Here is a 288,358-nt window from a genome sequence, read left to right on the forward strand (position 1 = left end):
ACGAATAAGGATGCAACAACTGAGGTCAAGCTGAAATTGTGCAAGGGGACTCACAAAGAAACTGGGTAAACTAAATGAATGTCACTAGTGGGATCGCGTGATCGATATTGAAATGTGGCCAATGTGTGTTGATATCGACATGTAGCTAATGGACAAATGCCAGCATGTCCCACTACTATTGGGACACTGTCCCACGTGCGAAAAATAGAAAAATAACTACTCGGGTTTTGAACCTGAGGCCGTGGGCTCCCAGTAGTATTGCAAACTGCGACCATGCGAGCGAAAGCGATAGCTCTAGCCCTGAGGCTCGATGGAGCCACACTTTCTTTGTTTTCATTTCTTTGAGGAGCACCCACTTTGTTTGGTAATTGCTCTTGTAGAGCCTGCCAACATGCTTGTGCGTTTCATTTTGTTACTCCTACTGCACACTTGTAAACAATCAGAGCTTTAAGAAGTTTCTTCTTACTTCTCATGTCGTTTTATTTTCTATATGTATGGTGTTCCAGCTGTAGTGTTACATGTCCCAAATTGGTTCATTTTCATCTTTGTGTTGGCATGTTCACTATATGTAAGATACGGATTTCTAAAGGTATTTTCCTATATTTGGAGTACGTAGGATATGGGACATGATACAAAATTGTTATTTTCACGCTCTATCAGAGTTTGAACCATGGATTAAGATATTTCTTTTCATGTCAACTGTGGGACAATGTCCCAAACAAAGAGGGACATTGATACAATCGTGTTCTAGATACGTTCTACCAAAAAGTGAACCAAATGTAATAGCAGAATGTACAACGTTATTTTCCTAGTTTTCGCACGTGAGGCGGTATCCTAGCAGTAGTGGGACATGTTGACATTTTAACTTTAGCTACATGTTGATATCAACCCACGTTGGCCACATTTCAATATCGATCATGCGATCCCACTAGTGATATTCATTTAGTTTACCCAGTTTCTTTGTGAGTCCCTTTGTACAATTTCAGCTTGGCCTCAGTTGTTGCATCATTATTCGTTGCAACCGTGCACATCATATTGCATCCGATTTATGGAATATTATTGGTGAGTTGACATTGGCTTTCATGATCTTGACGCTAATCCTTAAACTTCCGACGCTTTGAACTTACGTTTAGTGAGTATGAGTGATTTTCTGGTCATTTTTCGTTACGTGTTTCCACACATGTGAATCACCCTGCTTCATGTGCTGTGCTCTACCGACACTCCAGATGTCTTTCTAGAGCATTTGAATACAAATTCGCTACACTTAATACTCAGAACGTCACTGTTGGCCAGCATCCGTACCTGGCGATTATGCAACCACACACAACAGGCATGAAGGTGTCCACCATTTTGTATTTGTTCTAGATATCGACTTAATACAAACGAATTGTTGTTACGTAGTGGAAACCCTATCAATTCATATCCATTTAGACCAATTTTCATTTGGCAGATTATCCGGGACTCCCTGCGTTTCTTTGGGGAATCCGTTGCGCTTGCATCGCAGGATTGTGAAACATGCAAAATTCAATACAGCAAGTATGATTTCTTCAGTGATTTTTTACCCGCCCTCTTTACATTGGATAGTTTCCGAACTATTGGAGTCTGAAAGACATTTTCCCATGCTTTCGGCACGTTGTGGATCCGAAACTATGTCCGATAGCCGAAAGTTCAAGGGAACTTTTTTTCTTGTCTCAGTGGCAGGAGTCACCTCCTAAGAGCGGTAACACTTATTTTGCAACACCCGATATACAACTACATGGGCTGACATAAATTATTTAGCACTTCCTGTAGGGCTACAATGATTAAATTAGGCATGATTGTAGTTTTCCGGAACTAACATACAGGAACATTGCCAAAAGTGGATTTTTTTTAATTTTTAAGGGTCTAAAGAGGGGAAAAAGAGTTTCCTTATGTTATTTAAATGGGCTTTTTTTTTTTACCTATAATCTCATGTTTTAGGTACTTAGAACTGGAATAAAAACTTGAAATTTTTTTATGCTCGTACGTTTTTGTTAGCTTTACCTAAGTAAATCATCACAAATAAGTTACAACCGTAGAGTGGTTTTATGGGGAACTGAAAAATTTTCCCTATGTTATTTATATGGTACGTCTTCTACACCCTAAAATGTTTAGGCACTTCCAGCAGGTTTAAAATGATGAAATTTGGCGTGATTGTAGCCTTCAAGGACCAACCGACAGGAAAATTGCCAAAAGTGAATATTTTTTTAATTTTTTAGGGGTCTAAAGGAGGATGAAGAAATGCCCATGATATTTAAATGGGCGTTTTCTTAGGATACAAAATCTTATCTTTTAGATAGTTGAAATTGGAAATGAAACGATAGAATTGTGGGTTGAAGAAGTGCAAGGCCGTAGACCGAGCAAAGATAGTGTGTGGGGGCGGAGCCCCTTAATGGGTAGATTCAGGAAATATAAAGAGCAAGTTTCACTAAATTCACTGTTGATGCAAAGGTCGATAGATAAGAAATGCGAGGCCGTAGGACGAGCAGACTCGAGGGTCTGGTGTCAGAGCCCCCAGCTAGCCAAAGGCTAGTTTTTTTTATTTTTTTTTATAAGATACGAACAAAACGCCTGTATTGTTTCAGAGAATATTCTCCGAAAATAATTGTCCTCAAGAATAAATACTATCCCTTCTCAATTTTTTCAGACAAAATACTTATAACACAGTATGGAGCTGTTCTTGGAAAACTGTTTTGTGAAATATAAACAAAATCGTTACAGCCCTTTTTGAGAAAATCACTTTTTTTTGTTTTAACCCTTAAGTAAACTGCCGTTATTTTTAGGGATAGGAAGAACATTCGAGAATCGCCCCTGGAAAATCACATAAAAACCTTAAGTTTAAAATTTGGTTGAGATTCGTTGAACAGTATGGCCTGTAGGCGAGTGTACAACCAGATACATTGAACGGTATGGCCTCTAGCAGAGCGTACATCTAGATGCGTTGTACAGTATGGCCTCGAGGCGAGTATACATTCAGATACGTTGAACGGTATGGCCTCTAGGCGAGTATAATTCAGATACGTTGGACGGTATGGCCTCTAGGCGAGTGTACATCCAGATACGTTGAACGGCATGGAATCTAGACGAGTATACATCAGGACTAACAGATGGCCAGATGTCGAATTTTTTTTTTCGGTATCTATGGGACATGAAATGTGTACATTCGTTGAAATCTCGAATTCGATTATTTCACGATCACAATACTTTCTTCTTTCCTTTCGTCGCTTAAAAGTAAAAGAGAAGGACATTTTAAGTGTGATGATTAATCCCTACTTCCTTAGACTACAATGCGTTTATGAATTGTTAATCCGTTTACATATTTGATCAAGCTACGTTTGTAGAAAAAAAATTAAATTTACATTTTTTCTTGCCCATATTTGTCTCGATAGGAAAAATATATATTTTATTTTTAATTCAAATTAGTTTTCTTTCCTATATGTGGGGAAATAAATATGTATATAGATGCATTATTCTTTAATAAATTTAGGAAATCAAATTTCTTGTTTTAACGTCCAATGAAATTACTAATTTGAGTTATGTGAGCAAACCACAATAACACTACTCGAAGCACTAGATGTCAGCACTAGTATTTTAATACCATGTACGGTATAATAGTTTACTACTAGGTAAATTTTCCTTGACATTAAGTATTCATAAATTTCATTCATACATATTACCAAAATGTTTCTTTACGATGTCAAAGGCCAAAGACAGTAAAATATATTCTAACATTTAATTTTTTGACATGAAACTCATTATCGTTTTGAATTTTATGTATATACAGTACACTGGTTGTTTTATCTTCAAATACAGCGAAACGTTGTACCCAGTTGTGGATTATTGGTGTCACTTGAAGGCGTTGTTTGACGATGCGTGCTGGCATACACTGAATCTGGGTGGTACCAACAGGAGGCTAGGGAGGGGGGAATCTCTGATACGCTAGAAGCCACACCCGACTCGTAATTTAACGCAATAAAAATGGATTGAAACAACGATATGTCAAGCACAAAGATTTCTTGAATGCTTGCAGGTCAAGATCGTTGTAGCTCACTTCACTGGTGAAAATCATGAAATACGGGGTGTGCTTCAATAATATATGCCAGAAAATCTCAATTGTAAGGAGTACATTTTAGAGAATAAAGGGAGGCACAATGCTTATCAAAATTCTGTGTAAAGAATATTTTCGTTTTTCTCTAATCAATACATGTTATTTGAAAAATAATTACTGTGTTCAATAGTTTCCTTTTCTTTAAAGTTTTAGTCTAAGTTATTCCCTCATAGGCTAAATCATTTAGGATTTAGGAATTAGAGTTCTGGGCTCTCGGCATTTATGACCATGTTAGCCCGTCGCATATGAGGGATGACGTCCCTTGACGATCACACTATCCGAGAAAAGGGAAGGGAGAAAGGATTGGGGAAGAAGGAAGCGTCTGGGACATATATGTTAGGTACCGTTCAAACTTTTGCCTGGGGTGAATGAGGAAAACCCAGGAAAATTTCTCTCAAGGTGGTTGGCCTGAAAAGCTTGTATATGCTTTTCGAACTGAGTGTCCTCACCGGAAATCGAACCTGGGACCGCACGCACGAACATAGGCTAAAGGAGACAAATGTATAATGATCATGAAGGAATTGGTGTTATATTGAGAATGTGAAAGGAAACGGGAGAACACTGTGAAAACCAACAAACGCAATGTTGTATACCATAAATTTAGTTAGCCTGAGATTGAACCAGTAACCTTCGACATTTTAGATAAGCGCTCTACCACTGAGCCACCAGAAAATAGTCTACACACTTTAAACTGTAATATAAAAGTTTTGTTTCCCAAGGTTAAGTTTCTCGGAAAAGTAACAAAACAGTGCAATTCGAAAAAAGAAAAAGCAAATACATGGGCTTTCTGGTTAATATGAATATTCCAATTGGTGGTAAAATTAAATGTTCAAAATAGTGGCCTTCACCACTGGTACATATCTTAGTGCGAGTGACAAATGCTTTCGTACTTCACATGAAAGTGTCCAATGGGTTCTTTTGCCTACATCGTTTGAATCTCATCACAAAGTGTGTACAGTTTGCATGGTTTGCAACGGTACTCCTAACCATAAGGCAAAATTGATCGGTGGAAGGTCCGGAGAGCGCGCAGGAGACTCAATGGTCCCCTGCGTCCTATCTACTGACCTGGTACATATTGATCAAGATTAATCACACATCCCTATGATAGTGTGGTGGGGCACCATCTCGTTGGTAACAAAACATGTCATTACTGTACATTACACGAATAGTAGGAAAAATGAAATCAGCAAGCATTGTTAAGAACTTTTCCCGAGTTACAGTACCGTCAAAATGGAAAGGCCTTATGTGTCCCCTAGGAGACAAACACGCTATACACTTACAGCAGCCAAATTTCCAGCCTTTTCAACAGTAATGTGCGAATTAACTTCAATCCATTACACACAATTGTACCTATTAACAGTTCCGTTTAAGTTTGAATTGTGCTTCATCCAACCAAACAGCGCAACCCATAGACTTTGGTTCCCCATTTCCTGAACCCACTCACAGAATTGTATCCTACGATTTGGATCGTCGTCACCTACCTGTTAAACTAGCTTTGAAATATTTCTACAGTATACGTAGCACATTACGAGCACTGACGCTACACTCACATGACCCTTGCATTGGAAATTTTTGTGTTGAAAACTGAAACAGTTCTAACATCGCAACTAAGGATTCAGCACTTGTAGCCATGCGAGGTCGCACTGATCGACCTTTCTGTGTATCACTCACTGTTCCATGAACCTCAAATTTGTGTCGTAGACGTGTAATTGCTACCCTTGAAGGTGGATCAACCCCATACAAAATTACTCACTGTCTCTAAACCGTAATACCATTCTCAAATTTCTAGAGCCAGTCTATCACAGGTGTGCCCTCGGAAAATATGCGAAATTTACTCCGGTGGCTAACAAGACAGAGCACAGGGTAGTCCGTAAAATAATTCATTGTGACAACGCTTTCGCATCCAATAATTCACAGATCTCAACCACAACAACTTGTCTCTCCTCTTTCGAGGGAGGTACAAGAAAACACACATCGATAGCAGTGCCAGAAGTCGCACAAATGAATTAGAAAGGCTCTAGTACAATTAATAGCCCTTCCGCTCTTCGAAATCCGCTCTTGTCACTAACTGTGTTGCGTGGCTAGACCAAGGATGTTATAAATAGAGGATCTGCCTATATGTATCTTCATCGTATTAAACCGATGAAGCCAAAAAAAAAAAAAAAAAAAAAAACAACCGAGCATCTCATTGGTTACTCTCGTTTCTGCCATCGCCTGATTGGTTACTTTCGTTTCCGCCATGATTGTTGGCTCAAAACATTGCTATTCTATTGGGCGGAGTGGGCTGAGTAGGGGGGGGGGGCGAAACTGTGACGTATGGCTTCAAGATTTTGTTGTAAGGGCAGATCCTCTATTTTATAAGATCCTTGGGCTAGACCAACAAAACTGCTGTCACCTATTGAGGAAACATAACATTACTTTTTCTCAGATATTTTTTCTTGTAGGTTGGAAAATGAATTTTCTGTGACAATTCAAAATGCGAACACATTTTTGACGCAACCGGCATTTATTAAGCACAGAAATGATTTCTTTTGTACGTAGTTTACTGCAGATTCCAAACCAATCCAGCATGGTAACTACGTATCATAGAAGCGGTAGAAATTTTTAGTTTATATTTCTGTTGTTGGAATTAATCTCCCTTTTCAGCAAGAAAATTAAACTTATATGAAAGATGGACCTACAGTTTGACGTAGAGTCTGAACTACATGAGATCCTATAGATATAATAGTTTGTTTCTTTGTTTGTTGATTCGTTGAAATTTTGCTTCCCTTTTCAGCATTCAACACCAAAGCAATGTGAGACCTGTAGTTTAAGTTTAGAACTCAACCACCGCAATGCGTTGAAATTTAACTATTTTCCCAAAGGGAACCGACCCCTTGATTACACGTGCTAGTCATTAGAGCAGCGATGAGGTTTTGTACTTATAATCAAGCCCAGAGATAGTAGATGGAAAAGTAGATAGATAGATATAACTCGCTTAGGAAACAAACCATATAAGCTAGATAAAAGCGAAATTTTACTGGATACGACAAGTGACAAGTATCCACCTACAGCATCCTAATACAAGGTGGTGTCACGAAATTACATAGGATTACGATTATCTTTGAAACAAGTTATTCAAGATAGATAGTTGTTAAACAGTATCAGAAAGATTTTAATCCAATCGACAACTGTTGACAGTGATTTATGTACACCCCCTAACAACCCCCCAGCACTCCCGTTAAATTTTCGGACACCTCCGGAAATAAATTCCTGACACCCTCCCAACGAGGGGGGTGCAATATTAAGAAGATTCATTCTCGTTCTGCGTAAAGCCCTCAAGGACTTTGTAGAAAATATTTTAAATGATCTTATCTTTAGGCAGAACGGGAATTCTCGTTCTGCCTAATCTTTGGAGACAGGGAATTCTATGCGAGGAGGAAATGTTTAGGGAAATGCAGCACCGAAAAGCTTGACTCCTAGCGTGTTTGTATGCAGATCGGAACTCATGTATAATATGGCTGTAGTAAAATCCAAGCGGTCAAAATGCAAGGAAAATTCTGACGAGGACAAAATCCAAGGGACAAAATCACAGGAGCATATATTGGATATGCCAGTGCACATCCTATATGATTATTTTCCTTTCAATTGTCATATATTCTTAAATGTTATCTGTATTCTTTCAACTGAAATAACTTTTTCCTTTCTTTTAAAATGCTGAAAACTCAATAAAACGTAAAAATGTTTTAATAAAAGGGCAGATGAGCTTTAATTACTTTCACACATACCCATATGAAAAGTTCTGGGTATTCCTATTTATTATACCTTTAATACATTGGAAATACGTTTAGAATATTACAGTAAGAACATTCATTTTAGTTACGAAAAGTGACTGTGATGCTATTTAATTTTAAAAAAAGTCGTTCTTGTATGGTAGCATGTAGCAGTCTTTTGAGTAATGTATATCTATTTTGATTCTGAAATACTGATCAAGATTTTTTTTTTTTTTTTTTTTTTAGCAAAGATCAAAATGTGAAATATATACTTACTATAACAGTGTTACGTCTTTTATTGGGTTTTCAGAATTTTTTCCAAAAAAAAAAAAAAAAAATGTTATTTTCGTAAAGTGAAGAATTTCAGATAAGATTTTAGATGCATAACAGTTGAAGAAAAAAATCATTCTTTTATTAATCTGCGCCTATGATTCTGTCTAGGGATGCCCACAAGGGGGGTCTATGACGCAAACTGCGTCATTGAAATATTTTTGGGGGTTAAAAATCTATGTAAATATGTTTGAACGGGGGTGTAAAAATTAATCGAAAAGAATATTTTATTTTTATGGAAGAACACCTACGGATAACACAATGCATAAATGTTTTCTTCTGTCCTTTATACCACGATACTGATCAGTTTGGTTAATGGTTGAAACGGTTTTAAGGTTTTCGGTTGTATTCCATAGCTGAAAATCATCTTGTCTACGCCACTTCAATCTGCACTTTTTCTGGACTTTATTACATTAGGGGATATTTACGATTTTTTTTAAAATTATCAGATAGTTTAATTTCGATGTCGAAAGCCCTGTTAATTAAGTAACTAATCATCCAACTTTAGCTTATAGTTCACGTATGTTTTTTCTACAGTTTGGAATATGGAAAGTGGTATTTAGGCAGCAGATCCTTGACCAGTCATTATTCTTGTCCATGTTTAACCAGACTCATCAATCCTCTTTCTTTAAAGCGTTGGTTTGATTTATATTTTATATGCGTTAAAATTCGTTGCATCAGACCAGATTGATATTTGAATTAGTCGGTTATAGTAGCTTTTTTATGTAACAGCATTTTAAATGTTTAATAGTGACGACAACTTTCACATATCAGTAGCCTCAGATAAGATATTTGTTATCCTGGGCCGCTATCTTGAAACTGTTTCAGGATTTCTTTTTTACTTTTGGCATACTGTAGTTGAGCCTGAATTTTAGTCAGTGTTCTTTGGATTTTGCTTGCTGAGAACTGTTTGTGGTTCGCAGGAAGAATTTTGTATTTGAACTTAAAATTATGGATAGTAGAACAGACGATTTGCCAAGAGAAAGTGTATGTATATACATAACATTTAAAATTGAATTGCCATAATTATAGAATCAGGCTGAGAGGGGGGATAAGTCAGACAGTTGGGGGGGTTGCGTCATGAACATAAGGGGGGTGAGCACCACTGATTCTGTCGCTTGAATTTAGTCCGTTTTGTCTGAATTTTCCTTGGGGTTTGTCCTCTTGAATTTTGTCCTGCATTCGTAATAATCTGTTTGGTAATTCTAACAGAGGCTGTAAGAAGAAGAGCTATTTCTTCAAGTTTCATCTTACATTTTATATGTTATTCTTCATGTTCTTTTCGGAAAAATGACTATCAGCAGTGTTATTCACATCTACTTTGGTAGAGACTAATGTGATTTATTTAAAATACCTGCGGGCAAATGGAAAATTGATTGATTCACTTGCAAGAAAGCCGTTTGACGTTGTAACTGAAACGAATATAAAATAAATTTAATTCGGCATAATGTCAAATTATTTCACATCAAGATTGTATTCACTTTTTCAGTAGATCATCTCTAACATGCTAAGAGTCCCAGTATGTAAAAGTGCCACAGTTCACATCCTCAAGACATGTTTGGCCATGTATTAAGTAACCGATACAAGAGTATGCATAAAGCGATTCTTAAGAAAGAATGTTAGTGTTCTACATCACAACTCCTTTTCTGGCATCACCTTATCACCTGATTTGTCTTGTATACGTAATTTTATACTATATGCAATAATATATATGAATGGTGTGAGGCAAGAACATGGTAATCCACAATTTTACTATTATAAGAACTTAAAGGTTCTTATACCTCTATACCTCTAACCTTGTACGTTAGAGGTTTTCTGTTGCACAATTCATTATAAAAGTCAGAAAGCTGCTTTTTAAAAAAAGACTATACATGAAGGATTAAGCGGACAAGGTTAAACGAAGCGGAATGCGTTGCTCTCTATCGGGTGCTGCAAAACCCAGCAATTGCAAAATTGTGGGTTACCATGTTCTTGCACCACACCCTTCTTATATACTTCTATTTTCATATTTATATTGTCAATGTAAATAGCAGTAATACAAAATGTCAATATCAATATTGAAATATTTGTACGTTTAGAGCCGTTTTACGTATTCCTTTGCATTATTTGCTTAATATATGACCAAACATGTCTTGAGAATGTGAACTGTGGCACCTTTTACCTACTGCGAGCAGTGGTGATTCTAGCGAGTAGGCTGGGTAGGCACGGGCCTACCCAAGAATTCTGAAAAGTATATAAACACTAAAAGATACATTAGATAGTAAATATATTTTCCACTTTTGATATTAATGGTAAATAATTATTTAATAAACAGCATCAAACACTACTGTAAAAGTAATTTCCTATTGTCATTAATCAATCAAATGTGCATATGTATCTTTAAGTGATGGAGCGGGCCTACCCAAAATTAAAATCCTAAAGCCGCCACTGACTACGAGTTTTAGCATGTTGCAGGTAAACTACTGGTAAACTGAATAAAATTTTGTTGTGAAATGACTTTATACTAGACCGAAGTAAGTTTGTTTTATCTTCGTTTCAGCTACAATGTCAAACGACTTTCTTGCAACTGAGTCAATCAATTTTCCATTTCTCTGCAGGTAGCTTATTTTTTTAAAAAAAATCACATTCATTTTTACTGAAATATATGTGAATAGCTCTGTTAATAACAGAATTGTATCTAGTCATTTTCCAGAGAAGAACAAGTAGAATAACATCTAAAATTTATGATAAAACTTACGGAAATAATTAGTTATTTTTCTCACAGAATCTGTTACAGTTACTAAAGAAAAATTCTCCTGAAGAAGTCCCTCTCTGGACAGAATTCCTCGTCTCGAAAGATTAGGCAGAACGGAAATTCCGGTTCTGCCTAAATATAAGATCATTTAGACTATTTTCTACAAAGTGCTGGAGGGCCTTTAGGCAGAATGGGAAGACACAATTAAAAATCTCGCTATTTTGGTTTTTAAAAGATTTTGAAGTCTTGCTTTTAAATGCCAATAGAATAAAACAACATACTTTCGACAAGATAAATTTCCAAGCAAAGCACGCAACGCAAGATGGAATGGAAATCAACCTTTACATGTCTGTGATCGTCACAACAACGTTTGATCAATCGATTGTCAACGATTTCATCTCGACGTCACACCAAGCATGAGAAAGTCGCTAATTCGCTGTGGCTGAGGAAGGAGATCCAATGCAATCGTTCGTTGCATTAACGAATTTTGAAGTTTGTAAAAAAAAAAGCTAGTTAAAAAGACGATGATAGTGTAGGACCTTAATGCAAGATTGCACCCACCCAGATTTCTTAAACACCCCCTTAAGTTCAAAATTCTAGATAAATCACTGACTGTTGATAATGTAATGTTTGCGTTTCAAATATAAATAACCCTCACCACTACTCCTAAAATACGAATAGATAAAGCGATATGAAATATGTAATAACCATGTAATGTCATTTGAAAAAATAACTTAATGTTGGATAGGAAACACAGTTAGTCTGGTCGTATTGGACAATATGCAAAACAATGTTACCTTCTTGATATTTGCATAGTAAGAAAACTCAGCGTTTTGTATCTATTAGATAAAAATTACAATGGGATATCAACATAAATGATCCACTCACCGATAAATGATAAAAATTGAAATGAAATTTTGGAGTTTTACGTCCCACGCGCTTACCGGCTAGGCTAAAGGAGACGGTGATGATGAGTAATGAATGAAATAGTAGAATGAAGAGAGTGGGAGGAAACGGGAGAACCCCGAGAACCCAAAATTTAAATTTAAAATGATTCTAGCTTTTCTGGACTAAGTCACAGGAGAATTGTCAAAAGTGAATATTTTTAAGTTTTATAAGGTCTAAATGGGGATGAAGACATTCACCATATAATTTAAATGGGTCTATTTTTGGACCTTTAATCTCATGTTTTAGGTACTTAAAACGGAAATAAAAACTAGAAGTTCGGTATGCTTGTACGTTTTCGTTAGCTATATCAAAGTAAGTCACCAAAAATAAAAATTTAGAGTGGTTTTATGGGCAACGGAAAAATCTTTTCCATGTTATTTATATGGGACATCTTCTACACCCCAAAAAGTTTTTATTCACTTCCTGGAGGGTTACAGTGACAAAATTTGGCATGATTTTGTCCTTTCGGAAGTAACCCACTGGCAAATAGCCAAAACTGAATATTTTCAGTTTTTTGGGGGTCTAAAGGGAAATTGAAAAATCTCCATGTTATTCAAAAGGGCGTTTCCTTCGGAAACAAAATTTCATTTTTAGGTAGATGAAACACGAAATAAAACCCGAAATTCGGTAGAATTGTGGGTTTGAGAGGTGCAAGACTGTAGGCCGAGCAAACGCGGGTCTGGAGGAAGAAGCCATCTGTATAAATAAAAATTATTCGACACTATATATACAGGGTGGCCGAAAAGTAAGTATACAGTACCGTAGTGATCAGTTCATTGCATTTTATCATATCTTATTGTTATCCATCAGGTAGGTAAATATATTTTCTCTATTATCTGTTCTTAATGCTTTTTTACTTATACCGTAAGCTTGGAATAACCGAAACAAATAAACCCATAAACTAAAATGTTATACTTGATCAATGCAGGAGCGTATATTTACTTTTGAGCCACCCTGTATATAAGGGTAACAGAGAAAGTTCTGTAGCTTTTTGTGGAGATATGTAATCAATTAGCGCTCACACCGTGAGTTGGATGGGAATGGAGATAAGGCGAAGATCACTTGTTGCTGTAAGTATATATAACATACTACCTGGTTGTGGCAGTTCAGTTATACCATGAACTTCCGTAAGGACAGAGTGAACATAGGACCTCCACAGAGTGTCATAAGTGCGTGTATGCTGTACTAGTTCAAACTGGGGACAAACGACGCTGCAGCGGAACGGAAGATACACTAGGTCTTTGGTGAGGGTGTCGTGACTACGCGGACAGTGCATCGGGGGTTTAACAAGTTTAAGGACGGTGACGAAACACCACGTGCCGGAAGACCAACACATGTACAAAATGAAGATCATAAGGCAGAAATTGAGACGAATAATGGCCAGGCATGTGAGAAACTGGGACTACAATTCAATGTGAGTGAAGAAACCATTCGGCAGCACCTCCATCAACTTGGGAAATACTACAAGTTGGGTCGATGGGTCTCAAATGATTTGACTCCGGGTCAGAAGACAACGCGAGAAGACACCTGTTTCTCTTTGGTGCCTCATCTGATGAAGGAGCCATTTATGGACAGGATGTTGACATGATAAGAAATGGGTCCTGTACGAAGCTCCATGGGGCCAACATAATTGGTTAGCATTCCTTGAACCGGTTCCAAAACAGCCAAAACCAGCACTACGCCAGAAGGTCCTCCTGTGTGTTTCGTGAACTGCTCTCGGCATTGTGCATCGGAAACTGTTACTAACTGATCAGAGCATTAACCCAACTGTGTACTGTCAGCAGTTGAGCTGTGTTCAAGAAAAAAGCTCAAAACTCTAGAACCAGCACTTCTGAATCTAGAACCAGCAATGCGTCCCTCCTCTTACAGGACAACGCTAAGTCCCACGTAGCTACGATGACCCAGGACACCATTCTACGCCTTGGATGGGAAACGTTATTGCTAGAGATGCAAAAAAAGCCGGCTTTTTTGAATCGATGGTTTTTTCACATAAAAAGCCGGCTTTTTTTGGGAAAATAACGAGAATTTTGGAAATTTTGGCTTTTTTCATTTTCATGATTTTTCTATCTAAATAGCTTTCTTAGAGTATATTCTATAGTTAGATAAGAATTCCATGATCTAAATGCCATATTTCGCTCTAAAATTCACCAGCAAGATGGATGGAGCACATGTTTTACGAATTAAAGCTAACGTGAAGAATGTAGTATTTGAGAACAATTTTAGAGGCTATTTAACTTTATTTTAACTTTTGACTTATCGACATTTTTTTCTTCTCGGGATCATTTCAGTTTGTCATCCGTGTTTCATTTCTAAGAGCTTAGTACTCTAGCTTCTAGCGCAAAAGTTAAACTTACGTTTTTTTTATATATCCGTCAAAGCGTACGTTTTTCAATATATCCGTCAAACCGTACTTCCACATTTCTGTTATACTGTAGCTGTGCAACGATTTAGCAATAATTTTGCGGATACAACCTTGAATACTAATTTATACAACAGAAAAAAGAAATAAATACGTTAATCCCCTAGATAAGTATTGGTTTATTGCAATAGCAATTGAATCTAGTGGATCCTGGGATCAAGAGGGCGCAAAATTTATTAACGAAATTGGCAAGCATATATCCATTAAATCGGGAGACACTCGAGCTAGGTCTTTTCTGGTTAAGCGCATAAGCATTGCCGTTCAGCGAGGGAACGTGGCCGCTATTATGGGCACGTTACCCACTGGTAAAGAATTAGAAGAGATTTTTCTTTTATAATTTCTGACGGCGCTTAGTACACTAGGAGCATTGAAATTTGGAAATAAAGTTGGAGGGATCTAGAATGCATTTGAGCCCCGAGTCTTCTGGGAGTTAAAGCGTCGGTCAATGCATTATACAGAGCTATGTTAACCAGAAGAAAACTAATTCTGGTTTTCCCTTTCTCAGCAGAGAGCACAGTACGTCAAATGCATCGACCTCGGTTTGAATCAATATTATTATTTTAAATATTTGTAAACAATCATATATTCAGCCGAGGTTTTCATCTAAGAATGTCGGAAAATTAATTGTTGTAAAAACGTTATATTCAAATTTCTATTTGTTTCTGTAATTTTAAATTTTTAAATAATTATTGATTTTATTAGTATGTAAAAAATAATAAACAATTTATACAAATAATCAGTAGCGGATTTAGAAAAGTACTTTGGGAGGGATTTCTCTGATTGTTTCGTTTTCTAAAATGTCCTAATTTTATTTGGGAAGAGCTTGAAGTTAATGAGTACAGGCATAACTAATATTTCGTTTCGTTTATATATTTAGCGATAATCTTCCGGATACAAACTCATTGAAGATCATTTTATACTGAGAATCAGTGGCGGATTTAGAAAAGTATTTTGGGAGGATTTTTTTCTTACTAATGTTTAGTTTTTCTAAACATTCATAATTTTTATTTGACGGGAGCTTAAAGTTTATGAGTAAAGGCATGACTAATAGATATTTCGTTTGTTTTAGACATTAAGTAATTTTGGGAAACAGACTTCAGTCCAAAAGACCGCCCCCCTAACCTTCGCAAAACCGTCACTGCTGGTAATTAGTAATAATGACGATTTAAAAACAACAAGAAAGAAAGTCGGCCAACTCACAGTACACGCACTATTTCTACTTCACAGATGGAATGAAGAAAAGCTCTGTCAGAATGGTCGAATGCTGAGTTGAATCCAGTGTTGGGCAAAATCAATTGAAATCAATTGCAATTGATCAATCAATTGAAAGTAATTGCTCTGAAAATCAATTGCAATTGATTTCAATTTGTAATTGACAATTAATTTCAATTGCAATTGAATTCAATCATAAAATTTGCAATTAAATTTTCGTCAATTGTTAATTATTAATTGGTCACCAGGCAATTGAAACTTAATTGTTAATTGTCAATTGCAAAGGGTGCAATTGAAACATTTAATTGTTAATTGCAATTGACAATTGAAACTTGTAATTGTTGATTGTAATTGTTAATTGCAATTGAAATCAGCGATTAAAACTGAAGATAAGAAGATGTGTGTATATTGTGTTGTCCACTTTTTACTGTTTTACATACCGGTATTTCAAATAAGGTACTTATAAGAAATGCTGGATACCTACCATCCCTTCCCCCCTGGGAAGAAAGCCGTGAAACTAAGTATTTTTTAAATATATATTAGGCCTTATGCAGAGTTGTTTTGACGTATGATTAGCGACATACTAAAGGCTTGACTACAGCAGAAAACATATGTTAGTCGAACTTTTTAGTATGGCACTAATCACACGTCAGAACGACTCTGCATAAAACCCATTATGTTTATGGTTCTATTCCCCTCGAAATAACTCTATATGTCCGTCATGCATGCAATAGGAATGGGCACCAGCGAGTTCGAGCGAGTTTTCTTTAAAACTCGACTCGACTCGAAGCAGACATCTTTGAGCTCGACTCGAAATCTCGGCTCGAAAAATTTCCCCCAACTCGACTCGAATTCGGATCGAGTTTTCAGTCGAGTCGAGCCAATTCGAGCTAAATCCTTTGTGTAGTTCCAAGTACTACTATCTTCAAGTATCCTACATAGACAATATAATTATCAATGATACTACTACTACTACTATAATTAATTATTATTATAACACCGTGTACCTGTATAAACATGGAATATAGGCAATTTGTATCGGAATACTAAAAATTAGTTGACTGTCGATCTCGGTCGTCAAGAAATCTTCAGGAGGCAAGGACATCGGTCACGAGGTTCTTGGTTTGAGTTCAGGAGGAGCAAGTATTCGGGCTCGAGCCAAAAATTATTAAAAGTTATGGGACTCCAGCCAAACATGTTCAAAACTGCTCGACCCGGGTTTAGGGTTGTCAACAGCTCAAGCGGCTCGCTCACAGCTTATTCACTTATCGAGCCGAACCGAGAAGTGAGCCGAACCAACTCCTCATCCAACCGAGCCAGCTCGAGCGGATGGCTCACACGAGCCGAACCGAACCGAGGTGATTGCTTACCCCAACCGAGCCGGTTCAAGCCATCGGCTCAGTTAAGCTGACTCGAACCCAGCCTATGGACTCGTTTCAACGGAGCTGGTTCGAGCCATTGGCTCCAATTGAGCCGAGTCGATGACTCGTCTTTACCGAGCCGGTTCAAGTCATTGGCTCAATTGAGCCCAGTCGATGGGTAATCCCAACCAAGCCAGCTCAAGCTGTACGCTCAGTTGAACCGAGCCGAGCCGGTTGACATCACTATTCCGGTCGGGTTTCTACTTTGGCTAAAAAATTGGACCGTGCAGTTCTCAGCCTTGATGGTAAGAACTACAAAAAATGATACGAAATCTTTAGTTTTACGTCCCACGCTTATGCCGGTTAGGCCAAAGGAGACGGTGATGATGGGAAATGAATGAAATGAAGAAAGTGGGAGGAAACGGGAGAACCCCGAGAAAATCCACGAGCACGGTATTTGTCCACCACAAAGTACAAACTGCGCGAGCTGGGATCGAACCAGGGACCTCAAGCACCGGAGGTGAACGCTCTACAATTGACCCACCGCGCCCCCTGGTAAGAATGGTGCTCACGGCGTCATTAACTTGTTCCGCCACTAACGAATTTCGAGGTACTTTGTTTTGCATCTTTTGTGCGTGTTTTGTGTCGCTTTATGCGCCTATTCCCACATTTTGTGCATCACCGGAAGTGGGTCAAAATGGGCCTACAAATATGGCGGAGCCAGTTATTGCTCTTCCGCCACCAATGAATTTCGAGGTCGTTTCCTTCACATCGTTTTGTGCCGTTTTGTGCGTCTACTTCCGTTTTATGCGTCATGGGAAGTGGGTTAAAATGAGTCCCCAAGGTGGGACGAAAACGACCAAGAGTTCCGCCACTATTGAATCTCAAGGTCGTTAATTTCACATCGCGTACCCTTTTGTGCGTCTATTTCGAAGATTTGTGCGTCACTGGAAGACGGTCAAAATGAGCCTCAAAGGTAAGACGAAAATGACCCACTGCTCCGCCACTACCGAATTTTAAGGTCCTTCCTTTCGCATCAACTAGTGAATGTTTCGTGCCGTTTCGTGCCCTCATTTCCACGTTTAGTGCGTCACCGGAAGTGGGTCAAAATGGGCTTCCAAGATGGGACGAAAATGACCAAGAATTCCGCCACTACCGAATTTCGAGATCCTTCCTTTCGCATCGACTACTGAATTTTCGTGCTGTTTCGTGCACCCATTTCCACGTTTTGTGCGTCACCAGAAGTGGGTCAAGATGGGCTTCCAAGATGGGACGAAAATGACCCACTGTTCCGCCACTATCGAATCTCGAGGTCGTTTATTTCACATCGCGTACCCTTTTGTGCGCCTATTTCGACGTTTTGTGCGTCACTGGAAGACGGTCAAAATGGGCCTCGAAGGTGAGATGAAAATGACCAAGAGTTCCGCCACTACTGAATTTCGAGATCCTTCCTTTTGCATCGACTAGTGGATTTTCGTGCCGTTTCGTGCCCTTATTTCCACGTTTTGTGCGTCACCGGAAGTGGGTCAAAATGGGCTTCCAAGATAGGACGAAAATGACCAAGAGTTCCGCCACTATCGAATTTCGAGGTCGTTAATTTCACATCGCGTACCCTTTTGTGCGCCTATTTCGACGTTTTGTGCGTCACTGGAAGACGGTCAAAATGGGCCTCGAAGATGGGATGAAAATGACCAAGAGTTCCGCCACTACTGAATTTCGAGATCCTTCCTTTTGCATCGACTAGTGGATTTTCGTGCCGTTTCGTGCCCTTATTTCCACGTTTTGCGCGTCACCAGAAGTGTGTCAAAATGGGCCTCCAAAGTGTGACCAAAATGACCCATTGTTCCGACACTATCGAATTTCTAGGTCGTTTCTTTCGCATCGTTCAGTGCCTATTTTTTAAAAAGTTTTCTGTGCCTACTTCCTCGTCTTGTGCGTCACCGGAAGTGAGTTAAACGAGCCTTTACAGTGGGAGTTAAATGGCTCACTGTTCCGCCACTATCGAATTTCGGGATAGGTTCTTTCGCATCGTTTAGTGCCTCTTTTTTAAGTTTTCTGCACCTATTTCTCGTCTTGTGCATCACCCGAGGTGAGTTAAACGGGCCTTTAAAGTGGGAGTTAAATGGCACACTGTTCCGCCACTATCGAATTTCGGGGTTGGTTCTTTCGCATCGTTTAGTGTGTATTTTATACCGTTCTGTTCGCCTACTCCCACGTTTTGAGCATCACCAGAAATGCGTCAAAATGGTCCATCAATGTGTGAGAAAATAGAGCCACTGTTCCGCCACTATCGAATTTGGGGGTCGTTTCTTTCGCATTGTATAGTGCCTGCTTTGTACTGTTTTATGCTCCTATTTCCACTTTAGTGCTTCTATTTCCACTTTAGTGCGACAACAAAAATGGGTCAAAATGGCCTACAAGTATAGCGGATAACTTAATGCTGTTCCGTCACCATCAAATGAAGTCGTTTCCTTCACATTTTTTATGCATGATTTGTGTCGCTTTGTGCATCAGTGGAAGAGGGTCAAAATGGACCTTGAAAGTGGAATGAATATGTCTTTTTCTGCCATATTTGTAGGTCGTCTTTGACCCACTTTCGTTGGCCTACAAAACGTGAAAGTATGCGCGGAAACAATGTGAAAAAGCGACCTTGAAATTCGATACTGGTGGGAGAGTGGATCAGTTTTCTTCCCACATTGAATGCCCATTTTGACCCACTACCATTGATTCACAAAACGTGGAAATAGGCTTACAAAACAGTAGAAAACACGCACAAGACGATGTGAAGGAAACGACCTCGAAATCGTTCCTGACGGAACAGCATCAACTTGTTCCGCCTTATTTGTAGGATAACATTTTCCCATTTCCGGTGACGCAGAAAACGGGGAAATAGGCGCACAAAACGACACAAAAATGGAAATTTAGCTTAATTACATGGAAATATTAAGTTTGTAAACTTAATTATATTGAAAATTTTATACATTTTTCCTTTACGTTGGTCTATTTTACGTTGGTCTATTTTACGTTGATTTGGGACTCAAATTTTATTCATTTTTCCACTGAAAACTATCTATAATTCAACAAGGAAATAATTATTAATTATAATTATAATAATTATCTATATAATTGAATTCATTGTAATTTGGTCCATAACAAACACTTTACCATTTCGTACTAGCTGTTATGCCCGTTCTTCGCACGGATAAGATAAAATATCAATGTAAACAAACTGAACAACGGGAGAACAATTAAGAAACATTTCTAACATTGGATATATTTTGTGTGAATATATATCCAACAACGTACATGTGTTTTCATTGGGAAGGCCGATGGGGGCTGAATTTGAACGTAAACACTATCGGGGGTGTCAGTATACGTCTGAGCAACCCCAATAAATATGGATTCGACACAAATTCTACTACTTTTACATGTCCCGGTGAACGCCCCCTCAGACCCCATTGGTTCGTATTGTGAACAAATCTCCTCTGGCCCCCACCAACCCCCAACTAATACCGCGAAAACTACAAATGTGACATTAACATCTGCCATTTTCTACTACTTTTTACATATGCCGGTAAAAAGTCCCTATAATCCTCTGGTACCAATTTTGAAAAAAAAACAATGCCTCTGGCCCGCAGCGGATGGGGGCTGTATTTGGAAGTCAACGCCTGAGGAAGTATCACCATTCATCTCAGCGACAGCGAAAACTATGGATTTGACACTAATATCGGTCACTTTCCATTATTTTTACATGTCTCGCAATTCCCCACCCTCGGTGACTCCCGGCCCGCATACAATGGTGGCTAAATTTGAAAATCATCGCTAATGAAAGTATCATCATTGATCTCAGCCACCGCGAAAACTACGGATTTGACATCGGTCATTGTGGATTATTTTTACATGTCTCGTGATCCCCTTTATAATGCCCCCGTTTCTTAGCTGATGGGGGCTAAATGTGAAAGTAAACGCGGTCTTGAGTTTCACAATTGAGCTCAACTACTCCGAAAACTATGGATTTGACATTAATATCGGTCATTTTTGATTATTTTTACATGTCTCGGAATTCCCCCCTCTGGTGACCCAAGGCCCGCATACAACGGTGGATGAATTTGAAAGTCATGGCTAATGGTAGTGTCACAATTGATATCAGCAACCGCGAAAACTATGGATTTGACACTAATATCGGCCATTTTGAATTACTTGTACGTTTCGGTTTCCCCCCCCCCGTTGACCCACGGCCCGTATCCGAATACGGTGAATTTGGAAGTCAATGTGATCGGAGTTTTACCATTGATCACCACGGTGAAATTGAAAGTCATGGCTAATGGTGGTGTCACCATTGATCTCAGCGACCGCGAAAACTATGAAATCGACACTGATATCGGTCATTTTCTACTACTTTTACATGTCCCGGTAAACGCCCCCCTGAGACCCCCTGGTTCGAATTTTGTCGAAAACGCTATGCCTTGGTGTGAGACCTGGACCAAGGTATCTTTGACCAAAATTTGGTAACTCTCGGTCGACTTGTCTGGTCCCCAGACCGGTCCCGGTAAACGTCCCCTGGAGACCTTCTAGTTCGAAATTAAAAAAAAATCTCTTCGTCTTGGTCTGGGGCCTAGATCAAGCTACCCGTGACCAAATTTTGAAAAGTTTCGGTCCACTCGTCTGGTCCACAGGCCGCACAAAGATAGACAGACAGACACACGAACAAACTATTTTATATATATTAGAAAAGTCAGATCCGCCGTTATTGTATTAGTGCGGTGCTTGAGCGATTGTTCTTAGAAATTCAAACTCCGATGAGTGATAATTTTATAGGCTTGTTTTATTACAAGTTTAAACTCCTTTACTCAGTAGAGAAGAGGGGTCATGGGTCAGAGTTGATGACAATGGGTTTTGGTGGGTCTGTGGGTCACAGTGGGTGAGACGGTGGGTCGTGGGTCACTATGGGTGGTGAGTCATTTGGTCGTGGCTAAAGTTTTCATTGCCCCACGCCCTCTCTGAACTACAGTGTTGAAAATTAATCAGTGAAAATCAATTGCAATTGATCAATCAATTGAAAGTAATTGCTGTGGAAATCAATTGCAATTGAATTAATTGCCAATTAATTTCAATTGCAATTGAATTACATAGTTCAATTGCAATTACTTTCCACTGCAATTACTTTCAACCGATTGATCAATTGCAACTGATTCTCCTTTATTAATGGCCAACTGCAATTAACAATTAACCATTACTTACTTCAATTGTTAATTGCAATTAACAATTAAATTTACAGATTAGTTGTTAATTGTTAATTCAATTGAAATTTGCCCAACACTGGCTGAATCCCGGACTTCCCGATAGAAGCGAAAAAGCTCCACTCAGTCATGTTTGTGTGCACTTGTATTTATCTTAAGTTAAATATATTCCGTAGTACATTTTTGGGATGATGGTGGGGTGAGGAGAGTTCCATAATGATATGAAGGGTGTGAGCCAAGAACATGATAACTAACAAATTTTCAATTGCTGAGTTATGCAGCACCAGATAAACAGCAACACATACCGCTTCGTTTAATCCTTCATGTATAGTCTTATGTGAAAAATTAACTTTCCGACTTTCAAAATGGATTGTGCAGCATAAAATCTCTAATTTCTTAAAATATTAAAATTGTGGGTTGGCATGTTCTTGTTTCATACCCTTCATATGTTGAATTCCTCTTGTTAAAAATTCAGAAAACTTGAGGACTGAGTAAACCGTGATGGTGGTTATATAAAACTGTAGAATTTCAAGAATATACAAAACCGAAAGCTCTAGATGTGCAGCCTTTAAGTGTATCATATAAATGTAAGTATTTTTCTTATGTTTTATTTTAATTTTATTTGGTTCCAAAAAGAGGGTATGGAATATTTTGAAAAATACTACATAGAATTTTGCTAGTTATTTGTGTATTTTTTAAAAAATAAGTATTTACTTTTAGGATTGGCTGGTTTACACCAGCCAGTTTTTTTTCTTTTTTTCTTTTTAAATAAACAACTGGTTTAAATCAAAAAAAAAAAAAAAAACGAAAAATGCGAATCGTGTGAACTTCCTGGCGACGTTTCCCCACATCAAACCATCTGCATTAGTTTTATTTCCTTCTCACCTTTTAATCAAGTTGTCCAATGTTAAATTCTCGGTCGAACCACAACCCTTTTTTCATGCGTAAACAAAGTAGCGGTTCGGATGTCACTTTAAGCGAAAGTCTTCTTCTTGATAACCTCGGTATTATGTAAGGATGTTAAGCCTGAACATACGAAACGAAACCAAATTGTATATTTCTGCATGCCTGAATGCCTGTTGTTCTATAAAGAATCCAAGGGTTACTTAAATATATTGATAGAAATTGGCAAAATTTATCGATTGCCTACGTAGCTTCCAACATTAGCTTACATTGGACTTTCAATGCTATGTACGTACTAAATTTGTAATTTAATACCTCAGTTTTAGCGTACTGATTATGATATGTTGATCTTTAAATTTTACATGCAAAGCAATAACAGGATTTTTCCGTTATTGTTTTACATTTAGAGTAATGACGGGATTTTCCCGATGGCTAGGGCGGGATTTTTCCAATTTAAGAAATTTACTGACCGGACTTCTTTAAGCTTATGTGACCTCTTCCTGCATAACCCCATTGTTGCATAATAACACCAAGGCGAAACAAACTTGTTTCTGTCAATATGTAATATAAATACATAAAGCAAAATATCTAAACTCATAAAAGCCTGGTTTAAACCAAAAAACCCTAGTTTAAACTCCCCCCCAAAACGGGGTTTTGGCATTTTCAAAAACAACCACGGTTCTTGCCAACCCTGCTTACTTTTGTATGTAGGAAGTTAAGAAAATCTTATTATATATTAAATACATTGGTTAATCCTTTGGAATTCATAATGTAAATATGTTGAGAAATAAAACTGTTTGAAATTCCTTTTCGAAATTCATGGTTTATTTTCGAGGTTTTATATTATTATCGACATCAACCACTAGTTAAATGACTTTTTGTATTATAGAGAAGCGAAACAAAGTCTGGTTTATCAATTTAAAGCAGAATTTTGAAAAAAGCCTAAAATTTCCCAAGCAAAAAAGCGAAGCAGAAAAATCCTAGTTTTTTTTTTTAAAAAAAAGCCGTTTTTTTTTCGAGCCCTTGCATCTCTAGTTATTGTAACCGCCAAACTCCCCTGACATTTCATCGTGTGATTATCACATATTCCATTCCTTGGAAAAATCACCTTAGGGGACGCCAGTTCAAATCCCTAGTAGAGGTGCAAAATGCACTTGGTACCTTCTTCTCTTCACGACCCACCAAGTTCTACCGCGATGGAATACGTGGCCAAGAAGAACGTTGGCAGAAATTCGTCGATGCTGATGGGAACTATTTTTGATCTTGCAGGTACGTCTTAGTGACATATCGATATTCGAATGTGGAAACCGGCAGATCTTTCTTGCTTATATATATATATAGCGTCATATAAAAAGTCCGCCCGGTTTTTCGATACATTTTTTAACAAAAAAAAATCATTATTGAAAATCAATTTTAATATACCAGATATTGACTATTATTATCTACGACCTTTTGCCATTTTTCGGGAGGTAGCTTCATAATTCCATCGGTGTAGGACTTCTGTGGTTTATTGTCGAAAAACTTGGCCAAGTGGCCAAGTGGCCCAGCGGCTCTTTGGTCGGCCAATTCTTTACTATAAAGAGAGTTTTGCAGAGACCGAAACAAATGGTAGTCAGACGGTACAAGGTCCAGGCTATACGGGGGATGCATCAAAACTTCCAAACCAAGTTCCGTCAATGTGATCCGAGTCATGAAAAATGTGTGTGGCCGCGCGTTGTCATGATGGAACACAACTTCCTTTCTGTTGGCCAATTCTTGTCGCTTTTTCTGGATTGCTTCGTTCAAACGGTCGAATTGTGCACAGTACAGGACCAAATTGATGGTTGGGAAGTTGTATGCATCCACCGTATAGCCCGGATCTTGCACCGTCTGACTGCCATTTTATTCGGTCTCTGCAAAACTCTCTTGAGGGTAAAAAATTGGCCGACTGAAGCGCCGCTGAAAATATAGACGATTATATATATATTAATTAAAGTTTTTATTAGTTAATTAAATTATGTTAATTAAAGTTTTTATTTGAATGCAGCGAAGCGGGTAATCAATGCTAGTATCTAACATAAATAAAATAAGAAGTTTGTTTGTCTGTCTGTGTGCGGCCTGGGAATTATGAGACTGGGTACAGAGTAACCTAACTTTGGTCACGGGTACGATTGTCCAGGCCCCAGACGAAGGCGAAGAGTTTTTTTTTCTCAAAATTCAAACCAGAGGGGTCTCAGGGGGGCGTTTACCGGGACCGACCTGGGAACGAGAAGAGTAGAACGAGAGCTACCAAATTTTCGTCACGGGTACCTTGGTCCAAGCACCACACCAAGACGAATCATATTTTCGAAATTCGATCCAGGGGTCAAGGAATGTAAAAACAATCCAAAATGACCGATATAGTTCTCGCGGACGCTGAGATCAATGGTGACATTTCCATTAGCGATGTTCAAATTCAGCTACTATGCGAGCCGGGGGTCACCTGCGACGGAGGGATACCGATACATGTAAAAATAATCCAAATGACCGATATTAGTGTAAAATGCAAAGATTTATCGGTGGCTGAGATGGATGGTGATACGCCGGGAATGCGGCGTAGGATCGACACTGCGTAGCATCGAAACTGCGTACGATCGAAAAATTCAGCTCAAAACCTGTTTCGATCCTATGCAGTTTCGATCGTACGCAGTTTCGACGCTACGCAGTTTCGACGCTACGCAGTTTCGACCGTACGCAGTTTCGATCCTACGCAGTTGCCCTGAAATAATTTAAGTTTTAATCATGCGCTCAAAAAATAGATATTTTTTTCTCTCTCTTTAATTTGTTTAACCTGTGCAGCTATAAATTAGGGTTATATTCATGGACTCCACACGACCTAAACTGCGTAGGATCGAAACTGCGTACGGTCGAAACTGCGTAGCGTCGAAACTGCGTAGGATCGAAACTGCGTAGCGTCGAAACTGCGTAGGATCGAAACTGCGTACGGTCGAAACTGCGTAGCGTCGAAACTGCGTACGATCGAAACTGCGTACGATCGAAACTGCGTACGGTCGAAACTGCGTAGCGTCGAAACTGCGTAGGATCGAAACTGCGTAGGATCCACACTGCAGGTAGGATGGACAAGTTACAGGCGTATGGATTGAGAATCAATTATGATTTGTAATGATGACTATGTCAGAAGTGTAATACTAACTTTGAAACAGCTTCGACGGAATATAATGTAAAATAGTTATGTAATATGAAGAATTTAAAGTAATGAAGAATATGATGTATAATGAATATTGAAGGATAATAATAATAATAATGTTTAACGAATATTTCGATTGTAAAGATATTATTTCTAAAGGCTATCAGAAAGTTAGAGAAACAAAAGTCAGATAAAGATTCATATGCTGTTCTGTGTGTACTTGTCTGCGTAATATGAATGAAAATTTATATGATTTTATGTACAGCTTAACGACCTAATCACCAGTTATTCATATGTATGTCAACAACGTTACAATATTGTACTTCGCTTTGGGAGTTTCTCATTTGTACGCTGAACCTCAAATCGATTTATAATTGGAACACGTACCCGTGGGGGTAGGAGCATTTCAATGTATTCCGTTACATTTCACAAAAATATTTTTAACCGTAAAAGATTCGAAATTAAACTACTATTCAAATAGAGAATAAAATTACGAAAGTTTACAAGTATTACTGGAAATCAATGCTGTCATCCATTTTGAACATTTTAAAAGAACATAGTTTCTAATGTATTGAAATTTCATTTCTTATGAATAGTTTGAAACGTTGTAAATAGTTGTAAAGAACCTGCAGAAAATTCGTCAAAATCCTCCTACAATGGGGAAGCCGTGTTAGACATGGAGTTAGTGGATGCAGATGGTGGCATTGAAAAAGTCCGGGTCTCCCGAGCACAGTGGTGATATCAGAAACCGGGCCCCAGCCATGAGGCTCCAGAAAAATGGGGTCCCGAAGTTTTGGGCGCGGGTTCTTTCTATACGCCTATTAAACATGGAATTGTATGTGGGTGGGTGGTGAAGTTTTTAAATGTTCGGGTCGTCTGAGCACAGTGTTAACGTCAGAAATTGGGCCCTTGTCTCAAAGGTCCAAAAATTGTGTCCCGAAATTTTGAGCTTGGCTTCATTATATTTTTCTTTTAAGCATGGAGTTATTGGATACATATTGTGGTGTTGGAAAGCTCCGGGACCTGATACTCCAGAAATGAGATCCCAAAAGTTTGGGTTCAGGTCTCTTTTATTTGCCTATTTAACATGGTGTTGTACTATAGTGTTAGCGTTTGAAAGGTCGGGGCCGATTAACGAAAGCGGTAATGTCAGAAATTGGGCCCTGGTCTCGAAGCTCCAGAAAATGTGGTTCCGAAATGTTGGGCTTGAGTCCACTCTATTTCTCGTTTCAGCATGGAGTTGTTGCATACAGATGGTGACGTTGGAAAGATCCGATTCCCCTCAGCACAGTGGTGGTCAGGAACCGGGCCCCCAACATGGGGCCCCAGAAATGGAGTCCCAATGTTTTGGGCATGAGCCCCTTCTATACGCCTATTAAACATGAATTGTTGTACGAAGGTAAAAAACTTGTATCTTCGTAAAAAAAAAAAAAAAAAACTGGTATCTTCCTTATAATGATTAGATAATAATCTCAGCTCCTAAACACGTATAAAAGATACCGAAGTTATATTTCAGCAAAAAACAATTACCATAAAACATCTCTTTGCATGTGTAATGACTGAAATGTATTATACTTTGCTTCCCTCCCAAATAAATAAATAAACGATTACAGTCGATAAGCGTAAATCTGGCAGAACCTATTTTCCGAAATCTAAAACAAATCACGCAGATTGTTTATTGCTTGTTCGAGATTGTCCACATTACATTTTCGGTCGCGATTGTCCACATCACATTTTCGGTTTTTCATTGTATGTAATTAACTATACCATAACAGAAATTCCCGCTACGAACAAATTACACGTTAGGTATACGCCTATGTGTCTCGTCTCGAGGACTTCCGGGCCGCAGTGGCTTAGTGGCAGAGGGTTCACACATGCTGCGGGCCCCTGGGTCTATACCAACTTGCGCAAAGTGGGGTTTGTGGTGAACAAACACCGTGTGTGAGGCTTTTCTCGGAGTTTCCCTTTCCCACAACTCTTTCATTTCACCATTCCATTTATTCTCATCATCTGCGTCTCCTTTAGTCTACCCAGGATGACAGTCGGACATAAAACTTAAAGATTGCATTTTCATTTTCACATTTGGAGACCCTGTATCTGTGTTCCTTGAGTGCCCCAAATGCTAAATAATAATGGGTTGGAAGGCCCATGAAGTTTAGTACCTGGTACACTCATTATCTCAACTTGCCCAAAAAGTTAAGGGCTCACGTTAAGTTAACGCCCCAAAACTTTGATTTTCACACCTTACTAACTATATTGGCCCAAAAGATGAAATTTGTTAGCCCATCGATCTTCATCTCGACTAGCCCAGAAAGTTGGGAGGCTCTGGTGAAGTTAGCCCCCAAATTTTCGGCGCCTATATCACATTAACTATGGGAGAACGAAAGCTGAAATTTGGTAGCCTATCCAGCCCGTAGACAGTACTATGTAGGCCATTCATTATCTGGACCAGCCCAGAAACTTTGGGGGGGGGGGGCTCACGTTAAATTAGAGCCCGAAATCTTTGGCGCGCATATCTCATTAACCCTTTCGGGACAAAATCGATTTTGGGGTTTTTGGTAGACTTTCAGTTAATGATTTATTGTCCAAACACTGTTATCCCGATTGATATCGTTTACGTCTTGTATTTTAGAATAGGGACATGGCTATTTTTTGGTGTAAGTTAGATTGCAGTGTTGCTAACGGGAGGGATTATTGAAAAAATGTAGGAGTGAAATTAAAAAAAAAAAATCCCTAGCCGAATTTCATGATTTTTTCTAGCTGGGAACACCGAAGCCACAGGGGTTCAAGTCACCTAAAAATAATTTTCTGGTATGTTGACAAGGTACAGTAAAAACCTGAAGTCGCTGGCTGCCATACAAAGAGAGAAAGAAAAAAACTCTCTCATAATACACATCAAATTTTGGCACTTCTTACGCGTCAGAAGCAAAAATCAGCATACATGGTAGTTCACCGTCTTCCCTAATTATCCAATCGTGCTCCTCTATGGTGCGTTTTGTAGGCCAAGAATGATTCCAGACAGTTGTACGTTGGTTTGAATATAGCCAAGGACACTGAAATAATAGGGGGGAAAGGATAAACTTCCCAAATTTTTTACAAACAATTACAATTAACATTTTCTGTAGCTGGCAACATTGCTACCACTCAGAAGCAAACAATTTTAAAGTAATCTTTGGCCCACCAATAACACATCAGCTAGTATCATGATGATATCTCTGAAATTAAGCATGTAATTTTAAAAAGTATATCATTTTTCCTAGAAAGTCACTATTATCCTTAAAATTATGTAATATGGTATACTGTAAGACCGGAATTGTAGTGTCCCCAATTATCCAAGTGAAACTTTTTATAGTGCGTTGTGTAAGTCAAGGATGAGGCTTCCAGAATCTGGTATGTTCGTTCCAATGTAGCCAATAGAAGAGAAGGAAATAAGAGGCAAATTTTAGAAGGGAAAAAAGGAAATTTTTACCAAAAAAAGTCTGGAAATAAATAGTTCTATGGCTGGAAATACTGCTAAGAGACAGATGCAACTATCTTAAAATAAACCTTAGCCCACCACTAATATATCCTGAAAGTATCATGTCGATATTGAAAAAACGAAGCTAGTAATTAAAAATTAATAGATTATGGTAAATATAAAAGTGAGAAAAATCAAGGATTAGAACCTTAATACGAAAATGAAATGAAATGAAATCTTTTAGTTTCACGTCCTACGGTTATGCCGGTTAGGCTAAAGTAGACGCTGATGATGAGAAATGAATGAAATGGTGGAATGAAAAAAGTGGAAGGAAACGGGAGAACCCCGATAAAACCCACACACACGATGTTTAGAACCTAAATACGAATTTATGGTGCGCCTCCTAATTACGCAATTGCAACGATCTGTGCCCGAGTTTGTTCAGTAAGGACCGATGTTTGACTGACGTAGTTCACTTGCGCTCGGACGTATAGGTACGGAATTATAAACATAAACTTCGAAAATTGACAAATCTGAAAATACTTTATCTTCGCATTGAATTTGGACCCCTCCTCCAAAGTAAATTCATGCGTATGGTACGTACCACCATACTACGATTTTTAATTTCAGTAAAAATCCCTTTGTTTTCTTGCCCCCAGGATAACTATATACTCTGCCAGTTAATATGTTTAAAACATTTGGAGTGATGTATCGTCATGTGTATAGATTAACCTCTTGCACACAGAGAATGTTTCTTTTCCAAGATTTAAATAAAACTGAAATGTTTTCCATTTCCATACAGAATTCAATTTACCTAAGATGTCCAAAGTTTGTGCGCTCACCTGCTCAGACAATTCCTTCCTCCACCAACGGTTGTGCTCGATGTGGCGGCCACGAGCCTGGACTATCGCCCTGCAACGCAATTGCCACTGAAGCATTGCGCGTAGAAGGTGTGTGAGGGGAATTGTAGACCACACCGCTTGACAAGCTTTCCAAAGCCCTCTATGGTAGTGGGACGCTTTTGTGTGAGTCCTTGTTTCAGAAGGTCAAAGGAGCAGAAATCCATTGGCTACGCATCTGGTGACTCCACAAGTTTGAACGAGAAGGGTATAACAGACACATCAGTCTCCGTGGCCATACGCCAATAATACGCGACAGAACTGCGAACATTATGGCTGGATGCTTTGACCATGTGGATCCACACCTTCTGGGTGTCCCTGCCATACAACTGTGGGATGTGCGTTCTTTATAAGGGTTCCATGATGTTCGTTTGAAAGTAGTCTGCATTTACCTTGCCTTCGAAATTCACACGATGCATTGGCAACTTCCCACTGGCGCAGAAACCTGCCACCAACATGAAGCAATTCGAAAACTTCTCGCGACATTCACGGACGGACTCGCCGCGGCTCTTCGCATCATGTGGTGAATAAAAAATGGCCCTGGGCTTATTTGTGTCATCAAGGTAGATCCAGGCTTCATCCAGAGTGACAACCCACTACCATTTTTCATCTAAGAGGTACTGTTCATACAACTTTCTTGAATCTCTCTTGAATGTACCTTGGTGATAACTTATGGCCCATCGCCTTATGTCGTTTTTTTTATTTGCAAATTGTCCTTTGTGAATCAACACATTGTGCTCTGAGACTTCCTGCATGAGATGGCACGTTTGCTTTGGGTGGGTGGGTTCTTCTTCACAACTGCTGCCCTGATGTTTCTCACAACGCGTGGTTTCCTGGCTGGACTCCTTTCTTCACTCTCACGACTTGATCTTGACATTTAGGGCTGGTGCTTTTACAGCGCTATTACCCTTCCTACTGCACGCTTGATGATGTTGTTGCTGCTTGCCGCACACATTTTCACAATCACTGACTCATTGCATTTTGCATCGGGAAGTGCACATATGTGACCTTCGCAATAAGGTGTCACTTTAACAGAAATACTAGCTGCTCACCACAACAACTTCCACAGCGGTGTACGTTACTCACTACTGGATTTACAGGCTACTGACTTCTGGTTCTTTCTTCTACGCTGTGCTCGTTATCAGCACTGTAAACCACCTTGGGTGAACTGACCTGTAGTATATGAAGGACTCAATGGGAGGGGTTACAATCCCCCCACTTCGGTACGCCACTGCCTAGGTATATGACATATTTAAACAGGATGTGTTGAGTAATAGAAAAGATCTTTTCGCAAACTCTCTTTAGTGCATTTTCAATTTACAAATTGTGGTTAGGTCATTATTAGGTAAGTAAATGTAGGCTCAGAAATATGTCTCCATCATGAGACATAACAAAATGGAACGAAACTTTATTCGGCAGGCCTGTACACGGCATTGAACCAGAAAACAGAAAGTCAGCACCAATATCGAATGGTAATATTTAAACTAAACACATGTGAGCGTTAACTTTCATTTATGAAATACTAGCCGAAATGCCCGGTGTGCACAGGGAAATATAGTTATAGGAAGGTCTCAAGGTATACTTGAACTTAATTTCTCCTTCCTGAAATATTTTATTTTTGACAAAGTTTAAACCACTCCCCATTGAACCCCACCCTAGGATCCGCACCCAATAAAATTAAATATAGGCCTACTACAGTCTTTTCCAGACTATTATGTCCTTGATGAATTTACCTAGAAGGAACTTATATATTAAGTTTAATCTTCCTAACATAAGTGTCTCGACAGATATTCTCCCGAATTCGATCTCCGGCGGGGTAGATCCACGTCTTACATAGAGTCGCTGCTGAAAGAGACAGTATTCTATACATCACCCCACCTCGTAAGATATTATAATTTTTCATTTCTTCTTACCCCCTTTTCCGTTTTTAACCTTTTCCTTCCCCTCTTTCTCCCCTCCCCGCAAGATGCGCACCAAAAATTCTATATAGTCTACGTTTTCTTCTAGACTACGATATATTTAATAAAGTTAGTAGAAAGGAACTTATATATCAAGTTTCATCAACGCCTTAACCTTTGACCTTGAATATCTCAAAATATCCCCTCTTCAATTTATTTGAAAAAAAAATATATAAGTCCAATATAGTAGCACCGATATGACAAATATAAAGATGGCACACCAGGGGCATCGTACAAAAAATATTTATCCACATCGCTGCATCACCGAAAATCACGAAAAAAGCACTTTGATGCATCTTAAGTACCATTTACTCTTATAAGCTTGAAAATTAATTTTACTAACAAGGGATGTATCTGGACTCGGACGGAAGAATCTAAATGAAACCATGTAGGTTATATAAATTATTGGACACAAAAACCGTGGGTCAGCCATTCCCATGTAAAAGTCTGTGTTTGTCGACAGGCGGCATCTTTGTGTTCGGATATGGGGTGAACTATTCATCTTGATACGCCTTTATAACTTTTAAGCGAATAGATATATAATGCTGGGATTTTGCACATACAAATATCAGCAGGGTGACATTTTCTGGCATACTCTTCAATACCACCAAATTAACAGTGTTGCCAACCCATCACAAAGTTATTTTTTTTTAATGGCACTACGTCAGGTTATTATAAATTTCAAATCTACATTCAAAGCAAAAACAAACCAAACCAAACTTGTTGTTCATTGTTGCAAACCGAGGACGCTACAGCATCACCAATATTCAGGAACGCGAAAATTTTGGAGGCCTCTACAATGCTAATAACTGAAGTAAGACGGACGGAACAGTTGCAAGGAATTGAAAATTGCATTTCCAAGGACTATTTCGAAAAAAAAAATAGTGCTTAGATACGTACCATGTCTAATTACGTAGATTCTTTTTAAAGGTTGTGAGGATCATAATATTGTTTACGGCAATTTGATAATCCAAACCGTTCTGGAGGTATAATAATTATTGTTAAAGTTACCAATATTTCCTAAAATAACGTAGTCCTAGTTGCGATAAATTTTGAAAATGACATTTTTCTTCCCGATCAAAATGTAATGTTGAAAAGCCTGTCAATAATTTTCAAAATGTACAAAATATTCCTCTCACACACAAATTCCACATAAAAGTTGTGCAATTCATATTTTCTTTTCTCAATTTAAAGAAGCATTACATTCACCACATTAATAAAATATTGTTCACGAAACCAGTCAATTAAAAAAATAATAAAATTTACAATATAATTAACCATATTTGCAGTGTAAAAAAACATATTTACAATATTTACCATAGCCAATTACATTCGGCATCATTGCTCATAATTAGGGATGCGCACGAGACGAGTCGAGACACGGCTCTTCTAATAGAGAAATATACATTTTTCGAGTCGAGACATCACTTTTACAGCACATTTTCGAGACGAGACAGCCACAAATCTTGTCTCGTGCGCATCCCTACTCATAATTCAAATACGTATTAAAGTAAAATAAATTGAAATGTCCCTTAATTTTTTTAAAAATCCACATAAAATATACATTCACTAACATAATGAAAATGGCAATTTAACATTTCAATCGTAGACTTCAAAGCAGCAAAAGCAATTTTCTTTTGGGTGAATTTAGGCACCCCAAGTTTTGTAAACACGTTTCTTGCAACATGTGTTTTATCTCCCCTGGATCCTATGACCAAGAGGAGAACCTCAAATCGCTTGTTATCATGGACCTAATGTTTAAGTCTTTCATACTTAGTTATTTTCTCTTCTTTTGCCCTTACATCCATGTCATTTCCTTCAAACGTAATGATAATGTCAATCACATACTAACACAGTTATTCTCAACAATTAGGTCTTGTTTCAATTGTACATTCTCAATATCAAACTCTAGCTCTTTACCCGTCTGATAGCCTCTTAACGCGCAATGTCTTTCAATAATTTGAACAATCTGGTTATGCCTGACTATACGTCTGTTGGCATAGTGATTTCTGATGATAAGTGATTTGGAGATACGCTCAATTTTTTGAAATTCTTAGAACCCCACTTCCTCCCCCTCTTCCACATCGAATTTCCAAAAACCCTTCCTTAGTGGTGGCATTTTTGGATAGGGCACATACTAGCTCCTAAGTTAAGTCTTGACCCGACTGCGGTAGGTCCCATAGTTTTGGAGCTATGGACCTTTAAAATTCCTTTTTTCATGTTTTTGGCAGCCTATAACACGTAAACCGTCGCTTGTAGAGGGATAAATTCTTAAGGTCTTTTGAATTTGGCTAATCAGAGTGCTCCTTTAACCCGCGTATATTCGACGATAACCGTTCGGGATAAAATCTGCTCGCCATGTAGACCTAATTTTATTACAAAATGACTACTGTCTATTTACTTTATTTTATAGTTCTTCCATATTCACTTTCAAATGATCGGCGCCAGTTGCTATCTAATAAAGTTGATGCGTTTGTTGCTTCTAGTACACAACCGCTTTGAAAAAGAAGCAATAAATGCATCAAATGTGGGAGATGAATTTAGAACACCAAAATGGTACATGCCTAGCACATCTTGTGCTGTTAGGGTTTCTTCAGAAACATTTTGTAAAACAATTGAAAACACATCGCGCGGTTTGTATTTTGAAATTTTGCGTATACTCGGATTTGTTTAAGTATATCTTTCTACTGTGTTTGCCTGTAGCTTCAGTTCATAAGCCTTTATAATTAGATACCCAACATATTTGGTAATCACGCAGAAATCAACACCGAAGATTCTACACTTGTGTTAACACACAGGCTGTGTGTCATTTCAACTAGCGGCATTTGACACACAACTCCAAACGGAGAGTGAGTTGTTCTAACCACTTGTTTGTGTTATATTTTAACACAATCGTGCTAACACATAGGCATGTCGTTGAAATAATACAACGATTTTTTACAGTATAGGCACTTCCAGTAGAACTACAAGGATTAAATTTGGCAAAGTTTTTAGCCTCCTGGGACTATATAGAAAATTTCCAAAAGTGAATATTTTCCATTTTTAGCAGCTTTAAAGAGACAAAAAACTGTGTAATTTAAATAGACTTTTTGGATGTACAAAATCTCATATTTTAGGTACCGTAATTGAAATCGGAATAAAAACTAGGAATTTTGGTATGTTAGTAGGTTTATGAGGCGCGAGGCCGTAGGATGAGAAATTTTGTATCTGGCGACAAATTCCCACCTACTTAAAACTAAACTGATTATATAAACATTCAATTTTGCCAATTGCCAAGTTCATAAAGAAATTGAAAATCACAGCAACTGGGTAAGTAAGAAAATGCTAATCCAAATGTCAATTGAAAGAAACGGAAGTCTTTTAAGTAAATATTGGCAGCAACGCATTCTAATTTTCCAACTTGGTCAAAAGTTAGCAGGGTTGGAAAAAATACAGTTTTTTTTTTAAAAAAAAAAAAGAACAAAACGCGTGTTTAAAACATGAAAAAAGTGTTTAAAATGTTTTAAAGATGTTTTAAAAAACACACAAAAAAGTACATGTTTTAAACATTTTGAACAGTTTAAAATATTATTTTAAACATATTTCAAAATCGTGTAATCACGTATTTATTAAGACTTTTTGCTCTTTCAACCGATCTTTTCATTTATTTTATTCTCTTTAAGACTACACAGTGTTGGGTACAGAACATTTCCGTATAGATTAGTAATTTTCAACTTATTTCATATAACGACCCCTTTTATTACACCCTCTTGCCAGTGACTCTCATACAGTAAGTATTTTCTTGGATATAGTAAGCTTTTAAGGTAGATTTTAAAATTTACCAACTATAGAGGTTTCACACAATCTATCAATATACATGGCAAAACAAAAGTCCTCACCATCCTTGTGCGTTGACAACGGGTTGAGGGAGAATGATGAATCTTGGAAGTGGTCTGACACATCAGATGGTGCTATCAAGCATCATGGCGAACATCTGTGCTTAGTATTCGAAATTTCAAATGCAAATGGTGTCATGTTACATGAGGGCTAGAATTTTACCAGAAATGCTGTTGTGCGGTTATTTTATTTATTTATTTATTTATTTATTTATTTATTTATTTATTGAAACAGAACACAACAGGTATTATACCCAATTACAGTGTTCATCTTTCATGAAATAATATATTTACAATTTCCCTTTTAAACCTTGTGAGGCAATCAGCGTAAATATCTATATTATTTGTCATTTTTAAGAGTCTGTTGTAGGTTGCACTAATCCTCCATGTTGGCGACTTATTTAGGATATTAGTCCTTGCTTTTGCACAATAAAATAAGTTATAGTTTTCTGGACGTGTTTTTCTACCTGGAACGTTTATTTGAAAGCTCGAAAGCAATTCGTTGCAGTCTAGCTTATTATTAAGTACCTTGTACAAAAATATCATGTCAGATAACGTTCTTCTTTGTTTGAGGGTTAGAGTTTCAAAATTCCTATTCAATGAATTAGTGTTTTCAGTTCTTGGGAAAATGTTTGTTTCCTTATATACAAGATATCTAAGAAATTTGGACTGGATTTTTTCTATTTTTAGTGAGTTAATTTTTGTATCTGGGTTCCATACAAGCGTCGCGTATTCGAGTTTGGATCGAACGTAAGTTTGATATAATTTATGAAGTGTGGCAGGTTTACGAAACTCCCTACTAATTCTTAGAATAAACCCAAGATTTCTGTTCGCTTCATTTATTATGTTATCAATATGCGGTTCAAATGTAAATTTCGTATCATACATTACTCCTAAATCATTGACAGTACTTACAACGGGTAGTTGAGTCTCATTAATTGAATATTTAAATTGCACTGGTTTTTTACGTTTTGTAATACTCATGATTTTACATTTACTAATATTTACATTCAATAAATTACTTTGACACCATTGCACCACTGAATTTATGTCTTGTTGAAGTTGATTACAGTCATTTATGGAATTTATACATCTAAAAAGTTTGAGATCATCGGCATACAACAGTTTGTGGGAATACGTTATACATCTAGGAAGATCATTTATAAATATTACAAATAGTAGTGGACCCAAATTTGATCCTTGTGGAACACCAGATAGTTGCAAGTATTCGGTTGACTTGTATCCCTTATATACAACGAACTGCCTTCGGTCTCTCAAATACGACTCGAAGAGCCCAATTAACTCTGCGGAAAAGTTAAATTGACGAAGTTTCTCTATTAGTACCTTGTGATTTACTCTATCAAATGCTTTCGCAAAATCGGTGTAGATAATATCTACTTGACCACCCTGATCTAGGGTTCTTGCTACAAAATTGTTAAGAATACTGAGATTTGTGACTGTCGATCTACCCTGGACGAAGCCATGCTGGTATTCTGAAATTGATAGTTTTATATGATTTTCAATCCGTTTATAAAGAATAGATTCAAACACTTTAGCAAAAGTACTCAATATTGATACAGGCCTATAATTTTGAATATCTTTACCATTATTAGACTTAGGAATGGGACAGACTTTTGTTATTTTCCATTTACTGGGGAATTTACAAGTAGAAATAATTAGGTTGAATAAAATATAGAGTGGAAGTAGAAAGTGTTCTTCACATCCCTTTACTATATAATCTGGAATACCGTCAGGTCCTATCGTTCCTTTCCCCTTCAGTTTTCTTATTGCTTTTTTAATTTCAGTCATCTCAATTTTTAGAATCCTTAATTTGTCCAGTGTCTCATATGAGCTGTTACTATTACTACTGCTATCCATGATATCTTCGTTATTATAGACTGACTGAAAATATGTAGCAAATGAATTTGCAATCTCGTCATTACTAACTAATTCTTGGCTATTGTATGTCAGCGTGTTACAATTAAGGTGTTGGGTCTTAGTTTTAACAAAAGTCCAGAGCTGGGAAGGATCAGTTTGTAACGTGTTTTCTGTATTCGCAACAAAGTTACTATATTCTGTTCTAATTTCTTTTTTAAGTTCATTTCGTAACTTCTTAAATTCTAGTAAGTGATAAGCTATATTTCTGCTATTGTGCTTAATTGCCCTGTGGTGATGGGCTTTTGTTTTTATTTTCCTAATTATATTCTTAGTAAACCAAAACGGGTACTTTCTATTTACCTCTTTTTTGAGAGGAATGCACTTATCAAAAATATTACATATTATATTATAAAATGATTCTGTAGCCGTATCAACCTCAGAATAACAGCTAAGGAATGTCCAGTCAATATTTTGAAGTTCAGAATAGAGTTGCCTAAAATTAGCTTTTCTAAAATTATATGTGCTGATATTACTTTTTTTGTTTATACCTAATAATTTGCTTAATTTTACTGTTATGGATAATGCTGGGTGGTACACATCCTCCTTTACTAAAGGAAATATGTCCCTAGTGACTGTTACGCTGTCTAAGTTCGAAAGTACTAAATCTAAAGTTTTACCAAGATTATTCCTAATATTATTAAAAGATGCTATATTGTACAACGACATAAAATTATGTAAGCATTGATATTTGGCTGAGGTATTCAGAAAATTAAAATCTGTGCCTGTGATTTCTGGTAAGTTAAAATCACCAAATAAGAGGATAGTGCAACCTGGCTGACATTTTGACTCTATACCTTGAAAAACCTCTTCATACTGCTCTATCTTTGAATTAGGTACAAAATATACAATACAAACATATATGGTCATTTTATCAGTTGTAATCTTTGTTAATATACAATCTGTACTTATTTCAGTGCAGTCTATAGCAAATATCTTATATTTTTTCAGCACAGCTAGTAACACTCCCCCTCCCCTTTGTTTCCTTGTTTCTTTTAGATTTCTATCACATCTAAACACTGAATATCTGTCATCAAAGAGTTCTGTGTCATAGTTGTCGCTTTTCAGCCACGTTTCACTTATTCCAATTATATCATAGTTTGATGACAAGATATTACAATAGAAATTGTACGTTTTGGTCCTCACCCCCCTAGCATTTTGATAAAAGATATTTAGGAGTGTGTTGGTGTCTTTTCTTTGTCCCTTGGTATTTTCAACTTTCACTTCTTGCAAATGACCAGATTTTTCATGCTTCACTTCCTTACCTTTGCTTAAGTCCTCTCTATGTCAGGGCATCACCTTCCCCCCTCGACCTCTTGTAGCTGTCAATCTTGTGTTTCTCCTACATAGTTGAGGAAATGACGCATCATCACCTGTCCTTGAACAGTGATCCATTTGCATTGTTTCCAACTCACTTGAACCACCTTGTGAAGAAAGTTCACTCTGATCACACACATCACTAACACTTTCCAGCTCTTCTAACACAAATGGTTTATTATCAATGTACACTTTATCAAATCTTAAGAAAGCGCGTTTACCTTCTTCTCTGGCTTTTTTCATGTGTACCGTCAGTTTCTTTCTCACTTCACGAACACGCGCGGAAAAGTCCTCAAATATTATAGTGGGAGTCCCAAAATCATTTCGAGTTACCGCTTCTAAAAGTTTTGTAGTTATGCCTTTAGGGGCTAAGCTAGCGTTTCGTGGAGGCGGGTGAGATTTTTGTTGCAAAATTTGATTACTATTTCATAACACTGGTGCTAATAAAATTATTTTATAATAATAGGGCTACGTTTTCGAAAAGTAATGTTTGAAGCACACTTCATATTGTGCTAACTTTATATTTTCTGCAAGTCTATGTAATTGGTTGTTTTTTGAGTCAAAAATTTATTGACGAAAGGTAATATTTGGGGCGTTCAGAGCACAATAGATCCAAATCCATTTTCAATAAACTTCAGTTTTCCTCAGCAAATGAATTCTATTTCAAAAAATAATACTTCGCAGTCAAGAATCCAAAACAAATGTAACTAAAACCATGCGAAAAGGCGTGGGATAGTTTCATATGACAGCCGCTAGTAAGGGCGTCAGTGGAACAGGAGGGCAACCACCCTCATCCGCACCCTGCATTTCAGATTTTGGGGACGGTAAGACAGTTTTAGAAATCTTTTGATAAGCAAAGTCCAACAGAATAAGCCTGAGGTAATTACACCGAATAAATACGAAGAACATACAGATGATTAAAACTGGGAAGTTGCTTAGGTCCAATTTCCTGAATTTTAAGCAGGCCCGAAACTCGAAAGTAGAGCCACCTTTGAAATCCTTGGGTAAAAAAAATATACAAGAAAGCAATATAGGCCTATAGCTCCTTACGGCCAATGATCAAAATCCTTATTTATTCGGTGCAAGGACTTCAATTTTTAAATGTTGGACTTTGCTAAGCAAAATGTTTCTAAATCTGCATTACTGCCCCAAAAATCTGAAATTCAGGGTAGAAGACGGATGATTTCTAAACGAACGCCCCTATCTAGCGGCAATCATACAAAATTCTAGATTCCTTTTTTTCAGGTAGTTTTTCTTTCTTTCATCTCGGATTCGTGGTTGTGAAAATATGACATTTTACGTCGATGTATTCTTTTGGACACATTCTGCATTTATGTAACGTAATTATGCATCATTGACTATGACATTCGGAGCTTGACTTGTTAATCATTCCAACGCTGCAACATACACAATACAAGTATAATGTTAATATCTTAAATGTATGAGCAAGGAGGGGGAATGGAAAATTAGCCCTCCTCCCCATTCCGTCAACGCCCTTGTCTAGCGGTTGTCCTATGAAACTCTGGTCCACACGCTTTCCCGTGTTTTTTGTTTCATTTATTTCATACCCTATGCTACGAAGATATTACGTTTGCTGAGCAAAAGTGAACCTTTCTGAAAATGAACTTGGATCCCTTGTGCTCTAAATGTTGAGTTGAAGCCAAATTTATCCTGCAACCCAAGTTTGTTCGAAACATATAAAATTAGTTTGTTTAGTTTGATTGATTACATCTTGCATCAGTAGCAAGGCTTTATTAGACAGGGCTTTTTGTTTAAAGTGGGATCTGACCCACTAATTTTGAAATTTTACGTGGGATCGCAGTCAAAATCTATACAGCAAATTCCGACGCCTCGTGTCTCTATCCTCAAAAATTAATGTTAAAAGACTGAATATTGCACCCTGTAGCGTGGTACATACATACAAACAAACAAATTGAGATCAAATTGTCCCAGACCTTGACGTTCAGCACTAACGTTATAATAAGTATCACACTTGGTTAGTTACACGAGCGACTGCCATACCTTGTGTTTCTCACCTGGTCTCTTCATACAAGCTATGCCAAGTTGTAAAGTTTCAAAGAAAATTTAGAACTGTGGTGGGGAAGAGGTACGAAATAAAATTTTCATAATATAATGAAAAAGATATTGTTGATACAAAATTAGTTGTTACCTGAAGTTTCCAGTTGCATCTCAGCCACACCACTGACGTTAGATTCATCAGAAGCAATTTTCGCATCAACATTTTTACCATTTGTTTGGGTTTCCATTTTTACCAAGCATTGCATTTTTCATAATGATTTTCGTTCTTGGAACTAAACCACCCATTTCTTTCTTACACGTTTTGTGACAAACTCGTTTGATCGTTTACTTACCTGATTGAGTTTGAGTTACTCTAATAAATTTGTATCAAATCATGTCCTTCTTTTCTTCACGCATAATCCATGTTAAACGATTCCATGTTGTACGGAGACAGAACTAACATGTACTGTACAAACGAATGCTTGCGATATTTTAATTTCAGAACCTCAACGTCGCAATGAATACAACACAACAGTTTGTTTCCATGATAATTATTTTATTTATTTTTTAATATCAGTTCTATAAGTAGTCCAACCTTCGACTACGACACTTTCTCGCAAGTTAACTGAGAAGCATTTAAACAATACAATATACGTTAAAAATAAGGGGGAAAAGAGACAAAATAAATTGTAGATCACCACATTGACCTGCTGTAGCCACGAGAAATCAAACCATTCACATGGGAAGAAAATAGTCTTCTGATTGGGGAGCACTTTTGGACAGTTCTCTTGCTCTGGAAGATTTCTTTTTTTTTTTTTTACGAACATAAAATAAAATGCAAATAAACATATGTTTAAGACAAGTCTTCAAAATAAACGTGTTTAAAACAAAATGTTTAAAACATAAACAAAATTTGTTTTAAACAAAATCAATTGTTAAAAAAAAGTTTTTAAATATTTTGTTTTAAACAAAACAACCCTGGAAGTTAGTAAATTTGGGACGAAGCCCAAACTAGCAAAAACTTGAACTAATTACATGAACCTTCGATTGTGCCACCTGCAAAGTCTATAAAAGAAGTGACAATTCACAGCAACTAGGTAACTAAGAAAATGTTAAGCTAAGTCAATTGAACTTAACGGTAATCTTCTGAACAAGGAATTTGCCAACTTGATCAGAAGTAGTGGCTTTTGGGGGGAGGATTCTCCTTTCTCCCTGCTGAGACAAAACTTAGCTTTTTTGGTCCTCCTGAATAAGTCATATTCCCCCAAGAAAAACTTCCTGGGTACACCCCTGTATGATTATTTAATTATATTTGTCACTATTTTATTTCTCAGTTTCGTATCTATGCACTTTCGATCGTACGCAGTTTCGACCGTACGCAGTTTCGATCGTACGCAGTTTCGATCCTACGCAGTTTCGACGCTACGCAGTTTCGACCGTACGCAGTTTCGATCGTACGCAGTTTCGACCGTACGCAGTTTCGATTCTACGCAGTTTCGACGCTACGCAGTTTCGGTCGTATACAGTTTTGATCCTACTCCGATTTTTCCCTATATAACTTCAAAAAAAATACTATTACTTAATATTCTGTGATTATAAAATAATTGTTTTTTTATTGTTCGATCATAAGACCTTATCTGTTTTCGATCCTACGCCGGTTTTAGTTTCGATCGTACGCAGTTTCGATCGTACGCAGTTTCGGTCGTACGCAGTTTCGATGCTACGCAGTTTCGATCCTACGCATGTAACCCGATACGCCCACAGGCGTTGAGTTCCAAATAAAGCTCCCATGCAAAGATGGGTATTTCAGCTAGTTATATATATATATATATATATATATATATATATATATATATATATATATATATATATATATATATATATATATATATATATATATAGTTACTCATATTTTGTAGATTAACTCACTTATAGAGAGTTAGTGTCCTCAAGGGTACGAATTCATAATGGTCGAGGTAGGAGAAAAAAGTGTAAAAAAAAATCTCTTTGCATGGGAATGTTTTAACATAGACACATCACATATTTGAAAACCATAAATTATTATTAGAGTATGCAACAGTAGTGATACCATTAACCATTTAATTTCACGTGAAGTACATGAAAACCATATATGAATTACTGTAATTACTTTTAAGCTTCTGATAATTATATCACTTATTTCACTGCCAGTATGATTTTAGTGAATAGTCTAGCAGCTAGGAAAGTCCTGTTGGGAGTTTGAGAGCCAGAAGGTTTGTTTGTTTTACCGAGTTCTACTATCTTTAGTGTTTTAAAACAAAATTGGTCACATGTTCCGGATCATGGTCATTATTGCGCAATGGCCGCCATCTTGAATATTCCTTTCGTATTCACAATATTTTTCTTAAATACATCTAGCTCAAGCTGTAATTGTCGCAAAGTTATCAGTTATACCTCGTTCGATTTGCAATAGTATAGGCTTCTAGGTGACGTTATTCACTTGTCAGTAATAGACACAACAGAGAAGTAAACGAGGGAAATTTTCAAAATTTCCCTCAAAATTTTCCCTTTTATCGATTTTTTGCTATTGTTATATGGCAACTCTGGGTTCTAGGCGAGAAAGAAAAATTACATACATTTCCTGTAATGTGATAAATATATGCTGAAAGTTTTGTCTTGATTGGTTTACTAGCAGAAGAGTAATAAAATATTTTGTATTTTATGATTTTGGTCACTCTAACAATCTTTGGATTTAATGAAAGTACTACTATGAGCAAAATAAATGACGCGTCTATTTATTTTGAAGCTTTTTGAAAATATCTCCGTTTTTTTATACTAGCAGCGTTCACCCCGCTTCGCTGGGGTCACCCCGGAACGCAATAAACTTTGTTACTTAGATAATTTTTACTTTTTCGCTTTCAAGTGATATGATAAAAACCATAGAAGAATGGAGTAAATGTTAACATTATATCGCCTGTCATTTATGTTAACCCGCCGAGTGACACATGTGGGTTGCATATAAATACGGTTAGATTTAGCTATGATGAGCTAACAAAGGATTTGTACGTTATGCACACTTGAATGGTCAATTATCTCAAGACACTGGTAATTGAAAATTAAAGTGATATGATAAAAACCATCTAGGGTCCAAATATTAATAACCCCCCAAAAATGAAAGAAATTGGTTCAGCCGTATTAGCGTGATGAGCTAACAAAGGATTTGTACGTTCTCTTTTATATATATAGATGTTCGAAATTTCGGAAGGTTTCCCCGATATTAGCTTAAAATAAACAAATTATAAGCAAAAAACATTAAATCGACCGAAATTAAGAGAATTACCAACTCTGCTAAAGTGGGGAATTTTCAAGAACGCGAGGGAATTCTGCAGCTCAACACAAAGGAACGACATCTATATCATTGAGAGAAATGCGGATTAGATCTACAAACGAAACTTTTAACGAAACATTTCTAATATGTCTTATTACCTGCATTATCTGCAAACTCCAAATATATGAATCTATGCCAAGTGTTAAAAAAAAGAAAAAAAAAGTTAGTTAAAGCAACAAGCCTGTAAACCTCAGGTAGCTAGTTCGAACCCCCATAGGAATTCAATTGTCACTTTTGTTACTATGGTTATTTTATTTATTTTTATGTGGAAAAGAATGAAATTGGAACATATGTGTAAAACTCATAACAATACCAAAAAAGAGAAAAGTGTCGTTGTTGCACTTGCATTAGTGTCCCTAATTTTTCTTTGCAAACAGTTACGTAATTATTTTCCCTGTGCTCACTGCTCACAATATGCTCGCTGGTCTATAACGAATGTTTTCCAGTAAACGTTAATTCTAAACGTTAATAACAAACCCGTTTTTAAATTTTGTGTTAGATGCTAGCTTAAAATAAATAAATTTGGAGCAAAAAAAACATTAAATCGACCGAAATTACGAGAATTACCAACTCTGCTAAAGTGGGAATTTTTCAAGAACGCGAGGGAATTCTGCAGCTCAACACGAAGCAGCGGCATCTATGTCATTGAGAGAAATGTAGATTAAATCTACAAACGAAAATTTTAACGAAATGTTTCTAATATGTCTTATTACATGCATTATCTGCGAACTCCAAATATATGAATCTATACCAAGTATCAATGTATAGATAGAGCAAAAAGTGGAAATTATCTATGGAAAAGGACGAATTTGCAGCACGATCGTAATGAAAAATTGTCTTTACCATAGAATAGGTTTAGTTGACGTGAGAAAGCAAATAGCTCAGTTGGTTAAAACAACAAGTCTGTGTGCGGAGTTAGTTGGTTCGAATCCCATAGAAGTGCAGTTGTCATTTTTATTACTATGGTTATTTTATTTATTTTTATGTGGGAAAGAACAAATTGTAACATATGTGTAAAACTCATGACGATACCAAAAGAAGAAGAAAAATGTCGTTGTCGCACTTGCATTAGTGTCCCTAATTTTCAGTTTGCAAACAGTTACGTAATTATTACCCCTGTGCTCACTGCTCACTACATGCTCACTGGTGCATAACGAATATTTTCCAGTAAATGTTAATTCTAATTTGGAGAATTTTATAAAGTTTCACAATGTTTATCATTAAATAGTCTTCTATCTACTTGTTTTGACATTTTCATAACAGATTTCCCTATTAAATGTTTAATTTTCCTTATATATATTTAATTACGGAAAAAGTTTACAATGTATTTGTTTTAAATTGAAATTGTTTTGAATTTACCACATGATCTAAGTAGCCCGAAGGAGGAGAACTGAAGTAGCTGATATTCTACGTAAAAGCATATTGTAGAATGATGATACTTCTTACCTTCAGCACATAATCTTTACGTTAGAGAGTCAGATGGAGAAAAATCCTGTTTTTTCCCCCCTATGACCACCCACCTTAAATCTCTACATACAATGGTTCGTCTCGCACAATTTCGGTGCTCCAAAGACATTCATATAATAATAATAATAATAATAATAATAATAATAATAATAATAATAATAATAATAATAATAATAATAATAATAATCCTGAATATGCCATCCTTACCTAATGTAGTAACCTTAGACATCTTAATTTAAAATGCTTTCTTTAGTATTAATAATAATTTGAGCAACCATATGGGAGGCGGCACGACGTTTTTTTTTTTTTTTTTTTTGCCCCTCTCATTTCGGTACCCTCCCAACAGACAAGGACAACGTTACTGACAAACAGGGAAAACGTTACGTAATTTCTGATAAACAGGGCAGACAAAATGAATAAGAAATATATTTATAGCATCCCCTCCCCCTTCATGATTGGAATAATACGTAACATTTTTTATTCTACCGAAGATGGCCTTGTGCGGTTAGGGGTAGGTAACTAAAGAGATACCTAATACATAGCGCCCCTTGGTTTTAATATTACCGCTTGTTTATTTGTTCGAGAGAGCTCCTACACAACCAAGGGTGACAAAAAGAATAGGAAAAGTGTCTATTGATTCTAGTGGCTGATCCAGCACGGAATCCTGGGGGAGGAGCGGTGAAGTGAAGGATTCTTTTGATGATGTGAAGCTGTCACAAACTTCCACTTAACTAAACTAAACATAATAGTGTGGTTAACCGAAACCCAGTCGTTCAAATTGATGTAAAAGTTTAATTTCTTACTTCATATTAAAGTTTTGGTTCCAAATGAGAATTTCAGTCCGAGTGGTCAATGATCAAATCTCAGGGGACTCTGCAATGTAGGAAAAATAATGACGTCTATATCGTGATCCTGTTGGTGACATCACGAGTCATGACCTAAATATAGCACAAAGTAAACGCCAAATGCTGTCGGCTTTCGTAGCTAAGTGAGCTAGCGCAACATGCTAGTAATGAAGATTGGTTTTGGTGTGGGTTCAAACCCTGCATAATAAGAATTATTTTTATTATTTTTAAAAAAGTTTATAACACTTCTTTCGTTAAAAAAATTTAAAATAATATTCAAAAAGTGATTTAACAATTATTTTTTAAAAATTTTCATTAAACTTCTTTCATTAAAATAAGTTTGCCCTTGTGCTATACAGATCCATAGCAAAGTTAGTAGTAAAAATAGTAGTAGTAGGAACGGGTGACAATGCAATTCAGCATTCATTTGTTTCCGTGTGATGTTGCCAAACGTAACTCGCTTACAATGCTTTCTGGCTAGGCCTTAGTGTGTTTCGAAAATATGCTTGTGTTCGGGATGAAGTTCCAAGGTTCAGCATTGACTAGGAGTTTTTACTATTAATATTCCTTCTAACAATATTGGCAGTGGACAAAAGTTGGACCGTGTTGAAGCTTTTTGCTTCTAATTTAGTTATTATACTTTATTATTTAACGAATATATTGAAAATATATTTGTCAGCAGGCACGTATGCAGTAATTTATTTGGAGAGGGGTCCAAAGTTATCTGAGGGGTCCGACTTCAATATTAGGATAAATTATAATATTTTTTAAAAAACTAACCCCCAAAATTAGGTTAAATTTACAGAAAAGTTGGGATTTCAGAGGGGGTCTGGACCCCCTGAACCCACCCCTAAATGCGTCCTTCTTTGTCAGTAACGTTTCCTCATTTTCAAACCATCAGAAACTTTGAAAATATAAAGGAAAACGAGTTATTTTCGATAAAGTATCACTTCAAGGAGACGCTACATTTTCATTGCACATGGTGGTATCCCACCTTAACAAGAGCAAGAATTCCTTCCCTTTGGTTATCTGCCATTGCACTCTATCGAAAGGTTAGGTTTGTAAAATATACTCCTAAGAACAAACGTGTTTGCCAGAGAACAGTGATGCTGAACAGAGCTCCACAGAAATGCATGCTTCACTTTCGTTTATAGCTACCCTTTGGTGATTTGTCCTCAAGATCAATCGAGTGATAACTCAGTTCAGTCTCTGTTCTTAAGCCGTGTTCGTATTACTTCGAACAGTTCTGACGTGTGTTTTCCAACCATCACATGAACAGACAATCAGGGCAAATCATAGCATACAATACATTTAAGCAAGTATATTTGTCGCGAAATTATTATACATATTACCCAAAGACTCTTAATATATGAATCTATACATTTATTTGTATAGATAAAGCAAACAGTGGAAATTACCTATCGAAAAAATAAGTTAACAGCACGATCATAATGAAAAGCATGCCTCGTAATATAACAGACTTCTTTCGCGTAAGAAATCGAAACTCAGTTGGTCAGAGCAACTAGTCTGTACGAATTAGGTTCTTAGTTCGAGCCTAATACGAGTAAGGGTTTTTATTACTATTGTTTTTCTCTTTTTTATGTGAGGAAAAATCAAATTGTGATATCGCGATATCACATGTATTTGGTTAGGTAACTTTGTCTTAGTTAAACTTTAAATATCAGTAACCGTCGAAATTATTTCACTAACTGATCAGTTACTGAACATTTCAAACACGTCAAACCAGTGGCATAACATGAAGGTTAACCTCTCCTCCGCAGCCCTTAGTTATGCGTCTATACTTTTAGGGGCGGACCAAAGGCCGGGCAACCCGGGAAGTCGCCAGAGTCAGAGAGGCGCCAAAACGAGCCTCAAAAAAGTAAATTTTATAATGTGTTTTCTACTGATTTTTTTGGTTTATATTCTTGTAAAGTAGCGGCAATTACATAATCTTTTTCCATTTCACCATGGAAGAGGAGAGTTTCATAGCACTAAGGGGACTGTATCGACAAATGGAGAGACGGCATGTAGAATAATGAGTGGCGGGGAAGTAAGTATTGTTTGTTTGTTTGCTTGAGTTTAGCGTTCCACGGTTATGCCTTAATGACCAAAGGAGATGTGGATACTGATTATAGTGAAATCCGAAACACGTTTATCGTTCAACAGTAACCCACCGGGAATTGGACCCGGGACCACAGAAGGCAGGCGTGCTAGCCGCTAGACCAAACTGGGGGGAGGTGTTCGTATTGTTTATAGCAGGCCATATTCTTTGTGAAGCTTTCCTAGGTAATGAATGTCTTTTTGAAAAATGAGTTTAAACTATTAAAAACACTAGGATAAAATGTAAAATATAGGCTAGTACTAGGGGGGAGGGCGCCGAAAAGTCACTTTGCTCGTGTGAAAATTTGGCCTGGTCCGCCCCTGCGTACTTTCTATATATTTTTTGGCTTTGCAGCTTGTGCGGTCCCCACGCCACAGGGGTGTGGGGGCGCTATTTACGCCAATGCTTCGAACGTAATTCAATAACTGTTTCAGAAATTCTACCATCAGCGTGGAAACTGGAATATATATATTCTTCTAATAGTCCCACTGAACTTTCACAAAGAACACCAGATGCAATATTTCAGAATGGGCTCTGGCTAAGAATAAGGAGGATCTGATGTTTCCTAAGTAAGTTCCTTTCAGAAAGTTTGCTATTTATTTAGCGGTGTTGTAAAAAAAAAACATATTCATCGTTATTAGCCCGACACCAAACCATCCTGGACAAATGCCTCTAGAGCAACGATCGGCAAAAGTTTATTCTGGCTAATTTTATAAGCGACTCAAGGGTGAAACACTTGTTAACGAAAGCAATGCTGTGTATACACTGCCATGCTTCTGACAAAATATAAAGTGTTTTGTAATCTTTAGACACTTTTAATATTCTTTTCGTCACCCTTGATTGTGTAGGGCGCCCTCGAACAAATAAAGAAGCGGTAATATTACAGCCAAGGGGCACTATAAATATATTACGTATTTCTTTTGTTACCTAACCATAACCGCCTAGAGTCATCTTCGGTAGAAAAAAAATTCTAAGTGATATTCCACTCACGGAGGAAAGGATGCTCTAAATATATTTCTTATTCATTTTGTCTGGCATGCTTGTCAGAAATTAAATACTTTATTTTGGGAGGGTGCTGAAAATAGAGGGGCAAAATAAAACGTCGTGCCCCTCCTACATTTTAAATTTTGTTACGTGGTTGCTCAAATTATTCTAAAGAAAGCATTTTAAGATGTCTAAGGTTACTACATTATGTAAGGGTGGCATATTCAGGAATAATAATAATAATAATAATAATAATAATAATAATAATAATAATAATAATAATAATAATAATAATAATTATTATTATTATTATTATTATTATTATTATTATTATTATTATTATTATTATTATTATTATTAAATATGAATGTCTTTGGAGAGCCGAAATTATGTGACACGAATCATTACATGTAGAGCTTTAAGATGAGTGGAAAAAACAGAACTTTTCTGTCTGACCCTCTAAAGTAAAGATTATGTGCTGAAGGTAAGAAGCATCATCAATCTATAATTGGTTGTTTTTACGTGGTGGCTCAGTGGTAGAGCGTTCACCTCTGGTGCTTGGGGTCTTGGGTTCGATCCCAGCCCCCGCCAAGTGAACTTTGTGGTGGACAAACACCGTGTGCGTGGGTTTTCTCGCGGTTCTCCCGTTTCCTCCCACTTTCTTCATTCCACCATTTCATTCATTACTCATCATCACCGTCTCCTTTAGCCTAACCGGCATAACCGTGGGACGTAAAACTCAAACATTTCATTTCATTTCATTTATTTTGCTCACAGTTGTACTTTTGTCACATAGAAAGACCTCCAGCTCAGACTGTAATTGCCGCAGAGGTACAAATAATATTTCGTTTTATAATTTGTTTGATTAGAGTAATAAGTGGTGTGGAATAATCTAACATATGTGCCATTATTACTTATGACAAGGAAATATAAGGGAAATAAATATAAAATTCACACGAAATATTTTCTTTAATGATGTGGAAACACTAGAAGATAGAAATGGAACTATTAGAAATTCACTAAACATTAATACCCAATATTTAATTCACAAGTGAAGACATATTTTTTAAAAAAAATTGTAACATTTCTTGTTTCGTAATTAAGAAATGCGTTCCAAATTTGATAACAAGTAATATTTTCAAACAGCAACTTATTATTCTTCTTACATAACAGTCCACAAATGTCTGATAAACTGACACTTTCATCCCACATTTACACACATATTCTTCACTTCACATTTACAGAGTGGACAACACGGTATTTGTTTCACTCTGCAAGGACAAAGATTAACTTTTGCACATGTCTTGCACATACAAGGAGAGACAAATTCAGGAGGTCTGACATATCCAGTCGTTATTATTGGCTTAAGATGTCCTGCTTTTTCTATGTAACCATACTCCAGTGGATTCAGTGGTTGGGTTTCATCCAGCACAGTCATCCATATGTAGCACTGAAGATATGCACGCTGTATATGAAAGACTATCGTTGATGATGGTGAACATAGTTGAGAAAAGTTGATAGCTTTTGCTTTGTGGTATTGTTCAAATCGCACCATATCGCAGTTTGTTTTTGATGAACTAAGTACTTTTGCGATAAAAAGCTCGGCATTTTGTATCATTCCTTCATCCAAGGGAGTAACCCCAAAATTGTTCAACAGGGTTCCTGATGTCATTGCTGTTTTAAGTGCCATAAGTTTTGTCCCAACCTTACTTGTGGTATCGCAACCAGTTAAACTATGAACAGCAAGAAGAGCATATAAAAGTGTGTGGTCCATGTTCTCCGTCATTTTGTGAAGTGGTATGTACCTCATAGATGGTCGTGTGTCTTTGACAACTCATAGTTCTTTCAGGCCACATTTTTATAACTGTTTTTGAAATGATACAGTGCGGAAATCATAACACCTGTATCTACTGAGGCAATCATAACTCTTTCAATTGAATCAGTTTCGACCATGTGTTTGATGTGTTTCATGATTCTGTTATCAGCTTCCTCACATTCACAGCAAAGATCTGGTACCAAACTAACAGATCCTTCGGTTAATTTCAGGCATAGCTTTGGGTTATGTTTGTGACCTCCTCCCAAATACAAAGATTTTATAGAATTTCCTTGATCGTCAATCCACTCAATGAAGAGCTCTTACAAACGTGCTTTGTTCTGGCTTGTAGCCCAAAAAGTATCCATGTTGACAGGAAGGAGTGCATTTGGGTTACTAGGAATCACATCAATAGGATCAACATGTTTTGTCGCCTCAGTCGCTCCCAGTTTTTGATACTTTTTTCTTGATACAAGTCAAACACTATGTCAGTGCGCAAACAACCTTCGGAGAGTTTTAAAAATATTTTCCACAAATAGTCAAAGTAGTCTCCAAATGTCTTACACATAAGTCGTTTGACATAGATTTTTTGCGCGTACACTATAAAGTCAATCACCATTGCTGCTCTCGTTTCCTGCGTTGGTAGATGACTAACTACATCATTCTTATTTAAAAAGTGTTTTTCAAGTTCTTTGCTGAATTGTGCTTTATCTGCTTTCTTTAAGAACCCATCATCTGTTAGATAATACGATGTAAATGTAAGCTCGTATTTTAGTACTGTCTCAATATCTAAATTTCTTGAACATGCTATTTCTATGAACCGAATAGCATTATTTGTTTCTTGGAGTGCCGTCTCGGTTCCAGATATGTGTTTCTTTGTCTTTGGAAATTGTTTATGTATGGGATCTAGAATACCTTTGGATTTGTCAATAAGCCTTTCTTGAACGAATTTTTTATAGCTAGTATCTCCTTTTCCTTGTATAGAGAGTAAGTACTCAGCTATTACTTTATCAATTTTTGTTCCACTTATAATGTTAGAAATTCCATAACTATCAACTTTCGAAAAGGGATTTCTTCTCTCAAGCACAAGAGTTATCATCTCTGAAATATTTTGCTGCTCTTGAATTGTTAAAGACTTCGAAAACTCATGATGAAGAGCATATTCAAAGTCTTCATTAAGGCCACAAAACCGTCTCAAAAAGTATGTTATATTTTCTTTCTCATGTTTGATAAGATCGTGTTTTGTCACGCTTCTTATCGTCTGATTACTCCGATTATGCCTCCAGATCCCTTGGCTGGCTTGTTGTAGTGTTGCTCTAGTGCTTGATCCAATGCAATGCTACTAAATCTATTGTTACTATGTTGAACTGTGAAATGATCGTTCTTAAACTCATTATAGATCAGAGGATGTTCTTGTTCTAGTTTTAAGCAATCGTGGTAATATAGAGTACACCACCGTGCATAATTTGTTCTGTCAAATGAGAAGAAAGTGGCAAACACTCTCTTAGGCTGCACACATGCAAGTCCCAGTTATTTTCTCTGTCCGCTCGAATTAAGTCTCGGAGAAGAGGAGCAAGTGTGGAGACAAACTGATTCCAATAAGCTAACATTTCACTTTTTTGTGCTCCACTTTCTCTAAATTTCTCAAAGTCCATTCTGATGGTACTCAGGTTTCCGATAGCACATTTAGTTTCTTTAGATAAACTTTGTTCTTCATACACTGATAACTGTATGCGTTTTACTATTGAGAACAATTCGTAGTATTTAGTTATGTTAATCTGTTCCATGAACGCCTTCCACTCCAGTGTTTCCATTACTTCACAAAGCATTCCTATTGCTCCCCTGCTATAGTGGTTTCCTTTTAAAGCGCTTTCAGCAGTGTGTGGGCCCATGGTTTCAGTCTGAACAAGAATTTCCAAAGCTCCACTGCTCTTGAGGTATAGACCAATACATGCAAGCACGACTTTCTGAAGATGAAATCCTCCAAGGCTAAGAAATATGTTGGAAAACTTTTCGGGTTGAAGATGCTGAATTTCTTTAGCTATATGATATACGCCTTCGTCACACCACAGTGAACTCTCTTCGACATTTAACTGGTGCAAGATATCTTGGAAATTACACATTGTTGTATAAATAGAGTCATACTGAATCGCAGGATAGGGTAGTATTGGAGTATATCCCGTAATGGTCCTGTGAGATGGATGTTCAGCAGACAGTGTACTCACAAAAGCGTTTCTAGAGGGAATCTGAACTTCCTGAGGGAAATCTAATTGAGGTACGTTGGATTTTTTAAGAAATCTTGAAAGAAACCCTATGAGATCTAAATTTCTGCCTGGCTGTTTTATTTCATTTACTGTAATTAGGTCATTGTTAGGAACGAAAATACTGAGGATACTGCACCTTGTTATTGGCTTTGTGTAGTACAATAGTTTTTGGGCATCTATATCTTTAGTAAGAGTTCGTGAAGTGACATCAATGCCAAACGTTCCCAGGTATCTCCCTGGAGTATCAGGTTCTTCTAACGAGACGTTAAGTTTATCACTCAGATGATGCTCTTGAAACAAGACAAGTACTGTGTCGTGTGTTCCATGCATTCCTGAAAATGTAGCTTCTTCTCTGTCGAAATTGTCCATAGCACCTCGAACAGGAATGTTGGGTTTTATTGATGGAGATATGGGAACACGGTGTCCTTTAGCCCTAATAATAGTCCTGTTTGCTAGCATTTGATATTGACGTAGTACATCATCATAACTGCGTAGTACATCACTTTGAGATATAAACCGTATTTAAGCTTTCTTAAATTTTTGACTTCGGTCAATGTGTTATATTCTATAGATTAAGAGTAACAACTAGTACTTTATAAGAAAATCTTGAAGCAGTTACCTTTAAATCATTAATCTTTGCTTTATTGACGGCTTCGACGTTAACCTCGACTTTTGGTCATAGTCAAGACTCCAACAGGGCTGCCAACCTACGCACCAAGAAATTTCCTCTTGTATTTACTGAGCTCAAGCGAAAAATGGAAACACTTAAGCGTATTTTCCACATTTTTTGATCCTTCCCATACGCACTTTTGGTAAGTCACCTAAAGGCCTATATCATTAAAAAAAGATCTTGATATTATTTGTACCTCTGCGGCAATTACAGTCTGAGCTGGAGGTCTCTCTATGTGACAAAGGTGCTTTCATTAAATCCAAAGATGGTTAGAGCGACCAAAATCATAAAATACAAAATATTTTATTACTCCTCTGCTAGTGAATCAATCAAGACAAAACTTTCAGCATATATTTATCACATTACAGGAAATGTATGTAATTTTTCTTTCTCGCCTAGAACCCAGCGTTGCCATATAACAATAGCAAAAAATCGATAAAAGGGAAAATTTTGAGGGAAATTTTCAAAATTTCCCTCCTTTACTTCCCTCTTGTATGTATTACTGACAAGTGAATAACGTCACCTAAAAGTCTATATTATTGTAAATCGAACGAGTTATAACTGATAACTTTGCGACAATTACAGCTTGAGCTAGATGTATTTAAGAAAAAAGTAGTTAATACGAAAGGAATATTCAAGATGGCGGCCATTGCGCAATAATGACCATGATTCAGAACATGTGACCAATTTTGTTTTAAAACAATAAAGATAGTAGAACTCGGTAAAACAAACAAACCTTCTGGCTCTCAAACTCCCAACAGGACTTTCCTAGCTGCTGGATTAGAAGGGGAATTCTCTTTAAAAGAATTCCTTGAGAAATTTCTTTCCACCAGTACCAGGATTTCGCACCCTGGTCCTACCTTAATGAAATGAAATGAAATATTTCAGTTTTACGTCCTACGATTGTGCCGGTTAGGCTAAAGGTGGCGGTGATGAGAAATGAATGAAATGGTGGAATGAATAAAGTTGGACGAAACGGGAGAAAACCCATGAAGACTTCATTTCCCCAATACGCGCGAGCTATGATTAAACCAGAAACCCTATGCATAAGGGGTGAACGCTCTACCACTAATCACCTTGCCCCCTGGCCCTACCTTTAGAGTAGGTATCTCATTAAATTATTGGAGTAACGAAAAACGAAGAAATTAAACACACTTAAAAGGAAAACTTCGAAGACGCACAAAAACTAGAAAATACAATCTACTTTTAAGAAAACATTCTTAATCTTCGTCAGCAAAAACAACAAAAAAGCCCAATGTAGAGAATAACAAAAGCGCTAAAAAACGGATAATAATTCATTAATATTATTTATAAAAAGTGCCAAGCCAAAGAATTTAATGTCTCATAAAATTATTATCGTAACCAAGTTTAGATTTTTAATTTATGCTTTTTAGTTGAATGATTGTATTTTCAGGTAATACATTTTCTGAACAATAGATGGCACACGAGAATGTGTTTTCCTACAAGTATATGTTAAGTCAATACCATCTAGCGCTCATCTTTCGAACTTCGAAGCTATTACTGTAAATAAATGCTCCATATGCTCTATACTGTGTTAATATCTCGCCTCTATTTTTCATTTGTCGAAATAATGTGAAAGTCAAACAATTACACTAAAGTCCTCGTGCATAATTACTTAGTATCTAGAAAATACTCTTTAGTCTATGTTATCAATGATTCCAATTATCAAAGAATACCGGTACATTTCTAATTGCTTAATAACGTTGAAAAATTGGAATACAAAATGAGTAACAACGACAAGTATTTCTGGAAGATTAACAAATTCACGCACATGGTGGGCTAGCCTACTATGGCACTAGGCCTAGTATGGCAAGGTGGGCCCACTACAACTTTAGGAAGGGGTGGGCCCCATTAAACCTCAGAGAGCAGACTAGCATGAAAAATATTTCTATATAATGTATATCTCATTGATTTCTATCTGCATGAAAAATAATAATAAATTTATAAAACAGACCATTTTCTTCTTCAAGTCTATCGACACCTAATGATTCCATAGGTGATCTGGGTCAAAATAAATTATTCTAAATTGTGGTGGAAAAGATTAAGTTCCTTTTATTTCATTATCATTATGTTATTTGATTTTCTAGTTTATTTCTATTACCATACTAAAATGACAACATTTCCTGTTTCAAAATACTAGTTGATAGAAAATCAATTTTACTGAAGTAAAATAAAACAGCAGAATCAATCTTCAACAACTTTCACAATGACACAACTAAAACAATTTGTCCTCTTGTACAAAAAAAAAGCAATATTTTCACCATAATTTATGCAAATGTTAGACAAAATCTCTCACAAGCTTCTTTCTGGCTATATAGTTTCTCAAGAGTCTGGACATTTTTAACCGACCTAAAATAGGAAATTCTCAGTTTGACCTGTATGAATGTTTGCGATTATCTTGAGGATTCGGGGTCATATTTAAATGCTGTTTTCACTAATAAAACAAGTTGTTTGCAATAAAGTTTCTTATGTATAAATTGCACTCTTTAAAATATTAAATAATTAATTAATCATAAACGAAATGTTCAAATAATTCATGCAACGTTTGAGTATGCGGCAACCAAATAATAAAAAAAGTAAAATGGGTTGCATATAACCAACGGGGTTTAAGAGCATTTTTAAATCGTGAAGTTGTTTTGCATTGTGGTGGATTACCGCCCGGAAGTAAGCACAGGTTTTAGTTTATTTCCTTTACTACTGCATAATGAAACGTTACGTATTATAAATATTGCACTGGGTTCCTGTCACCACGGCATGCCGCGTCCTGAAGTTGCGGATCGAGGAGAAGGCTTCTAGATATAGAGGTTAGCTGCGAATATACTGAATAAGCAGTCGCGGACAGACAACAAGGAGTGGTTTTCCAGCTTGGGGGTTTGGGTAAGACTAACAACCTCATCCTGTAAAAAAGGCACTTGTTCAGAAACATTCACAAAAGCCTCGGACAAGGACTGATAACTTGGCACGACCTCAGCAAAAGAAAATGGACATGAGATTTGGAACATGGAATATTAGAACTCTTTATAAGGCAGGCGAGTTAAAAATCCGTAACGAGTGAGTTAGAGAAATACAGGATGGATCTAGTAGTTCAGGAAGTTAGGTGGGAAGGAAGTGGATTTGTGAATTCCGGAAATTTTACGTTCTTTTACGGGGAAGGAATTAAAAATCACCAGTTAATAACAGGATTTTTCGTTCACAAACGAATAATATCAGCAATTAAGCGGGTTGAATTTCTTACTGACAGACTTTCTTTTATTACCCTTAAGGGTCGGTGGTGTGACATTATTATTTTAAATGTAAACTCATGTCCAAAATTATTGTCGCATGTCTATAAATATGTTCTTGTAAGAATATAATTTGATAACGATTTCGCCCGGCATTCCTTATACTTTTAGTATGTGTATAATCGGCAAATGCATGCATGTGGCAACTTTCATGTCAAAAGAGCAATAAATAAAAACAATAAAACGAAAATAAAACTTTCTTGTCCATTTAGGAACATTTTGATTTACTCATTCTAATTTTCGTATTTATAATTCTTTTCCTATGAAATTTACTACAAATATACATTTCCCGATTATACACGTAGTATTAGTATTAAAAGTAAACTGCAAAATCATTATCATGTTATATTCTCACAAGAAGACAGTTATAGATATGCGACAATCATTTTGGACATGAGTGTACATGTCCCAACAAAAGATAAGGATGACGATATAAAAGACAGCTTTTACGAAGAAGTGGAACGGATATTTGACCACCTTCCGCGATACCATATGACAATTCTATTAGGGGATTTCAATGCGAAGGTAGGACGAGAGGGTATTTTCAAACCGATTACAGGGAACGAAAGTCTGCACAAGGAAAGTAATGACAACGGTGTTAGACTCGTGAACTTTGCAACATCCAAAAACCTAATCATAAAGAGTACAAAATTCCCACGCGACGTTCATAAAAAATGCACTTGGACATCACCAGACGGAAAAACACATAATCAAATTGATCACGTTTTTGTAGATAGAAAAAGGCAATTTAGCATAATTGATGTCCGGTCGTTTAGAGGGGCTGATTGTGACACTTGTGACCTGGTAGCAGCGATAATACGAGAGAGATTATCGTTGAACAAAGAAAATACTCAATGTCTGAAAACGGAGAGATTCAATTTAAAGAAATTAGAAGAGAGCCAGGTAAGAGAGGAATACCAGATTGAAGTTTCGAATAGATTCTCGACTTTAGAAGATTCGGAGTGCACTAGTGTTGAAGATACTTGGATCGAAATTAGAGATAGCATTAAAATTTCAGCAAAAGAAAAATTGGGACACGCGGAAATACGTAGGAACAAACCATGGTTCAACCAGGAATGCATAAAACTAGCAGAGAAGAGAAAACAGGAAAATTACGTTGGCTACAAAATCCGAATGAAATAACTACACAAAATTTCTCAGATATCAGGCGGCAAACTTCCAAAACTTCTAGAACAAAGAAACGCGATTTTTTGAAAGCTAAAATTAAGGAACTTGAAGATAATAGTAAAAATTAAAAAAAAAAAAAACGGGACATGTATAAGAGGATCAGCGAATTTAAGAATGGCTACCAACCTCATGCTTATATATTAAAGAAATCTGACGGTAGAGTTCTCACTGATACGGATAGCATCTTAAATGGATGGAAATATTTCTTTGACGATTTGCTTAACACGCAACCAAAAACTATAAATATACCACATTGACTTGATCCCTAGTCTTCCGTTGCAAGCGCTGCTATCGGCTGAAGGTATTCCACTCGCTTTCTCTCGCTTAGCAACAGCTGAACCCTTATTGGCTCAACGCATGGGTGTGTGAGGGTGTGAGCTTTAGTTCGCATTTTTGACGCAGCTCAAGACATTTTGGCAGCACAATAGTGTGAGTGGAGAAAAGAAGATACACACCGCAGAACCGTATATTCCAGAACCCAATCGAATAGAAGTAGAAAACACTATAAAGAAGTTTTAAAGAAAAACAAATCTCCGGTGTAGACAAAATTCCGGCTGAGTTAATTTTAGCTGGAGGCAAAAGATTGTGGAACAAGATACACAAACTCATTCTCCTTATCTGGAGCAAGGAAGAATTGCCAAAAGAGTGGAAAGAATCAATCGTTATTCCATTTCACAAGAAAGGCGACAAAACAGACTGTAATAATTATCGAGGCATTTCTCTTTTGTCAACATCCGATAAAATCCTATCAAACATTCTATTAGCAAGATTGACCCCATACGCAGATGAAATTTTTGGAGATTATCAGTGCCGATTTAGACGAAATCGATCAACCATCGACCAAATATTTACCATTCGCCAAATACTCGAAAAGAAGTGGAATACAATACCTCGGCACATCAACTATTTATTGATTTAGAAAGGCTTACAACTCGGTTAGGAGAGAAACATTATACAACGTCCATACAGAATTTGAAATACCGAGAAAGCTAATTAGACTAATTAAGGTATGTTTAAATGAATCCCAAAGTAAAGTCCGGGTAGGAAAATTTTGTCCGCGAGCTTTCACGTCGAGAATGGCCTGAAACAAGAAGATACGCTGTCGCCATTATTATTCAACTTTGTCCTGGAATACGCTATAAGGAAAATCAAAGATAGCAACCAGGGCCTAGAGTTGAATGGTGTTCACCAGGTTATAGCGTATGCTAATGATGAAAATTTAATAACGGATGATAGGAGAACAATAGAAAGAAATGCAGATGTCCTACTAAACGCTTACAGTGATTTGGGTTTAGAAGTAAATGTAGAGAAAATTAAATACATGGAAGTGCGTCGGGACCGTAATACGGCAAATTATTAATGCGTTAAAATATTAAATAATACTTTTGATGAAGTGGATAGTTTCAAATATCTAGGATCAATGTTAACAGACGAAAATCATATTCACGATTAAAAGCAGGGAATTCGTGTTATTATTCAGTTCAAAATCTCTTGTCGCCGCAAATTCTGTCGAGGAATTTCAAGCTAAAAATATATAAAACGATAATCGTGCCTGTTGTTCTGTATGGTTGCAAAACATGGTCGCTTACTCTGAGAGAAGAACATAGACTGAAAGTATTTGAGAACAAATCCTGAGGCGAATATTCGGCCCCAAGAGGAACGGGAATGGCGGAAACTTCATAATGAGGAACTACATAATTGATACAGTTTACCAAACATTGTTAGGGTCATCGGAGGCTTAAGTTTGCAGGACATGTAGTTAGGATGGAACAAAGTAGAAACGCTTTCAAAGTCTTGACTGGAGGAACAATCAGAAAACGACCATCAGGAAGACCTAGGCGCAGATGAGAGGACAATATTAAGATGGATCTCGTAGAAATAGGAATACAAAGTAGAAACTGGATCCAGTTGGCTAAGGATAGAAGTCAGTGGAGAGCTTTTGTTAACGCGGCATTGAACGTCCGGGTTCCATAGGCCATAGAGTTAGTTAGTTAGTTATAAAACAGAGTTATGCTTCAGCTTCAACAGAAGATACTGATTCATTTGATTCTATATTCTGATATCGACAAAAGTAACAAATAAAAGAAAAAAACGTGATGCATTTTACAATGATCCCGCAAGATGGCACTTGCAGTGAGATCTTATTAGATCTGTGCTCGATTTTGTGAAATGCTTCTTTGTAGGTATTTTAAAGTAACGATCTCATTATGAAATACATATATTGTTTAACCGTATTTCGCGTGTTCTTTTGCATTTTATTTGAATATTATTCTGTATTTAAGGAAATAGATTTTGAGAAGGAACTTGCACACAACTTTATAATGAGTCGTTGCCAAATTTGTACTTTTACTTTGACAGTCACAGTAAGGAAGTTCCTTGTTCGTAGCGTTGTAGTTCGAGAAGCGGAACCTAGCTGTGAATTGTGGTAAGGGTGCGAAACAAATTTCACGTAATAAAAGGTTGCCTTGTTCATATGTACTTACCATGTCACAGACATAATTACATAATAGAACAATAGACAGAATGCAACTGCATACCTTGAATTCAGGTTATTAACAGCCTATAGTAATATATATATATACAAGGTGTTTCCGTGATAGTGTGCAAAACTCAGAGGGATGAAAGATAATGAAAAAAGAATCAATTTAAGGATAGGAACGAGTGTCCGGAAATGGGTCGTTTTGGAGATAGGGGCCGCCGACAATTTGTCGCAACGGAGCAAAAATGGATAAACTCGAGAAGGGAATGTCGGATTAAGGTCCGGTCAGAGGCGCAAGGGTAGCTCTCAAAGAAATATAGGATATTTCGAGCATCTACAACAAGCATGTGACGAGAAATTGGTAACACTGTTCATTACAGATGTTTTGGATATTCGTAATGCCACTAGCTTAATTATGAGCTGCACACAACACCATGCTGTAAAAGAAAGTGGTATGTACGTGATGGTGAATGTGCACGTGGGAAAGATGGAGAGGGAGGGTGGACAACCACAAAAGAAGGAATCCGAGGTGAGGAACTACTACTTGCACACGCGACAGCACAATAATTGCACGGTAGGAGTGTGAAAGAAAGCCGTGGCAGGACGGTCCGCGCAGACAAACACAAATGATTCTTGGAAACTGGTTCGGTGTAGGATGGCATATGTATGCAGGGAACTTAAAATGAGATGACAAAGAAAGATGGCTGTAAAATCCCTTGTGTATCGTACAGAAACAAGGCGAATATGTTTGGCACACAGCACAAAACAAAGCCAGTAAACACTGCTCGTAAGACAAAGCCAAAAATAGTGTTGCCACGAGACGAGACGAGACGAGACTTCAAGCTGTCTCGTCTCGTCTCGTGCAAAGCATGTCTCGTCTCGTGTCTCGTCTCGAAAAAATGTGCTCGTCCCGTCTCGTGTCTCGTCTCGAGAGGTTCTGTCCCGTCTCGTCTCGTCTCGTCTCGTTTGTCTCGTTTTGTCTCGTCTTGCCTCGTAAAAAATATAGCAGCATACCATGGGAACGAAAGTTAAATGTAGCAGGCTGCACCATGCTAATCAAGATACAACTAAGTTACAAGTATTAACCAGAACACAAAGACAAGAAATGTCACGGTAGCTACACCGTGAAGCCTTCACCTCTGGTGTATGTGTTAGTCGGTTCGATCTCGGTTAGTGCCATGTGATCTTTGTGGTGGACAAACATCGAATGTGTGTGGGGGCCGCGGTAGCTCAGTGGTAGAGCGTTCATCTCTGGTGCTTGGGGTCTCGGGTTCGATCGCAGCCCCTGCCAAGCGAACTTTGTGGTGGACAAACACCGTGTGCGTGGGTTTTCTCGGGGTTCTCCCGTTTCATCCCACTTTCTTCATTCCACCATTTCATTCATTACTCATCATCACCGTCTCCTTTAGCCTAACCGGCATAACCGTGGGACGTAAAACTCAAAGATTTCATTTCATTTTTCGAATGTGCGTGTTTTCTCGAAGTTGTCTAGTATCCTACCACTTTCTTCATTCCACTAATTTTCCCATCATCATCCATTCGGGGTGGGCCAAAGTTGCCTAAAGGTCTTAAAAATAAATTCAAATAAGCTGATAAGGCAAGGACAAATAGTTTACAAGATAATATATCTCTGCTGTTAGTTGTCTGAGGCTTCTCGAGCCTGGCTTTTTTTTTTTTTTTTTTTAGCATTCTGAAACATTGGAATTTGTTTCACCAGTTTCAATACACGAATATACAGTAAATTGCTCATAGGTATGTCGAAGATGAAGACACTAATGTCAAATAATGTTTACACGACACGCAAAGTTCGATGTAAAGGTGTCACCATCCACGACACTATCGTATACTATCAGCCCACTTGCTTTATAGTGTCTGTATATATATATATATATATATATATATATATATATATATATATATATATATATATATATATAGAGAGAGAGAGAGAGAGAGAGACAGAGACAGAGACAGAGAGATGGAAAGATATATAGATAAATAGAGAGATAGATATGTGTGTACACTTTGATTTCATATATTCCAGCCTTTAGGTTTCCATACCAATCCAAAATAAATTCAAATAAGCTCATAAGGCAAGGACAAATAGTTTACAAAATATTTGATGAATTCTAACATTTTAGCATGTTTAGATTTGTTGCAATTATTTTTTTTTTTAAAAAAGCTCGGAACCAAATAATTTTATTGAGTAATGGAAAGTATTTGATTGAAATTTTATATGGTACTGCACAGTAAGCTCTACTTAAAGTGCCATAGTAATGGGAGCTGAACGACACATCGGACCAAAGAATGCTTGTGGCCAGTCTTCACCTCCATGGTACAAATCTGTTCCCATAACCGTGGGGTGTGTGCCACTATATGGTGGTTGCCCCGTTTGTGTAACAAACTCATGACAGTACACCCAGATTAGCTAGTGGTCTAAAAAAAGTTGATTTTTGGGTGGCCATTTTGGATTAAAGTTTCTTATATTGTCGTGATCTATTCGCAATCATGCAACGTACATCTTCATACCAAGCTGAGCGGTCTGCGGCGATAGACCATCGGCTTGAAGGCCCCGGGTTGAGTCCCGGAAGGATCATGTGTATGGATTTTAACAGCATTTGTTTTTTCGTATTGTGTCAGGGGCGAAATCGTATGGGATAAAAGGATTTCAGTCTGAAAAAAATTGGAGAGAATATCCTCCCCAGGATACTTTCATGGGAGTAAGGAATTAGTAAAAATATAGGATATACATTTTATAGCAGGTTTAAAATTATGGTTTGGGTATCCTATTTCTTTTCTGTTAATTATGTTCTTCAATGTTCGAATTTTGATCATTCTCATATTTTCTGCTTTCAATGGAGTTCCATGAATATTATACCAAACGTTCTTTACACTCTGTAAGAAACCATTTCTGAAGATTATGAATATTATTCACTAGGAAAGGGAAGTATTGAAACTATCTTGAATCCTGAGACTTCAACTTTCGATATGATTTCGAAGAGTAATTTTTAATTTTCATAGTCTTATCGAAATCATAATACACTGGCTGTTTCCACACATCTATTAAGCCTCGAATCGTTGGCATCTGTACATTTCTGTGTGGTCCTAAAAATAAATAAACGTTTTGGTCATAGCATACACGCCTATTAACATTGAATTCATCAAATATAGACACTGAAAATTTTTCCACACTCTTTAAGTAGCGCCCTTGCTAAGTCAAAATTTTCAAAACTGGGGTAGGAATACCAGGAAAAAACTGTAATTTTTGCATACAACGTCGAAATGTTGACACATTGGGTACGGGGGTTCGAACTTGTAACCGCAGATGATTGTATAATTTATCAATGAGGCGTGTTGTGTTAATGCACGAATGATATCTTAATCAATCCATCTTAGTTTTTTCTTGCCATTCATTAGCATATTTACTTGGTCCTGTATAAAACTTTTTCGTAATATATCCACTACCGGTTATTAACCACTTTATTGAAACGATCACAATATTATATTTTAGAACTGGCCTTTGAAATTAATTCTTTATTATATTTGCTTTCCAATTCTTTTAACTTCGTTTGTAAACAAATTATTTTGGCTTTGTACATACTGCTAGACTTAAGTTTTTCGTTCTCTTTACGCAAAAAGGAGAGCTCTTCTTTTGGTTTATGCCCCTCACTCTTCACAAAACAAACGAAAAATAACATAAACAAAGAGTTATTTTTTTTATTTCAGTCACAATAGTTATTTCATCTGGCTGCACCCCAATGTCTGATTTGTTTTCTCTTTAAACACCTAACTTCCGTACATTTAATTCTTTCATTATTTACATCAACATGGTTCCGTATAGTAAAGGTAAGTTTAGTGAAGGTACGTCTTGTTTAAACTTTTTCTTGGGTAGAATATTTAGAAGCTCACATTTTAAATTATGTCCATAAGCTTCGGGAATAAAATGATCGGAATAGACGCTGGCGTTTTCAACTTTAAAGATGTCTTTCCAACAACATTTCTTTTGCCAAACTTTCCGCAAAGGAACCGAGGGAAATACATGATAAATAACTTTGGAACCCGTAGTATTTCTACTATAATTGCGACAAGTACTTAGTGTAGAATTCGACATGCTTATAGGCTAACACGAGCACTACAGTAGTTAATGTTTTCTTAATACAGGAAAGCAAGAATCACTCACTTTCCTGCAAAAATCAAAGAAACAAACAAGGGTGAATGACAAGGACCTTGGGCGAAAGCTGTTTCTGCTCCCGCCGTGACGTCACAATTTTACTGCATCTTCGGTTTTCAAAGAAGGGTAGTTATGACGCGACCTTAAAAGAGGAAAGGAACAGTAGGGTCGACGAACCTTGGAAGCAGAGGGCAATTTCGCACACTGGTCAGATCAAACATTTCCGCGTATCAAAACGAAGGTCCCCCTGTAAAACCTCTTCATTTAAAGTGTTATTGTTAGTATCATAAATTTGCTGAAAGCAAACAATTTGAAGGGTTCGTCGATAATATCTGCTTTTTTTGTCCTGCGCCCGCCTTCCAAACGAAGAGGTGAATTTTACAACATGACTGCTGTATAATAAGCGAGCGATTGGTAAAATGGTAAAAGTGTATTTTTATGTGTATGTGTGTGTGTGTGTGTGTGTGTGTGTGAGAGAGAGAGAGAGAGAGAGAGAGAGAGAACGAGAGAGAAGACAAAATTTTAGTTGCAAGATGACATACTTCAATTGCCGTTTTCGGTTAATTTCGGTTCATATAGCAAAAAGAATACCGCCACCAGAGAATCCGCCATCTCAACCAGAACTTTCAACTACAGCCTGTAATGAGTGTAGACCTTATCCAGTTTTCAAATTGAATAGATGGTGGTGGTAGTTTGGTTTCTTGACCTTGTAAAAATCTTACCTGTCTTTGATTTTGTTTGTCATCATTCCAGCCAGAAATAAAAAAATGAGAATTCCTCAGTTTACAGCAAGGGGAATTGGGGACAAGACATTAAGGATGATATTCCTGGAAGCTTATGTATCACTGATTGTTTCATTCAATAGACAGAGGACACTTTTCTATGAAGGCTTTTCAACATGTTTTCTCACAAAGGGGATTTTCCTTTTGCAATCTATATGACCAATGGCAATTTCAATCTTGGCCATTCCCGCCAGCGTTTTCATTTTCGAGACACGAGACGAGACGAGACATTTCACGAGACGTCCCGTCTCGTTTTCGAGACGGGACAAGTAGTCTGTCTCGTCTCGTGTCTCGTCTAAAAGGGTTCCGTCTCGTCTCGTGTCTCGTCTCGTTTACGAGACGAGACGAGACGGGACACGAGAAATGTCTCGTCTCGTGGCAACACTAGCCAAAAAACTCTACCGTGTAAACATTGTAAATGTACTGTACATAAAACATAGAGACTGTACTTGCTATCTGCAGTTTCACAGTAGATGTTCAAAATGACGTCCCCTGGCGCCGAGGCATGCATAACAGCGTCACAGAAAGTTTTGTCGTACACGCGCAAATATTCCTGAACTGGTTCGGATGAAGTCAGTGGCAGCGAGGATGCGTGCCAGGAGTACGCTCTCTACAGGAGTTTCATAGACAAGCCCTACAAGAAGAAATCAGGTGTGGTGAGGTCCGGCGAACGAGCGATCCATGCAACAGGACCCTCTCGCCCGATCCACCTATCTGGGAAAGTTTCATCGAGATAAGTACCACTAACAGCAGCAAAGTGGGCTGGCGCTCCGTCATGTTGAAACCACATCTGCTTTCGAACAAGTGGGACAGTTTCTAATAGTTGTGGAAGCGTGTGCTGCAGAAACACCGAGTACACTGATGAAGTTAAACGTGGAAGAAGAAGATAGGGGCTAGTAAGTAGTCACCAATGATGCCTGCCCACATGTTCACTGCACATTTCTCTTGATGGCTCCGTACAATTGTTGCTTGAGGGTATTCGGCAGCCCACACGTGACTATTACGACTATTAAGCACACCGTCTCTGGTGAAACAGGCTTCATCGGTGAACAATACCGAGTCATGCAACTGAAGATCGGCCACACAGCGATGTACAGTCCGCAGCAAAAAACCTGCAACATGAGCATGCAATTATATTGTGAAACGACAAAGTCTTTTGCTCCAAAATAAGTGTGCCGTTGAGGACGCCGAGGTTTGTCCAGCCGTGATTCGTGCCATTTAGCGTTATGTTGATTCCTTGCGCTGTTAGGCGTAGTTTCACGATAAACTTATATGTTCATGTTGCAGGTTTTTTGCTGCGGACTATACAAGCCATTCACAAAATACGACACGAGAGTCGAAATCAGCTGTACTCAGTGTTTGCACTCTTTGTGGATGGTAGAGATGCAATCCTGTTCATGAAGTACCTTCCACACAGTACTGTGTGCCACACCCATGTCATGTGCTATGACCAGAGTGCTTGATGAAGGTTGCTCCTCCACACGCGCAAGCACCTCTTCTTCGAAGGGAGGCGTTCTGGTAGTTTTGTCCCCCCGGCGGTGTCGTCGCAACTGTCCCGTTTCCCGCAAACGCTGGAAAACGCGCGAGAACGTGCAATGCATGGGATGTTTCCTTTGCGGAAATCGTGCGCGATATAAGATCTCCGCTTCAATGCTGTTTCCATTTGCTATTCCATACGTAAAAACCATATCTGCGAGCTCGTCAAACGTAAACTTCATTGCACTGAAAAGGTAATTCGCACAAAGTACAACCTTCACTTTTTTCTGGAGAATTCAAATGTGCAATAAGAAATAGAGATTGCTATTTAAAATTTTCAAGTTACACCCCATACCTCCAAAAGAGGGATAGGGGGTTGTGTTTGTTATTATTGGATAGCCTTTTCAAAACTATTTAAAACACGCGTTATTTTTGTTTTGCTGATCTTTATACTTCGCGAGATATTGGACCGTTCCGGGACTTTTTCCGTGCTCTGTATACAGTGCTTGTCAAAAGTTCCGAAATGGCTAAATATCTTGCTTAAAATGAGTGTTTCTGAAAATTTGAAAGATACAAAAGTTGTAGGTTATCAGCAGATCTATCAAAAACTCGTGCCCGTCAAAAGGTGTGCGGCCCCGTGTGGGCCCCACGGAGACCAACTGTGATTTTTCAAATGAGAGCCCCAATTTTTTAGTCCAAATTCGGTATCTACGGAGCTCAAAGCTGTAGGATTTGAATACCAGAACCTACAGGCCGGAAATACTATTAGGTTGGTTAGTATGAAAAGTTCCGGAACGGCTGAATATCTCGGTTAGTATGCGTTTTTCTGAGAACTTGAAAGTTACAAAAGTTGCAGGAAAAACAACAGGATTGTTGAACTAGTAGAAAAATGAAAATGTTTAGACCCTATGGGCTCCAAGGAACCGAACTGTTATTTTGGAAGTAGGTACCCCTGTACCAACAAGGTGGATGTGTGTATAGGTCGTAAATATGTTCTGCAAAATTGATGTATTAAAACAAGGTTAGTATAATAGTGGTATATGATTGGTAAAGAGAATAGAGTGCAGATAGGCACAGATTAAGAATAAAGGTTTAGAAGACTTCAAGTGTGTATTTACGTAATTATTGGTGTCTTCACCTCTGAATAGTTTCTTCACTTGCATTCTGTTAGGCACAATGAATTTAGCCGAAAGAGAAAGAGTTACTATTCTGATGATTAGACGTTATGGTGATAGAGTAAGGTCATATCATAGAATGGTGATAGAGTAAGTCCATAGAATGGCCACTTAGGTCTCTTGATCTGTCTCCGCTTGACATTTTGTACTGGGGATATCTAAGGAGCAAAGCGTATGAACTGAAATATGATAATATTGAACAACTGAAGGAAAGAATAGTAAATAATTCTAGCTAAATTATACCAGATATGTTAGCTGCAGTTATGGATAAGTTTTATTCACGTCTGGGTCATTGTTAGATCGTAGAAGGACATCAATTCGAACACTTAATTAAAAGCAAACACGTTTTCTCAAATGCATACACCATATTTGCAACAGAGAGGGGTTGGAGTCGAAAAATACTAAGAGAGTGATGAACCTTGGGGTCCCTGTCTCTGTAGTGACATCTTGTACAGTACATAACTTGCTGCACGTAGACACAGCCAAAAGGTAATGAGGTGCATTTTACAGGGACAATGTTGTTGATCCCCTCAGAATTTCTTCCTACTTAGGCTTGCATAGCAACTCATTCTGCAGTTGTTAGACATAACAGCATTTTGCGACGTCGAATTCATTTCTAACAACCCCAGTGGCCAATGCCCCATATTCACTTTGTACATGTAGAGCCCTACATATAAGTACATACTGTACTATGGTACTTTCCTAACATTGGAATCTACTATGATTACTAGGGAATAGTATTTAATAAAGCAAACTTGGGATATGAAATTCTCCGTTTGGAAATGTAGTGAAATCAATAGGACCCTGGACTATGTTTGTGACTTTGTACCTCTTGAACCACTCGACCGATCTCCATCAAAGTTTCAACATAGATGAGGTTCGAGCTTAGGATGGATTTTGTCAGTTCACTTTGATAGTACAACGTAGGGGATTGGGAGGAGGAGATATAACTTTAAACATAACTAAAAAGGAAAGTGACTACATTTGTGACTTGAACCACAAAACCAATTTAGATCAAATTCCAACTTAGATGATGTTCGGGGCTGGATTGGCTTTTATCATTTTGCTTTGACGGTGAAACTTAGGGAGAGGGGAAATATTCAAAAATGATCAAAAAAGACTGATATTAGTGTCGAATTCATAGTCTTAAGGGTCGCTGAGATGAACAAGGATACTTCCGATTCCGTTTATATCCAAATTCAGCCCCGCAAGATGGGAAAGAAGGAGGGTGATATATATGTATGTAAAACTGATTAAAAATGAGCAACATTAGTGTCGAATCCATAGTTTTTGGGGTCGCTGAAACGAAGAGTAACAATTCCGATGTCGTTTATACACAAATTCATCCCTTTATGCCCAAAATAAAATGTATTCTCCCCGTGCGAAGAACTAGTGCCTCATACAATTACCATCAAAATAGTTTTATGCAGAGGTAAAAGTGGATCAGAAAAGGTAGGGGGCCCATGACGTCACACCGTCCCCCGTAGCTATCTTTACTTATTGTATTTTTTTTAGAAAGTAGGGGACGCCACAGATATTTTCTGCAAGTGGGGTGACGGCGTCCCCCCGCGTTCCCCGTCACTTTTACCCCTGGTTTTATGTTAGCCGTCAATTTATTCTACTTGGCACGACTTCAACATTTTTAAAAGATAATTAGTAATGAATTATTATCTGCTTTTCAGCGCTTTTATTGTTTTCTTTAAATTATTTTCGAAATTTCTCTGTTTATGTTACTGTTCCTATTGGTTTAATTAGAAGGCCATGGAGCTACGAGTGCTATTTCAGGCCCCAAGGGAGAGCCTGTTAAAGAAAAATTCAGTCTCTTTTCCTAATTACCGCACCATGTGTTTACACACAATGGAGTTTGCACAGACATGTGTAACGGCGCTGGTGGGTGAGAATTGCACTACAGGCCTTGTGGTTAGGTTTAATCTACCCTGGTAGTTGGTTGTTGCAGGAATCGGTGTTGTAAAGTTTAAAGTCCACCTTTTTAATATAGAAACAATTATTTTGAGACAAATAAACGAAAAGAACTTCAACAAGACATAAATAGTGATGAGCGCAAGAGTCTATGTCTTGCAGTTTTTGCAAGAGTCTTGCATGCAAGACCAAGACCAAGACCAAGACGAGGAATACCGATGCAAGACCGAAACCAAGACCAAGGGGTGCAAGACAAAGACCATACCTGCAAGACCAAGACCAAGACTCTTGCGCAAGAGTCTTGCACAAGTACTGGTACTACGAATTTTTTTTATAGAATGTGAAAAAGGAGAAAAATCATTATATCTTTTACTTGAATTTTTTGGCTTCAGAGAAAATGCCACTGGAGTGAATGTGTTCCCAGTAGTTTTATGCAATGAGTTAGAGTCGATCTGCCCCTGTAGCATATAGCTACAGTATATCGTCTCCTGAATAGGTTGTTCGCGTTTTCTGTAGATATTGCTCGTTTTCAAGCTACACAGGTGTCATCTTGTGCCATGTAAGCTATTTTCGTGGACAAACATCATGTGCGTGGATTTTCTTAGGTTTTTTTTCCGTTTCCTCCTACTTTCTTCATTCCACCATTTCAGTCATTTTTCATCATCACCGTCTCCCTTAGTCTTGGTGCATAACTGTGGGACGCTAAACTAGATACTTCATTTCATTTCAAAGCATACTAGTGGTGTTCTTCTTCCGAAACTGAAGATAAATGTAGTATTGAACATCGGTAATTCCGTACACCATAGGTGCTGACTACATGGGTATGGCCTTGGCTCCGAGACTCAAGCATCCGTTGGAAATTTTTAATGTGTGCTCATAAAATTAATATCGAAATAACATTTTCATGACATTGACAAAAACTTAGTGCATCTGACCTCAAGTTTGATTTCATGAGCGGATGCTTATACGTTGAATAATTGTTTATCAATATAACATTTAGCCTCCTTAGGTATACGGCACATCGAGGGTTGAGCGATATAACATTATACTACAACAGTAAATCTTATCTTAACTCTATATAAAACTACATAAGCTGACATAAATTATTGAGCACTTCCTGTAGGGCTACAGTGATTAAATTTGACATGATTGTAGCTTTCCGGAGCTAACCCACAAGAAAATTGCCAAAAGTGAATATTTTTAATTTTTAGAGGTCTAAAGACGGGATGAAGAAATTCCCCATGTTATTTAAATGGGCCTTTTTCTGGACATATAATCTCATGTTTTGGGTAGTTAGAATTGGAATAAAAACTTGAAATTCGGTATGCTTGTACGATTTCGTTAGTTACCTGAGAGAATCATCACAAATAAAAATTTCCAACCATAGAGTAGTTTTATGGGGAACTGGAAAAATGTTCCCATGTAATTTATATGTGACGTCTTCTACACCCCAAAATGTTTAGGGGATTCCGACAGGATGAGAATCATGAAATTTGGTATGATTATAGCCTTCCAGGACTAACCAACAGGAAAATTGCCAAAAGTGAATATTTTTAATTTTTTAGGAGTCTAAGGGGGATGAAGAAATTTCCACGCTATTTAAATGGACGTTTTCTTGCGATACAAAATCATATCTTTTAGATAGTTGAAATAGGAAAAGAAACGATAGAATTATGGGTTCAAGAGGTGCGAGGCCGTAGGCCGAGCAAAGAGAGTGTGTGGGCAAATTCAGGAAATATGAAGAGCTAGTTCACGAAATTCACTGTTGATGCAAAGGCCGATAGATAAGAAATGGAAGGCCGTAGGCCGGGCATACTCGGGGGACAGGGGGCGGAGCCCCCAGCTAGCCAAAGGCTAGTCTATATTAAAAAATTGAAAGTGACTATGTTTGTGTTTCTTAATCTCTTGAACCACCCGTTCGAGATTGATCAAATTTTCAATATAGATCAGATTTGGGCCTGGAATGTTATTTGTCAGTTCACTTTGAAGGAGCAACGTATGAGAGGAGGAGGAGGGGGGAGGTATACAAAAATCAAAATAAATAAAAATAAAAGTGACTAAGTTTGCGACTTAAGAATTCTTGAACCACCAGACAAATCTTAATCAAATTTTTAACATGTACGAGGTTTGAAATTGAAAAGATTTTTTCATAGTTTCACTTTGATAATAAATCCTAGGGGAGGAGAAGGGAAGGGGGAGTTATATATAAAAATAAATAAAACTTAACTCTTGAAACACCCAAACGATCTTTTATCAAATTTTCAACATAGGTGAAGCTCAGGCCTGGCACAATTTTTATCATTTTACTTTGACTGTGCTACATAGGGGTTGGGGGACGAGGGAGATATAGGCTCTATGTAAAAAATAAAAATATAAGTGACTGTCTTTGTGACTTCATCACTCTTGAACCAGCCAATCGATGTTAATGAAATTTTCAACATAGATGAGGTTCGGACTTGGGGTGTTTTCTATCATATCACTTTGACGGTAGAAGTTAGGGGTGAAGGAGGGGAGGGGAAGTGTATAAAAATAAATAAAACTTAATTGGCCTTATGCAGAGTCATTTTGTAGCGTGATTAGTGTCATACTAAACAGTTCGACTAACATATGTTTCATACAGTAGTGAGGCCTTTAGTATGACCCTAATCATTTGTCAAAACGACTCTGCATAAGGCCTAATAACTCTTGAACCACTCAATCGATCTCGATCAGATTTTCAACATAGATGAGGTTCGGACCTGAGATGGTTTCTAACATATCCCTTTGACGGTGGAGCTTAGGGAGCGAGAAGAGGAGAGATATTTAAAAATGATCGAAAATGGCCGATATTAGAGTGGAGTCTATAGTTTTGTGGGTCGCTGAGATAAACAGTGACACTTCCGATGCTGTTTAAATCCAAATTTAGCCCTGTAGCTTAGCGGAGGGAGGGAAGATATCTAAAAATGATCGAAAATTAATATTAGTATAAAAATCATAGTTTTGGGGGTCGCTAAAGTGAGCAGTGATACTTCCGATCCCGTTTAAATGCAAATTCAGCACCGCAACTTAGGAAGAGGTAAGAAGGAGATATATATAAAATTTATCTAAAATGACCATTATTATCAATGTCAAATTCATGGTTTTCGAGGTCATTCAGATGAACAGTGACACTTCCTATGCCGTGTATTGTCACATGGGGGAGGAGGAGATATAAAATTTATTGAAAATGGCCGGTATCAGTGCTGAATCCATAGTTTTAGGTGTCTCTGAGATGAACAACGACGTTTCTGATGCCGTTTAAACCCAAATTCAGCCCTGCAACTTGGGGAGAAGGAGGGGAGAGAAATATAAAAATAATCGAAAATGGCCGATATCAGAAAGCGCTTTAGTGAATAAAAATTCACTGATTAACGAAACATATTATTATTTAAAAAATAACCTAACGAAGTGGTTAATTGATGCTAGTAATCCCTATTCACAAGTGAGACTGATATTTTACAGTTATTTTAAATAACTTGTAGTTTGGTGTCGTTACTTTGTATTTCTAATATAGGTCAAAAGTATTTATACAAATTGAGTTTATAGAAAAGACATAGACAGTTGAATCGTTTTTAGTTTTCACTCAAATTATTCTAAAATATTAAGTTTCGATTATAATAATTATTTTTTTCTCTCTTTTTTTTGGTAGATATGCTAAACATATCATCATAATCATCACCAAAGCTATTCTGCCATTATTGGCAGGTTGCTTGCTGCAACTGAGAAACCTCGATGTACGGTGGTCCTCAGCTAGTCTCTTTGTCTTAATGCAGCAATTTTCTGTTTTAATTCCTTCCTTCAATTAGAGTCTCCTTTGCTCCCTCTCTCCCTTACCTTTCACCATACCCTCTAGTACGTTCTCCACAGCCAATATCCCAACCAGTTCCTTTTTCTCCTCTTATCAATATCTAAAATTCTTCTTTTTTCTCCTACTGCTAATATTTCTAACACCTTCTCATAAATTTTCCGTTCAACACAGCTAATTCTCTCCTGTTTTTCCTCCATGCCCAGGTTTCGAAAGTCTGCAATTTGTCCATCGCTTTTGAGTAATGTCCATGTCTCTACCCCATTAGAATCAGTAAAACAAAATCTCAATATTTAATTATAAGTTTCTTTAATACAAAAATTAGCTAATCGTGGTTGAAAAGAAAAATCTGACGCCTTTAGAGTGTAAAAATAATTTTGCAGTTCATGGTATTTCAATAATCTGCACAGTTTTGATTTTCTTTCATTCGTCCTAACGGTAGCCTCCCCAGTTTGGGAACCAGTGAAGTGTTGGATCTGTTAAAAAAATATAAAAAGATTACAAAACGTCGTGATTTATGTTATAAGTAGCGAAGCGTGGGCACCCAACAAAAAAATAAAGGTCATCACTTATGTTATACACTATTATTATACTTACACGAAGATAAACTATGTTACATTTAGAAACATACATTGTATTTCCGTTACTACTGGCGCATTGTAGAATTTATTATCCCTTATATCCAGAGTAAAATTTACCTATGAAAAGCATAATATTTCTTAAAAGCAAGACTTACAAGACTTTTGCAATGAAGACCAAGACCAAGACCAATAACACCCCGGTCTTGCTCTTGGTCTTGCATTTGCTCATCACTAGCCATAAATAATATAATATTGAAATAGAACATTGGCTTTTCTTAATGCACGCAATATCACAGTTTTGACGTTGCTCGTAGTGATTACATTACAAATTTCGAAATGCATTAAGGATCTTAATTTAGAATAGGTTATGCCAAATTAATATTCTTCAAACAAACAATAATCTACTACTATTAGGTAACTATTAGACATTAACAATATGACCCTATGTTGAAACAACTTAAGAGTCAAAATGGGATAATTAAACAAGAGAAAAAAATATAAAATAATAATTTAGAAAGAAATGTTCTACATACGGTTAGATCCTCATTCTCCATTCTACCTTTACAAACCCCTAAAGTACATTTTTCGCTTCATCTTAAAATTTGTAATTCACTTCAACGGAATGTGCACTAAAAAAAAAAAAAAAAAAAAAAAAAGTACGTGTTGAAACGATAGATTACCTTTCTGCAATACACTCAGCAGTGTTGCCAACCAATTTTTAAAAAAAAACAGGAAACTTTCTATCCAAAATTCAGGAAAAATCCAGGAGAGACAACTTACTATTTACAGATGGTAATTAGGAACATTATTTTTCACAAGACAAACAATGAACCCATCAGTTTTACCAGCCCAAGCAATAGATATGTGATCATCACACGCCTTACTTGTCCTTGTTCTTCGCTAACCACCCTCGAAAATTTCCTGCAGACTCCCATTCTTCTTTATGACGCTGTTCGTATTTCGTTTCTTTTCCTAGTTCCTCCTTGTTCACTCATTGTTTAGTAATTAAAATAACACTGCACTAACACACACGTAACACCATTCAAATTACCAATGACATAAGCATTGGTTGACTACTAGGTTCTTCCAACGGCGCCGACTTTCCAATATTTGTGGGTGCATATCAATGGCGGGGCGTATTATATGTTTTTAGGGAAGTCTCGATATTTTATCGATTTATTTTCAGTTAATGTCATTTATGAACACTGTCATAAAGGACTATGCTGTGATAAAGTAAAATAAACTGGTACTTTAAGGATAAGATGAAGCTGCCCTTGCTCAGTCGGTAACACGGCTAACTTAAACGCAAGAAAAACGGGTTCAAACCCTGGTCCAAACTAAAAACCTTGTGGATGCCAGAGCCCCGGAGCATCCACGTAGCTAGTGCGTATGGTTTCATCTATGCATCATCACAATGAAAATGGAACTACGAAAGGTTGTGCAACCAGTGTAAAGTGTGGATATCATGCAAAAACGGAAAAGCCCCATTCGCTGATGGGTACTCTAAGAATCGAAAAATTCCTGATAATTTTACAGGTCAAAAAAGTTCCTAAGTCTAGGTGACAATGAGCTTACTACGTGTTCGGGAGAACAAAACCAAGAAAATTGTATAGATATTGAAAACAAAAAAGTATTTCAAATTGCAGCTAGTAGAAGAAAAAAAGAGCTTTTGGGTGATGCCGAAAACAAGGACAATCTTAACATTTTTTTTTCAAAAAAAGTCAGTAGACCAGGAGATAACTTGAAAAACCAGGAAATCTCCTGGAAAATCAGGAGACCTGGCAACATTGACACCGAGTAATAGGTTGCATTGTTTAACGTTAATTTCACTGGATGGGAGCACAAACTAGAAATACTATAAATCACTCCAGAAAGCCTGACATCTATAGTGATTTCATGAAAGTTCAATGTCTCTTATTTGTCAACTGTCCCATGCAATAACATTTTTTTAAAATTTTTTTTAACATCACCGTTTTACCTGCTAAGATATTATGACTACCTGCTGCTTTTTGAACGAAGTCGTTGTGCAGACGTAAGAAGCACGGGACATAGCCGAACCGCTCACCAGATGGTGATAGGTATCTCACTCGATCAGTCAGTGTGATATTTCTCCGTAAAATGAACAAGTCTGGCAATATATCAAAGTTCGATAGGTACCACATTGTGATTATCAGACAGCTGGAAACAAGCATCCCGGACAGTGTTCGCGAGTTCTCCAAATGTGATATAAGGGTAGTAAAATAAACCACTATCAAACCTCAAGACTCATGCATTGCATAATTTGGAAGTCTGAAAACGAATTTTTAACGTATTGCAATATTATGTTTGATAGAGTCTAATAAAAAGTCTGGGAATCCCTTCACCGTTTTATTATAAAAATAGTGTCTTATAAAATTTACAAATTTCTTGTAAATAATACTAAGTTTATAAGATATTTTCCAACGTGGAGAAAAAAACTTTAGCACACGAAAAGTGGCTTTAGATTGAAAAGCTAAAATGTCCTTGCTCAAAGCGGCGTCAGACGATGATCCAAAGGATATCTCCCTTATTCTTCGTAGTTTCAGGAGATAGTGTAGTTAAGGACTACTCCTTTGCCCATGGCGACTTTAGGAGTTGGGATTTAAGGAAATCTCCGTAACCCAAGGCGATCTCGGAAAATAGTTTAGGAAGGTTAGCGATCAGCACTGGAACTGATGCCTCTGTTCACTTTAGGTTCTCTGTTATGGATGTCCTCTGAAGGGGAGGTCCGTGAGGAGAAGGTCGGCCGTCTTCGGTTTCCTTCCGAACCAACTTCGTGGCTTCCTCTTTCCATCGTTCGCTGATGGTGATTATGTTTTGAACACAATAACACATGTTCGTGATTTGAAGCATATGTTTATCGTAGTTGCTTACACGCGAGGCTTGGAACCTTACAATATACATAAAACAATAGCACTAAAGGTATCGTCTTCAATCGATTAACCTAGGCAGCCAACACTTGAAGTTGCCACGGTGGCACATTTTATACTTCATACTTCCTTTACGTGATATTAGAAATTATATCAACATCTTGGCAAACCTCCTTTTTCAAGATCATTTTAATTATTTCTGACAAATCTTTTGGTTTTGTATCATACAATAGAATTACTTGATTCATAAATTAAACTAATTCTCATCACTTTTCTTTTCAGGTTTTTTATTACCTAATAGAGAAACGAAACTTTCAGTTTAACGTCCCACGTTTATGCTTTTTAGGCTAATTGAGACAGATGGTTAAGGCAAGTAAATGATTAGGGAATAATTTGTGGCATGAGAATGAGGAAGGAAACGGGAGTACCGGGAAAAACCACGGACACGATGTTGTCCACCACAAACTTACTTGGCGGGGATCGAAAAAGGGATCCCACGCACCAAAGATAGGCAATCTATCACTGAAAAACCGTGCTTCCATACCCAATAGAGTTGTACTTATACAGGGTGTCACAAAAGTCCCCTGACATAGAATAACTCTGTTATTATCAGAGTACAACAAAATATAAGAGGAAAAAACATCTCCAAATCTAATGTTTTCAACCTAAAGTGAAGGATTTTTTTTTAAAATCAGACGAGCCATTTCGGCTGTGCAATCTTCATGCTCCCAATGTTAAATGAAAATCCAACGTTGCCATTTACCTGGACTCACAACGTTAAGTAAATGAAGTTACTGTTTGACATGGAGGCTGGATATCGACATGTTAGCGTAAAAGACAGTGACTTCAATCACTTATGTTGTGGGTCCAGGTAATTGGCAACGTTGCATTTTCGTTTAACATTAGATTGAAAACGACATATTTGGAGAGTTTCCCCTGTTACATTTTGCTGTAACTCTGATAATAACAGTTACCTTATGTCTGGGGACTTTTGAGACACCCTGTATAGTCAGATTGTAATTAGCTAATGGAGGTACGGATGTTACGCTATCAGTAAATATTAGCGTATTTAACGTGGATCTTATGCTCATTTTTGTTGTCCAGATATAGTATCTAAAATGATGGTGCGTATTAGAATCAATGAAGTTTGAGTAAAACTTGAATCCACATCTCACCAGTAACTTCACTCAAATTTATTGTGTTTTGGAAATACTCAGGGATGACAAGAAACAATGGAAATGAATTTATTTCTGAAGACATCTTTGTGGTTTCCACTGATGGAAGCATTCATGAATAATCATGACGCATGCCTGTAATTACTGGTATTAGGAAATTATTTCTATAATTGCTTATTTCAAATGTTTATTTCATAAAAATAGCACAGCAATTTCTTTAACAATGAATCTGACACGTAATTATGAGTCACCTATAAACTGTCTGTTGTGATAGTTTATGTACAAATTTATCTTTTGTATAAGTAAAATAAAACTACTACTGAGCCACCGCGGGCCCATTTACAAATCTTGTAATACGAGAATAACACTTGCAAAAACAAATCTTTCGCAACTGCCTATATCATAAATCAAAATTACGCAATAGAAACTTCAAGTTCCATTTAGATTATATTTTTATTTTTGTACCAACATGGTTATTTAAGAATATTTGATGACTTGTAAAAACATAATTTAAAGGTGAGTTATATATGAAATAAGATACTAGTAATGCAGTAAGAGATGTTAAATAGACAGAGACGACCAAATCAGGAGAAAAGTTACACTTCTTTTGACGTCTTCTCATCTTCAGGGTTTAAAGCCTGTGACAAACATCTTGGCATTTCAGCTAAACGAATAAAACACAAGCTCTGGCGCGGCGTTGCCAAGTGCTAAAGGGTGTGGCTATGGCTAAGCAGACAAACTACAGCGCGATCAGCTGGCAGGGGATAGACGTGGATGTGTACAAAATAAACGTGGCAACATCGCTGGCCTCTCATTTGTTAGCAGTATTTAAAGGGAACATGTAGCGCCGCCTTCAAATACCAAGATGTTTGTCACGTCGTTTATTACATCAGATGGTGTCCTATTCCAGAGAATGAAGAAGTCCTATAAAGGTTAAGATATGAGAGAGAAGATCTACTCTAAGATGTCATAGATGCTAGCACTTGGATGTCATATAACAATGTTTCTCTAGCTGTGGTTCGCGAACCACAAGAGGTCCTCGAGACATGCTCTTGAAGTCCTCTTTCATTGAACATTAATCCAAAGAGAGAAAAATACTGTAAGATGCCACAGATCCTGGCATGTAGATGCCATATAACAATGTTTTTCTAACTGTGGTTCGCGGACCACAAGAAATCCTCGATGAATGCTCTTGAAGTCCTCTTTCGTTGAACATTAATCCAAAGAGAGACAAATTAAAATTTGAAGTTAATTGGGTATCACTGATCCTAGTGGAGAATGTCAAACAACTATGGAGTATACCAATAGAACATTGTATAATGTAATAAAACAAAAATTATGCACATTCTAATAGCTTATAATTTGTATTATTATAAATTATTCACAATAACGTTTATTTATTTAAAGAATCTTAAATAAATTTTCCTCTACCAATATCATTAAGGAAATTTAAATTTTACTATTTTAAATTTGCTACTAATTTAAGCATACAAGTATACTGATATACTAGTACAGTATGTGGCAAAACAAACAGTATTGAAACTCGTACATGCATGGCGCGCAGGTGCAATGTGGTATGAGCTGTGAGCGCCACATGTGTGTTTAGTTGTGTGTGGACTGGCGTAGTGTGCAGTTGGCGCGAAGGTAATGTTACTCACAACACAGGAGAAGATTTTTATTGTCTATCACTACTTCAGATCATACGGTGTGGGGCAGCATTTTACTGCATGAGATAAGCGTGCACGTCTACTGTTTTGCTCTGGAGCTATGGTATATGAAGATGAAGATTTCATCAGCAACGTATGGTTCATGATGAACGCCATGTGTACCTTGATCGCTACATCTATCGACAGTTGATTTTTTACCCATTCTTGCATAATTAGCACAGTTTTTGCCGCACCAAAAGTCTATCGTTACAATAGCAATGGGTGCAGCAAGACATCGCTTGATTTCCTGTGGAACGGATTTTCCATATCCTTCCCATTTCCCTGACTCCATGGCTCCAGATGCCAACATACTAAGGTATGCTGAAGAAAGTTTATCCGAGCAGATACCCCCTACCACTATACCAGAGTTAAGAGAGAAGGTTCGTCCATTTGTTTTGTCATTCCAGGAACCCGTGTTCACTAACATGTTCACTGATCTACAGGACAGCTTTACGAATGTGTACAACGTAATGGTCAACATTTTGAACACATGATCCATAGGTTCGATTCCTCTTGAATTTACAATATTTGTTGAGTAAGATTTAGTTAACATCCATTTGACTATATTTATTATGTTTCATTAAGTTGTACAACAAATAAATAAATATCAAAACGATGTAAGTTCAGTACTATCTGTTTTGCCACATACTGTATATACTCAAAACACATACACACAAAAAGATAAATTTGAGAATATTCTGACCAATAAAAGTGGTCCCCACATGGAAAACGTTTGTGAAACGAGGACAAGGGAGATTGATATGACACTAAGGTAAAACATTGCTTGAAGCAATACCATAAAGTTTCATTACGGTGTATTTAACTCTGAAGAAACTATGGGGATCACATTTGAAGATTCTGCATTTTCATAATTTGTTGTATTTCAAATGGTGTTAGTTTTAATTATTTACCAGCTAGCCAAGAAAGTTTGTGCGGTTTCAGTACAAAAAAGAAAAGTTGAAAAAATGCGTTTACCTTATGTTTATTCCACAAAATATCCACCATCCGCTTCTACAACCTTCTCCCATCGTTTTACAAGCCTGTAGATGCTATTTTTGAAGAAATCTTTGTGTTGGGACTCAAAAAACTGCGCCACCACGTTTTCAACCTCTTCTCAAGTTTTCAATTGTCGATTGCGCGTATGGTTGTTCATAGACAAAAAAGATGGTAGCCTGATTGAGCAATGTCTGGCGAATACGCTGGATGTGGCAGAAGTTCCAGCCGAGAGAAGAAATCACCTCCAAGGTCATATTTGCTGTATGAGGTTTAGCGTTGTCTTGGTGGACAAGAACACCCTTCCTATTCACTAGTGCAGGTTGTTTTCTTGCAAGGTGTTCGGCTACTCTTTGCAATTGTGCTCTTTGGTTATGGTTTTACCACTTTCCAAGAACTCATAATGCACAATCCCAGCAGTAGTCCATGATACACACAGCATCACCTTCCGCTGATGAAGAGCACTTAAAGGCATGGTTTTGTACTTAAAGGCATGGAGTCATTTGACGAGAGTCAATGGTACGAGCGTTTTTTTTTTTTTTTTTTTTTTGTTATCGTACATTACCCACTTTTTGTCACACTCAAAATGCGGTCCAAAAATGGACAGTTGTTGTTCCTAGTCAGCTAGGAAGAGCAAATGTTCAGTAGTTGAAGACGGTTCCCAGCAGTCAGCACGTGAGGAATCCACTTACTCAGTTTCCACGATTTTCCAAGCTCATGCAAGTGTACAGGAATGGCTTCATCGCTTACTTCAAATCATTGAGCGAGTTCTTGACACGTTTGAGTTGAATGCTCTTCAATTGCTGCCTTGAGTTGGTCCAAATCGAGAGATTTTGGTCTGCCCGATCGAGGTTTGTCTTCAAGTGTCTCATCGCCGGTCGAAAAGGTCTGAAACCACTTTTGAGCTGTCCGTTCACTAATTGTACCTTCTCCAAACGCTGCACATATTTTTCTTGCTGCTTCCGCACCTTTTGTGCCCAACTTGAACTCATACAGTAAACAAGCCCTGATTACTGCGTTCGGCACAGACATGGTTCACTGCGAATACTTGATCTCGAACTGTCAAATGCGACCTGTTATCTACGTTATCCGACGTGCCAAGGACTTAGCCTTCAGAAATTGTCGCATACGGGTACCTCTGGCGTCAGAAATGATTACTACCCCACGAAAAATAGCTGCAGCTGTAAAAACCGCACGAATTTTCTTGGTTGCCTGGTAAATGTAACTCAAGCATTAATGTTGACATTCAAATTAATTTAAATCTACTGTATATATCCCACAGTCTTTATGTGTTTCATATCTTATTGCTGCAGTACGAAGCAGTCTGCAACTTAAAATTAAAATTCTAGCAATATATTAAGGAAGGAATATATACGAAAGACATCATTCTATCTCATTCTTTATTAGTGTAAATGTAGACAATAAACGGCATGGAAATATACAACCCTACGCAAAGCAAAAACATTGCAACACAAATCATCCTTGCAATATAAGCGTTATCACCGTCCTTTTGTTTGCTTATCAGTTTCATTGCAGCACTTCCAATTTTCCCTTTCTTCCTCTGGATTTTAACTTTGGCTTTCTTTGAAGGGCCCATTTTCTGCATGGGATAAGTCTTAAACATGACTACTTGTGATCTGCAGAGAAATGAAGAGTAACATAAAATTAGATACTTCTGAAACATGACTTAAATATCCTAACTATATATAAAACTACATGAACTCATTCACTGGCATACAATAATGGGTATTTCTGGTTGACGTGGAAAGTTGAAATTTGGCATGATTGTAGCTTTTCGGGATTAACCTATAGGAAATCACCATATGTGAATATTTTTAATTTTCAAGGGGTCTAAAGGGGGGTAAAGAAATTTCCCATATTATTTAAATGAGCCTCTTTTTTGGGACCTATAATCTCATATCTTAGGTACTTGGAATTGGAACAAAATGTTGAAATTCGGTATTCTTGTGCGTTTTGGATAGCGTTACCTAAGTAAATCACTAAAAATAAAAATGTCCAAATTTAGAGTGGTTTTGTGGGGAACTGAAAAATGTTTCCTGTGTTATGTATATATGGGACACCTTTTACACTACAAAATCATTGTGTACTTCCTGCAGGGCTACAATGGTTAAATTTAACATGATTCTAGCTTTTTGGGACTAACCACAGAAAAATTACCAAATGTGAATATTTTTTATTTTTAAGGGGTGCAAAGGGGAGAATAAAGAAATTCCTCATGTTATTTAAATGGACCGTTTTTTGGACCTATGATCTATGTTTTAGGTACTTGGAATTGGGATAAAATCTTGAAATAGTTATGCTTATACATTTTTATTAGTGTTACGTAAGAAAATCACCAAAAACAAAATTTTCTATCTCTATTGGGGTTTTATGGGCGATTGAGAAATATTTCCCATGTTATTTATATGGAACATTTACACCCCAAAATGTTCAGATATAGATTGATGAAATTTGGCATGATTATAGCCTCCCTGGACTAACCCATAGGAAAATTTTCCAAAGTTGACTATTTTTAGTTTCAAGGGGTCTAAAGGGGAAATGGAAAACCTCCATATTATTATGTGGGATTTTCTTAGAATACAAAATGTAACCTTTTAGTGATTATATATATATGTGATTTCATAACTCTTGAACCACCCGACGGATCTCCATCAAATTTTCATTAGTTAAAAATCCGTCCATGCTCTTCGGATGGATGTCCCGGGTTCGATTCTCGGTGTGGTCACTCGGTCGAAAAATTGTAACATACTTTTTCAGGCCAGCCACCCTGAATGAGGTTTTCCTGGGTTTTCCTCATTCACGCCAGGTAAATGCCGGGGTGGTACCTAACTTATAGGTCCCAGGACGCTTCCGTCCTTCCCCAATCCTTTCTTCCTTCCCTTTTCCCGGAATGTGGGCTCGCCGTGGGATGTCATCCCTCAAATCGTGAAGGGCTAAATGACCTTAGATGCCGAAAGCCCAGAAATCTAAATCCTAAATCCTAAATCTTCAGAGGGATTTGAATCCCCGGTGGATTGTGTCTCATGATCCAAAGCCGAACGCCGGAGACCATTCGGCTATTGCCACCGGCTACTACGTCACAAATTCTTCATATAAAGCTAAGAGAATAAATTAGTAGGTACGGAAGATAGAAATAGAACTCTATTTCTACACGTGTTGATGTGAATACGAAAATAATGTCTACCATCTTTTCTTCCTTGGAAATTAGAAGTTGAGGAAGAATTGTAACTTAAATCGAGACAGTCATTAGAAACGATTATGTAGCCTCAACTTGAGGAACGTTTCGTGATATTTTCCTCATTAAAGAAGGTCTATATAACTTTTTTCTGAGTTAGAAAAGCAAATCTCGACTGTCATTCTGACACTAACATAAGGAACGTCTCTTTATACAAGCACCAGTATCTTGTGTATAGTCTTACACGAAACGATTTAACTAGCTAACAGTTTATGTGTAAGGTAAAGTGACGCTGTAGGCTAGTGGTTAGCACAATGAACTGCCATTTGAGAAATCCGGGTTCGATTCCAACAACGTCCAATTTTTTCAAATGCTTCAATTTCAGTTTCAATGTATACTCAGTGTAACAAGCAAGATTTTCTACTTTCCAGAAAGAGAAGTGTTGGATTGAGGAGAACTGGAAAAGGTCTGTCAATGGAGGAAATGATTTACAAACTTATTTCCTGCAGTTGTTCCAGATTTAATATTTTCATCTACTTTCAAGGATTTTCTGATTCGTGCGTGGTAAGTACTTTATTTCTTTGAACACACAGTATATAATGAAATAATACACTGCATACACAGCAGTCTTGAGATTAATATATGGTGTTCATTATACAACATGCTTCAAACCATAGAGATTCATTTCACAATGGAGAACTGTTTCGTTTGTTATCTATTCACAATTTTACTTGCACAAGGACTGACTCAGTGCTACCAACTGCTGTCCTTGTGAGGAAATATTTCGTGTAAGTTGGGTTTCATTTGTCTAAGCGTTTTACTAACTGCAAATGATCTGGTCACCAGATAATGGAAGAGCATACTTATACTGGTGCCTGTACTTTGGTTCGGAAGTTGTTGAATAACCGAAAAGGAATGGATCCTTTTAGCAAGTTGATCTCTCTTGCCCGTTCCTTTGTGGTGGACAAACGCCGTGTGCGTGGGTTTTCTCGGGGTTCTCCCACTTTCTTCATTCCACCATTTCATTCATCTCTCATCATCACCGTCTCCTTTAGCCTAACCGGCATAACCGTGGGACATAAAACTCAAAGATTTCATTTATTTTTCTCTTGCCCGTTCCTGTTGACTGTGTGTGGCCTGTACGCACGAAAGAGTTCTTCAGCTTTGTGAGTGATGTGTCGTACAAGGAATAGCAATATTTTGCTTTACAAAAAAAAAAAAAAAAAAATCATTCGTTGCTGAGTAAAAAAAGAAGTACATCTATACAAATATGCTCTGCATATGTTTATTTTTGTGTAATAAATTACTTCACTAAGCGATTATTACATCTTCATAATCTCACATTTAAAAAATCTCAAGGCGCTATTGATATGTGTATGAAAATTAACACACATAAGAAGCACGTAGGAAAAATAACATTCTCCATTCATTAATTACAGCAAAAGAAATTTAACGAATATTATAAAGTGATGTCATGCAACTATGATAAAGATTATTATTAATTGTATGAAGGAAACCCTTTTTTTTGCATTTTCTTGCAAATGCTTTTTACACTATAAGAATCGGTTGAGTAGCTAACGAGATAGCCAATCTTGTATTATATATATATATATATATATATATATATATATATATATATTGGTATATAGAAGTGAGTAAGAGCAGAGTGTCATCATCAATGATATTATATTGCTACAGTGAAAATAAATCTAATAAAGGACCATTCCGATTTGGTGAATTCAATGATTGCTAGCACTAGATTCAGCACCGAAAGAAACAGAAAAAATGAGGGTGTTTAGTGGCAGACTATATACAGGGTGAGATAAAAATTAGGGCAAAGTGGGAGGATAGAACGTGGAAAATGTCTAGAAATGCCTGTTAATTTTGAAACGGGTAGAGGAATTGAGGTCAAATGTTGAATATGAGGAATGCATGTAGAGCTCCCATTAATATGCGTAATATGAATCATGGGGGACATCTGGAAAGCCGCCATGTTGGACTTAGCGCAAGAAGAAAATACGGGAAAAGGGTTATGTGATATATTGCTTTTGACGCACACCGTCTATTGAAATCAATAGCGTTCAGTACAGTTTGAGACCTCTGTATCAGGAGGCGTTGCACGCTATGGCAATGTATCAATATTGTTGTAAAGGTGACGTGAATGAAGAGCTAGTGACCCTGTAGTACGGTCCATGAGCACGTTATATGCACGAAGGGTAGAAAGAAAAAAAATGAAATGAAATCTTTAAGTTTTACGTCCCACGGTTATGCCGGTTAGGCTAAAGGAGACGGTGATGATGAGTAATGAATGAAATGGTGGAATGAAGAAAGTGGGAGGAAACGGGAGAACCCCGAGAAAACCCACGCACATGGTGTTTGTCCACCACAAAGTTCACTTGGCGGGGGCTGGAATCGAACGAAGGGTAGAAAGAGATAGAATCGAATCCTGTAACATCTAGAAGACTGATTGTAACATGCAATAGAATGAGTAGTCCCACTGGATGAATGCTCGCGTGGCACCTTGCACAAAGACACCTGTCACATTTAGGGTTCTGATATATCAATAACCCCATCCAACAAAAACGTGCCGGTAGTAACACTGATGATTCTTCTTAAAACCAGTTACATACAATTGGCACTTAAAACACTATTCACATTACGTCTATTCAGTGGAGCTCTACATGCATTCCTCATATCCAACATTTGACCTCAATCTCTCTACTCGTTTCAAAATTAACTTGAAATTTCTAGACATTTTCTATATTCTATTTTCGCACTTTGCCCTCATTTATCTCCCACGCTGTATATGGTCTGTCACTAAATACCCTCTTTCTATCTGTTTCATTTAGTGCTGAATCCAGTGCTAGCAATCATTCTCAGCAATTGAATTCACAAAATCAGAATGGTCCCTTGTAAGGAGATAACTACATAAATATAGAATTTTGTGTTCTTTCAGATTTTACAGCACGAGAATCGGTTGGGTAGTTTTCAAGATAATCAGGATTGTTTGTCTTGTAGTATAAAAATAAAGCATTGAAACATTGTGACGTCAGTCATAACGTAATATAAAAATGCTTAATAGTGACAGAATGTCATTCGATTGTTTATGCATTGGCATGTCCTATTGAACATAAAACTACAGGTTGTTACATAAATGTATCACAAAATTTTGTGAACAAATTCCTCATATCAAAATAAGAAAAAAAATCATATGGACCTGTGGTCAAAAGTAGATATTTTAGTTTCGAAGTTATAGAGTGTCGAAAACGTGAAATAAGTGAACTTTAAAAGCTCATAGCTTCACTACTATGAGACATCGTAGCCGGGTCAAGACATAATTGAGAAGCTAGTATGTAAACTATCCAAATATCCATGTTTAAGAATGCTACAGTACTTGCACATCAATTTTTATAGAGGTAGGTGGAGAGTGATCAAGTACTCTTAAACAGTCTCTCTAATAAAAATAATTGTGCAAGTACCGGAGGTTCTTAAAGGTGGATATTTGGATAGTTCGCATTCTAGTTCTTCAGTCTTGATCGGACTACGATCGGTCCTATAGTAGTGGAACTATAGGCCTTTAAAGTTCTTTTATTTTTTCAAGTTTTCAGCACTCTGTAACTACGAAACTATGAACTTCCGACCACAGGTCCATATGATTTTTTGTTATTTTGATGTGAGAAATCTTCTCCCAAAACATTGCGATATATTTATGTAACACCCTGTATAGAGAAAAAAACTTAGAACGCCAATGCAAGGTTTTATTCAGTTTTCAGGATTGGCTGCTAGATTACAAGAATTTATGTTTATTTTTATGTAAGGTGCATAATTAAATGGTATAAATAGAATCAGTAGAGAAACAAATGTTGAATACAAAGGCAACAATTAAAAACCATTCATGTACACTTTCAGTAACACTACACCCATTAATTAATTAATTTATTAATACTATCATTAACAGCCACAACTAATATGAAGTAGATAATACATTGTTGTACAATAGGTGAAATGAAGTGTTGGTTGTGCAGAAGTCCAGTGTCTGTTCAAGCAGTAGATCCACAGACGTTTATTACGTTTTCTCCGCAGTCGGTGCTAGAAAAGAGAACCTAAGAATTTATCCTTGCCAAACCATATCAGTAGGAACTCTTCGACCAATATCTTAAAACCTCTATTCTATTCATCTCGTGTTGTGGTAACATTTAGCTATATCCTCCACAGAAGGCATGGTGACTGAGGTCAGAGGTGCGAATACCACATTTCAACACAACTGTGCACAACTGTCTTCAAAATCCCATGCATCCTTCAGAGATTAAATATTCTCTCTTCTTTAGAAACCTGCAATAAAAATCATGCAGGTGATTGTAGGATAAACAGGGAATACAGAGCTAGAGTTCTCATGATTCACATAAACACGAAAGCCCTTGCTCTGAGATACCCCGTAAATCCAGTTGTTTTTGCGTTTTCTATATCTTCTTTGCAGATTCTGTAAAAGACACTCCATTTTCTTTGTTTGCATACATACATACAGACAGAAGCCGCTAAAGAAAATTATTTCTACCACAACTACTTAGTTTAACATCTATTTATATTCATAATCTATCCTAACTAATGGTGTGAAAACCCTTTGTGGATCTGAGGCGCTCCAACACAATCTGTTAGCTACTGGCTGAGCTACATTTATCCTAGCGACTAACACATAGTCAACGTGTTGCATCATCTTGTGTCTAGCAAGCGTATCGAGAGCTTTCTAGACCTAATTCATTATCTGCCGTCAATAAATATTCGAGACCAGTACCGGCAACGGAATAACATACACAATAAAAGAAGTAATACACTAATTATTTACAAGATGGGCTGTTACATCTTTCAACTTCTTTTGAACTCAAGAATAGTAATACTCCCCACAATATAATACTCCTATAAGATACAGAAGAAAACAATCAGTTTATGTTAAGCGATATGAAGAGCAAGTGCAGTCTTTAGCATAAGTGGCTTACGAGATTTCATTCCAGTGTGTAGCCTGACCATCAACAACTAAAAAACGCTCTTGCTTTAACAATGATTGTGCCACATAGCGAAACAACTCATTGACCTAATTAACAATATATCAGATAACCAAGAAAGTTCGTGTGGTTTTCGTCACTCATCAAACATAGCCCACAAGAATCTTAAACACCCATTCTGTCTTCGAAATAATCACCACTGGCTTCAATAACATGTTCCCGAGACACAAGCTTATAAATGATATTTCTAAAAAAGTCCATTTTTCTAGAGTCCAAAATTTGTGATACAGCCTTTTTCGACATCGTGGTGTTTTCGTAACTTTTATTTCCGCAGGTGGTTATCCATAGCCTAAAATAGGTAATAGTCCGATGGGGCGACGTCCGAGAAAGAAGGTGGGTGGGTCAGAACTTCCCCACCCAGTGTTTTGATCACCTCCTTTGTCTCTTTTGCCGTATAATGTTTGGCAAGATTGTGGAGGAGAACGCCTCTTCTGTTGACCAGTGCTGTCTGCTTATGGAGCAATGGAGCTGAAACTCTTTGTAATTGTGATTAGTAGATAGGGATGCATTCGAGTCGAGTCGAGTCGAGACTTAAGCCTGTCTCGACTCGTCTCGAGAAAATGTTGTCTCGACTCGTGTCTCGACTCGAAAATATGTTTCTGTCTCGACTCGTGTCTCGACTCGACAGTCTCTGTCTCGACTCGACTCGAATTCGAGTCGAGACGTCTCGAAATTCGAGTCGAGACAAAAGTACGAGTTAAAATATACGCATACATCAGCCAGACCATCATGACTACTTACCTAATTGTCAGTATGTCGACTTTTGGCATGGATAAAAACGGCGACACGTCTTGGCATACACGCAATGATCCTTGATAGGTCGCTGGAGAGAGCTGGCACCACATGTGCTCACTCAGGTCACCTAATTCCCGTAAATTCCGGGAAGGGGGGCGATGTGTTCTGACGTCACGTTCAATCACATCCCACAAGGGACATCACTCAAATGTCCGGCTCCAATTTCAATGAAACTTTTTTTGCTGATAGAAGGCATGTATGCATCATTACTTGTGATGACAAATTTTTGCCATGGTGCAAGTTTTCTATTTTTTTAAATAACTTTTAAGAGTTGTGATGTGGTTATTAGAGATTACCACAGAAGTCCCTTACTACCCTTTGTAAACGGAGCGTTAATGAAGAAAAGTGAAGAAAAACCATGTGGATACATATAAGTCCTGGGGGGAAGTCGTATGGTAGATATGACCTTGATGGCAGCCATCTTGAAATCCGCCATTTTGAATTAAGGTCAAGTTTTCAAAATGAGAATAGGGTAATATGATACATAATTTCGGGCTAGAATTTAATTAGAAAAATAATGGTGAGGTTAGTTTTAAGATACACCCATTTGGGGGAAAGTTACCGGCATATTAATTGTTTTTTGCTTACTGTGTGCCTAAGTCCCTTCTTACTTTCATCTCAAGACCTGTAAATCGATCGCAACGGCAGAGCCCGGTTTCGCACTAGTGTTTAGAAATCTTTAAACTCACTTGAGGCAATATTTGTGGATTATTGTATTGTATTTTGCCTTTAATTAAATTTGAACCCACTTCATGATCTTGTGTAAAGTATCACTAAAAGAAAATTTCTGTTTTTATGGAGAACGTAAGCATAGCAATTATGAAAGGTGAGTAAGGTGCGTATGTATTTATAAGAAAGTTTATTTTACGAGTCTTTTGTGGTTCCGCCAACCTATTCTTTAGTTTTTTTTCCAAAATACTCATATCTCATAAATAAAAGAGCTATTATAAAATCTGTTACCACTATTCTTTAATACTTATAAAATTTTATTTATTGTAAAAGCACTGGCGAGATATTTCTTATCGCCCACTAAAATTATGGTGGAGCTCCTTCGTGGCTAACGGTTAGCATACTTGCCTTTGGCGTGGGAAACCTGGGCTTGATTCCCGGTGGGAGTTCATGAGGTTCGGATTCCACGTTAATCAGTAGGTCCACGTCTCACATAGCCTCGCTGCTGAACGGGACGTTAAAATCAGAATCAATTCAACTCAAAATTAGGGTTTTGACTATTATGATGTCATTAGTTTAAACGCCCAACTGCCCAGTAATTATAAACATTGACTACATTATAAAATTGTAATTTGTGACGACTAAAATATCAGAAATTAAAGATTATTCTTTGGGTTTTGGAACATTTTGAAAAACGTGAAAAACTGGTACTGCACCGATACAACACACCTTTTGGATTTGTCATTGTGTAAAGTGATACAAACTAAAGAAGAATTACAACTTTATGAAATTGTATTAGGACTTATTATTTAGAAATAAACACCAAATAAGTGTAATAGTTCATATCCGTATCAAATACCAAGTTTATGATGAATCAACTACACAAAGTAGGATCCAAAAACGCTCATTGCAATTTGTTCCATCCTTCAGTCGAACCAGGAACTGAAACATAAAGAGTGACATTTTCTTTTTAAAGATACTTTGTCCAGCTAAGTATTGTGAAGGTTTATGTCAGTAGAAGGAATTGCATTCCATTATACAAGCGCAATTTCACAACTTTATGTACACATTACTAAATATCGAACACCCTTGTCCATATGATTAGCGTACGCGTCTTTGGTGCGGGAGACCTAGGTTCGATTTCCGATGGGAACTCCAGTGGTTCTGAACCCACGTTAATTTGTAAGTTCACGTCTCATATAGCCTTGATGCTGAAACGGACACTAAACTCTAATCTAATACTAAATACAAATATTTAAAGAAAAATGATGACGCACCAAGATGACGTGAATTTGGCTATCAAATCCATTTTGTGTTTTCAGTTATTTTCTAGTAGTATTTTTCTAGGCATCCTTTCAAAAGACAGTGATGCAAATTTCGTAACTGCGAATTCCTGTTAGAAGCCATGAAATTATCCGATTAGATGCAAAATTTCCCGTCCACTAAAATAGATACCGTAAATTTACAATATCTAACAATAAATAATTTTGAAAGATATCGCTTTCGAGGGAAAAAATGAAGTGAAATCTTTGAGTTTTACGTCCCACGTTTATGCCGGTTAGGCTAAAGGAGAGGGGTGATGATGAGAAATTAGTGAAATCGTGGAATAAAGGAAGTGGGAGGAACGGAACAACCCCGAGGAAACCCACGCACACGGTGTTTGTCCACCACAAAGTTCACTTGGTACGAGCTGGGATCGAACCAGGGTCCCCAAGCACCAGAGGTGAACGATCTACCACTGAGCCATCGCGGCCCCGCTTTAGAGGGGCCATGACGTATAGTTGAACTCATTCTCGTAGTATGAAAGGCATTATTTATAATTATGCATGATAGGATCACAAACAAAATTTAAAAATATTATGTGCACTTTCTTTTAACAAACATTATATTGTCTTTTATGGTATGGAAGGGAATGTTATGTTCGAAAAAAAAAAAGTCCTTAACACGATTCTTGTTGCTACACACTGCATGTTTCTAGCCACAGAAAAGATGCAGCGATAGGTAGACTATTTTTCAATTGCTTTACATTAGCTTGATGTTTCAAGTCTTTTGTGTGTTTCTGAAGTTCACTTTTACCACAAAAGAGCTCAATATTAACATGTCTTACATAGCTTTGGTTCGTTTCTCAACACGGACTGCAACTACCCGTTAAATTGTGCATCCGAAAGGCACTCTTTGTTAAACCTCGCTTATCACCGCTCATCTTAATAATATATATAACTTCACCTCGAAGCAAATGTTGCATTTCTCTCTTTCATCCTAACACAAAACGAAACTAACCACAGCTGTGACACGAAGGAGCTATTTTAAAAAGAAACAAGCTGTGCTTCATAGAGATGTGTACCAAATGATAGAAGTATAAAGTATTGTTTTCTTTCCTGTTTATTGATATCAGTTGGTGTTCTTAATGAGTTTACTCATTAGTTTAGAAATAGTATATATGGAATTTGGACATATGTTGTACGTATTCTCCTGAGAAATTGATGAGAGCAGAAAAATTATAAGGACAGATGGAATAGGTTTAAGCGCATATCAAATATTTATTCTCCATAATGGTACCACGCGGAAAACTTGGTATAGGCCTACTTTTATCTTTGCCTCCCTCTGTTAGCTGTTTTGTATCATATATATCGGATGGTTTTGATATTTCTTCTGATCATTAAAACAACAATGGTACCTGTGTGCGTGCAGAAATGCAAAAGCACAAAGTAACTTCCTATTTGTTTTGGAAACAACAAACCCATTTCACGTGTGCGAGAGAAATTGAGCAGAGCGAGATCGGGTGTTTACTCACGGTCAGTTCGCAGCAGGAGTCCATGGTAAAAATTTGGCTATCTCGAAAACACTCGCAAAACCTTACAAATACAAAAGACTGCGCTTCAAAGAAAGTTTAGACACAGATGTTTCAATTTTCTTTTAGCATCGTTCTTCAGCAAAAGAGTCGGTTCATTGTATTCGAAAAAGAGAAGGAAGAAAGGGTGAATTTATATTTTATGTGGGGGGTAACGTTGTAAGTAGTATAAACAATACATACCGCTTCCGACTCTGTACGCATACACTAGCCGCGGAGTTCACACACACACACAGAATCAGTGTCCTCACACACCAAGGGTGAGAGCTGTGCCACTGAGTCACAGCGGCCACGGGGCTAGGTCGAGTCCACTTTACGTTCATAGTTTCTTAGTACATAAATGTTACGATTATGAAATAGATTTTCCTTAATGAGCTGCATAAAAACAAAAGCTTTCGAAATGCATTAAACAATTAGCTCGATTTAAGTGTGAACTTAAAGTTATATCAGAGTGTAAATACGGATACGCACCAAAGCTCGAAAACTTAATACACTATTTCTCCTATATAGTCAGCATGTATCAAGCAATCATTCAGCTTTCATTTGAGAGGATGGAAATCGAAGACTCCTGAACAACTATGCTACTAATGTGCGGAATGTATTTATCTTACAGTGAACTGCTTTGATGCCAAGTGGCCTAACTCCAAAATTGAAATTTTCCAGGAGTGAAAGTTGAAGTTCAATATCTCATGAACAATCCATATTTCTTTTATGTTGGGAACCAAAACCATAACTACTGTATGTAGTTCATTGTTTTATAACTTAGTGTTTACAAAAATCCTTTTAAAAAATACCTATTCATAGAAGTGGATGGTACTTATCTGTACTAGTTCTTGGCATCCAAGCAGTCCATTTATTGTAATACTAGCTTAATATACCCATTCTTCGCATGGGGGCTGTATTTGGAAGTCAACACCTGTGGAAGTATCACCATTCATTTCAGTGACCGCGAAAACTATGGATTTGACACTAGTATCAATCAATATGGGCTATTTATACATGTCTCGGTATTCCTCACCCGCTGACACCCGGCCCGCATACAGTAGTAGCTGAATTTGCAAGTCATCGCTGATGGAAGTGTCACCATTGATCTCAGCGACCGTGAAAACTATGGATTTGACACTAATGTCGATCAATTTGGATTACTTTTACTACATGTCTCGCTAAACGCCCCCCTGAGACCCCCTGGTTCCAATTTTGACAAAAACGCTTCGCCTTAGACTGGGACCTGGACCAAGGTATCCGTGACCAAAATTTGGTAACTCTCGGTCAACTTGTCTGGTCCCCAGGTCGGTCCCAGTAAACGTCCCCCCCGAGACCCCCCTGGTTCGAAATTTAAAAAAAATGCTTCGTCTTGATCTGGGGCCTGGACTAAGGTACCCGTGACCAAATTTTGGGAACTCTCGGCCCACTCGTCTGGTCCCCAGGTCGCACAGACAGACAGACAAACACACAAACAAACTCTTTATTTTATTTATATTAGATAAGATATACTATGTAAAATAGTCTCGTATCATAATATGTGATGTACAACAAATGTTACATTATATATTATCCGTAGCTCGTGATATGCTGCAACATATTAAAGCCTCAGAATAATTGGGCAAGTGAATAATCCAGAAGTTACGTAACCCTATTGCGTTCATGGGAACGAAAACACAATAATTATAACTATGCTAAATTACTATAGACTACCAACTGCTCATTCAGAGAATTTATGAAGTTCACTCTATCGCAATAGTTTTATACAAACTAGATTTAGACTACGGATAATAGTTTTATACAAACTAGATAATCAATTATTATTATTATTATTATTATTATTATTATTATATTTGCAGTACAACCAAATACAACGACATTAACTATTAGTTCTAATTAACTGAATTGAGCTGAAAATTAAATCTTGATCTTTAAAGATTAACTATTACTGTTATGCGTTCTGTACCTTTCTAAAGGAATAAAAGCTGGAATTGGTTTCAAGGCTGTTTCTGAGTGAATACTTTCTTCAAAATAATATTAAAAATTATAGAAAGATTTTCGAGACATTCGAGTCGAGTCGAGATTTTTAAGAGCCGTCTCGACTCGACTCGTGTCTCGACTCGAAAATTCGAGTCGAGAAATACGTTTGTCTCGACTCGTCTCGAATTTTACAAAGTGTGTCTCGACTCGAATTCGAGTCGAGTCGAGTCGAGATTCGAGACATGTCTCGACTCGAGCGCATCCCTATTAGTAGATCTCGGTTGTCATGATTTTTTGGCTTTGTAGATATTCATAGTGGACTATGCCAGCGCTGGTCCACCAAACACACAACATTATCTTATTTTGCTGAATGTACAGTTTAACGGCCAATGAGACCAAAAAAAGAAGTCTACCAATACCTATTCCTATCCCAAGTTTCCTATTCCGGTTATCATACATGATCCATTTGCCGTCACATGTCAAGATTTGGTTCAGAAACGAGGCTTTATTATGGTGCGACAGCAACAACAAGCAGATGTTCAACCGTTGGAGTTTGTTTCCCTCGGACAGGACATGAGGAACCCACTTGCTTAGCTTCCATGTCATCCCAAGGTTTTAAAGATGTGATCGAATGGTTTCGTCAGATACTCCAATCCTGTGTGGAAGCTCCTGGCAGGTTTGATGAGGATTCTGCTTGATTTCCTCCTCCAGCTGAACGTTGTCGAGGGTGGATGGAAGACCAACACGAGGTTTGTCTTCAAGTCTCTTGTCTGAGGAAGAAAACAGCTGAACCACTTTTGAGCAGGCAGTTAGTTACTACTGAATAAAGTTTGAAAGGAGTGTAAACATATGACGTCATCAGAATCAAGTAAGACCACACTAACGTGACAAAAGTAACTGTTCTCGAAAACCGCACGAACTCCTTTGGTTACCTGATAGCTAAGTGCATGTCTCTCTAGGTGAAATATGTTAATTCCAATTTTATGTTATCTTAAAGAATTGAAGTATTGAGAGTTTAGACTAGTTAATCAGTAACTATAGTTTTAAAGTAAACAATGAGACTATCTGTTCCATAATAGGATGCATATCTTCCAACTGAAAGCCGGGAAACTCCTGAAATGAAGAAAAATACACACTTCACATCGGAAGTTCCTGATCTTCAAACTGGAAATAATTTAACTTGTAGTAGTGTTCCATGCTGAAAACACCAAGAACGTGCAGTGATTACACAAATACAATGACAAAATACCAGAAATTCACTCTCAATACTAATACCAGAAATTCACTCCTAATGCTAATTCAGAAATTCACTCCTAATCTATGCATAGATGTATTATATTTAAGAGCCTGTCAAATTAAAAATAGGGCCGGATCCAAGATTTCTTGAAGGGGGTGCACCAATAACTACCACTACATTTGATTAAATTTTTTAAGTTTTTAAATACCTTTAGGCTCTGTGATGTGAATAAGAAATACTACTTTTTTCAGTGAATCCTTTTCCTTCAACCTCCAGAAAATTTACTTAAACTATTGCTTTTGCAAACCTAAGCTTTCTTTTAAGCCTAAAACGGACACATGACAGCAGAAAGTTTCGGAAAATGTTACTTTTTCAGTGCTAGGTTCTCATTTCAGATAGTGTATATTTACAGTGCACGTGCTCCGGTGCACCCCCCATAAATCCGGCCCTGCATGCAAAATTTACCATTTTTTCTTTTGCTTGTTTATTCATAAGTGAAAACAGAAAATGAAATGCAACTTACCACAATCATAGATAATGATATTCTACAACAGAAAATATCAACCTGAAGAATTTTTAGTGTTGCCATCCATAGAAATTACAGTGTTGCCAGAATAACAATTCCCGCAAAATCTAAGTTAAGACAGCAACTAGAGGAACGAACTCAACTGCATTTGATTACGTATCGTGTTGTTTTGCTACCCTGCGAACTACTTTTTAAATAACATTATTCTTTAATTTTAATAATTGTATGTTAAAACTATGTTGTTTATTACAAACTAAATACAACTATTATTTAAAAAGTAGTTCACAGGATTCCAAAACAACATGATACGTAACTAAATGGAGTTCCTTCCCCTAGTCGCTGCTTTAACTTAGATTTTGGAGGAAATGTTATTCTGGCAACACTGTAAGTTCTACGGATGGCAACACTAAAATTTCTTCAGGTTTATATTTTCTGTTGTAGAATAGCATTATCTATTATTGTTGTAAGTTCCATTTCATTATCTCCTTTCACTTATGCATAAACAAGCAAAAGAAATATGATAAATTTTGTGTTATTTTAAGTATGGCAGGCTCTTAAGAACACTAAAAATATTGAGAATTATTAACAATGTTAAATCTTCTCAAGATTAAATTCAATATAACTTCTTTAATATATATTAATATAATTGCCAATAAAACAACCCTCTACTAACTCTTTCAAATACTTGTGCATTCATTCAATACACCTTTTAGAACTGAAAAACTCAAAGATGACAAGTAGTTGGTTAAATTGACAAACGCAATAAAACACACATTATTTATTTATTTATTTATTTGCTTTCAACAGAGTACAAATTTCAACTAAAGGAGGTTTGCATCTGATACATTTGTATATTATGCCAAAAATACCCCCAAAAAATAAAACAAAAAATAATATGAAATTTTGAAAACTGAAACACCCACATTATTTGTGAAAACGTAACTTCTTAATAGTTTCACTTTTCACTTTGCCACAAAAAGTAAGTGAAAATAAATTTAAAAATTTACTTAATATTAATAAGATCCTCATGCACTCGTTTACATGTTAAATGTTTTATGAGATCAATTTTACATTTTATAAACCTTTTCTTATTTCTTCATATAATTTACAATATTTTCACTAAAATCTATCTTTTTTGTTTTCATAATTCCATTATACTTCGAGCATAGTCTTATAAGCTGCGAATTTCTGTAAGTTTCTGTTCTGGCTACCTTGAAAAAAAGTAATTCTCTACTAATTAAATGATTTTGTTTACATTAATGCTAATTAGCTTAAAAGGAACTATTTTGTATTATTCTATTTATGACTTTATAAAAAAAAAAAAAAAAAAACTAGTGGTTCAAAATATCCTCTCCTGTTAGTTAACGATATAAAGCCAAACTCTTTCATTAGTGCAACATACGGTATTTTGTTTTAATAAGCAGACATATTGTATTTTTTAAAATATAAATATGTTAAAAATTTCTTTCGAATTTATTGCGAATTTCTTTTGAATTCGAGCTGGCGCTGGAGAAATTTATGATATGGATTACATACAACAAAGACTGCCATGTCAGAAAATTCTTATTTTTTTAAAAAAATGTAGCATCTAAGATAAACGCTTTTTGTGAATAAAATAATATTGTGCCGGTGCTCTGCCATCAGTTGTAGCTCAGAATTATCTCTAAAATACTCATCAAATGAATGCAACAATTGGGAATGAAACTGATGCACAACACGGTACTTAACTGCGAAATTATAGTTGAATTTGAGTAAAATTCAAAGTTTTAATTTTGAAAATGACTAGTTGAGGAAATAGGTGTGAGAGAGAGATAGGTTATGATCAAGAGTTAAAGGAAGAGCACTATCCTGACATTCCCACGAGACTGACGTCGTCCTGGTCATCTGGAATGATGAATGGTTTTCCCTGGAGGAGCCTGGATGTACTGGAGTCAGCCAACATCTGGATTTTGATCCTGCTGGACTGCCAGGGCCGTCGAATTCTCTCGTCTTGATGCGTTTCCAATTATGTTCTCTTTCATCTTCATGCCATTACTCAGATGTCAAAGTCAAATACGTCGCGGCGATAAACCAACAAAATGGTATTCTCGGGACATGGATTCGGTCGTCCTCCAATGGTGCGGTGTGCTTGCCTCCGACGATCTTGCACCTTACTAAACTTCGTGGCGAATACCCCCGGTCGATGTGTCCTCCGTGGTTTTGTCTAATCAAAAAGCAATGGGTCTGATGTTCAGTAAACAAGAAAATGTCAAGCTAGGCGGAAAAGAACGCGGAAAGGCAAGAAGGAAACTAGTCGCGTTTATTGACAATTTCAAAAGTGACAATTAACAAATACATGCTTATTCAAACTGTCTGGCAATGTACAACATTAATAAAAAGATTAGTTCCGTTAGATTTTCAATGTTCATAGTTCTGTCGTTGATAAATGTAATTTAATAAAGTAATTGAATTTAGCGAATTAAGTTAAGAGTTTACACAATTATCACATGGTCACTTCACATCTAACACAGAACTACTTCACAATATTATTTGTAAGAAGTAGTATACAATACATATGTTCTACATCATTGGCTGTTGACGATATGTTGCATGTAAGCATGAAGGAAGTCTGAAGCTAATATGAGAGTTCCGGTTACTGTTTAGGAAAACCGAAATTTAAGCCTCCAAACCGGAAATGGATCTTTGCGAAAATTACATTGCATTATTTTCAAATTATTGTCTACGTTAGCACATTGGATAAATAACGGGACGAGGCGCCATTACAAACACTACGTATTAAGTAACATTCTTGCATAGCATGAATAGTAAAACCTCTTGTTTTACGATGGTGGCCGTGTATCCTTCTAAAGTTCATAACCACAGCAGGATAAAAATATTGTCGTGATGACTCCAGTATGAAGTGGGTCGTCTAGATGGGATTGTCGTGATCGGCTAATGAATATTCTCCTCGTAATCATTTCGGCCATTCTTGTTGAGCACCATTTCAACTACCAATGACATTTTTCCAACACCCTATGTCATGAAGTCAAAACTATGCAACACTGATGGTTGATTAGGTCGTCTATGGTAGATGAGAACTGTACATTCATTTTAGAGACCCGTCATTATTTACAATATTGTTGCGTTTCAGAAAGCTCCTTAAGAGAGGTTAAAGTCTCATTAATTGTAGCGATTGCATAGAAAGATGGCAGAGGCAGTGTCTTCCAAGCACTCAAGAACTTCGATGACTTCATTTTTGTCCACATCGTGTGATTTCAGCAATAACCGGAGTTCATCCAGTGTGTCCAATACGCTGGTTATACAGGGTGGCCACAAAATCCCGTTACCCCTTGATAAATGCCAATGCAAGTTTTGCCCGTTATCCTTTTATAAATGCTAATATCGATCTAGCAGACATATATCAGGGAGTGGAGGCATGTGCAGCACTCTTTCAGACGTTCAACACAATACCAAAACGCGGCAATGTGATCTTTACCGAGGATTGTGTAATTTACAGGAGTCCTCGCGCACGCAATGTGGTCTTTTAATCCAAAGTCAGTCCATACTTTTATGAAGAGTTAGAACAGAATCCCCGCATGTGACGATATGGGCAGACGTGGACAGCCGACGCTTGTTTGGGCCGTTCTTTTTCGACGGTGTTGCGAATCACCAGCGATACCTGGACATGTTGCAGAACTGGTTTCTTCCTCTCTTAGAGGAGCACGGAATCAAAGAGACATGTTGGTTTCAGCATGATGGGACACCTGCCCATTATGCCCTCACCGTACGCGAATATATTTCCTGGGCGTTGGGTTGGTGGTGTACTCTGGATCTGCCCGCACCACTTGCCTGGCCATCACGAAACCCAGATCTCACCAGCCGTGATAATGCGCCATGGTTAGTTTATAATTGGCTCGTTGCACAAAACCGTTACGATACTACTGCCGAACTAACAGAAGCTGTGAAACAAGCTTTCACTCAAGTTGCATCTACAATGCTCTTCAAAATATCGCACAGAACCTGGCGGCGCCTGTTGATCGTCATGAGAATGACGGTTAACATACTGATCCTTTGAACACTTTGTGTGCAATGTTTCCTATCTCAATAAAACTTCTCGAAAGCATTGTTGTTCATATCATTAAGTTCATTAGTGTAGTTATTTACGTACGTCTAGTGCTTTATGTTACTTATTTTCAGGGGTAACGGGACTTTGTGGCCACCCTGTATGTTGCATTGTCGGTGGAAAAACTTATGTGTAGCTCCTCGCGAATTGAGGAAACAGTATGATCTAAGACAGTAACATCGCGTTCTGATTCAGTGAAGTTATCAATCCATTTTCTAAAAGTGGCTAAATCTTCTTGAACAGACGTCGAACCCTCAGAGAGTATTTGAGATTTCAATGCGTCTACGTCCGTTTGAAAAGGACTAGTATTATTAACTGTTGCCAGAACTTGACTTTTCGTTTCTGATTGCACTAATTTATGCTTTGTTAGCGCGCTGCTGCAGTAGCTTTCATAGCCTCATGAATCACATATCAAAGGTGATAGATGTTTGTAGTTGCTTGAATGTGTTGACATGACCAGTTATGCTGGTTCAAAATTTGATAAGATCATATTTTTTGTACGGATTGTAACAAGACTACGACCTGAAGTTATCTCGCTCCTTCTGGCTATCTTGTTATACAAAGAAAGAAACGATTTGTTGTCGTCATCCAGTTTCTTTAAGTAGCTAGCTCGTTATGTAGCGAAAGAGAGAATTTGTTGTCGTCATTCACTTTCTTTAAGGGGCAAGTTCGTTATACAAGGAAAGAGACAATTTGTTGCCGCTATCTAGCTTGCTTAAGGAGCTGGAAATGCTTTCCATCTGGTAGCAGATATTGGCATCAACGTTATTAGCTCAGAATCTACCTATTTTTGAAACTCACTTCAGTCAACTTCAGGGAAGTTAGAAGCGTCTTAGTGTCTGCCGTGGCCAAATAAGTTTTGTTGTATCTATGTCTGATATTCATGTGCGGTGATGTGAGATATAAATACGGGTGGAACGGAGTAGGAGAGACCGGGGTATTCACGAACATTTAAGCTTTGATTATAAATAACTCTCTAGTTTTTGAAGATAAAATTAAGATTTTTTTGTGTATAGAAAGCTTAGAGTTTTTCCTGTTTACTAAAGTGCAAAGGAAAGTCAAAATCAACATTTTTCAACAAATCAGCGAGATGTTGTAAAAATCTACCTATATTTGGGATTGCCCCAATGATCGGGGTAACCACGAACATACTGTTTACTTTAAACTTTCCTTTACGAAACAAGTCAAATGCATTGAAATACATTAATAGAGACCGGATGTTAGGCAAAATGCCTATTCTTTATTATTAAAGATATGATCAAAAATAATGTTTTAAAGTTTATATGGGGGTTTATACTTACGATTTAAGTCAATTTTATTTTGCCTATTTTGCCTATTTTGCCTATTTTGACCTTTAGTGCCTAAATAATTGCTTTAGTGCCTAATATTGCCTATTCTATGCATTTTCTTCAAAACAAGCCTTCATTGGGAAAATATATAATTTATATAACATAAATAATACACACATATTAAGTGCTTGTAAACACAAGCACGTGGTACGTTACGATATATATATACATGGTGAACTTCAAAGATGTGCACATACTTCGGGAGGTGATTAGTAATATCAAAAGAAGACAAAATGTTTTCTTGTATTTTGTCGAATTCCGTGCCTTGTACGACTGACAGAGTGCCAATTTGGTATTGAAAATTGAATCCTGACAATTGGAACGGAACCGAAAGATGTGCACATACTTTGAGAGGTGATTCGTGACATGAAAAGAAGACAAAAGTCCTCTTGGATGTCACGAATCACCTCCCGAAGTATGTGAACACCTTTATGTCTCATTAAAATTGTCAGGATTCGATTTTGGATTCCAAGTTGGCCCCTCTGTTACTCTTACACGACGCAAAATTCGACAACATGCAACAGCACTTTTTGTCTTCTTTTGATGTCATGAATCGGCTCCCAAAGTATGTGCACATCTTTCAGGTTCACCCAGTATGTATGAAATGCATAACAAGCTTCGTTTTTATATATACAATAAAAGAAGATATTAACAGACAAGTATGTTTCTATATTCTTTGAAAATTATCTATGATTTGAATCTATTTTTTAATGGTATTGAGTATTTATCTTCATTATTTCGAGTTACATTTTAGTGCCTATTTTACTGCCTATTTTTTAAAATTTTTAGTGCCTATTTGCCTGTCTATTTTCCAGGTTTTTAGTGCCTAAACATCCGGTCTCTATACATTAAAAATATACCGTAATTTAATATTTAAATCTTTAATAAGAATTATAATTACAGACATAACTAACAATTATAGCAGTTAATAAATATAGCGAACTATTCTAATTAATAAAGCTAATAACGCTTATTACCAAGATATGATCTATTTCCCAACCCAATTTCATTAGCTTATTACTTATTTTTTAATAAATCTATTATTATTATTATTATTATTATTATTATTATTATTATTATTATTATTATTATTATTACTTTGATAATTTATTTCACACCATGATGCAATCCTGAACACTCCGGGGTAATGGCGAACATTCTGTCTGGCATTTCCCATGAGACACCATTTTATTGTTAAGTTGAAACTAATTGTTGATTGTATATAGGCTAGTAAGATTACAAAGAACTAATGCTCAAATATAGGGGAATTTATAGCCTCATCTGTAACAATATAGATAAGATAAGAGCCAACTTACTTGGCCCACATTGTTGAATCAATGTTATAAGTGAATCAACAAAAACAACAAAACGTCTTCTTCCTGGCAATCCACTCAACTGTCACAAAATTTGTGTCACACTTTTCCAGGTCTCTCCGCTAGCGTGCAGCAAAATCGTCTGTTTTCTAACAAGCTTCCCTAGGTGTAAACTTGGATGTTCGGCATTACCTCAGTGTTCGCGAATATCCCGGTTTCCCCTATATCCCGAACTATGAATACCAGTTAAAGTGCATTGGCTTCCATGACTTGAACTCAGCCCTACAATGAGGTGGGAGACCGTAAAGGATGGAATAGTGAGTAGCCAAAAACATCTCTTAGTGTCCTGGTTTAAAGCAAATGAATTATATATGATAAACTATTTACTCGTATCTTCCTCTTTGATTTCCGCGAAGAATGTAAAGTAAGTGAAAGTAACCTGAAAATTAACATAACCAGGTATTACCAACGTTTTAGTAATTTAAAACCAAGAGCAAGATATGTTTTGTTATTAGCATTCATATTTTATGGTTATTGCATAAAATAGGAAGGAAAGCTTAAAAATGAAATATTTTAATACTAGCTGAAACGTCCGTTCTTCGCACGGGAAGAATACATGTATGGAAGTATATGAAACCCCCTAAACCCTTGGGATACACATTTCAATGACATTTTAATTATGAAAACACAAAGATACTATATTTTTGTCATAAATTCTGAACTTCTTTACCCCTTTAGGATACGGTCGTTAATCAATGTGACTATCTGAAAACATTTGAGAAACCTTTGAGATAGGAGTTATGTTCCAAATTGGTAAGCATTTTTCCATGATGCGACGACAAATAGGCTGCGTCTATTTCAATGTGCGGAAAAATATATAAATTACACTTTCCCTCTCTTAAAATCGGAATCTTGGAAAATGTTGGGTACAAGCACCACCGCTACACAGGAACAGCTATAAAATTCAGAGTATCATCACAATTAGTATCAGTCTTCGCCTGGTCAACATTCGTCTTACATTGTAGTGGAGCTCTGAGAGAACCTTAACCTAATCCAAGTTTCTTATCGTGCGGCAAAGTTCTGAGGTCTCCTTCTCACATAGCTTGCAGTGGAGCTCTGTTGGAAACTTACCTCTCCTTTAACTTGCAGTGGAGCTTTGAGCGTTTCCTAGCCACAAACCATCCACTTTGATGCGAAGGTAAGTGGTACTCCTTTCCCGCCTAGATTGCCCTGGAGTTCTGGAGGACTCCAACCTCTCTCTGCTAACAGGAGAGCATTGAAAATCCTACCTATCTCATTGAGCTTGCAGCGGAGCTTTGTGATGAATCGTTTCCTCGGCTGTCCGGCCTAGGGGCACTTACTTTTCCTACATTCTAGTGGACGTTTGTACTTATTTAGTGAAACTTTTGTAATCAGGAAATTTTGTAATAAAACTGGAAGTGGGAGAAAACGATTCCGGTGTGTAATTGCTCTATTTCTACCTGCTTGGGCAGAATTTTACAATATGCATAGTTAAATCTTCCCAACTTGAAAGGCTCATGAGATACTATACTTTTCGCATTAATTGTGAACCTCATGTCTCCCTTGGGTTATGATCTTTAATGAAAGTGATGATTGAAACCTAGCTCCAGGTATGTATTAAGTTTGTTCCAAAATTAAAGTTTTCAGTCGTTTTCTCGTTGACCTGATCGCAAACAAGAGACAACATCACTTTCAATACCAAGATATAATAGAAAATGCCAATTTCCACTTAAAACGGAAGTTTTCAAAAATGTAGGACAGGTGCCAACTTATCTTTAATTAAAACTTTATTTGTGAAGTTGCATCTCCCTAACTTTAGGGATTTATGTGGCACTCTATTCTGGAGAAAACATTTGAATCCTCTTCTCTTTCTTTATCATACTATTTAAAAATTTCCTTTCTTATTTATTGTTTTCATAGTAGCCCCAAGTAGAGTAGTCTCTAACGCTTTCGTCTTGGGTGCGATCGGTTCTGGGTTTGATTCACGGTGGTATATTCGGTCGAAAAAGTGTAAAAGCTTTTTCTCGTCAGCCATCCTGAATAAGATGTGAATTAGGAATCTGAGTTTTCCTCATTCAAACCAGCAAATGCCGGGATGGTACCTAACACCGTCCCGGGCCACTCCCTTCCTCCCCTTTCTTTGGATAGTGTGATCGCCGAGGGACGTCACCCCACATAAAGAGAGCCCAGAAATCTAAATCCTAACCCAACTCTTATACATTGCTCTAGTAACTAAATGAGTTTTCTGTCCAAATGTACGTTTCTAAATAAATTAGCATGGCCTCGATATCTACGAGTAGCTCGCCTTCACTCTTTCATATAAGAGTACCAATTGCCCTCTTTCCTCTTTCTGAAGCGAAATTTTTGAAAAGTCAGAAAAACGTGTTTCTTTATTTAAAAAAAATGTTTATACAATTAACTTTATATCTCCAACTTAATAAGCAAATCGTTGCACATTTGGCACTTCGTTAATAAATAAAGGAAAATTCCAATATTCTTTCCCCGTGTATAAGCAACATTTGCAGGAACGCGAAGACATGTATTCACTATTTTTTACTGGCAGAATACCCGTTCTTCGCACGGGGAGAATGTGTTTCATTTTGGACATTAATGGGTGGATTCGGATTTAAATGGCATCGAAAGTGTTACTGTGTGTCTCAGCGACTCCGAAAACTACGGATTCCGTCACTAATATCAGTCATTTTCGATCATTTTCATATCTCTCTCCCTCCTCCTCCCCCAAGTTGCGGGGCTCCACTCACTGAGAATCGAACTTCATATCTCCCATACCTAAGAGATAACGGTAACAACTTACACGAAGAACATAAAGTTACATTATATCTTTTCGAACTGAATTGAATTTCCCACAAAATCAAGGACACTGTACATCCGAAGAAATATACACGGTGTATCTTTAATTATGGGTCAAACTTCAAGGGGTGATGGAGAATGACAAAAGAAGTGATCTAAGATAAGAAGTTGTTATCCGAAAATGCGTCAGTTCCGAGCTATAGCCCGCCGAAAATGTACCAAGATAGAATAGAAATGAATAGAACTAGAGAACGAATTTTTTCTCTTAGTGACACATACACACACATACACACACACACACACATACATACTATGTAAGGAGAAGTAGCACGTCAGTGTGCAGTGAACAGATGGTGATAGTGTAAAATGTGTGACCTCTCTAATTTCCAAAGTCATATGGTAGATCTAGAAACCCGTTTGTATTTGAGTTGGGAACTATGTGCTGAGCATATGTGATTCAACAAAAAGCAATCTGGTAGACGTAGAGAGCCCAGTAACAAAGAATTGAGATGAATGTGCTGACCACACAACATTTTACTAAAACCATTGTCGTGAGTGTAGAAATCCAGTAACGACCGCGTTGGGGGTCAATGTGGTGACTAAACCTCACTCAACTAAAATCCGCGTGTTATACCTAGAAACCCCAGTAACAATCGCGTTTGACTCGATTAGCTGACCACATATCGCTTAACTATAAACGTCTACTAGGCCCAGATATCTGGTAACAACATGTTAACAGCATATCACTCAACTAAAAGCCGTCTAATAGGCGTAGAAACCCCAATAACAATTGCGCTGTGGTCTACGTGCTAACAACATATCACTGAACTAAAAGCCATCTGTTAGGCCTGAAAACCCCAGTAACAATTGCGTTGGAATCGATGGTTCACCACACATTACCCAAATTAATCCATTCTAGTAGGCCTAGAAACTCAGTAACAATCGCGTTTAGGTCAAGGTGGGGACTACACAAAACTTAACCAAATGCAATTTAGTTCGACTAGAAATCAAGTAAAAATCGCGTTCGGGGGTCGATGTCTTCCTCGCACATCACTCAGCTGAAAGTCTTTTGGTAGACTACATGTTCGGGGATGTAATCTCGGAGAGTTGTATTATTATTATCTAATATAAATAAAGAGTTTGTTCGTGTCTCTGTGTGCGGCCTGGGGACCAGACGAGTGGACCGAAAGTTACCAAAGTTTGGTTACGAGTACCTTGGATAAAATCACAGACCCAGACAAAGAGTAACTTTTTAATTGGAATCAGGGGGTCTCAGGGGGGACGTTTACCGGGACATGTAAAAGTAGTAGAAAATGACCGATATTAGTGTCAAATTCATAGTTTTCGCGGTCTCTGAGATGAATAGTGATACTCCCACAGACATCGAATTCCAAATGCAGCCTCCATCGGCTGGGGGCCAGAGGCGTTTTTTTAATTCGAACCAAAGGGTCTCAGGGGGCGTTTACCGGGATATGTAAAAGTAGTAGAAAATGACCGATATTTGTTCCTTTCGTTGTTCACTCTGTTTACATAGATATTTTATCTGACCTATGCAAAGAATGGGTATATCAGCTAGTTATTATGTATTTTCATGATGTAAACAAGAAAAGGGTGTTTATAGCAGTTTCCTTACAAGCCATTCAAAAAAAGTTTAACAAATGTTGCCCTTTCCTTCCTTTGCACGTCAGTTTAAGTGCCACTTTATGTAATGTTCCCAACCAGAAATGTCTTTAAACATGGTTAATGAGAAGAAAAAAAATATTTGTGCTTAAAACACTCTGCTCTTCCATTTGTCTGCTTTCGAGATTTTCGCATGGTTCGCGTGCTGGGCAAAAGAGGGAGGGGAGAGACGGCCAATTCTACAGTCCAGCGGTGTTGCCAAGAGTAGATTTACTATTTTCAGCAGATATCCTTATGCCAAAGGAAAATAAGTATTTCTTCGAGTGTACAGATATGTAGAGATATGTAATTTTTTATGAGAGAAGGAAAAATCAAAAATAAATATCAAACTCTGTTCAGAAGGTACTACTATGAGCAAAATAAATGACGCGTCTCTTTATTTTGAAGTTTTTTGAAAATATCTCCGTTTTCTTTATATGTTCGAAATTTCGGAAGGTTTACCCAGCAGGACAGGTTAATAACAAACCCGTTTTTAATATTTGTGTTAGATATTAGCTTAAAATAAAGAAATTAGAAGCAAAAAACATTAAATCGACAGAAATCTCGAGAATTACCAACTCTGCTAAAGTGGGAAATTTTCAAGAACGCGAGGGAATTCTGCAGTTCAACACGAAGCAGCGACATCTATGTCATTGAGAGAAGCGTGGATTAGATCTACAAACGAAAATTTTAACGAAATATTTCTAGTATGTCTTATTATATGCATTATCAGCGAACTCCAAATATATGAATCTATGCTAAGTATTAACGTATAGATAGTGCAAATAGTGGAAATTACCTATGGAAAAAGACGAATTGTTAGCCCAATCGTAATGAAAAATCATCTTTACTGTAGAACAGGTTCAGCTTACGTAAGAAAGCAAATAGCTCAGTTAGATAAAGCAACGAGTCTGTATACCGAAGGTAGACGGTTCGAATCCAGTGGAAGTACTGTTGTCGTTCTTATCACTAAGGTTATTTTATTTATTTTTTATTTGGGAAAGAGTCAAATTGTAACATATGTGTAAAACTCATGTCGATACAAAAAGAAGAGAGAGAAAATATAATCGCATTTGCATTAGTGTCTCTAATTTTTGTTTGCAAACAGATTCGTAATTATTTCCCCTGTGCTCACTGATGCATAACGAATGTTTTCCAGTAAATGTTAATTCTAATTTGGAGAATTTTATAGTTTCACAATGTTTGTCACTACATAGTCTTCCATCTACGTGTTTGGATATTTTGATAACAGATTTCCCTATTAAATGTTTAATTTTCTCTATAAATATTTGTCTTAAATTGAAATTGTTTTGAATTTATTACATAAGCAAAGTTGCCCGAAGGAGGAGAGCTCAAGTAATAGATATTCTACGTAAAAGCAACCTATTGTAGAATGATGATGCTTCTTACCTTCAGCACATAATCTTAACGTTAGAGAGTCAGAGAGAGAAAAATCCTGTTTTTCCTCCCCTATAACCACTCATCTTAAAGCTCTACCTATAATGATTTGTGTCACATAATTTCGGCTCTCCAAAGACATTCATATTTATTATTATTATTATTATTATTATTATTATTATTATTATTATTATTATTATTATTATTATTATTATTATTCCTGAATATGCCACCCTTACATAATGTAACTTTAGACATCTTAGTTTAAAGTGCTTTCTTTTGTAATAATTTGAGCAACCACGTCACAAAATTTAAAATGTATGAGGGGGCACGACGTTTTATTTCCCCTCCTCTCTTTTCAGCACCCTCCAACAGAAGATATATAATTTCTGAGAAGCAGGGCAGACAAAATGAATAAGAAATATATTTAGAGCATCCTTTCCTCCTTCGTGAATGTAATATCACGTAGCATTTTTTATTCTACTGAAGACGACCCTAGGCCGTTATGGTTAGGTAACAAAAGAAATACCTAATATATTTATAGCGCCCCTTAACTGTAATATTACCTCTTCTTTATTTGTTCGAGGCTTCCCTACACAACCAAGGGTGACAAAAAGAATAGGAAAAGTGTCTAAAGATTACAAAAGACTTTATATTTTGTCAGAAACAAGGCAGTATATACACAACATTGCTTTCGTTAACAAGTGTTTCACCCTTGAGTCGCTTATAAAATTAGGCAGAATAACTTTTGCCGATCATTGTTCTAGAGGGATTTGTCCAGGATGGTTTGGTGTCGAGCTAATAACGATGAGTATGTTTATTTACATCACTGTTAAAGAAATAGCAAACTTTCTGAAAGGAACTTACTTAGGAAACAGATCTTCCTTCTACTTAGCCAGAGCCCACTCTGAAAAATTGCATCTGGCGTTCTGAGTGAAAGTTCTATGGGACTATTAGAAAAATATATTCCCGTTTCCACGCTGATGGTAGAATTTCTTAAACAGTTATTGAATTACGTTCGAAGGGTAGGCGTAAATAGCGCCCCCGCAACAATCTGGCGTGGGGACCGCACAAGCTGCAAGGCCAAAAAATATACAGAAAGTACGCAGGGGCGGAGCAGACCAAATTTTCACACGGGCAAAGTGACATTTTGGCGCCCTTCCCCTAGTAGTAGCCTATATTTTACATTTTATCATAGTGTTTTTAATAGTTTAAACCAGGAGCGTCATTTCAGATTTTGCTTTGGGGGGGGGGGCAAGACCTCTTGATATAAGTAAAATTTCGCGTTTTTCACTGATTTACTACTATTCTAATGATAAAATCTATATACCGGTACATCTCAAACTCAGGGGGGCAAATGCCCCTCCCTAAATGACGCCCCTGTTTAAAACCCATTTTCAAAAAGAAATCCATTACCTAGGAAAACTTCACAAAGAATATGGCCCGCTATAAACAATACCAACTCCACCCCCCCCTGGTCTAGTGACTAGCCTGCCTTCTGTGGTACCGGGTCCAATTCCCGGTGGATTACTGTTGAACGATAAAAGTGGTTCGGATTCCACTATAATTAGTATCCACATCTTCCTTGCCCATTAAGGCATAACCGTGGAACGCTAAACTCAAGCAAACAAACAAACAATACTTAATTCCCGGCACTCTTTATTCTACATGCCATCTCTCAATTTTTCGATACAGCCCCCTTAGTGCTATGAAACTCTCTTCTTCCATAGTGAAATGGAAAAAGATCATATAATTGCCACTACTTTACAATAATATAAACCAAAAACGTCAGTAGAAAGCACATTATAAAATTTACTTTTTGAGGCTCGTTTTGGTGCCCCTCTTTCTCTGGCGCCCCGGGCAGTCGCCCGGCCCTTAGTCCGCCCTTGAAAGTACGGACGCATAACTAAGGACTGCGGAGGAGAGGTTAATCTTCATGTTATGCCACTGGTTTGACGTGTTTGAAATGTTCAGTAAGTGATCGGTTAGTGAAATAATTTCGACGGTTACTGATGTTTAAAGTTTAGCTAAGACAAAGCTACCTAATCAAATACATTTGATATCGCGATGTCACAATTTGATTTTTCCTCACATAAAAAAGATAAAAACAATAGTAATAAAAACCCTTACTCGTACTGGGCTCCTAACTAACTAACAACCTAATTCTTACAGACTAGTTGCTCTGACCAACTGAGTTTCGATTTCTTACGCGAAAGAAGTCTGTTATATTAAGAGGCATGCTTTTCATTATCAAAACTGTTCGAAGTAATACGAACATGGCTTAAGAACAGAGACGGAACTGAATTACCACTCGATTGACCTTGAGGGCAAATCACCAAAAGGTAGCTATAAACGTAAGTTCAGCATGCATTTCTCTGGAGTTGTGTTCAGTATTCCTATCTGCCAATCACGCTTGTTCGTTGAAGTAATATTTTACAAACGTAACCTTTCGATAGAGCACAATGGCAGACCAAAGAGAAGGAATTCTTGCTGTTGTGAACGTTGGATACCACAATGTGCAATAAAACTGACGCGTCTCCTTGAAGTGATATTTCATCGAAAATAACTCGTTTTCCTTTATATAGTCTATCCGAAGTTTTTGAGGGTTTCAAAATTAGGAAATATTACTGACAAACAAGGACAAACTTTTCTGTAAATTTAGCCTAATTTTGGTGATTATCTTTTAAAATTTTATTATAATTTATCCTAATATTGAAGTCGGACCCCTCCCGAAATAAATTACTGCATACGTATCTCTGACAATTTTCAATATATTCGTTAAATAATAAAGTAAAATAACTAAATTAGAAGCTAAAAGCTTTAACACGGGCTAACTGTTGTCCACTGCCAATATTGCTAGAAGGGATATTAATAGCAAAAACTGCTAGTCAATGCTAAACCTTGGAACTTCACTCCGAACAACAAGTCTATTATTGAGAACTACATACGAAACATGTTATTAAAACTTATCCAGCTTTTATCTGGCATGAAATTATTATATACACCAAAATTCACTCTCCTAAAATGTGTGTCTAAACATTGCTCTACGTATCTACGAAGCAATGAAAATTTTTTATCGAAATATGTGAGCAGGAAACTCTAACAGCCAGCCATTTTATTTAAATCGTAATAAACCCTGTAACCGTACGTTAACGTGAGGACAAAGCTTGGTCCATTGGTAAATTGTTTGAAGAATAAAAACTCAATGTTCGTGGGTTCGAATCTATCCAGTCATCACAACATTTTATTCTTATGTGTAACGATGAAATAAGAAAAAATGTATAACCGTTAAGACAAAACTTCAACCAAGTCTGAAGAGAACAATACTAAAATAGTAACACAATGACGTCAACCAAAAATTATTTCATGTAGCGTTTGGACGAAATTACAGCTGTTAACAATTGCAGAAATAAAAACAGGCTGATAGCTGTAATGCAGTCTAGACTTCTGAATGCATTTACTTCCTGAAAACTTCCGTCTCGTCATCGGTATGCCGTTAATCATTGTAAAACCTTTCAATTGGAAGTGAAATGACACAAACTAAAACAGTTTTAAATCAATAAATGTCTATGTGTAAAAGTAGGTGTCTTTTATCTGTAGTTCTGAGTTCCTTTTACTTTGAAGTGACAAATGAGAGAAGAAAGTATGGTGTTCGATTAAAAATATCAAATTTGAGATTTCAACGAATTTACACGTATTATAGCCCCTAACACCGAAAAAGTTATTTTTCGATACATGTCTATCTGTCCGTCCGTCCGTTCGCTACACTTTTCTGTGCACTCGCCTAGAGGCCATACCATTCAACTTATCTGCACCAAATTTTAGTTTAAGATTTTCATAGTATTTCCTATAGTTTTTTTATTTCCCTCCTACTCCCAAAACAAGGGTAGTTTCCTGTACGATGAAAATAGAAAAAAGATATTTTCTCGTAACTGGCTCTAACGATCTTGTTTTCTTTCTTTTTTTTATAAATCAATATTTAATTAGCAACCCTATTTTGTGGTATAAGGCATTTATCTGAGAAAAATCTACAAAGGGTAGTTTATACTAAGGGGGTGAGTTTTTTCTCAGTGATTTTCTCAAAATGGACTCAAATGTTTTCGTTCATATTTCATAAATAAAGATTGCATTAATAACTTATCAATATGGCATAACTCGTTTGTCCTAAAAAAAATGCGAGGGGTAGTTTATTCTTGGTGGAATGTTGTCTGGGCGATTTTCTCAAAAACGACTCAAAAGAGTTTATTCATATTTCAAAAATAAATATTTCGTTAATAACCGAACCCAATATGGCAAAACTCGTTTGTCCTGAAAAAATATGCGAGGGGTAGTTTACTCTTGGGGGTGTTTTTCCTCCACGGTTTTCTCAAAAATGAGTCAAGCAATTTTGTTCGTACTCAGAAATAAATATTTCATTAAAAACCTAGTAGTATGGAATAACTCGCCTACCCTGAAAGAATCCTCAAGAGATAGTTTATTCGGGGAGTTATTTTTCCCTTACGATTTTCTCAAAAATTACTCGGACAATTTTATTGATAATTCATAAATAAGTATTTCATTAATAACCCTATATTTTAGTATAAGTCAATTCTATGAAAAACAATTACAACGGATAGTTTATTTTTGGGGTCAAGGTCATTTCCCCGACAATTTTCTCGAACGACAGGCGATTTTGTTCAAATTTCGCAAATAAATATTTCATTAATAACCAAAAGTATATCTTAACTCATTGTTCGAAACAATTCACAAGAGGTAGGTTACTCCTGACGTGTTCTTTTTGAACGACTTTCCCAAAGTGACTCATTTGATTTTTTTTATATTTCATAAACAATGATTGCATTAATTGGTCTATTATATGTCTAATGAAAATGTGCTCAAAGTGTGAGTTAGTTTTGTAGTGTGGATTTTCTTCAATCGAAGTTTTTTATTCGATAATCTGACATTCGATGTATTTGAATAATACGATAATTTTATTCGTATTATCCAAATACACACTTCAGTAACAAGCGGCCTAACACAGTTAAGAAATTGAATTGAAAAAGTTTAGTGCGGTGGCCCTGTAATTGAATATTTTTTGAGAAACTTTTTGTGGTAAACTCAGGCTTTCCTTTTTCGAGCGACAAAAGAGAGAAGAAAATATAGTGATTGTGAAAATAATAGCAAATTCAGATTTCAACGGATTTACATGTTTCATGGCGTCTACATACCGAAAATGTGACCTTTCGACACCCGTCCTTCCGGTCCGTCCGTTCGGCACACTTTTATATGCACTCGCCTAGAGGCCATACCGTTCAACTTATCTACACCAAATTTTAAACTTAGGGTTTACTTAGTATTCTTACAGGAGTTTTTCCATTTTTTCCTACCACCTAAAATAAGTGTGGTTTACAAACAGCCGAAAATCGAAAAACGCTATTTTCTTAAAAATGGTTTTAACAATTTTGTTTATTTTTCATTAATCAATATTTAATTAACAACCCTATATTGCAGTATCAGATATTTCTCTTAGAAAAATTTACGAGGGGTAGTTTATTCTTGGAGGTGACTTTTTCTCGACGATTTTCTCAGAAAAGACCCTGGCGAATTTTGTACACACTTCATAAATAAATATTTGACCTTACAACATGGTATAAGTTAATTGACCTGAAAAATATATGAGTAGTAGTTTATTCTTGGACTTGAATTTATTCCCAGTGAGTTTCTCAAACACGACCAGTTGGCAACCCTGTATCTCGACAACGAAGCTGAATTCGAAAACTGCAAGAGGACCATTTGTTTCCTTTTGATGTCACGAATCACCTCCCGAAGTTTGTGGACATCTTTCAAGTTCACCCTTAATGAAGCTTCTTTTCGAAAAGTTAACTATTAACTTTAGGCATTGTTTATCTTTTTTTAAAATCACAAATGTCGTTATTAATTTTAAGGCAGAGAACTACTTCTGAGAGAATAGATCTTGAAAAATAATTTTAAAACTTAGACTTTTGTTTTCGAGACATTCCAGACAAGACGAGACATTTTACAAGCTATCTCGTGTCCAAAACATTTGCCTCGTATTATCTTGGATGTCACAAAGCGCGTCTTGTCTCTTTCTCGAGACATGTCTTATCTCGTGCGCATTCGTTAACACTTGGAAAGGATTATCTTTCTACTCAAAGCATTGTTTTTATAATGGTTGCATATTTATGATAATTGCTGTCCACATAAATTACAGTCCTTTCAGTTGAATTAATTTTTATTATTATTATTATTGAAATTGCAATATCTAGTTTAACGTTGGACGATTATGCACCTACGCTAAGGGAGAATGATGATGAATGAAATGGTGAAATGAAGAAAGTGGGAGGAAAATGGAAAATCTCAAGAAAACACATACCCATTAACACGGTATTTGTCCACCTCAAATTTCACTTGGCACGAAGTGGAATCGAGCCACGGACCCCCTGCACCAAAGGTCTCTGCAATGCTTTATTATTATTATTATTATTATTATTATTATTATTATTATTATTATTATTATTATTAATAATAATAATAATAATAATAATAATAATATTAATAATAATAATAATTGAAGCGAGCTTAACGAGTTTCAAGCGTACGACTCAACCAACGTTTGGGTGCCTCTTCGTTCGTCTGCTCCTCTCATAAAAGACATTTCATTTTAATGAAACTAGTAAGTGTCTTCTTTTAGCTCTGCGAAGTAATTATTGCTTGGAATATGAATCTGCAAAACATAAGAGGTAAAATTAACCAAATGGTGCAAGTTTCCACTTATATATACAAAACAATTTTGCAATATCAACTACGTGAATCTTGTCCCATAAAGAAGCCGAAACCCCTACACCGAAGAGCCCTCCGAGATTTGATCATTGTCCACACGGACTGAGATTGTCATTTGAAGCCAAGACTTTAATATGAAGCCAATAATTTCTTTAAAATAGACGGAAAATTCGGAAGTTATAAGCATTTTCATATTTTTGCCTTTTCCTATAAGGGAGCCGTAGCCCCCTATACTGAAGAGCCCCCCCCCCCCCCGGAGATTTGATCATTGTCCACTCGGACTGAATTTGTCATTTGGAACCAACACTTTAATACGAAGCAAAATATTTCTTTAATATAGACGAAAAATTCGAAAGTTATAAACATGTTAATAATTTTGCCTTTTCTCATAAGGGGGCCGTATTAGCCTACACTGAAGAGCCCCACGAGATTTGATCATTGACCACTTGGACTGAAATTCTCATTTGAAACCAAAACTTTAATATGAAGCCAAAAATTAAACTTTTACATCAATTTAAACTGACTGGGTTCCGGTTCCCCCCACTATTCTTTAGTTTAGTTAAGTGGTAATTTGTGACACCTTCACATCATCAAAAGAATGTTTCACTTCTCCCCTCCCCCAGGAGTTCGTGCTGGATCCACCACTGGAATCAATAGACACTCTTCCTATTCTTTTTGTCACCCTTGATTGTGTAGGGGCTCCCTCGTACAAATAAAGAGGCGGTAATATTACAATCAAGGGGCGCTATATATTAGGTATTTTTTTAGTTACCTACCCCTAACCGCACAGGGCCATCTTTCGTAGAATAAAAAATATTACGTGATATTCCAATCATGAAAGGGGAGAGGATGCTGTAAATATATTTCTTATTCATTTTGTCTGTCCTGCTTATCAAAAATTACTTTCTGTTGGAAGGGTACTGAAATGAGAGGGGCAAAATAAAAAGTCGTACCCCCTCCTACATGGTTGCTCAAATAAGTACTAAAGAAAGCATTTTAAACTAAGATATTTAAGATTTAAACTAGGAAACTAAGATATCCTTACATTATGTAAGGATGGCATATTCAGGATTATTATTATTATTATTATTATTATTATTATTATTATTATTATTATTATTATTATTATTTGAATGTTTTTGGAGCATCGAAATTTTGTGAGACGAACAATGATATGTAGAGGTTTAAGATGGGTGGTCATAGAGGAGGAAAAACCAGGATTTTTCTCTGTCTGACTCTCTAACGTAAAGATTATGTGCTGAAGGTAAGAAGCATCATCATTCTACAATAGGTTGCTTTTACGTAGAATATCAATTACTTGAGTTCTCCTCCTTCGGTCTACTTACCTTATGTAGTAAATTCAAAACAATTTTCAATTCAATACAAATACATTGTAAAACTTTTCCGTAATTAAACATCTAGGGAAAATTAAACATTTAATAGGGAAATCTGTTATCAAAATATCCAAACACGTAGATAGAAGACTATCTAGTGAGAAATATTGTGAAACTTTATAAAATTCTCCAAATTAGAATTAACATTTACTGGGAAACATTCGTTATGCGCCAGCGAGCATATGGTGAGCAGTGAGCACAGGGGAAATAATTACGAACTGTTTGCAAACAAAATTAGGGACGCTAATGCAAGTGCGACAACGGCATTTTTTCTTTTTTTGGTATCGTCATGAGTTTTATACATACGTTACAATTTGATTCTTTCCCACATAAAAAATAAATAAAATAACCGTAGTGTAGTGATAAAAATGACAACGGCACTTCCATGGGATCGAACTCGCTACCTTCAGCATACAGATTCGTTGCTTTAACTAACTGAGATATTTGTTTTTTTTACGTGAACAGAGCCTGTTCCTGTAGAAACGATGTTTCATTACGATCGTCCTACCAATTCGTCCTTTTCCATAGATAATTTCCACTATTTGCTCTATCTTGATGTTAATACTTAGCATAGATTCATATATTTGGAGTTTGCAGATAATGCATATAATAAGACATACTAGAAATATTCGTTAAAAGTTTAGTTTGTAGATTTAATCCACATTTCTCTCAATGACATAGATGTCGCTGCTTCGTGTTGAAATGCAGAATTCCCTCGTGTTCTTGAAAATTTCCCACTTTAGCAGAGTTGGTAATTCTCGAGATTTCTGTCGATTTAATGTTTTTTGCTTCTAATTTCTTTATTTTAAGCTAATATCTAACACAAATATTAAAAACGGGTTTGTTATTAACCTGTCCTGCTGGGAAAACCTTCCGAAATTTCGAACATATAAAGAAAACGGAGATATTTTCAAAAAACTTCAAAATAAAGAGACGCGTCATTTATTTTGCTCATGGTAGTACATTGGCATGTGTCGAATCAGCTTCTTTGCTGTGCGATGTTTTACCTTCAGGTAAACTACTGGCCATCGACTAGATAAGAGTCAAGAAAGAAAGAAAGAAAGAAAGAAAGAAAAAGATATGCTTATTTCATGGAGATATGTTTACTTCTTAGCATTAAGTGTTTGAAAACCAAGACTTTTCTGAATATCCATTTTCTAATTCCCATAGTAAGAATAAAGGAAATGTTAATTCTCATATATAGGAAGAAAGAAAGAAATAATATATTTCACACAGATAACAAAATAAAACATTCTACTTAACTACGCCTTGGTTTTGTATGTTTCAAAATTATTCAGAATGTTTTTCCTTATTCCAATAGAAAAATGATGGAATAAAAAGAATTGTTAATTCCCATAGAAAAAGAAAAAATATAATTACACTTATTAAACAAAAAGAACAAGATAAAATATTTCAGTCCGCCTTGACAATTCCAAATCCTTAGAACGATTTCTTTCCTTCTGCTCGTGAACACTTCTTATCTTTAAACTAATATTAGTCTTGAACAAAACACTTTTCAATAAACATAAAAATCTTATAATTTTAAACCCTATAGCTTGTCCACGAACCATGATTATCTATCACTGCATTGATTCGAGGAGGCATGGAGTCAATTAGTGACGAAGAAAGAAAGGAAGGAAGTGGACTGGCACCTGTATGTTAGATGCCATCCCGGCATTTGCCTGGTATGAATGAGGAAAACTGAATAAAAGGCTCACTCGGAATGACTGGACTGAAAAAGCTGTTACATCTTTTCGACCAAGTGTCCCCGTACACATAGTGAATGAAACATTGGCGGATTAAACCAAACGTCTTGGAGGGGGCTCTTTGTTGTGGAGTGGGATAAGTTCCCCGAAATCCCCCCCCCCAAAAAAAGAAAGGTAAAACGGATTCAGGAAAAGAGGGTAAAATATATAGTTGTTACGGAATTTTCACCACAATGCCCCCTCCCTCAAAACGATATTCTGTCTACAGGCCTGGTCGTGTCTATGCTTTACTAAATATTTCGCTAGAAAAAATATCAGGTTAAACATTTTTTTAGAACGCTCATAATGTTTCTGTATTTTAGTAAAATAAATTAAACAAAGGGACAAAAGAGCTTAGAAGTTACACTCAAAACACGTTTTTCGGTGAACACTACCCAAGGCGTATCTGTCGATATAATTTTGTCGCGATCTACGACAATGTCCCTATGACATTTAAAAGTGCTAGTCCCTTCAGCCGCTTTTTGCCAGAACGAGATCGCAACCACGTTTTCAGTCGGTGCAATGTGGATTAAGATCGTTCTGCACTGACCACGCTCGAATGCAGGATTACAAGTTGAGTTAAACGTCCCTTTCAGCGGCGAGGCTATATGAGACCTACTGATTAACGTGGAATCCGTACCACAGGGTTACAAGTATGCGCAGCAGTTTTCGAATAGTTACGTGAAGATCGTCGCTGGTGGGCAAGGCCTCCAAAGCAGTCCGTGATAGAGTTCCACCTTCTTCTTTAATTCTCTTCCATTTCGAAGTGCAGATTGCAAATTCAGAACTAAAGAGGGAAAACAGCATTTTTTCTTGAGTTCCGATAGTTTTGTAAAGTCTTTCTGCTAGAATGCGGAAGTTGTTGCTCAGAGTGTAGTCAGTTGCGTGTGTTGGCAATAAAATGTTGAGTCCGTGTACAAATAAAACTTCCTGCGCAAGACTAGTTTTGAGGTCCTCTACAACCGACTCTATAAACGGAATGTAGACAGTTCTTCAGTAGTAAGATGTCGTGTCATCTGCCCTAAAGTTCGTACGATGTGTTTGTCTTTGAGTGAGATGAGGAGTTTGAATCTGCAAGTCGACACTAGCAGCCATTCTGGATATTGCTTTGAAAGTTGCCTTGAATTCTTTGCTGTTTGAACGCTTTTTGTTTAATGCTACGATAGTGTCCTGAATGGCATCTGACATTGCGTTCATGTCTAAATTTGTCTTCTGCAAAAGTCGATTGAGGGGAGGGTTATCGTGAGAACACCCTGAAGACACGTAATAGTTACGATAAACTCACTGTCGTGCATGGCAGAAGAAAGTGCCCATGCTTTGGCTGCTGCATCTAACTCGGACCACTTGGAACACACTGTAGAACCTCACTTATTTATTGAAATTACAAGTGAAATTGTAATACCGCGTCGTTCCGTTCAACCCATCCCGTTTCACACAATGTCTCTAACTGGCCACTAACCGTAAGCTTGAGGACAGTATTACGTTTTGAGATGCGGTGAAAAACGCAGTGATCTCTTTCGCTGTTCCCAGACAGTTCCTCACGCACTGTACTGACGACGAACTGAAGATGGAAAAGTTAAGGCTATGACTACAATATGAACAGTGCAGCGCGTTTGAAGCCTCCTTCTGGATCTCCTGCACTGCCCGGAGACTTTGAGAAGTCGTGACGGCGCAACCATCTGTACCAATACCAACGCAGTTTTTCGGGTCGAGTGAAAAATCTCGTAGCAAAGATAGAACAATTTCTCCAATTTTCCTTCCAGTCAGTGAGAGTTTGGGCGGTTCTGCGTCTTCGGATTCCGAACTCGAATCAATGTCCTCATCTTTCAGCTCTGCTATTGGAGGATCAATGAAACCGAAGCAGTCTTCTTTTATTTCACCCATGTGTTCGTACTTTAGAATCAAAAACAGCTGAGATGTGTGCGAAACGACCGCAGTCTCATCAAACGTAATAGAATAAAACTGATCCTCTCGCACTCGATTGACAATTTTACAGACGTGATTTCTCATCCACAACCCTCAATGAGGGCATTTTGTGTGGTTTTTATTGGCAAAAATGGTTCTTTTCGATGCTTTCTTCCAGTGATTCTTTAAGAGATCGTCACTACAAGCCATTCTAAATTTGAGCAATTCTCGAAAATGGCCCCGTTGAACTTAGTTTCTGCACCGTCACCATCTGAGGTCCAATTATCCGCACAAGCATCGTCCCTGTGGCCTTGAAAAGCAATGCCTTGCCTTCCAAGGAATATCACATTCCGCAACATTAATTTCAGTTTGTCGCGATTTTGGATGACTTGTCTTCTTGACGAGTTGATTTGATTCTCAACTGATTTCACTGGTTCCCTGTAGTTTTTCAAAAACGCTTTTCCGACCCCAAGAGCGTTAATGTGATATTGTGCCTTCTTGTGAGTTTCTAAAATACCGTAGAAAGTAGGTAATTTCTTCAAAGGTTTAGTCCCAAGAGTTTGGAGGGGCACGTTTCTTCGATAGCCCCGCAAAAATCCCGTTGCAAAAAGTGAGCAATATTTACAAAAAAGATACCTCTCCTTATGGGAAAGAACCAGCCATGGATAGTTTTCCAGATGTTCTAGCCTCAAGTAACACCGTCCTTCTTCCTGAGATTTATCTGATATTATGACTCGAGTTATCGTTAGCGTAAACGCGTCATGCCGGATAGAGACTTTTTAACCTTTGAAATAACGCAAGAACGATCCCAAACTTTCGTTTTTATAGCGGTAAGCTACAAGCGGCAGTGTGTGTAATTTTAATATTTTAGAGGGCTCTTGGGGGGGGCGATCGCCCCCTCGCCCCCTCCTTTAATCCGCCCCTGGAATGAAACATCTTATTTCTCAACATTTTCAATCAACAGTTTCGTTGGAGCGTTTTATATCAGATCTGATTCTTGATTATTTGATGGAAAATGAAGATGTCTAGGTCATTGTTCATCGGAAAATAAAATTTTTCGTTTGGTGTGGGTAGGACAATATTCAACTACAAAGTTTCTCTTATTATTGTTACCTAAGGGTCTTCTTCCTGTTACCTAAGGGTTTTTTTACTACTTCCTTCAAGCCTAAACAGGATTCTTCCTTAACCTCCTAATCTCACAAAAATATTGTGATCCAAACTCCCCCCTTAACAAAGAGAAATAATAAAACCTGTTGAATTAAACGCTTGAAACAATATTGGTGAACATTTCACTAGCAGCAATCACGCAGTAGATGATTAGGTTATTTAAAACACAACCTATACGGTAGTAAAGATGCTACAACTATATGATACTTTAATTGAAATGTATGAGGAGTAAACGAAACGCCATAACACTGAAAACTGATACACATGCTATTTACTCTTGTGTGTGTTATTTTTTTGCAGAAAGTAGTGTTGCTGAGGAAACGAGAAAAGACGACATCGTCCAATATAAACAGTAAAACCTTTTTGAAACCGAAATTGAATTTCCATTATACTTCACGAGACGAGAGAGACCCCCTTCGTCAACAACACTAGCAAAAATCACGAAGTTTACGTCGTGCCTGCGGCAGTGGTGTCATTCTAATTTTTTAACAAGCGGTTCTGCATATATATATATATAATATATATGTCTTGGAAACGAATTATCCTAAATAGGATAGTTGTAAAAATTATTGGAAAGACCTTATTTTACGGGTGCTTAATTTGAAAAGTATTTTCAAAGAAAGCTGTGTCGTCAAAGTGAGATTCTTGGGATGTTTCTCAAGGGTAGAACGGGTCCTGGGACCGGACGACACCCGTCTGATTTTAAAAGAAATAAAAATAAGAATTTTAGCTTTTTCTGGAGAAAGAGAGAGTGAGGGTAGGAGAGAGGTGAGGAAGAGAAAGGAAGAAATCCGACGTCACAGTACCTGTAACTTCATCTTCTCTGCTGGGCTTCCTCCTGTTGTTCGTCTGGTGTTCAATATGTCGGAAACCGAATTATAAACTGTTCGGTTTGATTTCCGAATTACTCCCGAAGTGCTCGATTGACTGCCGTGCACTCCCCGGACCGACTCCGATGACTGTCTTTTGATAACTTCGCGACTAAAGACCTCGATAACCGACTCCAAAGTCTCCGTGTGACTTCGAAGGCTCCGTGTGACTCCGAAGGCTCTGTGTGACTCCCTGTTTCCGGGATGAAGGGAGTATTTAAAGACAAAGATCTTCTGGTAATCCTGCTGACTCCAGTCACGTGTAGATGAGATGTTTTCGTCCCAACAGGTACTCATGACGTCAGAGATGGACAGATAGTTGGGAAAGGAGCTCTCTCAGCTTTATTACATAAAACACACATTGACATAATACATTATATAACATAAACAAACACTTCCACGATTTAGCCACGAAAACACAAAATTACGGAAGAAAAACGTAGACTAAATTCTCAGACATACATGAATTTTATTAGACATCCGAATAATTAGCGTTCTTCGACACATAAGGGATAGCTTTATGAAATCAGGAAGAAAAAAAAGGAATAATCTCACAACACCGAAGATAAGTCTTAAAGAATAAATGATTTTGTGGGAGATCAACGAAAGTCAATAAATAATTAATATTAGTCTCTTCACACTTATTCCAGCAATGGATCAAAAATTGTTGATAATGGTATGTATGCGTTTCGAATATAAATAACCCTCACAACTATACTGATGTAATCGCAGTTATTCTTGATATCTGAGCATTTGAGATTAAGAAATAAACGCTTATACCTTGTTCTGAGAGATCATATGTTTAACCCTGTAGCTGTAAGAGGTTCGAAAAACAAAGATAAACAAAAATTTACTGTTTCTGGATATAACTGCGTAACATTTACTGCTGTCTGGATTTAACAAACGGTTCTGCGAACTGAAAATATTTTAAAAACCGGTTCTAGCGAACCGGCGCGAAGCTGCCGAATAGCACCACTGGACCGTAGGGAATTCCCTCATAATAGTTAGAATGCTCATCTTCGGCACGGGAGACCCGGGATCGATTCCTGGTGGGGGGCACGGTGGCTCAGTGGTAGAGCATTAACCTCCGGTGCTTGGGGTCCCTGGTTCGATTCCAGCTCGCGCCGTGTGGACTTTGTGGTGGACAAACACCGTGCTCGTGGGTTTTCTCGGGGTTCTCCCATTTCCTCCCAGTTTATTCATTCCACCATTTCATTCATTTCTCATAATCACCGTCTCCTTTAGCCTAACCGGCATAACCGTGGGACGTAAAACTCAAATATTTCATTTCATTTTTTTTTCGATTCCTGGTGGGAGCTTATGTGGTTAAGATTCCACGTTAAGATATAGGTCCACGTCTTAAATTGCCTTGGCGCTGAACAGAATACTAAATTCCAAATCAATACACCACCCAACCAATCGACGTCGGAATCGGGAGCGCCTTTCGGTCACGATTAGACTGTGGTGGCTCAATGATAGAGTTTCAAGGTCACAGGCTCGATTCCAGGCTATACTATGTAAGTTTGTGTTGAACAGATTGTGTCCATTTCTTTCTAAGAGTTCTTTATTGCCTTCCACTTCATTTCTCAGTTCCTTTCATTATTCATTTAGTTCACTCATCATCTGTTTCCTTTAGCCTCCAGGACATAATGGTGAGTTGTTAAAATTCCCATTTCATCTCATAGTATTAGACCAATAATGCAGTCTTGAATTTCCGAAATCACCTTTCATTGTTCACTCCTCAATTACCTGTGAGTAGATCATGAATATTTAGATACCTAAATTAATTATAATAGGTAACCTGCCACTTGTAGACCACTATGCATGAATTATTTGTTTTCCTCGAAAACAAATTCAAGTATTGTTTTCCTTCTCTGTCTAAAAGCACTAAGCTTAGTATCGAAAAAAAAAAACGTTGCTTTACAGCAGACACTGGATTTGTTTGGGAGAGCTGCTTACAGACCTCACGTGAAAGCAGCTAGTCTCTTGGAGAAGTTAACTCAACGTGAACAGGGTTGGGAATATTTTCTTCTCTTGTCCGGCTGACTTATTTCTTTCGTAACTGTACCCGTACAAACTGTAACGAACTCATACAATCGGAATAAAACTTGGCATTTTAGTATACCTTCACCTAGTCAGTTACTAGTCGTCAAGTTATGGGTGTAAACTTAGTGGAACTCTCACAAAAAATAAATAAAAAAAACATTAATAAAAATTTATTTATAAAATTACCGATCTTTATCCGCGATTGGAAAATCTACAGTTGTATCGTATTTTTCTCCCTTTAACCCGGGAACGGTCGACAGGTGAGCGCAGCGCTCACCCTGGTTTATGTTTTCGTTTCAAATCTACACTAGTGGAGTCACAGACTTGAGGCACGGTCTAGCTGTGTCTTGATGTCTCTTGTATGTGAGAGTTAAGTGTAAACTTTTCATGCTCTTCTGTTGGAGTAACACTAGCCTTATAAATGTGACTATGCGTAATTTGTGAGCGCCACGCTCACCTGTCGACCGACGGCGTGAGTGATTTTTCCGAGATCATGGACAACAAGGAGCAGATTCAGCTATGGCTTGCAAAAAAAAAAAAAAAAAAAAAAAACTGTATGATATGTTCCCTGTGAAGTGCCAATCTGTAGGAAACACACTGTCAGCATCTGCTGGAAGTGTAATGGGTAACATCAAAACAGTGATGAGATATGGAGTAGAACCATTGAAATACCTACTTATTGAAATACCTATTGTATTGAAATATCACTTATTGAAATACCTACTGTATGTATCAAGAGACATAAGTAGAGTGTTTACACTAACAAGATATTTATATCTTTAATTTCACTAGAATTTTTTCCAAATCAAAATATAAATAGTGTGAACATATGAAGAGCATATACAGAAAATTGGCTCAAATTATGTAAATACATTTTTAGAAAATGTAATCCTTATGCGCTAATGATAATAAAAATGTAGTATTACGCGACAATAATTATCAACTAATTGTATTGTTTATGGGATAACATAAATTGATTTCATGAAAAATTTTGATAATAAAAATAGATATAATTTGTAATTAAAAAATATATAAACGCACTATAATTTTATTTGCGATTTTATAATAATAATAATAATAATAATAATAATAATAATAATAATAATAAATTACAAAATGTCAACATATAGAAATGTGTTCAAAATAAATGCCATATAAAGTCATAAACAGCTATAGAAACGATTATGTAAGTGAGCGCCGTGCTCACTTGTCAACCGCTCGCGTCACAAATCAACAGTCGACCGTTCTCGGGTTTGAACGATTATCCCCTTTAGGCTAAGGGAGACGGATAATTAAAGCAAGTGAATGATGCTTGAAGAATTAGTGGAATAATAATGTGGGAGGAAATGGAAGTACTTCGAGAAAATCCACGGACTGTAACGTATAGAACATACGTCACGGAATTTTTCTTATCTATTATTATTATTAATCAACCTTTTTTATACATACTGATCAAATATTTGTAAGAATATGATATTTTGTACTGAAAGGGTCTGCGACCTACGGTTTGAGATCTCTGTAGTCTAGAAGAATTTGTTACGTACTATCTACCACTACTGCCATCTACAGGCTTTTTGTGGTAACAATTTCTAACTTTAAAAGTTCATCATTGTATCCGGAAATGTACGTGGGGAAAGTTTTCCTACGATGGTATTATGTGTTGTATCCTGTTTTAATGGGAAATAAAACCTACGTTTATATTGATAAAAAATCTATAGCAAAGTTGTGTGTTAAGTGCTTACTAGAAAGTCATCGGTTACATATTTTATATTTTGTCCGTCGCATAATTGGAAGTGGCATATATAAGTGGAATATAGATATATATAAAAGTGTGGTCTTTTCCTATTATTGGTCTATGTGAGCCGCATTTTGCCTTTACTTTAGCCAGTGGAGTTCTGGGGTGGAACAGCTAATAAAGCAGCATTGAAGTAAGTATAGATTTGTTCTTATTTTTTTATAGTCACTTTTTCGTGATTTTATTTAATACTTAACGTGGTCTAAAGAAATAATGGTTAATAGCCATTTATAGCTTGAGATTTTTTGCTAACCCAAATTGAATTTTATATATGCTGCAGTATTGACTGTACCAGAACCAAAGAGCCCCGGTCAGTGGGGGGGGGGGGGTCAAAAGCGGACGTTGCAAGCTAGAAGTTTTGGCTGTATTTGATATTATATAATCTAGTAACTTTGTACTCAATTTTGCTATTTTTCTAGAAATATTTATCAATCAACTGTTGATACTCTATATAGGCATCTATTATAGTGTTCTATAAATTTTATTAATATTGTCAACCAATGTTTATATTGGTTTGTTTTTTGTTACTTCCAAATTGTTAACTTTTCAATTGTTCTGTTGGATAGAATATATTTATATTTAGTTATTGAAAATCACATCTTACAGTTATTTAATTATAAATGGTAATGTTTCGAGTGCCTATTAAGCAGATACTGTTCCTTACTGTCGTAGCGCTTTTTCTCTCTAATGTTTAATATTATTAAAGAAAACCTCTGCTAATCTGCTATCACCACGAATATATGTCAGGGGAACTTCGTTTTAAAGAGTTTGCCACCCCAATGTATTTTATCGCCCGGATTCTATCCTGCATCTCAAAAATTCCATTACAGGACACAAGGTTGTTGACAAAGAGCTTACTTGCCCAGATCCAATCACTGACTCCACGCACCAGAGATAACCACTCTACCAATGAGGCACCATGCCCCCAAGGCTATAGCCCAAGATGATTCTTGCACTTTCAAATCGAAAACAGATACCATATATTTACGACCGAGGAATATAGTCTTCGTGGCAAACGCAGTGGAAGCTGCTAAGGATCGATTTTCTCTCTGTGCGTATGTTTCCTTGACATAGTGAAAATAAATTTGGTTATAGTTAAGGAGCCGTACTTCCCATTTAGGGAAGGACGAGAAACGCCATACTTTCAGGAATTATTCATTGACTATCTAGAATGTTAAAAAGTAGGTAATAGACTGAGTTCTTGCCCTTGTACTTAGGGTGTTTAGGTAGTGCAACAGTAAGATGTATCCTCGTGCACAGGAGATGAGAAGTAGCTGTTCTTAACTATTACCATAAATTTTTCAATAAAATGAAATATTTCAGCTGAACGTCCCACAATTATGCCATTTTGGCTAAGGCAGACGGATGATTAAGGCAAGTGAATGATGGTGAAAGAATTGGTGGAATGAAATTGTGGGAGGAAACTGGAAAACCCACGGACACGATATTGTCCACCACAAAATTACTTGACCTGGGATCGAACCAAGAACCCCACGCACCAGAGATAAGCGCTCTACCACTGAGCCACCATGCCTCCAAAGTATTGTTTCAATATGAAACCTAGGCAGAAGTGCCAATCTTAGAAATTGATTTATATTGACTAAGGTTGTCCACGAAAGAAGGATTGACTTTGTCTCGTCTCGGAAGGTTGATCGATTTCTATTGGAAAAGTTCTGTCTCGCCTCTTCTTGTGGGTAACTCCTTGCACTTTTGTTTCATAACAAAGTTAGTCCTTGCTTATTTGCTTACTGATAGCAATGCTGTTGAGTTACACAAAACTACCTCTCACGGACATGTATGTACTTAACTAAAATAAATTAAACTATTGGTTCTTCCATCCGTGTTTTATTGCAACTGCTATTAAAAGGCACGGTAGATCAGTGGTAGAGCACTTACCTCTGGGGTGTGAGGTCCCTGGTTCGATTTCCGGACAAGTAACTTTGTGGTGGACAACATCGTCATTTTCTACTACTTCATGTCCCGGTAAACGCCCCCCCCCCCCGAGGCTCCCTAGTTCGAATTAAAAAAAGACACGCTTCGTCCTGGTCTGGAGTCTAGACCAACGTACCCGTTACTAAAGTTTGGTAACTCTCGCTCCACTCGTCTGGTCCCCAGGCCACACAGGCCATAGCAAGACACACAAACAAACTGTTTATTTCATTTATATTGACTAGCTGAAATACCCATTCTCCGCATGGGGGCTGTATTGGGAAGTTAACGCCTGTGAGAATATTAAAATTCTCTCGGCGACCGCGAAAACTATGGAATTGACACTAATATCGGTCATTTTGGATTATTTTTACATATCTCGGTAACCCTCCGCAGGTGAACCCCGGCCCGCGTGCAATGGTAGCTGAATTTGAAAGTCATTGCTAATGGAAGTGTCATCGTTGATCTCATCGACCGCGAAAACTATGGATTTGACACTAATATCGAACACTTTGGATTATTTTTACACGTCTCCTTATCCCCTCTCCGGTGACCCCTTGCCCTCATCTGAACGGGGTGAATTTGGAAGTTACTGTGATCGGAGTTTCACCATTGATCTCAGTGACCATGAAAACTGTGAATTCAACACTAATATCGGTAATTTTCTACTACTTTTACATGTTCCGGTAAACGCCCCGCCCCTGAGAACCCCCTGCTTCGAATTTGAAAAAGAAAAACACTTCGTCTTGGTCTAGGGCCTGGACTAAGTTACTCGTGACCCAAATTTAGTAACTCTCGATCTACTCGTCTGATCCCCAGACTGCACAGAGACAGACTCACAGACAAACAGTCTTTATTTTATTTATATTAAATAAGATACGTCCATCTGTATAAGAGATCTATACCGCCTATATACAATCATACGGAAAGTACGTGTAGATGTAACACCAATTTGTTTTCAGTTATATGTTTGTTGCATAATGTTGCATATAGTCGTACCTTAACTCCAAAATCCACGGGATTTAAGCATGTAACCTACGAACTTACGTATGCTACATACATTTCTTTGTCTCCCTCTCTCTCTCAATCTCTCTCTCTCTCGGTCTCTCTGGTTTTATTAAGAAAGTGTACAAATGTACATTGAAAAATTTTTAAGTTTTACGTCCCAGGTTTATGATCGTACTTACCTTAGTAAGAAGTTACACCGTTCCAGTCGTAGCAATGTTATCCCGAAGAACTGCACACACACACTGTGTTCACCGATGGAAGTAGAACCATACTCCGCAATAGATGCAACTGACCAATGTGACAATCTTATCAGTTATTTTTTTTTTCAGTTATTTGGTCACTGGAAAGGTATGTAAGACTTCACATTAAAGAACAGAAAGTCATTTGACTGCGATTCTGTAAAAAGTAAAAAATAAAAAAAGACCATTTTACGAAGTGTTTATAGTGTGGTATTTATCTCAAAGTGCTTCAGTACTTAGCTGACAGAAATATTACCTGAAATCGATAACCTGCAAATTTAGAACTCGTTTTATTCTTTAAGGAACAATGGTGTTCTTGGTCATTTCCAGTTTTAAGACCTCTCTTCCTTGTCACCAGCCAACCTCGATAGTAATTTGCAATCACGGAAAATCGAAGAACGCTTATCTAATTGCGTAGAACTTGGACAAATATGGTAAATCCTTTGTTCATATAAAAATTAAATTAAAAGAGAATGCCATGCGATAAGAAAATGTCAATATGTTTCCCTACTGCAAGAAAAATTCGTCTTGCTTTGATTTTCTTTAGCAAATATTAATTGTAAATCCACACTGCATTCACAGTATAGCTGGTTCGGACCGCGGTGGGTAGGTATGTGGTATAACGTTCACTTCTGGTGCGTAGGGGGTCCCTGGTTCGATCCCATCCAGCACCAAAGCTTTGTGGTGGATAAACACCGTGTGCGTTGGCTTTCTCAAGGTTGTTCAGTTTCCTCCCTTCCTTCATTCCACTATTATCACCCGTCTCATCATCAATGTCTTCTTTAGCATCGGTATATAATCCTGATCAATCAAGACTTATCACGCGCAAGCGTGTCGACCTCCTCTGACTCTAATAAAGTCCGTGGGCCGTGGTGGCTCAGTGGTAGAGCGTTCACCTCTGGTGTTTAGGGTCCCGGGTTCGATCCCAGCCCCGCCAAGTGAACCTTGTGGTGGACAAACACCGTGTGCGTGGATTTCTCGGGATTCTCCCATTTCCTCCCACTTTCTTCATTTCACCATTTCATTCATTTCTCATCACCGTCTCCTTTAGACTAACTGGCATAAACGTGGGACGTAAAACCCAAAGATTTCATTTAATTTTTTTTTCATAATCATAGTCTCCTTTAGCCTAATCGGCATAATCGTGGGAAGTAAAACTCAGATTTTTTTCTAATAAAGTCCAAATAAGGCTTTCACCCTCCGTTATCCAGCTTTAAAGCTCATGACAGTTGGTGAAGTCCTGTGATTGGTTGAGATCCAGAGAAAAATCAACCTACAGCTCGTGATAGCCCATCTGCATTGTTGTTTTCGGTAGTAACATATACAATAGCCTATTCATAATATTTGTATAATAGAATATATGGACTACAAGATACAGAAAAGGAATTCGAAATGAAATGAAATCTTTGAGTTTAACGTCCCACGTATATACCTGTTAGGGTAAAGGAGACGATGATTAAGGGAAGGGTAATGATGATGGAAGAATTGGTGGAATGAATGACAAAGTGAGAGGAAGCGGAAGTATCCCGAAAAAACCCACGAGCACGATGTGATCCACGAACTTGGCCGAGGATAAAATCAGGGACTCCCCGCACCAAAGGTAAGCGTTCTACCACTGAGCCACTGCCCCCGAAAAGAAACTCGACAAACCTTTCTCTGGAGACAATACACAAGAACAATGTTGTCAGAGTATACAGTAGGTTAGGCGTTCTGGAACAAAAGAATATCCAAGGCGGCTGCCATATGTTCTGTTATGAAAATAGGACAGTCAATGTCCCATTCATAAAAGAAGGTAGGGAAGCCATCACAGTAAGTTGCTGCAGTTCTGCCGTGTCATGACAAAACGCTGTAACTTTGCCGGAGTAGTTTTGCGAAAATGAGCCGTAACGTTTCATCCGAAAATGTTATCTGTGTCGTGTAGAACCAGTGTAACTAGGCAATAATGGTCAACCAATCAATTTTCACCAAATTTAATCACACAATATGCATTTACGTAACATTACATGTAACCACGTGTTTCGAAAGTCAAGATACACTGGTTCTACACGATACAAATCAAATTTCCAGATGAAAACTTTACTGCTCTTTTTCGCAAAACTGCTCGGCCAAAGTTACAGCGTTTTGTCACGACACGGCAGAGTTGTGGAGGGTATGGCATTTAACGTAAATAGCGACAGAAGAAAATAGTGCCAAATAGGAGCTGGATATGAGGTCACCGTCACAATTGCATTACAAGTATTTGAATATGTAATCATGCAAGATCCCCAAATAATGAATGAAGTGCCTCTGGACCACCGATGGGCAACTGGCGACATCTCGCCAAAACTTGGCTGCTTCACAGCGATGATCCGCGGTGACCCCAATTCCGTTTTGAAAATTATACCACATGCGGACCACCAGCGGTAGAACGCGATGAAACGCCAAAGAACCACAAAATTACTCCCCCAAAATATGTTTAATCGCCTACATGCGTGATTTGTTTACATTAAGGTGAGACTAGAAACACATTGAGAAAAGTAAAGAAAAAGTACCTCTGTGTGGGCGCGAATCACCAACCTTACGATTACTAGCCGCGTGTTCTTCCGACTTCGCCACGGAAGCAATGAAGAAAATATTGCTTGTAGAAGTATCAATCGTTGAGGTCTTTTTAATTTTTCTAATCAGATTGCTTCTTTAACCGTGTATATTATAAAATTAATGAGGTTTTCTCTAGTACGGTTCCGAAAATACGAAAAAGAACAAGTAGAAGATATCCATGTTGGTTTACTAAAGAAATCATTAAGATGCTAAAATTAAAAGATTACTATCGGAAACATATTGCGATAGCGGAAGAATATAAGGAATTATTTAGGCAAACAAGGAAAAAAGTAAAAACTATGATTAGTAAAGCATACTCAAATTATTTACGAGAAATAGAAAATAATATAAAATCTGATCCAAAATCTTTTTGGAACTTCTTAAATAATAAAAAAGTAAATCGTAATGTAATGAACTATTCAATGAAGTTTCAAGATGTTCCTCTTGAAACTACAAGTGATATAGCGGAAGGATTTGCTAGATATTTTCAATCTGTATACACAGATAGCTCTGTACAAGATACACATCACGAAAATATTCTACCTTTGTCACCGAACTCGTTATCATTAGGCTTAATTACTGATGTCGAGTATAAAAGTGCTGTAAGAAAACTGAAACCAAAACGCTCATGTGGTCCAGATGGAATACCTCCATATTTACTAAAAGCATGTTCAAACATCTTAATGCGACCGCTATGTGCAATCTTTAATCTTATAATAAGGACTCAAGTATTTCCTGAAGACTGGAAAATAACACGAATTTGTCCAATATTCAAGTCGGGTGATACGTGCAATATTGAAAATTACAGGCCAGTTGCTGTAATTTGCGCTCCGGCGAAGGTTTTGGAACATATCCTATATAGCAGAATTTTTAATCATGTAAAATGCTTTATAGATGTCAATCAACATGGATTTTACCCTGGTCGATCAACAACTACAAATTTAATTAATTTCGTTCAAGATATACACAGTTCATTCTCAAATAAATCTAGTACACACACGACTTACTTGGATTTTAGTAAAGCCTTTGACAAAATAAATCATAGCATACTTTTAAATAAATTATCATCATATGGATTAACTCAACCTTTTTTAAATTTAATTAAATCATACTTATCTAGAAGGAAATATTTTGTTCAATACAAACAATCGAAATCATTAGAATACGTAGCTACCTCGGGAGTACCTCAAGGATCAAATCTGGGTCCATTATTTTTTCTATTGTATATTAATGACTTACAGTTCTCAATAAAACATTCCAAATACCTTATGTATGCAGACGATGTAAAATTATATAAAGAAGTAAGGTGTATTACAGATACAATAGAACTGCAAGAAGATCTTGATTTAATATATAAATGGAGTGTAGAAAATAAACTTAACCTTAATATTAAAAAATGTGCATTTATGATAATGTCAAGAGCGAAAGAGCGTTTTAATTGTTATTCATATACTCTTAATGGTGAAAACATGGAAGAAATTACCACATGTAAAGATTTAGGGGTAAAAATTACACGCAATTTATCATTTGATAACCATATCACTGAAGTGGTTCTTTACGCCTATAGACAGCTTGGTTTCATTATACGGAACACCAGAAATTTAAATGATGATGTAGCTATTTCTATGGTGTATAATAGCTTGGTTCGGACCAAACTAGAATATACATGCGTTGTTTGGGCTCCATATTATAAATCTCTTCAGGATAAAATAGAAAGTATTCAAAAGAAATTCCTAAGGTATCTCTATTTTAAAACAATGGGAGCTTCCGCTATAAGAAACAAAATATCGTATAAAACCCTTCTAGATAAATTTAACTGTCAGTTTGAGTAACAGACGTGAGTTTTTCCAACAATTATTTCTCTATAAAATTATAAATTCTTATGTTGACAATAGTAATTTCTTACAAAAAATTGGACTCAATGCTAGACCAGGCTATCTACGTAAGCGACATCTGTTGACTGTAGATGTTCCAAGAACTGAAATGTATAAAGGCTCACCATTATATAGAATGTGCAGTAGGTTTAATAGCATATCAGTATTAAACAAAGATCTAGATATAGCATTACCTCTGTCTCTGTATACAAAGAAGTTGAAAAATATATTGTATTAGAATGTGAATACATGTATTTCCATATACATGTGTATACTAATTATCTGACTGTTAATGGTTTCTTGTAATACTCTTCACGTTTAACGGTTTATACTCTTACGATAGTTATTATTGTCTTTGTCAGATATCTACAGGAATTTTGTCCGTATCATTATATTCACTATTATGTATAATATTATATTATATGAACTATCTATATTCTGTACCTTCTGTAATTGGAGATTCTATTCTCTGTTGAAGGACAATAAATAAATAAATAAAATTATATTCAACGATAACGGTTTCGGATCAGATAAAATGTGTTCACCATGTAATTTTATAATAAAACTAGCCTTTGTCTCTCTGGGGCTCCGCACCCAGATCCCACGTTTGCTCGGCCTACGGCCTCGCATCTCCTACCTATTGGCCTTTGCATCAACAGTGAATTTTGTGCACTTGCTCTTCATATTTCGGGCTAGATGTTCTTCATTGAATTTAGCCGGCTGGTGGCTTCACCCCCACACCCCAACCTTTACTCGGCCTACGGCCTCGCACCTCTTAAACTCACAATCTTGTCGAATTTCAAGTTTATCTTCCTATTTTAACTGTCTAAAAGATAAGATTTTGTATCCCAAGAAAACGTACATGGAGATTTGTTAATTCCCCTTTAGACCCTTAAAAATTAAAAATATTCAATTTTGGCAATTTTCCTGTAGGTTAGTCCCAGAAGGCTATAATCATGCCAAATTTAATCATTCCAATCCTACCGGAAGTGCCCAAACATTTTGAGGTGTAGAAGACGTCCCATATAAATAATATGGGAAAGATTTTTCAATTCACCATAAAACCACACTACAGTTGAGAATATTTAGTTTTGATGATGTACTTAGTTAACGCTAACGAAAACGCTATATATACCCCTCCCTCCCTCCATGTTGCAGAGAACGGCATCGGAAGTGTCACCGTTCATCTCAGCGACCCCAAACAGTATGGATTAGACACTAATAGCAGCCACTTCCGATCATTTTTATATAGATATATCTCCCCTAAACCCCCTCAATATTGCGGGGCACGGCACCGGAAGTGTCACAGTTTATCTCACTGACCTCGAAAACCATGGATTCGAAATCGATATTGGTCATTTTCAATCAGTTATATATACACATGCCATTCCCCTCCCCCTCCCCTAGGATCTACCGTCAAAGTGAAATTTAAAAAAAAAATTCTAGTCCGAAACTTCATCTATACTTTAAAGTTGATCGAGAACGGTCGAATGGTTAAAGAGTTATTAAGTTTTATTTATTTTTATAGATCTCTCCTCCCCCTCCCCTAAGTTCTACCGTTAAAGTGATATGATAACCCCCCCCAGCTCTGAATCTCATCTATGTTGAAAATTTGGGTAAGATTGTTCCTGTGGTTTAAGCGTGATCAAGTCATAAAAAACAGTCACTTTTATTTTTACTTTCTTTACATATATCTCCCCCTTCCCTTCGTTGCACCGTAAAAGTGAAATGAAGAAAAAAAAAAAAAAAACAGGCCCGAACCTCATCTATGTTGAAAGTTTGATCGAGATAGGTCGGGTGGTTCAAGAGATTAAGAGTCATAGTCACTTTCAATTTTATTATAATACGAAAAATACCTTCAAAATGTTAGTTCATTCCATAAAACAATTCTAGCTACACTAGTGTTCGGACTTAGATCCATGCATGGGCATCAATCCCACAGGGGATACCTGGGACGTGTCCACCAATATCATATTTGTTAAAAGGTTTTCTTCTCCGCCCAATATTTCAAGTGTCTTAGATCAACTATGACCCAAAAGAGGCTCAACCGTGTATCAGTTTGCTACGTTCACGAAACAATGTTAAAAAAAAAGTGGATATGAAAAAAGTAGCAAAAAAGTTTGTTTCCATTGTAAAACAAGACAGGCAGTTTTTGGCTCAGTAAAGGTGGAGAAAACTGTAAAGTAAAAAACTGTTTTTGTTTTGATAGCGAGCAGAAAAGCTAGTTTAGTTGAATTGACTTTGAGTTTGACGCCCCTTTCAGCAGCGAGGCTATATGAGACGGGACCTGCTGATTAACGTGAAATCCGAACCACATGATCTCACGCCCGGAATCGAAGCGAGTTTAATTTAGCTTAAAAATTCATAAAAAATCTACTATTTTTTAAAGTATGGATTATTGAACCACATTTACATTACTTGTAGGGGTAAAATTGTTCTCAAAACTTTATTCTTTCTGAGTATTTACTTCACACTACCTTGTTTTGTTTTTGACATACACTTGGTATCATCTAAGTTGTAAAACAAGGCTGAATTTCACTGTTTCAATAAACAAACTAACTGTAAAGTGTGTGTGTGTGTTTTTAGTACCACATTTTCTATAAACGTCGAAATGCAGATGTGCTGCGTCAAGGATTTAAACCTTAACAACTCAACCCCTAATTAAGCTAGAAAGATAAATTTGATATAAATGTGTTTCTGAAAAACGAAGCTTCCATTTTATGTATGTGCTGGTACCAAGGGGGTAAGGGGGAGGATATGTTAGTGCTTTTTGTTTTTTGCATTAAGCTTTTCGGCGGCCATTTACCCCTTGGGGGTACAGTCATAAAAGTTGGTATGTAAAGCAATAAAGTTGTCCACTACACGCTGATACCTCTAAAAAGTACTTGTTGTTTATATGGGATGAGTACGGGAGGGAAAAGTTGGCCATTTTTTAGTCTGTTTTTTACGTAAATTACATTTTTAGGATTTTTGTTTCTTCTTGTTCTTCTAAGTATAGGGCGGTAACTGCACAAGTGTTTCTCCATTGGAATCTGTGAGCCATAGTTTTTCCAACGATGTATGAATCATGACTCTCTGATAATTAGGGGGCTCACCAGAGTCGACAATGTGAAGGTCTCCAAAAGCCATTTGAAAAATGATAAATAAGGCGTTTTTATAGGAATTTTGTTCTTGAAATTTTATCTCGCTTTGTATTGCAGCAATGGCTTCCATTTTTAATTATTGTCACAAGTGCATTGCCTACACATTAGCTTAATTTTTTCAGTAGAATAACTGTAAGGATTTCCGAGGCCCCCAAATTCTATTTTTTCAAATTTTTAGGATTTTTTGTTCCTTCTATGAATAGGGCGGGAATTGCACAAATTTTATCTCATTGGAATCAGTGTTTTATAAGTTTTTCAAAGAGGTCTCAATCATTACTTTGTAATACTTAGGGGGTCACCAGAACACCCAACCTGAAAGTCTGATTTCGTTCAAATCCCTGCCCGGTGTACAAATGTTAAGTTTTTGTTTGCTTTTTACGTTAAAAATGCTTTAAAATGCAATATACGAAGACATTTTTTTCTTTAATTTTTCGGAGAGGATCCCCGGACATTCCGCTTTTCTGGCGGGTATTTCGTACACCCCAGTCCCCTTCCCCCCGTTGTCTGTTCCCCCCAAAGTTTTTGTTTGCTCAGCCAATGGATGCAAGTCTTATTAGCTTCAGCGTTGAAAAGGGAAGCTAAATTCCAATCACCAACCAATATCCTTGTGTTTTCCTTTCTTCCCTTTCTTTTCTCTCGAAACATCAAATGAAGGACAAATGTGATTCCGTATGAAATATACAGTCCCATTCCATGAGGCTAAACAAGCTACCACCAATTAAAAAAAAAAAAAAACTTTTTGGCACTAAAGCATACTTTTTTTCTTTCCTTCAATGATTTTTTTGCTTTAAACATTAACCTTTCTTTTGTTCATAACGTAGTGTAAAGTGTTTTGACAACATGTTTTTATTGTTAAATGGATTTTATAGTCAGTTTGATGAGAATAATATTGGAAGACGTTATTGACTCTTTTCAGTTTATTGAACATACATAAAATAAAGAATGAGGTTCTAAAGATAAGGAAGCACATTTTCCTTTCAAGACAGACAGCTCTTGACATTTACTTTTGATGCCAGAAGGCGTTTTTCTCAATAACTCAAGAATACAAGCCTTTTAAAATAAAATTGCAATTCGAGCTATTGGTGTGAAATATCTCATTTCCTTAGTATATTGCAATTCTCATATTAGAAATTTCAAAATTAACCAGCTGACAATGAGAATGCTCCAAGAGCATTGCCACAACGAATTTTAAAAAATAGAGAGGTGGAGTGGGAAAGATAACTGGGATTGTTCCTACACTTAAAAGTAATTTTTATCCCCATCTTCTTCTCTTTCTCGCGAAAATTCGCAAATATCATCTCACTATGACTTAAGGTTCCCGGGATATGGCTCCATAAATCTTCCTAAATTCGAACTTATTCGGGTCAATATCTGGGGAACGGTGGCCAGTTGATCAGTGGCCACCGGTTACTATTTGCTACCAAAATGTTTACCATCCTCTTAGGTATTCTTCAACACCAATGATCTCTCTGTGACTTACGGTTCCCCAGATATGGCTCCTTAAATCTCTGGAAATCGGCCATTTTTTGGCAAATGTCTCGGGAATGATGAGTGACGCGAAAAATTTAATAGCTTTTTCTCATAGTTTTTGATGCTCTATCCAAGGTTCAAAATTGAAAAAATCGCAAATAACAAACAAACGTACAGATAGATAGGCACACACAGAGACATAGAAAATTCAGTAACGAACTTTTTAAGTTCGTTGAAAATTGAAACCACAAACAAGGCTGGTTTTGCAATCAACTGCCGGAAAACATTGGGTATTTTACTGTAGTTCCTCTGGTCGACTATAAAATTCGCGAAATCATCGTGGTAAAACTGCAGATCCGTAGCTACATGAGGGCGAGCGGGCCGTGTCCGCAAGCGTTGATAGCAAGAGGGCACCGAACTAGCAAGAAAAAAGAAAAAACATTGGAAAAGAGTAAACGACGCAGCGCTCCGTGAGAGTATTGGCGCCCTGTTAAATCAATACTGTTGCGAAGAAACAGATTTGATAAAAATTTTCTTGGTTGCTCCGCTCACAATCCAAACGTTTCAATAAAAATCACAAGCTTTTATTTATTACTTAAAAAAGTTATTGTATATGATGTCTTAATGATGATGTGATAAAGGTGCCGTGTAATGACTTATAGTAAACGCAGGGGCGTTTTCAAAATCACAAACGATCAAAGTCTGAAATACGTGTTCGCCGTTTTGTCCGGTGTGATGAGTTTGCTCACTTAATCACACTTTTCTACCCAATAGTGAGAATGAAGGTATGAAAAATGAGAGGAGCAAAGAAAAATAATTGTAGGTGAAGTACTTAAAAAGGTAGGTTAGATGCGTAATTCCTGTAATTTTTGGACTGTACAGCAGACGTATAACTGAAAACGCATGTTTTATAATACTTTCCGTATAAGTGTTCCATCTATACGTACTTTCCGTATGAACAATATAGGCAGTCAGGATCTCTCATACAAATGGACCTATATAACATAAAGCTGAGGAATGTAAATATATGCACGTGATATACGGAAAACTTAGATGTAAGACCAGGGCCGGATCTTGAATCCTGCGAACTACACGTTCGCAGGAGGCGCTAAGGGAAGAGGGTGCCAAACTTGAAAAGGAAGTTTATTTTTTATATGTGAATATTTATTAAAGAAAATGTTGGGATGAAAAATTTTCCAAATAGCTTCAAATAAATATTCTACAGACTGAGATATTGATGAAATACATCAAAAGGACAATAGAGTCGAATCTTTGTGTGATTGGCTGTAATATAATCGCCCAGAGTGTCCGGTCGTTGTTCGGGTACCATTAGTTGTAATCGATTCTTGTCTCCGTTTGGGCTGCCATTTATTTGTAATCGCCTGGTTGTAGTCTGTCCTCTGTTGTCCTCCGAGGTCCTGCCAATGAGTATTCTCCTGAGACCTGGACTTATCTGTGTAGGACGTTGAAGGACCTCTTCAAGACGGGATTACAAAATTGTTCCCAAATTGCTCGTCGGTCTGAATGATGAGACGATCGTTATCCGCCGAGAGGTTCACGAACGATCAGACGGTTAACCAGACCATAACGCACACAAACATCACTCACACACACAACGAAAACACACTAGGTTAAATGACACTATACTTATTTATTAGAATACCATTAAAAAGAAAAATAATGCGCCATGGTGGCTCAGTGGTAGAGCGTTTCATTTCATTTTTTCTGTTAATCACAGCAGCGTATGCATATGGTCGTTTTATTATAACAGTGTAACAATCATTATCAATCCATTCTCTCGAATTAAATTCAGATGAAGTGATATTTTTTAACATTTGGAAATAGTCCTAATGCAAAGTAGTTTTGGTTGTTAGTTACTTGTGGTCAGGGTTGCACCGACAGAGGTGTCCGAGATTCTGGATCCCCCAGAACTTTTAATTTTCTATTTTTTTTAATAGCACAATTTTAGGGGGCAAATACACAAAATTATTTGTATTTTGTAGGCTACTCCGAAAAAATCTTCGGACCCAAAAAAGAAATCTTGGATGAGCGACTGTTTCTGTTTACACCGTGTCACTTATTGCCTGAGTTCGAATGTCTATGTTGGAAAGAGAAATGACAGAACTGAATTGTTCAATAGGCCTAAGGAGCCCTGAAAAAATTTTGCGGGAGGGATTAAACATTTTTTGCTTAGGAACATGATTTTGAACGTGTCGTGTCGTCCCAATCCCTCCACGTGTCGTGTCGTGTCGTTTCGTCCCAAGCAACATTTCGTCCCAATTCTACGAACACGAAACTTAGGCCACATTGCCACGTTAAATGAATCTTGTAGCTGTCATTAAAAAAACTTGCAACCCGATCTTTTTATTTACTGTGTACATATTACAACTTCTTGAAAGCAAGAAATGCATTTCCATCTATGCAGCACTGCACTCTAGTGGACAAACAGTGAACCTCCTCACTGAAAACTTGTATTTCGGCTCAATCCCCCTCCCTGTCCAAAACAATCCTTTGTTTCGGAAGCGGCGAAACTGGTTTTACCTTTGTCAGCGGGAGGGCGATAGCAGGTAGCAAGCAGGACGTCCCAGAAAATTGCACACTGTTCCACTCCTTGCAAGATAGAAAAATATGTATTATTACTCTTTCAAGACTACGTGTACATGGTGAAATATGGTAGAGTTTCAAGATTTTTTTTATGACGGCTACAAGTTCTTCTAACGTGGCAGCCCCCTTTTAGGTTTCGAGTAGCGTTTCGTCCATTAGTTACTCACAAACACACAACACACACACACGTTTATTACTCGGGCTTAAAACTTAAGGCCTAGTCCCAAAAATATAATTGCAGGCAGCGCTTTGTTACTTATAAAATGATATTCGTATATTCTTCACCATCAATAGTTTCGTTCAATATTTTCATATGTCAGTCCTAACGGCTTTGCTTTCTTTTTAATCTGTAAGGATTGTGTAAAAGACACTTTTCAAATAGCTCCCGATGTCTCCTGACTTTTCCAGTCACTCAGTTCTTACAATTCTGTCATCCATGGAAACATATTTGTGGATTTTCAAACCACTGGTCAACAAAGTAATGAAAAATTCAGTCAGTTTCTCGTGGTCTTCTGTGATACTGCGGATATATAGTCATCCTTCCTCCATTTTTGCTGGCTTCAAAAAGGTAAGGCAGCACACATCCTGAGTCCCGTACTTCCATTGGAGAACGCTCGTTAGCAAGTGTTCGAAGTGCCTAGTAGGCCTATCTGGCTGTGCTGCCACCTGGATTAAGTTTCAGAATTACCGGTTGATCGACTTGACAGTCATCACCTGTGTGGGTTACTGGACGAAACTCTACTCATTAGTCTGTTCACTAATCAATAAACATAACGGTAGCTCGAGACGAACTGCCATGGATTTACATTGGAATGAAACGCTACTACACCGGGCCGAAATGATACGGATTTTGTCTTCGGACGAAACACTACTGATACGAAATACTACGGAACCATTATGAAGTTCTACTGGATCGAAGACAAATATCGATAAGGGCATACACTTTTCATTTGTTGTGTATTAAACATGTTCCGCTAAAATTAATAAAGAACTATTTGAGATCAACTAAATCTCAACAACGCAACGATTAAATGGACTAGCTTTGATGGCCATTGAAAATGACATACTCAATGAAATGGATACGGATGCAATAATAAGAGATTTCGAGAAATGTAAATCCAGAAAAGTGTCTTTATAACATGAACTTTTCAGTAACAAAGAAAACAAGAAATTAAGATAATTACCATAATCGTATCACTAGAAAGTACTATGTAAATATACTTTTAATGAAGTACTAGCTGAACCTGCGCTCTCTACACAGCGCATCATTTGCATATGAGCATAAATCTCCTTGTCATTCCTCACAATTTATGTACATGTCCCTTTCAGACATAAGTGAAAGACGTCTTGATTTTAAAAAAATCGGCAAGAGGTATCATAAAGGAGAGATTTTTTCCATTATTTTTTCTCAATATCTCGCACCGTTTGCAAGATTTGTGCCTACTTCCGGTTGGAGTTTCTAATTCATGTATGGCCAGTGTTTTCTTTCTTCTTGCATACAGTATGTAATAAGCAAATACATACAATTAATTATAATGTCAGTTATATATGGTGTTCATTGGACAAAACACTCAAAAAAATAAAGATTTATCTTAGACTCGAGAAATGGTTATCCTTCTTTTTTCACTATTATTTGGCCATGGAACAAACACCTGAGATTGATACAAACCCAATATACAAGAATGTGGTGTTGGAATGTATAACACACAGGATGTGATGCATTTTTTAAATTTTAACGCTTAAAGCGTACCCTTAAAAAATGTAATAAAGAAATAATGACCATGTTTTTTTAAAATATTCAATTAAAACTGGACAATCTACGCAAAATTTCCAATCGATCAGTGAAAACGTAATCATTCTAGAGCCTGTAGTTTCCGAGATCTCATTGTCGAAAGGAATGCCACAAACATATAAACATAATTTAAAAGAACTCGGAAGATGGAAGCACAATTCACATGCATTGATTTTAGAGAAGACTTATTAAAATACAAAGGCTTTGAACAATAATTTTATATCATAAACTTTATGAAAAAGATATAGTTAACTAATTTAGACTATTTAAAGTACAAATACTCAATGTTTGTCTCTGTTAAACGTGAAATCACACATAACCGTAAATGAAAGATTTGAAAGCTAAAGTTATAGCTAAAGTCAGGCGCTTTTAATTGCTATTGTAGCATTTTAATAGATAGATAAGAGCACACATTTTTGTCAAAATCAAATCTTCGTTAATGCTAGATTTGAAGCGCATGAGTTTTATTCTGTTTCGACTTGTATGCTTTAATTGTACTTGGTGTTGTGGTGGATCAGTGGTAGAAAGTTCCTCTGGTGCATGGGGTCCCTGGTTTGATCCCAACTCGCGCCAAGTGAACTTTGTGGTGGACAAACACCATGTGCGTGGATTTCCTCGGGGTTATCCCGTTTCCTCCCACTTTCTTCATTACACCATTTCATTAATTTCTCATTATCACCGTCTCCTTTAAGCCTAACCGGCATAACTGTGGGAAGTAAAACTCAGATTTCATTTAGTTTTTTAAATTGTACTTGTGAAATATATCCTAGTTACGTTTTGTGCTTATTTAATAAAGAATACTATAATTATTAAAACTGGAACTTACTTCTTATTCATCCATAATCAGTTATGATTTCCCCATTTTTCGTTAATATTAACAGGGAGACTTCCAATACTGAAGAAATTTTTTTGAAGAATTATTGTCCATTACAACTTTCTACTCCTTTATTATCATTTAGGTGGGGGCGCCTAAATATTTGCTTACACTTAAGAAATGTCTAGAACCGGCTCTGTCAGACATCCTGCTACGGCATGATGTAACATCTAAGAGCAGTGCGTATGTAGCACATGGGTAATGTATGCTTTATACTGATTTCTGTAGTAAGCAAAAGGATAACGTATATCTGTGCAATATACCGGTGTCTGGAGAACGGATTTTTCTCAGTGTAAGTATGTTTTAGGTGACATATCGATGTTCGAAGGTGGTGGGTGAAAAACCGACATAAGTGTCTTGGTTACCTTTATATATATAAAATAGCCTTTCGCTAGCAGGGGGCTCCGCCCCCAGTCCCCCACATTTACTCAGCCTAAGGCCTCGCATCTCTTACGCATCAGCCTTTGCAACAAGAGTGAATTTCGTGCATTTTCTCTTTAATTACATTTCCTGAACCCAGTGTTTATTCTGCCAACGATCTCACACATCTTAAACACACAATTCTACCAAATTTCAAGCTTCCTTTCGTATTTCAACTATCTCAAAGATAAAATTTTGTATTCCAAGAAAACGATCATTTAAATAACATGGTAATTTCTTCATTCCCTTTTTATACCCCTTAGAAACAAAAAATATTCATTTTTTGGCAATTTGGCCGGAAGGCTACAATCATACCAAATTCCATCATTCTAATCCTGCCGGAAATGCCTAAACATTTTGGAGTGTAGAAGATATCCCATATAAATAACATGGGAAAGATTTTTCAGTTCCCAATAAAACCACCCTACAGTTGGAAATTTTTATTTTTGGCGATTTACTTTCCTTAATGGTAACAGAAACGTATAAGCATACAGAATTTCAAATTTTTATTCCAAGTAACTAAAATATGAGATTATAGGTCAAAAAAGGCCCATTTAAATGAATTTCTTCATCGCCCTTTCAGACCCACTAAAAATTGAAAATATTCACTTTTGGCAATTTTCCTGTGGGTTAGTCCCGAAAAGCTACAATCATATCAAATTTAACCATTGTAATCCTACAAGATGTGCCCATTAATTTCGGGGTATAAAACGTGTCCCATATAAATAGGCTAACATGGGGAAGATTTTTCAACTGCCCATAAAACCACTTTAAAAGTTGGAAATTTTTATTTTTAGTTATTTACTTTGGTAACTATAACAAAAACGTACAAGCATACCGAATTTCAAGTTGTTCCAATTCCAAGTACCTAAAATATGAGATTATATGTTTTAAAAAAAACACCCCTTTAAATAACATGGGGAAATTCTTCATGCCACATTTAGACCACCCTAAAACTTAAAAATATTCACTTTTGGCAATTTTCCTGTTGGTTAGTCCCGAATAGCTATAATCATGCCTAATTTGAACTCTCGATGTGAACCGAAAGTACCCCTTTGTTTTATGTCAGTTCTACTTGTGTGATATTTTTCATATTCTATATACACCATAAATATAATGTGTGTGTGTGTGTTAGTGTATTGTTAATAGGCCTATATTAATAATAAATAACTTTAAATTCAGAACTTCCATTAATTAAGAAATTAAGTAATTACCATAATTTCAAACACACGTAGCAGCCAAACTATATTTTGGATTTTAAATACAAACATTAAACATATTCTTCCGCTCCAGCGATCAACATTGAGAATTCCCAAAACAAGGCTCCTTCTAGATTTCCGCTACATTTCACAAAATATTTTTTTACCTTAAAAGAATCGAAATTATAATGTTATTTGTATGGTCACATACAGAATAAAATTTCGAAAGTTTACAATTATTCTGACAATTGGGTAATGCTGCCATCCAATTTGAAAATTTTAGATGCACATACTTTGTAATGAATTGAAATTTCATTTCATAGTATGAAACGTAAATAGTTGTAAATTTTTATAACATTTCTCCAAGGGGGTCTGTATACCAACCAAAGGTACTTTTGTCAAGTATAACAAATAAAAAAAGCTCTTATTTATAAAATAATATATAGTGATCGCTTTTGGCTGTTGCAATGGTCTGTCCAAACAGCTTGATAAAAATTGAGCGTAGCATATCAAATGTTACTTCTCTTATGTTAAAAAAAAAAGTGTAGGGGCACCGAATTCAACTTTGCTCCGGGGGCCAAAATCTCTAGCTACAGCTCTGTAAAAGTGTTGCGTATCTCTTGCAGAATATTATTTTGATTACTTTCAAAGTGCTTTCCTTAAACTATACATCACTAGTATCTCAAAGTTTGGAATCGATTTCGTGAAATGTCATTCAGTATTGACGTATTATTACCCTTGACGTTACAAAAATATCCTTCTTCAATATTTCCTGTATCTTCAGAAAGAAAAAAAACCCACCGGGGTTTGATAGACGAAAAAGAGATTATTGCAACACAGTTCTTGCTTGTGAAATAAGAGTCAGGTACACATTGCTATTTAACCCTCCGTGGTCACTCTGGGGTCTGACAGACCCCAGATAAATTAGTTTTTGATCTGATGTTTTTCTGGGTTTTTTTTGAAAACTTTTTCATCCATGTAATTGGTAACACTGCCTGTTGTTATGGCTGGTAAACTGCGTCAATTGCGAGCTGTGTGCTATACAAGATGGTTGTGAAGTGTGTTTGGGGTCCATGCATTACACGCCATCCACGTAGGCGGGAGTTTGTCCAGTGGCTACGCGAACCATGCTAATATGTCCCGCTTCACGTCTCGTATTCTCTTCAAAGATAAAGTTATGTTTTCCCATGATGGAGTGATGAACACTCACACTCAACATTAGTGGTCTGAGGCAAACCCATATGAAATGTCAACTCGTGCCCATCAGGAACGGTGTTCTGTGAATGTGTGGGCATGAATCGTTGATAATTCTCATCAGACCGTACCTACTACCACAATGCCTGACCGGGTGGGAGTATCGAATATTTTTGAAAGATATTCTGCCTGAACTGCTAGAGACTGTGCCACTGGCTGTTCATCGAAACTTGTAGTTTATGGGTAGCGGTGTTCCAGCACATTTGCTGTGGAGGTCCTGAATTGTCGCAACGCATCCTTTGCGAACAAATGGACGGCAGAGAAGTACCGGTATCTTGGCCACCTCGCTCATCCGACCTTAATCACTTTTTCTGGGGCCATATGAAACAACTAATCTACGCGACGCCTGTGCAATCAGAGAATGATTTGGTTGCTCGAATTGTTGCTGCAGCGTAGAGCATTCAGGAAACGCTAGGAGTGTTTCAACGCGTTCGCAGCGTCTTTCCCTTCGACGCCGCTGCAATCTTTGCATTGAAGTGGCAGGTCGAAACTTTGAACACCTTTTGCAGTGTCCGTTCTGACATCCATCCTCTTTCCATGTAAACAAAGACTCCCCTCTGTACCTTGCTCCCAACAACTACCTTCTGTATGCAGTCCTGTTATACGATTTTGAACCAGAAATATCGCCCCCTGTTACAGTACGTACAAATATCGTGAATGGAAGGAATATTTTGTTTCACATCCGTCAGTTTAGAACATTGATTGAGAAAAAACGTACTGTAGTCGCATTTGTGTGATGTACTGATCGAAATGAATGTGCTAAAAATTTTAGGTTATTATTATTATTATTATTATTATTATTATTATTATTATTATTATTATTATTATTATTATTATTACTGTTCTTTATTTGTCTGTAGTTCTTGTTCAATTACTGTAGTTGTAAAGGTAGATGCGTTCTCAAAAGCGTTGCGATATCATTAATATGAGCAGATCAGCAATCTGAATTTATTTTCTGTTACTTATCGGCTAGTGCCGTACGTATTTTTACATTCTAGCGACGTAAAGTTTCCAGCGAATTCTTGTACAACGACTTCACTAGTACTTTTTGAGGAGGTATGCAAACACACACAATAATTTTTACTTCATCCGCCATCTTTTATCTTCGTGTATGAGTATTAACCTGCCACGTAATATTATTTCCAGGCAGTGAAATGTCCTTTTCATGCTGTTGTCCACTCAATTTACGTCATAAAATGTCAAGGAATCCTTAACGTCCTTTGAGGAATCCCCTCAGCCGCCATTGCACAAATCTGAAAACTGCAAATTTGGATAAAGCAGGTTAGGATCCTTTGTCGATATCATGCCGTATCACGTCTACAATCATAGTTTGTGAAATATTTAACTCTGAAGTTGGTCTTCCCACGTTTTCGGCAGCCTATAACACGTAACGACACGTTTTTAGCCTTGTGTGTGCTGGAACTTTTTTTGTTCGTTTTGTTCTCAGGAATCAACCCTCTGTTTTTGTACAACGAATTTAGCGCCATACTGTGTAACATCATCAGAATCAGGTTGGCCACACTAACGCGACAAAAGTAACTGTTCTCAGAAACAGTACAAATTTTCTTGGTTACCTGATAATATTGTATCACGATATATTCCACATACAGGAAGTAAATCATGTCCCTCCTAGTCATTTCAAGTCAGTTTAATGTTTCATTCTAAACGTAGCTTCTCTTGGAGTAGCATCCACCCTTCAAGTAACTTCCCCCCCCCCCTTCCACTGTATCTCCTAAATCCGCTCATGGCGTAAAGTTGGAAGACAACTTATATTAAGAGTTTTATTCCAAATTCTAAAGCATCAGTAAAAGACCCCCACAAGTACGACCCCTCAATTGTTTCAGTAATATCGAAATAATTTTAATCTGAATAAAGTTATACCGAAAAACGTAACATTCAGCCTTATTATAATGTCTTGGTGGACGGTTCCTAATAATGCAAACTGCATTTCTGTTGATTTCAAATATTGAACTGAAACCGAACAAAACAGTCCTCAAAAAGGGCCCAACAGTTCTTAAACCGAACCGAACCATTCTACAAACCGAACCGAACCGTTCCGAAACCGTACCGAACCGAACCGTTCTCAAACCGTACCGAACCAGTTTGAAGTCGAAACCGATTGATTCTGTTTACGCTACAAACCGAACCGAAACCGGTTCTTGGAACACCCCTACTGCCGCGCACTAAATTTCAGCACGATAATGCGCACCTTCATGTTGCAGGTACTGTCATACACTTTCTGACTGTATACCATGTTCCTCTGTTTTCTTGCCTGGCCTGTTACCCCAATATCACTCCGATTGACCACCTTTAGTCGATTTTTGCACAATTCATAAGCTGTGACGACGTGTCGGACACATAATTTGCCATACCCCAGGAGAATATCCTCTTGATTCCTCGTCGTATTGCAGCCGTTCTGAGCGAACATGGTGGGCCCACAAGCTACTGAGCCTTGCCAGTTCTACTTCATAGTTTACACATTATCACATGTTTTATAGAGCAGTAAAGATAATTTGTTACTCGTACCATCAGATGTCTGCCTGTTAACTATGACGCTGCTGTCTTGTCTCCTTCTTGGTGTTAGATCTTTAAAAGCGAGTAATTTAATTTCGTTTATGCACATTTTCCGACAATTTGTTGAAACAACTAAGTCCCTTAAAACTAAAAGTGCATTACTCCGCAAATCATTCCAAATTGTTATGAAAACAACTTCAAGTTCTACTGCAGACGAAATTTGGTAAAAAAAAAAAATAATAAATAAAAAAATAAAATAAAATAAAAAAATAAAATAAAAATAAATAAAAATAAATAAGGAAACTTGGATAATATACTTATTTCAGATCCAAAAAAAGAAAGAACCAGCCAATCAACCAGTACATGTGTGGCATCAGTAAATCTTGGCCAGATAAATATTTCGAACTTTCTTGTGCCAGTGCACAAATATTCTGCAATCACATTAATTGATACTGAAAGATAATTTCGGTCTATTAACTAATTTTAACAGACAATAGACGAAGTTTCACTCCAGAAATTCTTGTAAAATTCACAGTATTATTGCCTAATGAAAAATTATTTAGATGGCAATTTTGAGTCATTGATATGTTTGGTTTGGCAAGACTTCAAATACTTCTATAAATAATAGTAATATTTTTCTGGTTTCATGCTATTATTATTATTATTATTATTATTATTATTATTATTATTATTATTATTATTATTATTATTATTATTATTATCGCCTGTCTTTTAGTGCCTTTTTTGAAGTTAGTTCATATTTTTTTAAAAGTTTTATTAAGATTAGAATTTACCACTGGCGTATACTGGTTTGACCGCATGGACTACCACTGACCTTGTATAATAATAATAATAATAATAATAATAATAATAATAATAATAATAATAATAATAATAATATGTAAAAAATATGCATAATGATGAAAAAACTGGTTGATGTGTTTTGTTTGAACTTTTGTTTTGACACCATTAATGTTTTCCACCGTAAATGAAATTACACCGTACATTTGCGCAGTTAACTTCTTGTGGATTGCGTTCGTAAAATGTTAATTTTTACCAATGTCACTTCCCTCAAGAGTCGCCTCTGTTACTGACGTTGGTTGTCATTCCGTACCAGTCTTCACAAAAATTCTGAGTATTGAAACGTAGTGCAAAAATGCAGACAGTTATTATAATTATCTCTATTGTCGGTCCCGAAGTCTCAAATTTTGCGTTGTCTTAACGCAAACTGTTACGGAATGTGCAGAGTTATCCCATACAATATTATTTGTTCATCAATTTGCATCACGAAATATATAGTGATTTTGCTATTTGGTCTTGAATCCATTTTGTGTTGATTTTATTCTTACAAAAAATGTTCTATAATCAATTTACTTCGTAACAAAAATGAAAATTCATAGTTTTCTTCGTAGCATTTCATTTTCCCGCTAGACGTTACTCACAATGCTCACCAGAGTAATAAAGTAACACATTCTCCAATCTAAAATACCGTCTGCAGGTCTCATTTCGTAATGGTTGGCGAAAAATCAGCGGATTCAATCAATACAAATAACACAGTACGAAATTATAACTACAATAACAAGAATGGCAAAGTTTGCATTGCGTTGATAGAAAGCGCTACAAAATGATGTCCCGAAATTCTCAGATAGCCCCAAAATGGCTGATAGGTCATTGTTCTTAACTTTGATTTACTCGCTCCGCCTACAGAAACCGATCCACAGAGAGGAAACCTGCTTGGTAAGACACTGTTACGGAGGAACCTATGTGGGCGCACTAAGAGTTACATGTTTCTCTCTGCTAGCAGAAGATAATGGTAACTGAGGGGTTGACAAATCATCACTGTCCACGAAAGCGAGAGGTATTGCGCTCCAAGCGTTAGCTGCTGTCTTAGTATTAAATATGAATTCATGTTTGCAAAAAATATAAAGAAACTAGTAGTATGAAAAGAAGATAATGAACTGTAAACATTATTTTAAATTAATATATACGTGTTATAACAACTTTCTTTATTAAGGTTACAGAGCTACCGCCGGTAGCCTCGGTTGTCCATAAAATACGCTACTGGAATTTACTTATTTTATTTTTATCTGTCACTTTATTATATTATTAAAATTCCAATCTATGCTATCCATAAATGTTGAAAGTCTTAGAGATCAGCTTTGTCCGTCCATCAGATTGTCGACAGGCGTCATAGCAAGAGAGGTAAGAAATGTCGAGAAGCGTTTTTCTTTTATTTATTTTATTATTATTATTATTATTATTATTATTATTATTATTATTATTATTATTTTGCAATCATTTCAGTGTTCCAAGAATAGGTTCCATCTCTTCCGTTAAACTTCCATCCAAACCGGAAGTGACAGGTCCTAATCATTGTTTCAAATCGAGGCCGCGGTGGCTCAATGGTAGAGCGTTCACCTCTAGTGTATGGAGTCCTTGATTTGATCCCAGCTCGCGCCAAGTGAGCTTTGCGTTGGGCAAACGCCGTGTACGTGGGTTTCCTCGGAGTTCTTCAGTTTCCTCCCACTTTCTTCATTCCACCATTTCATTCATTTATCATAACCGTCTCCTTTAGCCTAGCCGGCATAAGCGTGGGACGTAAAACTTAAAGGTTTGATTTCATTTCATTTTAATTCTTCGAAGGCGATTCTGGTATCAAAAGAACATGCTATCACCACCCGTAACATTCTTCCAAAAAAAAAAAAAAAACGGAATTTACTATTAGTTCCGGCTTCAACATGGATTCTGATAGAGCAAAAATAGTAAAACATATCGAGGAGTAATTTCCTGTAATCGATTCAGTGTCCCGAGAATAGGTTCTGCCTCCTCCGTTAACCTCTATTCAAACCGGAAATAGTAGAAAATAATTCATCTACGATTTCCACCATCGAAGAATATGAAACACGCATTTTGCCTCTGTTTATTAAAATTAGGTAGAAACTTACAGTACGCATTTGTGTTGAACGTTGTCCCTACCATTGTCTTTCTTCTCCTGTAGCTCCGAGTTGAGGATCATCTTTGAATTTACATCTATTTAAATTTGTTGTATCAAATCAGAATTGAAAGAAATTTTATTTTGACACATTGGTGTAATGGAAGTAGAGACAGAGAAGAAAATTAAAGCGTAAAATAATTTTAAATTATTCTTTGGGTAGAGATTGAAAATAGAGAACCTCGAAAAAGATAATTTTGAATGCTGTATGTATCGGTAGCTCACTTTTAGGTCAGAAAAAACAATACTTTTAGCAAAGAACAATGACTCGACTCTCAGTAAAACGGAGCAGGAAGTTATAAATATATTTTCTTTTGGATTGCGTCCAAACGCAGTTTGTTCATAATAGAAAATGTCTATAATAATTAATATAAAAAGATACACTTGGCAATCGACAGAATTATTGGATTTGTACGACCTTCAGTGTCCAGTTCACAAATTTAGAAACAGCAAATAGATGAAAATTTGTTTTGCCGAAGGCAATTTCTAACCAATATCGACGGAAGAACATCGTTATACCTATTAAATGAAGTGTAAGATGACACTGCTTTGCAACTTCCTGGTTTAAAGTGCACCCTAACACAACTTTGGTGTTAATTCAGCAGTTCATTGTCATTTCCATAGTTGAATATATTGATTTGCTGTTAACATCGGCATAACTCAAGGGGCACTAGGGGCATTAAGATCTCTTTAGAACTGTTTCTTCTGAGCATATCGTTGGGCCACATGTTGAAATTGTGGTATACAACATCGTGTAAATGAATTTTCATACAGTCTCCCGTTTTCTCTAATCTTATTGCACCAATTCTTTTATTACCATAACATAAGAGCTAATGTGGTTCGGATCTCTAGGTACACGTCTCAGTCTAGCTACTGAACGGGATGTCACTGAAAATCAAAACAAATCACTCGTACTGGAAAATTTCATTAGCAATAACTTATTTTCTTCATTTTTACTCTAAATTTTTGTTACCACGTTGCGTTCCCTTTCACACCCTCACACCTCACCCAACCAGCTACCTGATACGTCCTCCACCAGACAGCGAAAAAGAAAGCCTCATTGTCTCATCAATTACATAAACCATTCTATTTAGTCGAAGAATTTACATTACATAAGCTTATGTAACTCGATTGAAATATAATCAAATCTGCAGAAATTTTCCTTTTGTATTCACGAGCTGTAGAAATAACAATTACTTTTCTATAAGTCATCACTTTCTTAATCCCATTCAAAATGTTTCCCGTTGTCAGCACAAGAGCGGATCCAGAACGGACTTATGGGGGGGCGGTAGGGGGTACCAGAAAGAACATCCTCTGGGAGAAACAATCTAGATCATGCCGTTGTGATGCACACAAAATAGTTTCTTAAATACACACGTCACAAACGTGAAGGGGCCTTTTCGGATGCCTTTCGTCAACTGGTCATATGCCTTGCGGCTGCTGATATTCGTCTCTGATGGTTTATGGTCTGACGCTGTTGGTGACCGTTGCTTGTCATTCTGCTTGTAGTTCTGGATAAAGATCACTCGACATCTTTGCTAAAGAGCTCATCATTAAATCAGCCGTCCGAGGGTCAGAGGAAGCCTAGGTGTTTCGACGTGGATTAATGGAGAAGCCCATTCATCTGGGAGTAAAACTGAACTAGGACTTCTCTGTCCAGGAAGGAGCGTCCTTTGCATCTGCACCTTGTTCTCTACGTCGTGGTTTGAGAGGTAAATCGTGACGTCATCGTACTGCTTTCTGAAGCAGATGGACCGACGCCGTAACCCGGCAAGTAACAGGTAATGCTTCTAACCATTCCATTCTCAACACCCTTTTTGTCTAGTCACCTACCTTCTGCACACCCTCTAAATTTGATTGTTGAATATTACTTCCATGTTCATGATAAACTTATACCCGGTCTGTATATATACTCTACTTGCATAGACTTCTGAGTTTTGGGCTCTACCTAAGCTACTGGCAACATCATCGTTGAGGTAGAGAACTCGTTCCCTAACACGCTGATAACCGGTTTCAAATCCTCCGCTTTGTGGTGGACAAACACTGTGTGCGTGGGTTTTCTCGGGGTTTTACCATTTCCTCCCCTTTATTCATTCCACCATTGCATTCATTTCTCATTATCACCGTCCCTTTTACCCTAGCTGGCTTAATAGTGGGACGCAAAACAAATATTTCATTTTTCAAAACCTCCGTTTTGAGTATAGCTAAATTATGGCTGAAATATCACGAAGCTAAGTACACTGTAAAAATACTTTTGTATGCTAAAAAGTAAATAAATTAATTTATATAGCTGTATATGCCGACTTTTGTCTTAAGGTTGGTTTAAAGAGAGAAGTTTTGCTGATAGATGGCACTACAGTCTTCGTATCTCTCCCATGTATTTTTTATCTTTCACGAAAATTCACGATTTCTCTTACAAATTTCAACCTAGAGATTTCAAATTTTTGGAAAAGGAACTTCATAATCTATTAAAGGGAACAATCCGTGCCAATTTTTTATTTAGAATTTTCCTCATTGTTGAAATGGTTTGATTATTCAAAAGGATATCCAAATCTTTAATAATGAAACTGTTTCAACAATGAAGAAAATTCTAAATAAAAAATTGGCACCGATTGTTCCCTTTAATAGGTTATGAAGTTCCTTCTCTAAAAATTTGAAGTCTCTAGGTTGAAATTTATAAAAGAAATTGTAAATTTTCGTGAAAGGTAAAAAATCCACGTGGGAGATAGGAAGACTGTAGTGACATCTATCGGCGAAACTTGTCCCTTTACACTAACCTTAACTGATAGTTAATTTAGCAGGTAACATTAAGATTGTGAGCGGAAACAGGTACTAATTCCCGACATTTTAGAGGTATCAAAATTACAGTCCGCCCTGAACGATAAAACAACATATGCCTCTGATTCCTATCAGTCTTTGTATTAATTTTTCTCTTTTAATATATAGTCGGTCGTATTCAGAGTCGTTTTGACGCTTGGGTAGCGCCATACTAAAGAGTTCGACTAACATATGTTTCATGCAATAGTCACTCCCCTTAGTATGACTGTAATCACACGCGAAAATGACTGAATATGGCCCAGTATTTCATCTTACGTATAGTGAATTGAATCGGAAGAATAATTGAAGAATTTTGATTTGCATTTTGTGAAACTGAAATTTGATTAGCATGTTCTAATTTCAATTCGTTCTGATATGTTGATACATTATCTGCTGATATATATAAATATTTTTAAGCACTACTGTAACGGTATATTGTGAATATCTAGAGTTGATTTACTGCTTGTCCATTTCTTTCTGAGGCTATAGGCCGTATGCAAAGTCGTTCTGAAGCGTGATTAGTGCCATACTAAAGATATCGACTAACATATGTTTCCTGCAGTATTCAGTTTTAGTATAACTCTAATCATACTTCAAAACAACTCTGTGCGGTATGTGTGTCTTGCATTTGCCTCCATCTTGTGGCAAAACCATAAAAGTATCTGACAAGGCTTGATAAGTCACTTGGGACTCCGAGTTCAGTTCATTTCATATACCTTGAGCCACTGATCATATACATATCCTTACTCTATACCTTGAACCATCATGCCACCCGGATATAGGAAACATTAACACGTGAACAATTTAACTTTCATTTGAAAAATCCTCCTTGTGAAATATACATGAAATAGTCTTACAATTGTAGCCTTTAGAAATTTATGTCTGAGGCACATAAATGTGTAACCATTACTGGTTTGAAAAGTAGGAGGGAATTTTCGATTGGAACAAGAGTGCAAAAGGGATTTGTTTGCTGTGTTTGGCAAGGCGTATGGATCATATAGGACGCATATCTCCTTTTAAAAGGTTTTATTACTACTAGTGAAACTCATTTGACTACATATTCTTTTATTCACTACGTTTATTCGTTTATATTCTACTTAGTATTTTATTATCCATACGGCGTTAAGAGTGCAGGGCATTAATGAAGAAGAGTGCACTTTCAAATCAACACGAAGAAATTAAATTTTCTTTGGAGATGTGTCTTACATACTTTGCCGACTTGATTCAGATGATTCAATGCTTTTCTTCTGACGCTGCTTTTCGTTTTGTAACTCAAGAAAGGAAAATATGGAATGAAGGTTAGTTGAACATTTGAATGTGACCATAATATAGTTAATATATTTATCATAATATTGTCTTCTATGATGGCAAACTAGTGTGTAAAATTTGTGTGTGTGTGTGTGTTGATCGCTTCACAAAGAAGGGGTGTCAGTTTACTTAGTGGGGCCATAGATTTGTAAAATTTACAGAAGACATATCTGATGTTACTCTGTTACTCCAAGAAAGAAATATATAAGGCCATTTATTCTGTTAAATCCCGTCATTAATGAACAAAAGTGAGTGATTAAAAATTACAAATCAGTTGCGGAAGGCATTGCCAGTTTTGATTGGTAGGTTAGCTGAAATTGCATTAAGTTTCGTTCGTGGCACCATCCTATTTCAGGGGCTACATATACATTCATGAAACATTTTCACTTAGCACGAAATGTTTGTCCCAGAAAATCAGTTTTAGTGTAGGTGTTCACTATAGGATGGCTTAGTGTATAAGAAAGTAACATAAAAACTAACCGGCTAGGTGACTACTAAAAATCATGAATGCTGTCTAAGCTAGAGCAAGAGCGCAGCTGGGGGACTCGAGCCGTAGGTAGGGGGTTCGTCTATAGGGCAGGCCCGTCAGCGACGTAGCATATACCCATAAAGTAGAATAGGGGAGGAACACTTCATACAACTTAAAAGTTCATATCTTGCGTGTGGCACAGCTTTGTTACACTCCCTTTACATAAATTTTCACTTCAGATCTTATGGAGTGAAATACAGCATCTCTTTCCATTGACAATCCAGCACGCTGGAGATGTTCCCTTTATTGCCGCCTTTTCCCAATAAAATTTCACACTACTAATTCTTGCGGTAAGATTTTACTTTGACTATGACAGTAGCTGGAACCGGTAGTTATATGTTCAGTCACTTGCTGGAGCTGTTTGTGGCCTAGGTTCGATTTCTATTGAGAGATGAGTTGGTGATAGTTCCTATTTTTTCCACTAGGTAACTGTTCTTAATGTACACTCATATGGTAGTTAGCTACTCAGCTGTCCGTAGCTCCATGTAGTCGCTATGTGTCAGTGTGTTAAGTTTGTGCTGGTTGTCAAATTCGTGGAAGCGCATGCTTCAGTTTGTTTCATGCCGACTGTAGACTTAGTATATGAGATTGAAAAACCATCGCCCTTTCTAAACAAGTTTGTATTAGATTCAGAAATTGTTATCGCTTTGCGGTATTTTGTGATCGTTCTGGTCGAAGTCGGAAGGTATTTCCGAAGTATGGCGAGAGTGGGCGTTTATTCGTTTTGGCATATATTCCAAAGTTGGGCGTCCGCTTTCGCCATGTTTTTTCGCTCGTATCTCCTTTCTACATTTTCTGCAATTTGTTATTAGGTTCATTAATCCGTGCTCTTCACAAACTTTTAAAAGATTTTGCTCGGTATGAACGTATTGCTTCACAAATGTTAAAACTGTTAGTTCATTGCCTTTGTACATTCGCCATGTTGATAACATAAAGGGAAGGTTCTAGATTGCTGGTCCCTCATGTAGGTTAGTAGCTGGGTTGGTTTCTTTCTGTACTTAAGTTTATACATTTAATTTACACAGTATTGCCGAGCGAGCGTTCGCGAGTTAGAGCCCCGCAGGGCACGTTGTTTTCTGACTTTATTACTGCTCAATGGGAAGGGGGACCAGTAATCTAGAATCTTGCCTAACATAAATGCTCGTTACTTCCCCACAATGCAACTGTTCGGTTCCCTTGCGCTAAGTAGTTCCCTCCTCTCGGCGTATAGTCCCATGTTTATAACCACTTATATAAAACAAATAAACAGATGTTTCGAGACCCTTATATATTATCAAGCACACAAACGATCAAATTATCCATATCTTTCCTGTAAATTTTAAAAACCCCTAGTTAACTTAACCCCTAGTTTTTTTTTTTTTTTTTTTTTTTTTAATAACAGGAATTGTGAAACGGAGTTTAGTGTCAACTCATGGTCCAGGAAACCTTATGTTAAATTTTTCATGGTATTTGTGTCATCGTAAATTTGCTGATTGTCACTTGGGGAGCGATATTTTCGACTTTTGCGCTATGCTGGTTCTCTGTATCGTTGTGTGCCTATGCTACTGAGGCTTACCTGGGCTCAGAGAGACAGCGCACACTAGATGCTCTTTTCCAGATGAGGTTTCCATACCTACAAATTTAGAACGTATTCTCATGTTTATTTTACAAAGGAGATTATGAGAGTAAATAAAGGGTACACAAATTTCGTGGAGAAAATTGTGAGCAAAAGGAAACATTTATTAATAGCAAAGGTAGTGTGTGAGGCTCAATGCGAGTACCTTTGTTTTTTAAAATGAATTAAATTTGGAATTTAGTTTTTAGGAAAAATTTTGATTAGTGTCGGACTGAAAATAACACTTAGCCTCAAAACAGACATTTAGACGGGAGAGCAGAGTTATAGGCATTTGTAATGAAAATGCAATAGATTTAGTTTTATGGTAATGAATGCTTACTTCTTACGGACTTAGAGTTTTTCATTCCAGTTTGTCGTAATTGGCACCAACACTCACACAAACACTTCACTACTACACAGTTCCTAGAAGTTGTTCGGTGGCACTTGTTTAGTCCATAAAGTCCTCTAATTCATTGGACATTAAAATTGCTAGAAGTTCAATTTTGAGCGGTGGCCAATGAGGAGTCGGGTTCCCAGCATCATAGGCGGCTAGCAATCGTTTTTTCCCTTCTCTTTTGTGAGGGCGATGTTTCCAGTGACTTCCCTCTTTTTGGGAGGATGTCGAGGGTATTTTTTAAATACTCTGATGTATTTAAAGAATTGTAAAACAGTTTTTACGTATTGGACATCTTTCTCCTTATATTGAATTTGTTTTTTAATGATTAAGTTAAACAAATAAGAGCTCGCACACGGAGATCTTGCGCGATAGACTTTTGGAGGCAGAAAGATTAATGTTACAAATCGTTGGTCTTATTTGTAGTTTCGTATAGCGTTTTTCGAGCGATGAAGCGTCCATATTTTAGCAAATTGATTTTCTGCCGATGAGAACGGTCTTTTTAATGCGTTTTTATTTTAGGTTTGCAGTTTCGTTGTTTTTTATGCTCTGTCTGCATGTCTGTTTCCCGGCTAATGTTGAAGGCCGATTTAATGAAGTAAGAAAAGTAATTGTTTTTATGTAATGAAAATTAATTTGAGTTTTTTTCTGATTATTTTTTTTACTCGTTTTTATTTATTTTTGCTTTGTTTCTATAAATTACAAATTGTATGAGTTTTACGCTCCCTCCGCGAAGTTTAGTGTTTTATTTTTTTTTTAAATTACGAAATGTGTTTTGATAGTTTATTTTATCCAACTATTTGAAGGGGGGTTTTGAGTGGCAGCGGCCTTCCATGTAGTTTCAAAAATATGCGTTGCTTTTTTTTAAAAAAAAATTTAGCTGAGAATTAAGAATTTGTAGTTGAAGATAATGGTTAGCTTCGATTAGGTTAGGTGAGCTGGTTTTCACATCATTTAAATGGGTAAATTTTACAAGCCACGCTCCAGCTGCGCATCGATAAGTAGGACCTTTTTAAAAACTATAGTAGAGTAGGGTAGGGTAGAGTAGAATAAGATATAAATAAGTAGGGTAGGGGTTAGGAACGGGTTAGCTTAAGGTTAAGGAAGTCTTGATCCGTTTTCATACAATTATTAGTGTGTAATTTCTAGTTTGATTTAGTATACCTACTGGAGCGGGCGTTGTAAAGTTAACCCGTTTAAAGTATGTTAGGTTTATCTGTGGTTGTTTCTTAATGCACATTTCCAGAACTTCTGAATTACTCTTGTGTAAGAACTCACTCATCTCAGCCGGTTTCCGGAGCGGTCTGGGAGGCAGTTGCCTAATCGGGAGTGAGTTACTGGTAATAGGTTGTCTGTTTCGAGGAACTGTTTCCCAGACCGCTTTGATGAATTTAATCGTTTTGGAGAAATGATTCCTAAACTGCTCCGGGAACCGGGTCACATGGATCGGTTGCAGTCACTATCCTAGTCAAAGTAACAGTTTTCCATTCTTGCAGTAAATTTCAAAATATAACTTGCTTTATTTTTCCTGGCTAATCTTCCGCAAATGGCGGCCCTCCATGAGATCCACATGGACCTGTTTTCAACGTTGTATTGCTATTTATTAGTTATTTTAATATTCCTTATCTAGAGTTGCTCTTTCATTTCCGTCGTTCACTCTTGACAGTTAATCAGGAATACTTCATTTTCATCCATTCTTTGATCTTCTCCAGATACGTATTGATTTGCATTGTATTACTGCGCAAAATTAGTACCTTCCAGCTACTAAGTGTTTACGCACTATTCAGTATTATGCAAATAAACTTTTAGAGAAGAACCCCATATCACATACATGTCTCTGGGTCATCAAAAATCACGGAACGTATAGGAAAATACTTCGTGTACAAGGTTGCCACAGAAGATGCTTATATCCATGAAGTATTCACTTCTCTTAGCAGGAAATACACTCTTACTTCCTTAGAGAATGTTTCTTAATGAATGCAGATTGACTGTAGGAGGTTTGAGTATAACTACAGCATGTCCACATGGCAGAAAAGCTAGTGCATAAAACACGAATTAACTTTAGAACCCACACCAACTTGTGCTAGGTAGTCACTAAAAAAGACGAATGCTCTCTAATGGAGTCACGGTGAGAGTGTAACAGGGGTCCCGAGCGTTACCTAGGGGTGCGTCCTTAGGGAGGAAGCGTGTCAGTGAAGGTGAGTATACGCATAAAGGATGGTGCGGATTAAGTATAGTCCGTTAAGTAAGATGAAAAGCATTTTTTCGCATTTATTTATATAAATTTTCGCCAAATAGTTCTGGACTGTTATTTCCGTGGCGTCAAAATCATTCCGTACAGACGATAATATGTGTACGAGCTGATACACCCTTGTAATTATTACGTGCTATTCAATTATATATGGTTATTTCGCCAAGAAATTCCCTCATCGTGCCTTAAGGAAATGTTTCTTAGAGTAGGAGTTACATCCATGGGTGCAGATTCATTTTATGCGGACTTCTCTTTATAAGTATAAATACGCGTTCGGACATATGCATGAAATAGATTTTGGTCCCTCATAAATTCGAGTTGCTTCTCGCATTCCTGAAGAAATTTTTCACGACTAGATTGCAGCAACTGGTAAAAATAAGTTCATACTTTTAGTGATTATTTCTACAAGAATTTTTGTATTCAGACTACTCCTACGCCGCTTCTTCCTGTTCAGCAAGTTTGTTCACACTCGTTATCTTCACTCAGTACTTCTTCTGACGAGGTAAGGCATCTTCTTTCTTCTTTACCTTTGAATCGTTCTCCTGGTCCTGACAATATCAGTTCAATCTTCTTACGTAATACTGCAGAATCTCTGGCCAACCCTTTATCACGATTTTTAAATAGATGCTTTAGTGAAGGTGTTTTCCCTAGATCGTGGAAACAGGCTAATATTGTTCCTATTTTGAAATGTGGCAGCGCGAACAAAGTTTCATCATACAGACCCATTTCTCTCTTGCCCATCCTTTCTGTGGTGTGCGAGAAAATAATCAAAGATAGATTGCATAAATTTGTTTCACCCTACTTAGATCCTGCTCAACATGGCTTTCTTCCTGGCAGTTCTACTCCCACAAATTTATCTTTATTACTTTCGGAAGCAATTCAATCTCTGTCCAATGATGCACAACTTGATGTAATCTATCTAGACCTAACTAAAGCTTTTGATCGCATTGACACTAAGCTTCTTCATAAACTAGCACATAGATTTGATATTCACGGCAACTTCTCATTGTTACGAGACTCTCACTGAACGTGAACGTGTTGTTCTCTATAGATCTGCTTCGAATTTTGTTCCTGTTCTCTCTGGTGTTCCCCAGGGTAGTGTTCTGGGCCCACTTCGTTTTCTTCTCTTCATAAATGATCTCCCGCCTTATCTTAAGTTATCTGACACCAAATTTCTTCTTTTTGCTAACGACTGCAAATTATTTCGAGAAATTGACAGCTCAGGATGTGATTGAACAGCAAAACAACCTCTCAGATCTTCTGGACTGGTGTAGCATATGGAATCTAAAAGTAAATCCCTTAAAATCTTCTATTACATTTTCATTAAAGAAAAACAATCCCTTCTACCTACTTCATTGGGGATGATCCTGTTGCTAAGGTCTCATCTCAGAAGGATCTCGGTTATGTTCGACGAGAGACTTCTGTTGACTGATCACATTGCTGCCATGACCAAGAATGCTATGCGATTATTAGGTCTCCTGTACAGGTTTACAGAGATTAGGGATATTATAGCCTTAAGTATATTCTATAAAACGTTTATTTCAACCAAAATAGAGTACTCTTCCACCATTTGGAGTATGGCTAGCGTATCAAATCTCTCTCGCATTGACTCAGTTCTGAATTTCTTTCTTGCCATTGTCAGGAAAAGAATACCTTCTGTACGCTGTTTAAGTAAACCTGAATTGTTGACTGCTCTTGGCATCCGTACATCTTCATCTCGTCGCATGCAACTTGATATGATGTTTCTTCACAAAATTCTAAATGGGAAACTTAGAACTGAAGAACTAATCTCTAAATTTAATATTCGGGTACTTGCAAGAAGAACTAGAAATAGTAAACTACTTCATTGCAACACGCCTCGATTATCAATTATTCAGCGTTCTTTGTTCTATAGATTGGCTTCTGAATTTAACTCCATTGCTTCTGACGTGGATATTTTTAAATCTGAGAATGTATTCCGACGGGAAATTATTGCTACACTTATAGAACCTTAGTTTTCTTCAATTTGTTATTGCTACACTTATGAACCTTTATATAGCTTTTTGTTTACACTTATTATTGTTAATTTTATATTCTATGTTATATAGTTTCAGTGTAAAATGGCTACCTTGCTGTATCTGGAACTTTGGCAAATAAATGAATAAAACTACTGTGAGAACACAAACCGAGTTGGGCTAGGGGGCCATTAAAAACGAGAGTGCAACCTAATCTGGTCAGGGCAGGAGTGTGGCAGAGGAGTCCCGCGCTGGGGGCAGGAGTGTGGCAGAGGAGTCCCGCGCTGGGGTGCATTTGCACGGAGCAGGCGCATCAGCGACGGACAGTATGCATATGCACGAGGATTATGCAAAAACATTTGACGTCACAGGAAATTACATAAGGTTACAATACTTGTAAAGGTTTCACACTTTTAACTCTGTACTTGTAAACATAAAATTTAGATTTCCTACATCATGCAGGAATTCTCTGCCGGTGGAAATTAGTGATATACGCAGTCGTCCTTGGTATGCACTCATTCACTTTATCCCTAGTAGTCTTTATAATGGTTTCACACTTGTAATAATTCACATGTAAAGGTTAAATACTGGTTTTCACAATTCTGAAGAATTCATCCACAGTGGACATTTTAATATCCTGCGCAATCCTCTTTTCATTTGCACTCACTCATTTTAAGTGTAAAATTACAGTTTTTATTACGGGATATTCCTAACCAATACCTAAACGAGGGTAGTGAAAAACGCATTATATGGCACAAAACACATGTCTTGTGTGTGGCAGGGCTGTGGATGTACGACACTTCTGTGAGCACTTTGTACACTGCCTTCACATACCACTTCATTTCATGTCTTATGGAGTGCTACGTGGTAAAGAACATACTATTCATTTCGTATTTTTACCTTATGAACTTAAGATTCCGATACATTTTCGTTACTTGTACAGTCCGCAGCAAAACACCTGCAACGTGAGCATGCAAGTTTATTGTGAAACTACGGGAATCAACATAACGCCTAAGTGGCACGAATCACGCCAGAGAAACATCGGTGTCCTCCCCTGCACACTTATTTTGGAGCAAAAGACTTCGTCGTTTCACAAACTTACATGCTAATGTTGCAGGTTTTTTGCTGCGGACTATGCAATTCTATTGTAAAATAAAATAGCATATTTCTTCCATGGGTTTTACATGTTTATGCTCATAAAGTATCCTTTTACCACACTTGATTCAGATCCAACTGATTTAAACCAAAAACTGAGAAATGTTTATAAAGGTGTAAGTGTTCGTAAAATCTTGATGAACACACATTTGTGGGTTATCACGTTTCACTCCTGCATATTATTCGTATTATATTCAGACCTAAATTCCCCATCACTCAGAGATTATACTACTATAGCAGCTTCTGCTTTTTTAAATATAAGTTTGAGTGTTTCTTCTGTGACTTTTTTTAATAGTTTATTATTGTTATGCAATTGCAATCAAAGAAATTCTAAATATTGTTTCGTTTTAATAATGTTAACTATTGACAAAATACCCTACTTTTGAGGAGGGGGGTCATACAAACCCCACGAAAGGCATTTATTGAAATAATATCTCTGGTAGTATTTATGTATAAATGGTTCAGAGCCAAAGTGGACTCAAATAATTTGTATCTTTATTCACTTCTCTTACTAATATGCAAATTAAGTCGTCATAGTTCTTTGTACTAATAAAAGTCGTGAACAAACGTGGACTATTACGGTATTTTGAAATTGTCCATATGTAATTCTGTATAATGGTTTCAATTGTGCAGCTGTTTCTTCTTGTCCTTCTGAAATGACTCTTGACAATTATTTTAACAAGTATGTAAAGATCAGTACAACGTATTTTTATTAGGTGTCCTTCGTGAGTCGGCAGACGTATCGCATTTGTGCCTAATTAGTCCCGGTTTCAAGTTCAAATAGAGGACAATTTATCTCTGATGTTTGGATTCCGCTTTAAGGTTATGTGGCCCCTTCCAATATGACCCGGTTGTTGCATGATAACTCCAAGGCAAAACAAACTTATTTCTGTCCATATGTGATATACATGCATAGAGCGAATTATTTAAACCAAAAAAAAAAAAAAAAAAAGAAAGAAAAAGAAACGGATTCAAGCCAAGAAAAAGTGATTTTTCAATAAAAACCATGGTTTTTACCAACCCTGCCTCTCATTAGATCCCGCTCTATTTCCTTCCATTACTGTAGCATACAGGTCCTAGCGTAGTTAATAAGACAGTGGGTTTAAAACGTAGTCCATTGCCTCTTTACCTAATATCGCATCAATACGCGAACTCATACAATCCCAAATTTAACTTGATAATGCTGATGTTTCGTCTGATTTCTGTTTTCTCTGGAGGCCGCGGTGGCTCAGTGGTAGAGCGCTCACATCTGATGCATGGGGTTCCTGGTTCGATCCCAGCTCGTATCAAGTGGGCTTTGTGTGGTGGACAAACACCATATGCGTTGGTTTTTTCGGCATTCTCCCGTTTCTCACCACTATCTTCATTCCACCATTTCATTCATTTCCAATCATCACCATCTCCTTTAGAATATATGGCATGATCGTGGGACGTAAACTGAAGAATTTGTTCTTTTCTTTGTACCTTTTGTATTTTGTTTCTAAAGTTTCCCCATTTTCGACATCACGTCTTTTTCATTAATTCGTTTCTTTGACACAATTGTAGCAGATTTTCTGCGTTGTTTCTATTTAACTCCACAAACCTAAACATTTTTACAACACGGATCGCACAGATATTCTTCATTTTCTAATTGTACTACCTCCACAATGTCGTAATGTTTGGCATAGGAAGGTAGATCACTAATATTCATAAATAAACGCTAACCCCTTATATATATATATATATATATATATATATATATATATATATATATATATATATATATATATATATATAATATGGGTGATTCCACGAAAAAGGGAAATTTTCACTTGGAAAATTTTTGTTCCATTGATGGTCGCCTATTTCAAAAAAAAAATATCAGATGCACTTACTACCACTACGTAAGTGCATGTTAATTAGGTGTTCAGCAGAGCTGAATCGTTATTGGTATATAGTAAATAAAAAATAAACTTTTCAGCACCCACGGAGTTGAGACCATAGGTCACGGAGTTGAAAAGTGCTGTGGAGTTGAGAAACGTGATACATCTGGGTGATAAGTTTTGGTTTATAAGTGATTAAGCTTATGATTTACATAAAAATTGAAATAATTTTCTAACAATTTTTGTAATTTAGAATTATTCTCCTTATGTTGAATAAAATTCTAACAAACTAGATGACACATAATTTGTTATACAAAAATACTCCAGAAAATACTGCAAACATATGAAAATATATCTAATGAAGATTTCAAAATTGAATACATACATATATGAATATGTGACGTACAATAAGAAAAAATGAAATACACATACACTTATCAAATATTGAAAAATTTTTGCGCTTTCAATATGTTGACTATCATATGGAGAGGACAGACGTTTCACATAAGCTTACGAAACAGATGAAGTAGTCACTAAATCTGTCTATTGTCTACTTCATCTGTTTTCTGAGCTTTTGTAAACCGTCTGTCTTCTCTGTGTGATCAAGTCAATACGTCGAAAGTGCAATACTTTTTCAACATTTGGTAAGTGTATTTATATATTTCGTATATATATATATATATATATATATATATATATATATATAAGGTGTTTCTAAACAATAGACATCGTTTGGGAGCTGATTCCTGACACCAAGATAAGACGAAAAGTATAGACAACCTGGGTGCACAAATGCTTCATTTCGGAGTTGCAGGCTGCCGAAAGCATGAAAAAGATGAACTTTAAAGGTCCAGCTCCAAAACTGAGACTTACCGTAGTCGGTCACGACTTCACTTAGAAACTAATATGTGCGCTATCCAAAAAAAAAAAAAAAGTAAGAATCCTGAGGTACTCACGAAGCAATTTTTATAGAGAGAGTTTGGCTACGGGCATGTAATCTGAAATACTCACCAACTACTTCTATAAAAGTTTTTGTGGAAGTACCGCAGGATTCTGAAACATGGATATTTGGGTAGTGCACATACTAGTTCCTAAGTGAAGTCTTGACCCGACTACGTTAGGTCCCATAGTTTTAGAGCTATGGACCTTTAAAGTTCATTTTTTTTTCATCTTTTCGGCAGCCTATAACTCCGAAAGGAAGCATTTGTGCACCCAGATTGGTCTATACTTTTTGTCTTACCTTGGTGTTAGGAATCACCTCCCAAACGTTGTCGGTGTTGTTTTCAAACACCCTGTATAATGAACACTAAATAGTGTAGGACTCATCATTTTTCAGTTTTCTTTGGATAATTCGATGTTCTTTGTTAAGTAGCCCACATTTTCCACTCCAATGAAGGGAATATCTTGAGGAAACAGGGAAGGTTTGTTCTAGTCTACACAGAAAGTCAACTGCCAACGCTTTTTGAACGTCAGGTTTAGTGGGCCAGGAGAAATTCCTCCCGATCCCCATCATAAAATTGATTGTCCGTACATTGCCCTTAGACTCTTCGACAATCCCTAAAAGGAAAACAATTAGCTGTTCATAAGATAAGATCTGATTACAAGCACTTACTAAATCTTAAGTTTTGGCCAAATAATAATAATAGGAGCGAGAGTTTTTTAGAGTGATTTTAAAAGTTAAAAAATAATGTGAATTTTACGGGGTTACCACTCATCAAAGTATATAACTGCAACTTAGTCTTCAGTTTTTGGTGGATTGTCATCTGTTAAACCAACTTCACAATAAATGTTTACATCTGAAGAAATTGTTGCCACTGATGGTGGAGAATAGTAGTTAAGTTGCCCGAGATGGAAATGAATGCAGATATCTCCTGCTAGACACGTAAAACACGAAAGAGAGCGGAAATTATTTACTTGTGGTGTTGTGCTACACCATGTTACATTATGTACTTTTGATGTTCCCACAAAACATTTCGTGGTGAGAGGAAGCTGCTGTTCGACAGATGAAATTTCTTCCTTTGAAACAGTGTATACCTTGACATCTCTGCAATGTTTTCCCATTTGTTCAATTAAAGTCTACATCATCTCCTTGAGCAATAAGGCATTCTGCGATTCTTTCAAGAGTGGCTCCGACCCCATCGGAGCACCTTTCCCATGTCCAGTTTCGGAATAGTTCCATATAATATTCTTGCATTTGTAATTGATCTTGACAGAAAAGTAGCAAATTTTTCAGCAACTTGTGCGGATTTTTTCCTTTCGTAATGTTCTTTTGATGATGGTCGCCACCTTTTTCTCTTTATTCTTTGCTCTCTTTCGGAAAATGACAATATGCCTTTTATTTTTCCTTCTTCCTTCCTCTTTCTCCACCTTTCTCGTTCTCTCTTCTTGAACTCTTCATGCTTAATAGGATCATTCCTGATTACCAACCGACGTTTCTTTTCGGCTTCCCTCTTTCTTTCTAGCTTCTCCTTTTCACTTAATCGTTTTCTCGGCATTTTAATCTATGAAAAAAAAAAAAAAAAAACTTGTAACAAATGTTACTTCTTATAGACTATTACACAAGAAACATTTAGAAATATAAAAAAATCATTGATATTGAAAGATTTTGGTGATTTTTTTTTTTTTTTTTTTTTCGTTAAACGCCTATGTACCAAATTGTACGTACCGATTTTATTTTTTCGGAATTTTTTAATAAACTTCTATTGAGACTCATATGTGACAAATAATGAGTTGGAAAAAGTTACAAATTAGTTAAGAAGAAATAATCCGATATCAATCAATCAATCAAGTGAGGAAATAAACCAATATCAATTAATATACACACTTGCTTTCCACACACAAAAGTGTTTTTCTTATAGCTTCTTTAAAAGCTTTTTGTTGGTGCGCATAATACTTACAAATTGAGACGTCAATAGGTTAAAAACAAACACTATCCATCTTGACTTGACTGAAGTTTTACCTCCAGCTACCTGATAGCCACAAAAATTAACTTCTGCGAAACACCCTTTAAATGGGCTAGGACCCACTAGCCGGCCTTTGAGTGTAAATGACACGTGGTCAGCGTGTCGGCTCTTACGGCCGTTGTGATGGTCTGCGCGATCAGGTTTCAGTACATCTCTACTCAAATGAGTTCTTCAATAGCCTCACTGTGCGAAGTAAACACCATTAATTTTTGAGCTTTCACCGGGAAACAAACTCAGAACCACGCAACGAGTTTTATTTCTATCAATATGTTGAAAGAACAAATACTTGGAAGAGCATGACCATAACAAACACTATAGGATTATCAACTCCGTGAACTTGTCTCAACACCGTGGATTCCTTAGTTTTCAGATGGACATGGAGTAGAGAAAATTGAATATAATTTATCTTTACCGGCACACTTTTTAACCAGTACATGTGAGTAATTGTGTACGAATTTTCTACGTTAAGGCGTAGATTTCTCAAGGGAAAGAAGGTATACACCATACAAATACATTCAGTAATAAATACCATGGTGTTGAGTAACAATTACTATACGCACTTGCTATCCACACACAAAAATATTTTTTTCCTATAGCTTTTAACACATGCACACAACTTTTTCTGTTCTTCAGTCAAGCATGTCTGCCTTGTCTTCTTGTGGGTGTTGCCAATGTGGACGACCATGCTATCTATTGAGAGCAATGACGATTTTATCCCATGCCATGGAGTTGAGACGAAATAGAGGTGACAGAAACGAAGCCTAGTCAAGCTTTCGAAAATAATCGTTATAAAAGTTTACTTTCCATAAAACCGAAACATTGAAGTGTTCTCTTCCATTTAATTACCATTAAATGATGTTTGATTTGCGACTTCAGTTGTAATTTAAAATCAGTCAACTGTACCCTGTGACAGCCCACGGTGTTGAGAAATATGGGTAATAATTAATTTTTTACGTATGTTTCGTGTTATATTTGCAAACTGTTATACATGGCATACCTACTTTGTGACGGTTACTACCGAACAAAACAAAACAAAACAAAAAAAAAGGTGATTCTTACTAGTAGTAGTAGTAGTAGTTAGAAGAAATGCCCGTGACAGAAAATTTCCCTTTTTCGTGGAATCACTTATATATATATATTATATCACAACACTGTGCAACAACTATGTTCAGGAATTCTACCCAGTAAATTCTGCAAAGTGTCAGTTATATCGGCGCAGCGCTGCTTTTAATAAACTTATAAAACATAATCTAAATTGTAAGCTTCTAACGATGTAATAGTTCGTTAGCTAGTCATGATGAACTGAATTCCTATGTGAATGCATTATGTTAAGTCATCATCCATAACGATAAAGCTATCAGTCAGTTAAGGATCTTGTAACTTGAGGAACGGTGTTTCCAGTATCCTCGATTACGCACATACCCACTTCAATAATGCCAACTTGAAACGTTATAAACTCTCATCTAGACAGAGAGAGAGGCAGAAATTCCCATTTTGCTCTTGAATTTTCCACGCTCTACAAAATTTATAAAATATGAAAAGTAAAGCTATTGTATATCACTCACTTTCTTCAATTATATGAATGAATTTAAACCTCCTATTTTAATCAAACAGTTTGAGTAAGTAATTGAGAGAAAATTGAAAATGTTGACAAATGCAAGAACTTTTGTTGTTAGAAATTAGTATTTGCATCACGCATTTTTGTCGTAATCTTCGATGGAACGTAACCAAGTTAGATAAGACAAAATTCATTCCCCAGTAATTTCGTGTGGAACGTTTTGAAAGATGGTTGCTTCCCGTTTGGTATTTTTCTTAAAATATCGGAGTTGTTAAAAGTTTTATGGTCCTGTTTTTAGAATCTCAACTCTCTGCATAAATCATTCCCATACTAGTAAGCATTTTACGGTAATAAAATTTCACAATTAGCACTGATTTCACGTTTATTGAACACTCATTAGTTTATTTCCCGCCCATAGAGAAGTTGATTTGCGTCGATGACGTAAATGTATGAAAAATCAAATATATGCTCCCAATTCCTGTGATTTTTTTTTTAAAGAAATTGTCAAAACTCTCAGAAAATGGGATTTTTCCCACGGGTTAGCATCACTGACCCACTTTCTCTGACGCACCTGCTTACGCCCTTCGGACGCACTATTGCGAGCGATCACCGCCTTGGCTCTGCCCTGATTCTGTTTGATACATTTCTTGCTTTGAGTTAACTGCCGCAGATGATGGCTCCGAAATACAAAATTTACGGATATATGAATAGAATCAGACGAAATTTCAGCATGAGAGTAAGAAAAAGGTAATAAATGTCAGTATTGAGTGGTTAATTAAGGAAAGGAACTATGTTACATTTTGGACTACATGATTTCGCGTAATGATGCAATATTACGTACACAGGCAATAAAGCATAATACAACGGTGCTTCGAACCCATTGTCTTATTAATTTATACGTGTATGCTGCAGTAATGGAGGGAAATACAAAATTATTGAGCGAAAACTAATAAGAGGGAGTTGCATCCAAACTAAATGTGGTGAAATGGGACAAAATTTTGGATCTCTCATTTTATGGGGGCAAAAATTTGTAAAATCCACATAAGAAATATGTTACTTGATTTCACAATAGGGGTGTTGTATAAGTAACGAAAATATATTGGGATCTTACCTCTTATATGTATAATGTAGGAATACCAAATGGAAAGTGTGCTTTTTACTACGTAGTGCTCCATAAGGAAGATGATGAGATGAAGTGCTACGTGAAGGCAGTGTACAGAGTGATCATAGGAATGTTGCGAAGTTGTGCCGCCAAAGCATGTTTTTTTATGCCATACAAAGTGTTTTCCTACTGTCCTCGTTTATTCATATACTCACCATCGCTGACGCGCCTGCCCCCTATGGACGCACTAAAGCTGCGGCCTCCCTGCTGCGCTCCTGCTCAGACTCTTAGATAGCATTTGTGCTTTTTAGTACCCATGTAGCACAAGTTGGCCTGTCCTTTTTTCAAGTTTTTTCGTGATACTTTTTATGCCATATGTGCACACGCATTAAGCCAGTTCCTCTTTTAACAAACCCTTTTTAGTGCAGTAAGAGTACATTTCCTGCTAAGAGGAGTTCATATCCTATCAATGTAAATATCCCCTTGTGTAGCAACCTAGTAGAGGAAAGAATTATTTTCATATGAATTTTGTAATTTTTGATGTCCGAAGGAGATGTTTGATAGAGGGTTCCGCTCCCAAAGCCCCTCTAAAAGTTATATTTGCATAATATTCTAATAAGGTATTATGGCTAATCTGTTAAAGAACAATGAAAGCATGAAAATAATATATATTTGGGTTGACAGTTAAGAATGAATGACGGAAATAGAAGTAATTCTAGGTAAGATATATTAAAATAACAATAAATAAATAGTAATACGATGTTGAAAACAGTTTCATGTGGGATGTCATCTACGGAAGATTAGTCCTTGCTTTTAGCCAACAACTGGCACCGGTTGGTTTGTGTGTTTGTAGGTTTTTAGGTATATATTCCTGCAGGTTGTATTTACACTCATAGTGGTTATGCCCTCCTGAAGTTACCCTGTGCACAGGAATGCAACTGAAGAAAGAAGTAAATAAATCACTAATTCATGTGTAGTTCCATAAAGTAAAGTGCATCTCAAAATGCTTAATATCAAAGGAAATTGTTTGGACAAGTTGAAAATCTGTAGTAGTAAGATAGAAAACGGTAAGTGTTACTTCCATATACTGTAAGCACCCACAGAAGACATATACACAATACAATCCTGCACCTTGTATGCACTTTGTCTAAAGTATTTAAGACTGTGATATCACTTGGCGTACGACCTTGCACCCTCGGGTTTCTAACCATGTGCGGTACTTGCGTGCTGACACTTCCTCAGGCTGGTACAGATCCCAGTGGGTTACGAAATAAAATTCCCGTAACAAATATGCCTATCAAAATGGGAATTTGTTAGGTCTATATAAGACACTAAGATTGGTTTTGCTACAAAACACTGTATGTTTACTTATAATGTGTGTACTTGTCCATTATCAGTTTACATGAAGTAATGTCTTTCTCTCTTTATATATGTGTATAGTGTTTGTGGTGAACAACATCGTGTGGGTTTATTCGGGGTACTACTGTTTCCTCCCACTTTCTTATTCCACCAATTCATCATCATTAACTGGCTTTAACCATCGTCTACCTTAGCCTAAAGGTCATAAACGTGGGACGTTGTACTGAAATATCTCTCTCTTTAGGCCTAGAACCTTCAATATGGAAATGTCCCTCTTGCACCCTAGACTGTAGACAATACAAAATTTTACGATATACTTATCCTAAGGGGGAATTGAGAGGGAGACTCGAATAATTTTTCCCGTTCGCCAGAAGCTACAGTAGAGTCCTGAAAATCGGCTTTCGGTAACTCGGCTACACTCCTGGCAGGGCGGAAAAACCCCGCGCGCAGACCTGTTCAAGGCCATTGCCCGCGTGCCTGCAAAAACATAGCTAGTTTTTGCAAAAGGGCTAGTTAATTTTGAATATAGACAGCTTTATGTCTTCATAATAAAGTGTTTTCCTGAGGTCTGTCTTATCAGGTAAATTACTGTACAGTGTGTGTTCATTAATTTTCATTTTCATGAATAGGAAATGCTCTATGCCTTCATAAGGTATGTACTTTTTCTTTGTTTAAGGGTAATTGGACAGTTTATTCTTTGTTGTATTCTCAAACAACCAATACATACAAGTACAGAACTGTATTTTCTGAACCTCACTCCTGATAACCCAGCATTTTCACAAATTCGGCCATCCTTCGGTCCACATTAGGCTCAGTTCTCGGGACACTACTGTATTTATACGTAGAGCATTGAGCTGAAATTTTATATATATATATATATATATATATATATATATATATATATATATATATATATATATATATATAATGTTCTTGCACCTTTAAGCTCCGAAGGTTTGGAAATTCCATATCTAAAAAATATGTATATTTTCGGGGAGGCTTGTATATTTTCGTTTTTGCGTGTGTTAGATCTCCGAAACTGTTCGACTTACATCTTCGAAAGTTAGTATAAATGTTCTGCTTGGACCGTGGGCTATAAATAAGGCGAGACTCTGAGAATTGTTTGTCCTAAGGTTAGGGATGGATAATTTCATGAAACTTTTAAAATTGAAATATTTCATTGAAATTTCAGAAAAAAAAAATTATTTTTCGTTTTTATGATTAATGCAGATAAGGCACTAGTATTGTGGAAATAAAAATAGCAGCTATTACAGTGAATACAGTCTCTCTCTCTCTATTTATTGCAGTAGGCTAAGTTACCAAGCAAGAAATTTGATGTAAGATTTTGTTATACGAGTATACGACAGACTCGACAGTTCCCATGTTTAACTGACTTTAGTATGTTTCTGCACCAGAAACATCAGAATGAGCACTGTCACTGTTCTCAGAGATATGTCACCAGTCTCTGCATATGAAGGGTAAGGGGGGAAAAAGAAGGAATGTCACAAAACTGCATTTTCGAGAAAACTGCGTTTTAATATTGCAAACAGCGTGAGAAGAATAGGGTTAGTTAAATTTTTTGCCCATTTTATATGGACATTTCTACATCTACGCATGCATGGCATATACAGTCAAATAGAACCAAGAGTCACCAACAGATAGGGCAAAGCACCCGAAAAAGCACATACATGGACATTCCTTGTTTTTTCCCCTTACCCTTCATATGGCACATCGATATCAGTGTTACCATCATCAGATTCTGTAGGTGTAGAAGTGTCTTATTTCTTCTTCACACATTGGGTTCATTCGTTCTTGAATCTGCTTCTCTCTTTTCTTCACTGAATATTCGCTTGTTTCTGCTGTAGGCTCATTTTGGTTACGACTCGGATTTGCTCGTCTTCTCTTAGAAGGGAAGATTGCTTTTAATCTCCAAAATATAACTTTATAAGTAGTGATGTATACTTCAGGTTATGCTTTACAAAAATCACTTTAGCAGTGCATTCATTTGTTAAACCTTTGCGTTTCTTCGTATGGATGTTTCCATGTGTGCTAATATTCCTTTGACAAGGAGCACATGTGACAGAAAGGCTTTATACTTGCAAATCTTATGAGCTCACAAGAAGGGCATTCCACCAAGTTAGAAGAGACATCTTTGACGCAGTAGATCACAAATATTCTTTGGAAACAGACATTTTCTTTCATTCTGTATTCTGAAAATTTGCCAGAAGTTCTGTCATCAACATCTGAATAAACCCTTGAAATTTGACTCAGGTGTTCTAGAGCATCCGATTATTCTTCGGTAGCAAGTTGTTGCCTCTATAATTTGAATCTAGAATATTCGCTAACAAATGAACAGGACGCAGACATCTGCTTACGGTCCCCGAAGAACTGTATTATGTTTTGCTCTTCCCTTTAAAGAACAGGAGCGCTTGAAACTGTGTTCTGATTTTCTCTCTCAGGTTGGAAAATATTTCATACACTTTGCTTATCTGAGGTTTTTCGCTTTCGATTTTAGTAATCCAGTCAGGTGTTGGAACAATTAAGCTATGACAATTGCTTATTTTATTGCAGAAGGCATGTTGGAGAAAGAGGTCCTTGAAGTATTTCATTCTCACAACTCTACCTAACGTGGATCTGAGGGGACTTATGTAGTTTATTTTACGTTCACCAAGTCTCTTAGACGTGGAGGATATTGGCTTACCGATCAAACATTCAACGGACGTGAGCTCACTATGTATAATAAAATTGAATTACAAAATAACGCCAAAATATGTATTGTTTGACTACTATGATATAAGATCTTTCGGTGCTGTGATATACAGGGGTTAGACAGAAAATTCTAAAACATTTGCAAAAGTGTGAAAATCATACCTAGTATGGTGTGGGGGCTCCTTTTGCGTCCAAAACCGCTTGAATCCGATGTGGAATTGACGTATATAAAGAGCTGGTAGAAACAAGAATGCTCTTCGTGGGTGGTTTCGGCAATGTCCGAACACTCGTATTCTCTTACTAGTGACATTGGAAGTAAATGTGTATCCACCAACGTTGCCATAGTTTTGGTCTCTCTTATACTCTGATTTATGACTTACACATGTGGTTTAAGAGGTCACTTTCCTCTCTTTCTTTTTCCCCCTTGCCGTGGATTTGGGATTCCACTTTGCTCTTTTCTCACCCTCGCCAACGAAAGGTACATGCTCTATTATGTGTTAATGCTAGTAAAAATAAAAAAAAAGAAAAATTAAAACAATAGAAATAAAAGATTTTTAAGTACACGACCACATCAATATTTTAATATTTCAGAGTACACCATATTTTTATTGTCTGATCTATCTATAGCAAGAAATCATGTGTAATATTTACTATGTAATGCAAATGTCATAATTTATTCTTAAAAGTATGTATTAAAATACAAAATATACACTACTTTCAACTATTAAGGAGAATGAATTCTGTTATTATTTATTTCGTTTATTTCAACTTTGTTTCGATAAAATTAAGAATAATAATTAAATAATGAGTAAAATATTTGCTTTTAGATGTGTAAAACAAGAAACTTCTTTTTGCAATCGATTTAGTGACCCAAGAATACGTTTTAATCTCCTTCTTGAATTCGCATAGTTTGAAAGTTTTACTTACAGTGAAATGATACTCACTTGTTGTCATGTCATCAAAATGTATATGCTAAGGTGGAGGAATAAAGTTTAAAATGTATGTCAAGAATAGGATATTTCGCGACATATAAGGGAGATGAAACAGTATATAAACTCATTATTAAAAGTAAGCGAACACTTGCTCCAGCATTTTGTGAAATTCCGTTTCAAGAGGAAAAATTCTATAATTATTTTCTCAATATGTAATAAAAGATACAGGTTACTCCACTAAATTTTATCATTCCAATTTCTTAAAGTATATCATATTATGCTGCAGTTATTGCTTAAACATGAAATACGAGCGACATTATTTTTTGAGGAAATTTCATTCGAGGAAAATTACCTACATGAACTTATATATATATATATATATATATATATATATATATATATATATATATATATATATATATATATATATATATATATATATATATAATGGAACCCTCGTATATCAGGGTTATTAATTGAATATTTATTTATGAGGTATTAACAAAATGATTTACGCAGCATTACAGAATTATTAATGATATATAAACAAAATCGATTGAGTTGCTTTTGAGAATATCATCCAATAATAAACTCACTCCTATTAAGAAACTACCCCTTGCGGATTTATTCGGGAGAAATTACTTAACCCTATTATAGGGTTGTTAATCAAATTATTATATATCGCCTGTTTCGTATTTGAAAAATCGCCCGAAAAAAAAAACACCAAAAGTGAGCACCCCTTGCCGATTTTTCAGGATAAATGAGTTATCCCATATTATCATATTGTTATGAATCATGTATTTATGAAACATGAAAAAATCGTTAGAGGCGTTTCCGAGAAAATCCCAATTTTGATTTTCATGTTCAGTAAACTACTCGTAGTAACATATTTTCATTGGGACGAACAGACGTCCAGAACTCCGTTTTGAGGCATGTAGAGGCAATCCAACTTACAAATTCTTTTAAATCTCGATTCTTCCATTATATTGCTATACTTTATCTCCTATCGTTGATCGAAAGTAAAAATACAATTTTTGGAAAGACAATCGAGACTGTCTTGTCTCATCACTAGAAAACTGCTGAACCATTTGAAAAGAATTTTGAAATAGCACTTGGCTGGAGCTGGATTTTTCGTATCCCTTTCATTATAATGAGTATCCTAGGAGGTATTTTTCTCCACACTCAAACTCATCTGTTATTTATCCCATCAACATGAGAAAAACTGATAGACTCTTTCAAATGGATTTTGCAATGTAGGTAGCAGTTGACTCGAGTCGGGTTTCTTTCATGTCACTTTCATTAAAGGCATATCCTAGGGGGAAAAGGTTAAAAAAAATAGAATATATTGAAAGCTGCTAAACCCTTCAAAATCAAGTTTTAAAAATAGCATTGGGTCACCTAAACTTTTATCATTTAATTTAGATTCAAATACCTGTTCTAAATGCGAGAAGATGGTTCAAATATGATACACATTTCAAATATTCTACGTAAATCTACTCTTCCTGTGAACGCCGGTTCTTCAGCCACTTAGTAAATAATTTTATGATTAGCGGTAATAAAAATAATAATTTACAAATGTTACAGATCACCAAGGACTAACAAGGACAAGTTGTGTGATGTGTGGTCAGCACATTGCTTTAAGCCTAGGATTGTTGTTTCTTAACTCAAGTAAATTTTCAGTTGTCTAAAGATGTAGGTTTAAAACTGTGAAAACTATGTGAGCTTGATCGGAAATCGATCCGAAACAAAGCATATTAAAAATTACTATAATAGTAAAACTACATTTCCTGGTACTAAAAATCATTTCAGATATTGTTTGATTAAAATTCAAGAGTATTTTGTATAGATTAAAATCCTATCCTTCTTTCTCAATAGATGTATTCATGTTTATAACTTTAAAAGAATGCACACTCCAAAGTAGGGAAGAAAAAAATAAACACATTAACCAATATTCCTGCATATGGTTCATTCCTCTCCAAAGGAAAAAGGAACATTTTTCCTCTCAGTGTCAAATAACAAAACAACACAAACCATTCGGAGTTTCTACGCTACTTTTTTTTCTTTTTCGCCAAAACCTTTCTCAAGTGACAGAGAAGAATACTCACCCCTCTGGACGAAAATTGTCAGCTAGCTTGAATTTCTTCGCAACACCGGATTTTGGAGAAAATATCGGTTTCACTACCCTGTAGTAGGAGAAGAAGGTTAATAGGTCAATTTTCCATACCTCCCCCCAAGATTTTTAAGATGTTTCAAAAAGTCTAGCTCCTGAATCGTTGTGTGTGTAATTTTGTACCATTGTTCCTCCAAAACATGCTGCAGCTTCTTAAGGGATGCTGGTGGAGGGTAATGAGACCGAACACTCTTTTCTAACTCAGACCACAATGGCTTAATGATGTTCAGATCTGGTGATTGTGGGACCCAGAGGAGATGTGATAGCTCATGGTCATGCTCCTCAAATCATGATTTCACCGTTTTTGCAGCGTGACAGGGTGCCAAATCATCTTGGTAGATGTCATCACCATCAGGGAACAATATTTGGGCCAGGGGTAGAACCTGGCCCCCCAAAATGGCCTCATACGCCTTAGCATCCATCATTCCATGGAGGGCTATGATGGGACCTGCAGAAAACCACGATATCACTCCCCATACTGTAAGAGAACCACCCCCATGCTTTACAGTTGGGAGCAGACAGTCTGTATCATAGGCCTGCGACGGGTGCTCTCCATACGTAATTATGGCCGGTTGTCGGAAACAAGGTGAAGGTCAATTCATCGGACCACATTACGTGTTTCCACTGCTCATGAGTCCACGCCTTGTGGTCCTTGCACCACTAGATACGTTTCTTCGCATTTACTGCTGTGACCAGGGTTTTGGCGATAGCGGCCCTGCAATGAATTATCATTTTATGAAGTTCCCATCGCACAGTTTTCGATGAAACCGGGTTCTGTGGGCCGTAATTAAGTTCATTGCAGTGGTCTTCTCTTTAGCTGCTACAATCCGTTTTAATGTCTTTCGGTCCTTATCTAACAGGATTGTCTTTCGACCACTGTTGTGCTTTGCAGACGTCGTCTGCCCATGAATTGTGTATGACCTTGTGACATTGGACACAGTGCCTTTCGATACGCTCACAATGTCCGCCACTGTTGCCACTGTAGCTCCAACCAGACGGGCACCAACGATCATGCCTCTTTGGAAGTCTGTCAGGTCGCCCATTTTACCGCACCACTTTCACACCACGACACTCACAGGTGACCTGGTTACTGGTGACGGAAGAGTAAGGTCCACATGATACATTGAAAACAAAAAACGATCGGCAGCCGCAACACGTGTTGTACAGCGGAGGGCAAACTTACGTGTCCTGTATGAACAGTTCTTAATTTTTTTTTTTTGTCTATCCCCTGTATTTATTACAGTAACAATCATCATCCTAGCAACGTTTTAGTTTTCAGCGTGAGAGGGCCAAATAGCCATTACTGACACCCCAATTAACTACCAAAAATCAATCAACTAATGATAATCAATAACGCCGCTCCAGGGATGATTGAACATCCCCCTAAATATTACTCGTAGTGGAAAATCTCAACGCAGAAACTGAATACATTTCACGTCCTCGGATTTTATAGTTAAATTTATAACACTTTAACATTTCGGTAGGCCGACATAGTGGCATATCTCATTTGTCGAATTTGATTTATCTGGAGGTATGTTATGTTGATCTAAGTAAAAGTATATTTTGAGATACGTCAAGACATTTAAAGTCATGTAAGTCACCTACTATAGAGCTACAAGGTGCGATATTTGTGAGATGGTAAATATCATAAACTACCCGAAGAACATGTCGTACATTGTACACACAATAGTATGTCAAACAAATATACCAGTCTTTTTTTTTTTTTTTTTTTTTTTCTCCTTTCTTTCCTTACTGCACATGATCGAGTTCACAGTTCACATTCAGTGATGAGACGTGACAGTTTTACGTAGCCATTACAAGATTTGTCAATGTTAAGATAAACTTTTCAGTCAGGTGGAAGGATCGCAATAAGTTTTCCTGGTAAATGACAAGGTTAATTACTCTTTCAAATTTAATAGATGTCTACAAAATTTGTTAATACAAAACTGTACTGTACTTCGTCCCTGTAATAATACATTTTTTTTTTCTTTTTACAAAAGACAGAGCCAACAAAATAGTTTTGATAAAAACATTACTCCTTTAATGACAATTACGAAAGTCATAATTTGAAATCTGAAAATGTTTGGTTTCTAATCTGTTTGAACGATGAGTGGTTTGTTACATCTTGATCGCAGAAACCCGAACTCCGCGAGGCAACGAAGTCCCGGGCATGGCCAACGAGTAGTGAATCCAGCGCCTTCTTTGGGGAGGGAGTCCAAGAGGTCGAAGATCTTAGTAGTGCACGAAAAGTGATTTGGGTAGTGTGATCCAGAGCCGGTAGTGACCTCATCCATCCTAGACTTCCGTGTAAAGGACCGAGGTGGCTCAGTGATACAGCGTTCACCTCTGGTGCGTGGAGTCCTTGGTTCGATCCCCACCCACGCCAAGTGAGCTTTGTGGTGGACAAAAACCGTGTGCGTGGAGTTTTCGTTTCCTCCCACTTTCCTTCATTTCACCATTTCATTAATTTCTCATCATCGTAGTCTCCTTTAGCCTAGCCGGCATAACTGTGGGACGTAAAGCTTCGATTTCATTTCGACTACCGTGATTAGGGGAAGAGGTGTTTTACTGGGTGGGGGGAACTTGTTTTACCTATGTTGGTGTCCACGTCGGGAGGAATGACTGGTTAAGCTCTGCAGATTTTACAGTCTAACATATGAACTTCCAGTTTTCTTAAACGCATGCAGGCAGATAGTTATACAGGGTGTAACATAAATGCATGGCCAAAAGTGACGAGGTGGTTGCGGACATCCCCAAATAAGCAAAAATGTTCCTATAAATATGGGTCCGATGCTGCTTCGTTTCCGAGATACAGGGCGTTCAAATGTCGTGTCCTTCCAATGGCTCGCTGTGGGAAAGTGAATGGAATTGTTCAGTATTACCGGAATAATAGAATCAAGTAGAATTGTGTCTGTGCAAATACATTTACAGTAACATGAGAATGAAGCTAATTAACATTTGAGATTATTTGGTTATCAGTATTGCAGACCTGGTACAAAGTGTTATGTTTTCAAATTGCCTTGTCTTTCGAAAACGAAGCGGAATCTGCCCCATGTTTAGGAACGTTTTGATATCAGCAGTCATATGCTAACGAGTGAACGTCTAGTGTTACTTGAAATCTTAATACTGTATTTCATAAGCAAATAACTTATAAAATGCTCATTCAGTGTTCATTCATTTTCAAACATGACCAATTCCGCTGTAGTGTAATTTCTACAGTTTCTTGTAATTTTTGTCTGTAATGTTGGTTGTCGTCTTCCATAATTTATTTAAATATTGCTTTTACACATCGAAATTTGTTCGTTTTTAACTTATTTTATTAATTGTTTGATATTAATTGTGTCTAGGGATCCAATGTAGCAAAAATGCTTTTTGTCTCAAACAGCGGCTCTTAAGTCATATTGCTAACATACATTTTTTCGCTACAAGTTAGGGGAAATTTTACCTAACATTCTACTTTTCTTATACGAGAAGTAAAACATTACAAAAGCTTTCTTTCATTAGAATGCAGCGATATATATATATATATATATATATATATATATATTACCGATGTTACTTCCGTCAAGAACCGCCACTTTTATTATCTTAATCTGTACAGATTTTGTAATAGACAATGCAAATAGTAAAAATATGAAAGATTTTTTTTTAATCTCTGGTTTGATAATATGAAATTGAATACTCCTTTGACCCACTTCTAATGCTTACATTTTTAAAAATGTATTTTCATATGTTCCCAGAATGTACACGAAAGTTCCTTGCTATTGAGGCTATAAGCAGTTATAAGGAAGCAGAATCTTTCAGCGGTGGCACCTGGCGAAAACTTCGGAGAGTATCCCCAAGATATGATGGCTGAGGTATGGAAATAGAAACCCTAGCGACCTCGTGATCCATCTGGAAGAAGAGACGAAGAAGTGATTGATCTTTACTTCAAACGCAACTGAAGATGAAGGTTTCTTGATCATCAGCAGGAGTGAGTAGTTTTATCCAATACATATATCGATAACCTAGATATTATTTCTTTTTATTTCAAAATATTCTTTTTAGTAAGTTGTAGGGATGTGTATATAATGGCCTTGAAACAAGGAGATGCGTTGTCGCCGTTAATATTCGAATTTGTCCTGGAGTACTCTATAAGGAAAATCAAAGATAACCGGGGCCTTAAGTTACCTGATATTACCAGATTATGGCGTATGCTGATATAAATTTAATAGGGGATGATAAGGGAACAATAGAAAGGAATGCAGAAGTCTTATTAAACGCTTGCAGGCACATCAGTTTAGAAGTAAATGCAGAGAAAACTAAATACGTGGAAGTTCGTCAGAATCGTAATACGGCAAATTATGTATGCATTAAAATAACAAATAATACTTTTGATAAAATAGATACTTTCAAATAGAGATGCAAAAAAAGCCGGCTTTTTTGGGGAAAAAACGAGAATTTTGGAAATTTTGGCTTTTTTCATTTTCATGATTTTTCTGCTTAAATAGCTTTCTTATAGTATACTCTAAAGTTAAATAAGATTCCATAATCTAAATGCCATATTTCGCTCTGGAATTCACCAACATGATGGATGGAGCACATGGTTTATGAATTAAACATAAAGTACGTAGTATTTGAGGGCAATTTTAGAAGCTATTTAACTTTATTTTAACTTCTGAATTATCGACATTTTTTCTTCTAGATCATTTCTTTTTAGTCATCCGTGTTTCACTTCTTAGAGCTTAGTACTCTAGCTTCTAGCGCATAATTACACTTATGTTTTTCAATGTATCAATCAGAGCGTACTTCCACATTTCCGTTATACTGTTGCTGTTCAATGATGTAACAATAATCTTCAGGACACAACCTTGAATACCATTTGATAGAAATAATCAGTATCGGATTTAGAAAAATATTTGGGAGGGGTTTTTCTGAATAATGTTTGGTTTTTCTAAAAATTCCTAACTTTTATTTAAAAGGAGCTTAAATTTATGAGTACAAGCAAACAAATATTTCGTTTCGTTTGTATATTCAGCTATAATCTTCCAGATACAACCTTGAAGACCATTTTATACTGATAAACAGTGGCGGATATAGAAAAGTATTTTGGGAGGGGCTTTTCATATTAATGCTTAGTTTTTCTAAAAATTAATAATCTTTTTATTTGAAGACAGCTTGAAGTTTATGAGTAAAGGCAAAACTAATATTTAGTTTGTTTTAGAAATTCCATAATTTCGGGGTAGAGGCTTCAATCCGAAAGACATCCCCACCCTAAACCTCTTCGCAAATTCATCACTGCTGGTAATTGGTAATAACAGATTTAAAAACGATTAGAAAGGAAGTCGGCCAGGATCCACAGTACACGCACTAACTCTACATTCACAGATGGAATTAAGAAAAACTTTTGTCAAAATAGTCGAATGCGGGGTTGAATCCCGGACTTCACGATAGAAGCGCGAAAGTTAACCACTCACTCATGTTTGTTGAGCTTAACTTAAATGTACTCACTCTCACTCACTCACTCACTCACTCACTCACTCTCTCACTCACTCACTCTCTCTCTCTCTCTCTCTCTCTCTCTCTCTCTCTCTCTCTCTCTCTCTGGCCACAAAAGCTCTCCATTGACTTCTGTCCTTATCCAATTCAATCCAATTTCTACTCTGTATTCCTATTTCTGCTAGATCCATCTTAATATTGTTCTCCCATCTGGGCCTACGTTTTCCTAATGGACGTTTCCCGATTGGATTTCCAGTTAAAACTTTGAAAGCGTTCCTACTTTCTTCCATTCTGGCTACATGTCCTGCCCACCGGAGTCTTCTAGATTTGATGACCCTAACAATGTTTTTTAAACGGTATAAATTATGTAGTTCCTCGTTATGAAGTTTCCGCCCTTCCCCATTTCCGTTGCTCTTGGGTCCGAATATTCGTCTCAGGATCTTGTTCTCAAATACTTTCAGTCTATGTTCTTCCCTCAGAGTAAGCGACCATGTGTCACAACCATAAAGGTAAGAGGTATGATTATCATTCTATATATTTTAAACTTTAAATTTCTTGACAGAATTCGCGATGACAAAATATTTTGAACTTAATAATAACAAGAATTTCCTGATTTCAGTCGACATTTAATTTCTTTGTGGGTATGATTTTGGTCTGGTAATACTGATCCAAGATATTTGAAAGTATCCACTGTGTCCAAAGTATTAATTGATGTTTTAACGCATTCATAATAATTTGCCGTATTACGATCCTTGTGAATTTCCTTGTATTTAGATTTCTCTGCATTTAAATTTCTCTGCATTTACTCATGTCCCTGCAAGCGTTTAATAAGGCCTCCGCATTTCTTTCGATTGTTCTATCAGATTTACATCATCAGCATACACCATATAACCTGGTGAATAACATTCAACTCTAGGCCCTGGTTCCTATCTTTGATTTTTCTTATAGCGTACTCCGGAACAAAGCTGAATAATAATGGCGATAATGCATATCCTTGTTTCAGGCCAATCTCGACGTGAAAGCTCGCATTTTTCTACTCGGACTTTACTCTTAGATTCATTTAAACACTTAATAAATCTAGCTTTTTCGGTATTCCAAATTCTGTAAGAATGTTGTACAGTGTTCCCCTCCTAACCGAGTTGTAAGCCTTTCTAAAATCAATAAACAGTTGATGTACTGGGTAATATATTCCCATTTCTTTTCGAGTATTCGTCGAATGGTAAATATCTGGTCGATTTCGACTAAATCCACACTGATAATCTCCTATAATTTCTTCTGCGTATGGGGTCAATCTTATTAATAGAATGTTAAGAGAAATGCCTCGATAATTATTACAATCAATTTTGTCGTCTTCCTTATGAATTGGAACAGTGATTGATTCTTCCATTTTTTTTTAAATATATTCTATAGTTTTTTAACAAAAAAAAAAAAAAGTTTCGTAACGATATGTTGAATTATCTTGTTAAAAATTCAGAAAACTTCAGGACTTGTAAACTGTGATGGTGGTTATATATTCTACAGCCTAGAAAACCATACGCTCAGATGAACCGTCTATTACGTATGTGATACATGAACAGAAAATTCGATACCTTCCCAATTCTGAACAAGCTTAAGAAACAGTCAATGGATTACAAAATTTGGAGCTTTACCGATTTTGCAGATCCGAAGCACCTGATGGGTGGTACCAAATTATTACGTATGTGATCAATCAGTGAAAAAATTGTTCGAAATATTCATACAATGTATATGAAAGTTAAAACTTAACTGAAAAATTTCAAGAATGTACAGAACCACACGAAACGAAGCTCTTGATCTGCAGATTTCTCGCATGATTTTCTTTATTTTGCTTCAATAAGAGGGTGTGTGATATTTTGAAGTAAAAATACGACATACAATTTTGCTAGTTATTTGTGTATCATTTTTTAAAGTACTTACTGTATATAAGAAGTTAAAATATTACATATATTGGTTAATGTTTTGGAATTCATAATGTAAATATGTTAAGAATTTTAAAAAATCTTTTTGAAGTTCATTATTTATTTTCTAGGTTTCATATTATTATCTGCATCAACCACTAATTAATTCCGTTTTTATTGTTGTAGAGAAGCGAAACAAAGTCTGCTTTATCAGTTGAAAGCAAAATTTGCAAAAAAGCCCAAAATTTCCCAAGGAAAAAAGCAAAGCAGAAAAGTTTTTTTTCTTTCAAAAATTATTTTTTCCGAGCCCTTGCATCTCTACTTTCAAATATCTAGGATCAATATTAACATACTAAAGCCATATTCACGAAGAAATTAAATGTCTACTAAAAGCAGGGAATTCGTGTTATTATTTAGTTCAAAATCTTTTGTCGTCGCGAATTCTGTCGAGGAATTTGAAGCTTAAAATATATAAAACGATAATCGTGCCTGTTGTTCTGTATGGTTGCGAAACATGGTCGTTTACTCTGAGGGAAGAACGTAAACTAAAAGTATCTGAAAACAGGAGTCCTGAGATGAATATTCGAACCCAAGAGGAACTGGAATGGGGAATAAGGAAACTTCATAACCAGGAAGTACATAATTTATACGATTTGTCAAACATTGTTAGGGTCATCAAATCTAGAAGGCTCAGGTGGGCAGATCTTGTAGCCAAAATGAAAGAAAGTATTAACGTTTTCAAAGTAAAAGTACGAACACTTTGAAAGTTTTAACTGGACATCCAATCGGGAAACTGCCATTAGGAAGACCTAGGTACAAATGCGAGAACAATATTAAGATGGATCTCGCGGAAATAGGAATACAAAATAGAAACTGGATCCAGTTGGCTAAGGATAGAAGTCAGTGGAGAGCTTTTGTGAACGCGGCACTGAACCTCCGGGTTCCATAGGCCATAGAGTTAAGTTAGTAAGAATATATATACAGCTTTATAGGTTGTCTACTTGTTTCTGTCAGCTGTATTCAGTGAAACTAACAGTTGTCCTCAGAGGTTAGTTACACTATACTTTTATGCAGTACGAGTAGAGGCAGACGTCTGGAACCACTGAAACTCGACAAGAGAAAAAGTGTTACTGAGTCAGAGGTCCAACCTGGGTTTCAGACTCATCGCGATGCTTTCTTTATAGCTATGTCTGTCCTTTTCTTCTCCAGACCAGCCACTTTTTACTCTTCATGTTAGCTTTCATTTATTTACACCACATGAATCGTATCGCAACTAAACAAAGTACACTCTAAGCTCTTCCGCTAAACATTTTATCAGTGTTTTTTTTTTTTTAAGTTGTGGTTTAGTTATGATTCGTACTGCTTGGTGGTAATTCATAATTTTCCGTTTCATATTACGCGATAATGCATTCTTTCAACTATATGTTGACAAAATTCTGGAAACACCTGTAGTTTGCAACAAATAAGATATGTGGGGCTGCAGAGCACCTAGCCGTTCTAACTAATGTGGATGTAAGCGGTACTTATGCGAATTAATTATTGACTCCCCCCCCCCCTCTCTCTCTCTAATGAAATCTTAGTTTGGTTACTCTACCGACTTTCCTTATGAACACTCTCCTTCCTATCAGCTGCTAGAAGACTTAACAGAAAAGAGACTGCTTATCATACAAATAGAATAACGAATGACGTGAACCTGACGTAAGTAGAAATTTAAGCATGTGGACTATACCAATGTTATGTCATGGGCCAAATCAAGTGTTGGAATTAAACATGTAAAATATATTTAGACAATTAAATATATTGCAACTTACTGTTGATAAAACAGAAACTAGCAAATTATGAACAATGAAGTTCTATATTGTATAATGCGTGGTTTTTACTTTGACCTTAATAGTTTGACTTTATACTTTTGTTTTACTTTTCATGTAACTTTGCTAATGGCCTTATTATGTTTATTTATTTATTTATTGGTAATTTTTAACGAACTTTTTTTTTCCATCTTGCAGCTTTGGGGAAACCACTTTTTGATGAATGTCACTGATACTCGCAGACTTCATTGATATGCACTTTATCGACACTACGAGAGGGGTGAGACGACTACTTCTTTACTCTTGCCGGCTTGCTCCGCGTGAATTCTGTTGCTTGTAGGTGAGTAATTCCATTGGTTAAGTACAGCAAGTACCAATAATTTCCTGTCTCTAGTTAAGACATCTGGCAATGTTGTCCACTATATCGCACATGTGGTTGCCGTAATAGTGACTTAGCATGGTCATCGTACTGAACAACTTTTTTGAACGCAGAACGCTTTTTGCTTTACAAGCGTTAAACTAACAAGACGAACACTACTTCCTTCCCACAAAATAGCTTTCTAGTCACTATGGCGAGACAAGTGACTATTAACACACTTACGTGTTATAAGAAATAGTTTGTTAACGTCTTGTTAACAAAGATTCTGGGACAACGCGAGGATCTACAGAATAAAAACTTGTATGTGGTCAACACTACGTGAGTCCGGGTCAGATTGGCGGGATCAAGTTCAGACGTCATGCATACACATAAGTAATTTGCTGTGATTGGATGGCTTATGCATGTGATTAACAGTGTGCTACCAAATCGTCCAATGGCTGAAGAAGGCTCTCGTGGGTTGCTGAACAAAAGCTAAAATGCTTGAGAAACGTAGATCTTGCAAGAATATAGAACAAAGCGTCCTTTTGTTTTAAGTACACTAGTACTGAATTCTCAAACTGTTCTGTCGTCAGAAGTCTGGCATTGGGTGGGTCACAGTGATAAGCTGAAAGGAATGTTTCGTTCAGTAAAGAAAATACTTTATAATTTGAATATCACTTTTAAATAAAATACTAGCTGAACCTGCGCTCTCTACACAGCGCATCATTCGCATATGAGCATAAATCTCCTTCTCATTCCTCACATCATCTGTACATGTCCCTTTACAGACACAAGTGAAAGACGTCTTGATTTAAAAAAAAAAAAATCGGCAAGGGGTATCATAAAGGGGAATTTTTTCGATTATTTTTTCTCAATATCTCGCACCGTTTGCAAGATTTGAGCCTACTTCCGGTTGGAGTTTCTAATTCATGTATGGCCAGTGTTTTCTTTCTTCTTGCATACAGTATGTAATAAGCAAATACATCACATATACAATTAATTATAATGTCAGTTATATATGGTGTTCATTGGGCAAAACACTCAAAAAATAAAGATTTATCTTAAGACTCGAGAAATGGTTATCCTTCCTTTTTCACTATTATTTGGCCATGGAACAAACTCCTGAGACACATACAACCCCAATATACAACATTGTGGTGTTGGAATGTATAACGATGCTTTTTTTTTTAATTTCAACGATTCCAGTGTACCCTAAAAAAATGTAATAAAGAAATAACGGCCATGTTTTTTCTTTTTTTTTTAATATTCAATTAGAACTGGACAATCTACGCAAAATTTCCAATCGATCAGTGAAAACATCATCTTTCTAGAGCCTGTAGTTTCCGAGATCTCATTGTCGAAAGGATTGGCCACAAACATATAAACACAGTTTAAAAGAACCCGGAAAATGGAAGCACAATTCACATGCATTGATTTTAGAGAAGGCTTATTAAAATACAAAGGCTTTGAACAATAAGTTTATAAAATAAACTTTGTGAACAAAGATCTATTTAATAAATAATTTATTTAAAGTACAGATGCTCAAAATGTTTGTTCTGTTAAACGTGAAATCACACATAACCGTAAATGAAAGATTTGAAAGCCAAAGGTATAGGTTGGAGCTCAGTCGCTTTTAATTGCTACTGTAGCATTTTAATAGATAGATTATAAGTTTTCGTTTGCTGAAAATTTTGAGCTTATATTCTGTGTATATATATATATATATATATATATATATATATATATATATATATATATAATACAAACCCTGTGTGAGACTCATTACTCTTTTAATCTTTTCCTATCAGAAAGTGGATGCGCATTATACATGCATGGCAGTTCCTAATCTATATATCATATGAATAGTACCCATTCATATATACTTATACACATTTATATTTATTTAGGAACTGCCATGCATGTATAATGCACATCCAGTTTCTGATGGGAAAAGATGAAGAGTAATAAGTCTCATACAGGGTTTGTATGAAAAGTAATGAGACCAAATTCAGAGAAAAATTCACTACAATCATTAAAATTCGTCAAAATAGGATCCTTAGGTGCCGAAGCACTCCTGCCAATGAGTTTTTCGCGCTTGGAAGGCGCGTTGGAAGTTTTTTTCCGAAATGTCCTTCGAGCAGCGCGTCGAGGCCGCTTTGACTTCTGCTACAGTCTCATCGTGGTGTTCTTTGAGGGTTGTATTCGTTCGGGGGAGCACGAGTAAAACGGGACTGTAGGGGGGCTAGGGAAGCGTTGCGATGCCGTTCCGTATCAGGTAGTCGTTGACCATGGAGCAAGTGTGGCTTGGTACATTGTCATGATCCAGCTTGCAATTGGGGGTAATGTGTGACCTCTCTGACCTTGCCCTTCTATATTTTCAGCACTTCCACGTAGAAAGCAGCCGGGACGGTATATCCCTCAGTTACAAATTCGTGATGGAGCACATCTTTCACGTAAAAGAAGGCAATGAGCATGGCCATGACCTTCGAACTGCTCATTCGAGCTTTTTTTTTTTTTTTTTTTTTTTTTTTTTTTTTTTTTTTTTTTTTTTTTAGCGTGCTGCTGTGCTGCTCTAGCGTGCTGCTGTGTACCATTTGGTACTTCGGCGTTTTGTCTCCGGGTCGTACTCAAATACCAACATTTCGTCGCCAGTTATCACATTGTTCAACAACAGAATCTGTTTGAACGCGCAAAAGATCTCAGTAAACAAGCATACAATTTTGGCTTTGGTCGTCTGTCAAACGTTCGGGACAAGTTTGGAACAGATTTTTCTCATCTCCAAATCCTCGATAGTGATGGTGTGCAAAGTCATTTTATCAATTCCATCAAGCACACATTGCTCATTTTCCTCGGTTCTGCTCGTGGACGAGCGTCCTGCGCAGGTTTGTCTTTCACACTCCCTCGACTGACTTTGAAACACTTCTGCCATCTCGAAACAGCAGTTTTGGATACTTTTACTCCTAAACACTTTCTGGATCATAGCCAGCGTCTCCATAGCAGATTCTCTGAATCTCACACGGAATTTAATGGCGTAGCGTTGATCGATAGAAAGTAGCATTTTTAAGCTTTGACCAAGAATATAGACAGGGGTCCACTTAAATCACGATACAAGCCGCAAGGAAGCTCGTAGGCGACTGACACTAGGTGCATTTTAAAGCTTACTTCCTGCTCCATTGAACCCAGCTGGAGCGAGTGCGCTGCAATGTAAGTCGCATCAGAAAAGAAAATGATCTCATTACTTTTTATACGGACCGTCTGTCAGACGCTTCAAACTAGTTTAATAAATGATGAGTAATCATTTAAGAATTTAAGAAGTGTGTTAGTTGGACACTACAATTACCAGTATTTCTTTTGATTAAATTTGTACCCTTTGGCAGATTGGCATTGCTCCCGAAGATGTGGTATTCTGTACTGTAATTATCCAGTCTGCATTCAGTAGTAAATGTTGAAAGTGTGTCTGTCCGTGTGTACGTTCAGAAGATTTCATTTCATTTCTTAATTTTTTCCTAGCAACAAACTACGATACGTAAAAGTGCATTTATTTCACTTGTTTTACATACTAGTTCTATATTTGTACAATTTAATCGCAAGCACTGTGAGTTGTGTACAGTCATTATCATCATTGTAGGTATTCTGCCATTATTGGCAGGTCACTTGCTACAATTGAGAAACTTCCATGCTTCACAATCTTCCACTAACCTCTTCGTCTTCACTTACGATTTTTCTGTTTTCATATTGTCCATTAATTGTAGTCTTCTTCGCCCCCGTCCTCTTTCCAGCCACCATACCCTCATGACACAGTTCCTTCTTAGCCAATGCCCCAAGCAGTTTCTCTTCCTCTTCTTTAATAATATCTAAAATTGCTATTTTGTCCCGTACCATTTCTAACACCCTCTCATTCGTTTCTTTCCATTCTCCTTCACATGCACATATTGAAAGCTTCCAGTTATTTTTCATCATTTTTGCGTAATGTCCATGTTTCTCACCTATACAGCTCAATACTCCACAGGAAGCACTTTATGACTCTTTGTTCGAGGTCCCACAATACAGTAGCTTAGTGAAAATATGCGTGGTTTCATATCTATCAGAAATATTTCCTGTATACTGCGCACCGTGCTTTTTAGGCCTAAATTTGGGGAGGGGGTAAAATTGCACATTATATTCACGTAAATACGGTATATCGTTCCTTTTGGTTCCGTGGTAGTACAACTTAGAAAATATGTCCACAACGATAATCATTGTACCCAAACATCAATTAACACGTAGACTGCTGTATTCATCACTGATCATCAGGGTTGGCTGGTTTAATCCATGGTTTAGACTTTGGCTTAAACCAGCTTAAAAAAAAAAAAAAAAAAAAAAAAAAAAACTGGTTTAAACCAAAAAGCGAAAAATGTTCGAAAAAGTGTAACTATTCCTAAAATCTTGATGAACACGTTTCACTCCCATATATTATTCGTACTATATTCAGACCTAACTTCACCATTCATTACTCAGAGATTATACTACAAAAACAACTTTTTTTTATTTACTAAGTTAAAATTTTCCTTTCGAGATATTTTTATAGTTTATTATAGTTATGCAATTGCAATCAAAGGAAAATTCTAAATATTGTTTCGTTTTATTAATGTTTACTATTGATAAAATACATCGAAATGCCGTACTTTTTTTTTTTCGGGGGGGAAGGGGGTCATACAAACTCCACGAGGCATTTATTGAAATCAGAAGTATCTTTGGTATCTGTTTATGTATAAATGGGCCAGAGCCAAAGTGTACTCAAATAATTCGTATCTCTATTCACTTTTCTTACTGATATGCAAAGTAAGTCGTTATATTTCTTTAACCTGGATTAATAAGTCGTAGTGAACTAACATGAACTAAATTAGTTCTTCTGTACTCTGCAGTAATTTGAAATTGCCCATATGTAATTCTGTATAATGGTTTCACTTGTGCAATTGTTTATCTTTTTCTCCTTCTGAAATGACTCTTGACGAGTATATTAACAAGTATGTAAAGATCAGTACAACTTATTTTTATCAGAAGTCCTTTGAGAGTGTGTCGGCGGACGTATCGCATTTATGGTCAATTATTTCTGGTTCCGAGTTCAAATGGAAGACAGTTTCTCTCGGATGTAAGTCGGGAAGCGGTTTGGATTCCGCTTTAAGCTTATGCGACCCCTTCCAGCATAGCCCGGTTGTTGCATAATAACACCAAGGCGAAACAAACGTATTTCTGTCCATATATGATATAAATACAAAGAGCAAATTATTTAAACAAAAAATATATATATATATATATATATATATATATATATATATATCAATAAAAACCATGGTTTTTGCTTACCCTGCTGATGATTCACACTGGCCTTACTTTGCGGAGCCTGGAGCCATCTGTGATTTACAGGTTTTGCATCTTTGTATTTGAAGCCGTGTGAATCACCAGTGATACACAAGCACATAGGTTTAAATGGTGAATTATATTTTACGGCCTTAGAAAGATGTTCAGTATCCTTGATTTCCGGCTTCTGAAAGTTATTTACCCAAAAATTATTTGATCATTTTAATACATATTTTCCTCCAATGAAAAATGGCCCAATCGTGAATTTTACCCAATTTCGCTATGGCGGTCAACATGTTAAACAAGATAAAATCTATCATTTTCTTATTTAGTTTATTTCTTTGAGAAGGCCAATTTACACAGGAACCATTTGCTATCAACAACAATAATGGAAAAGAAATTAGAAGGATGTTAAAATATGGAATATATTTTAAGGTAAAGTTCTGCTCAGAGAAACCCAGACTACCATCCAGAGACTATCCGAAAAATTGACCCAAGAACCTTACGAATTCCTTTCAGGTCTGGTTCATTTTCTCTGCATTTTTGACACAGTCAAGGGTGGGAATTAAACGATAATATTGCAGTATACATATGAAAACTTCGTTGTAAATTAAAAACAAGAGAAGAATTTTAGGAATGATCCAAAAATGGATTAAAAGATTGCGATCTTGGCCAATAATTAGTTTTTGGATCAGGGGCCACAAAATTTTTGAGCGGACCCTAAATCGAGTTTTCGTATTTTTTTGCGGAATAAGCACATTATACTGAGTTAAGTGATAGTTTGGGTTTGGATACACTATATGCATAATAGTTTTTTAGATATAAGGCGTACAAGAAAATTTTTGCCTGAAATATATTGGATCTTTTGATCCAGAAAAAGGAAAGCTACCATACAGGAAATTACGATAATTTTAAGTTGTAAATTTGATGCATTATTTAAATGTTTAATCTAAAACAATTAGAAAACTGAGAATAATATTGTAACTACAAAGAGACTAGAATGGTTAACCATATGCTTTAGACGATCTGTTAATAGTTTCACTGTCAATTCGAGTGTATCTAAAACATGTCTGTCTCCAGTCACCTTCCTTGGAAACGAAACTAAGGAGTAATTTATGAAACTAAACTAAGAAAAAAAATCAACAAAACAGTCATAATCAACTCGCTCGTTGTTTTGGAATAGGGTATACATAAAACTGGCTTCTGTATATCTATCTATAGGTACGGTATATTTATTGTATTGATTCAAAAATTTATTGTATAGGTATGGTATATTTTGCAAACACAGATCTTTAAATAGAACGTGTATAAGTTACTATATAATTCTCAGACCACTTATTATTTATAAACTGATATTTCGAACATGGGGGCCGCGGTGGCTCAGTGGTAGAGCGTTCACCTCTAATGCTTGGGGTCTCGGGTTCGATCCCAGCCCCCGCCAAGTGAACTTTGTGGTGGACAAACAGCGTGTGCATGGGTTTCCTAGGGGTTCTCCCGCTTCCTCCCACTTTCTTCATTCCACCATTTCATTCGTTACTCATCATCACAGTCTCCTATAGCCTAACCGGCATAACTGTGGGACGTAAAACAAATATTTCATTTTCATATGATATTTCGAACATGTATAAGGAAAGAACAATCTCCAAGCAGGATGGTTCCTTGCGGGAGCTCATGTGGTTCGGATTCCACGTTGACCTGTAGGTCGACGTCAAATACAGCTTCGCTGCTGAACGGGACGCTAAACTCAAATCCATTCCAATCGAAGCGGGTTCTGCACGGAACACCAGAAAATAGTGAATACATTATAACAAAATCATTTTTAAATAAGTTCCTAGGTACATTATGAACACTTTCGCTAAATACATCATCAGATAAATAGATAGAAAAAAAAAAGAGAGAGAGAGAAACAAAGAAGGAAGACGAAACAGGAAAAAAATTAAAAGACAGAAATTACCCGTGAAGCGTCAAGATGGTGCCCACTATTTTCTGGTAAGTCTCAGAAGAAATGTTTTACGCTATAACATTTGCTAACTGCCTTCCTCCCCGTTGGTCTAGTTGCTAGCGCATCGCGTTTGTAGCACGTGGTCTCAGATTCAACTCCCAGTAGAGAGCATGGAACCCAGTAGAGAACTACGATGGTTCAGGTACCTTTTTAACCCTTTCGTATCACTATACACCATACGTGTGTATTGAGCTCCTTCGTGGCTAAGCGGGTAGCGTACGCACCTTTGGCGTTGGAGACCTGGATTCGATTCCCGGTGGGTGCTCATGTGATTCGGATTCCACGTTAATCACTAGGTCCCGTCTCATATAGCCTCGCTGCTGAAAGATACGTTAGACTCCAAATCAACTCATACGTGTGTATTGTTTTTTAAGACGCTCATATAATATCTATTATTGCTGGATTTACTTATTATTGAGTTGTATATGCATTGCGAAACAGGGTGACATGTGTTTTGAGAAGGAACTTATCAAGTTGGTGGGGGTCATGATATCATCTCTTTGGCTTTCTAGAGTACAACGCAAAGTATTTATTTTGTTCTCTTAGAAATGCTGTCTAAAAGGTTTGAGAAATATTTTATTTATTTCTAAGGGAAATATTTTCCCCTCCTTAATTTTCAAGATGTCAGATTGATATTCTGCACAAGCACTCGTACACCACTTAGTATTTTTCAAGTGATTTTTGAGATTTGTACAATCCGCGGCAAAAAACCTGCAACATGAGGATGTAAGTTTATTGTGAAACTACGCCTAACAGCACAGGGAATGAACATAATGTCTAAGTGGAACGAATCACGCCAGGATACACTTCGGCCTCCTCCCGTGCACACTTATTTTGGAGCAAAAGACTTCGTCATTTCACAATAAACTTATATGGTCATGTTGCAGGTTTTTTGCCGCGGATTATACATTAACACAGGGCCGGTCCAGAGGGTCCTAAATTTTTGAAAAGGATTTTGTTAGGAAAAATTTTCCCATTTTCCTGGAATTCCGCTTTTCGGGTAGATAATATGGACACTAGGGATGGCCAGAACCTGTTCTTGGTGGAACCGGTTTTCAGCTCTGAACGGATCCTGTTCCGGAACCGGTTTTTCGGATCCAGGTCCGGAACCGGTTCCTCGCAAACCGGTTCCGCCGGAATATTGTGACCATCCCTACGCTAAACCTGAGCTGCTGGCAGGCTGTGAACAATATGCTAGACGAAATGGTAGAAGCGACAGGCAGGCGCTCAGGCGACGGTCGCTTGTCTCATTTGGCTAAACAAGCTTGGTAACTAGCACTCATAGGCTAAACACCTACTGGTGGACAAAATTTTTTCTGGGGGCCACAAGCGGTCTGGGCGGGAGAAAGCACAAGCGCGTGGTCCTCTTTGCAGTTTACGGGTCTTTGGGGGCTTTCGGATCAGTCTGGAACCGGTTCCTAAGATCCGGTTCTGGAACCGGGTTTTCAGATCCAGGTCTGGAACCGGTTCCTAAGATCCAGTTCTGGAACAGGTTTTTCGGATCAATGTCTGGAACCGGTTCTGAAAACCGGAAGTTCGTGACCATCCCTAATGGACACGCGAATGGCACCGTTTGGAAGGTTGCGTTATTCTGAAGAGAATGAAGTACGAACCATGATCCTAGAATAGGTAGTGATGATGCAGTAGCTGCTTGACTGAAATTCTAAAATTTGCCTTTAAGACCCTAAAATCCCAAAAGGGTTAAACTATAGGTCCACATCTCATATAGGTTTGGTGCTGAAAAGGAATTTCAACATACATACATTTGCTAACTACCTAAATTAAAGCTAAATCCTCTTATTGGTGTGCAGTGCGCGAGAAAGGCATTTAAATGACTATTTTCCTCACCTTCAATGAGCTCCAGAAATGTTTGATTTGTTTCACACATAATATTACAATCAGAAACCTAATACAGTAGACTTCTGAGTATCCGGCGTAATGTGACGAAAGGGCGGGCAGGGTAACAAAAAAGCCGGAGTTCTATAAACTCATTTCTATTTGAACATTAACCATACCCCAGGAACAATTTACGAATACAGTACTGTACGTACTGTAGACTTATAATCAGGAACAGTAGCAAGCGTACTGTATTGAGGTCCGTTACACACTGACGAAACAATGAACAAGTAGCAGAACGCTGCTCTTTTTCTGCCACAACTTGTATTTTGCACACGACACATAGAAGGATCGTAGCAGACGCCCGCTTCCAATGCCTTGGCAATATTGCCCATGCAACTCCTTGCCTTCCCCATTTAATTACGATAAAAGAAAACTAGACCGGGTAGTCGCGAGCCGGATACTCGGGAGTCTACTGTATTTCGTTATTTAGCGAGAAACATTATCAAAGAAAGGGCTTGGTGGCAACCGAGAGGTTGAAACCTTTGAAATACGATTTTAGCCAGAAAACTATGCTTAAAAAAAAAAAAAAAAAAAGCCAAGCTATTTACCTGAATATTTTTCCCGTATTAGATTTTGTACCAATATTTTATCAAGAAAATTTCTGTAAGATTTCATTTTTATTTGGCAATCTAATTTAGTATTTAATTTTGTTTTTCAGCTTCATTCTATTACCTTTGGAGGAAAACTGAGAAATATTGTGTGGAATGAAAGTGAATGTTACAGTGCATGGAATGGTGATCTAGACAACTACGTGGATTTCCGTGAACTACTCAAGTAGCAGACGAGAAACTAAAATAGTTTTTGGTATCCTCTTTGGTAAAATTTGGTACAAAAATTAGTGAAGATATTTAAACAGGGAATTAAAGTAGAGGTAGGGATAGTTAATAAATTTTTAGGAGTAAGAAATTGTGTGACAATAATGGATTAAAGGAAAAGCCTCCTGAATGTTGGAGTTTTATACTGTACCGAGAAGAAGCATGAATATTAATAAAAGAACGATAGAAAAGTGGCTGGAAGCATGCGAAGTGTGGTTATGGAAAAGAGCTGAGAAATTAGCTAATTACAAAGGAAAGAAAGAAAGGATTCTGGGGACGAGTAGAAACGTAAAATAGCACTTCTTTTTTATACAAAGAACTAGTTTTTTTTTTTTTTTTTTTTTTTTTTTTTTTTTTTTTCATGTTGCCTAATTGTAGTTGTTTGTAAGAGATTCTGCTGGTACAATTAGAAGGACACTTTACAATACTTCAAAACACCAGTTTTTCCCATATCACATTTCACTATATCAAGAAGTCATCGCGATCGATTATAAACGATGATGTCAATATTGTTAGTGGGTACGGGCTAAGCTACAGGTACAGCCGAGATTTTTCAGTTCCTATGTATTATGAACTGATGAGGCTGTTTACAAGTGAGTGGCAGGTTAATCTTCATAATTCGCATTTCTGGTCTACTCACAATTTCCAATGTGACATGAAGTGACTAACCAACATCAGTAGAGTGTCGACGTGTAGGCTAGAAACTCGGCCTTATATAATTGGACTTTGGTTTTCTGACGAAGCATTGACTAGACATTTCCTTCAACATAACATACAAACATTCCTGGAAGAGATATCTCTTGCACGTCCTACAAATATGTGGATAAAGTTAGTGTCCTGCGCACACTGCCGGCAAGAATTAGACGTAAAATTTCCTGCTCGGTGAATTGGGCAGAGATCAGCTGTAGCATTTCATCCGCCGTCTCCTGACTTGATGGGTTTTTACTTCTGGGAGCGAGTAAATGACATTGCTTATCAGAGAAAAGGTCATTGAAATTAGCAGATATGAAACGGAAGATGGCAGTAACGTTCCAAGCTATTGGAGAAGCAGAACTGAAAGCCGTACATCACATATATCTCACATATGTATCCTACAATTACTGCTTAACAGCTAATGGTGCTCATTTCGAATATTTGTAAGCTCAGTGTTTTATAGTTCCGTCTCCACGATCAAGTTCACTGTTCGTATCGTCTAAATCAGTGATCGCCAAACCGTTGATCTCGAGCTACTAGTAACTCGCGGGGACATTTACGGTAGATGGGTTAACGCAGCGGTTGGCAATTTTTGTAAGTTTATAAGCAGTAAACAAGTGTAAGATTTTTTAACAGAAGTTGATAGTTCTTTTGGTTCGTTGCTCACAGTAAAATTTAAAAACGGTACGGTAGCTCAGAATCTTCGTAAGTTTGGTGACCACTGATCTAAATGAACTATTTACATGTCATAAAACTCATATTTTGAATGCAATAGTATTTTCTTTTTTTTTTTTTTTTTTTATCCTATAGTGTTGCTAGAATCACTGGATATTGAATGATATTAGGATTACTGCATTGTACATATATCTATTAAGGGAAGCATAGTGATATGTAGTGTATTCTTTGCTAAACGATGTGTACATCATAAGAACTCTTTAATACCTACCTAACCAGTTGGTTTTCCATTTATAATACTACCTTGGTTGTCGTAACAGTATAGTTTGAAAGATCATGAATATAATCTGTACTGTATTCATTTTTAGTTATGGATGTCAGTAATGCATTTTCTGCTTCTCTTGTCAACGTTCTTGCTACACGATTGCTACTACGTAGTTGAAACTGGTAGCAGATATTCTCGAAGCGTGACTAACTAATGTTACTAGTACTATCAGTTCCCAAGTATAATGGTTTCTGACTTACTTGATACAGGACCATGGTCCTGATTTGCTGTAACTGCAATGACTTTAGTGTCGGTTATCTTGCTCTTGGATGTCAGTAGGCTTATTTTATTTGCCGAATTTTTTCCAACAAGTTGAACCATTTCGAACGATTTGTCATTTGTACGATCCTCCTATTTGAAATATCAAACTCAGATTATGTACCCCTTACACGGGTAACTCTGAGGATATTGTTCCCGTTGCCAATGGGTTGCCCACTTCTGCTTTTATTGCCCAGATTATAGTTTGGTTACATTATTTTCAATGAGCTCGGATATATGACCACTGGATGAATTTCAGAAACGCACCATCACAAGGCCAGCTTGTTATTTAAAATTCTCGAGTGACTCACCACAACCTCACGTTAGAGGGCCCTGAGGGGGCAAGCAAAATGTCCCATTCGATTTATTATGACTTTGTTACCTTTTGCAATCTCAAAAATCATGCAGACTCTGCTGGCAATATGGAGGCGCGGTGGTTCACTGGTAGAGCGTTCGCCTCTGGTGCATGGGGTCCTTGATTCACGCCATTGAACTTTGTGGTGGACAAACAGCGTGTGCATGGGTTTTGTCGCGGTTCTCCCGTTTCCTCCCACTTTCTTCATTCCACCATTTCATTCATTCTCACCATCATCGTCTCCTTTAGCCTAACCGATATAACCGTGGAACGTAAAACTTAAAGATTTCTTCTTTTTTTTTTCTGCTGGCAATGCTGTGAAAGAACACAGAACACACACAAATTGGAGATACCTCCACCACCAAGCGATGTTGGAATGAATGCTTGTGTTCTTATAGAAAGAAACGGATTTGCTCAGATATTATGATAGCACTATACTCAGGTTATTCAGTCATGCTTAAATAAAACTCAACACTTACAAAATATTAGAAATTAGTAGCAGCAAAAGTGATAAGGAATAGGTAGGAAATTCTTAGATTTTTGCGAGTCTTTCCAAAAAAAAGTCTCACCATAGTCTTTCACAAAAGATTGTCTCAAGAGTTTAAGATGATCTGTGATAATAAAGTCTTGACAATTTAACCATAAAGTTTGTAAGTTCCCTAATAACCTTCACATCACCCCTATTAACTAATTAATAACTTATCTCTCACTGATCTAAACTTACTGATCCAAATTGAAAGTAAGAATTTTTATCGATTTCGGTAGTGACGTTGTATCAGAAGGAAAACTCACATTGATCGTTACCATTGGTTGATGATGTTCTCTGGTGTCCTCACGGGCAGTGTTTCTTTCAGAAAAAAATCTCCAAGGGGGTATTTTCAGGGTCTGGGGGGGTAACGTTGGAAACCAAAAGTTCAATGATTTCACAATGCAAAGTACTCTCAATTGAAAATATAATCATAGGGAAGTGGTGGAGCGTATGGACGATTTAAAGATAGAATTTTCCTGTGAAGAAAATAACAGACACGTATAGAATACTCAGTTAGTACTTGACTGAAGAATTAGATTCCTACTCGTAAATCTACTTTATAGCACATTTATGATTCTAATGATTATAACATGAGATTTTTTTTTTTTTTAAATTAATTAAGAATTTGTAGTCTTACCTGTTATGTTCCTCAAAGCTAACCTGCCGACAAAGCTGAGATTGACACCATTGTTTGCAGTTCAATCACTAACACTTCATAATATCCACATAATTATGTAATACTAAAAAACTGAACTGTGAAGCACGTAAGTCAAACTGTAAGACAATTCTTCCTCCCGAATACACGCATCCACACTCACATCACAAAATAACTTCATTCTCACGTAAAATAAATAAATAAATAAATAAATAAAATAAAATAAATAAATAAAAAAAATAAAAAAGGCAATTGGTATTAGTTATTTTAAAAGTACTTTTCACTTAACGTAAACGCATTCTTCTTTGCTTTTTGGTTGCATAACGTTCTATAACTTTGCAGAGAAATTCTTCACTAGGAACTTCTCCTTCAATGGAAATTCTCATGCAATGGTCCAAGGAAGTTTCCCCTAATCGATTCCTCAACGGTGTCATTATTCTGTTCATGGCACTGAAAGATTTTTCAACGGGCTGTTGATATTGGCACTGTTAGAATTTTTACACTGGCTTTTTTAAGTTCATCGTATCCAAAAGATGATGTTAAAATGTATTTTAATGGCGATATCTTGTCATTCACATTTGGTGCCAGAAATTTGAAAGATTGAAGATCTGCGTATAAGTGATCTTCATCTATGCCGGACAGAATGCTACAGAGACTTTTCACATCTGATTCTTTGATATGTTGAATAAAATCAAATGATTGAAAAAATGAACACGCTGAAATCAAATCAACAGCTTGCTTATTAAACCTTCTGCCCATTTCAGTGGCTACAGCATCAGCGAATTTAGCAAGCATTCCCAAACATTTCTTTTCTTCAGATTGATCTGACTTGATATTTCGGATTCCTGAAAGTATAACTTTCATTTCGTCGTAAGTAGTAAAAGTGGTACTAGACTCTTGTGTTGCTGCTTTATTTGCATCTTCAGAAATTGACTTCAGGTGAGCCTTAGTACTTGGAATCAGCTGGGGTAAATTCGCTAACTGACAGTCTTCCTTTTGCAGGTACTTACTTAGATTTGACACAGATCCCAGTATCTCTACCAACAAGAATATTACAATATTAGAAGAAAGGTCGAGCTTTCCATTTCAATTAATATTCACCTGCCAAGGAACAAAAGTCTCCACCTTCTATATATAAGTGCTCTAACGTCATTTTTGATCCATAACATTTTTTAATGGTTTTGTGATGACTGAGCCAACGTACATCCATGAGTTCTGAAATTTTCAAAGTAGGGTCCTGTAACATTTTTTGAACATCGTGAAGAGCAGCTTCTCTTATCGGAGATAGGCGGAATATCTTGCAAATGTCCCTCACAACGTAAAAAAAAAAAAAAAAAAAAAAAAAATCTTTTTACACATGGAAACAAATTTTTTGCACTTGTCACTGAAAGGGCCAAAACATGCGCTCTACAATGTATGTACGGGACATTTCTCTTTGCCTTTTCTGAAATTCTCTTCTGCACCCCAGAAACACTACCAGAGAAATTAAAACCCCCATCGAATCCACATGCCACAAGATTACCAAATGACAAATTTCGTTTGGTTATTTCATTTTCATTACAATTTCGGCGGTAGTGTCCTGAGGCGTAGTTATGCATAGAAATCTCTCCCTCACTACGCAACTGTCAGTAACATATCTCACACAGACAAAGCTCTGATTTATTCGCTGTGTTAGTCGATTCGTCAGTCATTAACGCAAAAGGTTTATCTTTAAGTTCAGCAGCAAACTCCTCATCTAACACTTCTCCCATGCACTCCATCTCACAAGCTGTGTCTTTGCTTGCTACCTCCAAAAGTTCGTCTCTCAATTACTAATTCACCATTCCTCGTTTAAAGGAATCATCCCGAGAACCGAACAGATTAAAAGATTGTGTTCACAGATTAAAAGCGGCTCATTTAACATCTATGTGCACCCCGGAGGAATAGCATAGTTGAATAAAACAGAAAAATTAAATAAACGAGCCCCCATAGAATCTCTCTCTAAGCAATATACCGAGTCCGGTTTAGATGTATCAGATTTAAGCAAAACTTCAATATACCAAAACAACAATCAAATAGGTAGATCCAAAACCTTAATGAGAAGTTAAAATAAGAAAGGATTACGCCCAAGGATTAACTTATAATTAATCTTTATTCATACTAATGAAAAGAAATCTCGCATCGTTCAGTTCGAAGAAAAGAATCCAGCCCTTTATAGGAGAGAACCATTTATCGCGCATATCTCCCAAAATTGGTCGTAGAATAATAAAGGAATTATTTTAACGAAAAAATTAGATAAGTCTAATTTCGCCTCCTACATGAGGTGTCAAACGGGTTTGGAACCCCTAGCCTCTCCTCCCTCTAAAGGAGTGGCGTAGTCCCAAAGCTAGCTAATAAAAAACAAGGTTCAGCGACTTAATTCGCTTTCCCCTTCACACAACCCTCTTGCTGTGTGGTACAGTTTAAGACCAACAATCTCCGTAGCCCCCCAGACTCTCTTCCTCTTAAGAGAGTTGTGGTCTGAAATTATGTCAAACTATACTTTTTGCATCACGGCGATACAGCCCTCTTGCTGTACCATGTCAATCTCTAGCCGCCTCTTTGAGAATTCCAGAAAAGAGACCCCGTCCCCTGTTTGGACAGAACCCTAACCATCTACCTCTTTAGACGGTCGAGCTGGAATCCTCCCCCACCTATGATTCTCCTGCTCTTATATAGAAGATACAACCAACGGTCACCAACCAGACGCTTGGTTTAAATATTTTAAAATTAACGAACAAAAAATATAAACAGGCAAGATTGCGTTCATTTCTGGATCTCCCCTAAGTGAGCTGTTAAAAAAAAAAAAAAAAAAAAAATCCTGTTGGGAAAGAAGGAAACTGCTGTCAGTTAACAAGCCATAGAAACAAAATTATACAAAGACAAGAATAAAAATATAGATTATATGAACTGTAATAATAATTTACCCGGCCGGGATTTCACTCTAAATCTATATTAACTAATAATACAATATACAAGAATAATAAAGAAAGTAATAAATACAAATATTAATAGCAGCTCCCTAAGAGGGTACTGCATGCTACTTACGTTTCCAAAAAAAAAAAAAAAAAAAAAAAAAAAAAAAAAAAATTGAAAAAAAAAACACAACTTTGCACTTAAAAAAAGAAAAGAGCCATTAGTCCAAATCACTTGTTCAGACTCTTTTAGTTCTTTGAAATATTGAAAGACTCTCTTTTTTTCTAAACACACACACAAAACACAAATAATCGAGAGCCCATTGTCCGCAAGCGTGAACTCTCGGCGGTCCCTTTCGAATATGTATGTCCCTTTCGAATATGTATATATTCACAAAATCAAAAACAAACATATAAAAAAAAAAAAAAAAAAAAAAAAAAACACTATGTCCAATCCTTAAACACATCACAATTTGGAGGTCCGTCCAGTGATAGTCCTTTTTATTTCAGAACTTTAGTCTCTTCTTCGCCGGACAGGCTTTCCAGTGGTTCCCGTCGTCCAATCCTTTACCTGGAGTGAGTGGGAGTCCCTCGCCATTAGTAAAGATCTCAATGTAATCCACTGGATCATCCTCCTGGCAACTTGTCGATGGTTCAGAACTCGAACCCGGAGCCTCCGCTACCGATTCAGGCCTCTTTCGTAGTGTTTGATATTCTCTCAGGTCCTTGAGAGAAAAGTTGCTCGGGTCACCTTGCAGAATATGTTCTGGGTTCGGGCCCGGTACTGGTCTCGCTTCTTATTGCTTTTCTCATCGTCGATGTTGAACATTAACTGAAGTTCGGTGGGATTTCGCGCCTTTGGTCTGGCCCCGCAATAAACACTTCTAGTGGGGGGCCTTTGGTTTTTTAAACTTAAAATCCATCGGGAACGGAGAGCAGGCAAAAACAAGGAGAAATCTCTAAAAGGACGTTCTTCTTCACGAAGCTGAATTTAACTGACGAAGTCAATTTCTTTTCCTTGTTCATTCCCACTTTATTTTTTTAACTCTCTCTCTTTCCCCTTCCCTCTACCAGCGTGGTTGAGCCAATCTGTCACCATGGGTCAATGTCTCGCTCTGATGCTAAATTAGCCACAAAAGGTGGAGTTCCAGATCTCTGCGGAATAGCCTGAAACAAGAGCTTAAAAAAAAAAAGAAAAAAGAAAAAGAAAAGAAAAAAGACTCTTTCGCAGCCTAAATTATATCTTCAGGAATCTCTTTAACACAGGAGATCTGTTGTTGTTTTACATTCCTGGCAAAAGCTGGGGGTGGAATAACCCTCTTAAAGGAATCCACATTAGCTTTTATCTCTCGGTTACTAAGAGAGTGTCGTAACATAAATGTGTTCTCTGCTAATTTCTTACAAATGACGTATGGTCCCCGATATTTGGGGAGCATTTTTGCGGTTATCCCCTTGTTAGCATCTGCAAATCTAACTGCACGGAGCCAGACAGAATCCCCCTCTCTGAAAGTATGGGGTTTTCTGTTCTTGTTGTATTCTTGACATATTTTTTCGTGTCTTTTTTCCTAAGTTCTGTTGGCTACTTCCATGGCTTTCTTTATGCTCTGGATTCTTTCCTTTACGAAGTCAGGGATCGGGTTCTCACTTTCCCCCACTACTTCTTCTCTCTTTTGGATTTCAAATGGCAATTTCACATATCTTCCCATATGCAAGAAAAAAGGTGTATGGTCTGTGGCTTTTGAGACTCTACTGTTAATGGCAAAGGAAAGAAAATCAAGGTTCTTTGACCATTCCGAGTGTTTTCTACAGTACATGGACACCAGTTTTTTTAACTTCCTTCACCCCTCTCTCGGCCCAGTTTGCTTTTGGCCTGTAAGCAGATATAAACGTAACTCTGGTCCTTAAAATTGCGAGCAGGTTTCTCCAGATCTTTCCTGTAAACACACTTTGGTTGTCGTTTACAATGCGATCATACCACCCATTTCTCGAAAAGAAAGTTAACAAACAATTAGCTACAGACTGAGCTGTGACCTTTCGAAGGGGAAACAAAGAAACAAAACGACTGAAAGCATCAATGATTATCAAGCAGAATTGATAACCTCCCCCCTTCGACCTAATTAAGGGCCCCATAAGATCTAAATAAGCAGTAGACCCTGGCTTATTCACTAGACTGCTGGTCATAAAACCTAACTTACTATTTGACGAGTCCTTATAAATAGCGCAGTGAACACAGGATTGACAAAATCTTCTAATATCCTTTCCCATCTTGGTCCAAAAGAATTGTCTTTTTGTCCTATTGATGGTTTCTTCGATGCCTGGATGTCCCGAGAACTCTAAATTGAGTCATCTCAAGTACTAAACCCTTCAAATCTCTGGGTACGCACACAACCCGCCTTTTTTCGCCATTTAGATCGACTTCTTTTTCTAAGACCCCATCCATGGATAATCTGGCAGTGGAAGCAAAATTCCTAATTTTTCTCTTCTCTGCTTTGCTACCGGTTAACTTCTTGGTTGTGAGAAATAGAATTACCTTTCTCAGGAATAAGTCAGTTTTCTGGGCTTCTCTTATTTTTATGGGTACTATAAGTTTCTCATACTGTTCAGAATTTTGCCGCTGCTCTTCTTCTTCTTCCTCTTTCATTAATATTTCGAATGGAAGATTTTTAAATAGATCTCGCTTCTCTCTCATCGTGCTCGGGAGAGTTTCAACGCTGGACACGTTCTGATCTAATTTTTTCTTTATAGCCTCTCTTGAAATCCTTCAGACCTCTACTGTCATAAAACGAAATCAGATTAATTTCCTCCTTAGGATTATCACTCACATCCGTGATTTTTCCTTCTTGGTCCATTATTTTAATATATCCCGTATCACTAGCACAGTTCAGAGGGAATTCTTCATTGGCATGCTCAGTCCCCTCGAAATTTTGATCCTCAGTGTAACCTGTCTCGATTCTCGACAAAAAATCCACCCGGTGGGTCTTGCCTTTTCTATATTTGAGAACCACTGGAAATCTGGAGATCCTAGCCAACCACCTGCTCACCATAGCTGGAACCTTGCTGGCTTTGAAGAGAGGGATCAATGAAGCGTGATCAGTGTATACATACACACAAGGGGAATGTATTAAGTACAGTTCAAATCTCTCTAATGCGAGCACTACTGAGAGGAGTTCCCGCATGGTGGTGCTATACCTACTTTGGGATTCCGTCAAGCGTTTCGATCCGAACGATACAACAGAGAAATCTCCTTTTTCGTCCTTCTGCCCGAGAAGATAGCCAGCGGCTATTTCAGAGGCGTCGACCAAGATATGCATGGGTTCTCCCATCCTTGGTAGCATCAGTTCACGGTTCTCAACAATCGCATCCTTTAGTTCTTGCAGGGCCTGGTCCTGTTGTGGCCCCCATGACCACCTGACTCCCTTTTTCAATAGTGACGTCATCGGAGCACAGATCTTCGCCATATCTCTAACGTGGTTTCGAAAATACTGAGTGAAACCGAGGGTCCTCTGAAATTGCTTGACATTCTTGGGGAGTTGCAGTTGTCTCACCATTTTAAGCTTCTCAGGGGTACATGGCACTTTGCCAGGTGTCAGGCGGAAACTAAGGAAATCTATCGTATCAGAGAATAGTACCGCCTTTGATGGGCTGAGACTTATATTAGCATCCGTCCTTCTTTTCAGAAGTTGCTCCATTGTATCCAATAAATCATCCGGTGACTCACCAATAACTGTGAGATCATCATAGTAGACTATTACTTTGGAATAATACAGGTCGCCCAAGACAATCTGCATCAATTTGCAGAGAGTATAAGGCATCGATTTCAAACCATATGGGGCTCGTATACATTGGAAGATCCCAAACGGGGTAAGAAATCCGGTATATTTTTTACTACGCTCCTCCAACTTGACCTGTGCATAACTATAGGACATGTCGAAACTACAGAATAACTTCCCTTTCCCCAAGTAGGATAGCGCCTCGTTAATGTTCGGGATTCCCCCTTTTTCATGTTTCGTAACTGAGTTTAAATATCTACAATCAAGGACTGGTTTCCACTTACCAGAGCTCTTTTTATGTAAAATGGGATTACTAAGATACTTTGTAGAGCTCCTTTCGATCAAGTTTTTATCTAACATTTCCTGCAGCAACTGTCCCAGAATTCTTCTCTTATCTTCAGACATTGGCCTTAGTCGAGTTGAGAAAGGCCGAGGATCGCTCAGCTCAATTTTGTGTTCTAAAACGTTGGTTTCCCCAGGATCCTCAGAAAAAACCTTTTCGTACTTATAGAGAAGTTCCCTCAGTTTTTCATATAGGTCTTCGGGAAACTTGACGCCCTTCAACATATTTTCAATGACATTATCTTCATCCGAGCAATTAATTTCTCTAGTTTCTAGCGTCTCAGGGTAATCAAATTCCCCTACTCGGAATTTCCCATCCGAAAGGACTGAATTTTATTATCTTTGTTGAAAGAAGAGTCTCTGCCCATGATAATACACCTCGAAAAATTACTAATTACATGGAATTTCTCCTCTAACTGGAGTCCAAAAAATCTCAGAGGAACAACCATAAAACCAATTGTCTTTGCCTCTCCTTTGGCAAACCTCACATTTACAGAATGATCCTGCAATGTTATTCCTAACCTTGACCATTTTTTCGCAACTTCCTCATTTACTGCCGACAGCAAGCTTCCCTATCAATATACAATTGATAATTATCATTTAAAATCGATTAATATTAAAATAAATGTATTAATAACGGCCTCGGGGATATGGACCGTTTGTTCCCCCCCCCCCCCCCCCCTCGGCAGCTTCATTCACGTTTTTTGAAGTAGTCTTCTTAACTCGACTAGCTTTGGGTTCCTTATTTAAAGAATGCTTTTTGCTGTGGTCTGGAAGATCTTTTCTTTCTTCTTGTATTCCTTTCCAAAATGATTTTTTTCCTGTTCGCAGGTCGAGATTTACGACGCGGACATTCATGGGTGGACTGTTTGTCCTTTTCCCCTCCCTGACCACTCTTCTTACCCCTACCCCTTCTCCGTCGTGTTTTATTGCCAACGACCGCGGTAGGGGCGGGGATGGTTGACAACATGTGGTTTTCAGCTAAAAGTTCCTCACTTTGGTCTGTCGGATAAACAAAGTGTGTTCTTTCTTTTTCATCGCTAAACATCCATGATCTGCTTGCCATATCCAAACTTATTTATATATATATATATACATAATAAACGGTTGTTCTAAGTTTTGACTTTCTGTAAATACAGCAAGGTTTTGTGATTACGCCGGATCATAAACGGGTATCCATCCAAGATTCCCACTTTTTTTTTTTTTTTACGTTTATGATAGTAAGGCATTCCAACTCAGAGATAGTACAACGCTATTCCCAATCAGTTATAAAAAGCTCTTTAACATACACCATAACTCGCTTGTCTTCATGGTGAGAGCTGCCAATTCAGAAACTGACAGTTATTGTGCTGCACAGGGATCAAAATTATGGTATTTCGTAGGATAGTATGGTACGCTCCAAAAATCGAGCGTGACACACAGCAATTATTAATCCTCCCCCAAACCCTTGTTTGTCAGTTGGGAAACTACTTATTTTCGGGAAGTATTAGTTTTTTGTTTGACAGTGCGATGATTTTTTTTGTACTTTTTTGGTATAATAATATTTGATTTTTGTGCATTATTATTATTATTATTATTATTATTATTATTATTATTATTATTATTATTATTATTATTATTATTATTATTATTATGAGCGTTTAACAGAAAGAAAGTCGAAGGATCAGAGATATACCAATCAATATACCTTGCTCAGTAGAACAAAGTGATGTTCGTGAGTGTAAAACGTGATGTGTAGTTCTCGAGGGAAAAAAAAGAAAGGAAAAAAAATTGTAACGAAACTCTCTTAACCCCCTCCTTTTTCAGAATGACCACCCCGGGAGCAAAAATTTTTACTTGAAAAGAAAAGGGAAAAAAATAAGTTTCTTGTCTAACTTTCGACCACTAACTCGACCTCCGGGGAAATGATCGAAAACAGAGATATTCATCCTCGCGAGGGTAGCCCTGTCGAGGGCATCCTCTCCCTCAAATTCCCTCTCCTACAACGACGCGAGGGCGACAGACAACTCCCTTCGTAAGAGCGAGGGACAAATCGTTTCGCGACGGGAAGGACAAGTTTCCAGCACGAGGGCAAGGGCGAGGGTGAAAGAGGGCGAGAGCAAGTGAGGTCGGAGTAAAATGAACATCTATGATCGAAAAAATTAGGGTTCGATTTCGCCGGTAACGTATGAAAAGACTACTAAGCACATCCAGTAAACAATATCTCTTACGTTTAATTTACTTAAGTTCATTCAAAAGCTTTGTTTTTTCTTGGACAATTCGTAGCATTTTAATAACTAATATTTATTATAAAGAAAACTAACAATACAGAAAAAAAAAAAACTGTACGTAATAAATGTGAACTACAGTTCCGGAAAGGAACAACCTGAAAAACATGTCGCAACCTGCCATTCAAACATGGCCTACAGTAAAATTCTATTTTCTCCTTTTAATTTCTGAAAAATTAAATTTTTGTTAAACAAGGATCTACACTTGCTCATTACCCAATCGAAATCGTTGAAAATTATTTAATTACATAGCTTGAACATAAGACACTTTTATAACATTTTTCACAAAACAAAAAAATAATTAAAACTTTTAAGAAAATGCATATACGCTGCGTACCTTAATGTCAGTCCAACTGACGATAGACGTCAGTTGATCCCTGGTTTCCATAATAGGTTCGAACCCAACCAATTATAATCGAGTATATAAATCACGAGGCCTTCGTCATATTAGAGAACAGATCATTCAATATTATTTCCTAATATATAGGAAACTGGCGAGGTATCAGACAAAATTTACTTGTTTTCTTTTCTCTTTCTTCCAAATAAATAAACATATTCCTATGAAAAGAAGTGTGACGATAGTATCATATGTTGCACTTTTATGTATATTTTTACATTGTATAGATCAGTATCAACGAAGAAGTTATTTGCAATTATATCGGGGGTAGAAAGTGTATCATTTCTCCCTACATCAGGAAGGATTGATATAGGTACTAGAGCTTTTGTATTTCATCTATGTCTCTTCTGGCGCTACTGTCGGTGTGTGTTTTCCTGTACCTCCTTCGAAAGAAGAGGGACAAGTTGGTGCGGCCGAGATCTTTCAATTGTCAGATGTGGAAGTGTTGCCACAATGAATTATTTCACGGACTTCGCTGTGCTCTGTCTTGTTAGCCATTCTAACTAGCCTACGATCTTCACTCGTCAAGACAAAACGACTGAATGACAAATTGGCAACATAGTCGAGGCATTCACTTCTTTTCCTAAAGGAAAGGGAGGTTTTCCTCCATCAGAATGCTGCGGAGTTGGGTCGGAAGTATAGTTCGCATATTTTCCGAGGGTACACCTGAGATAGATATTACCTCAGAGAGGTAAGAGACAGTATATTATGCTTTATGAAAACTTTATTTGACTATATAAACATAAATTTGGAATTTATTCAAGTTTTATAATACATTATATATCAAGTACAATTTTACCGAAACGTAGTAAGAGAATACACAAAATTGAAATATGACATTTTAATTTGTTCAAAAATAATAGAGATAAAACACAACTGAATCAATTTATATCTTCATTAAATGATGAAAGTTTAGCCTAATGTCTTATCTGGAGATATGCAAATTAAACACAAGGCGTAACATCGTAAGATACACTTTTGAAAAAAAAAAAAAAAAAAAAAACACTTTAAAGACAATACTTTCATACCAGTCATACTGTACAACTTCCACATTACTTGTTTTAGAATTAGAGATAGCTTTTGTTGAAGGATGACAATAAAAATCGCCATGAAGTTTCATGCAATCAATTTCATCTATTACTATTAACAGAACGCATATAGTGTCCGTGCACTGAAATGTATTGCATTCAGTTTGTCCTTTTAAGCAAATACGGCACAAAGCGGAATAGGTTAGCGGAAGGGAGGTGGGAAAGATGTTAGACAGTGACTATTATCAAGGCGACATCCCGATATTTCCCGGTTGTGACACAAGAAAATTTCTGGCAAAATATCAGTTATGCTGGTCGTCCGCGGGAATTGAACTCAGGTCTACCGAATGCCAATGCTCTACCACTGAGCTACGGTGACTCAGTATGAGTCATGTCTCATCTAGTTAACACCAAGATTTGATATTAATGGTACCTTTGTTCTTTGACAGACGCGACAACAATGCATTTAAAGTCAATATGTCAAAGGTAAAGATGACTAGCTCGGTGAGATACTCATCCTGCTCTCTGTTCCCGTTCCCGAAATGTAGACACTTTCGTTTCATGCAATGTGAATTTCCACAACCTGTATCGCTAAATTAGATCGTATACATTCAAATCTGTCACATGCACCGTATTTATTGCATTTCCGCACAAAATCTAGTTACGTACATAGGCTCGAATGGTACATTTCGTGCTCCATGTTTTAATTGAGAGTAAATGAGTGTTTGACCTAGACCATACCGACTAAGGCGACACGCGTTATGTTCATCACAACACACTTTGCGGATGTTTCTGCTACTCTAGTGGATAATTTAACAAGGTTTTGCTACTAGACCACCGGAAATGAGGCGGCACGTCTAACGTTTCTCACTGTGCAGCTTGCTGACATTGATTTCTCAGTGCAATTGATAATTGATGGTATTCATAACGTTTACTAACGCTAAACATACTCTTGTTTGAGAATTCCTGTGTCTAATGGGTAACATTTGTGACCGCGATTTCTCTAAACATATTAGGCGAAATTTTAAGACAATCATATTTTCATAACTAATATCAAATACGTTTTCAAACTATATGCTATTTGACCCATATTGCTATTTACGAAAAATGAAATTTTCTAGACCGCAGGGAGTGGGGCAGTGAGGCTGAATTTACCACAATTATCCGTCCACTCAAAACTAAAGTTGACGTGTTTCAGAATTTTTCAAACCAACTCCTATTACGAGATAGAGGGGGGGGGGGGGGTGACAAATTTTAAATGAACCACCATCTCTGAATCTGTTTTCACTGCTTCGATTCTTACACCTCTTTTATGCTTTTCTTGTTGGTACTAAGTAGGGATGATCTTTTTCGAAAAATCTGTTTTCCGATTTTCGGAAAATTCGTTTTTCGTTTTCCAAAAAAAATTTTCGTTTTTCTTCCTTACTTCTTTACTTTCTTCGTCTCTCTCCTTCTGTACTTATTAAAGAATCTACTTCGTATGTTTTGTTCTGAAAATATAGGTGGCAGTACTTAACAATCGCATATAGTCTTTTCGGTTGTAGAATAACACCAGTTTAATACTACATAAGACATACTGTCTTGTAATACTGGACCCCCCAAACTTTGAACTACTCCCAACAAAAAATTCTAGTTGCGCGTCTGTAAAGACAGATGACATTTCTCCAACCTTGAACAGTTACAGACCTCTATTTTCACTTGCGAAAACTTGGAGTTGTGAAAATGGATTCTGAAACTGCAGGAGATAGTGCACTATGTTTTAAGTTTCTAAATGCAGTGATTTCAGGCTCGAACTACCATTTCAACCAGAACATTGGCGGAAACTACAAAGTCTAGGGTTAGTCGATGACTATCTCAAGATTAAAGGGATCTTCGGTCACGTCCGGATGTGTGCAACACTAGCACTAGTACCCGTAGAGTATATTTCTGATGGTTTGTTGATCAACATGGAGGCTGTCCGATTGGACGAAGAGTCGGTCTTCAATGATTACTTCACGAAGCAATAGCTGGAAAATCCAAATTTTTCTCCGGAAAGTTGGAATTGTAGCAGTCACAGGAATCGAACAAATAAAGCAGTAGAAGACTAGACATAACCGCTTAAACAAAATATTATCCATAACCCCTGCACATTTCCAGTCTTGTGTAGATATTCAGGAAAATTCTATATGTAATCATGTTTTCAGAACAATAGAAATGCAGAGCATTACTCAAAAGAACAGGAAAGCCATGTACCTGTATATGAAAGTTGACGATAGGATACAGTCAATACTTCATAATTTAAGAGAACATGTTGACCTGAGAAAATGTCTTACAAGGAGGGTGTCCGAAGTGTGAATCTCAGATTTCAAAAAAGTTTGTGCAGATCGTTAGGGGGGGTCATAGAATAAAGATTAGCACAAAAAAATTCGGCGGAACCCCATATTTGGGTGGGGCAGTGCCCCATTTGCGATTTTCGGCTTTCGTAGTAAAAATCGGTCTTTTGATTTGAAAATTGACTTATTGTTGTCGACAATAGTTATCATTCATTTGCGAAAGATACTAAGTGTGGGTCAGGGATCCCTATGTAAGTGAGGGGTCCGCCTCACTAATGTGATACATGTTCCCGCTTCATTTTGACGAGCTGAATTGAAATATGTCATTAAAAGTTCTTTGTGGAGCCCATGTGCGGCACAGGTCTCTACCTAGTTTCTGGGATGCTGAATCACAAGTTGATAGAGAACTGAAGGGCTTGAAATAGAAGTTTAGCAGAATTAGTGCTTACTGTATGGATTGAAGCCAAAAGAGATTTCATGCCTGTACATGACATGGATGTTCGAAAATGGGCAACTGAAAAAGCGAAAGAAATTAATCTTGAAAACTTTGAGGGTCCCAAAAGTTGATGCGTTTTAAACGGAAAAACAATATTGTGTAGCGATAAATAACAAAATCCGTGTCGCGAGCAGACGTTGACATTTCAAAACAAATAGAAACTTCGGCCATATCTTTCCAGCTAGAAGTCAGGGATACGTTACCGGAATTCGATATAGACAATACTTACAATTCCGATCAAAGTGTTTTTGCAATGGAACTGCACTATAATCGTATGTTAGGCATACAAGGTCGGAAAAAAAGTAGAAGCTTCTGCACATTCCAAAAATGCCTTATCTCATAACTATACAATAATACCCCTTATGTCTGCCAATGGAAAATTTGTTGGGCCATTATAGATTGTATTCCCAGAACCGACAGGAAAATTTGGAGCACAGGTCAAGAAAACTTTATTCCAGCCCCCAAATGTTAAGGCTTCTGCATCAAAATCTGGAAAGATGGGTAAGCTGCATTTGGAGGAGTGGATCCGTGACGTTTTATTTCCTAACATAGAGGACAAAGGTATCCTGCTCGTAGATTCATGATCATCTTTTAACGAGAAAGAGACGCATAACACATTCCGGACGAAAAAATTCTATGTAAACAGATTCCACTGGGAGCAACTTGAGCTGTACAACCACTGGATATTTGGGGCTTTAGGATATGGAAGAATTTTGTACGGAAAATGAGAGATTTCGTAATTTTACACCAAATTGTTATACAACTTCACCACGTAACAACATTATAAAATTGCAATCGCTAGTTCATGAACAACTATCGTTGCCAAGGTACCATGATGTGTTCAAATATAGTCGGTATAAATCCGGATATGTAAATGCGAGGCCGCCAGAATTTGTTCCTGTGAGTTTCTCATTTTCCTTAAACGACACTATCATATGTGATGAGTGCGAAGATATAACACTCCTGAAATGTAGTTGGTGCTGCAAAAGTCTTTCTGCGAAACACTTTTTCGAGCAGTTTCATTTCTGTAAAACACACAATACATAAAGTAAGCACGAATTCTGCCAAACTTCAGCCTTTCAGTTCTATTTCAAGCCCTTCAGTTGTCTTTCAACTTGTGATTCGGTATCCCAGAAACTAGGTAGAGACCTGTGCCGCACATGTGCTCCCCAAAAAACTTTTAATGACATATTTGAATTCAGCTCGTCAAAATGAAGGAGCAACATGTATCACACTTGTGAGGGGGGCCCAAATGGCGGATCTAGCCCGGGGTCGGGGGGAAACCCCCAGTTTTTTTAGTGACAAAAATAATTGAAGCTATTATTTACATCTTCTTGAAAGTTCATAGTAAACTCATGATATAGTATCATAGCCTCGGGTAGGCCTCCCCCAGTTTTTACCTTCTAGATCCGCCTCTGGGGACCCCCCCCTTCACACACAGGGATCCTCAACCCACAATTGAAGTATTTTACGCAAATGAAGACTAATGATAACGATTGTTGACAACAATAAGTCAATTTTCAAATCAAAAGGCCGATTTTTACTACGAAAGCCGAAGCCGAAAGCCGAATATGTGGTTCCGCCAAAATTTGTTGTGCCGATCTTTATTCCATGAGCCTCCCTAACGATCTGCACAAACATTTTTTAAATCTGAGATTCACACTTCGGACACCCTCCTTGTTAGACGCTTGAACTTTGTACATAAACTTCAGTAGTTAATAGCTGAATTTTATTTCAGACTTACTTTTTTTTTCTCAATGGACGACGTGCAGTTTGTACAGAATATAGAGGACGGGGTTCTAATAGGCACCTAGGATTATGAACTAAATGTGATGTGATATTAAAGTCACTACTTGTATTTCATGCTTCTGGGAGCATAAATTTTACTTTATTTTATCTCTATAGAATGGTTGCTGCGGGATTTAAAAACGGGTTAGAATTAACAGAAGGGATATGAAATTAGCTTTGAGCGTCGTAAGTTAACATGTGTGCTTTTGTTACAATTGGCATTTTGCAACTTTTTTCTATTCTTGCGACCACCCGAACGTATATATATAGGGACCACTATGCCACAGTGGCGAAGTATTCACTTCTGGTGCGTGGGATCTGCTTGAATTTCAACTCATGCCAAGTGGGCTTTATGGTGAACAAACCGTGTGCGTCAGTTTTCTCGAAGTTTTCCCATTTTCTTCAACTTTCTTCATTTCACCATTTTTCATGCATTCTTATCACCCTCTCATTTAGCCTACATGGCATAATCGCGGAACGCAAATTTAAAAAATATTTCATGTCATTTTTCTGACAATAGCCGCATAGTATAAAGAAAAAATGGAACATTATATAACAAGAGGCATTATTAAGATCTACGTTAAATAGGAAAATGCAATATTGCAATTACATCAGTTTATTAAGCTATTGAAATATTAATTTCTTGTAAAAAATAAAAAAAATAAATAAATAAAATAAATAAATCTAAGTTTTACGTCCGACGGTTATGCCGGCTAAAAGGAGACATTGATGATGAAAAATAAATGGTGGAATGAAGAAAGTTGGAGAAAACGGGAGAACCCCGAGAAAACCCACCCACACGGTGTTTGTCAACCACAAAGCTCACTTGGCGCGAGCTGGGATCGAACCAAAGACCCCATGTGTCAGAGGTGAACACTACCACTGAGTCACCGCGCCCCCTAATGTTGTTTTTGTGTTAGTTTGTTTAGAGCTTGATGTTCTTTTGTAGGAGCAAGCTAATGCTCGTCCCAAAGGCAAGAACACTTATCACTTATTTACAGGGGATCAAAAATAGAGGTGCTTGGCAAACCTTACCTTTTACGTTAAGTATGTGAATCTTCTCGATAATGAGATCTAATAAAACCGCATTTAAAATTATAGCAAATCATTTTAAACAACACCAAAATAGAATCGTGGCAAACGTGTCATCGCAAGAACTAGTATAGCTATAACACGTAATTTCAGACATTAAGAAATGAAAAGAGTTGGGCAGCATAATTAATATATTATAGCTCTTTATCAATTTTTTTCTACTTTAGTTAGTTATCCCACGACACCCAAAGTAATAAACTTAAGTTGTAGCAAAGATTTTTTTTTTTCTTATTACAAAACATCATAAGTAAATGAGTTTTTATTTTTGAGTGCCACAATAATACTGATTTTGTGCTTTTGTTTCGTCTTAATTCTCCATAGATAATCAGAAACTTTGCTTTACATTCATACCAAAAGAAATCAACTAAAACAATTAACCTTTTAGAAATAAGTATTCCAAAATTTTAAAATATAAACAATGGACTATGCACGTAATACCATTATTAAATTTGTACAGTAGCATCATTTCAAATTTTACTTTGAAAGGTAGGAGACGAGACTCTCCGTAAGTAGTAGTTTCATGAGTATATATAATATAATGAGCGCAGTGACGACGTCAGCTTTAATTTCTTCAAGAGGCAAAGAGAGGGACAGACAATTTTGGTGATTGTGGGGTATCTATGTTTTGTACACCGAAAATGATAGTTCTATACAACTGACGGGCACAGGTTTTGAGGGAGAAGCGACGCTTCGGTACAAAATTAGGAAAAAATACGTGCTTACTTTTATTTCCGAGAAAATAAAGTAGAAAATTAAAAATGTGCTTTTAACTTACACCAGAAGTGTTCAAAGTTATATTTTGAATGTTTCTTCATTTATAAATAAACGTTAATAAATATTCATAATTTGCTTTCAGTTTCTATTTATGTTAAAACTGTTTTTTTGGTATCTTCCATCAACCACTCCGGCAAAGATGAATTTGGCACTATCAAATAATCCTGATATTATTTGGCCTTCATTACAATAGGTTTGTAGGCGGCAGTCGGGGGTAGCGTTACATCAAAGAACCCACCCCCTTGCCCCTCTTTGGCGTCGTCGCTAATTGTATAGCTTTTTGGTGGGTAAACACCGTGCATTTGAGCTTTCCCGGTTCTTCCCTATCCTTTAAATTTCTTAATTCCATTATTTCGCTCATTATCATTATCATCTCCTTGGTCACGCAGCCCATTCGAGGTCCATCGTGACTATATGGTTCACATATGTCTTCGGCTCGGGAGACCGGATTAGATTCCCGGCTGGAGCTCAAGTGGTTCGTATCTCACGTTAAGCTGAGAGTCCACGTCTTTATGGCTGAGCAGGACGTTAAACTAAAACTAATATCATCGGAGCTCATTCGCAAGGTGTTAAGCTTAAAATAAGAACTAGATTGCAATTCTATGTATATGTTTTATTTTCACTTAAAAAAAATATTTTGAGTCTCTTTAAAAGAAGGAAAAGCAACAATCATTTGAGATTTTACATTTGAAAAAAGTAAGAAAATTGTTAAGGTTATATATGATGGAACTTCACCACTTTATAATATAAAAATTTGAGATGCACCATTTATCTTGATACGCCCGTGTAATTTTGAAACTAAGTGATAAAAATGGCTGGAATTATGTAAGATGCAAATAATGACAAGGGGACACTGTCTAATAAATTCTGCAATACCAACAAATTAATAATGCTGTCAACATAATATAAAGTTATATTTTTAACGGCACTATGTCTTGTTATTACATATCTCCAAATCTAAATATTAAACGAAAACTTACGATACAAATTTGTTGTTCACTGTTGCAAATTAAGGACGCTGCGATATGACAAGCACCTAAACATCAGAGACCTGATAATAGTATTAATAAAAGCAGGGGTGGATTCAGGATGGACTCAATGGTGAGGAAAGAAGGTAGTGAAAGATTGTTTTCCCTCACCGCTTTTTGCAGCACTGGTGACTGTGAAACTCTGGGAGATGAATGACCTTTTCCCCCTGGATCTGTCTATGAATAGAAGTGAAATGGACAGTGAAATGCAAACCCGAAATACCTTAGTGTCGAATACTATGACCATGGCTTATTTCGAATGAATACAAGAAATTGAAAATTAGACTGTTTTCGAAAAATTTCTTATATAAGTATAACGTCTAATCACATAGATGGTTCTCAAAAGACGTAAACTTCTCGAAGCTGTTACAGTATTTTGATATCAAATCGTTGGCAGAACACTTATAATGTTAACTTTGAACTTATTTATTTGAAATAAATCATATCATGATCATAGTATGTAACACTAATGTACTGTAGATGTGCATGCCCCGTCCATGTTATTATTTATTACTATTATAGAAGCCTAAAACATTTGGATCTTTGTGGATGTTCGTGATACTGTAGCATCCTTAGTTTGTAACAAAATTTCAGCCTTTTTTTTTATATTAGTCTAAAAGTTACAAGAGTGTAAAGATAAATAGTCTACTAAGTGTGTTCGTGCCATGTTGTTTTGCATTTTTACTCTAAGAGTGTTAAGCATGAGTGCCCCTCAAATAAATATTATCCACGCCACTGATATATAACTCGGAGGGGGAGCAGAAGCTTCAAATGACACCAATAGATGTGTACAATCACTTATCTCTGTCTCGTTTTTAGCTCCATCTCTGGATCGTCCTCGGCCTCAATAATCTCTTCGAGTGACTGCTGTCTTGATGTTTCCTATATAACACCAACATGTCGTGATCTTAAATGGTATCACAAGCCAGTCGTTGAATTTCGATTGTGGATAATACGTCGACAATAATTGCATTTTGAAGAAACACACCACCCTTTTCACGAGTGAAATGTTCCCATATATTCGACTTTCCCATTGTAAAACTTCCCGAAAAACTCTCTTCTTGCAGTTCTCCCTATATGGTACGGATGTTTTCTCAAGATTCTGAAGCAATTAGACCATTGCAGTTCGAAACCAGCTCTGCGTTGGTAACTGATGCAATAAACGTTGGTTGGGTATTCCTCTAACGAACTAATGTCTCTCCCACTAGGCCAATAAATATATTAGAAATGTTGATATCGTGTCCTTTCTCTAAACAACAAACTTTTATTGTTACCAGACTATGCAGTCACAGGAATATGAAACCGCATATCGTATCAGCAAAGGCGAGTACGAGATAGCTAGCTAAAAGCAGTCGCAAATAGAAATTACGATTAGAGCACGCCGTATCAGCAAAATAAGGTTTCTCGTTACTTTCGTTTTTCAGGAACATCTGTTCCTTCGTATTCCATCTCCAAACTTTGTCCTTCTGTTTCGATTTTTTTTCGTTTTTCGAAAAATTTTTGTTTTCGAAAAAGTTTGTTTTTCGCTTTTTCGAAAAAGTTTTTTTTTTTTTCGAAAAAAATGTGGCCATCCCTAGTACTAAGAGTAAACTAGACACTAACAAAGCACCTTATGTTAGTCATATCTCAGTAGTATACTTGGACTCCTTTGTAACTTTTTAACTACTGGAGCTGTGACGATAAAATCAAACTATAATTAATTTGATTTAAAAAATCATCGTGATAGTCTGAACTTAAGCGGTAACTGTCTCGAGTCTCAACTACTCACGACACCACTTGATCTGCCACTATCGTATTCCACGCAGAACTGTTTAAACCTCAAGCTTCTAGTTTTTAATTCTTTTCCAGTTTCTCAAAAACATTACACTCACACCGTATTTGGTCGCCTTTTCATATGGAACAATAGGTCTATCCCTTCTTTTCAACTTGAACCGCCTAACGGGTTTTCGTAATGGAAGTCTCTTATTATTGTTTACATTGAATATATTGATTAATTTTACAATTATGCTTGATTGGCATCTCACACTTACTAATATACCATAAACTCCATAGTTTTAGCTTTACACCGATACCAAATACATAGTGATACCTTTTTGATAACACCTTTAAATCAATACTTTTTAAATTTTATATTAAATATTTTACAAATACTTGTGTCAGTATGTTTCCGGTGCTCTGATCTTTACTGCCATCTACTATAACTATTTTGTAACTAGCTAGTGTTCATGGCGCTCAACTAGTGTTTTTACTTGTTTCTGCTAGGGAGTGAACTTTTACTAATTACTAATTATTAAACAAAGTTAAGAATACTCGAATATTATAAATATATTCATACACATTCCTTTTTACATACGTATGAGGAAATTAGTTATCACCTTCCAATAGCGCAAAAATAAGTTAGTTTTTGAGGGTATGCTTCAGATTTTTTTTTTCTTTCTTCCTGCAGCCCACAGAACTCCACCCTCCAGTAATGCCAGATGTATTTAAGAGTAGTTTTTTTCCCGCGATGAAAAAAGAACGTTTAACACTCGAGTTACATGACGAAAGGAAAACAATAAGATTACACGTAGCTTTCCAAAGCATAATTGACTCTTAAACACACTATTTTTACTTATTTTAACTATGATTATTATTTGATATTACTTTCTGCTTCATCTGCTAAACATGGGAGGAAATCACAGCATGATTCGATAGATCCGATAGCTTCGCTGGGCCAGGTCCAAAATCCTGCGAAAATGGTAGTCATCTCTAGAAATTCACACGTATTGTCCTTTGTTTTGATATCTGGGTGTTAAAATTTTGACAATGGGTAAACACCAGTTTATCCGTCTCCTTTTCTGTACTGTTATAACTCAGGTTGTTTTATCTTTTTTCAGTTCTATGTTGCATCCTTATGGTTACGTCAAAAATAAAACAGTAATTTTTAGTTTCAGTTCACAGCTAGGGGTTAGCAAGGCTGACCCAGCATAAGTGACAGACTTTTTGGTCGTCATTGTTTTTCACAAGCCTGACTTTAAAAAACTGACCAGGATCTTTATGTATGAAATCCAGTATCTGTGGTTAGTTTCTTGATCTAAAACTTGAATATTATAAATAATCTTTAAAATGAAATAAATATGATCCTAATCTAATCAATAATATAAAGTATATGAAAATATCAAAGGCAAATAATTTTCATTATGATATGCAAATTAATGAAAAAGTATAAATATAGAATTATTAATACAAATAATAATAATGGGTCTAGGATGTTTCGATGTAAGGACGTTTCGGTGTAAGGACGCTTGGCTGTAAAGGACGTTTTGGTGTATAACCTAATATTTGATTGCATTATTCATATGCTTGTAATGAACAGTCATGATGTGTCATAGTGTAGCCACTCTGCAATAGTGTAAACTGATTAACATTGTTATTGAGTCTCATTGTTATTGCTTAATCTCTTCGTAACATTGGCGTATTTTTTCGTTTTTCTGACTTCATGTCCGCCAATTAACTTATTTGTTCCATTTGAACAGCACTAACAAGGAGATTTACGGAAGTATAATTTACTGATTTGAATGAAACTTTGCATACTTGTAGAATATCGAAAACTAATCGTCACGTATTTTTTTTTTTTTTTTCAAATAACCGCTTTTATATCATGCATACCCAATAAGATTAGCAAATCTAGAAGAAAAAAACTGATTATGAATCAGTGTTGGGATCTTTATATTATTACGGAGATATAAACTCATGTTATAGTTGTAGAGGACAATGTCAGGAAAAGCCTCAAGAAAATTTTTAACGGCCTAAAGAACACAAGAAGAGACTGAATCCTACCAGTTGTTCCTGCAGAAATGGTTTCTATTATGAGTTACTCTTTTGTTCTTAAAATAGGTTCAAAATTGATGAATTGTGACCACTCCACGAAGCTAATAACAAAATGGACTTTGCATTAGACCAGCGTTTCCCAACCTTTTTCATCTTGCGGCACACTTCAGGGTAACTTGAATTCTCGCGGCACACACATTATTATTATTATTATTATTATTATTATTATTATTATTATTATTATTAGTATTTAATATTATTATTATTATTATTATTATTTGAAAATATAAAATACTGTACCATTTTTTTTCTAATTACTGACATCCTTCTCACAGAGAAGAAAGCTCCATCACTGGTTTTACCCCGTGGTAAATCATTATGCTTATTTTTCATTTTAATTTAAAAATAGAAAACAATTTCAATCAGATATAGGGCTCAAGTTGTTAAAAATACACTTTCTTTTTCGATCCAACCTTTCATTAAGGAGGATCACTAAATAACGAACGAACAAACAAATCTTTTTTACTATTAAAACGCAAATGTAGGTAATTGGTATGCATGTTTACTTTGCCGGAAGGATTGAATAATATTTTAAAATTTCAAGTTACGAAATAGTCTGCAACAATAAAGAAGCAATAATGGTAATAACAATGATAACAAATACTTTTTTCAAAATTAGAAATGTACAGAAAAATGTTCTACAGAAAATTAAAAATGTTCTACCGAAAAGTAACACAGTATGAAACTTTAAATTTTAGATTCATAGTAGTAATGTGAAATACAAATATACCTTTTTCTCTATGTCCTGCAATTTGATTGCTATAGAATTAATAATTTTGTTTCGATTTCCTCGCGGCACACCAGCGACCCATTCGCGGCACACCACTGTGCCGCGGCACACCGGTTGGGAAACGCTGCATTAGACGCTTGAAGAAAAATCTCTTGGAACCATGATCTCACAACACTTGATGTTAATTGTACCGGATTTGACGCTTTCACAAGGATATTTTCAAATTTAAAGAGGTTGTGTTGGACTATAAGACCAAATGTTCCATTATTTTCCTACAAAACAATTAACAGTGGTGATAACAAAACACTATTTGCAGAAATTAAAGGCTGTATGATGTAGCTACGAGTCATAGAATTTATTGACTGTACCACACTTTCTACTGTTTGTATCCCTGTAAACACTAGAGTACGTCCCGTCTGCATTTCCAAATTAAACCATATTGATCAGAGTTATAAATATTTTCTTTTCCAATAACACGTGTTGCTTCACATTCGCGACAAATGCATTGGCACTGGCTTCTAACTTTTTGGCCTACAGATTTAATCAAAAGTTACTGTGAAAATAAGTACAGAAAGGGGTTTCAAATCAGTCCGCACCTTCTCTCAAGTAGCCCCTGCCAATTATAATTGTTCTTGGCTAACTGCAGAACATTTCAAACCAGAAGACTAGTTGTAATTGTAATCATCATATTGGATCCGCCAATTTGAATTTTGTAATTTCAACGTCAGGTTCTGAATCACCTGTCCTAAAACCCCTTGGCAGTAAGCTGGCCCTATCATTTAATCTTTTATTTTAATAATTATTTTCTGTTTATGCTTGGAGGCCACCTCTAACGTTCAAAGGTTGGTTTCTACCCTTAACCCCGCACCATTACCAAAGTGAAAAAAAAAAAAAAAAATACGTGACGATTATTTTTCGATATTCTACAAGTATGCAAAGTTTCATTCAAATCAGTAAATTATACTTCCGTAAATCTCCTTGTTAGTGCTGTTCAAATGGAACAAATAAGTTAATTGGCGGACATGAAGTCAGAAAAACGAAAAAATACGCCAATGTTACGAAGAGATTAAGCAATAACAATGAGACTCAATAACAATGTTAATCAGTTTACACTATTGCAGAGTGGCTACACTATGACACATCATGACTGTTCATTACAAGCATATGATTAATGCAATCAAATATTAGGTTATACACAGCGGAACAACTGGTAGGATTCAGTCTCTTCTTGTGTTCTTTAGGCCGTTAAAATTTTCTTGAGGCTTTTTTCTGACATTGTCCTCTACAACTATAACATGAATTTATATCTCCGTAATAATATAATTAACATCCCAACACTGATTCATAATCAGTTTTCTTCTCCTCGATTTGCTAATCTTATTGAGTATGCATGATATAAAAGCGGTTATTTAGAAGGAAAAAAAAAAAACACCTGTGTTTGAAAATTTCCTTTCAAAGATTGTGCAGTATTTTGCGATTTGTGCAGTTATTGCCGTAATAAGGTGTGTGTGGTGTACACAATGTTTATGCATCACACACTTTTTTACTATATATCATTACCATAAAACGTTTTCCCAATCAATTCATAATTATAACATTTGAGGATGTAAGAAGTTCTGACATAGAGTGAAGCGAGGGGACTCAATATAAATAAGTAACCCCTGTCAATTACAGCAGCATTTAATTTTTTTTATTTTATTTATTAATTTATATTTTCTACTTCATGAATTTATTTCTCCCTAACGAATAATTTTCATTTTGAAGAGTGGACGTTTCGATGTAAACATTGGAACTTTTACACCTAAACGTCCTTACACCGAAACGTCCTACACCTAAACGCCCTGCACTAAAACGTCCTACACCGAAACATCCTACACCGAAACAGCCGTATCCCAATAATAATGACTGCCTATCACATCTGTCTGTTATAGGTGTAGTGTTAGATGCAGGTATACTGTCCTCAGTTACAGATGAAGGCAAAAACTGATATTCATCAAATATATCAGAGTTAAAAGAAAATATTTGCGCTTTAGAAAATCCGCTTGTAATGTTCTTAGGTGTAAAACAGAGGAAAAGCTCCACCCACCAATTGAGCTATTTCATAAATGGTAATAATCTTCCCTGGATGAGTCATCAACCATGCGTCTGCTCTCTTATTGTAGAAACACTTAGAAGAAGAATATACAGAAATGTCCAATGGTTGGAGTTTGTGTCTGGTATGAGGTGGGAAGGTTACTAAAATGACTCTATTATCTTTTGCCTTTTGAATAGAAGCGATAGAAATATGACTTGCGTGGTTGTCAATCAGGAGTAAGACCTTGTTCTCTTTGGAGCACCCTGAATATTTGATTTTTTTTTTTTTTTTTTTTTTAAAGCGGAAATATATATATATCTGTCATCCAACCAGATGTGTGAGCTGCTCCCGAACTACCAGGTGGAGAACCTAAGAGCATATGTTCCTTGAAATACACAAGTAGTACATTTCTTTTTTCATTAGCTGACAAACAAGTAAAATAATTTTTAATGTTAATGTTAAAATATTACGTATTTCAGCTATGATCCAGCCGGCCCTATTTAGGTTGAAATAAAAGTGCAAAATGTAATTTATGCCCGGGTTCTTCCCAGTTGTAGACGTCTCAGTTGCGGATGTTGCTTTTATTTGTTAAAATCTTTCCCAGTTGCGGACGCACAGGTGTTGCTTGGAATTTCCATGACTCGATTACGAAGCAACCAGAATTGTTAGTCCCAATTGCGGACGCGTGCGGGAAAAGAGGTAAGATATATTGATAACAAGCAGCAACGTTGCCACATTTTCCATTTCATTACATTTACTACCCTGCCCTCAGCAACGGGAAAGACTTTTTGTTGCAATAATACAATTTGCTGAAAAGAGATTCATTCAGGGGTGTAGCTAGTAAGTTCTTATAGGGGCATGACTTTTTCAGGGGCCTTAGCCTTTTTATTTCAAAAAATGAGATGAGAACCGCCCCCCACACATAAGGGTTTCGTACCCTCTATGCAACTTCCCTTCACACTTAACTAGGCTTAGGACTGGCAGTGTCAATGTTGGAACTATTGGCACTGGCGTGTTTATAAGTTGCAGCAGAATAACCACTGTCAAATATTATGCCTATATGAGAATGAGCTTGCTGTTCTCTTTTGTCAGGTGGTGAATTATATACAATATTTACACAAACCACTTATATACAGTATTCACACAAAGCTACTCTAGTCTCTGAACATATGCTATGCATCGCAAACACTTCTTGATGTTACCAGTATCCTGAAATTCCGCAAGAATTGTATGCATTCTTTTGTCTAATAGTATTGCCGATTTCTTTCTTCTTTTCCCGCCAATTTTTAAATCCAAACGATCGTAGAGAAAGTCGCTGTGCCGAGCTTCATCCTTGAGAACTCGGAGACATTTAGGTGTGCTTTGTTTGTATAATAGAACTCAGTTTGTTGTGTCAGCCTTCGAGTGCGTTGTTCGTCCTGTGCCTTGTGTTATGGCAGTTCCAAATCTCTGTAGTAAAAGTCGAGTTCTCCAACCACTGGTTGACGAAATAATCATAAAATTGCTGCAATTCACTGTTGCATGGTGTGTCTTCTTGAATACACAGTCAACCATCAACGACTTTATCTATTGGCAAGTGTGCCAAAGCAGCACACATTCTAATGCACAACCTAACCTCATCATCATTTGTGTATTCTTGTACAAGCCCTACTTCTTGCACTTTCCTCCATAGGCACTGGTTGAAATGAAAATTGCATCCTTTAACCTGCGCTTCTGGAAATACATACCGCATTGCATTTATGGATGACTCTTCCAAGTCAACCATTATCCATTCCGGTTTCCACTCAGGGACTTGCCCCTTAATTCCTGCGAAAAATCTCTTGTATATTTGCTGTCTTTTGTTTGGCAGAAGAGCAAACCCAATCGGAACAATATTGGTTTCTTCACCACTGCTACCAATGTCGGCATGCACTGTATAAAGCTGGGCAAACAGTTTGCTGTACTTTTTGAATGTTCGATCCATAAAAAACGCTTTGCAACTTGCAAGAATATTTCTTCCATTTCTGCTAGCAAATGTCAATATCCTGTCTTCGCCTGCATCATCTAAAAGAAGAAAATTGAATCCATCTCGAAAATGAAGAATATCAGAAGAAAGTTCAATATCCTCAGCCGTTTTCCACGATGTGTTTCCAGAGTGATTCCTGCAGCGGTAAAGACAAGACTTTAAAGAAGAATACTGCGGCACGTTAGCCACCAAATCATAACCTTGGTCATATAAATCAGCGAACTCTTTATATATTTTCCAAATAGGTTGATCTTCTTCCCGGACTCAATTCTTTGCGCTGGATATTTTCTTCTTTACTTCAGCTACTGCAACGTCCGGTAGACACGAATGTTGTGAAACCCAGAATACAACATTGTCTTTTGTTGACATTCACCCTTTGCAACTTTTGGATTTGTCGTAGATGCAAGCCCAAGTAACACTTCCATTTTTATTCCTTCTGTCGAAAGAGAAGTTATTTAAATTTATTAGTTTTACATGATAATTTACTTAATTACTTGTTTTGAAATTACTTAATTCCTTGTTTTAGAAGTCATTAACAAAAGCTTGTAGTTTGCAGAATATTAGTTGATTAAAATATTTAATCATAATCGACCGTTTCGCATACGCTCATCGATGATGAATATTTAGCGTCCGAGGAAAATTTCTTACAAAGATTCATTAAGAAGATCCGTTTCTCAACGCAATTGCACGCAAACTTCTAGCCTAAAATCTTATGATGAATAATAAAAGGAGAGTAATAAAATGAAATTTAGTGGAAAGATTCATTTCCATGTAAAACTGAACAACAACAACAACACAACGTAATAACTTCAACTATAGGCTCATTCTACATGTAAAGTAGGAAAAAAAAAACATGGAAGAAAAAAAAGTGACGGAAATGTGACGTTAAAAAAAATCCACTAACGCGAATAGGAGAACCTCTGAAATATGTTTCCTTATGAACAAAACATAACCGAAACAGATGAACCTCTATGCAGAAACGACTAACTTTATACTATGATTCTACCCAAAACGCTCCCATTTTCATAATTCTGGTTAATTAGATAGAGCTTATCCTGAAGATTCATTAAAACCACTGAAACGTCATTTTCAAATGTAATAATAATAAATTAAGTGGTCTTTTTTAAAAATAAGCACCTCATGTATTGCAATCATGATGTAGCGACAGTTGCGATTAACAAGAAAGAACACTATTTTAATCTTAAGACTTCTGTGATTAACTGAAAGTGTCAAAGTATTGATTTTTGAGATTCCATAAATTAAAAAAAAAAAAAAAAATCAAAGTTTGAGAAATACTTATATTCTAATCTATTGACTACTAATATAATAACTAAAAAAAAAAAAAAAAAATCCAACACATATATTCCAGCAAAATCCTAAATGACGCTTCTGAATCTACTATGAGCAACAAATTATACACCATTCTTATTAATGTATCTATTTGAAAAAGGTGACTGTAATGTTTTGTAATACCTATCATGTATATCGTATTTAATACATTAATTTTATCCTACTGCGTTAAAACAATTTGAACCTTTCAATATACGTATACTAACTTCATTAAAAATAATGTAATAATAAGTCAATAACACCCAATTACGTATGAATTCTGTACTGGAATCCGACATGTAAGGCAGATGGTTTCTTCTTTTCGGTTTTGATAATAACCACGTCTTCCATTATGATATCTAATGTCAAACCTTTGGAACGGAGTCGAACACGAACTCTCAGAAACACACTACCAACTGCAAACATACTCAATCTAGCTGAAAATTTATAATGGTAGAATGTGTTACTGTGTTGGAAGCTTCGCTCTCAGGGAAACCGAAGGACCGCCTCTGATTGGCGAAGCCATCAGTCAGTGACCAATAGAGTTACAGTATTTGTTATGTCTTAGTAGGAAAATGTTTCAGAAAAAAAAATACTTCAATTCTACTTCCCCCAATGGTCTCGGGAGGGGGTAAAGTGCAATTCAACTCAAATATAGTTTGACATAGTCTGTAATACAGATTGGCTTTGCTAAGAGAATAATAATTATAATAATCTCTCCCGTGGTTGAAATATGCTATCATAAAATCACGTTTCAGTGGTTTTAATGAATTTTCGGGGTGAGCTCTATCTGATTAACCAGAACTATGAAAATAAGAGCGTTTTGGGTAGAATCATAGTATAAAGTTAGTCGTTTCTGCATAGCCGCCTCGTTCATCTATTTGGGTTATGTTTTGTTCAAAAGGAAACATATTTCAGAAGTTTTCCTATTCGCGTTAGTGGATTTTTTTTAACGTCACATTTCCGTCACTATTTTTTTTCTTCCATTTTTTTTTTTTTCATTTCACATGTAGAATGAGCCTATAGTTGAAGTTATTACGTTGTGTTGTTGTTGTTCAGTTTTTCATGGAAATGAACCTTTCCACTAAATTTCATTTTATTACTCTTTTATTATTCATCATAAGATTTTAGGCTAGAAGTTTGCGTGCAATTACGTTGCGAAATGGATCTTCTTAATGAATCTTTGTAAGAAATTTTCCTCGGACACTAAATATTCCTCATCGATGAGCGTATGCGAAACGGTCGATTATGATTAAATATTTAATCAACTAATATTCTGCAAACTACAAGCTTTTGTTAATGACTTCTAAAACAAGGAATTAAGTAATTTCAAAACAAGTAATTAAGTAAATTATTATGTAAAACTAATAAATTTAAATAACTTCTCTTTCGGCAGGAGGAATAAAAATGGAAGTGTTATTTTGGGCTTGCATCTACGAAAATTTCCCTCACTAAAAATTTGCTGGGATAAATGAGATTAAATAATGGACAAATCTGCAAAATAATTACAGGAATTCTGATGTAATTTACATGTATTTCATATGTAACTAATGGATAAACTAGTGATTAGCAGTATCTCTAATATTACATAGCTTTATAATTATAGATGCTCGTATACTGACAGATTTGAATTATTTATATCGAGGCAGGGTAGTAAATGTAATGAAATGAAAAATGTGGCAACGTTGCTGCTTGTTATCAATAGATCTTACCTCTTCTCCTGCACGCGTCCGCAATTGGTACTAACAAGTCTGGTTGCATCGTAATCGAGGCATGGAAATTCCAAACACCACCTTTGCGTCCGCAACTGGGAATGATTTTAACAGATAAGAGCAGCGTCCACAACTGGCACGGATTCTTTATGCCCAAGTTCGGCATCAAGGTTTAAAGTTACTTTTTGATGAGATTTTGGTCACTTTTTCATGTACTTTTGATAAGAGACCATACCACTGAGTCCTGCACTTCGAATAAAATTTGATAGTCCAATCTGAAGTTGAGACTCCTCATCTCTGTTTTTCTTTAATTTTATCTTCTGACATCCGCTCAGATTCTTTTTAGTAGCACTCATTTTTAGTTCCTTTGTGTCAGTATATAAGCACCATAGCTGAGATGCCAAACAACATAAAACACAACGCAGTGTTGCAGTTGCAGAGCGAAAACTTCTCCTCTTTCTTCGTTTTCTTTCTCGTGATAGTACGAAATCCACCGACATATAAATAAAGAATAGACTTATAATTGGGGCATGCGTTTTAAATTCGGAAATGGGCGGATTGCCACATCCTACCCTCTCCATGATCAACCAATAATCTAACGAAGAAAATTTTGCAGAATAATAATAATACAGTATTATATAGGTAGTTGAATTGAATATAGGTAGGTGAATATAGTAAAGTTTAAACTCCGCTCAATCTACCCTGTGCTCCGCCTACCCTCACCCAATTTTAACTACAACCTGCATAATTCTCCTTGTATAGGGATTGGAGGTATATTAGGTTCTGGACGAAATCGCTATTCAGCTTCGATCACCTCTTTATCGAATGTTAGACCGCAAACACAACCATCCTTTAGACACTTCGTTGCTTTGTTGAAACACGAGACTTTAGTGAGGTAATATCTTCTTTTGAGCCTCTCACATGAATACACAGCTATCAATACAATTCAATTAACACAAACGCCGGCCATTATTTTTGTGGGGATAAAACAGGCATTTATTCTAGTTTTACATTTATTAAACAATTATTACAAGTGAAACTGTAGACACGTGTTTGAAACGATTAAATCTTAATAAACATGTTTTTTAATTGTGGGGCACCATAGTTGGGATCTTTAGTGAAATTGGGTCCACATGATATTTATACTTCATCTTAGGAAAATATATGTTTCAGTTGATGAGGCAGCAAAGGACCCTTAAATTATTTTCAGTTCTATTTAAATGGGATAATGGGTCCGCTTTTTCCATACATGACAAATTAAGGGAACAATATTGACAAATCTCAAAGCCATACGAATAAATATTATTTCTAGGGCTGCTAATAGCAGACATTCTTTATTGGAAGGGTCCACGACTCATTTTTGATTTATTTACCTTTTGTTTGCTGTTTTGTTTATGTAATGTAGTGAACCTGTTTGATGCCTCATTTATAATTTCATGTTCGTATCGTATGTAGAGTATGAATTTTTTTTCTTAAAGTGCCCCCCTTCGAACAGCGGGGAGTTTCCCTGGGGGAGGGGCAGTTGCTCCCCACAAGTTGACGCCGTAAATACATCAGCTATACATGCAGTTGATATCGTAAAATAATAATAAAGTTAACATACGAAAAATTTAAAAGAGATTACATATGACATACAAATAAAGACTCGGGGTAAAACTCAATTCAAGGGTACACATCTGTTATCGTGATTTTCATCGGAAGATTTGCTTCCTCCCTTGAGATCATTCCACTTGAATGCCCACATCACCCTCTGGTGAGTTAGTCGTACTTGAAGCGACCACTTTCATATGTTTGTCATAATTATCAGCCCTTGCCCGTATTATTGAATGTTATTGTTGGTCATGAATATTTTATATTATCGTAAAAACAAATTAGGGGGTTTATCCTGACGTCATTTTGTTATTAGTTGCTGCGGTGGCTCAGTGGTACAGCGTTCACCTTTAGTGTATGTGATCCTTGGTTCGATTCCAGCTCGCGCCAGGTGAACTTTGTAGTGGACAAACTCCGTGTGCGTGGGTTTTCTCGGGATTCTCCCGTTTCCTCCCACTTTCTTCATTCCACCATTTCATTCATTTCTCATCATCACCGTCTCCTTTAGTCTAACCGGCATAACCGTGGAACGTAAAACTTAAAAATTTCATTTCAGTTTCTTCTGCTTAGAGTTCTATCGATTTTCTCCATCTCTTTTGGATAATTAACAGACACTAATTATTTAAAGAATTTAAAGAGGTAACATAATAGTTTTAGAAATAGGTATATTAATGCATACATTTAAAAAAAATCGTGAATGTAGAACTAGATTGTTATCCGAAAATATTATTGTAAAATTTGTTAGTTAGATGCTTCTGTATTGTTCACGTATCACGTCTACTGGAACTTTTTCAGAGTATACAGACTAAATATCAGTAATGAAAGCCAACTCATATAAAAAAATACCCATATTCTTAGTAGTTTTAATGGAAAAGAACTACTGCATCCGTGGAAAAAAAATCAAACTATATATTTGTTCATGCTTCATACAAACTATATTTCCTTTACCAAGTTTACCTTTTCTTTAATATCAGACATTTGAAAAAAAAAAAAAAACTAGAAAATTATAAGTTACTTCTGAAAAACATTAATCTTTCAAAAAAATTAGCAAAGCAGGTAAGGACGTTATACAAATCAATCAACAGGAAATAAGCTACCACGAAGCAGTAGCTATCAAACTTGTTGTGTTCGTCTTATGATTAAAATCATTAGGAGAGAAAGTCACACATCGTTTTAGACTTATTTAATGAAACAAGTGCAATTACTTTTCACAACTGATTCAAAATTTTGATTTTGATAACCTTATAAAATAAGTATTATTTACAAAATTCTGCCTTATGTGAAGATCTTTGAAAAGCTACTTCCTATAATAATTTTTTGCAGTAACATTAAATTACAATGAATTACAATGTGTGGGTTTGGTTCATTTTGATGGGGTACATTTTATCATACATTTCAATCTTCAATAAGAGAGCAAAAAGTCTTCCCTGTGCTCATCCAACCGAGAAATGTCTTTGGAAGAAATCAGATAAGGAATTTTGCAGGTGTCCACTGGTGACGTGCATTTTCTCACGGTGCAATCTCGCACGGTGCTCATTATCGAGCAATTTCACACGGTCCTGGTTATCGCATTAATCAGTCAGCAGGTGTGGTGCATTTTCACACGGTCTATCTGCAATCACGTGATTCACCCTGAAACTTCTTTCACTACAAGGGGAGGGGGGACAGAACAACTATGAACTAAGTAAGAACAGAGAAAGAGCAAATACAAGTTAAATACGAACAATTGCAATTAATATTAGAGAAGGAGAGCTTAGAAAATGTTTCACTTTCACAAAAAGAATAATGAAGAAAGTAAGCAGAAATTAAAATAACAAAGAACAAGATAGAACAAAGAAATCAGCAAATAAAAACAATAGTAAAGAAGAAGAGAAAAATAGCATATGCAATAAGAAATTGAAATAAATGAAAAAAAAATAACAGAAACTATGGGAAATTGATATTAATACATAAAGAACCGCAAATGAAAATAAGAACAAATAAAGAATAATCAAAAATTAAAATAATTAGGGACAGAAGATAGAATAATCACATATTAAAATAAATAAAGAATAAAATAAGCAGCACATCAGAGAATTCAGACAGGTAGTTCAACAATCGAAGAAAAATGTGCCCGCCCTAGAGCATAGAAAAACGTTGTGATTTGTAAAACACAATATTAGCTCCATACTCCAAGGCGGTTCTAAGAAGAACCTTGTCATCTTGTTATTTTCCGAGCGAACAGCACGTCGTTAAGATGGAACCTTCTACTTTTGTACGTCGTCAACCCATTTTTACAGTTCATAGCCCATTATCTTAGCTTTTGGAGATAGCTCAAGCTTCTCAAGCAATTTTTAAGGTCTGCGCCATTTTCTAGCTTCTCCAGGACTAATTGCAATCGTTCGTCAAGACGGATGTAAGTGAATTTTCTACGCTTCTCCGAATTGCAGTCTAAGCCCTGTCTCGCGAAAGCATGAAAACTAGCTGTCGCATCTGCTTTTAATACACTCACAAGCTCAAAGATATGTGGTGTACTCTTAGATATGGTGCGATTTAACTTATTGTGCCAACCCTCCACTGGGTTGTTTGTTCTGTGCCTTTGACCGTTGCAGTTCCATATTTCTCTTGGAACATTTGGATTATCCATCCATTGTTCAATGAAATAATCGTTGAACATTTCGATTTTCTGGCCAGATGGACAGTCCTCCATGACGGTGAGCCAACCTTCATCGATCCTGCTTGTTGGTATTAATGCCAATGCACTACACATGCGAACATGATGGCGTACATCTTCATTGTGGAGGTATTCTTCGACGAGACCTATACTCTGAATCTTCCGCCAGATACTCTGGTTGAAATGGTAATGGCAGCCGGAAACCTGTGAATTGGGAAACACTGCACGCAACGCATTGATTGCAGCAAGTTCAAAATCTATTTTTAACACTCGAGGTTCGTTCTGGCCAGACCACGTTTTAAGAAATGTAAACAGTTGTTCGTATGTTCGCTCTGTTTTATCTGGCAACAATGCATACAAGACCGGTACAACCAGTGTCTTATCATGTATGCTTCCTATGTCTGCATGTATGGTGTATAACTGGGAAAAATACTTACAGGAACTCTTGAACGTTCCGTCAAAAAACCATTGTTCGCTTTCCTTCAGTGCTGGTTTCAAACCCTCGTAACCAAAACACAGAATTCGTCCGTCTCCTTCCAGTGCGTCGTACTGTAAAAACGAGGTACCATGTTCAAACCGAATCATATAATCGGGAAAGCAGATATTTCTAGGAGTCGGTGCACCTTGATGTATGCCGAGTGATTTCCTTCTAACACCATTTAAACCCCCTTTCTTCTGATCATACGATGGTATGGAGGTTACTAGGTCCAGACCTTGATTAATTGGAACAGCCATTTCTTCTTTGAAGATAACAGACACTGGTGTAAGGATCTCGTCTCTTGCTCTCTTCTTGCAATTTGAAAGTCGCTTTCGTATCTCGCAAACTGCAACATCAGGTACACACTGATGATCTCTTTCCACAACTGCTATTTTATCTTCTGTCTTGGGCAGATTGAGCCTGCCATGGCAATTTACCTTCGTCTGTTGATGCATAGCTAAAATAATAATAATAAAAAAAACATCAGCTTCTGAAATAAACAATTGAAATGTGTTTTCGCATATACGTACACACACACAAAAAAGCGTTTGCTCGGTTACAAATGTACAAAATAAATTATTATTCATAAGTATATTTTGTTTAAAAAATGAAACATAAAAACATGCGAATTTGTGTTATTACTTCCTTTTACGCAATTATATATGTGTAGATATTTGTTTAGGCAAAATATCACATGAAAGAAAGTTAATTTTTAAACACAGTAAAGCTCCGATTATCCGCGAGTACTTTTTTTTTTTTAAGCCCTGCTGCAGCCGCCTACTATTATTTTTCATAAGTACTCGAGTCGCTGCGGGATGACAATCCGTACGCAGATATGTACTGTATGTTCTAATACATAAAAATAAATTGCATTGTAAAAATCAATATTTCCAATTTTCTGCTGTATTGTACATATTTTAAAAGTTTTATTATGTCTTGTTCGTACAATAAAACAGTGTTTATGCTGAAATATTTTTGGGTTATCGGAGATTTTCGCCATCTCTGGTGCCCTTGCTACCAAATTCCGCGGATAATTGGGGCTTTACTATATTAGAAGTACTAAAACAACGTGAAAAAATATTTATGCTTTAGAGAAGCAAGTATACTGTCCTCTCAGATAAAGATTAAAAGTAATACAGATACTGTTCTTGTAATTCAGATAAAGATTAAAAGTTACGAAATTTTCAAAATACCATCATACATGTAAGATATCATAAAGTAAGATATCATACATTATTGCATATTTTCGAGTGCCTTAGACGATCGGTGCCCAGTTTATGAAAACAACCACCAAGAAAACTAAGAATGTATTAAATCCACAATATAAGCCAACCTACTTCATTAAAAGAAACTAACATGTATTACGAGAACATGTCATGTCTAGACATCGGATTTTTATGCACTTAAAATTTATGAAATATGCATACAACTTCAGGGACTTCTTTTGAGAATTTACTTTTATAATAGTTATAGGTTACATACTCTTAACGTTTTAAAACACACACAAATAATGGAATTAAGTTATATGAGAACACGATCTCTGGTTTTCTTGACATTTGTATTTTACAGTGGATTCAATTAACACGAAATAATACGAGTTGAGTTGATTTTGAGTTTAACGTTCCGTTCAGCATCGAGTCTATATGAGACGTGGGCCTACTTATTAACGTGGAATCCGAACCACATGAGCTCCCGCCGGGACGAAATAATACGAGTCTACACGTTTCCATTGTACAAATAATAATAATAATAATCGTTTTCAAGGGTTTACTCTTCCCGCAATTAGCCTTACAGTGTATCACAAGATGCTTCTCTTCATTTTTTGGTATCCGTTTATGACATTTGTAGCCAGAAAATGAACTATTAACATCAATAGATGTTACTATACAATATTTACGCAGAGGAGCAAGTGTAGTATATATATATATTCTGGCAAATTGAAATTTAACCCTTGGAGATATTTTCCCATGGCTTCAATTATTTTTAGTTGGAGTTTCTCCCAATAAGATCCGTCATTTTTTTTTCAAGGAGTGCCCGAATTTACCAGAAAATGACCGGAGCTCGTGTCGAATTTCACCAACTAGAGCTAAGCATTCACTGAGTAGCAATACTCGTATCTCTTGTTTCTGAATTGATGTCGACACGATATTACAATGTCATTATTATTATCAGATTTCTCTTAACGTTTTGGTAATTGTGGGCATTTCTGCTCTGGTGATCGGTTTCTAACATTATTGGTCGTCTATAAATTAGGAATTCTTCCATCTTCTCATGCAAAAAGCCCTTCCGTTGCATAGGCATGTAAATGTATTGAAAATATAAACTAAAACTGGATTTATTCCATGTTGTAAGCATACATCTGAAATAAAAACTTATAAAATGTGCTGAATATGCTCTTGAGTACTAATATATGCTCTAACCTTTGAAATATGCATTTATATGCACTACAAATCTTCAAATTCGGATTATATTATTATTTCTAGAAACCCCTACCAAATTTAACAGAGATGCATACGAGCAAACAATGCATTTGTATAAAAATCCAATGTCTAGTCATATTATATGAAGCCTTCGCGCCCCCCCCCCCCAAAAAAAAAAGAAAAGAAATTAAGAACAAAAAAAGGAAACATGAATTTTTACAGAAAATCCTAATTCTATTAATACGATACTTACCCATACTGTATGATCCCTGTTTTTTCTCTGCATGTAGTATTGGAACCCTGCATGAACTAAGAGACGATTACCTCTGCTAGTTGTTATAAACTCCATTTCTACGTTGAATCACTATGTTCACCCAACAACGAAAACACTAAAATTAAGGAATTAGACATCAAGGGCGATTCTTTTATACCCTATTTATCCCCCACCCTCCAATGACATGATTCACAGGTGTACCATGGCCATACGCACCTGCAGAGATAACTAAGCAGTAACAGGAAAAGAATAATCACAAAATAAAAGTTTATTTAACTCATCTTTCTATTTTTAAACAATGGGTTCCGACTTCATTAACAAAGTGCTTATTTTATTCTTTGCTGTGGAGAATGACTTTATTGTCCATACATTATTTCCGAAAATAGAGATCTTGATCAACTTAGCCGCAGAATGCCTTGAAAGTCGACCTGCAGAGACGATATCAATTTGGAGTGGAAACCAGTAACACATTTTAGTCTGTTTTCGCAAGATTGTTTTTCTGAATTTTTATTTTCATGTACTTTAATTTGCTATTATTTTCGTTATTAGTTTTATTTTATTTTTGTAATTATTTTCCTCTTCTTTATTATAACGTGTGTTTGTTAATTTTTTCTTTTTTCTCTAGTATTAATTGCAATTGTTCATATTTAACTTGTATTTGCTCTTTCTCTGTTCTTACTTAGTTCATACTTGTTCTGTCCTCCCTCCCCTTGTAGTGAAAGGAGTTTCAGGGTGAATCACGTGATTGCAGATGGACCGTGTGAAAATGCACCACACCTGCTGACTGATTAATGCGATAACCAGGACCGTGTGAAATTGCTCGATAATGAGCACCGTGCGAGATTGCACCGTGTGAAAATGCACGGAATCTGTCCACTCAGCCGTGGACCCAACACCTCTCGTTATCGTTCGATCAGAGTCTTCCTAAGTGATTTCTCGGTTGGATGAGCGCATTAAAAATAACAGGAAATCACTAACTAGTTCGTTTTTAAAATACGGGTTCCATCTAGCAGGTAATGAGGTATATAAAGGCACATCGGAAGTCGTATAGAAAGGTTGTTATATCCGTCCGTCTGTCCTTTCAACGTGGATCGGCATTGGAACAAAAACGATAATACGTATATACTTGTAGCTCCCGGGGAAATTTTCAGTAGATCGCGTTAACGCTCTGGTTGGCTAACCTTGATTTTATTTATTTATTTATTTATTTTTCCTGTTTTGACTTGCAATATGGAGAGTATCTCCTATAAGTTCTACAGTTGTCATATGTATATAAATGCAAATTGTAATTACAACTTATTACACCATTTGAAATACTAAATTATAAGAAACATCACATTAAATTTGTTACATCATTACATGATATTCATACATCGTTATCATTTGCAAATTCCTGAACTGAATAATATGCTTCCTTCACTGAGCTGACGCAACAAAGGCAAGAAGCTTTTTTTTTTTTTTTTTTTTTTTTGTCAAAAAAAAAGTCGGTAGTTCTTTTGGTTATAGCTCACAGTAGGATTTAAAAACGGTAGGTCAGAAACTTCATATCCTTGGCAACCACTGATATATAGCGACAAGCTTTTTTTTATTTAATGAATTGATTTAGGTTTTCAAGAAAATATGTCATTTTCGCTTTTAACATTCCACTAAAACCAAAAATAGTTGAAGTTTACTAGTACTTCTGGTTTCAATATTGATTTTCATAGAGCAACGACGGTAAGAGAGATCGAAAATTGTTTTCCTGTAATCGATTAAGCATACCAGAAATATGTTCCATCTACTCCGTTAACTCTATTCAAATCTGAAGTGGTTAAAATAAAAAAATTCTGATTTCGACGTTCATAGCCATAGAATAAAAACCGTAATAAATAGCACGTGCGTTTTCGGAAATCGATTCAGTGTTTCAAGGAATCGTACGATTTGCACTTGTAGCAATCTTAAAAACCGGAAGTAGTTATTTTTCCTAGTTCTTCCGGTTTTAATTCGATCACCATAGATTAGAAACTGTAAAATATCACGAGTAATGCCTCCCTAATACAGGGTCCTGATTTGAAGAGGGTAGAGGAGCAATTGTTTTCCGTTAAGTTTGAGAAACACTTCTTTTAGAAAAATAAATTGTATACTAATATATTAACAAAGCAAGTCCAACTCTTGTTGGTGGATATTCTTGCCTTCCTGACAAAATCTGAAATGACTCTTTCCCTCTCTCTCTCTCTCTCTCTCTATAGATATATATATATATATATATATATATATATATATATATATATATATATATATATATATAAATGTGTGTGTATTTGGACAGATTTTTGCATAGAAAGAAGTCATCTGGAGCCACTGATAGACTTAAGCGCATACGAAGCCATGCTCTCGATTTTCGGCTAAGGGAGAGATTGGAGGGGGTCAAGAGGTGAAGATAAATACCCGGAAATAGGCCAAACAGACGTGAACAAACCTTCTGACCTTTCCTCTACTCAAGCTGAACACTCAAACTCCTAACCTTGCTGGAATTTTCTATGATTTATATTACATCGCAAAGAAGTTGAAAAGAATTCACCTGAAAATGAAACCATTTTATTTTATTAAATCGTTTTAATTATAAAAATATTGGATATCATCTTGCCACCGTTTTATAACAAAGAGCAAACAACTGCTAGTTTGTACAATATAAACCATTTTAACTGGCTGAAGATATTTGTCACTATCAGAACAGAACAATACTAGTCAAAATTGATACATATACTTGACATGATCTTTTTACCCGTTGACGTTGAAGTCTAAGGCTGAATAAATTTCCTAATTGTAGAAAAGTTGTCTGCACAATAGAGAGAACGTTTAAAAAGGAAAGAAAAAAAAAATAAATAAAACTGTCGTCCTGACAATAACGATAAAAATAACTGGTAGGGGAATATACTCACATTTGCTGGTGTGTGTACATAAAAATTTTAAATTTTGATTTTCATTTAAATAATTCAGTTAGAGAAGGGGTAGGAAGCTATTTCTTGATATTTGTTGAGATATTTTATTGCAGACATTATAACTGACGTTGTTTTGCCTATATTTATCCCTTACGGATCTCTTATTTTCCCAACATTCTGTGTTAGATAATTTCCCATCATATGTAGGCCTCTTACCCGAAGATTTTCCACCTGGAGCTCTATACACCTCCGCGAACTTTCAGTTCGAGCAATATGCTCCCCTCCATCTTAAGCATCTTGTGTAACAACTCGTACGATATCCGATGACAAATGTATATTTTAGACTTCACGATTTGTAATTTTTTCTATTCACACATTTGTTCGTCACTTTCGACGAACAAACCTCAGCTACATCTCGCCTTGTTAATAATAATAATAATAATAATAATAATAATAATCGAATCCATTGAGTGCTGCGGGCACTACCTTTCTCTTCAACTTTACTTAAATTCGTAACATCAACATTAGTGAAATATTTAAATTAAAGATTGAAAGACCCATACTAACTTTCCTTCACACTTATATCCAGGCTTAGGACTGGCAATGTGACAATCGATTTCTGTATTTATAAATCTGACCATCACATTGGCTTGTTTAAAAGTTGCAGGGTAAGTGCGTTTCCCTTTGTCAATTATATTTACACAAATCTTATTATTCATCTACGGACATTCCAATTTTAACAACTTGCAGGAAATGGATTTCAATTGTCAAGGAGTAACAGCAAAAAATACTTTAACGTGGGTAAAAGTATTCAACAGCACGCCAAAAATCCTCAAACAATTCTTCGCTTGTAGCAAATTTGTTACGCCACATGTATTCAGCTAAATAACTCTATTCTTCTGACGCTCATTTTTCCAATTGGTCGCCGAATGTCTCGCTTTACTTTAGACCAAAAACTCTCGATCGTCTATGTGTGAGTCAGGGTGGTTGGGGTTGACAAAGTTAACACTGTGGTTGACTGTATTGTGCACATACCCCAAATTATTTAGTCCACTATAGCCTCTCCAGCAATCAGTGTTAATAACAGATCCTGGCAAAACGTTATCCAGAATAACGTTTTCTAATGTGGCTGCATCTCTTTTTTCAACCAACACAAGAAAAGTACGGCGTGTCTGTCGATCTATTCCACCAACAACCCATTGTGTGCACATCAGACGTTCTCTATTATACTTTCGTTTCCCAAACGCACTTTCATCAATTTCTACAATATGCCCTTTTCCACCAATTTTCTCACTTGTCTCAAGTAGCCACAGTGCTATAAGTTCTCTAAATTCGTTTGCAATTTTACAGACGACATTTTCCAAGTTCTGTCTCCTGTATTATTATTGACAGTGGATACTTTAAGATCCATGCCATAAGCACTTCCAGAAACATGTGGGTCTTTACACGGGCAATAGAAAAAATCGTCCCTTCTCGCAGCGATGTTTTTCTTAAGCAGTTTCTTTTCGTACATCGGTAAACAAGCTCCTTCCCTTAAAAATAAATAAATAAATAGTAACGTATTCTGAATTATAATAAATTTAGTTTAATTTTAAACGAAAATATCTAAACTTTCTTGTTTTTTAATGTGCGTACATGCCGTTGTTTTGTTGCCTCATTGTTTTCAAAAGTGGACAAGTGCTAATTATAATCCTGAAAACCAGTTTAATCAATGATCGTTTAAAAATAAATGTCCTTCAAATGACTTCTAATATGTCGCCAAGAGAAGTGGCCATATTATCAACGTCTATTATTTCTATTGCAATAAAATTTTCATTGAGGTACGTGAATTTTAAGAATTTTACAAAATCGTTATTTACACATGCTTGAAGTTATTTAACAACTGTTGGTTAAATGCATGTGAGCGATTAATCGTATAAACAATCAGAAACTAAGCTTTAATTATATAATATTTATTTTATTATATAAACTCGGGTTTGGTTTAAAAACGAACTAGTTAGTGATTTCCTGTTATTTTTAATGCGTGACAAGGAATCACTTAGGAAAACTCTGATCGAAAGATAACGAGAGGTGTTGAGTCCATGGCTGAGTGGACACCTGCAAAATTCCTTATCTGATTTCCTCCAAAGACATTTCTCGGTTGGATGAGCACAGGGAAGACTTTTTGCTCTCTTATTGAGGATTGAAATGTATGATAAAATGTACCCCATTCAGATGAACCAAACCCCAATGTGCCATTATAGTGCAGACAAATTAACCGCTTCCCGGATTAACTCGAGTTATTTCGTTTTACTAAGTAGGTCAGTTCTGGTCGAATTTTCTTCCCAAACGTGACTATGTTGTACACGAAATATCTCGCAATAAATCACAAAAGAACGGTCGGAGAAACAAAGTGCTAATTTACTCGTCTTCGTCCAAATTGAAGCAAATGCGGAAATCTTAATAACGCGGGTTGTTCCGCTAGGACCTGGTTACTTCAGATAAAGTGGACCGGGAAGTGGTTAATAAAAAGTAAGGAACAAATTAGTAACAAGCTGCAAGCTGAAAATTGATATAGATGTTGGAAATGATGTTCTAAGCAACATATTAAAAGTCCCCTGAAATCCCACCCAAATCTTCGCCCCCATTTTGGATAATGACTGCTGGAGGTGTCAAATGAACAATATCCAGATAAAATAGCAATATCTTAGTTATCCTTGGATTGTGGTGTATTGTATATAATTATTGTTATTCTTCAAGTAGAAATATGTAGAATAGGAAGATGTATGTGCATAGGAAATACAAATTCAGAACCCAATTATCTTCTTATTGTAACTTCCCTTTACACTTTACTCAAGCTTAGGACTGATTATTTGTTTCTACCAAACTAGAAACAGTTTTTCCATTGGCGCCTTTAAGAGTTGCGAAAACATCTTATATCTTCTTGTCTGTATATGGTAATGGTAAAACAATTCAAATCTTTTTTTTTTTTTTTTTATCGTAGTCTTCTTTTGGGGGGAGAAGTTGTTAAATTCCTTGCCATTATTTTGTTTAATTTAGTTCATAACTTTATTGTGGATAGAAGTACTGCATGCCACGTAAGAAATCGGGTAAAAGTTCTTCAGTGGTGTGAAGTCTATTGTGCTATACATATTCTGTTAAATATGACTCAGTTTTTCTAATACTCATCTTCCCTTTGCGTCTTCGAATGTATCGTTTTACTCTCGCCCAATAAGATTCAATCGTTGATGTATGTGTTGTATTATCATTCGGATCAACAAAATTAATGTGTTATTTACTGTATCATGCTGGTATTTTAAAGCAGATAATTTGTTATATCCTCTCCAGCAATCTGTTTTTATAATTGTACCGGGGAAGACATTATTTGATATAACGTTTTCTAAAGTTGCGGCATTTCTTGGTTACACTAACACCATAAAAGTTCTTCTAGTTTGTTGGTCGATTCCTCCAACAACCCATTTGATGCACATTATGCGGCCTCTGTTGTATTTGCGTTTGCCAAACACGCTCTCGTCCACTTGAACTATGTAGCCCTTACCTCCGATTTTGGCACCGGTTTCTAACAGCCACATTGCAAGAAGCTCTCTAAATTCATTTAACAGTTTTGAAACTGTATTTTCGGTTAGAACTGTTTCACTTGTAATTACAATACAAATATTACAGAATATTACAGCACACTATCGAAGAAGCCACCCAAGTAGAACTTCAAAACACAAGTAAAGATTTACTTTTGTTACCGAAAACCAAGTGCCATGTCGAATCGAAAATTTCTTCCTACAGTTCCTAGTTGAACATCTGTAGCTGAATTCTTTACCTATTGAAAAAAGCACGTAGATTGGTTGCTATTATAATTCTAAATTTGAGTTTTCTATCGAAAAATTAAATACAGTGGTATATATATATATATATATATATATATATATATATATATATATAAGACCAGTACATATTGTGTACTTAAATTTGGTAATTTTCCAAACATCATGTTTAGATTTCATTTTAAACAAACAAACAAACAAACAAAAAAAAGTAATGTATCTTCTGTTCATAATTAAAAAGTAAATGTCTGTTATGAACGTGTCATCCGTAGCAAATGCTAATGCACAATGTGAGTCTCAAAAATTTTCGATATTAGAGATTACAATAGAAGATAATTTGTAATTTTCTGCATGAAAATCGTGCTCTTCATTATTTATGACGTTAAGGAAAATATACTGTATAATTCATATTTCTTCGCATTGACAAACTTCCATAAATACTCAACGGGCCGTGGTGGCTCAGTGGTAGAACGTTCACCTCTGGTGCTTGGGGTCCTGGGTTCGATCCTAGCCGCCGCCAAGTGAACTTTGTAGTGGATAAACACCGTGTGCACGGAGTTCTCCAGTTTCCTCCCACTTTCTTCGTTCCACCATTTCATTCATTTCTCATCAGCGTCTCCTTTAGCCTAGCAGGCATAAGCGTGGAATGTAAAACTCAAAGATTTCATTTTTTTCCATAAATACTTATATCTGTTAAGAGACCTAAAATAACTTACCATTCCCATCTTTACAGATATTACTATTGCCTCCGCATATACCACACAACTTCAAAGCTTGAACCAGATGCCATTGCAAAAGAAATTGTTTCAGTCCATAAGTGGCGATAGTTCCACGTAGCCCTGTAATGCTTTTAAAGGTGTTCATGTTGACTGGGCTGTAAACTAGTTGACAACTAATTAAAATGTGTACACTTGAAATGAGATCGTGTAAGTCTTACCGCCTAGGGCTTGGAGCTGATAACAACTATGACAACTGAGGGAGGAGAGTCACGTAGCCTCTCGCGTGGGAAAATCAAGTATGACTAATTGGTCAGGTGGAACGATCTCCAGGAAAGAAGCAAATCTTCTGATGAAAATCACGATAACAGATGTGTACCCTTTAATTGAGTTTTACCCAAGATACTCGTAACTATTATAAAACAAGTGCAGTATTCAAAAAATAAATAAATAAATAAATAAATAAAATAAGAGCTTAAACTTAGAAGAAAAGAAAAGATGATAGGAAAATAAAAGAAGTTAGATAGCTAAATTAGGAATTAACAACGGCAAGACTTTACTATAGGTATTTCATTCAATTGACTTGTTCAATAAATCGATTCCTTAGAAACTGATCCCACGGAACAGTTTCCCAACTGTTCCGAAGAACCAGTTCCTAAAGAATTAACTTGAGAGAGGTTGTAGAACGCTGTTCTACCACACTGATTACGAACCAGATTGGTTACTTTCTATATGCTATTTCAAAGAGAAAGGAAACAACCTGCTTCATAACTTCATAATCAATATGGTAGAGCAGCGTTCTAGAACCTTCCACCAATACTCCACTCTTAAAAAAAAAAAAAATCCTACAAAAATTTACACGAAATATAAAACAGAAATCATGTTAAATCATACTACAAGGAAGGGCAAAGCAAAAACTATGTATTAAAATACATTGTACCACAAGGGGGCAAGCCCCCCTAACCTCCCTCTAAAGCACAAATTATATATTGGAATACACTGTACCACAAGGGGGACAAGTCCCCCTAACCCCCTCTAAACCAAAAAAATATGTATTGAAGTAAATTGTACTACAAGGGGGGCAAGCGCCCCTAACCCCCCCTCCAAAGCACTACCTACATATCAAAACTTAAACAAATATATAAAAGTACAACATACTTGAGACTAAACTGAAGTGTACAATTCACCAGCATGCTTCATAAAAATTAAATATTTTTCACCAATTCTCGCATCCTTACAAAATTTTCGACACCATATATAATATGCAAATTGCAACATCATGAACTCAGAACCATGAATAAAACTTAAATTTCTTTTCAAATGACACCAAAGATTTTCTATATTTTGCGTGTAGGCACCACTTACTGGGTCAACGAAGTTTGAAGAATGGTTCACAGTTAAATGATGCCATCCATCACTACTTAATGATGAATACCCCTTCCAGAAAAGTTATAATTGTGGAATTAACATTAGCATGTCTAGTAATAGCTTCAACTAAATTTTCTGCCGACCTCTCATTATTCGGACATTCACTCAAAAAAACTATCTCCTGTTTCTCGGCAAATTCCACCTACAATCCACACTTTCTTCTTTCGCCTTCCAACATTATATTTTCTCCGTCCAAAGAGTGCCTCATCAATCTCTGTCAACCCGGGTCCACCAATAACAGGGACATTATCTTACAAAAACCTCAAAGCACACCTCTCTACAATAATTTAGCCAATCGCAAACAGTTCTCGAACTTATTTTCCCTTGAAACGAACACTCATGAATAATATTTGGGTAGTTAGTAACACCAGCAATGAACATATATGATATTAACAGAATTTCACGAACTTGCAACTTCGAATGACTGACAAAAGAACCATTTCGAACAGAAACTTGTTTAAATATGCATGACGTTTTCGGTTGTAACACACACAAACTTTCAGGCGATCACCTCAAACTACCTTACCTAACTTACATCTCTTTTCACAAACGTTGCAATCTTTAAGTTTAAAATTCCAACTGAGAAACAAAAGTGGTAGCTATTTTCACTATTAACCACCAAAGCTCCTAGCCTACACAAATTCAAATTAGCGACTTCTTCATCCTCACATAAAATATCAACACCGTTTGCCATTAAACCGCCCGCGCAAACCGTACACAGCAGGAAAGAGAACACAGCACAACGTATAGCAAAGTAGAACAAACACTGACACACCACGTCTACAAACACACAACCACATGACGTCACACCCAACATTCCATACAAGAAGAACGAATGTACCACGTGTCAGAGAAATCACGTTCTAAAGACGATTCACATCAACAACCAAATCACTGAATCAAAGAATCAAATGAACGATGAAATGCCTATAGTAAAGACTTACCTTAACAACACTTAAGGAAAACCTTTCAAATGACTCCTCGCTAAATTAAATAAGTAAACATTATAGGTGCTTTAGAAATTTAAGTTCTGAACGAACTTTAGCAAAGCTAGTCTGCGAAATATCTAAAACAGAGTAATATTTGTTTGCAGCATTTATAGTTTTATGAATAGAAGATACTTTCGAGACAAAAGGAACAAAATTTCTAATGTTACGGTAAGGAGTTCTTATGGAAAATAAACTATCAATAAAGAAATCTCCATGAAGAATATTATGGAAAAATTTCAGATCGAAAATATAACTCTTATCGGTTAAAGATAACAGGTGGAGTTCTTTGTGTTTAATTTAAAAAAATATCTCTCTTTTTGTGTGTGTGTGAATGAAATGGAATGGATCTGTTAACAGATTTATTGTATTGATAATGAACAGATAAAATACATTGTCACATTCTGCCTTTGGCTATTATTATAGGCACTGTTAAAGAGACTACTTAATTATTTAGTTATATGTGCCATTAGCATTAGCAGACATCTTACAAATAAACATTAACAAATGGGAGCCAATTTGAGATTTGCAGTCTCAAAACAAATATACTATTTAATCACACAAATTATAAATCTCAGTAGTTTAAGTGAAGCCTGTTGTTGGAAGACCTACCAACAATCTGGCATAGCAAATGTCATCATAACAAATGAGCAATTAGGAGAATAAGGACAACTTACTGACCAGGAGAGTGTGCTGCCATTCTTGAAAGAACTCAAAGAACCTTGATAGTTGAATCTTCAATTCTTCCAAATCAAATCCTATCTTGTTGTTACAAGTGAGTCCTTTTATATGTTTATGGCAAGACACTTTCCCTTTCACCAAGTTGTTTACAAAATTTATACATCTGATGAAATTTGTGGTATTCAAAGCGTGTTGCTATTGCTTTTATGTTAAAATGAGTTTTTTTAAAAAAGTTTTAATCATACTCAAATATAATTATCAAATTTATATTAAACAACACACAGCCCTACTTGCTTGAAGCTAGTTCTTAGTCATAGTCTTAAGGACATGACTCAAAAAAAGAACAGCTTTACATTTATTTTAATTATAGTCAAATTTAATAAAATTCAACACTAAAGCAAGTAAGAATGAAATGCAAACTAATGTAAATTAATACAAATTGAAGCAAAGTGTTGCAAATTGCCTAGGACTTACTAATATATGCTGTGTGTAGTAATGGTTGCAAAGTCAAAGTATAATATATATAAGCATATGTAATGAAAATAGCAACCAAATATTTGAGTATATACTTAAATAAAATAATTATATAAAGAATACTAAATAATTATTAAAATAATGATATGAAATGCTTGACGAGCAAGATATGATACCAGTACATTATTTTATTTTATGTATTCAAGTAAGAAGCTATAATATTTATTTAATACAGAAGAAATGCAGCTATAGACTTCTTGTACAGAAAAGTTAGTTTTGGAGCATCTGGAGTGAAGGGATGCTGTACAAACTTCTGAATTACGAGAAGAGAGTCTTATCTGTGTGGCGGATGCTCTCTGGATGGACTTCAATGAGCAATGGCGTGAAATGACAAATCTCTGCTGAAATTCTTCAAGCGTACTGATTCTTGTGTTGCGCTTCCACAGAATCACGCTGGCTGCGTATCAGGCAGGGGCGACGAAAAGTGAAGCATCCTTGTTGAGTGGCCAGCTCTTCGTGGGATGACTGCACTGAACATCATGTCGGATGACGGAAACCCTGGCTGCGAACTGTTGTCGATGAAGATGGCGAGAGATTCAACGTATGGAGTGATGCTGCGATGCACTGAAGATGGTGTAAACGAGAGATGAACATCGGAAGTTTGCAGGATCCATTGTGGTGAAGAAAGAGATCTTGAAGCATCATCTGGATGTTACTGCTGATGTGCTGTGAAGCTCTGAGTCCTTGAAGACTGGAAGCTGGATATTAGATGTAGATGCTTGTTGAAACAGCTGTAGGTCCATGGTGTACAGAAGCATGCTGGGCAAAACCATGTAGACGTCTGGGTGTAACATTCCCAAAAGCCAAATTAGGTACGGGGAATGGTCAAACCACCACGGCGAATGTGAAGAATTGCTACTGCAGCTGCTCTGGACAACTGATGGTGAATCTGGAGCCAAATCTGCGCTGTACGTCGGCTGCTCTTCTGGAAGACCTCTGGGGTGGAGCCTTGATTGTACTGCTGGATTGACATCTCCAGGGATGTGGAAACATAACAAGCTGCTACAAGACTGCATCCGGAACATCAGCTGCTCTTGGATACTGGAGCCTGGGATGGAAACTGGCGGTCTGTTCTGGAAACGAACAGTTCCTTTGTGTAGTACATCTAAATCAACCCTGGTAACGGATTGAACTATCGCCTGGGATGTAGACATCTGGATTGGGCTGGATGGAAGGCATCTTCTTCTTTACTGGAACACGCCTGGAAGGGCTGGCTGGAAGGATGGCCTCTTCTTCTTAGCTTCTTCTTAGTGTAAGATGTGAAACTGGTACTGGATCAGGTGCTGGACTGGCTGGTATCTCCTAGAAGCTGGATGGCATCTTGGGAAACTGGATGGCATCTTCTTCTTGGCTTCTTCTTCTTAACGGAGAATGATAGGTGTTGTGTCTCTCTCTCTCTCTCTCTCTCTCTCTGGCCAGTGGTTGATGGCTTAGGACAGGGTGGGGTGTTGGGTGATAAAACAAATATTAGTTTTAGTTAACTGGTAAATTGAGGTTCAACATAAAAGTAATTATGTTGGGTGGGAATTTTAATTTCACACCAAATGCTTGTATTAAAATTTTTGTATTTTGAAAATTATGCTTATTACTCTTGTTTGAACTATAAATCAATATTATATTTAAAAGTAAGTGCTGAAATAATAATTTGCAAAGAAAGCACTAATATGAACTAAATCAATATATGAATTACATTGTAAGTTTTTCTTTAGAAAAAATCACATCATTATTGTAAGGTATTGTTTGTTGTGAGGTAGTTGGAGCAGAAGGAAAAGAATGCATGGGAAGTAGATGAAAGTTAGCGGATGGGGTTATTGAATAGGAATTTACTTGTTTAAATTTCCGAAAAGTAGTGTATATTACACATTTTTGAAATATATAAAGACTTATGAGAATTAGGATGAGAAAGACTAAAGGAAGAATCGTTAATAAGGTAAAGTCATGGTAGGTTAATGCAAATGTGGGATGGGGCATGAAGAAGAAAAGAAGGAGAAATATTCTGGAATGGAAAATTGCAGTCTGTCAGTTACATGTCCCTGAGCGGTACTAACTCAATTTGTTTTGTTTGTTTTTTGAGTAACTTTCTGTCTTTTATATAATATAACTATCGCTACGCTATTAGCTACAGATAAGAGAAACTGTATACCAATGCTCGTCACATGTACAGGAAAGACATACGAATCCGGGATAATTGTTGACCATGACATAGGTACATAGGATGAATTAATAGGAGTGATTTCCGTAATAGGTTGCGAATAATTTAGAGGGATGTTAGTAAAATTTAATATAAAAGGAAAAGTCCTATCTTTAGGTAGCTGAAAAAGGGTGTCAGTGACATGAAGGGTGTGATGTATAAGAAAGTGGTTATATTGAATTGTTCTGTTCAAGTGAGTCCTTTTATATGTTTATGGCAAGACACTTTCCCTTTCACCAAGTTGTTTACAAAATTTATACATCTGATGAAATTTGTGGTATTCAAAGCGTGTTGCTATTGCTTTTATGTTAAAATGAGTTTTTTTAAAAAAGTTTTAATCATACTCATATAATTATCAAATTTATATTAAACAACACATTTGGATATACAAGACAAGCTCATGTTACTGAAATGTTTGAAATTCCATCGTAATCTGAATAGACTCTATGGCATTAAAAAGGTACTTGGTTTCATTGTTCCAAATTACCGTGCTATACTCCAAATGAGAATGCACATTACACATGTAGAAAATTTTACAAGTATTAATATATGAAAAATTATGACAAAACCATTTTAGCATTGCTAAGTTTTTTCTGGTTTTAGGTGCAATTACCTGTAAATGTTTCTGAAAACATTAATAATAATTTGTTCTCTAATATTATCCCTAAATCTTTAACATACGTTCCAAATTCAATTTCCTCCTGATTACCTATTGTATATTTATAAAACAAAAGATTGGTTTTCCTTGAAAAAGTTATACCTTGAGTTTTAGCGACATTGAAAGGCAGAAAATTATTTTCTGACCATTTAACAAATGTTTCAACATTTTCTTGCACTGTAACTTGATCATGAACAGTATTGATTTCATTAAAGATTTTAATGTCATCAGCATACATCAAGTAAATACAGGCTAGGTTTTCAAGTAGATCACTTATATAAAGTAAAAACAGCAAGGAACTAAGATTGGAACCCTGGGGTACATCAGGTGTTATGTTATAAATGGTGGAAGTATAGCCATTATACCTAACTCTAAATTTCCTGTTACTTAAATATGAATCTAGCCATTTTATTGTATGATTTGGCAAATTATACTTGTATAGCTTACTTATTAATAAACGGTCAGGCAATTTATCAAACGCTTTTGCAAAATCAAGGTAATAATAATATTAATAATTTGAATTTATTGATAGCAGTGACCACAGCCCAAGTCATAATTGGTCACAAATATAAATATTATACAATGGAGGATTACATCATAGTGAATACAAAACAAAATAAACAGATTAAAAAGGAATAGTACATCAGAATATTTCAATCAGATACAATATTTTGTATGTCATACATAAACTTAATGAAAGCTTTGATTACAAAATTTCAACATTACCTCCATTCACATATCTATTAAATTGAAAACTGTGATGTAATGTATAACAAAGTAAAATATAATGAACACTAATAAAATTAAACAAAATTTCATAAGAATATATATAACAAAGAACATGATAAAAATAAACGTACATCAAACGAAAGAAAATTTGAAATTTCATACACATACCAGACAGAACAACGGCGAATTTATATATTTACTTCATAATAAATTTTAAATAATGTTTTCTAAGTAAAGCAAAGTTTACATTAAATAGATCGATTCTTAGATTTTTTGTTTATATTCTCTACGCTAATAAATAGTGCAGTACCAATTAATTTATTACATAAAATAGATCGATAGTTCCTGGAGTTATGCGAAGAAACTCTAATATATATAGTTGTTCAGTTAGGTTTACCCTAGCGTGTATAAACCTTATTTACTTCAGATTTCTCCTAACATCAAGAAAGAGCGAATCAAGCCTAGCGAGAATCTCCCCAATAGTCATCTGATTCAATTTAAATTTGAATCTAAGCCAGGCCAAGAAAGAGATTTGAATTGACTCAAGAACTTGAGCAATTCTAACAAGATTTCGGTTCCATATATTAAAGTTGCATATTCCAAATGAGATCGAACATAGGCACAGTATAAAATTTTACAGGTTACAATATCTTTAAATTCTTTAGCAACCCATTTAATAAGCCCAAGATTCCTTCTGGCTTTAGATACCGTAGTAGAAATATGTTAATCAAATGATGGCTTACTATCCATCATAACATCTAAATCTTTATTACTTGAAACAACTTTTATTCTATGATGATTAATTAAATATGAAAAAAAAATATTTTCCTAGAAAACGATATGATTTTAGTTTTATTCATGTTCAAAGGTAGTGCATTCAGAACGGACCATTGATAAACTGAATTGATATCAGTTTGTAATTTCAAGTGATTTTGACAATTTACTATTTTGGAAAAGATCTTCAAATCGTCCGCATACAATAGAAAGGGACACTTCAAAGATTTACCAATATTATTTACCTGTATTATTATTATTATTATTTTGAATTTAGGAACTATGACTTGCGCCCTTCCTTTATAAGAAAATCATGGCTACAGGCTTATATATAGTCTGTGCTGGAAAGGAACCTTTACTCAAGGAGTATTTTAAATAGAAACATTAAATTTGATGGATACATTCAACATCCAGTGTACGATAATCATTTAATGTTCAACGCTATTCAAACAATTCAATACTACATTCTTCTAAATATGAATGCATAAAACAAAATATTTATTAAAAAGCATTGGGACTTCAAAATCACTACGTCATCAAACTTTCAATAATTTAATCTTGAACCTTATGAAATGAACTTTAAAAAATAATAATAGAAACGTACTTTAAAAAAAATGCAGAAAAATATTCAAAACGATTGTTTTAAAAGCATTCCCAGAACAATTTCAGTTTCTGGCAAGCGCTCTCTCATGACTAAATGGTAAAAGTGCTCATCTTCTACGCAGGATGCTTGATTTCGATTCCCGTCAGGAGCACTGTGGTTCGAATTCCATGTTAAACTAGAGGTCCATGTCTCATATAGCCTCGCTGCTGAAACTGGACGATAAACTCGAATCAAGTTTCTCGCAACTTCCTTTTTGAAGTAACTTTTAACGTTATTTATTCATGGATAAAATAATGTGTTGAAACAAAGTTGCTTACCTTGTTACCTTGTGCCAGAAAACGTCGATTTCCGCCTCTTTGACTTCTTCCGGAATTTTATCTAGTGAAAGTCTCTATTGGTCATCCACATTTGGCATATTTTCAGGTTCAGCAGGGGGTAGTATATTTGCTACAGGAAGAAATGAGGGAGTGATTTCTCCGTGTCTAGGAGAAAGTGCTTTCTTTGGCTCCAGCACGAAAAGACTAGCTAGAAATTCATCCTTAGCACCAGCAATCAGAACTTGTGGCTCTCTTGCGGAAATCCTTCAAACGATCCACCCTCGCTGTTATCTGTGATATTTCTTTCATTACGTCAATACCCAGATACACGTTTTCCAATTTAATGAAGTATCTCAACTCCTCTGGGTTCACCTTGTGCAGTGGGATCGTAACTACATAAACTGGGTTGAAGTATGATGTAAGCAGTTCACGTAACATGACTAATTTTCTCCATTAATATTGTCACCATCACTTTCGATGACTGAAAGTGTACATTCATTGAGACAAATTTGGGAAGAACCCACTTAGAAATAAAGAATACATTCGCACAAAAGGGTTGTGCAGATTCTTATTGCATGAATTACTTTAGATGCTAATGTGCGTTCAGACAACCATTTGTCTGAGAAATACAGCCTCAGCGCTTTCCACTTCTCCAGAATTCTCACCACAACATGCAGGAATGACAGCCATCTTGTCTGAGAAGGCCTCAAGAGTTTATTTCTATTTCCGCGAAGTTTTGAAATTAAATAAGCCCATTTTGTCCCTTCGAGCAATGATCCATGAAATTGTGTATGTAGCGAGCAAGATCTTCACAACATCTTGACAGGACCTTACAAGCTTCACTTGCACATAAATGGAAGGAATGACAAAAGCAGTGCATTATTTTGATGTCTGGGCATTTCAGTCATACGACTTGATACTGAGTCGTAGCTACCCATCACGCACTGTCACACCCAAACCCTACAATATTTGACTTTGGGATTCTATATTTCTCGAATGTTTTCATTATAATGGAAAACAATCGAAAAGCCACAGCACCCTCTATAAAACAGTGTCTTTATTTTCAAAAATATTTATTAAGTCCCAAAACTTAGTTACAATCCGGCTTTCATCATCGTCATAAAATCTTACCACGACACAAATCGTCTTGCATGTTGCAAAATCAGTAGATTTGTCTGCTAAGATTGAGAATTTTCTTCTACAAAGCTTTGCAACGATTTCTTCTTAATGGCTAGTACCAATTACATTTGTAATTAAATTAGTGCACTTTGTTCTTTTTATCAAAAGTTGCTGTGCGATTTTCGAATCCGAAAATGCACTTTTCAACGTCTACGTGAGATGATTAGCTGCGGAAAGCGGAATGTTATGGGCAGCCATAAACCCAGATATTTTCATTTTAGTCTTTAATGCCAGTTTCGGCAGAAGTAGAAGATCCTCGTTGTAGAAAACATTGCATGGAAATCAAACTTGACTGAACACTTTTTAGCGCACTTTCGTGCTTTTTACTTTCCATATGATTCCGTAGAATAGAAATGTTGCTGTCATTGAATCATTGCAAAACTTACAAAAAGTCCTATTCTTCTTGTTCACCTCAACCATAGGTTGATGGGCAACATGGAAATTTTACAAGTTTTCTCTCCCTTGGGACAGCTGTTTTATAGTTTGATAAGGTCTCTTTTTCGTAACTGCATCTAGATGTGCTATCTTTGGTCTTCCTGTATTTTTCCTTCTGCCTTTCCCTCTATCAACACGTTAATTCAATCAGTGCGGAATAAGATGGCCAAAAATGCTGTTTCTTCTTTTCTTATTGTCTTCATGATATGTCGTCCTTCATTAGTTTTCTTTAGTACGTCTTCATTCCTTTTCCTTTCGGTCCATGATATGCGTAACATTCTGCGCCAACACATCATTTCAAATGCTTCCAGCTTGGTTATTTCAGCTTTTCTCAATGTCCACGTTTCTGATCCGTAAAGCGCCATGCTCCATACGAGAGTCTTAATAAATCATTTTCAAACGCCCAACAACACATTTCTTGATGTTAGCAGCCCTCTTTTCCTATTCAACGCTTGTTTAGCCTGTGTTATTCTGGAACTTACGTTTTTTTCACTTCTTCCGTCGGAGGATATTAGACTTTCTAAATAGGGGAACGTCTTAACGTCTTCAATATGTCTTTATCGGAAACCAAACAAAGTTTAAAGTCACCATCTTTCTCCCAAGGAGCTCTATATTTTTGTCTGCGATTACCTGCACCTTCACTTTTAGATGCATTCCCATATTTTCTTCAGTGTTCCCTCCCCCACTGTCACCACCGGATTCATCACCACTGAATTCCATTTCTATCAACACAATAGACAACATTACTGTTTACTAGCATTTACTGTTGCGAACTGAGATCGCTTTCCAAGATATAATGTGACTTCACGCAAATATATTTATTTTTTCTAAAGAAAAGAGTGAGATAGAAATGAGGGGGAGACGTGAAGGAAGAACTGTACAATGTACTGCCTCTAAAACCTAAATCAATTTCCCTCTCTCTCCCTTTCGGAGACTAGCGGGAAGTTTTCCTTTTTTCCAGATTACTATTTGGAGTCGAAATTTCGTTGAACAATCAATGTTTCTTTGATCCTTTTCGAAAAAAAAATAAAAAAAATATGCGGTTATTTAAACAGTCCATCCTCTAGTTGCACTCCCAACTCTTAGGCATTCGGTATTCCCGGTCCAAAAAATGGAAAGGTCAGCAGAAGCACCGGCATGAGCAATTGGTATAGAAAGAGGAGGGTACATTGTTGGCTCATCTTAGATTTTCTGATGCAGAAAGGAAAGAAGTTTGTTTTATAGCGACTCTAATTTTGGAGGAACGAGAAAGCTGTAGAATTTGCATGAACAAAAAAAAAAGTTACTAATAGAACTGGTCAGAATAGCAGTAGCAGAAGGTGATTTTCAAGCAGCATATTTTGACACATTTCTCCTGATTTTCATGAAATAAATAACACTATTGAAGCGTGCATTGAATTAAGGTACACTTGTATCCACGCGTACTTTTCACATCCTAGCTCGCGCCACGTGAACTTTGTGGTGGACAAAAACAGTGTGTGGGGGTTTTCTCGAGGTTCTCCCGTTTCCTCCCACTTTCTTCATTCCACCATTTCATTCATTTCTCATCATCATCGTCTGCTTTAGCCTAGCCGGCATAACCGTGGGACGTAAAACTTAGCCGAAAAGAAGCTCATGAAATCTAAGTAGTTAGCATGCGAGCCTTTGGCGTGGGAGACCGGATTCGATTCCCGGCTGGAGATCATGTGGTTCGGATTCCACGTTAATCAGAGATGCTGTCTCTTATAACCTCGCTGCTGAAAGGGACGATAAACTCAAAATCAAGTCAACTCAAAAATTTCATTTCATTTCCATTTCCTATTTTTCACAATTGTGGGATTAGGGGAAGAGAAAGATGAGCTTGAAATTATTTCTGCTTGGCACTGAAAGAAGCTTTTTGTTTATATCAGTGTTGGGCAAATTTCAATTGAATTAACAATTAACAGTTAATCTGTAAATTTAATTGTTAATTTCAATTAACAATTGAAATAAGTAATGGTTAATTGTTAATTGCATTTGAAGGGTAAGGGGAAAAAACAAGGAATGTCCATGTATGTGCTTTACCGGGTGCTTTGTCCTATCTGTTGGTGACTCTTGGTACTATTTGATTGTATATACCATGCATGCGTAGATGTAGAAATATCCGTGTAAAAAGGGACGAAAGATTTAATAACCCTATTCTTTGTACGTGATTTCCAATATTAAAATGCCGTTTTCTCAAAAATGTAATTTTGTGACATTCCTTCTTTTTTCCCCTTCCCTTCATTTGGCCATTGAAAAAGGAGAATCAATTGCAATTGATCAATTGATTGAAAGTAATTGCAGTGGAAAGTAATTGCAATTGAATTCTGTAATTCAATTGCAATTGAAATTAATTGGCAATTGATTTTCACTGATTAATTTTCAACACTGTAGTTCAGAGAGGGCGTGGGGCAATGAAAACTTTAGCCACGACCAATTGACTCACCACCCGTCGTGACCCACGACCCACCGTGACCCAGCCGCGGTGGCTCAGTGGTAGAGCGTTCACCTCTGGCGCTTGGGGTCCCGGGTTCGAACCCAGCCCCCGCCAAGTAAACTTTGTGGTGGACAAACACCGTGTGCGTGGGTTTTCTCGGGGTTCTCCCGTTTCCTTCCACTTTCTTCATTCCACCATTTCATTCATTACTCATTATCACCGTCTCCTTTAGCCTAACCGGCATAACCGTGGGACTTAAAACTCAAAGATCTCATTTCATTTTCACCGTGACCCACTCTGACCCCCCCCATAAACCACTCTTACCCACTGTGACCCACAGACCCACCAAAACCCATTGTCATCAACTCTGACCCATGATTCACGCCCTCATCTCTACTGACTAAAGAGTTTAAACTCGTAATAAAACAAGCCTATAAAATTATCACTCATCGGAGTTTGAATTTCTACGATCAATCGCTCAAGCACCGCACTAATACAATAACGGCGGATCTGACCTTTCTAATATAAATAAAATAGAGTTTGTTCGTGTGTCTATCTATCTATCTTTGTGCGGCCTGTGGACGAGACGAGTGGACCGAAACTTTTCAAAATTTGGTCACGGGTAGCTTGGTCTAGGCCCCAGACCAAGACGAAGAGTTTTTTTTTAATTCCTTACTAGGGGGTCTCCAGGGGACGTTTACCGGGACCGGCCTGGGGACCAGAAAAGTCGACCGAGAGTTACCAAATTTTGGTCAAAGATACCTTGGTCCAGGTCCCACACCAAGGCAAAGCGTTTTGAACAAAATTCGAACCAGGGGGTCTCAGGGGGGCGTTTACCGGGACATGTAAAAGTAGAACGATATCAGTGTCGATTTCATAGTTTTCGCGGTCGCTGAGATCCATGGTGAAACTCCGATCGCATTAACTTCCAAATTCACCGTGTTCGGCTGCGGGCCGTGGGTCAACGGGGGGGGGGACGTAAAAGTAATCCAAAATGACCGATATTAGTGTCAAATCCATAGTTTTCGCGGTTGCTGATATCAATGGCGACACTACCATTAGCGATGACTTTCAAATTCATCCACCGTTGTATGCGGGCCTTGGGTCACCAGAGAGGGGAATTGCGAGACATGTAAAAATAATGGAAAGTGACCGATATTAGTGTCAAATCCATAGTTTTCGCTGTCGCTGAGGTGAATGGTGATACTTCCACAGGCGTTGACTTCCAAATACAGCCCCCATCGGCTGTGGGCCAGAGGCATTGTTTTTTTTCAAAATTGGAACCAGAGGATTATAGGGACTTTTGCCGGCATATGTAAGAAGTAGTAGAAAATGACAGATGTTAGTGTCACATTCATAGTTTTCGCGGTATTGGTTGGGGGTTGGTGAGGGCCAGAGGAGATTTTTTCACAATACGAACCAAGGGGGTCTGAGGGGTGGTTCACCGGGACATGTAAAAGTAGTAGAATTTGTGTCGAATCCATATTTATTATGGTTGCTCAGACGTATAGTGACACCCCCAATAGTGTATACGTTCAAATTCAGCCCCCATCGGCCTTCCCAATGAAAACACATGTACGTTGTTGGATATATATTCACACAAAATATATCCAATTTTAGAAATGTTTCTTAATTGTTCTCCCGTTGTTCAGTTCGTTTACATTGATATTTTATCTGGGGGCGCGGTGGCTCAGTGGTAGAGCGTTCACCTCTGGTGCTTGGGGTCCCGGGTTCGATCCCCGCCCCCGCCAAGTGAACTTTGTGGTGGACAAACACCGTGCTCGTGGGTTTTCTCGGGGTTCTCCCGTTTCCTCCCACTTTCTTCACTCCACCATTTCACTCATCTCTCATAATCACCGTCTCCTTTAGCCTAACCGGCATAACCGTGGGACGTAAAACTCAAAGATTTCATTTCATTTCATTTGATATTTTATCTGATCCATGCGAAGAACGGGCATAACAGCTAGTACGAAATGTAAAGTGCTTGTTATGGAACAAATTACAATGAATTCAATTATACAGATAATTATAATTAATAATTATTTCCTTGTTGAATTATAGATACTTTTCAGTGGAAAACTGAATAAAATTTAAAAGTACCAAATCAACGTAAAGTAGACCAACGTAATGTATAAAATTTTCCATATAATTAAGCTTACAAACTTCCTCGTTTTCTGCGTCACCGGAAATGGGTCGATGTTATCCTACAAATATGGCAGAACAAGTTAATGCTGTTCCGTCAGGAACGATTTCGAGGTCGTTTCCTTCACATCATCTTGTGCGTGTTTTCTACCGTTTTGTAAACCTATTTCCACGTTTTGTAAATCAATGGTAGTGGGTCAAAATGGGCATTGAATGTGCGAAGAAAAATGATCCTCTCTCCCACCAGTATGGAATTTCAAGGTCGCTTTTTCGCATTGTTTAGTGCATGTTTTTACCGTTTCTGCGCATATTTTCACGTTTTGTAGGCCTACGAAAGTGAGTCAAAGACGACCTACAAATATGGCAGAAAAAGACATATCCATTCCACTTTCAAGGTCCAGTTTGACCCTCTCACACTGATGCACAAAACGACACAAATCATGCATAAAAAATGTGAAGAAAACGACCTCGACATTCGATGGTGACGGAACAGCATTAAGTTATTCCGCTATACTTGTAGGCCATTTTAACCCATTTTCGTTGTCGCACTAAAGTGGAAATAGGAGCACAAAACAGTAAAAAGCAGGCACTATACGATGCGAAAGAAACGACCTCCAAATTCGATAGTGGCGGAACAATGGCTCTATTTCCTCACACATTGATGGACCATTTTGACGCATTTCTGGTGATGCTCAAAACGTGGAAGTAGGCGAACAGAACGGTACAAAATACACACTAAACGATGCGAAAGAACCAACCCCGAAATTCGATAGTGGCGGAACAGTGAGCCATTTAACTCCCACTTTAAAGCCCCGTTTAACTCACCTCGGGTGATGCACAAAACGAGAAATAGGCGCAGAAAACTTTAAAAAAAGGCACTAAACGATGCGAAAGTAACTATCTAGAAATTCGATAGTATCGGAACAGTGGGTCATTTTCGTCACACCTTGGAGGCTCATCTTGACACACTTCTGGTGACGAACAAAACGTGGAAATAAGGGCACGAAACGGCACGAAACATTACTAGTCGATGCGAAAGGAAGGTCCACGAAATTTGGTAGTGGCGGAGCAGTGGCTCATTTTCGTCCCACATTCGAGGCCCATTTTGACCGTCTTCCAGTGACGCACAAAACGTCGAAATACGCGCACAAAAGGGTACGCGATGTGAAATTAACGACCTCGAGATTTAATAGTAGCGGAACTCTTGGTCATTTTCGTCCCACCTTGGGGACTCATTTTAACCCACTTCCCATGACGCACAAAACGGCACAAAACGATGTGAAGGAAACGACCTCGAAATTCATTGGTGGCGGAAGAGCAATAATTTGTTCCGCCATATTTGTAGGCCCATTTTGACCCACTTCCGGTGATGCACAAAATGTGGGAATAGGCGCACAAAGCGACACAAAACACGCTCAAAAGATGCAAAACAAAGTACCTCGAAATTCGTTGGTGGTGGAACAATTTAATGACGCCGTGAGCACCAATATAAGTATATCCTGTAGTTCTTACCAGGGGGCGCGGTGGGTCAGTGGTAGAACGTTCACCTCCGGTGCTTGAGGTCCCTGGTTCGATCCCAGCTCGCGCAGTTTGGACTTTGTGGTGGACAAACACCGTGCTCGTGGATTTTCTCGGGGTTCTCTCGTTTCCTCCCACTTTCTTCATTTCATTCATTTGCCTTCATTAGTCTCCTTTAGCCTAACCGGAATAAGCGTGGGACGTAAAACTAAAGATTTCATATCATTTTTTGTAGTTCTTACCATCAAGGCTGAGAACTGCAAGGTCCAATTTTTTTAGCCAAAGTAGAAGCCCAACCGGAATAGTGATGTCAACCGGCCCGGCTCGGTTCAACTGAGCGTACAGCTTGAGCTGGCTTGGTTGGGATTACCCATCGACTGGGCTCAATTGAGCCAATGGCTTGAACCGGCTCGGTAAAGATGAGTTATCGACTCGGCTCGATTGGAGCCAATGGCTTGAACCGGCTCGGTAAAGATGAGTTATCGACTCGGCTCGATTGGAGCCAATGGCTCGAACCAGCTCCGTTGAAACGAGTCCATAGGCTGGGTTCGAGTTAGCTTAGCCGAGCCAATGGCTCGAACCGGCTCGGTTGGGGTAAGCAATCAGCTCGGTTCGGTTCGGCTCGTGTGAGCCTTCGGCTAGAGCTGGCTCGGTTGAATGAGCTGTTGGCTCGGCTCAGTTCTCGGTTCGGCTCGATAAGTGAATGAGCTGTGAGCGAGCCGCTTGAGTCGTTGACAACCCTAAACCCGGATCGAGCAGTTTTAAACATGTTTGGCTGGAGTCCCATAACTTCTAACAATTTTTGGCTCGAGCCCGAATACTTACTCCTCCTGAACTCAAACCAAGAACCTCGTGACCGATGTCCTTGCCTCCTGAAGATTTCTTGACTACCGAGATCGACAGTTAACTAATTTGTAGTATTCCGATACAAACCGCCTATATTCCATGTTTATACAGGTACACGGTGTTATAATAATAATTAGTTATAGTAGTAGTAGTAGTATCATTGATAATTATATTGTCTATGTAGGATACTTGAAGATAGTAGTACTTGGAACTACACAAAGGATTTAGCTCGAATTGGCTCGACTCGACTGGAAACCCGATCCGAATTCGAGTCGAGTTGGAGGAAATTTTTCGAACCGAGATCTCGAGTCGAACTCAAAGATGTCTGCTTCGAGTCGAGTCGAGTTTTAAAGAAAACTCACTCGAACTCGCTCGTGCTCATTCCTATTGTATGCATGACGGGCATATAGAGTTCTTTCGAGGGGGATAGAACCATAAACATAATATATTTAAAAAATACTTAGTTTCACGGCTTTTTTCCCAGGGGGGGGGGAAGGGAAGGTAGGTATGCAGCATTTCTTATAAGTACCTTATTTGAAATATGTAAAACAGTAACAAGTGGACAATACAATATACACACATCTTCTTATCTTCAGTTTTAATTGCTGACTTCAATTGCAATTAACAATTACAATTAACAATTAAAAGTTTCAATTGTCAATTGCAATTAACAATTGAATGTTTCAATTGCACCCTTTGCAATTGACAATTAACAATTAAAAGTTTCAATTGCCTGGTGAGCAATTAACAATTATCAATTGACGAAAATTTAATTGCAAATTTTATGATTGAATTCAATTGCAATTGAAATTAATTGTCAATTACAAATTAAAATCAATTGCAATTGATTTTCAGAGCAATTACTTTCAATTGATTGATCAATTGCAATTGATTTCAATTGATTTTGCCCAACACTGGTTTATATAAGCGTACGGTACGATAATAACACACATCTACAAATTCCAACTTTCAAAAATGTGCAGAGATAAATAAATAAATAAATAAAAAAAATACCAAACGTCCTGAAATCGAGAATCCTGTTTTTTCGATCAAGCAATTTCTAGTTTATCATGCCTTCCCAATCCCAACAGACGCACAACATCGTTTTGCGCGGATGAAGATCTTGTTTTGCTCGCGGTGTCGCACGTACGCCGGGGCAAAAAAATTCTTTATGCTGCTTCATATTGACGTACAGGCACCATTTCTCGTTGCCGGAGACAATTCAGTAGAGGAATCGCTGCTTGTGTCCACGAGTTGACCGATAACGGGCAAGCAAACTGGCGCTGATCGTGACTCGTTGGTTTTTGTTGTTGCTATTGAAAGCAGGCGGAACCCATGTGCTCAACTTTTGAACATTTCCTATCGAGTGAAGGTGATGCTCTATGGTACTGTGGGAGCATTCCATTATCTGTGCCAATTCGCTCCTCGTATGGCGTAGATATTCGTGAATAAGCTGATTCAGTCGCTTCTCATCGAACTGAACGGAGCGTCCAGTGTGATGCGTCTTCGAGAGATTTTTGAAGTGTATAGCGAATAAGTTATGCCTCTTAGGACGGCTCAAAATTGGATGGCAATTTCGCTCTCAAACAGCTTCTGAGTCTTTGGCACTTCGATTAAACGCAAAAAGCAGAACTGTCAAAGATGTTTTTTTTTTTTTTGTCCACTTGACACTCCGTTTTAATAACCTGAAAAGAACAAAACGTATATCGGCATTTAAAAAAATAATAAATAAAACACTATTTTGTAAAGCACATAATTCTCTATCGAATACCATAAAACTCATTGAAATACATTTTACTTTTCACGCAAGATTTTCACTTGATGAAAAATAAAAGAAGAAAAAAAAACACGCCAAAACTTATGGGTCAACCATTCTTGAGTGCTAAGAAGAGAGAGAGACGTAGAACTTTGATCATATCAAATCCAGGCTATTACTATCGGGAAGATAATGGTAATAAGAAACATATTATCAAGAAAATTATTCTTAAAAATTATACTTCTGACAAATTTCAACAAAATAATAGGTTAGTAAATCCATAGGTTCTTCCAAATCTTTGTATCACATAAGGGCGTCTAAAGAAAATGTTCACTAGAAACTTTCGGATAGCATATTTGGGAATTAAAACGCACAATGTTTTGTTCTGTAGAGTCTAATAAAAGTCCAGGATATAAAGCCCTTCATGTATTATTTTATTTACAAAATAAATCTCTGTAACAGTTTTACAAAGTTTCTTTGTAAATCTCTAAAGGTTTTCAGAGTCTACAATAATGGCTTCGGAAATAAAGGTTCAATATGACATTAGCTTATGATGGAAACTCCTTTGTTCAGTGCAGCGTCCAGAGTAGGTGTGTAAAGGGAGTCTCCTTCGGTCATTGCAGCCTTGGGGGACAATTATAGGATTTCTCCCTAGCTCATTGCAGCCTTCAGAAATAGGTTTAAAGGAACTCCATAGCCCATTGCGGACCCAGGAGAAAGGTGTTGATAGGTTATTGATCAGTTATAGACTTATGCCTCCGTCCTCTTGAAGTATTCTTTTATAGATGTCCTCTTGTAGTGGAAGTCCGTGACGGGAGGTCGGCCTTCTTCGGTTTTCTTTTGATCCTTGTTCGTATCCGTCTTCCACTGTCTGCTGGTGTTTGTTTTGAACACAATAACACACGTTCGTGATTGTAGCATGCGTTTGTTTATAGTAATTGCATACATGTGAGGGTATGGAACTTTACAGTATATACCGTGTGTATATATATATATATTATTGCCAGCTTGCACGCATATGTCACTTTTATTTTTAGATCTGCTTTGTGCTTGCGTAGGGATTAGTTGCAAAGTGCTTTTTTTTTTCTTTAACGTCTATCTATTATGATCCGAGGCTAGGATGAAGATGATAATGAACGAAATCGTGGAGTAAAGAGAGTGGGAGAAATCAGAGAAAGCCATGTATGCGATATTTGTTCACTACAAAGCCCACTTCACAAGAGCTGGGAACCAGAGACCCCATGCTCTACCACTGAGGTACTGCGAACTTGTTGCAAATTAATGTTGTACAACTAAGGAAATAAAAGTATAATTAATTGCCTCTACTCCTAATTCTTCTCTTCCGTTATATTGTTATTATTATTATTCACCGCTTTTCACGTCACCCAGATTTTATGGTATCAAACGGGTTTACCACTTTTGCTTGGTGTTTATATGGTGTTTCTAGTTCGGTCTCTTAAATAAGAGTAAAAAGTCCTAAAAATTCTCCAAACAAAAACAAAAATCATTACTTCATCATTTCGTTAAAACTTAAATGCAACAACAAAGAGATTTATATATATTTTTAAGTACAGAACTAACTGGTTCATACTAGCTTTGCTGTCTTAAACTAGAAATGCAAATCTCTGAACAAAGCAACGTTCATTTAAAAATAATAACTGTGTAACAGTTTCGCCAACTAACTGAACATATTGGCTTTAACTGTAACACTGTCACAAACAAGAGGGAGTTGCGTATAAATATAAAAGAATCCCAGATACTAGTTCTGAACTCGGATTGGCTGGTCACAACAGACTCAGCCAGTCATAACAAAAGCTGACAAAAGTGAAACTAAGCATCATAAATCTCTTTCCCTCCTTGGTTCGACAGAAAACTTACCTACAAATTAAGTCTTTCCATTAACTTGCCCCACTGATCGTCAATTTTAAGTCCTGTATTCCAATTCATAACACAGGTTTTTCTCTTTTTCAATGAACCTGGCCTCCTTCCACTTTCTTATCAACGTCCTTTGTTCCCGCTCTAACATTTCATCCTCGCATCAGTTAATATTATGTCCCGTGCCTCTCACGTGCTTAAAAATGGCAATTTTTTCTCTTTCTGATCTTACATCATCTCTGTGTTGTTTTAACCGTTCTTTTAGTATTTTCCCTGTTTCACGAATAGAACAATTGTTACATTCACTACACTTTATCTTGTAATCCACTCTTCTTTCCATCAACTCCTTTCGTTCTTTTTTTTTTCCTTCCTCACGCGTAACACATCCAACAGTCTCTTACTCCCTTTCCTGTAAGTTGAAACGTTCTCTATTATCTTTAGTGCTCTCTTATCTCAGTATCTTCCCCCATACATTCTCTTCACCACTATGGCTTCGTTTCTTCCCCTCCATCTTTCTTCTTCTTAACCCTAGAACGGACGGGTGAAAAAAAGTTACACGAGCGGACGGGTTGGGTCTACAGGACCCCACCAAAATATTATATATAAACATACATCTATGTTAAAATTCGTTTATTTTTTTGCACAAACAACTATAATGGCCCTTTATTCTTCTTAAAATGTTATACAAAACAATTGCAAACTGTAAGTTATTGATTAAAAGGTAATTTTACAAATTCTTAGAAAATCCCTTAATGTTTTCGATTATTATTTATATATAAAATATTCTGGATGGTATGCAGTTACCTTTAAGCTACTTCAGTCTCAGAATGTTTGAACTTGAATGTTCAGTCTATAGTGCGTTTTAGTTTGGACGTTCAGCACAGTTGTCACATACCATTTTTGTGTGTTTCAAACATACCCACACTTTACAATATGTGCAAAAGTATTTGGTTTTGCTGTCTGGGCACTGGTAACAACGTCCTCTTTTGTTCTGATTGTTGATTTCACTGGCCTGCCTGATGTTAGTAGACGTACCACTGATCCTTCCGGCCAATTCTCTAATATGTCTGGGCAGTTTTCCATGTTGAGCTCTCGTTGCCATATGAGGTCTAATTAAAAGCAATGCAAGTTGTTTTATAAACTTACGTCGAGTTAAATTCTGAGAATCCATTGCTTTGTTTGCTTTCAGAACGACATATGCATTAACTCCAGCGATATTCGTCAGTGCATAGAACAAACATAATGGCCAACGCTTAGTTGCTCTCCCTACATTGTACTCAGCACACATCGCATCCAGCACATCTACTCCACCTTTGGTTTCATTATAAAATGTCACAATTTCGGGTTTTTTAGCTTCCCCTGTGGACTCATCAATGTTTCCATCATGGTGCATCGAAGACAGAAGAACAACTGATTTGTTTTTCTTCGGAACATACGACACAATTGTTGCATTTTCCTGGTACCCAAATAAAGAAGAATACACTTCTCTTGGTTTCGCCGGAAGAAATTGTGGAGGGATCTCTTTTTTGTTTTTACGCACTGTGCCGACTAAAGTAAGATTCTTCTCTCGCAAGATCTTCATTAGCGGATACGAGGTAAACCAATTGTCCATTGTAATATTTCTACCAGTACCACTTATGGGGTTAACAAGTCTTAGCACGACATCCTTGGCCTTATTACTACAATTAAATGGTCCTTTGGGCTGCTCACCAACGTACACTTCTAAGTTTTTTGCATAGAAAGTTTTTGAATCGGCGAGTATGAAAATTTTTATACCATACTTTGATGGCTTAGAAGGAATATACATTCTGAAACTGCATTTCCCTCTGAAAGCCACAAGCATTTCATCCACTGTCAGATATTCTCCTGTTGTATAATGAGCATTACAATTATCAGTAAAAATATTTAAAATATCTCTAATGGCGGCCAACTTGTCCACTAATTTCCTTTCATTCCTAGTTTTAACGTTATCAAATCGGATACATCGTAAAAGAAATCTAAATCTTCTAAGGGACATAGTAGCTGGAAATGCCTCAATACCAAAACCAGACGTGTCCCAGAATTCTTCAATATTTGCGTGTCCAGCATGAAAAAGTCCTGCAAGGTAGAGTAAACCTAAGAAAGCTTTTATTTCTTCCTTTGTACACTCTCTTGCCAGAAATGGATCATCTTTGTATCGCGGCCTCACAATTTCAATAAAAGTATTCGTGCTAGTCACAACAATATCTAATAAATTTTCATCAAAAAACAAAAGCCAAGCGTTTAAAGGATTATCTGCCTCCCTCGCATCTCCCTTCACTCCAGGCAAATGAGTAACAATATTATGACTTCTTGTTCGACAATTCGAGGGATAAAATGTTTTGTTCCATTTTGTTGTTTTATCTCGTCCAACATACTTTGATGCTGTACCACACCTCGTAGAATCAACATCACTTTCACCATCATCAACATTCAACCTTTGCACAGGTGTAGAAAAAAAAATTACGATCATCAGGAACCGCTTCAACACAATCTTCTAATTCACTGTCTGTATTATGTTCACTCTCCAACTGGAAATCTGGATCTGCATCTGAGTCATCGAATTCACTAGGTTCTCTTTCCAATTCAAGTAGTATTTGATCATCGTTTAGCACTTCAGCCATGTCTAATCGGTCAGATACGCTGCCAAAACATTCACCAACAAATAAGCACTTTATATTTTTATTCTCGTTAACAATATGAAGTTTTTACGGGAAACGTTACTCAGTATGCCATAAAGAAACCTATTATTGGCGCAGCTCACAGTTATTCCACAAGACTGACGTAAACGGACGGGTTGGGTCTCACAGACCGAAAGCAATTTCAATCCTCACTCGTACACAGACTAATTGCAACTGAAGTAACATATGCATATTCCTGACATCTAGTGACATTACCTGAAAGGTATAGAGAAGGACTTAACAATAGCTTAAAATCGTTCAGAAATGCAGTACTTTTAAATATGCTTGGGTCTGTGAGACCCAACCCGTCCGTTGTAGGGTTAATATTCTGGTCCTTTCTTCTTATCCTTTCCATCTTTAACTGTTTTTTAAGTATGACAAGTGTCCCCGTAGCAGGTCTCAAATTTACATCCGTTGCAACTTCTCCCTCCACTATTTGTGTACTCTAATTTCTTTTTACATTGCTGACTTTTAGATATTAGCAAAGATTTCCAGTTTCCTTTGCTTCGTTCTTCGTGTACTTGTTTTACCATTTAATTTCTCGCAATAATTATTCAGCAATACATTTGACGATGACCAAATTATAATTTTCAAATTATTTTCAGAGTCGTGACCTTTGCATACATGAAAGGCTTCCAAATCGTCATGCCTTAGCACAACATCTAATTTTCATCGCAACACTTCTTTGATTAGGAATTTCCAAGAATTCACTCTCAAAATCACTACACAATTTTTGAATAATAATGTAATTATATACAACAGCATTGACAACATTTTCTTGGATTCATCAATCCTCCTCTGTCAAGATTGCTAATTAAGGAGCATGATATATCCATTTCATCACTTGATGTTAAATTACTTTTGCAAGAATTACATTTTATTTTCAACACCACTTGGACACAGTAACCGTGGACAGTACTGGCAAAGACACTCTAAATTTTGCAATGTCATTTTATGTTACATCAATGTTAAAGGGAAATATATAATCCAGTGATGTTCTAATTAGGTCTAAATTCTTCCTTCCAATCAATCTCCATTACTGGAATATTTCCAAGATGATTCAATGATAATGTTATGATTGGTCGGTGATAGTTTATATTGGTAAGTTACTTAGCGCTGCTATCGATGTGTGTTTTGCCGTACCACGCTCGAAAGAGGAGAGAATTTGCTGTGACCGAAATCTTTCAATAGTTAGATGCGGATAGGGTTCTTTCCCCAAAGCAAAGAAAACGTTTCCTCCATCGAAGGTTTGCGGGGGTGGGGCCGAAGAATGTTTTACATTTTTCCGAGGGCACACTTGAAATAGAAACGCTCTAGTTGCAGCATTTTTACAACCAAAGGACATTCCATAAACTTGCTCCCCTTGTAATCTAAATACGATTTTATATGTATTTATCAATCATCAGAACTTCTTCCTTATCTTGAAGTAACCATGTGTTTTAGTATTGTACGAATCCATTCTCTGTTCACCCTGAGAATTTGTGTTGAGTAATAAACAGACATTCCATATTGTTGAAGAATGAGCTAATGTCACATACTCACTACGTCATAGAAACAAATAGGTGTGAGGAGCCATTGAATGTAGAAGTGTTGCAAATCTTACAATATCTGGGGAGTACCTTAAATGAAACTTATAGCAAGCTATTAAAGATAATATTGTTAAGATATAAACCGAGTAACATTTTCATGATTTTCAAGTAATTCCTGATGGGAATCCAGCAAATCTTTAGTCAAACTACTTTCTCAATGTTATTCCTACTTTCAGGAGGTTTCTGTAATGATTTCATTTCATCGAAAATGTTCTTTAGATTGTCAATGTTGCTGATTACTGAAGCTAAACGTCCAACTATTTCAATGCTTTTATGGCTATTTGCCCAATGAAAGCTGTAACTTCCAGTTTCTCGTTTATGAAAACCGAGAGTAAAATGTTTGGAACTTTATTAATTTCCAGATTAATAAAGACTGCGCATTGCTGTTTTGGAATTACAATCCAAAATTATTATGTATTTAGCAAATCGTATATCTTTCGAAGTTCGTCTAAAGAACTAAATTACCTCAATCTATCATACTTTTCTTTCTCAGCTATGATATCTTGAATAGTTTGGTGTAAAGCTTCGTGTTCCAATCTGTCCCTTCTTTTATCAGGTGTATTTTCCTCCTATGGCATGGTGTTGTCAAGTAATTTGGGCAATTAGGCATTAAATTTGGTATTGTGTCATCCTTGAGTCGAGGTGTCTTTAAATTTACTGTGATAGTTTTTCCAGTTTCCTCATCAAAAGCACTAGTTCCTCTTATAATATTATCTGCTTTAAAATCGTTTGCATACCTACAAACCAAAAATATATGAAAACAAAAGAAAACATGTGAAAGAAATACTGTGTGCTAATAATTTAAATACATTACTATGAAAGTATCTAAATAACGTTCTTAAAAATTTGTAACCAAAATTAGAAGTTTCTGGAAGATATTTGATAAGGACATACAGTGGAGCCCACTCATAATGAACTCGGAAATAGCGAATTATTGGATACTACGAACATAAATGAAATCCCATGATACGGCCTATTTAAAACATGGAAGAAATAACCGTATATTACGAACAATATTTTCCGTAAAGAACTGCTTATAGCGAAGTTTTCAGAACGGGATTATGTTTTCTTCTGCTCATGGATAACTCAGGTACCGCAAAACTGGTTGTCATAGCTGCTGTTGTGCAAGCCGGGCATGACTTACTCCTTCCCCTGCTACCCGGATGACAGCAGAAACTTGGAGTGAATTTCAGGAATCAGCGACACAGGGGATTATGTTTGTCGAGTGCGTCGCTGCAGATGATGGGCTTGTAACTGAGGTTGTTGACAATTTAGTTGTGGAAATCGTGAGGGGGGCTGCGAAGGAAGATGAAGCAGATTTCGATGTTGAGAAAGAAGTGGAAAATGTGAAACAACCCATGACTTCCAAAGAAGCGATCCAAAGTTTGAAAAACTCGCAACGCTATCTTTTCGAACACAGCAACATGGTGTTGGACAATGCACTTTGGGCATTTGAGGAAGTGGAAGCGGCGGTGATACGAACAGCGGCAGTAGACAAGGTTCAGAAGAAAATTACAGACTACTTCAGGCGTGCTTGAACAAGTAGGAACAACTGCAATATGTACGATAGGCTAGATAACCTAATTAATTACATTGTTTTCAGATGTAATGCTATACTGCTCTACATTCTTTTTTAAACGTATCTACTTCTTATCTAATCCTTTGTTTTTCCTATCCGGAAAAATACATCAGTTTGTTTATAAAGAAGTTCGGATATAAAGAATTCATTGTGTTCGGCCATTCCAAAGTAACGGACGTGACATTCTCACGGATATTTAATGCAACCCCAATGTTAAAAGTGGTACATACAAACTAAGAAAGCCCTCAGTCGATATATAATAGAGCACTCTGTGTATAATTGTATTCGTATGTTTATTGAAGCATAGCTACATGTTTGTATATATATAGGCATTGGAACAGTGGTAACAGACTTGACTCGCACGGGAGCAAGGGTGCTACATATGTTTACAAAGTGTTACATCTCGGCGATTCTGGTGAACTTGCGATTTCCATTTTTCCCTTATGGATTGCTTAAAGTATTAACAAACTTAATCAATTATCATACTTGTATTGTAATTAAATGATTGAGATTAATCAAGATTTTGTGTGTCCTAGTTGGAGTAACGGACGTGACCGATTAAATTAACGGATGTGACAGGTACAATTTTATCATATCCAACTCTTCAGTTAACACATGAATGTAACATTGAACATTTAATTTAGTAAGTTTACTGACATAAGTATATTCCTTCCTGTTTTATTGTAGCAAAATTTATTTGAACTTAATACGAGAGTTCTTCATCTTTTATATACAAAAAAGACAAAAACGAGAATATTCAACATATATGACAATAATACTGAGTACTGATTAAATATTTCAAATAATAGGGTTTAACAGTACCATTTGCAATATTATGAACAGAATGTCATGGGGAAATTACAAAATGATAAACAAACATCAATTATCATCACTACTATAAACATCAGTCTGATGGAAGCTGATGTCTTGGAAGATGCTCGAAATCAAGTTCATCTTCAAATACCTGTAACTTTATCAACTTAGAAAAAATAGTTCCACTAAAAATATATATATATATATATATATATATACATAGATATATATATATATATATATATATATATATATATATATATATATATATATATATATATATATATATATATATTTCTCTTATTGTTGAAAGTGGTGGTAACGAAGCAAACCAGGAATTAACACAGAATTCCAACGTGCATCCAAAAATACCTTGTTTCATTCAATGTTCCCCTTGGGCACGTAAAAGAGAGAGATGTTCGTGCAAATCTCTTCAGCTGCGTGATAATACTCAAAAACAGAATTAACACTTACAGATCTATCTAAAATTCTTCTCCAAACCAGGTATTTCAAAGCTCCCCTCCACACCATCTATAGCCCTTCTACCTTGCGAAGCTGCAAAGGTATTCCATTCAACATGAACTCCTAAGGCCTCTTCAAAATAACATAAGTTGGACAAAGTATATTTGTTTCTGAATTGTGATGCAGCATTTATCCGAGAAAATCATTAAAGAGGTCACCTCTGGAAACTCTAATCTAATGGAATTTCCAAATACTTTTAGAAAAGTTCAGACACTATACTTTGAATGATTCATGTCGTCACTTATGATGCTAATGATTTTACGTAAGATCTGTACCATATGCAGCAAGTAAATATTGTCACTTGTCGTTGCTTCCAATGTGCACTCTGTATCTGGTCCTGAGCTGTTAGCACAGCGTTTTCTGAAAAGTTACCACAGTTTTTGAATTAGTACCACAGCTTTTCCATTTCTCTCTTTGGTCGCTTCAAAATACTCGTATTGTGTATTTATCACTAACAATGAGTTTTGAACTTTTGCAAGTGAACATTTAGTTCTCCAATTGCTTGATTTACTTGTACCTCCTTTTCCGTAACTTGCAAATAACCTGCAATGTTTTTCCACTTTTTTTATTTTAACTTTCTTATTCAAGTTAGCATCTTCACGGAGCAGATTTTTCACACCATATTCACAACTTTTACATTCAATGTACATGCAGTTTTCGATTTCACATCAGACCACATGTCAGACATTAGTTATTTGTGACTGGAAGGGAACGAAGGAGAACACCATGATATGCAAAACCAAAACGAGAAATTCAAATTTACTTTGCAGACAAACGTTGTGAGGAATCTTGCTCATGACAAGAACATGCTGAGGTCTGAATAAATTAAACTTTGTTTTGATGCTTTAACTGTTGGATGTTTCTCTCTAAATAGACTGTAAGCTTCTCCTATGGTCATTAGCATGTAACGAACTGGGAATTTTCTCTCGGTCCCCGGTCACTGTTTTTTTGAATGATCGTACATCTCTTTTGCTGGAAGCTTGGCGACTTATGTCTTCTTCGCAGTAAAATGGAATTACTGAAGTCTCTCTTTCCTTATTTGTTTCAACTATTTTCGTTACCGATGCACTGGATAAATGCTTGCAGACATCAGGATGTAGCGTACACCTCACTATCTCTTGCACAGCAGCCTTTCGCTTGCTTGGGCTTTTAGCCAAAGACTCCGTAGTTCTCTTCATGGCTTTATCAAAAGCTTGAGGGGTATTATATATTCCTCTTTTCTTTGTTGGTGTTCCTACTTCTCTAGTTTTCTTCTTTAACCTACACAATCGCTGCCTCTCTCTATCCTTCTGTCTTTTGGCATCTAATTTGTTTTTATTACACTGTAGTATTAGTTTATCTTTACGTCGAACTATTGCTTTCCTCCCCTCTACCTTTTCAGATATTCTTCCAAAAACGTGTCACGTCCGTCTCCCTTAAAATACCGAATTAAAGCAATTTGCAGGCTTCTAAATTTCTGCAAAGGAAACTCCACGAAAACTAACTTTGGATCTGAAATTAGGAATTTTCTCTGATCCTCTGTTAAAAATTTATGTAATTTTTTGTATTATTTTGGTAACGTCACATCAAAATCCCTAGATTTTAAGTTAACACAGAAGCCACTGCAACTTAAATTCTGCAATAAAATAATCAATCACATGTTGAATAATGTTCACACATTTCTAACTGCAGTATTTAACATAACTGCTAATTTTAACGTTATGACAACTTACAACAAATTGCTTTGCAAGTGCCGATCCAGCACTAGTACCACTCTTATTTCAGTCGCTAGTAAAACCACTATTTCATGCAATGGTAAGGTTTATTTTGCTCAATCAGTAAAATTTATACATTTTTCTGTACAACCAAAGAAATAGGTTTCCATTTTTAAAAGGTTTCCATTCTTTGACTGATTGGTTTCAAAATTTCTGGAATGGCCGTCTTGGCCCTTGAAATTCGTTATAAGTAAGCTGCACTGTATAGCTTACGGTTTTACATTAGTAAGATATAAAATAAAGATACTATTTGATAATAAAGTTTCTTACGCGTTAGTATTGCAGTGTTTTGTAGGTTGAGTCTAAATAATGTACACGTGAATTTAACCTTCATCTTTTTATTATAAAAAATGTCTTATATAAACTGTTGTACAAAGTTTTTAGGAATTTTCTATAAGTTTTTGATCTCTTTAAAATGCTCTAAGTATATGTTATGAACATTCCTCTTCGGCATAGGATGTTGTCTTCGAGTAGAAAGGACGTTTGTTTTTGCCCACAGCGTACTCAGACTCCGTAGATCATTGCGACCCTGTCACTGTGTCTAGTGTATCACCAAAGGCGCAAATCTGTCTTCAACATTGGGGGGGACGAGTAAGACCGTTCCCGTATTTTTTTTTTTTTTTTTTTTAATGATGTTCAAAATATTTATGAAGTTGAAAAACAATGCTGTGGAGGATCAGCGGAGCAGAGTTATCTTCAACATTGGTAGGCGGGCAGATTTGAGGCTTATTCTGGAATGGAGGGGGAGATGAGACGCTTATTACGGTAGGTGAATCTGATTTCTGAGGTGAACATGTATATTATATATCAGGCGATGTAAGTGAAGTAGTGGTACATATCAATAATACAATCAGTGCCTTGAACACATTCTGAAATCTGAATACATGCATATTTATAATTGGTATGTTTCTACTTAAGCATCCACAATGATCCACATAAAAATTTTTGGACACTGGTTTTATAATAATATAAATAATGACTTCCTCAAATCTATGAAGAAAGAAAATCAATTATGTATGACGCAACAATACCCCTATCTGAGCAAAATGATTGTGATCTCGACAGCATTACAGTAAATGTTACAGGAATTAAACAAATAGTTGAAAATAGACTAAAAATCATTAATGGCAAATTTAATGAAATTAAGTTTCAAACCTTTACATCATTAAAGTGAATACTTAACAGAAACTATGAAGCCTTAGGCATAGATGCAGTCCTAAACTTAAAATGAAGTTTACTACAAATAAAGCAAAGAATAATATCACTACACAGTACAGTACTATTCATTCAAACAATAGAATTAGGTATATATATATATATATATATATATATATATATATATATATATATATATATATATATATGTATGTATGTACCAAGGTATTAAGCTCATACAAAAGGAAAACTCCTATTAAATTATGCCAAAAGTATTTTTCCTTGTTTGGTTTTTTGTTATAAATGCTCTTATTACGTCTTTCAAGTTCAGTGCATCCAGGAGTGTTCTATGCACATGACACACTGCCAGGTTGTTCAGTCTCTTTTGTGTCATTGAAGACCGTAGATAGGTTTTCAATCTTCGAAAAGCACTGAAACTTCTTTCTGCTTCGCACGAAGACCCCGGTACAATTAACAGTAAACGTACAAGCATTTCAACCTGTGAGAACATTGCGCGAACTTCAGGAGGTATTGTCCTGAGCGTTTCAACAACTGCATTAACACTTTTGCAATTGTAAGTCTTTCTGAACATTTGTAACTCTATCTGTAGGTCATTTGGGCATAGTTCTGGGTACTTCTTAATTATGTCATTTATTTTAGTGCAATGCATAAGACAATCTTCCAATTTCCCTACTTCGTTCATTCCATCCTGATCAAACCGCAATGACAGCGCTGTAACTGCAGTATCAACTACTCTATAGAACTCTTGTCGATAATATTCCTCTGCTGTGGTACTAGTGTGTACAAAACCACCACCTAGGCGAGCAGGAATCTGTCTCCTTCTAGGTAACTGGAGAGGTGTCAGCCCATTCTGAGTAATTTCCTTCTCACAGTCTTTCCACAAGTCCTGAAATGCTTCTTCAGACCTGAGAGTCTGTAACTCACTTGTAACTATTGTAACAGCTTCTTTCATACCACTTATACTCTGCTGCCTACCTTGCAATGCCTGGTTTAATCTCTCCAGAATTTCAATTACCTTTTCAGCTATTAGCAGTCCAAGGAACACTTCTCCCTGCTCCAATTTTACAAGAAGCCCACATGCAGAATCACTGTTGAAGTCATTTGACTGGGTAACATTTTCTAATGTTTCCAAAATCTGTCCGTATTGTACAATAACAGCGTGAATTTGACGGCCACGCACAGTCCATCTAGTTGGACACAGGGGTCTTAACTTTCTTATGTTATTTTCTTCCATCTCTTGGTTGCAACACACATTCTGGAATTCTCTTTTCAGTTTAAGTGATTCTGAAAACATGACACCTACTTCATGGGCTGTTAATATTGCACTCTTCACCACAATACTGGATTCACATGCTTCTTTACTTACAAGATTTACACAGTGAGCCCCGCAGTGAACAAATGTAGCTAGAGGTTGGTTTTCCCTAATTATTGATTGAACACCTTTCACTTTACCACTCATATTGCTTGCACCATCATATGCTTGACCTCTAAGTAATGACAATGGTAAGTCCAGTCTTTTCAAAACATCCAACAGCAGAGATGATATTGCCTGTCCTGTTGTAGTATCTGTCTCATAAAATCCAATAAAGGCTTCCACAGGATGAAGATCTTGATCGACATAGCGTATGCATATACTTTCCTGCTCATTTCCAGATATATCTCTTGTACCATCACACACTAGTCCGAAGATTCCATTTCGTGACGTCTTAATTTTGTTAATGATTTCCCTTACAATGAAATTTGACAAAATTGTCAATATTTCATTCTGCGTGTCGAAATTCGTCCATGTTGTTGAATTATTGAACCATTCACGAACTTCCGGAATATCATTTCCCCTCAGTTTCAGCAACTCTTGAAAATTACCTTCATTATTCTTGTGTCCTCTTAATGGCATACCCTGTCTAGCTAGATAAACAATAGTGCTTATTATTACACTGAGACATTTCCTGGCCTTCTCCTGGGATGCTTTACACTGAGAAGAAAGCTGAATTTCAATGGGATTTTTCATCTGATGGAAGCTCATTACTGCCTGCTGATGAGTGTGATTTGCTGTGTGTTGAAAATTTCTCTCCTGCTTTTTTCCAGTTGAAAAAGCCGGTTTTTGAGAATGCATCTTCACACTTGGACATCATTTTCTTCTCAGCACAAGTGTCCACATACTTTGTGCAATAAAAGCACAGAACACCATCACTTTTACGTTTGTCTTGGTGAAGCCATGGGAAGTTCTTATACCACTGTATTTGAAACTGTAAAGTTCTTGATTGAAGGTGCTGTTTAGGATAGCTCATGGGACCTGGTTGGTTTGGTTCGTGATAATCCATATTAGACGCTGTTCCCTCACTGGATGAGCTGCTGACAGATCCAAAACATTCATCATCAACATGACTTCCAGTTGCCATATCCACGCTGGATGTACTAGGGTGTGATGTTCCTTGTGGTTCCATCTTGCTGGTTTCTTGACGAGCTTCTGGTGAATCCTGTAGGTGAGGGGGAAAACTCTTATTAAAATTTGAGCAACAGGAAATATGTATCACATTGACATTCTTCTTTCATCAGTTATGAAAATCAAGCACTGGAATCGTGATGTTTATAAATTTTTATGTCAGAAAATTACAAGAGTACAACAAGCACACGCCCAGAAATTTTTGTTTGGGAGGAGGTCTAAAGTCAAAAATGTCTTCCTCTCTTTGTTTAAGTTTCAAAACATTCACATACTTCCAATCAAGGGCGGATCCAGGAGGGGCAATCGGGGCAATTGCCCCACTCCAGAATAGGATACTTTTAAAAATAAAATAAAACAACCTAAAGTTGAAAATCTTGATTTCTTCAACTTTGTATTATAAATGTAAAATGAAACATGAAATAGGTACGCCTTACTTTTTTACGTTGCAGAAGGAAATTGAAGCAATACATCTCAAAAAATTACTTTCCTTGGCGTTCTTGATAAGAAAATGTCCACCTTTGAAAATTCGGGTGGTAATTTATGTTCATTCTTTTAAAGATACGATATTTTGCGCTCTCCCTCCACTCTTAAAACCAAATACTCCTTCTTGTTAACAATTAACATACAATAAGCTATAAATCGTATTTATCCGCAAGTGTTTGTCAATATTCCGATTTTAGAAATACCAGTTTGATAGGTACAGGAAGCAAATGGTTTTATTTGGGAGTTGTCGAATAGTGTTAAGGATCGAGATTGGACAAGTGAGGCATACAATTGAAAATAGCAAGGAAATGAACGAAATAATAAAATGTATCGTATGAATACGAATTAAAAGTTCTTTTTTCAAAAGGATTTCGCATTTTTATTATTCTTTTACATATTATTAATATTATTATTATTATTATTATTTTCCTCTACTCCTCTGTTGGAACAGGCGACATAGTAATATAAAGGTAATATCCAAATATATTACTGTTTCTCTGCGTTTTTTTTTATTATTATTCTGGGGCTTGCAGGAAGTTTCTTGCAATTCTGCATGTGTCCAGTATTACGCTTTTCCGTATCTTCTTTATGTATTTTCTTGAATTCCAGTGGTTTCAAGTGTCTTTTTTAACGTCTTGTGAACCACCCCGGTACCTGATATAACTATTGGTATTATTATTATTATTATTATTTGTAACCTATCAGTATCAATTTTTAAATAAATCAATTCTACAAAGGAGCAGAGTTTCGTTTTCTAAAGGAAATATATATATTTGCAATACACTCTTATCTTGTTTTCAGCTCTAACGACCGCCCCTCCCAAATATTCAGCCTAAATCCGCCTCTGATTTCAATACTTTCACATCAGTATCACACACACAACTTATTCATTACACTACTTAAAGTAAGATTAAAAAATGTATCTAACATGTGGATACACTACATACCCATATATGCATATAAGACAATATATCCTGATAGGTTATAAATCTTTTGCTTATTAAAACATTTTACTGTTGTGAACAAAATTATATATAAATATTTATATTGAGAGAACTTTTTCTTTTAGTATGAATTTCAGCAAAAATTGTAACATATTCGAATTTATAGAACAGAACCTAAGCGTCAAAACTAACGCATAGCACAGCAAAGCATTAAGGAAAATAATGTTCTTGTTCTTGGCTATTCAACTTTTTTTGTTTAACTTTTAGAAAGTTTAACACAAGTTTCCTTAACAGAAATCGTGTGTATCAAGAATTGTCCTCAAGTAGGCCTATACAAAGCTCGGATTTGACTGGTAGCCGTTTTGGAGCAGAGATGATTTGCTGGACACTACTTGCATATAGCAATGAACTTGTGAACTTCCGTAAATGCACCCCTGGTGTAGACAACAAAAATATATTATTTAAAGAAGTTACAAAGTTCTGGTAAGGGGGGTCCGGTCCCGGTGAACCTGCGTGGGTGCGCCTCTGGAGTACAATATTATAATAGCCAAAAGAGAAACAAAAAATACTGTTAAGCATGTGTACTCATTTCCATGTGACAGACATAGTTCTTGAAGTTCTACTTCATTTTTAAGACTATTGAGAACAATTGGACAAATACAATTTATAAGGCACTTGACCCTCGCAATTGTTATAGAAACATTTTGGGGGTAAATTTATGACATGAGGATTTCATAGTGTATTGATTGAAACCACCTGCGTGGCCTGGTCTGGGCACCATCTTTGCTCACACTCGCGGTGATGTGACTTCTCGCACGGCATCACAGATCACTGGTCTATCACTAATCACTAGTCCACTACGTATATAAAATTGTGTACTTGATCTCATCATGCCGCGACAATTATTTTCTGCTTGTGATTTGAATAAATCACTTTCTCTACAGTAGAGACTGTATTGTAAGATTGTAAATTGTATCATTTATCAATTACAAATATTTCTGATCATGAGTGAAACGATCCTGTATATCGATTAATTAGGGCTGTTTTACATCTGCATGAAGGTGGATGAAATGGCAGCCTAAATAATTTAAATATAATCAGACTATATAGGGCTATATTTCCGAGGCTAATAGTTATACTTAGTTTCAGCAAGCGTAATGCACGCGCGAACGTACACACACAATCACACAGAGACATTTCTCTGTTTTTCTCTATTTCCATAGTTATTGACATGTTTGCAGCCAATAATTAATGATATTCTCTTTAGTGTAATGGTAGACTATATAATACACGTTTGCACTTAAATAGATTTGAAGTTTTGAACAACAGAATACCGAAAACATTAGTTAAATTAAACTCACCTCTCTTGTTTTGTGCTCTTGGTCCAAAATGTTATCAGGAGATTTCTCAATCCTCCAGGAATCAAACGAAAATCTTGCTTTCTTCATTTTCACAATATAAAATGCTAGTGCGATCGGTTTAACCTTCACCACAAGAATGAGCTGTCACCCACACAAAATCACGTGATATCCCTATGTCTATTAGAGGGTTCATTCCCGTTGTGCCTACTTCCCGTTCTGCCTACAGACCCTCCAGCACTTTAAAGAAAATATTTTTAATTATCTTATCTCTAGGCAGAACGGTAATTCCCGTTGTGCCTACTTCCCGTTGTGCCTACTCTTTCGAGACGGGGAATTATGTGCAGGGAGGAATTTTTGTAGGGAATATTTCTTTAGTATTTCTAAAAGCTTCTGTAAAAACAACCACCACCTCTACAAGTTTCATCATACATGGAAAATTGGTTGACTCAGTTGCAAGAATGTTAGACATTGTATGTGAAACAAACATTAAAAAAAAAAAAAAATCTAATATCAAGCAATTTCAGAACAAAATTTTATTTGGGTTTCCAGTAGTTTACCTCCAGCATGCTAAGACTTGCAGTACTAAAAAATGCCACAGTTCACATCCCCAAGACATGTCTGGCCAACTATTAAACAAACAACGCAAGAGGATGCATAAGGCGGCCTTTAAAAAGAGTGTTTGTCTCCATCATATCTCTTTCCTCGAATTGATTGATTCAGTTGCCAATAACCCGTTTGACATTGTATCTGAAACGAACACGAAACAGACTTACTTCGGGCTAATATCAATTCATTTCACAACCGAATTTTAATCGGTTTTCCAGTAGTTTATCTCCAGCATACTAAGGCTTGCAGTACTAAAAAGTGCCACAATTCACATCCTCAAGACATGTTCGGCCATACATTAAACAAACAATGCAAGAGGATGCATAAGGCGGCCCTTTTGAAAAAAAAGAGCCTTTGTCTTTTACATCACTGCTCCTTCTTTGGCATTACCTTAACAGGTAATTTGTCTTCTAACACGATTCTATACTACATGCAATGTTACATATACTTATATTGTCAATGTAAATACTACATATCGTCAATGTTAATACCATATATCGTTAATATAGCCAATATATTTAAAACATCTCACCATCACTGTTCTAAATGCAAACAGTATGCAACTGCATCTGTGTAAGCCACCAAGTCTATTACATGTGATTCCAGACGTGCCTTCAATGATTTTATTTTTTGTTCAATTCGCTTATATTTCAGCTTTGGTTCCTTCGGCTTTTTTCCTACCTCCAACATCAGCATACAAGCTTCATTCTCACTCTGTTCTTGCTGCAACAGCTGTACAAATGTAAAAATATTTGGATGTTCTCTTGTCAGTTTTCTGTTTAATTTAGAGTGCCAGCCCTCTACAACATTATTTGTTCTTCCCTCAACATTATCATATTGGTTCCATATATCTCTGGAAAAGAGAGAAACATTAATTACATAAAACAAATCAAAGCTTGACAATAGACATTCAACAACGATTGGAAGTTGCATGTTAACGTCTGTCGTAGATAACGTTAAGGATAACGTCTGTTGTTTGTTGTTAGTAACACGGTAAATTTATAAGTATTCAGTTTTGTAATCATTACACTAGTATAGAGTTAATTTCAGATCTCTGGTATGAGCAGATTAAAATTTCGTATTGGCATGCAGATCTCAGAAATGATTTTTTATGGAATGAGAATAATAATTACGCTTACCACACTCCATTAAAGACACTATGCACCATTTCATATCCAGACACTTCTGAGCTCACAATTGTAGAACACATAGGCAATACAACAATGACAAACGAAACTAATGGAAAAACATAAAGGACTAAAATGACCGAATGAGTAGGCCTATATATGAAATACTAATCACTGCTAACGTAGATTTCG

General features: G+C 36.7%; 1 protein-coding gene and 1 long non-coding RNA gene across 3 annotated transcripts; one reads left to right on the forward strand and one right to left on the reverse strand.

Moving 5' to 3' along the window:
- Positions 1-84,127: 84,127 nt before the first annotated feature.
- Positions 84,128-125,927, reverse strand: LOC145673944 (uncharacterized). The gene is made up of 2 exons (XM_081743759.1): positions 125,568-125,927; positions 84,128-84,458 (listed from the first exon to the last, which is right to left on the reverse strand). The coding sequence occupies exons 1-2, from the start codon at positions 125,925-125,927 to the stop codon at positions 84,438-84,440; spliced, it is 381 nt and encodes a 126-aa protein (XP_081599885.1). The 3' UTR covers positions 84,128-84,437.
- A 3,356-nt stretch (positions 125,928-129,283) lies between these two features.
- LOC145674375 (uncharacterized) lies at positions 129,284-208,289 on the forward strand. 2 transcript variants are annotated; one of them, XR_014128915.1, is made up of 4 exons: positions 129,284-129,604; positions 185,798-186,030; positions 191,458-191,599; positions 201,517-208,289. It is a non-coding gene; the product is annotated as an uncharacterized LOC145674375 (long non-coding RNA). The 2 variants fall into 2 exon arrangements; XR_014128914.1 differs by lacking the exon at positions 129,284-129,604 and adding an exon at positions 158,922-159,475.
- The last annotated feature ends 80,069 nt before the right edge of the window (positions 208,290-288,358 follow it).

Source organism: Thermobia domestica, chromosome 17 (genome assembly GCF_964235325.1).
Source record: "Thermobia domestica chromosome 17, izTheDome1.hap1.1, whole genome shotgun sequence".
Lineage (NCBI taxonomy): Eukaryota > Metazoa > Arthropoda > Insecta > Zygentoma > Lepismatidae > Thermobia > Thermobia domestica.

Excerpts from the sequence above, each read along its gene's own strand:
- LOC145673944 (XM_081743759.1), bottom strand. The coding sequence starts at position 125,927 with ATGAGTACCTGTTGGGACGAAAACATCTCATCTACACGTGACTGGAGT. Across the intron at positions 84,459-125,567 it reads CAGAGAAGATGAAGTTACAG|ATCACAAGTAGTCATGTTTA; the intron begins GTACTGTGACGT and ends ATTTCTCTGCAG.